The 288358-nt window shown below is 47.6% G+C and overlaps 1 protein-coding gene across 1 annotated transcript; it reads right to left on the bottom strand.

Annotated features, from left to right (window-relative positions):
• Nucleotides 1–46786: 46786 nt before the first annotated feature.
• Nucleotides 46787–279432, bottom strand: XPO1 (exportin 1). The gene is made up of 25 exons (XM_063918496.1): nt 278942–279432; nt 191145–191276; nt 190002–190103; nt 183785–183857; nt 152493–152554; nt 152358–152402; nt 152077–152258; nt 151521–151569; nt 150623–150742; nt 150372–150500; nt 144277–144435; nt 136416–136613; nt 134506–134644; nt 97782–97963; nt 97262–97418; nt 96973–97136; nt 93275–93409; nt 63891–64074; nt 62499–62605; nt 61911–62105; nt 58229–58397; nt 51765–51899; nt 50667–50826; nt 48245–48341; nt 46787–47859 (listed from the first exon to the last, which is right to left on the bottom strand). Exons 2-25 carry the CDS (start codon nt 191268–191270, stop codon nt 47713–47715), a joined length of 3216 nt encoding a protein of 1071 aa, XP_063774566.1. The 5' UTR covers nt 191271–191276; nt 278942–279432; the 3' UTR covers nt 46787–47712.
• Nucleotides 279433–288358: the final 8926 nt, after the last annotated feature.

Below are 288358 nucleotides of genomic sequence, written 5' to 3'. Positions count from 1 at the left end.
TTGTCCTCAGTTTCTCCCTAAGGTGGTTTTTCAGCGTTTCACCTGAATCAACCTATTGTGGTGCCTGCGGCTACTAGGGACTTGGAGGACTCCAAGTTGCTGGACGTTGTCAGGGCCCTGGAAATATAGGTTTCCAGGACGGCTGGAGTCAGAAAATCTTACTCGTTTATTCTGTATGCACCCAACAAGCTGGGTGCTCCTGCTTCTAAGCAGACTATTGCTCGTTGGATTTGTAGTACAATTCAGCTTGCACATTCTGTGGCAGGCCTGCCACAGACAAAATCTGTAAAAGCCCATTCCACAAGGAAGGTGGGCTCATCTTGGGCGGCTGCCCGAGGGGTCTCGGCTTTACAACTTTGCCGAGCAGCTACTTGGTCAGGAGCAAATACGTTTGTAAAATTCTACAAATTTGATACCCTGGCTGAGGAGGACCTGGAGTTCTCTCATTTGGTGCTGCAGAGTCATCCGCACTCTCCCGCCCGTTTGGGAGCTTTGGTATAATCCCCATGGTCCTTACGGAGTCCCCAGCATCCACTAGGACGTCAGAGAAAATAAGAATTTACTTACCGATAATTCTATTTCTCGTAGTCCGTAGTGGATGCTGGGCGCCCATCCCAAGTGCGGATTGTCTGCAATACTGGTACATAGTTATTGTTACCAAAAAAATCGGGTTATTGCTGTAGTGAGCCATCTTTTCTAGAGGCTCCTCTGTTATGCTGTTAACTGGGTTTAGATCACAAGTTATATGGTGTGATTGGTGTGGCTGGTATGAGTCTTACCCGGGATTCAAAATCCTTCCTTATTGTGTACGCTCGTCCGGGCACAGTATCCTAACTGAGGCTTGGAGGAGGGTCATAGGGGGAGGAGCCAGTGCACACCAGGTAGTTCTAAAGCTTTACTTTTGTGCCCAGTCTCCTGCGGAGCCGCTATTCCCCATGGTCCTTTACGGAGTCCCCAGCATCCACTACGGACTACGAGAAATAGAATTATCGGTAAGTAAATTCTTATTTTTCTCTTACATCCTAGAGGATGCTGGGGTCCACATTAGTACCATGGGGATGTACCAAAGCTCCCAGAACGGGAGGGAGAGCGCGGATGCTCCTGCAGAACTGATTGACCAAACTTCAGGTCCTCAGAGGCCAAAGTATTGAACTTGTAGAACTTGGCAAACGTGTTCGACCCAGACCAAGTAGGCACTCTGCAAAGCCATAAAGCCGAGATACCCCGGGCGGCCGCCCGCCCAGCAAGAACCCACCTTACGAGTAGAGTGGGCCTTAATAGATGTAGGACATGCCAATCCTGTTGTAGAACATGCATGCTGGATAGTGAACCTGATCCAGTGAGAGATAGTCTGCTTAGAAGCAGGACACCCAAGTTTCTTGGGATCATACAGGACAGAGTCCGATTTTCTGTGACGAGCGTCCTCTTCACATAGATTTTTACAACATCCAAGGACTTAGATGAAATTGAGGAGTCAGTAGCAACTGGCGCGACAATAGGTTGGTTGATATGAAACGCCGACACAACCTTCGGAAGGAACTGCTGACGTATCCTGAGCTCAGCTCTATCTTCATGGAAGATCAAGTAGGGGCTCTTACAAGACAAAGCCCCCAACTCCGACACACGTCTAGCAGAAGCTAAGGCCAACAAAGTGACAGCCTTCCACGTGAGAAACTTGACCTCAACCTCTGGTAGAGGTTCGAACCAATCCGGTTGGAGGAACTGTAGCATCACGTTAAGATCCCAGGGCGCCGCAGGCGGCACAAAGGGAGGCTGGATGTGCAGAACCCCTTTCAAGAAAATCTGAACCTCAGGGAGGGAAGCCAATTGCTTCTGGAAGAAAATGGATAGGGCCGAAATCTGTACCTTTACGGATCCCAACCTCAGGCCCATATCCACTTCTATTAGCAGGTAGTGGAGAAACCGTCCCAGTTGAAACTCCACCGTAGGAAACTTCTTGGACTCACACCAAGATACATATTTTCTCCGGCAGGGTCCACAGGTTATCCACAGGATAACAATGGGATATGATGGAGCGACAGCGGATTGGCTCAAATGATCACAAGCTTTCAGTCCTCCCAGGATGCAACGGGCTCGTCCATATATCCACGCCCACTGGCTCAGGCAAATCAGTTTTTTGTTTGGTGTTGCAGAAGCCGGACCATGGTCACAGGGCAGATGTTTTTGGCAGCCCTAAGCTTTATTTTATTTTTATAGTCTTACTACGTTTTCTGAGTGATCTTTCCTAACAGCGTCTTACACGAATATTGGAAAGAGTCGCTCAAACAACTCTCCGCCGGGTCGCAACAATGCTTACCCACGGTACAAGTGCTGTATCGACGGGCGTCTGTGTCGGATATCTCTAGCAGGTCCAGCAGACGTTACCAGGCTGTGGCTGGAGCACGTGGAGAAGGTAAGGCATCGGTTCCACTTAGAAGGGAAATAACGGACACAGCCGCACTGTATTGGGAGGAGACTACCAAACAGTAGCTGGTGCGCCGCCACCATGGGTGCTCCAGCGCTAGGATTTAGGGATCATAAGCACCAGGATTAGTATGAGGCTGCGATCCCTAGGGTTGATGTCAGTGTGGGGAGTTAGACGCTCTCCTGGTCGCCCCTCCCCCCAGTTCATGACCAGTTTCCGCCGGTCTCCCGCCATGAACTGATTGCCTCACTTCTATCTCAGACGCTACCACGAGGGGTCTCAGTCGCAGCATAGGCCGCTGCGTCTGTGTACACTAAGCGCTACCGCGAGGAGACCGATTCGCAGTACAGGCGTCTGTATGACCGATGAATCTGCATGCACAGTGCGTCTGTGTTCACTAAAAGTTCCCGGAGCGGCAGTGTACACTACTAGTGTCTGGATCCACTCAGCGTTCGCTAACGTATTGATCGATCTTGGAAGTTATACAGCACTAAATTTCTATCTACTTTTTTTATCAGTGTGAATAGTTAAATTTAGTGCCTATTGTATAGGAGTCTCTGTACATTACTATGGTTTTCTTCGCTATGCGTCTGAATAAGTTAAATTATAGAACAGAATTCAGTACTCCTACATACTTTAAAATTTGTTTGTAGTTGATAATATGCTCATATGACTAATATATAACATGTGACTGACTGCTAGTGTGATTGTCAGTGGTTTCTTCTGAGCCTCAATGCTGGTGCATGGGTTGGGGTCAGATTGATATCATTTTAAATATAGTAAAGTGATTACAGTCGCAAAATGTGTATTACCCTGTGAAAAGCTGATTATTTATCATGTCTAAGAGTGGCAAAGGTGACGAGGTTGCATTAACAGTAACACCAACACTCATAACATGTTTGTCCTGCAAAGTGGGATTTTCCTCTCAGGATCTGGCAAATGATGGGTTATGAACAAATTGTTTTGCGTTTCAGCAGATTGCAAGGCAGATCCCTGTTCAACGGCAGGTAGATCAACCTTGGGCTATGTTTGCACAGACCTTGTCCAGTATAGCTGAACGGGTAATCCCTACAGCTTCAGTCTCAGGTTTAGGGTACACTATTAACCCATACATGCAGCTTACCTCTTATGGTATAGCCCCTACAGCTTCTCCAAGTAAACAAGCTGATAAACCAAGGGTAAATATATCATCAAATTCACAGGCTACACAGGATGATACATCAGATGATGATAGCTCTATATACTCTGCTTCAGCATATGAAGAACAGGTAGAAGGTTTCAGCTCAGAAGATATAGCTAAATTAATTGGAGCAATGTAGGCTACTCTGTCTCTAGAGGATTCAGCAGAGCCGGTATTAAAAATTAAGGCACCTGTGTTTAAATGTCCCAAAACAGTTAGGGTCGAGTTTCCAGGGTCAGATCAGCTGACGGAAATCATGGAGGAAGCTTGGGCTAAACCCAATAAAAAATATAGAATTCCAAAGAAATGGGATTCCTATTACCCTTTTCCTACTGGGGACTGTTTAAAAAGAGAAGTGCCTCCTAAGGTAGATATGCATGTCATTCGATTAGTGCGAAAATCTATTTTGCCCTTACCGTCAACATCATTAAATGATGTCACAGACAGAAGAGTGGATGGGGTTTTTAAAAATCATATTTTCTCTGTCAGGGGCAGTCATAAGGCCAGTCATGGCTTCAGCTTGGATGGCAAAGGCTATAGCTGAATGGGCTGACGAACTGGAAACCGGGCTTTCGGCACCTACAAGGGAGCAGGAATCCCATATAGCTCACATGAAGCAGGCTGCAGTATTCTTAGAAGAAGCAGCAATAGATATGGGTACTATTGCTTCCAAAGAGTCAGCCTTAACGGTAGCTGCTCGTAGAGCAATCTGGCTACGTACATGGAAAGCGGATTCAGAATCTAAGAAGGTTCTGGAATCTTTGCCTTTTTATTCTGTTTGGTAAGGAACTGACAGATATTCTGAAGTCCGAAGCAGAATCTAAGAAGGTCAGGTTTCCTACCAATTATAACCCCAGGTCTAGGGGTTCGGGTGGCAAGGAAAGACAAAAGGAAAAAGTGATGCAAAGCAGCCCCAATACAATAAGTTTGGTAAGGCAAAGAAGCAATGGGCCACCAGAGGGCCAGCTTCCAAACCAGAAAAGAAACCATCAGCCTGATGGGGCGGGCCATTGCCTGGGGGACCCCAGGGTAGGGGGCCGACTTCTTCAGTTTGCATACATATGGCAGCAGTCGACAACAGATGCTTGGGTGCAAGAAGCGGTATCTCTGGGTTATGCTTTCCCTTTTAAGAAGCAGCCTCCTCGAAGGTTCTTCTGCACCAGTCCATCTCGTATAGAGGCGAAGGCCAGAGCCCTGCAAGATGCAGTTCAGAAATTGCTTCAATCAGGAGTAATTATTCCAGTACCTCCTGCTCAACAAGGACAGGGCTTTTACTCCAACCTGTTTTTGGTTCAGAAGACAAATGGGTCCTTCCGGCCAATTCTAAATCTCAAAATGTAAAACAAATACATTTGGGTACCACGGTTCCGCATGAAGACGTAACGTCTTCATAGTTTTGGCCATGTAACCAGGGGATTACATTGTATCTCTGGATATACAGGATGCTTACCTGCATGTTCCTATACCACTGTCTCATCAGTGTTACCTCAGGTTCGCCATACTCCAGCAACATTTTCAGTTCCAGGCCTTACCCTTTGGGTTAGCCACAGCCCCCAGAGTGTTTACCAAATTTATGGTGGTTATGGCAGCTTATCTCCGCAAGCAGGGGATAAGAATTTTTACATACCTAGACGATCTTTTAATTCTGGCACAATCCCAGGAATTGCTCTTGAGCCATCTCCAACAGACAATAACGTCTACAGAACTATGGATGGCTCATAAATTGGGCAAAGTCGTCTCTGATTCCGTCACAATGGATGATTCACTTGGGGGCTGTATTCGATTCAAGTCTGCAGAAAATAGACGTTATGTTAAGAACTTACCGTTGATGACGTGATTTCTCCTATGTCCACAGGTATCCACAGGATAACATTGGGATATGCCGGAGCGACAGCGGAAATGGCACCAAACAGTCACGAGCTTTCTGGCCTCCCAGGATGCATCGGGGCTTCTCCATATAATCCCGCCCACTGACTCAGTCAAATCAGTTATTTCCACAGCAATTTAGGCAGGAGTATCAGGTAGAAACCTATCCAGGCGATAAGAACACACATGCACACCCTTCCATGCAAGAGGTTTAGTGATTGTAAAGATCCTCAAATCAGGTGCGTCAGGGTGGGATCCCTGTGGACATAGGAGAAATCACGTTATCAAAGGTAAGTTCTTACCATAACATCTCTTTCTCCGGCTGGGTCTACAGGTTATCCACAGGATAACATCGGGACTCCCAAAGCCAGTTTTAGTGGTGGGGACGCTCCTGATTGGACAGGAGAACCTTTCGCCCGAATTCAGCGTCATGAGAGGCAAAAGTATCAATGGCATAATGTCTAATGAAAGTGTTAATGGAAGACCATGTGGCTGCCTTACAAATCTGTTCTGCTGAAGCACCATGTTGTGCTGCCCATGAAGGACCTACCTTATGTGTAGAGTGAGCAGAGACATTAGTGGGAGTAGGGAGATCAGCACGAGAATAAGCTTCTGAAATTACCATTCGGAGCCATCTTGCCAGCGTCTGTTTACTAGCAGGCCATCCTCTTCTATGAAATCCATAGAGGATGAAGAGAGAATCTGTTTTTCTGATGGCACTAGTACGATCTACGTAAATTCTTAACGCCCGGACCACGTCCAGCGATGCTTCTCCTGCAGAAAGTCCCGATACCTGAAAAGCTGGGACTACAATCTCCTCGTTAAGGTGAAACTTTGAAACCACCTTCAGAAGATAACCAGATCTAGTTCTGAGAACTGCCTTATCTGGAAAAAATATTAGAAAAGGAGACTTACACGACAGTGCTCCTAAATCTGATACTCTTCTAGCTGACGCCATTGCCAGTAGAAAAAGCACTTTAGCTGTCAACCATTTAAGATCTGCTCTCTTAAATGGTTCAAACGGAGGTCCCTGAAGGATTTTAAGAACTAGATTCAAATCCCAGGGAGCTGTAGGAGGAACAAATGGAGGTTGAATGTGTAAAACTCCCTGAAAGAAAGTACGCACATCCTGTAAGTCAGCAATCTTTCTCTGAAACCATACAGTTAATGCTGATACTTGAACTCTCAAGGAAGCTACTTTCAATCCCTTATCCAATCCTGCTTGAAGGAAATAGAAAATCCTGGATACTTTAAAAGATCTTGGATTCAAACTTTTTTCACTACACCAATGAATATAGGCTTGCCATAGTCGATGATAAATACGAGCTGAAGAAGGCTTTCTTGCTCTAAGCATAGTTTGAATTACTTGTTTTGAAAATCCTCTAGCTTCTAGGATAGAGGTCTCAATAGCCACGCCGTCAAAGACAGACAATCCAGAAGGCTGTGATAACAAGGACCCTGCATTAGTAGATTTGAACGTTGAGGGAGCAGTATTGGATCTTCCACAGACATCCTTAGTAGATCTGTGTAACAATGCCTTCTGGGCCAAGGTGGAGCTATTAGAATTATGGCTCCCTTTGCTTGCTTTATTTTTCTCACTACCCTGGGTAACAGGGAGATTGGAGGAAACAGATATGCCAGATGAAACTTCCAATTCACCGACAGTGCATCTACAAGGATCACTCCAGGATCCTTTGTTCTTGATCCGTATAATGGAACTTTGTTGTTCAGACGAGATGCCATGAGATCTAGCTCTGGCAGACCCATACTCTTTACTATGGTCTGAAACATTTCTGGATGTACTGTCCATTTGGTTTCCTGAATGGTGTGTCGACTGAGAAAAACTGCTTCCCAGTTCAGTACTCCTGAAACAAACACTGCTGACAATGCTGGAAGATGGAGCTCTGCCCACCTTAGTGAGTTACTTCCTCCACCAGTCTTTTGCTGTGAGTTCCTCCCTGATGATTGAGGTACGCTACTGCTGTTGCATTGTCTGAGCGGATTTGGACTGGACTTCCTTGCAAACTGTCCTTTGCCTGAACTAGAGTCATATATATATGGCCCTTATTTCCAACAGATTTATTGGCAGGCGACTTTCCTTTATGGTCCATTTTCCCTGGAACCAAAGGCTTTCGAGCACCGCTCCCCAGCCCTGAAGACTGGCATCTGTTGTCAGGACTTGCCATTCCTTTATCCAAAAGGGTCTCACCTTGTTTAGCTTGGTGGCTACAGACGAACCAGTTAGAGACCTTTTTATGTTTACCGGGAGACTTATCTGTGTGTTTTTGTTTTTTTATTATTGTCTGATAATTTCCATTTGGTCAGAATAAGATGATGTAGAGGCCTGGAGTGGAATTGTGCATATTCCACCATGTCGAAGGTTGACACCATCAGACCCAACAGTCGCATTGCTGCATGGACTGACATTGTCTGACTGTGCAACGACTCCTGAGACATTACCTGCACCTTGGATATATTTTTCTCTGGTAAGAAAATTCTCTGTAGACCCGAGTCCAATATGGCCCCCAAATGAACCATCCGTTGTGACGGATTCAGAGACGACCTGTCCCAGTTTATGAGCCACCCGTGTCTTTGTAGACAAACTATTGTCTGTTGAAGATGTCTCAAAAGTAATTCCTGCGATTGTGCTAGGATAAAAAGATCGTCAAGGTATGGAAAATTCTTATCCCCTGCTTGCGGAGATAAGCTGCCATAACCACCATAATTTTGGTAAACACCCTGGGTGCTGTTGCTTGCCCGAAGGGCAAAGCTTGGAACTGAGAATGTTGCTGGAGGATAGCAAACCTGAGGTAACATTGATGCGACTGTGCTATGGGCACATGTAGGTAAGCATCCTGTATATTTAGAGATACCACGTAATCTCCCGGTTCCATGGCCAAAACTATGGAGCGTAACGTCTCCATGTGGAACCCTGGAACCCAAATGTATTTGTTTAACATTCTGAGATTGAGGATTGGTCGGAACGACCCATTTGGTTTCTGAATCAAGAAAAGATTGGAGTAAAAACTCTGTCCCAGTTGTGTCGGGCTACTGGGACAATTACACCAGACTGAAGCAATTTCTGAACTGCTTCTTGCAAGGCCCTGGCTTTCGATTCTATTCGAGACGGGCTGATGCAAAAAAACTTCTGAGGAGGCTGCCTCCTGAAGGGGAAACCATAACCGAGAGATACCATCTTCTGCACCCAAGCATCTATCGTTGACTGCTGCCATATGTGTGTAAATTGAAGGAGTCGGCCCCCAACCCTGGAATCCTCCAGGCGGAGGCCCGTACCCTCAGACTGATGGTTTCTGTTCTGGCTTGGAAGCTGGCCTTCTACTAGCCCATTGCTTCCTACTCCTGGCTGATTTATTGAACTGGGGTTGTTTAGACTCCTCTTTCGCTTTGCCTTGCCATCGGAATGGCCGAAATTTTGCACCCCTAGTCCTAGGGTTATAACTAGCCGGAAATCTGACTTTTTGGGATTCAGCTTCCGATTCTAGAATATCTGTCAATTGTTTTCCAAACAAAATATCACCAGTGAAAGGCAATGCTTAAAAAGCTTTCTTGGATTCTGCATCCGCTTTCCAAGTGCGTAGCCAAACTGCTCTACGAGCGGCTACTGTCAAGGCTGATGCTTTATAAGCAATTACCCATATCAATTGCTGCTTCTTCAAATATTGTGCAGCTTGTATTATACGACCTAAATAAACACTCCTGCTCCCTGGTAGGAGGGGAGAGGCCATTCTCTATTTCCTCCCCCATTCTACCATTGCCCTTGCCATCCAGGCTAAAGCCATAGCATGCCTCGTCACTGCCCCCGAGAGAGAAATATATATATATATATATATATATATTTATTTATTTTTTTAAAGAAACCATCTACTCTTCCATCTGTGACATCATTTAGTGAAGTAGACGGCAATGGTAAAATAGATTTACGCACAACTCGAACAACATGTGCATCTACTCTAGGAGGAACTTTTCTTTTTGAACAGTCCGCAGCTGGAAAGGGATAGTAAGAATCCCTAAAACAGTTAACAAAGCTGCTCCAGGCCAGGCTTGAACTCACAACCTTTAGCATTGCTCAACAGATACTGTCTTATAAGTACCATGCACTGCCATTGCATCACTGGAGCACTGTTTAAATACAAGTGCCTTAGATTTTGACACTGCTTTGGCTGATTCTTCCAGAGACAGAATAGCCGGGTTCACTACGGCTGGCCGGCGGTCGGGCTCCCGGCGACCAGCATACCGGCGCCGGGAGCCCGACCGCCGGCTTACCGACAGTGTGGCGAGCGCAAATGAGCCCCTTGCGGGCTCGCTGCGCTCGCCACGCTACGGGCACGGTGGCTCCCTCTATGGGGGTCGTGGATCCCCACGAGGGAAAATAAGTGTCGGTATGCCGGCTGTCGGGCTCCTGGCGCCGGTATACTGAGCGCCGGGAGCCCGACCGCCGGTATACAGAAGACCACCCGAATAGCCTTCATGCATCAATAAGGTCAGCTATATCTGATCATCATATGGGGTATTTGAATTCATCTTGTGTAGTCTGTAACATGGATGTATCTACCCTGGTTTTAATAGCCTGGCTATTTGTAAAAGCTGCTGAAACCAAACCATAAGGAGGGAGCTGCATGTATGGGTTAATAGTGTAATCTATTCCCGGGGGTGGAACTGCAGGTGCTAATCTGTTAGCAATTGCAGACAAGGTCTGTGCGACCACACCCCTCTTGCAGGGCGTTGCCCCTCATAAGTAATGCTGCTTTCACATCGCAAAACCTGCTTTTGAAACAGTTCTTAAAACGGGTCTGAGCAGTTAAACCCCCTTCACATCGCATGTTGTAACCAGTATATTACCATTTCATTACCGTTTTGGTACCTTTCACACTGAACCTGTTTCACCCATATAAAACAGTGGATGTTTATTTCCTGCTTCTGCCTGGTGACATCACACACGGAGACAGCCTATCACCTTCTGGGGCTTGCAAATACCGTTTCAGACCCTTTCACACTGCACAATTAAACGGGTCTGAAATGGGTAGGACCCTGCTTTTTTACCGTTTCAAAATACTGGTATTTTGTAAACGGTAAATTGAAGGTGACCCTTTCACATCGCAGCTCGAACCGTTTAGGAAGCCAGTAAAAACGGCAAATTACCGGGTACAAGCTGCGGTGTGAAAGGGGTATGAGATACTGGGCTATTCCATGCAAAATCACTATACCAGATAAGCATGTTAAGGGTGTAGGGCCCTGATAAAGTATCTTCGTCACTTTTGCCACTCACAGACAAGGTAAATAATCAATTTTTACAAATACTACACTCTTTTGTGACTGAAAATCACTTATATAGATATAGAAGTGATATCAATCTGACCACAATCCGTGTACCTGATTTGAGGTTCAGAAACAATACTGACAGACATATAAAAGTCAGCCATCACACTAGCAGTCAGTCACATGTTAAATATTAGACATTGTCATATGAGAATATAATCAATCACAAACATTACTTTACAAGTAAGGAGTACAATTACTGTATTTGTGTTTTTATAACAGCTCTTATAACAAGTATTTCAGACATTATTATGCAGAAAACAGTAGTACTGTACAGGCCTCATATGCAATGTGTATCAAAATTAACAATTCATACTAACAAGTAGAAAGAATTTCAGTACTGTATAACCCTTTATCTGTAGAGTGGGATACAGGGAGACTCACCACACTTCCATGATCGCTCAACACGCTCAAAAGACGCTGAGTGGATGCAGACGCTACTAGTGTACACTGCCGCTCTGATAACTGATGAGAGACACAGACGCTCACTAACGGACACAGACGCTCAGTGAACGATAAGTGTATGCAGATGCTACGGTCTGCGACTCAGTCTAAGCGGCAACTCTAGTGTACACAACCGCAGCGTCTAAGCTGCGACCGAGTACCCTCGTGGTAGCGTCTGAGACGGAAGTGAGGACATTAGTTCATGGACGGGAGACGCGCGGAAACTGGTCATGAACTTGGGGAAGGGCAACAAGGAGAGCGTCTATCTCCCCCCCGTTGACTTAAACTATAAGGATCACGGCCTCAACCTAGTCCTGGCGCCTATGATCCCTAAAGCATAGCGCTGTTGCACTTAAGAGTGGCGGCGCATCAACCACTGTTTGTAGTCTCCTCCAATACAGTGAAGCTGTGTCCGGAAACCCCTAGTAAGAGGAAACCGATGACTTACCTTCTCCCCATGCTCCGGCCACAGCCTGGTAACGCCTGCTGGACCTGTTAGAATCATCCGACACAGACGCCCGCCGAGACAGCACTGTACCGCGAAGGTAAGCGTTGTTGCGACCCGGTGGAGAGTTGTTGGAGCGACTCTTTCTAGCATGCGTTTAAGACGCTGTTAAGAAAGTCACTCAAAAAAATCATAGTAAGACTATAAAAATAAAATAAAAGCTTCAGGCTGCTATTAACTGCAGCCCTGTGACCATGGTCCGGCTCCTGCCGCACCAAACAAAAAACTGATTTGACTGAGTCAGTGGGCGGGATTATATGAAGAAGCCCCGATGCATCCTGGGAGGCCAGAAAGCTTGTGACTGTTTGGTGCCACTTCCACTGTCGTTCCGGCATATCCCAATGTTATCCTGTGGATAACCTGTGGACCCAGCCGGAGAAATATTTTTACCTCTGAACAAGATATTCTAGGTGCAGTTAATGACTCAGGAGTTGTTACACAGTCAAACAGTATCAATTCACGCAGCAATGCGAGTGATGAGGTTGATGGTGTCAACATTCGACATGGTGAAGTATGCACAATTCCACTCAAGACCTCTGCAGCGTCTGATTCTGGACAGATGGAATGGAGTACATCAGACAATAAAGAAACAGACGATGGTACTTCCAGTAAAGGTAAAAAGGTCATTAGCCTGGTGGCTGCAGACATCCCATCTAGACAAGGGGAGACCCTCTTTTGGATATCAGATTGGGAGGTCCTGACAACAGATGCCAGTCTTCAGGGCTGGGGAGCAGTGTCCGGGAAATTATGGTTCCAGGGACAGTGGACCACAGAAGAAAGTTGCCTGCCAGTAAACTTGTTGGAACTTCGGGCCATATACATGGCACTGATTCAGGCAATGGACACTCTGCAAGGAAAACCAGTCCAGATCCGCTCGGACAATGCAACGGCAGTAGCGTACCTGAACCATCAGGGAGGAACTCGCAGCCAAAAAGCAATGAAGGAGGTAAGCCACATACTAAAATGGGCAGAACTCCATCTTCCAGCATTGTCCGCAGTGTTCGTTTCGGGAATCCTAAACTGGGAAGTGGACTCTCTCAGTCGACACGCCATTCAAGCAAGCGAATGGGATCTACACCCGGAAGTATTTCAGACTCTAGCAGACAAGTGGGGGTTGCCAGATGTAGATCTCATGGCGTCCCGTCTGAACAACAAAGTACCGGCATACGGGTCAAGACCAAAGGATCCCGGAGCGATCCTTGTGGACACACTGTCAGTGAAATGGGACTTTCATCTAGCATATCTGTTTCCTCCAATCTCCCGGTTACCCAGGGTGGTGAGGAAAATAAAGCAAGCAAAGGGTGCCGTGATTCTAATAGCTCCGGCTTGGCCCAGAAGGCATTGGTACATAGATCTGCAGAGGATGTCGATGGACGCTCCAATTCTGCTCCCTCAACGTCCAGATCTACTGATGCAGGGTCCTTATCACAGGCTCTAAACAAAAGGGTTCTTTTCGGGTTATCTGAAATTGCGCAGAAATACCACCAGCAGCTTTAAGGTACACACAAACCCACACGGAGTATTTCTCCACGTTACTCCAATTGTAATACAGTAAAAAAATGTGTTGGGGAATGTGTTCCCTCAAGCGCTAATCATTTAACACAGAAATGAACATAAAATGGAAAATGCAATACATTCCTTATCTTGAAATGAACATCCAGAAAAAGAATCCGTCCTTTATCAGTGTGTGTCCCCTTAGACAAGTTTGCATATGAAACGAAAGAAGAGGGGATATCATGTGTAGTACATTCACAAATTTAATGATACATCACACACATGAAATGGACATTTAACATTCAACAGAAATCCATCTGACAAAAATAACTGACAATAGGGACTTGCACTGTCCTGTTAGGGGGAGAGTCAGAATAATTACCAGCGGGTCTGAGAACCGGTGGTGTAACAGTTCTCAAACAAGTTCTTTAAAGGTTACCAATCGTCTCTCCGGAAAAGTCAATTGGAGCCAGTTTCTGGTAGTCACTCAGCAATCCAGATGTAACAACAGGAACTTGCAAAGTCCACTATTGGTCCCCCAAATAACCACCAACGCGTTTCCTCCCGACTTGCTTCGGGTCTTTCTCAAGGTGAAGTCTTTCGTTTCATATGCAAACTTGTCTAAGGGGACACACACTGATAAAGGACGGATTCTTTTTCTGGATGTTCATTTCAAGATAAGGAATGTATTGCATTTTCCATTTTATGTTCATTTCTGTGTTAAATGATTAGCGCTTGAGGGAACACATTCCCCAACACATTTTTTTCCTTATCACAGGCATCTGGATCGGCTGTCTTTGACAGCGTGGCTATTGAAACTTCTATCCTGAAGTCAAGAGGTTTTTCACAACAGGTAATTCAAACTATGCTCAGAGCAAGGAAACCCTCCTCAGCTCGCATTTATCACAGAATATGGCAAACCTATATTCATTGGTGCAGTGAAAAGTATGAACCCAAAATCTTTCAGAGTATCCAGAATCTTAGATTTACTTCAGGCAGGAATGGATAAGGGTTTGAAGGTGGCTTCCTTGAGAGTACAAGTATCAGCATTGACTGTATGGTTTCAAAAGAAAATTGCTAGTTTACAGAATGTGCGTACTTTTTTCCAGGGAATGCTGCACATTCAACCGCCTTTTGTTCCTCCTGCAGTGCCTTGGGATTTAAGTCTGGTTCTCAAAGCCCTTCAAGTTGCTCCGTTTGAATTACTTAAGAAAGTGGATCTTAAATGGTTGACAGCTAAAGTTCTCTTTCTACTGACTATAGCATCAGATTTAGGAGTACTGTCATGCAAATCTCCTTTTCTGATTTTTTTTATCCAGATAAAGCAGTTCTTAGAACTAGGTCTGGTTATCTTCCTAAGGCGGTATCTAAGTTTCACCTTAACGAAGAAATTGTAATCCCGGCTTTTCAGGTTTCGGGACTTTCTGCGGGAGAAGAGTCGCTGGACTGTGTCCGTGCATTAAGAATCTACGTGGATCGTACCAGTGCCATCAGAAAAACAGATTCTCTCTTCATTCTCTACGGATTTCACAAGAGGGGATGGTCTGCTACTAAACAGACGCTAGCAAGATGTCTTCGAATGACGATTTCAGAAGAATATTCTCAAGCTGATCTCCCTGTTCCGGCTAATGTCTCTGCTCACTCTACACGTAAGGTAGGTCCTTCATGGGCAGCACAATATGGTGCTTCAGCAGAACAGATATGTAAGGCAGCCACATGGTCTTCCATTAACACATTCATTAGACATTATGCCTTGGATACTTTTGCCTCTCATGACGCTGAATTTGGGTGTAAGGTTCTCCTGTCCAATCAGGAGCGTCCCCACCACTAAAAATTGCTTTGGGAAGTCCCATTGTTATCCTGTGGAACCTGCCGGAGAAATATATGTTATGGTAAGAACTTACCGTTGATAACGGTATTTCTCCTATGTCCACAGGTTTCCACAGGGATCCCACCCTGACGCACCTGATTTGAGAATTTTTATACTCGCTAAACTCTTCCCTCTTGCATGGAAGGGTGTGCATGTGTGTTCTTCTCGCCTGAATAGGGCTCTACATAATGCTCCTAGCTAAATGCTTTGGAATACAATGGATTTGCCTGAGCCAGTGGGAGGGGATATATGGACGATTGCATCCTTGGAGGACTGAAAGCTTGTGATCGTTTGGTGCCAATCTGCTGTCGCTCCATAATATCCCATTGTTATCCTGTGGAAACCTGTGGACATAGGAGAAATTTCGTTATCAACGGTAAGTTCTTACCATAACGTATATTTTTCCAAATGCGATGGTAATGTTTAGTCGCTACTTCTTTCCTAGCATGTATCAGGGTAGGAATAACTTTGTTCGAAATGCCCCTCCGAGCTAAGATCTGGCATTCAACCCCCATGCCGTCAAACGTAGCCGCGGTAAGTCATGATAAGTGAACGGCCCCTGCTGTAGCAGGTCCTCCCGAAGAAAAAGAGGCCTCGGCTCTTCTAGCAGTAGATCCAGAAGATCCGTGTACCAAGCCCTTCTTGGCCAGTCTGGAGCAATGAGAATTGCCTGAACTCTTGTTCTCCTTATGAGCTTTAGAACCCTTGGAATTAGTGGAAGTGGGGGAAACATGTACACCGACTGGAACACCCACGGAGTTACCAGGGCGTCCACCGCCACGGCTTGTGGGTCTCTTGACCTTGAGCAATACCTCCAAAGTTTTTTGTTGAGGCGGGAGGCCATCATGTCTACTGAGGAGCCCCCTAAAGATTTGCCACCTACGTGAACACCTCTGGATGGAGGCCCCACTCTCCTGGATGGAGATCGTGTCTGCTGAGGAAGTCCGCTTCCCAGTTGTCCACTCCCGGAATGAAAATTGCTGACAGTTCTAACGCGTGCTTTTCCGCCCAGAGGATGATTCTTGTTACCTCTGACATTGCAGCCCTGCCCTTTGCTCCGTCTTGTCGGTTTGTGTAGGCCACTGTAGTTACATTGTCAGACTGCACTTGAATGGGTCGATCTCGCAGAAGGTGAGTCGCTTCAAGAAGACAGTTGTATACGGCTCTTAGCTCCAGAATGTTTATTGGAAGACTGGATTCCAGACTTGACCACCTTCCTTGAGTTTCCCCTTGAGTGACTGCGCCCCAGCCTCGTAGACTTGCATCCGTGGTTAGAAGGATCCAGTCCTGAATCCCGAACCTGCAGCCCTCCAGGTGAGGAATTTGTAGACACCAGAGGAGTGAAATCCTTGCTTTTGGTGACAGACAAATCCTCAGGTGCATATGTAGATGAGAACCCGACCACTTGTCTAGGAGATCCAATTGGAAGGATCGAGCATGAAATCTTCTGTATTGTAGAGCCTCGTAGGAGGCAACCATCTTCCCCAGAAGGTGAATGCACTGCTGAACGGAAAGCTGGGCTGGCTTCAGGACATCCCGGACCATTGTTTGTATCACCAATGCTTTCTCCTCCGGTAGAAACACCCTCTGCACTTCCGTGTCGAGGATCATCCCCAGGAAAGACAATCTCTGTGTCGGCTCCAAATTTGACTTTGGAAGATTCAGGATCCAACCATGGACCCTGAGCAGATGAGTCGTGAGAGCAATGGACTGCAACAGCTTCTCCCTGGACGACACCTTTATCAGCAGATCGTCCAGATATGGAATTATGTTCACTCCCTGCCTGCAGAGTAGAACCATCATCTCCGCCATCACCTTGGTGAACACCCTCGGTGCCGTTGAGAGACCGAATGGCAGTGCCTGAAACTGATGGTGACTGTAACAGTGCAAATCTGAGATAAGCCTGGTGCAGAGGCCAAATCGGAATGTGGAAATACGCATCCGTGATATCTAGGGATACCAGAAACTCCCCCTCCTCCAGACCTGAGATCACCGCTCTGAGACTCCATTTTGAATTTGAACTCCCTTAGATAAAAGTTTAGCGATTTCAAGTTCAAAATTGGTCTGATCGAACCATCCGGTTTCGGTACCACAAAAAGGTTTGAATAGTAACCCACGCTGTGCATATGAGGTGCAACTGGAACAATGACCTCTGCCTTTTCCAATTTTTGGATAGCTTCCTGTAGGACAGTTCTGTCTGACAGTAAAGTCAGCAAGCCTGATTTGAAGAGTCGGTGAGGTGGGGTTTCTTGAAACTCCAGTCTGTACCCCTGGGACACAATATCCTGTACTCAGGGATCCAGGCCAGACGACACCCAGACTTAGCCTCCTCGCCCCCACCAGCCCGTCTTCCAGGCTGTGTGGTCCACCGTCGTGCTGAAGATTTTGAGGAATCAGCAGGTTTCTGGTCTTGAGAGCCTGCGGGTGCAGGCTTTTTGGATTTTGCCCACCCACCTCTAAAGAAGGTGGTAGGAGGCTTGGACTTTGTCTTAGCGGTCCGAAAGGACTGTGATGCAGATAAGAAAAGGGTTTCTTCGTAGAAGGCGTAGCTGAGGGAAGAAAAGGTGACTTACCCGCGGTTGCAGCGGAAATCCACGCATCCATCGCTTCCCCAAATAGAGCCTGACCTGTGTAGGGTAGGTTCTCCACACCTCCTGGATTCCGCCTCTGCAGACCATTAGTGTAGCCAGAGTCCCCTGCGAGCTGATACAGACATGGAAGATATTCTTGCAGCCAGCGTACCCAGGTCTTTCATGGATTCCACCATGAACCCCGCAGAATCCTGTATGTTGCGTAAAAATAATTACATTTCACTTCTGTCTATTGAATCCAAAGCCTCAAGTAACGTGCCTGACCACTTTACTATAGCTTTATAGATCCATGCGCAGGCAATAGTAGGCCTCAGCGCCACCCCTGAAGCAGTGTATATGGATTTGAGCGTAGTGTCAATCTTACAATCAGCTGGTTCCTTTAACGCAGTAGACCCAGGGACAGGTAAAACCACCTTTTTCGACAGTCTGGAAACAGATGCGTCAACTATGGGTGGGTTTTCCCATTTTTTCCTATCTTCCTCAGGGAAGGGAAAAGCAACCAGAATCCTTTTAGGAATCTGGATTTTTCTCCGTTTTTTCCCAGGATTTTTCAAATAAAGCATTTAATTCTTTAGACGCAGGGAAGGTTAGCGTGGCTTTCTTATTATCTGTGAAGTAAGCCTCCTCAACCTACTCAGGTGGTGTGTCAGTAATATCGAACATCTCTAATGGCCTCAATCATGAGCTGCACCCCCTTTGCAAGGGATGCCGCCCCCCTCAGCATATCCCCATCACCGTCTGCCGTGTCAGAGTCGGTATCCGTGTCATCTTGCATAATCTGGGCAAGTGCACGTTTCTGTGGGTATATGCTAGGTGATTTTGAAGGAATAGGAACAGAACCTGACCAAACTGCCATAGACTTTTTTAAAACCTGAGTTTCAGTCTCAGTATGAGCTACCCTAGTAAAGATTTGAGAGGTCATTCCCTTAATAGAGGTCAACCTCTCAGGCTCAGCAACAGGGATCTGAGACAATGCATTACATTACTGTGTCCATGGAATGGATTCTTCCCGAGAGGAAATGTCCTCTGCAGCATAAGACACAGAGTCCCTAAACATGGCTATGCGAAACAACACCCACACACAGGGAAATGTCAGACACAGTTTCCCCCCCCAAGAATGCCACAGAGACTAGCGCCAACCCACACACAGCGCTTCCCAAGGTAGATATAATACAACTACCTGGCGCTTACATTGTACCTTAGACTACACAGTACTTACACAGCCCCCCCCCCCCCCCCCCTTCTACAACCCCACCGCACAGGATAGCTGGAGTTGCTTGGAGGGACAGCACTCCCCGTCAGCGTCACTGTAGGGGATCTGCAGGCATGAAAATGGCACTGAACGCTGCTGGGTCCGCTCTAAGAAGCTCCGCCCCCTAAACATGGCGCTGCTTCCCGCTCTCCACTTCTTTATACTGGCCTGAGGAATTGTGCTGGCAGCGTTACAGAGGTCCCCGACAGCCTTGGTACCAGTGTAAGGTATAGGTTCTGGCTCAGGGCGCCCCTCACAGCGCCGCACGATGTACCGCTGACCCTCCGGAGCGCAGTTAATACTGTGCTCCCACCCGGTTGCCGCCATCTTCAAACCGGCTCCCCGCTTGCCAGGGGGGCCGGAGACTAACTCGCCACCGGAATCTTCTGGCTCTGTTAGGGGGTGGCGGCAGTGCTGCGGGAGTGAGCGGTCGCCTGGGGCAGCTAACGATCATCACCCTCAGGATCTCAGTGTCCTGTCAGCGGAGATAGTGGCTCAAACCCCTCAGGGTGGACACTACTCCCCCCCAAGTCCCACGAAGCAGGGAGGCTGTTGCCAACAGCCTTCCTGTGCCTATACTAACTCTTAGAAAAAAATAAAACTAAAGAAGCTCTAGGAGCTCCCCTAGCTGTGACCGGCTCCTCCGGGCATATTTTCTAAACTGAGTCTGGTAGGAGGGGCATAGAGGGAGGAGCCAGCCCACACTCTCAAACTCTTAAAAGTGCCAATGGCTCCTGGAGGACCCATCTATACCACATGGTACTAATGTGGACCCCAGCATCCTCTAGGACGTAAGAGAAAATAGGATTTTGGTTACCTACCAGTAAATCCTTTTCTCGTAGTCTGTAGAGAATGCTGGGGTCCACATTAGTACCATGGGGTATAGATTGGTCCACCAGGAGCCATTGGCACTTTAAGAGTTTGAGTGTGGACTGGCTCCTGCCTCTATGCCCCTCCTACCAGACTCAGGGGTATATGCAATTAGCGGCGAATCGCGGCAAATTATCGCCGTTTTTTAATTCGACACAATTCGACAGGTGGCTTCCGGAATTCACCATATTCAATGAAAAACGGATTAGACAGTCCCGCGGGCGAAAAACCGCCGATTTGCCGGATTTTGCAGCGATTTAAAAAAAACGGGGAAAAACCCGGAAAAAAATGGCGTCGGGTCCCCCCTCCAAAGCATAACCAGCCTCGGGCTCTTCGAGCTGGTCCTGGTTCTAAAAATGCGGGGAAAAAATTGACAGGGGATACCCCGTATTTTTAAAACCAGCACCGGGATCTGCGCCTGGTGCACAAAATACGGGGGACAAAGAGTAGGGGTCCCCCGTATTTTTTACACCAGCATCGGGCTCCACTAGCAGGACAGATAATGCCACAGCCGGGGGTCACTTTTATACAGTGCCCTGCGGCCGTGGCATTAAATATCCAACTAGTCACCCCTGGCCGGGGTACCCTGGGGGAGTGGGGACCCCTTCAATCAAGGGGTTCCCCCCCCCAGCCACCCAAGGGCCAGGGGTGAAGCCCGAGGCTGTCCCCCCCATCCATGGGCTGCGGATGGGAGGCTGATAGCCTTGAGTAAAATGACAGAATATTGTTTTTTCCTGTAGTACTACAAGTCCCAGCAAGCCTCCCCCGCAAGCTGGTACTTGGAGAACCACAAGTACCAGCATGCGGGAGAAACATGGGCCCGCTGGTACCTGTAGTACTACTGGGAAAAAAATACCCAAATAAAAACAGGAGACACACCGTGGCCCTTGGGTGGCTGGGGGGGGGACCCCTTGATTGAAGGGGTCCCCACTCCCCCAGGGTACCCCGGCCAGGGGGTGACTAGTTGGATATTTAATGCCACGGCCGCAAGGCACTGTATAAAAGTGAACCCCGGCTGTGGCATTATCTGTCTAGCTAGTGGAGCCCGATGCTGGTGTATAAAATACGGGGGACCCCTACTCTTTCTGTCCCCCGTATTTTTTGCACCAGCACCAGAGCCCGATGCTGGTTTTAAAAATACGGGGGATCCCCTGTCAATTCCCCCCCCCCCCCCCCCCCGCATTTTTAGAACCAGGACCAGCTCGAAGAGCCCGAGGCTGGTTATGCTTTGGAGGGGGGACCCCACGCCATTTTTTTCAGAATTTTGCCATTCCATCTAAAAAAAAAATATATATATTATTTTAAAAAATATATAAATAATACTTGTGCCTCCAAAAAAGACAAACCAAGTACCTAATCCCTTCTAATATAAATAGATATGCTATTATCAATAAAAAAAAACACACACAAAAAAACATGTGTTTTAAATTTTTTTTATTAGTTTCACCCACCAAAGTGTGGCGGATTGAAAATGTCGAATTTACTGTCTAAAAGCACTGTTGTCGAATTTCCAAACTTCAATTGAATATACTTTGGTCGAATTGCAGCACTTGTATCATTGCAGAAAAGTAGAATTTGACAAAAGTCGAATTTCAAAAAGTCGAATTTTGAAAGTCCGTTTTTTGGACGGAAAGTACTGAATTGCATTGAAGAATTTTTTTTTTGGGAGAAAAAGTCCCGAAATTCGACAATTTCGGGAATTCGACCGCAATTGCATATACCCCTCAGTATAGAAACTGTGCCCGAGGAGACGGACATCTTCGAGAGAAGGATTATACACAGATAGTGGCGAGATTCACACCAGCTCACACATACAAGGCACGTCAAGCTAACTTAGCTTGAACACTCAGCAACTGCTGAAACATTACTTACCAAGTAACAATGCAGTACTCAACTAAAACAAAGTTGTACTGAACCAAATAACGTTTGCAGGAAAACGAAGAGCTCTACGGACTACGAGAAAAGGATTTACCGGTAGGTAACCAAAATCTTATTCGCTCTTATGTCCTAGAGCAGGGGTGGCCAAACAGTCGATCGCGGACATGCGACCAGTCGATCGCGATCCGCCGCCCATCTACCCGAGGCGAGCGCAGCGCGCGGTTCTCCTGCCTGCCGCCTTGCCCCTCAGTCTGGTCTCCGGCAGTGACGGCGGAGTGTATAGCTCAAATCAGGCACGGTTCGTTAGCCAATGAGAGCTCACGGACCGGCGCCTGATTTGAGATATACACGCTGCCATCACCGCCGGAGACCAGACTGAGAGGCAGGGTGGCAGGCACGAGAGGCGCTCTCCACACACAGCGGTGAGCAGCACTGTGGGGGCATATCTGTATCTGATACTGTGGGGGCAAATCTAGCACTGTGGGCACATGGCACTGTGGGGTCATATCTGTATCTGGCACTGTGGGGGCATATCTGGCACTGTGGGCACATGGCACTGTGGGGGCATATCTGTATCTGGCACTGTGGGGTCATATGTGTTTGAGGTTTTTACCTGTGGGGGCCAATGTGTTATTTCGTGCGAGACAGTCATTACACTCTGTGCAGCAAGGCTACATCCCTTTTTTGTTATACCACGCCTACTTTTTGTTATGCCATACCCCTTTTTGGGGTGCACGCTATTATCCCACCTAGGTAGATCACAAAAGCTTTTCAGATTTCAAAGTAGATCGCTGACTCCAAAAGTCTGGCCACCCCTGTCCTAGAGGATGCTGGGGTCCACATTAGTACCATAGGGATGTACCAAATCTCCCAGAACGGCAGAGAGAGTGCGGAGGCTCCTGCAGAACTGATTGACTGAACTTCAGATCATCAGAGGCCAAAGTATCGAACTTGTAAAACTTTGCAAATGTGTTCGACCCAGACCAAGTTGCAGCTCGGCAAAGTTGCACTGCTGAGACACCCAGGAAGACCCCACCTTACGAGTAGAGTGGTCTTAACAGATTTTGGACACGGCAGTCCTGCCGTAGAATAAGCGTGCTGGATAGTAAACCTAATCCAGCGAGAAATAGTCTGCTTAGAAGCAGGACACACAATTTTCTTGGGATCATATAGGACAGAGTCCGACTTTCTGTGACGAGAAGTTCTCTTCACATATATCTTCAGAGCCCTTACAACATCCAAGGACTTTTGATGTAATTGAGGAGTCAGTAGCCAATGGTACCACAATAGGTTGGTTGATATGAAATGCCGACACAAGAAACTGCTGACGTGTCCGGAGATCAGCTCTATCTTCATGGAAGATCAGGTAAGGGCTTTTACAGGATAAAGCCCCCAATTCGGACACGCGTCTAGCAGAAGCTAAGGCCAACAACATGACCGCCTTCCATGTAAGGAATTTGACCTCAACCTCCTGTAGAGGCTCAAACAAATCCGACTGGAGGAAGTGCAACACCACGTTAAGGTCCCAAGGCACCGTAGGCAGTATAAAGGGAGGTTGGATATGCAGAACTCCCTTCGAAAAAAGTCTGAACCTCAGGGAGGGCAGCCAATTGTTTCTGAAAGAAAATGGATAGGGCCGAAATCTGGACCTTCACAGATCCCAACCTCAGGCCCATATCCACACCTGCTTGCAGGAAAAGGAGAAAACATCAGAGTTGAAACTCCACCGTAGGAAACTTCTTGGATTCACACCAAGAGACCTATTTCTTCCAAATACGATAGTAATGTTTAGACCAGGGCTGGCCAAACCGGTCCTCGAGATCTACCAACAGTTCATGTTTTCCAGGCCTCCTGGAGATCTGTAGAATTGTCAGTTAGGAATGAATGCAGCACATCTTAATTAGTAATGACTACACCTGTGCACCAGCTAGGTGGTCTGGAAAAATAAGATTTTACTTACCGATAAATCTATTTCTCGTAGTCCGTAGTGGATGCTGGGACTCCGTCAGGACCATGGGGAATAGCGGCTCCGCAGGAGACAGGGCACAAAATTTAAAAGTTTGACCACTAGGTGGTGTGTACTGGCTCCTCCCCCTATGACCCTCCTCCAAGCCTCAGTTAGGATACTGTGCCCGGACGAGCGTACACAATAAGGAAGGATTTTGAATCCCGGGTAAGACTCATACCAGCCACACCAATCACACCGTACAACTTGTGATCTGAACCCAGTTAACAGTATGACAAACGTAGGAGCCTCTGAACAGACGGCTCACAACAATAACAACCCGATTTTTTTGTAACAATAACTATGTACAAGTATTGCAGACAATCCGCACTTGGGATGGGCGCCCAGCATCCACTACGGACTACGAGAAATAGATTTATCGGTAAGTAAAATCTTATTTTCTCTGACGTCCTAGTGGATGCTGGGACTCAGTCAGGACCATGGGGATTATACCAAAGCTCCCAAACGGGCGGGAGAGTGCGGATGACTCTGCAGCACCGAATGAGAGAACTCCAGGTCCTCCTTAGCCAGGGTATCAAATTTGTAGAATTTTACAAACGTGTTCTCCCCTGACCACGTAGCTGCTCGGCAGAGTTGTAATGCCGAGACCCCTCGGGCAGCCGCCCAAGATGAGCCCACCTTCCTTGTGGAATGGGCCTTGACAGATTTAGGCTGTGGCAGGCCTGCCACAGAATGTGCAAGTTGAATTGTGCTACAAATCCAACGAGCAATCGTCTGCTTAGAAGCAGGAGCACCCAGCTTGTTGGGTGCATACAGTATAAACAGCGAGTCAGATTTTCTGACTCCAGCCGTCCTTGAAATATATATTTTCAATGCTCTGACAACGTTCAGCAACTTGGAATCCTCCAAATCGCTAGTAGCCGCAGGCACCACAATAGGCTGGTTCAGGTGAAACGCTGAAACCACCTTAGGCAGAAAGTGAGGACGCGTCCGCAGTTCTGCCCTGTCCGAATGGAAAATCAGATATGGGCTTTTATACGATAAAGCCGCCAATTCTGACACTCTCCTGGCTGAAGCCAAGGCCAGTAGCATGGTTACTTTCCATGTAAGATATTTCAAATCCACCGATTTGAGTGGCTCAAACCAATGGGATTTGAGAAAATCTAAAACTACATTAAGATCCCACGGTGCCACTGGGGGCACAACCGGGGGCTGTATATGTAGTACTCCTTTTACAAAAGTCTGGACTTCAGGAACTGAAGCCAATTCTTTCTGGAAGAAAATCGACAGGGCCGAAATTTGAACCTTAATGGACCCTAATTTGAGGCCCATAGACAATCCTGTTTGCAGGAAATGTAGGAATCGACCCAGTTGAAATTCCTCCGTCGGGGCCTTCCTGGCCTCACACCACGCAACATATTTTCTCCAAATGCGGTGATAATGTTGTGCAGTCACCTCCTTCCTGGCTTTTACCAGGGTAGGGATGACCTCTTCCGGAATGCCTTTTTCCCTTAGGATTCGGCGTTCAACCGCCATGCCGTCAAACGCAGCCGCGGTAAGTCTTGGAATAGACACGGTCCCTGCTGAAGCAGGTCCCGTCTTAGAGGTAGAGGCCACGGATCTTCCGTGAGCATCTCCTGAAGTTCCGGGTACCAAGTTCTTCTTGGCCAATCCGGAGCCACGAGTATCGTTCTTACTCCCCTTTGCCGTATAATTCTCAGTACTTTTGGTATGAGAGGCAGAGGAGGAAACACATACACTGACTGGTACACCCATGGTGTTACCAGAGCGTCTACAGCTATTGCCTGAGGGTCTCTTGACCTGGCGCAATACCTGTCCAGTTTTTTGTTGAGGCGGGACGCCATCATGTCCACCATTGGTCTTTCCCAATGGACCACAATCATGTGGTAGACTTCTGGATGAAGTCCCCACTCTCCCGGGTGCAGATCGTGTCTGCTGAGGAAGTCTGCTTCCCAGTTGTCCACTCCCGGGATGAACACAGCTGACAGTGCTAACACATGATTTTCTGTCCAGCGGAGAATCCTTGCAGCTTCTGCCATTGCCCTCCTGCTTCTTGTGCCGCCCTGTCTGTTTACGTGGGCGACTGCCGTGATGTTGTCCGACTGAATCAACACCGGCTGACCCTGAAGCAGAGGTTTTGCCAGGCTTAGAGCATTGTAGATTGCTCTTAGCTCCAGTATATTTATGTGAAGAGACGTCTCCAGGCTTGACCACACGCCCTGGAAGTTTCTTCCCTGTGTGACCGCTCCCCAGCCTCTCAGGCTGGCATCCGTGGTCACTAGGACCCAGTTCTGTATGCCGAATCTGCGGCCCTCTAACAGATGAGCACTCTGCAACCACCATAGCAGAGACACTCTTGTCCTTGTGGACAATTTTATCCGCTGATGCATCTGCAGATGCGATCCGGACCATTTGTCCAGCAGATCCCACTGAAAAGTTCGTGCATGGAATCTGCCGAATGGAATCGCTTCGTAAGAAGCTACCATTTTTCCCAGGACTCTTGTGCATTGATGCACAGATACTTTTCCTGGTTTTAGGAGGTTCCTGACTAGATCGGATAACTCCCTGGCTTTCTCCTCCGGAAGAAATACCTTTTTCTGAACAGTGTCCAGAATCATCCCTAGGAACAACAGACGTGTCGTCGGGATCAGTTGGGATTTTGGAAAATTCAGAATCCACGCGTGTTGTTGGAGCACTACTTGGGTTAGTGCTACTCCGACCTCCAGCTGTTCTCTGGATCTTGCCCTTATCAGGAGATCGTCCAAGTAAGGGATAATTAAGACGCCTTCTCTTCGAAGAAGGATCATCATTTCGGCCATTACCTTGGTAAAGACCCGGGGTGCCGTGGACAATCCAAACGGCAGCGTCTGAAACTGATAATGACAGTTTTGGACCACGAACCTGAGGTACCCTTGGTGTGAAGGACAAATTGGAACATGAAGGTAAGCATCCTTGATGTCCAAGGACACCATAAAATCCCCTTCTTCCAGATTCGCTATCACTGCTCTGAGTGACTCCATCTTGAACTTGAATTTTTGTATGTACAGGTTCAGAGATTTTAGATTTAGAATCGGTCTTACCGAGCCGTCCGGCTTCGGTACCACAAATAGCGTGGAGTAATACCCCTGTCCCTGTTGTAGGAGGGGTACCTTGACTATCACCTGCTGAGAATACAGCTTGTGAATGGCCTCCAATACCGTCGCCCTGTCGGAGGGAGACGTTGGCAAAGCAGACTTTAGGAAACGGCGAGGAGGGGACTTCTCGAATTCCAACCTGTAACCCTGAGATACTACCTGCAGGATCCAGGGGTCCACCTGCGAGTGAGCCCACTGTGCGCTGAAATGTTTGAGGCGACCCCCCACCGCCCCTGAGTCTGCTTGTAAGGTCCCAGCGTCATGCTGACGCCTTTGTAGAAGCCGGGGAGGGCTTCTGCTCCTGGGAAGGAGCTGCTTGTTGCAGTCTCTTACCCTTTCCTTTGCCTCGGGGCAAATAGGAATGTCCTTTTGCTCGTTTGTTCTTATAGGAACGAAAGGACTGCGGCTGAAAAGCCTGCGGCTTTTTCTGCTGGGAGGTGACCTGGGGTAAAAAGGTGGATTTTCCGGCCGTTGCCGTGGCCACCAGATCCGATAGACCGACCCCAAATAATTCCTCCCCCTTATACGGCAATACTTCCATATGTCGTTTGGAATCCGCATCACCTGACCACTGGCGCGTCCATAAACTTCTTCTGGCAGATATGGACATCGCACTTACTCTTGATGCCAGAGTGCAAATATCTCTCTGTGCATCTCGCATATAAAGAAATGCATCCTTTAACTGCTCTATAGTCAGTAAAATACTGTCCCTATCCAGGGTATCAATATTTTCAGACAGTGACTCCGACCAAGCCACGCCAGCACTGCACATCCAGGCTGAGGCGATTGCTGGTCTCAGTATAACACCCGTATGTGTGTATATACTTTTTAATGTATTCTCCAGCCTCCTATCAGCTGGATCCTTGAGGGCGGCCGTATCAGGAGACGGTAACGCCACTTGCTTTGATAAGCGTGTGAGCGCCTTATCCACCCTAGGAGGTGTTTCCCAGCGCGCCCTAACCTCTGGCGGGAAAGGGTATAATGCCAATAACTTCTTTGAAATTAGCAGTTTTCTATCTGGGGTAACCCACGCTTCATCACACACTTCATTCAGTTCCTCTGATTCAGGAAAAACTATCGGTAGTTTTTTCACACCCCACATAATACCCCTTTTTGTGGTACTTGCAGTATCAGAGATATGCAAAGCCTCCTTCATTGCCGTGATCATATAACATGTGGCCCTACTGGAAAATACGTTTGTTTCTTCACCGTCGACACTGGATTCAGTGTCAGTGTCTGTGTCGACCGACTGAGGTAAAGGGCGTTTTACAGCCCCTGGCGGTGTCTGAGACGCCTGGACAGGTACTAACTGGTTTGCCGGCTGTCTCATGTCGTCAACCGACTTTTGTAGCGTGCTGACACTATCCCGTAATTCCATAAACAAAGCCATCCATTCTGGTGTCTACTCCCTAGGGGGTGACATCACCATTACAGGCAATTGCTCCGCCTCCACGCCAACATCGTCCTCATACATGTCGACACACACGTACCGACACACAGGGAATGCTCTGATAGAAGACAGGACCCCACTAGCCCTTTGGGGAGACAGAGGGAGAGTTTGCCAGCACACACCCAAGCGCTATAAATATATATAGGGACAACCTTAATAAGTGTGTTCCCTTTATAGCAGCTCAAATATTATAAATATCGCCAATAAGTGCCCCCCCTCTCTGTTTTTACCCTGTTTCTGTAGTGCAGTGCAGGGGAGAGTCCTGGGAGCCTTCCTCGCAGCGGAGCTGGGCAGGAAAATGGCGCTGTGTGCTGAGGAGAATAGGCCCCGCCCCCTTTTCGGCGGGCTTCTTCTCCCGGTTTTTTTTGGAACCTGGCAGGGGTTAAATACATCCATATAGCCCCAGGGGCTATATGTGATATATTTTAGCCAGAATAGGTATATTACATTGCTGCCCAGGGCGCCCCCCCCAGCGCCCTGCACCCTCAGTGACCGCTGGTGTGAAGTGTGCGGAGAGCAATGGCGCACAGCTGCAGTGCTGTGCGCTACCTCATGAAGACTGAGACGTCTTCTGCCGCCGGTTTCTGGACCTCTTCTCTATTCGGCATCTGCAAGGGGGTCGGCGGCGCGGCTCCGGTGACCCATCCAGGCTGTACCTGTGATCGTCCCTCTGGAGCTAGTGTCCAGTAGCCTAAGAAGCAAATCCATCCTGCACGCAGGTGAGTTCACTTCTTCTCCCCTAAGTCCCTCGTTGCAGTGAGCCTGTTGCCAGCAGGACTCACTGAAAATAAAAAACCTAACAAACTTTTTCTAAGCAGCTCTTTAGGAGAGCCACCTAGATTGCACCCTGCTCGGACGGGCACAAAAACCTAACTGAGGCTTGGAGGAGGGTCATAGGGGGAGGAGCCAGTACACACCACCTAGTGGTCAAACTTTTAAATTTTGTGCCCTGTCTCCTGCGGAGCCGCTATTCCCCATGGTCCTGACGGAGTCCCAGCATCCACTAGGACGTCAGAGAAATGTGAACTGTTGGTAGATCTCGAGGACCGGTTTGGCCAGGCCTGGTTTAGACGTTACCCATTTCCTAGCATGTATGAGGGTAGGAATTACTTGCTCGGAAGGGCATTCCGAAGAAGGTATCAGGCGCTCAACTTCCATGCCGTCAAACGTAGCCGTGGTAAGTCTTGATAGGCGAACGGCCCCTGCTGCAGCAGGTCCTCCCAAAGAGGAAGAGGCATCGGTTCTTCCTACAGTAGATTCAGAAGGTACGCGTACCAAGCAAGCCCTTCTTGGCCAGTCTGGGGCAATGAGGATCGCTTGAACCCTTGTTCTCCTTATGAGCTTTAGGATTCTTGGGATGAGCGGAAGTGGTGGAAACACGTACACTCACTGCAACACCCACAGAGACACCAGGGCGTCCACGGACACTGCCTGTGGGTCTCTCGACCTGGAATAATAACGCCAAAGCTTCTTGTTGAGGTGAGAGGCCATCATGTCTATTTGGGGTAACCCCCAAAGGTCTGTTATTTCCTTGAACACCTCCGGATGGAGACCCCACTCCCCTGGATGGAGATCGTGTCTGCTGAGGAAGTCTGCTTCCCAGTTGTCTACTCCCGGAATGAAGATGGCTGACAGCACTAACACGTGTTTTTCTGTCCAGATGAGTATTCTTGTCACCTCTGACATTGCCGCTCTGCTCTTCGTTCCGCCTTGTCGGTTTATGTAAGCCACTGTTGTTACGTTGTCCGACTGCACTTGAATGGCCAGATTTCTTAGAAGAGGGGCCGCCTGAAGAAGACTGTTGTAGACGGCTCTTCATTCCAGGATGTTGATGGGCAGGCCGGCTTCCAGGCTTGACCACCGTCCCTGGAAGGTTACTCCTTGAGTGAGATGCTCCCCAGTCCCGAATGCTCGCATCCGTGGTTAGAAGGACCCATTGCTGAAACCCAAACCTGCGGCACTCCAGAAGGTGAGGTAATTATAACCACCAGAGGAGTGAAATCCTGGCCCTCGGAATCAAATTCTCTGGTGCATGTGGAGATGAGCTCCCGAACACTTGTCCAGGAGATCCAGTTGGAAGGTCCGAGCGTGGTACCTCCCGTACTGGAGAGCCTCGTAAGAGGCAACCATCTTTCCCAATAGGCGAATGCATTGAGGAACAGACACCCGGGCTGGCTTCAGGACATACCGGACCATAGCTTGTATCACCAATGCCTTTTCCTGCTGAAGAAACACCTTCTGCACTTCTGTATCCAGGATCTTTCCCAGAAAGGACAAACTCTTGGTTGGTTCCAAATGTGACTTTGGAAGATTCAGAATCCAACCATGACTCTTGAGGAGGCATGTTGTGAGAACAATTTACTGCAGCAGCTTCTCCTTGGATGATGCCTTTATCAGAAGATTGTCCAGATATGGAATGATGTTCACCCCTTGTTTGCGGAGGAGAATCATAATTTCTGCTATCACGTTGGTAAACACCCTTGGTGCTGTGGTGAGGCCGAATGGCAGGGCCTGTTACTGGAAATGACAGTCCAGCAATGCTAAACGGAGATAAGCCTGCTGCGGTAGCCAGATCGGAATGTGGAGGTACGCATCCTTGATATCCAGGGATACCAGGAATTCCCCCTCTTCCAGACCTGATATCACCGCCCTGAGAGACTCCATCTTGAACTTGAACACCTTTAGAAAGGGGTTCAATGACTTTAGGTTCAGAATGGGCCTGACCGAACCATCTGGTTTCGGTACCACGAAAAGGTTCGAATAGTAACCTATGGTCTGCGCAGGGGGAGGAACTGGCACAATGACCTGTGCCTCCACCAGCTTTTGGACAGCTTCTTGTAGTACAGTGCTGTCTGCCAACTGAGTTGGTAAGCCCGATTTGAAAAAACAATGAGGGAGACTTTGAAATTCCAGCCTGTATCCCTGGGATACAATATCTATCACCCAGGGGTCCAGGACAGACGATACCCAGACGTGACTGAAGTGTCAGTCTCGCTCCCACCTCCAGGCCGTGCGGTCCACAGTCATGCGGAGGACTTTGGCGTACGTGATGCAGGCTTTTTGTTCCTGGGAACCTGCAGCGGCAGGTTTCTTGGACTTAACTCGACCTCCCCTAAAGAAGGTATTGGACGGTCTGGCATTTCTAGGCTTGTTAGGCCGAAAGGGCTGTGTTGCAGATAGAGGATTTCTTTGGAGCAGGTGCTGCTGAGGGAAGAAACGGAGACTTACCCGCTGTAGCCGTGGATATCCACGCGTCTAGAGTTTCCACAAAGAGAGCCTGACCTGTATAGGGTAGGGACTCCACACTTTTCCTGGATTCCGCGTCAGCCGATCACTGGCACAGCCACAGACCCCGACGAGCTAAAACAGACATTGAAGAGATTCCCGCAGCCATGGAACCCAGGTCTTTCATGGATTCTACCATAAAACCTGCTGAATCATGTATGTTGCGTAATATAATGCAACATCATCCCTATCCATCGAATCCAAATCTTCAAGTAAGGTAGCCGACCACGTTACTATTGCCTTTGCAATCCATGCACTAGCAATAGTGGGACGTAATATGTCCCCTGAAGCAGTGTACATTGATTTAAGTGTGTTATCAATTTTTCTATCAGCCGGTTCCTAAGGCAGTAGATCCTGGAACAGGCAAAACCACCTACTTTGAGAGTCTGGACACAGATGCATCAACAATCGGCAGGTTTTCCCATTTTTTCCTATCCTCCTCAGGCAAAGGAAACGCCCACCAGTACCCTTTTAGTGAACAGGAATTTTTTTCTCAGGGGTTTCCCATGCTCTCTCAAATATGGGGATTTTTGTTTACTTACCGTAAAATCTCTTTCTCTGAGTCCATCTGGGGGACGCTGCAACGTTACTTGTGGGTTAGAGGTGTGTGGTAGTGGAGTTTGGCACAGAATCTATCAAAATCTGACTCCTCCCCCCTCTAACCCCTCCCATCTCCTTCCTGCTCAGCCATCACTCAGTTAACGTTTAGCCAAGCCAAAGGAGATAGAACAGAACAAAAAACAACCAGTTAAACCAGACAAAACCATGGGAGGGATCGCAGCGTCCCCCAGATGGACTCAGAGAAAGATTTTACGGTAAGGAAACAAAAAATAAGAATTTACTTACCGATAATTCTATTTCTCGTAGTCCGTAGTGGATGCTGGGGACTCCGTCAGGACCATGGGGAATAGTGGCTCCGCAGGAGACAGGGCACAAAAATAAAGCTTTAGGATTAGGTGGTGTGTACTGGCTCCTCCCCCTATGACCCTCCTCCAAGCCTCAGTTAGGATACTGTGCCCGGACGAGCGTACACAATAAGGAAGGATATTGAATCCCGGGTAAGACTCATACCAGCCACACCAATCACACCGTATAACTTGTGATCTGAACCCAGTTAACAGTATGACAAACGTAGGAGCCTCTGAACAGACGGCTCACAACAATAACAACCCGAATTTGTTTGTAACAATAACTATGTACAAGTATTGCAGACAATCCGCACTTGGGATGGGCGCCCAGCATCCACTACGGACTACGAGAAATAGAATTATCGGTAAGTAAATTCTTATTTTCTCTAACGTCCTAAGTGGATGCTGGGGACTCAGTCAGGACCATGGGGATTATACCAAAGCTCCCAAACGGGCGGGAGAGTGCGGATGACTCTGCAGCACCGAATGAGAGAACTCAAGGTCCTCCTCAGCCAGGGTATCAAATTTGTAGAATTTTGCAAACGTGTTTGCCCCTGACCAAGTAGCAGCTCGGCAGAGTTGTAATGCCGAGACCCCCCCGGGCAGCCGCCCAGGATGAGCCCACTTTCCTTGTGGAATGGGCCTTGACAGATTTAGGTTGTGGCAAGCCTGCCACAGAATGTGCAAGTTGAATTGTGCTACAAATCCAACGAGCAATCGTCTGCTTAGAAGCAGGAGCACCCATCTTGTTGGGTGCATACAATATAAACAGTGAGTCAGACTTTCTGACTCCCGCCGTTCTTGAAATATATATTTTCAATGCCCGGACCACGTCCAACAACTTGGAATCCTCCAAATCGTTAGTAGCCGCAGGCACCACAATAGGCTGGTTCAGGTGAAACGCTGACACCACCTTAGGCAGAAAATGAGGACGCGTCCGCAGTTCTGCCCCGTCCGTATGGAAAATCAGATATGGGCTCTTATATGATAAAGCCGCCAATTCTGATACTCTCCTGGCTGAAGCCAGGGCCAGTAGCATGGTTACTTTCCATGTAAGATACTTCAACTCCACCGATTTGAGCGGCTCAAACCAATGGGATTTGAGAAAATCCAAGACTACATTAAGATCCCACGGTGCCACTGGGGGCACAACCGGGGGCTGTATATGTAGTACTCCTTTTACAAAAGTCTGGACTTCAGGAACTGAAGCCAATTCTTTCTGGAAGAAAATCGACAGGGCCGAAATTTGAACCTTAATGGACCCCAATTTGAGGCCCATAGACAATCCTGTTTGCAGGAAATGTAGGAATCGACCCAGTTGAAATTCCTCCGTGGGGGCCTTCCTGGCCTCACACCACGCAACATATTTTCTCCAAATGCGGTGATAATGTTGTGCAGTCACCTCCTTCCTGGCTTTTACCAGTGTAGGAATGACCTCTTCCGGAATGCCTTTTTCCCTTAGAATTCGGCGTTCAACCGCCATGCCGTCAAACGCAGCCGCGGTAAGTCTTGGAATAGACACGGTCCCTGCTGAAGCAGGTCCCGTCTTAGAGGTAGAGGCCACGGATCCTCCGTGAGCATCTCTTGAAGTTCCGGGTACCAAGTTCTTCTTGGCCAATCCGGAGCCACTGGTATCGTTCTTACTCCCTTTTGCCGTATAATTCTCAGTACTTTTGGTATGAGAGGCAGAGGAGGGAACACATACACTGACTGGAACACCCACGGTGTTACCAGAGCGTCCACAGCTATTGCCTGAGGGTCTCTTGACCTGGCGCAATACCTGTCCAGTTTTTTGTTGAGGCGGGACGCCATCATATCCACCATTGGTTTTTCCCAATGGTTCACAATCATGTGGAAGACTTCTGGATGAAGTCCCCACTCTCCCGGGTGTAGATCGTGTCTGCTGAGGAAGTCTGCTTCCCAGTTGTCCACTCCCGGAATGAATACTGCTGACAGTGCTATCACATGATCTTCCGCCCAGCGAAGAATCCTTGCAGCTTCTGCCATTGCTGTCCTGCTTCTTGTGCCGCCCTGTCCGTTTACGTGGGCGACTGCCGTGATGTTGTCCGACTGGATCAACACCGGCTGACCCTGAAGCAGGGGTTTTGCCAGGCTTAGAGCATTGTAAATCGCTCTTAGCTCCAGTATATTTATGTGAAGAGACATCTCCAGGCTTGACCATACTCCCTGGAAGTTTCTTCCCTGTGTGACCGCTCCCCAGCCTCTCAGACTGGCATCCGTGGTCACCAGGACCCAGTCCTGTATGCCGAATCTGCGGCCCTCTAACAGATGAGCACTCTGCAACCACCACAGAAGAGACACCCTTGTCCGTGGCGATAAGGTTATCCGCTGATGCATCTGCAGATGTGATCCGGACCATTTGTCCAGCAGATCCCACTGAAAAGTTCGTGCGTGGAATCTGCCGAATGGAATCGCTTCGTAAGAAGCCACCATCTTTCCCAGGACTCTTGTGCATTGATGCACAGACACTTTCCCTGGTTTTAGGAGGTTCCTGACAAGTTCGGATAACTCCCTGGCTTTCTCCTCCGGAAGAAACACCTTTTTCTGAACCGTGTCCAGAATCATTCCCAGGAACAGCAGACGTGTCGTCGGGGTCAACTGAGATTTTGGAAAATTCAGAATCCACCCGTGTTGTTGCAGCACTAGTCGGGTTAGTGCTACTCCGTCCTCCAGCTGTTCTCTGGACCTTGCCCTTATCAGGAGATCGTCCAAGTAAGGGATAATTAATACGCCTCTTCTTCGCAGAAGAATCATCATTTCGGCCATTACCTTGGTAAAGACCCGAGGTGCCGTGGACAATCCAAACGGCAGCGTCTGAAACTGATAATGACAGTTTTGCACCACGAACCTGAGGTACCCTTGATGTGAAGGGCAAATTGGGACATGCAGGTAAGCATCCTTTATGTCCAGGGACACCATAAAGTCCCCTTCTTCCAGATTCGCTATCACTGCTCTGAGTGACTCCATCTTGAACTTGAATTTTTGTATGTACAGGTTCAAAGATTTCAGATTTAGAATAGGTCTTACCGAGCCGTCCGGCTTCGGTACCACAAATAGCGTGGAGTAATACCCCTTTCCCTGTTGTAGGAGGGGTACCTTGACTATCACCTGCTGAGAAAACAGCTTGTGAATGGCTTCCAATACCGTCGCCCTGTCTGAGGGAGACGTTGGCAAAGCAGACTTTAGGAACCTGCGAGGGGGAGACTTCTCGAATTCCAACCTGTAACCCTGAGATACTACCTGCAGGATCCAGGGGTCCACCTGTGAGCAAGCCCACTGTGCGCTGAAATTCTTGAGTCGACCCCCCACCGCTCCTGAGTCCGCTTGTAAGGCCCCAGCGTCATGCTGAGGGCTTTGCAGAACCCTGAGAGGGCTTCTGTTCCTGGGCAGGGGCTGCTTGCTGCCCTCTCTTACCCCTTCCTCTGCCCCGAGGCAGATATGACTGTCCTTTTGTCCGCTTGTTCTTATAGGACCGAAAGGACTGCGGCTGAAAAGACGGTGTCTTTTTCTGTCGGGAGGGGGTCTGAGGTAAAAAGGTGGATTTTCCGGCAGTTGCCGTGGCCACCAGATCCGATAGACCGACGCCAAATAATTCCTCCCCTTTATACGGCAATACTTCCATATGTCGTTTGGAATCCGCATCACCTGACCACTGTCGCGTCCATAAACTCCTTCTGGCAGATATGGACATCGCATTTACTCTCGATGCCAGAGTGCAAATATCTCTCTGAGCATCTCGCATATAAAGGAAAGCATCCTTTAATTGCTCTATAGTCAATAAAATACTGTCCCTATCCAGGGTATCAATATTTTCAGTCAGGGAATCCAACCAGACGACCCCAGCACTGCACATCCAGGCTGAGGCGATGGCTGGTCGCAGTAGAACACCAGTATGTGTGTATATACTTTTTAGGGTAGTTTCCAGTCTCCTATCAGCTGGATCCCTGAGGGCGGCCGTATCAGGAGAAGGTAACGCCACTTGTTTTGATAAGCGTGTGAGCGCCTTATCCACCCTAGGGGGTGTTTCCCAGCGCGCCCTAACCTCTGGCGGGAAAGGGTATAATGCTAATAACTTTTTTGAAATTAGCACTTTTCTATCTGGGTTAACCCACGCTTCATCACATACATCATTTAATTCCTCTGATTCAGGAAAAACTACAGGTAGTTTTTTCACCCCCCACATAATACCCCTTTTTGTGGTACTTGCAGTATCAGAGATATGCAAAGCCTCCTTCATTGCCGTGATCATATAACGTGTGGCCCTACTTGAAAATACGTTTGTTTCATCACCGTCGACACTAGATTCAGTGTCTGTGTCTGTGTCGACCGACTGAGGTAAAGGGCGCTTTACAGCCCCTGACGGTGTCTGAGACGCCTGGGCAGGTACTAACTGGTTTGCCGGCCGTCTCATGTCGTCAACTGATTTTTGTAATGTGCTGACATTATCACGTAATTCCATAAACAAAGCCATCCATTCCGGTGTCGACTCCCTGGGGGGTGACATCACCATTATCGGCAATTGCTCTGCCTCCACACCAACATCGTCCTCATACATGTCGACACACACATACCGACACACAGCAGACACACAGGGAATGCTCTTATCGAAGACAGGACCCCACTAGCCCTTTGGGGAGACAGAGGGAGAGTTTGCCAGCACACACCCAAGCGCTATAATATATATGGGAACAACCTTATATAAGTGTTGTTCCTTATAGCAGCTTAAATATATCAAAATATCGCCAAAAAAATGCCCCCCCCTCTCTGTTTTACCCTGTTTCTGTAGTGCAGTGCAGGGGAGAGTCCTGGGAGCCTTCCTCACAGCGGAGCTGAGCAGGAAAATGGCGCTGTGTGCTGAGGATAATAAGCCCCGCCCCCTATTTCGGCGGGCTTTTCTCCCGGAGTTTTAGATATCTGGCATGGGTTAAATACATACATGTAGCCTCAATGACTATATGTGATGTATTCTTTTGCCATAAAGGTATTAAATATTGCTGCCCAGGGCGCCCCCAGCAGCGCCCTGCACCCTCCGTGACCGCTTGGTGTGAAGTGTGTGACAACAATGGCGCACAGCTGCAGTGCTGTGCGCTACCTTCATGAAGACTGAAGAGCCTTCTGCCGCCTGTTTCCGGACCTTCAATCTTCAGCATCTGTAAGGGGGGTCGGCGGCGCGGCTACGGGACGAACCCCAGGGTGAGACCTGTGTTCCGACTCCCTCTGGAGCTAATGGTGTCCAGTAGCCTAAGAATCCAATCCATCCTGCACGCAAGTGAGTTGAAATTCTCTCCCCTAAGTCCCTCGATGCAGTGAGCCTGTTGCCAGCAGGACTCACTTAAAATAAAAAACCTAAAAACTTTTTCTAAGCAGCTCTTTAGGAGAGCCACCTAGATTGCACCCTGCTCGGACGGGCACAAAAACCTAACTGAGGCTTGGAGGAGGGTCATAGGGGGAGGAGCCAGTACACACCACCTAATCCTAAAGCTTTATTTTTGTGCCCTGTCTCCTGCGGAGCCGCTATTCCCCATGGTCCTGACGGAGTCCCCAGCATCCACTTAGGACGTTAGAGAAATCCCCATTTCTCTGTCCTCCATCTGGGGGACGCTGCACCGTTACTTGTGGGATTTCCCAAAGCAAGCTAATGAGAGGAGGGAGACGTTGACTGCATAGCAGTCTGTAAAATACGACGCCCAACCGAGGCAGTCTCCAAACCAAAAGTATGAAAACGGTAAAACTTTGTGAAAGTATGGACTGACGACCAGGTCGCCGCCCTGCACAGTTGCTCAATAGATGCACCACCGCGAACAGCCCAAGAGGCTCCAACAGCTCTAGTCGAATGAGCCCTCATTGAGTCAGGAACCGAAACATTCGAAGACACGTAAGCCTGTCTGATGGCCGAAGTTACCCAACGGGCCACAGTGTTCTTGGAGGCCGGCCAACCTCGTTTGGGAGCATAAATCAAAACCAGCAAGGTATCCGTACGACGGAACGACTCCGTGCGAGCCAAATAAATACGTAAGGCCCGAACAACATCCAGGAGGGCCAAATGAGAGTTCTCCCCAGGAGTAAAAGCCGGAAGGACAATGTCCTGATTTAAATGGAATGCTGAAACAACCTTTGGAAGGAAAGAAGGCTTAGTCCACAGAACCACCCGGTTCTCATGAAACTAACAAGGGCGGCCTGCAAGAAAGAGCCGCCAACTCAGACACTCGTCTAGCTGAGGCAATAGCCAAAAGAAAAACAACTTTTTGCGTTAGATAACGTAGTTCCACAGATTCCAAAGGTTCAAATGGAGAGTTTTGAAGGGCCGTAAGTACTAAGTTTAAATCCCAGGGAGGAACAAAAGGTGGTTGAATTCGAAGTACTCCCTGCAGGAATGTTTGAACCTCTGGAATGATCGCTAGTTTCTTTTGAAAAAGAATCGACAAGGCTGAAACCTGACCCTTCAGTGAAGAAAGCCTCAGGCCCTTATCGAGACCCTCCTGAAGGAAAGAGCAGGCGAGAAAGTCTAAACAAATGCGGAGTCAAGCCCCGCTTTTCGCACCAAGCAATGTAAATACGCCATACCCTATGATAAATGCCAGAAGTCACCGGTTTCCTAGCCCAAATCATTGTCTGAACAACCGAACGAGAAAGACCTTTTGCTTTCAAAATGTTGGATTCAAGAACCAAGCCGTCAAAGCCAGCCAATTTAAATCTGGGTGGGGACAAGGTCCTTGAAGAAGATCTGGTCGCAGGGGGAGACGAAAGGGGTCTCCGACGACTATGCTGCGTAGAAGAGTGTACCACTGTCGGCGCGGCCAATCTGGAGCCACCAGAATTATTGCGAGACCTTCTCGCCAAATGCGTTGAAGTAGACGTGGAAGTAGTGGGATTGGCGGAAACACGTAACCCAGTTGAAACTGCCACGGAGCTGTTAGAGCATCGATCAGAAATGCTTGAGGATCCTGAGTCCTTGAGCCGTAGTGAGGAAGTTTCGTGTTGAGGCGAGACGCCATCAGGTCCACGTCTGGCATTCCCCAGCGGTCCACTAGAGAAACACTTCCTGGTGAAGTTCACATTCTCCTGGATGAATCGTGTGACGACTCAAAAAATCTGCTTCCCAGTTCTCGACTCCTGGAATGTGAATTGCTGAAAACACGGGAATCCAACGTTCCGCCCACGTGAGAATCTGAGCGACTTCTCTCATTGCGGACCAGCTGCGAGTTCCTCCCTGTTTGTTGATGTAAGCCACTGCCGTGGCATTGTCGGACTGCACACGAACTGGATGACCCTGTACCATGGTTTGAATCTGAATGAGTGCATACCGGTTCGCCCTCAATTCCAGAATGTTGATCTGTAATTTTGACTCCTGATTGTTCCAGCGCCCCTGGAAGTGATGAGTCTGGAACACTGCTCCCCAACCGCTGAGGCTTGCGTCCGTGGTGACCATCATCCAAGACCAGACCATGAACGGCGCACCCATCCTCAAATTGTGACTGTGAAGCCACCAGTGGAGCGACTGACGAGTCTTTACCGACAAGCGGATCAACTGTAATTCGAGACGTGGATCCGTCCGAGCCCAACAGCTGAGAATCTGAGCTTGAAGAGGCCGGGCATGAAATCTGGCGTATGGGAACGCCTCGAATGAGGACACCATCTTGCCCAGCACCTGCATGCATCTGAGGACCGACACTACCGGTAAGTGTAACAGGGTCCGGATTCTGGACTGCAAATCCTGAATCTTGTCCGTAGGAAGAAACACCTTCTGGCTGTTGGTGTCAAATAAAAGTCCCAGAAAAACCATTTTCTGGGAAGGGAGTAAAGACGACTTTGGAAAGTTGATTATCCACTCGTTAGACGCAGGTTCTGAGTGAGAATCTCCGCTGACGGGGCCTTGACCAACAGGTCGTCCAAGTATGGAGTGATGTTGACCCCTTGGCAACGGAGAACCGCGACGACATGACCCATGACCTTTGTAAAAACCCGGGGAGCCGTAGAGAGACCAAAGGGAAGAGCCTGAAACTGAAAATGCCACGGACCGACTGCAAATCTCAGAAGAGATTGATGTTCTACCCAAATCGGGACATGTAAGTAGGCGTCTTTTATGTCTATTGAAGCCAAATATTCCCCTGGCTCCATGGCGGCGATAATTGAGCGAATGGATTCTATCTTGAATTTTTGAGTTGAGAGATACGGGTTGAGAGCTTTTAGATTCAGAATGGGTCGAAACGAACCATCCGGCTTGTCCACAAGAAAAAGACCTGAGTAAAAGCCCCGACCTCTCTGAGGAGAGGGAACCGGAAGGATTACTCCATTTTGTAAGAGGGTTGTTGTTGCCTGAAGAAGAGCTTGACGTCTGGAGGGATCGTCTGGGAGAGGTGTGACGAATAGCCGGGTTGGGACTGTCTCTTCGAAATCCAACATATATCCTCTGGAAATGACCCCCATTACCCACCGATCTGGTTTCGATAGGAGCCACACTTCCCTGAACTGAAGTAAGCGAGCCACAACCTTCATCGATCCCTCCGGAAGACCTGAAGCGTCATGCCTCAGGCTTGTCGGCAGGCTTACTAGCCGGTCTGCGAGTAGCCTGAGATCCTCTACCTCTGAATGACCCCCTTCGTGGAAATCTGGAGAAAGCACGAAAGGATTGGAAACTACCTCTGCCCTGCGTACGAAAGGACCGAAATCTTGTAGGCTTCGGTTTGTGAGGAGCAGATGGAAGAAAGGGGCTCTTTCCTCCAGTAGTATCTGAAATAATCTTCTTTAACTCCGATCCAAAAAGAAACTCGCCTTCAAAAGGAACTGCCGTCAAGGTCTGCTTTGAGTCCGAATCAGCATTCCAAACCCTAAGCCAAAGAGACCGTCTTGCGGATACTGTCAAGGCAGAAACACGGGACTGTAGCGCAACAGAATCTAACAAGGCCTCACCCACATAAGTAAGGGCCTCCGAAATCTGCTCTGCTAATTGAATGGCTTCCGACGGATCGTCCGACTGCATTCCAGATACAACCTGTGCAAGCCATTCATCCACAGCCTTAAGCACCCAGGCACCCGCCAGAACTGGACGGAGACACCTGATAAAGAAAACAGATTTTAGTAATGCTTCTATCTTCCTATCGGTAGGGTCTTTTAAAGTCACAGACTGTACCGAAGGAATAACCGTAGCTTTTGCCAAATGTGAAATAGGAGCGTCTACCTTTGGGGCCGTCTCCCAAAATTTTGTATCTTCCTCCGTAAAAGGATATAGAAATTTTAATTTCTTAGGAGCCTGGAAACGAGAATACGGTTTAAGCCAGAGTTCTTTTAAAATATCCGCAAAGTGAGAGTAAGAAGGGAAGGCAGTAACCTGTCTCTTCTGTCGTTTGAAGAAGGGAGAGGAAGTCTCGGCCACTGCCGCATCCTGAATATTAAGAGTCTGACGAATGGCTTCTATTAGTAATCTAACACCTGAACTAGTAGATAGCTCCTCATCTTCCCAAGCCGAAACTTCGTCCCATTCAGGATCTACCTCCCCTTCCTCCAATGGAGATGTCAGAGAATCCAACTCCTCTCCCGGAAACGTTATAGCGGGTAACGGCTGCGGTCGCTTAGTAGCAGCCGAACTGCTGGCAGAATTTACAAACTTATTTAAAGACTGAGTTAAATCAGTAAGACACTTGCCCATATTTTGGGCCCACAGAGGCTCCACCTGAGTCTGAGCATATTCTGCCTCCGACCTAGACTGACGCAAATCTTAAATTGCATCCACCATGTTCTTGACCCATGGGGGCATAGACTGATCTGTGGAACTTCCCTGCTGATCTGCCACTGATGCACCAGAGCACGAAGTACAGAGGGTACCTGCGTCAGCACTACCCTTAGCCAGCTTTGAGCCACACTGTGAACAGGAAAAATAAACCACTGAGGTTGTTTTGCCCTTTGTAGGCCTGTCCGGTTTACTGGCCATTTCCTATTCTGATTATGTACTATAAATTCCTAAACCAGTGATCTAGCAGTTATCTTTAGTGTCCCCAATAAGGCTGACTGCGATCCCCCACTAGGATTAGCCCACCATATACTTGCAGTTAGATGTATGTGTAATGAAAAACCTTCCACTGGAAGATAGTGCTCCGTGTGTGTGTGTGCCTGAGTAGCACAGCGTCCCCCCGTCTGCAGGCAGAGAAGATGGCGTCAGTAAGCTGTACAGCAGCGCGCGCGGGCAGAGCTGGGCGGGAAGACGGCCCTGCACGCCTGACGCAACCGCTGTGTCTATTCACTGGCGAAACCGGAAGTTCGGCTTCCGCGCGCCGCTACACACAGCGGCTGTCGCGGTAGCTTGGTGTTGGTCCCAGGGAGTGTATAACACTCTCCCGGACCTGACCTCTGTACGTCCCCACAACCCTTCAGTCACTCTCACTGCGGGTGGAGGGAAAAGGTCTCTGATGCGGCGGGCTGCTGGGGCGGGAGGGGGGCGGATGGCAGCATACATAAAAGAGACAATAACAAAGGGGACAGCCCAATACTCAATACTGTCAGTGACAGATTGTGGCTGTCCTGTACCTTATTCTGCCGATTTCTTTTCACCCGAAGTGAATAAAGGCCCCAGTGACCAAAGTATGGTGGCTTCCAACAGCAGCCCCGAGTGGGATACTAAACCCACTCCAGTAGTACCTGTCACCTGTAAACAGGGACTAGGTACTTGAGAACAAAAAAAAAAAAAAAATCTAAGGAGAAATAAAAACTGTCTGTACTCCACAGGCACAAAATTAAAACTGAGTGATGGCTGAGCAGGAAGGAGATGGGAGGGGTTAGAGGGGGGAGGAGTCAGCTTTTGATAGATTCTGTGCCAAACTCCACTACCACACACCTCTAACCCACAAGTAACGGCGCAGCGTCCCCCAGATGGAGGACAGAGAAATCGTATTCAATTCCTTTGATGCAGGAAAGGTTAGCGAGGCTTTTATTTTCAGTGAAAAAAGCCTCCTCAACCTGCTCAGGTGTGGTATCATTAACATTCCACATATCCCTGATAGCCTCTATCAACAATTGCACCCCCTTTGCAAGAGAACACATCCCCATCACAGTCTGTGGTGTCAGAATTGGTATCAGTGTCGTCTTGTGTGACATGCACAAGTGCACGCTTATGGGGGTATATAGCAGAGCGTCCTGAGGTACCAGAAACCGGCCATACTGCCATAGAGCTCGGATATACCTGGGTTGCAGATTCATTACTTGCAACCCTGTAAGAAATCTGAGGAATCCAAGATTTGATAGAGGAAAACCACTCTGGTTCCCTTGCTGGTATCTGTGCTAAACCAGTGCTATCCTGATTACATGGAATGGGATCATCCTGGGAGGATAAATCCTCTACAGCATATGACAAAGTGTCCCTGGACATAGCTAAAGGAGACAACCAAACACTCTATATACACACACACACAGGTGAGGGCAGACAGTTTCCCCCCCCAAGAATGGCAAGAGAGACAGAGATTGGAGCCAAACCACACACCGCGCTTTCACCAAAGGGAGACCCCTTGTCAGCGTTGACTGTGCACCTTAATAGGACCCACAGTCGTATTACAGCCTCCCCCCCCTTCTACAACCCACTGGTACCATGTAGATAGCTGGAGTTGCTGTGGAGGGACCTGTTCTCCTCAGCGCTGTGCAGGCAGGAAAATGGCGCTGAAATGCTGCTGGGTCCGCTCTGAGAAGCTCCGCCCCCTTAATGGCACTGTCTTCCTGCTCTTCATGGATTATACTGGCCTGGGGAAATTAGTGCTGGCTGAGAGCCGAGCACCCCGACAGGCTTCTGGACCAGTGTAGGGGGTAAGTGCCGCACCATGTACCGCTAAGCCTTCCCAGGAGCACAGTTAATACTGCGCTCCCTCCCCGCTGCCGCCATCTTCACACTGGCCCCCCGCTTGCTAGGGGGGGGGGGGGGATCGGTGTCTCGCTTGCCACTTCTTCAGCTCTGTAAGGGGTTGGCGGCATGCTGCGGCGGGGAGCGATCCAACCCATCTGGTGCTCAGTGTCCAGTCAGCGGAGACTGTGGCTCAGACCCCGCAGGGCGGATACTGCTCCCCCCTTAGTCCCTTCCCTGTAAAATAAAAAAAAAACTCTAAAATTAAACTTTTCTAGAAAAGCTCTGTAGAGCTTCCCTAGCTAGATTTAACTGAAGAATTGTAGGCGAGCTCCCACCTGACAGCCTTCCAGGCATTGGGGCCCAGTCGGGCTGAAGTCTTTGAGGAAGCAGAGCCTGAGCTCTGTTCCAGAGTACCTGCAGTTGCTGGTTTGCGTGGTTTACCTCTTGCGCCACTGGAGGACGTAGAATCACCTCTGGATTTGCCCTTGAACTTGGTCGTCCGAAAGGATTAACTTAGAAGCTGAATAAGTCTTCTTGGTTGGGGAGGGCTGCGGAAGGAAGATATGTAGACTTACCCGCAGTAGCTGTGGAGATCCATTTGTCCAAGTCATCTCCGAACAAGAGATCGCTTTTGCGGACAAATGGGAGGGGATTGAGACGCTGTCTTGGGGACTGAGTCTCTGTTCATAAACTCATCCACAGTCTGTTTTAAGTATTGTGTCTCTTTCTCATTGCGGGACAATTTTGTAGAAAGAGTTGAGATCATTCCCTTTAAAGAATTAACCAACTCTGGTTCAGCCCGCTAGTCTGTGAACCCTGAGTACCCAATAGTGAGCCCCCTGGTGAAGAGGAACACTCTGCGGTACAAGACACACACTCTTTGCTTGACATAACGTAATGTGACAGCACACACACACACACACACACGACAGGTTAAGCACAATTAACCCACAAAGAGCCCTTCAGGGAGAGACAGATGTTTGGAGCCACCAGCACTGCGCCCTTATCGCTAATGCCAAGCTTGCCTGGTCGCAGACTAAGTACCCTTAAAGGGAACTTAGTACACTAGTAATCGCTCCCCCCCCTGCTATGACCCCCTGGTACCACTGAAGTAGTTTGGAGTCACACTGGAGGAGCTGCACGTCCCTGTCCTGTCAGCGTCTGTGTCCACTGCAGAGGGAAAATGGCGCTGGTGAGCTGCTGGATCCTCTCAGTGAAGCCCCGCCCCTTCAATGGCGCACGGTCTTCCCGCTTTTTTTTTGTTGTTGTTGTTGTTAATACTGGCTGAAGAATCTGGTGCGTAAAATGGAGAGAACGGTTTTAAAGCTGCCGTGTCAGTATGGGTACTGTGTACAATGTACGGGGACACATTCCGCCCAGTTTAGAAGCCTTGCGTCTCCATACCCTCATGCCACCATAATGGCCGGCATCCCTGCTAGCAGTACTCACCACTCTTCATTCTTCTGGCTCTGTTAGGGGTGGCAGCATGCTGCGGGACTGTATGCTCGCCGTGATGGGCTTGCGAATAGGTCCCTCAGTAGCTCGGTGTTCTGTCAGCGGGGAACAGGACCCCCGCTCCGTTCCACGAAGCAGGCAGGCTGGTGCCATCCAGTCCTGCCTGAAAATAACGAACACATAAAATAAATGTCGAAAACTCTTCAGGAGCTTCCCTCAGCATGACCAGCTCCTCCGGGCACATTTTCTAAACTGAGTCGGCATAGAGGGAGGAGTCATCCCACACTATCAAATTCTTGAAGTGCCCACGGCTCCTAGTGGACCAGTCTATACCCCATGGTACTAAATGGACCCCAGTATCCTCTAGGGTGCAAGAGAAATTAAATAAACACAATAAGAAAAGCTTGGGGCATCCGGCTCCTGTCGGCACCAAAACTGAATAGCAATGGCTAAGTGTGGGGTACAGGGGTGGGGGAGAGAAAGGGCCGGAGGATCCTGGGAGCTCTAAAAGCTTTAACTGTTTGGTGCCCAGTCCTATTCTACCACCTACACTACAATGTATCTCCCGTGGAGACTAAGGACCCTGAAAAAGAAATAGTTTGTTATCCTGGATGTTGTCAGCCATATTGACAAACAAAGAAGGCCTTTATATAGAAATTACTTTGCAAGAGTTATCCTGAAGGTGTGCGCTACCATGGAAAGGAAAGAACGGCACTCCAGGTCTTGGATCAAAATAACTCTGTATTCAACAAGTGCCAACAAAGCTTACTTAGAAACCTGACGTTTCAGTATGCCATACATATCTACAGCGAGAGGAAGAATTGACAAACATACATAGAGCCCTTCTATATAAATACTAGCCAGACAGACACACATATGTATATCTGCACATACATACATAAATTCCAGGTAAGCGAAACCAGTTTGGATTTTAAGTTTCGATCAATTGTACACGAGTTCATTAAATCTTACAAAATATTCATTAACAATAGTTTCAGAAACCAGACATATAAATGTAAACCAAGTTTATTTTGCTTTTTAAGTAGTAGTGTTCTTAAAGCACTACAGCATGGTAAACAATGTAAATTAGTACAAGTCATCTCAAAAGCCAGTTTTATGAGTTGTTAAAAAGATGCAAGCCTATTCTAACAGGATAAATATTTTAACCATTTCACTTCTCGTTAATGAAGGCTCACAAATGAGCAACACTCCTCATTGAGGAAAACAAAAAGCTGTTGTCGACAAAGCGACAGCACACACACAAAACAAAAAAAAACAAGAAAAAAAATGTGTAAAAATAACTGTACTGTGTTCCCATACTTTACGTTGCTTTACAATGGGATGATATGCACATGATCTTGCTGCAAAAGTCTATGAAACCTGCAAGTACGTATGCAGTCTCCTACCTCAACTCACAAGAAACCTGTAATTGCTCAGAGAATGCAGCAGTGCCATACTTTTTTGCAAAAGTAATTGTCTTTGTCATTCAAATTCCTTCTATGCTGCAATATCAACTAGAATGAAAACACTCACTTAATTAAAAAAAATATATATATATGAATTTTCTATCGGGGTGAAGATGCTTTTGCAGCTATAAATCGTTTTAAATAAAATGTGACTGTCCTTGACCCCGCTGCCACAAAATGGGTAGAAGGGGGGAAAAAAAAAAAAAAAAAAAAAAAAGGAGAGGAAAAAAATAATCTTAAATCTCAATGTCATGCAAACCTAAAGATGACCGTAGCTTTAAACAATGGAAGATTTCACAGAAAATTTCTTATACAAAAAACGCATAATAAGAAAAAAGGGCCACTAGGTGACGTTATAATTTACAAATTGGCATCATTTTGGTCAACAATAATCAAAGTGATGTTTTCCTGAACAAAATTGATGTTCAACAGGAGGAGGGAAAGTTACGGCATAACTTGGCTTCTAAAAACTAATCACACATTTCTTCAGGAATCTCGTGTGGATTAAGTATGCCTGGAACGGACATCTGAAGTTTGTGTTTTTCTTCCTGGGCTTGCCGTAGGGCTGTTTCTCTTTCTTCCAGGAATAGGTCTGAAGTGTCTTCTCCGGCATACTCCTGTGCAATAAAACATACGAATGCATGAACTGAAAAGTATCTCTGTAAAAACTAAACCTAGATTATATGGATAAAGCAGATATGTTCCTCCGCATCAAAAAACCCAAAGTATTAAAATAAAATAGCAGCAGCAGTTTACCAATACAAACCACACTACTCTATAATTAAGAGAAGAAAACCTGCCCCACCCCCAAAAACCAAACAAAACCTAGCTTAAAAGTATATATTCAAATAACAATTTTCTTCAAACTAAATTGCAACAAGAAAGTTCATAGGTTACCAATTCTGTTTCAGCACCCCATCTTGCATTTATAAAGCACTAATTACAGTATATTATGTATTTTTTAAAAAGGTTGCTACAACAGATAAGAGAAGGAACCCATACCTTTATCTGTACAAGAAAGTCCCTAAGGTGTTCTTTAAAAGCAGGAATATCCTGGTTTAAACTGAAGAGGCCAGTCACAAAAAGTTTAACTTGAGCACTAAAAGAGAAAAAGATCTAAACATTAGTCCCCTCGCCATACATATTCAGTTTGTAAATACATATTTTATATACATACAAGAGCATTTTTCCCCATTGCTAAGGAGACTTTTTTTTTTAACACAATCTGTATTTATTGAAACAAAACAGCAACACACATATAAGGCCACAATTAGCTCAGTCGGGACATAAAACCAGAAAACATGGTTTTCTGTAGCATAACTATATACTGTAGATACAAAAAGTCCCAAAACAGTAGTGTACACCACTGCTGTGTAAATACACGAATAAAAGTACAATTAGAAGGAGAAGAAAAAAAAAAGATTAAAAAAAAAAAAGGAGGAGAAGAGAACACAAGTCATCCATGTCACCTAAGAAGTGAAATAGATGACTAGAAGGGGTAGAAGTTGTGGCAGGAGGGGTAGAAGTTGTGGCAGCGTAAGTAGCATAGTCTGAGGTGTTTTTAAATCATTACCAGGTACTAGTAAAGTCAGAGGAGGACATTTTCGAGGATGTACGGTCTTCCAGAAGAATTTAACAAAATATTCTCTGGAACCACTGGGAGATAGGAGGACGAGTCGAGGATCTACAAAAGCTTGGTATGGTTTCCCTTGCAGCATTAATCAGATGTCTAAGCAAGGATTTTTTGAACTTTGAAATCAGTATATCCATAAGATTGAGCAGCCCAAACTCCGGAGAGTCTGGCAGGGCAAGACCAGCAATTATCGTTGATAACTTTTGTATTATCCGCCAGTACTCAGTCAATTCTGGGCAAAGCCACCAGATATGGAGCGGAGAACCCAGTGACTGGTTACACCGCCAGCAGAGATCAGTTGCTAATGAGACAATTTACACACATTTGCGTACAAATAAATGTATCCAATTCTGAATAGTCTATATATATCGGATATCTTAAAACAGATCATTTTAAAAAGGTATGGTTTTTTTTTTTGTGGGAAACTTTTTTTTTTTAATTACAATAACCGCATTAATGAATTGTAGAATCTGTTATGGAGTTTCAAAATGTAAACAAGTGTATACAATTAGAAATACTTAACCCAAAATGGGGAGACAGGATAAGGAAAATGGGAAGGGGTGGGAGCGAACCCTTAAGTGAAAATCCAACATACATAAACTGCTCTAGGAGTTCTAGAACATACAAAATGACCAAGGTTGCAGACGAGAGAGCAACGACAGCATTTTAATACCATTTGTAGAGCATATCATTTGAATTTAAAAACATTTAAACTGACCACATTATCTTCTATAAATACCTTCTGATTATTAACTTACACGGAGCAGTGTGTGATAACTTGTGCTCAGCATTATCTAATATGCCATGTTTTATCAAAGCATTACAGAGGCATCAATGTACTTAAAACTAATGCACTATTTTAATTATTAGATTTTTTTTTAAAAACTCTTGACTAAGCCCTGACCCCACTCTTCTAAAACGTACATTTTATATTAATAAATGTTATATTGTATTTTATTCAATGGCTGTTATCCAATAAGCAGCTGTAATTTAAATCACTGCTAACAGGTTTGCAGAGGATTATCCAACTAGCCACATAAACCGGCACTTATCAGGCATTATGCTTCGGAGGCATCAAGAACCTGAAGCACAATCTGTGATAAGCAGCCACAATAACACATGGGACAGGGAGTTTATCCCGGATCCCATGCATTATCACACGATCGAGGATTCTTTTTCAGGGGGGGGGGGGGGGCGCGCGGCATTCTGTCTGTGCCGTGGCATGACTCTGTAGCACAGAGCGTCTTTACGTGCTACTTTATCCATTGAAATTAGTCTTATTCATAAAATGCTGCCAATAGGATGCACAATCAACTTATGCAAATTAAAATGATATGCAGCATGCCTATATTATGTGTGCGGCTGCATCTGCATACAAAATGCTAAGCTAATGTCTTCCTAGAAGACACCGTAATGCAGCACCTCGTACAGGCGCGGTCGCACACAGAATATAGGCATGCTGCATATCATTAAATCAGCAGAGTCGGCTTGTGTGTCTCACTGCCGTAGCAATGCGCACAAGACATTGTTGACCAAAAAAAAAAAAAGCCTCACGCTAATAGAGTTGCATGGGACCTGTCAGCTGACTTCCGCCGGGCATCTCTCGTGGAGTGTTGAGGCAAGATGTATGAGGACACATGTTCTCGGATATTACAATTTAAGGCGGCCTATGACTAATGCAAGCACATTACGTTTTGCTTAGGTTTACCTGCTCTCCCTGTACCAAGGAATCAAGATTTTTAATTCTAACAACCCAACGCAGACAGGTCCATAAGGCATTGGTTAACTTACTCTTGCAGGTGAGGAAATGCAGATTTTAGAAGATTAGCCACATATTCCTGAATAAATGGTTGGTTATTGGGTGGATTTGAAGGATTCAGTGAGGCATTTATCTTTCCTTCTTCTACTAGATTAAACATGTATGCCAGAATTGAAGCATGCATTGTTAAGCCTATAGGGACGACAAAAACAAAAAATGACAATGAATTAGTTTGAAGTACAAGACACAAAGTGATAACACTAGAACAAGATATTACGTATAAGGATCTCATAATAAATGTGCACTCAATATCTCTTTTATAAACACACACTTCTGATATACAGTAGGCAGGCATGTGAAAGTGGTGCTTTGGGGGTTACATACTGTACAGCCATTTGTCTCTATTGAGAATGTCAATCATCCTCCATTTATACAGACTTATGACTATCACAACAAAAACCTACATTTACCTTGAGACCCCGATGTTTGTAGTGGTTTTATGCATGTCAGTATTAGAAGAAAATAGCCAACGGCACTTGTGCAAATATCAAAAAGTATCAATGAATTACAGGGTAGGATTACCCATTCCAGTACAACTTTAACCCAAATAAATTCATGTCATGGCACATATAGCCAGCTTATTAGCAAGTGCCTTATGATCCCTCCCGACAAGTCCCTCTCCAGAGATTACAGATTCTACAGGTTAATGCAGCCACTGCCAGGTTGGTCAAACCCACAAATAATTTGCACAGTTAAGTCTCTGTTCCGGATGCCAGTCAGGATGCCGGCGGCCATGTGACAGACGCCGGAAATCCACCACCACTCGAAATCCCGGTGGCAGAATGCAGAAATCTCGAAGTTAAGTATAGGGGTGACTATTAGGATTTGGGCCCACAGGGCAAGGATTAAGCGCTAGAGGAGAATTTAGCTGTAGACCCCCCTCAACATCTTAGCCCTAGCAACCACCCCAGGCAGGTTAGGGGAAAATACCCTGTTCCCAGGTTCATTGTCAGGACGCCCGTGACTGTCATGTGACTGCTGGCATGCCTACCACCAGTATATTCCATCACACCCCTCTGATCAGTACTCCTTTACATTGTAATGTAGAGAAAATGAATAGAAACACATACCAGCTGTGTGAGAAGTATCTGTCACTACAGAAAAGATGTGCTGAAGTATGTCGCAAAAGTAGGTTTGATAAAAACTCTGTGCTGCGGCTTCCTCCTGCGCAACGTTCTGTAATAATGTGTAAAGAATCTGTAATCCTGAAACACAGATACACAAAGATTGGGTAAAACCAGTCACAGGCAGTGCAGATGCAAGGCAGCAAAGAAATTGCCAATATTGAATCCAGACTAAAACATAACATTACAAAATACGAAAGGCTGAACACTAGTGTTAGTGTTTATTCTAGCATTCTGCAGCTGTCACAAACTGTAGTTCCTCTTTCCTGTCTGAGGTGTCTCTGCTCTGGTGATTCTAGCACTCAAGTCTGAGACAAAAATGTGCTAGAAGCACCAGAGAAGAGAGACACTACACTAGGTAAGTTGCAAAAACAAATATACTGTGCAATATACTTCGATTACCTACAGCTCATTAGGTAAGTCTATATTAATGAATACCTAAGAAATTGGGATTTTTGTTTACTTACCGTAAAATCTCTTTCTCTGAGTCCATCTGGGGGACGCTGCGCCGTTACTTGTGGGTTAGAGGTGTGTGGTAGTGGAGTTTGGCACAGAATCTAAAGCTGACTCCTCCCCCCTCTAACCCCTCCCATCTCCTTCCTGCTCAGCCATATTCAGTTAACGTTTAGCCAAGCCAAAGGAGATAGACCAGAATAAAAAAATTAACCAATTAAACCAGACAAACTATGGGAGGGATCGCAGCGTCCCCCAGATGGACTCAGAGAAAGAGATTTTACGGTAAGTAAACAAAAATCCCAATTTCTCTGTCCTCCATCTGGGGGACGCTGCGCCGTTACTTGTGGGATTTCCCAAAGCAAGCTAATGAGAGGAGGGAGACGGTGACGGCATAGCCGTCTTCAATATACGACGCCCAACAGAGGCAGTCTCCAAACCAAAAGTATGAAAACGATAAAACTTTGTGAAAGTATGAACTGACGACCAGGTCGCTGCTCTGCACAGTTGCTCAACAGATGCACCACCGCGAACAGCCCAAGAGGCTCCAACAGCTCTAGTCGAATGAGCCCTAATTGAGTCAGGAACCGAAACATGAGAAGACCGGTAAGCCTGTCTTATGGCCGAAGTTATCCAACGGGCCACAGTATTTTTGGAGGCCGGCCAACCTCGTTTTGGAACATCAATTAAAACCAGTAAGTTATCCGTGCGACGGAATGACTCTGTGCGAGACAAATAGATACGCAAGGCTCGAACCACATCCAGAAGAGCCAAATGAGAGTCCTCCCCAGAAGAAGATGTCGGAGTAAAGGCAGGAAGTACAATGTCCTGATTTAAATGGAATGCTGAAACAACCTTTGGGAGGAAAGAAGGTTTAGTCCGTAGAACCACCCGGTTCTCATGAAACACTAACAAGAGGGGTCTGCAAGAAAGGGCCGCCAACTCAGATACTCGTCTAGCTGAGGCAATAGCCAACAGAAAAACAACTTTCTGTGTCAGATAACGGAGCTCAACTGATTCTAAAGGTTCAAATGGAGAGGTCTGAAGAGCCGTAAGGACCAAGTTTAAATCCCAGGGAGGAACCGGAGGGACAAAAGGTGGTTGAATCCGAAGTACTCCCTGCAGGAATGTTTGAACCTCTGGAATATTTGCTAGTTTCTTCTGAAAAAGAACCGATAAAGCTGAAACCTGACCCTTTAGTGAAGAAAGCTTTAGGCCCTTGTCGAGACCCTCCTGAAGGAAAGAGAGTAGGCGAGGTAGTCTAAACAAATGCGGAGTCAGTCTCCGTTTTTCGCACCATGCAATGTAAATACGCCATATTCTATGGTAAATGCCTGAGGTCACCGGTTTCCTAGCTCGAATCATCGTCTGGACAACCGATCGAGAAAGACCTTTTGCCTTCAAAATCTTGGATTCAAGAGCCAAGCCGTCAAAGCCATCCGATGTAAATCTGGGTGGCGACAAGGCCCTTGAAGAAGCAGATCTGGTCGCAGAGGTAGACGAAAGGGATCTCCGACTACCATACTGCGCAGAAGAGTGTACCATTGTCGACGCGGCCAATCTGGAGTCACTAGAATCACTGCGAGACCCTCTCGCCGAATGCGTTGGAGTAGACGCGGAATCAGTGGGATTGGCGGAAACACATATCCCAGTTGAAATTGCCATGGGGCAGTAAGAGCATCGATCAGGATTGCCTGTGGATCCTGAGTCCTTGCTCCGTAGTGAGGAAGTTTCGCGTTGAGGCGAGACGCCATCAGGTCTATGTCTGGCATTCCCCATCGATCCACTAGAGAGAGAAACACTTCCTGATGAAGTTCCCATTCCCCCGGATGAATCGTGTGACGACTCAAAAAGTCTGCTTCCCAGTTTTCGACACCTGGAATGTGGATCGCGGAGATCACCGGAACCCAGCGTTCCGCCCACGCGAGGATCTGAGCGACCTCTCTCATTGTGGACCAACTGCGAGTTCCTCCCTGTTTGTTGATGTAAGCCACTGCGGTGGCATTGTCGGACTGCACCCGAACTGGTTGACCCTGCACCATGGTTTGAATGCGAATGAGTGCATACCGAATCGCCCTTAGTTCCAGAATGTTGATTTGCAATTTTGACTCCTGATTGCTCCAGCGTCCCTGGAAGTGATGAGTCTGGAAAACTGCCCCCCAACCACTGAGGCTTGCGTCCGTGGTGACCATCATCCAAGACCAGATTGTGAACGGTGCACCCTTTTTCAAATTGTGACTGTGAAGCCACCAGTGAAGAGACTGACGAGTCTTTATCGACAAGCGGATCAACTGCAATTCGAGACGTGGTTCCGTCCGAGTCCAACAGTTGAGAATCTGCGTTTGAAGAGGACGGGCATGAAATCTGGCATATGGAACTGCCTCGAAGGAGGATACCATTTTGCCCAACACCTGCATACATCTGAGGACCGACACTACTGGTAAGTGTAACAGGGTTCGGATTCTCGACTGCAGATCCTGAATCTTGTCCGCAGGAAGAAACACCTTCTGGCTGTTGGTGTCGAATAAAAGTCCCAGAAAAATCATCTTCTGAGAAGGGAGTAGAGATGACTTTGGAAAGTTGATTATCCACCCGAACGATTGTAGAGTCTCCATTGTTAACTGCAGGTTCTGAGTGAGAATCTCCGCTGACGGTGCCTTGACCAACAGGTCGTCCAAATATGGAGTGATGTTGACCCTTTGGCAACGAAGAACTGCGACTACATGGCCTAAGACCTTTGTAAAAACTCGGGGAGCCGTAGAAAGACCAAAGGGAAGAGCTTGAAACTGAAAATGCTCCGGCCCGATTGCAAATCTCAGCAGAGACTGATGTCCTATCCAAATCGGGACATGTAAGTAGGCGTCTTTTATGTCTATTGAAGCCAAATATTCCCCTGGCTCCATGGCGGCGATAATTGAGCGAATGGATTCCATCTTGAATTTTTGGGTTGAGAGATACGGGTTGAGAGCCTTCAGATTCAGAATGGGCCGAAACGAACCATCCGGCTTGTCCACAAGAAAAAGACCTGAGTAAAACCCCCGCCCCCTTTGATGAGAGGGAACCGGAATGATTACTCCATTTTGTAAGAGGTTTGTGATTGCCTGAAGAAGAGCTTGCCGTCTGGAGGGATCGTCTGGGAGAGGTGTTATGAATAGTCGGGTTGGGACCGTCTCTTCGAAATCCAACATATATCCTCTGGAAATGACCCCCATTACCCACCGATCCGGTTTCGATAGGAGCTACACTTCCCTGAACTGAAGTAACCGGGCCCCAACCTTCATTGATCCCTCCAGGGGACCTGAGACGTCATGCCTCAGCTTTGTCGGCAGGCTTACTGGCCGGTCTGCGAATAGCCTGATATCCTCTTCCTCTGAAAGAGCCCCTTCTTGGGAATCTGGAGGAAGCACGAAAGGATTGGAAGTTACCTCTGCCCTGCGTACGAAAGGACCGAAACCTTGTAGGTTTTGGTTTGTGAGGTGCAGATGGAAGGAAAGGGCTCTTTCCTCCAGTAGAATCTGAAATAATCTTCTTTAACTCTGATCCAAAAAGGAACTCACCTTCAAAAGGCACAGCCGTCAATGTTTGCTTTGAGTCAGAATCAGCATTCCAAACTCTAAGCCACAAAGAGCGTCTTGCAGATACTGTCAAGGCTGAAACCCGGGTCTGTAGCGCAACCGAATCCAACAAGGCTTCACCCACATAAGTGAGTGCCTCCGAAATCTGTTCCGCTACGTGAATGGCTTCCGACGGATCATCCGACTGCATTCCCGATACCACCTGTGCAAGCCATTCATCCACGGCCTTAAGTACCCAGGCACTCGCCAGTACTGGACGGAGAGAAACACCTGATAAAGAAAACATAGATTTTAGTAATGCTTCAATCTTTCTATCAGTAGCGTCTTTTAAGGTCACAGACTGTACCGACGGAATAACCGTAGCTTTTGCTAGATGTGAAATAGGAGCATCTACCTTAGGGGCCGTCTCCCAAAATTTCGTATCTTCCTCTGTAAAAGGATATAGAAATCTTAACTTTTTAGGCGCCTGAAAACGAGAATCCGGTTTAAGCCAGGGTTCTTTTAAAATATCCGCAAAGTGAGAATAAGAAGGGAAGGCCGTAACCTGTCTCTTTTGTCGTTTGAAGAAGGGGGAAGGAGTTTCCTCTACCACCGTGTCCTGAATATTAAGAGTCTGACGAATGGCTTCTATTAACAATCTAACACCTGAACTAGTAGAAGGTTCCTCATCTTCCCAAGCCGAAACTTCATCCCATTCAGGATCTACCTCCCCCTCCTCCAATGGAGATGCCAGGGTGTCCGCCTCCTCATCTGGAAATGCTATAGCGGGTAACGGCTGCGATCGTTTAGTAGCAGTCGAACTGCTGGCAGCATTTACAAACTTATTCAAAGATTGAGTTAAATCAGTGAGGCACTTTCCCATATTTTGGGCCCATAAAGGCTCCACCTGAGTCCGAGCAGATTCAGTCTCCCTAGATTGACGCAAATCTGAAATGGCGTCCACCATGTTTTTAACCCATGGGGGCGTCGGCTGATCTGCGGAACCTCCCTGCTGATCTGTCACTGATGCACCAGAGCATGAAGCACATAAGGTACCTGCGTCAGAACTACCTTTAGCCAGCTTTGAGCCACACTGAGAGCAGGAAAAATAAACTACCGAGGCCGTTTTTCCCTTTGTAGGTCTGTCCGGTTTACTAGTCACCTTTTCCATTCTGAAGGTATACACTAAAATAAAATCACCCTAAACCTTCTGACTAATGAGCTGTGTTAACAATCTACATTAAGGATAGAGTGGGACCTAATCCAGGATAACTGAGTGCAAGTCAGAGACTCTCCTTATTAGGTTAATCCCTAGGTGGATTCCAATATGGCCTGTAATCCCCCCTTTGATCAGCCCCCTCTATACTTGCGATTATGTTAAAATTCTCCCCCTGGCAGGCTCCGTGTGTGAAGCGCACAGCGTCCCCCTGTCTCCGTGCAGAAGAAGATGGCGTCAGGCAGATTGGCGCGCGCGCGCGGGCAGAGCAGGGCAGGAAGCCGTCCCTGCACTGCTGACGTCACCCCGCGCTGAAACCGGAAGTTCGGGCCGCCGCGCGCCGCTACTCACAGCGTCCGCGGCGGCTTCTAGCTGGTCCCCGGGAGTCAGAAGATTCTCCCGGACCAGTCTGCCATCTGTCCCCACAACCCTCCAGGTCTCTCACTGCGGTTGTAGGGGAGAAATCTCCGGCGCCGCTCCCGCTGGCGGCGGGGGGCGGGGCTCGGCTTGAAATAAATGAGTGAAATAAATGAGTGAAATAAATAGGGACAGCCCAATACTGTCGGTGACAGATTGTGGCTGTCCGTTACCTTTCTTCTGTCGTCGTTAATGTACAAAGGCCCCAGTGACCCAGGTATGGTGGCCTTTCTAGACAGCATCCTCGAGTGGAATATTAGTCCACTCCATCAATACCTGTCACCCGTAAACAGGGACTAGGCATCCTGTAAACAACAAACCAAAAAAAAAAATCTAGGAGAAATAAAAACTGTGTCTGTACTCCACAGGCACAAAATAAAAACTGAATATGGCTGAGCAGGAAGGAGATGGGAGGGGTTAGAGGGGGGAGGAGTCAGCTTTAGATTCTGTGCCAAACTCCACTACCACACACCTCTAACCCACAAGTAACGGCGCAGCGTCCCCCAGATGGAGGACAGAGAAAGGTATTCATTAAAATGTTTTAAGACAACGTGGAGACAAAATTTAAACTCTTTGCAATAGTCTTCTCACGCTTACGCTCCAGTCGACAGCAAATGGTTTCAGAACAATGAAGCAACACTATATAGTCTACTGGCCCTCGCTATTAGACACAAAAACACAAAAATAAATTCCACATAAAAAGAAACCCATAAATGTGCAGATTAGATAGAATAAAAAAAGTCTTAAAATTACCAACAAAAAGATCTTACCTGTGTCTGCAACATTTCGCATTGTATGTTTAAAGGCCCATATTATAGAGTCCAAAACCAACTTAAACTGTGCAGGAGGTATGGCCAAGAACGCAGGGAAGCAGTGGGAATTTACAGCTTGGAGAAGCAAGAAAAAGTTTGTCCTGTGGTCGGGATATTCTTCAAAGTCCTGTCCAGAAAAATGGTAGCGGTATTAAAGATGGCTAGGAGTGTTTAAAAAAACAAGGAAAAATGAGTGAAGGTGTTGGTTGCCGAGTGCCTTAATCCAGAGGCACTCCGCAGTATATCAATAGTAACGGAGTCACTCCAAAAGAAAAAGCAAGTATGTGCTCATCTTAGATTACAACATCAGAAATACTAGGAGACATGTAACTCAGGAGAAACATTTAGGACTAAACAAGTTTAGGATTGGAAAAGCACCTGTGCCAGATGGTATCCAACCATTTGTGCTAAATGCGTAATTTAATGTTCAGCATTAGATGACCTATTTGTATCAATCAAAAAGACTCCTCAATAGTGTTCATTCTAGCACCATGTACTTTATCAGGGAATAGGGAGTATTTCAATTTTGGGTCAAAATTTTATAGGGGATGTTTCACTACAGCTACAGTAGCGATAAAGTCTAAAATCTTGCCCTTCAAGATTAAAATATGCCCTCCACACTGATTAGGTGCAGGGTGCTAGAATAAAAAACTGCTCAACGTGAATATGGCTCGGACCTAGCACTGTTCTCTCACAATGGTATTCATCCCACATGTACCATTAGAACAGCAAAAGGAAAAAATAGTTTAATATGGTGCTCTGCGGTTCAAATGTAGGTCAGTAAATGTCCATTTTTATTGTCACATGTGAAAATAAAAACAAAGAGTACTGCATCTTCATTTAAGTAGTATTAATAAAGGTTTTAATAATGACATTTATTCCTTTATCAATGCACCACAATAACAGACTTCGCTCTTTCTGCACTCAATATTCAGACTCATACCAGAAGACATTCATAGGGAGGAATTCAATTTTTGAATTCAGATGTTGTTCTCCCCAGCTGCCACTAGATGGTGCCCAGCAGAGCAGTTGGTTGAAATTCTGTGGAAATAATGTGCTTTGGACGCAAATAGTGTGGGCATTTCAGTAAATATTTGATCTCTATGGAAGTTATGCAGTACCTAGTGGCCTTACAGGTATAATGGGGTGGATGTAACGTAGTCCAAGTTCAGCAGCTGTGCAGGACGCCAGTCGAACTGACTTTTTTAAAGGGGCAATCATTTACAAGGCTAAACCATGCATTGTAAACAAATGCCCTTTTAAAAAAAACAGTCTGCTGAACACGGACTTCATTGCATCTCGCCCAAGAGCTTAGTATGTGTGACTGGCATATATTAATACTTTAGTATTTATTATTTGCACCTGCCAGTGTTATGTCTTTGTGTTCTTATGTTTCTTACATTTTTGTGAATAATGTATTAAATTGTATTAATATATAATCTGGTTGCGAGCACTGTCTATTTTATGTGATGTTTTTCTTTTTCTTTTTGAAGGATTGATTAATTCCTTACATTGTAGATTGCAGCAGGTAAAATCGGTCTCTTCACACAGAGGTACAAATTGGTGCCAGTTGCCTCTTTTTTTTTGATCTAGATATTCATAGACGCATAACAGAAGACTGGTGTAAGCCGTACCAAAAAAATTACAGAGCGCATAACATCACTCGTGTAATAGCTTAAAGGAATTCTGAAAACGTACACAGTAAAAAAAAAAAAATACTGAAAATAAACTATGGTCTAGATTAGGGGTGGGCAAAATACGGCCCGCAAACCGATCCTGCCCGGCCCACTGCCTCCCACCAGCGAGCAATAACAAGCGGCCCGACCGGCTGAGCTGCTTGTCATTGCTCTGCACTGCAGTACCTCCTAGCTGCCGGCGGCGCCTCTCTCCCCTGCTGCGTTGTAGCAGCCTCTACCTCCTCCCGTCCACAGTGACAACGGCTGTGTTCAGCCGAAAAGGGGGCAGAGCTATGTGCCCCCCGTGTTCTGTCACTGTGTCACCCCCCCCCCCCCCCGGGTTCTGTCACTGTGTCACCCCCCACCCCCCGGGTTCTGTCACTGCGTCACCCCCGCCATGTTCTGTCACCTTGTCGCCCAGAGGCATCACCGGGTGTGGTGACACCCGGAGCGCACTCTGTACTATTACACCCCCCCCCCCCACTCGGGCCGTGTGGCGCCCGAAAAGTGGGGGTGACCTAATTTAGAAGGGGCGTGGCCTGGTGGGTCTTTTCTATTTCGCTCCGGGGGCATGTCCAGCTTCCTCAAAAATGCTGGCTGACCCCGGAGACTGGAGTGTGTGTGTGCCGGCTCTTATCTGTGACAGGAGCAGAGTGCTGCACGAGATTATCTCACTGCAGCACTCGGCTCCTGTCACAGTAGAAGAGCTGGCACTTTGGTGTAACCCCGTCCAAAGGGGACACAGAGTGCCGGTCGCACCCCTGCACCCGCCTTCTGACACCAATGGTGTCACCCCCCATGTTCTGTCACTGTGTCACCCCCATGTTCTGTCACTGTGTCACCCCCCCGTGTTCTATCACTGTGTCACACCTTTCCCCAGGGGCTATAAGACACTGGATAATTTGCTTGCTGCGCAATAATTATCCTAAATAAAATGTTAATGTGTAAAAGGGGGCTCTACCTGCTGTAATGTGTAAAAGGGGGCTCTACCTGCCGTAATGTGTGTAAAAGGGGCTCTACCTGCCGTAATGTGTGTAAGTGGCGCAATTTGAATAATGGAGACTATTGTGCAGCCTTATATGTATCTATTATTTTTTGCCCACACCCCTTCCACATGAAGCCACGTCCCTATATTTTTGGCAAGTGGGGGGAGCTACTATTTTGTTTGTGGCCCTCGGATACTGACAGGAAATGTGAAGTGGCCCCTCAGCTGAAATAATTGCCCACCCCTGGTCTAGATTCAATTCTTATCACGCTGGCAGCAACTCAATGGCGTCCAAACGGAGCTATGCAATTGTAGCTCTGTTTGGGCGCGATGGCTGCCCGCATCTGCATTTCAGCCAGAGCTAAAATGCGCAAAAAGTGACCCGTTTGGGCGCCCAAACAGCACTTTTCGCAACTGCTCCCAACACTTTGGGTCAGGTTTAGCCGCTTTACTTGGCTTAACCAGACATATATGGGTGCGATGAGCGCGAAAACCAGAAACCGGATAATCGCCTTCAGTGTACTAAAGGGACTGGTAATGTTAAATGAATTATACAAGCACTGGACCTAGTGCAAAAACATGTTCATAGCTAGAACTGCAGTAGAGGTAGATTTTAATGTTGAAGTTTAGAGGCCCTTTAAAGCATCTAGGTGATTAAGCCAAAGAATGTATTTGGAAGTAAAGAGTAACAGTCAGGAATGTACTCATGTTTGTGAAGTTGCTTCCAGTAGCTGAATTTGTCCGGTTGAACATTATGGACTTATAGCAAAATGTCTCCAGTCAGCACATTATCCCAACATCTATGCTGACATCAGACATGTACATAGAATTGGGGTGAATAAACAAGCACCAACTTGGAATTCTCAGTACGCTACACTGCAGATAAGCAATGCTAGTCAGTAAGTTAGTGCAGACGGTGTCTGGTATACATCTGACCTGGTATACATCAAATATCTGTTTATCCAGATTGGTCACATACCTTGTTTATCATGTTTAATGTGCATTCAAAAACAGCATCAAATATTTGAGGTATTTCAGCTGTAATATGGCCTCCCAGCTTGTTTACAATGGTGGCCATTGTGCTAAGTACTTCTGGCTCTCTGGCGGCTGGTACATTTCTCTGGTAATCAATTAAAACAGCATCCAACAATGGAGGGACAAAGTTCTCTGCGACCTTAAATAAAATAACATTTGTATTTACATTTTTTATTTCCAATATAGTCCAATGCCAGAAAGGGGAGAATAAAAGCAAACAAAAAAAAAAAAAGAACACTCAACACATTGTATTACACAAAAGGAAAAGTGTACACTAAGTTTGGGCATCTAAATCGGTGTTAGTTAGGATTATGTTTTCACTGTAGGACCATTATAGATTTATATGGAAGTCTTAACACAACCTAATTTGGAAAGAAACTACCTATACTGGAAACAGTATGGGCAGATTGTGCCTCATTTCCTATTATTTAAAACCCTGTAAATTGACAGCAGGAATGTGAAGCAAACAACCCCCTGAATTTGTTTCTGCAGTCATCTCCCCAACCAAAACTATTAGAGGAAAATAACTTACCATTTGGGGGTCGTTAGACCTGCTCACCCAACCAGAAATTAATTTTAATGTTTCTTTTTTAACTGTTCTCATACTGCGAATCAGAGGTTGCTTTGTGACCATTTCCCCTGAAAGAAAATAGGATTACAGCTATAAATGTAGTGTTCACTCTAGCTTCCTTTTGCGGGGCGCTGCGCCCTGCCCCTTTTCTGAGTGTCAGAAACGCGCCCTGCCCGTTTGTGCCCGCCCTGCTAATTAGTAAAGGACTGCCGAGCCGCGCTGTCACTCCTCCCGCCGCATCTGTCACTCCTCTCCGCCACGCTGCCCCTCCTCCCCGCCGCTGCTTCAGGCTTGTTGCGCTAATAGCTCTCTGCAATACTGTAGGCTGCTGGTGAGATGAGGAGGGCTGGGTTTGCCTCTCCCGCCGAGGCAAACCCAGCCCTCATCTGTGTACATGACCCTATATAAGCGGAAGCCTGGTAGGATCAGTGTGGCGCCCATTTTCATCCAGTTCCGCGATGTGCGAGGGGGAACACCAGTGCGATCACTCCTGCAGCATCAGCCCCCAGTAAGTTGTATTGACACACAAACATCATATAAGACTAGTGCTGCCACACTAAGCTATTTATCCTACTGTATATAGGTCGCCTGGTGCCCCTTTAGTTTTAATCTGGCAGCACTCAACTAATCTTATTGTGACACATTACCTATGAATTACAAATTAATGTGTAAGAGATCTAAGTCCTAACAAACTGCTGGTTTCTTCTACTTGAGACAATGGTGACTGTTTATGTTTTTTTTTCCTAATGGCCATACAGTTTTTGGCAATGTATCTGTAGCTGCAGAAAACATTATGATAGCATTGGGAAATCATACACCCTTTATACAATCTAATAACTGATGTAACCTATTAGGCTTCAGATGTGAGAGGATATCCCCTGCTTGTTTACCCTGGAGAGCTCCCAGTTTCTAAACGGCCCTGATATATTCTGAAATGTCTCAATAGAGTTTATATAGTTTAATGAACTATATAAACCCTATTGAGACACTTAATAAATAAACTGGCAGCACATGAATGTTATATAAACCATTCTGGGACACCTTCGCTTCAATCTGACAGCACATTTAACTTAAAATGTGCTGTCAGATTGAAGCGAAGGTGTCCCAAGATGGTTTATAAGATACAATGTGCTGCCAGTTTAATACACCTGCATACATATTACAGTATGTACATCATTTTGCCCTTCTAAATTAAAATGTGCCCTCCCGAATCAAAAATGTGCCCTCCCGAATCAAAAATGTGCCCTCCCCAAGGTCAGCACCCTGCCCTAAAAAATTCCTAGAGTGAACACGAAAATACTAGCTTTTTGTGCTATAAATACTGGTCAGAGGAGAGACAACAGCCACACTTACCGTTTGCCTGAATAGCTGCAGAAATATTTTCACTTAGGCACTTGTACACATTTAACATATCCAAGTAAATTCTTCCAAGCTGAATAACAAAGGGATGACCAACTGCTTTACACGCTCTCACGTTGGTTTTTAAAATGCTGCCAAGTTGTTTTACCGTTTCTGGATCTTTCAATATATCAACATTCTGTAAAGTACATGAGGAAAAAATAATAATAAGATTTTAAACCTACCGGTAAATATTTTTCTCCTAGTCCGTAGAGGATGCTGGGGACTCCGTAAGGACCATGGGGTATAGACGGGCTCCGCAGGAGACATGGGCACTCTAAAGACTTTAGAATGGGTGTGCACTGGCTCCTCCCTCTATGCCCCTCCTCCAGAGCACAGAGAACTGTGCCCAGAGGAGACGGACATTACGAGGAAAGGATTTTTGTTAATCTAAGGGCAAGATACACACCAGCCCACACCATCCACACCGTACAACTTGGAAAAACGAACCAGTGTACAGTATGAAACAAAACAGCATCAGCCCGAGACTGATCAAAACTGTAACATAACCCTTATGTAAGCAATAACTATATACAAGTCTTGCAGAATTTAGTCCGCACTGGGACGGGCGCCCAGCATCCTCTACGGACTAGGAGAAAAAGATTTACCGATAGGTTTAAAATCTTATTTTCTCTTACGTCCTAGAAGATGCTGGGGACTCCGTAAGGACCATGGGGATTATACCAAAGCTCCAGACCGGGCGTGAGAGTGCGGATGACTCTGCAGCACCGATTGAGCAAACATGAGGTCCTCCTCAGCCAAGGTATCAAACTTGTATAATTTAGCAAAAATGTTTGAACCCGACCAAGTAGCCGCTCGGCAAAGTTGCAATGCCGATACACCTCGGGCAGCCGCCCAAAAAGAGCCTACCTTCCTAGTGGAATGGGCCTTTACCGAATTAGGTACCGGCAATCCAGCCGTAGAATGAGCCTGCTGAATCGTGTTACTGATCCAGCGGGCAATAGTCTGCTTAGAAGCAGGGGCGCCAATATTGTTGGCAGCATACAGGACAAACAGTGCCTCTGTTTTCCTAACTCGAGCCGTCCTGGCTACATAAACTTTTAAGGCCCTGACTACATCAAGAGACTTGGAATCCTCCAAGTCCCCCCTAGCCACAGGCACCACAATAGGTTGGTTCATATGAAACGATGAAACCACCTTAGGCAGAAATTGAGGACGAGTCCTCAACTCTGCTCTATCCACATGGAAAATCAGGTAGGGGCTTTTGTGAGACAAATCCGCCAATTCGGACACCCGCCTCGCAGATGCCAAGGCCAACAACATGACCACTTTCCAAGTGAGAAATTCCAACTCAACTGTTTGAAGAGGTTCAAACCAGAGTGACTTAAGGAACTGTAACACCACGTTAAGGTCCCATGGTGCCACTGGGGGCACAAAAGGAGGCTGGATGTGCAGCACTCCCTTTACAAAAGTCTGGACTTCTGGGAGAGAAGCCAAACCCTTCTGAAAGAATATAGATCGGGACGAAATCTGTACCTTGATGGAGCCTAACTTCAGGCCCATATCAACTCCTCTCTGTAGAAAGTGGAGAAAACGGCCAAGGTGGAAATCTTCCGTAGGAGCATTCTTGGCTTCACACCAAGAAACATACTTCCTTCAGATACGGTGATAATGTTTCGCCGTCACCTCCTTCCTAGCCCTTATCAGAGTAGGGATGACTTCCTCCGGAATACCTTTCCCAGCTAGGATTCAGTGTTCGCCATGCCGTCAAACGTATCCGCGGTAAGTCTTGGAACACGCAGGGCCCCTGCTGCAACAGGTCCTCCCTGAGAGGAAGAGGCCATGGATCTTCTGTGAGCATCTCCTGAAGATCTGAATACCAGGCCCTTCGAGGCCAATCTGGTACAACGAGTATTGTCTACACTCTTTCTTCGCATGATTCTCAATATTTTGGAGATGAGAGGAAGAGGAGGGAATACATAGACCGACTGAAACACCCATGGTGTCACCAGGGCGTCTACCGCTACTGCCTGAGGGTACCTTGACCTGGCACAATACCTCCGAAGCTTCTTGTCTATTTGAAGAAGTCCCCAACGACTTGTTATCTCTGCAAAAACTTCTTGATGAAGTCCCCACTCTCCTGAATGGAGATAGTGTCTGCTGAGGAAGTCTGCTTCCCAGTTGTCCACTCCCGGAATGAAGACTGCTGACAGAGCGCTTACGTGATTTTCCGCCCAGCGCAGAATCCTTGTGGCTTCCGCCATTGCCACTCTGCTCCTTGTCCCGCCTTGGCGGTTAACATGAGCCACGGCTGTGACGTTGTCTGATTGAATCAGAACAGATAGGTCGCGAAGAAGATTCTCGGCTTGTCATAGTCATAGGCCGTTGTATATGGCCCTTAATTCCAGAATGTTGATGTGTAGACAAGCCTCCTGGCTTGACCATGTTCCCTGATAATGTATTCCTTGTGTGACTGCTCCCCATCCTCGGAGGCTCGCGTCCGTGGTCACCAAAACCCAGTCTTGAATGCCGAACCTGCGACCCTCTAGAAGGTGAGCACTCTGCAGCCACCACAGGAGAGACAACCTGGCCCTGGGGGACAGGCTTATATTCTGATGAATTTGAAGATGGGACCCGGACCACTTGTCCAGAAGGTCCCACTGAAATGTCCTTGCATGAAATCTGCCGAAGGGGATGGCCTCGTAGGTCGCCACCATTTTTCCCAGTACACGAGTGCATTGATGGACCGACACCCTTTTCGGTCTTAACAGGTCCCTGACCATGTTCTGGAGTTCCTGGGCTTTTTCCATCGGGAGAAAACCCCTCTTTTCTTCCGTGTCCAGAATCATGCCTAAGAAAGATAGCCGAGTCGTTGGTACCAACTGTGACTTTGGTAGATTTAGAATCCAGCCATGTTGCTGCAGCACTCTCAGGGAGAGCGACACGCTTTTCAGCAACTGATCTCTCGATCTCGCTTTTATCAGGAGATCGTCCAAGTACGGGATAATTGGGACTCCCTGCCTGCGCAGGAACACCATCATTTCCGCCATTACCTTGGTGAAAATCCTCGGGGCCGTGGAAAGCCCAAACGGCAACGTCTGAAACTGGTAATGACAGTCCTGTACAGCGAATCTCAGGTACACCTGATGAAGAGGATATATGGGGACATGAAGGTATGCATCCTTCATGTCTAGTGACACCATAAAATCCCCCCCTTCCAGGCTGGAGATAACCGCCCGGAGTGATTCCATCTTTAATTTGAACTTTTTCACGTACAAGTTAAGTTTAGGGATTTTAGATTTAGAATGGGCCTGACTGAGTCATCCGGTTTCGGAACCACAAACAGGGTTGAATAGTACTCGGGGAACCTTGACAATCACTTGCCGTTGATACAGCTTTTGAATTGCAGCTAAAACTATCTCCCTCTCTGGGGGAGATTCCGGTAAAGCTGATTTGAAAAATCGGCGCGGAGGCATCTCTTCGAATTCCAGCTTGTATCCTTGGGATACAATTTCCATCGCCCAAGGATCCACGTCTGATTGAACCCAGACGTGGATGAAGATTCAAAGACGTGACCCCACCGGGGCGGACTCCCTCAGTGGAGCCCCAGCGTCATGCGGTGGATTTAGTAGAAGCCGGGGAGGACTTCTGCTCCTGGGAACTAGCCGTAGCAGGCATTTCTTTTCCCTCTACCCTTACCTCTGGCAAGGAAGGAAGAGCCCCGACCTCTTCTGGACTTATGCGACCGAAAGGACTGCATCTGATATTGTGGTGTTTTCTTTTGCTGTGGGGGAACATAAGGTAAAAAAGTAGATTTACCCGTGGTAGCTGTGGAAACCAGGTCCGCGAGACCTTCCCCAAATAAAACCTCACCCTTGTAAGGCAAAACTTCCATATGCCTCTGAGTCGGCATCACCCATCCATTGGCGGGTCCACAGGGCTCGCCTAGCAGAAATCGCCATTGCGTTGGCTCTCGAACCTAGCAACCCAACGTCTCTCTGAGCGTCTCTCATATATAAGACTGCGTCTATAATGTGACCTAAGGTCAATAAAATGGTATCCCTATCTAGGGTATCAATGTCAGCTGACAAGGTATCTGCCCAAGCTGCTACAGCGCTACAAACCCAAGCCGACGCTATTGCCTGTCTGAGCAAGGCACCCGTATGTGTATAAATTGATTTCAAGGTAGTCTTCTGTCTGCGATCAGCAGGATCCTTGAGGGCCGCCGTGTCTGGAGACGGTAGCGCCACCTTTTTGGACAAGCGCGTTAAAGCCTTGTCCACCTTGGGCGAGGATTCCCACCGTAACCTGTCCTGTGCAGGGAAAGGATATGCCATAAGAATCCTCTTGGGAATCTGCAGTTTCTTGTCTGGAGTTTTTCAAGCTTTTTCAAATAACTCATTCAGCTCATGGAGATGGGGGGGGTTACCTCAGGTTTCTTTTCCTTAAACATGTATAACCTCGTGTCAGGGACAGAGGGGTCATCTGTGATATGCAAAACATCTTTTATTGCAATAATCATATAATGAATACTTTGCCACCCTTGGCTGTAACCTCACATCATCGTAATCGACACTGAAGTCAGAATCCGTGTCGGTATCAGTGTCTGCTACTTGGGACAGGGGACGTTTATGAGACCCTGAAGGGCCCTGTGATACAGCCAAAGCCATGGATTGACACCGTGTTTTATCCCTGGACTCTGCTTTATCCAATCTCTTATGTAATAAAGACATTTGCATTTAAAACATTCCACATATCCAACCAATCATGTATCGGCGTTGCCGACGGAGACCACAATCATCTGCTCCACTCCTCCTTAGATGAGCCTTCCGCTTCAGACATGCCGACACACGTACCGACACCCCCACACACTCAGGAATATATCTAAATGGAGACAGTCCCCCAATAAGGCCCTTTGGAGAGACAGAGAGAGAGTATATGCCAGCACACACCCAGCGCCACCGGACACTGGAATAAAATCCCAGTTAGTACAGCGCTTTTATAAAAATATATATACAATTACACTCACTGCGCCAATTAAATGTGCCCCCCCCCTCTTTTTTGCCCTCTGTAACAGTGTTCAGCAGGGGAGAGTCCGGGGAGCCAGCTTCTCTGCAGTGTGCTGTGGAGAAAATGGCGCTGGTTAGTGCTGGAGGAACAAGCTCCGCCCCCTCAGCGGCAGGCTTCGGTCCCGCTCAAAATTATTTATACTGGCAGGTTTTTTTTTAATATACCGCCTCCGCAGTATCTACCTATATGCCAGTGTCCCTTGAGGTTAATATTGCTGGCCAGGGCGCCCCCCCTGCACCCTTACAGTGCCCGCTGTGTATGTATGTGTGGGAGCAATGGCGCGCAGCGTTACCTCAGTGAAGAGCTGAAGTCATCTTATCTTCTTAATACTTACCCGGCTTCTATCTTCCGGCTCTGTGAGGAGGACGGCGGCGCGGCTCCGGTACGAACAGCGAGGGTGAGACCTGCGTTCAGACCCTCTGGAGCTAATGGTGTCCAGTAGCCTAAGAAGCAGAGCCTATCATTTAAGTAGGTCTGCTTCTCTCCCCTCAGTCCCACGATGCATGGAGCCTGTTGCCAGCAGCGCTCCCTGAAAATAAAAAACCTAACAAAGTCTTTTTCAGAGAAACTCACGAGAGCTCCCCTGCGGTGCACCCAGTCTCCTCTGGGTACAGGATCTAACTGAGGTCTGGAGGAGGGGCATAGAGGGAGGAGCCAGTGCACACCCATTCTAAAGTCTTTAGAGTGCCCATGTCTCCTGCGGAGCCCGTCTATACCCCATGGTCCTTACGGAGTCCCCAGCATCCTCTAGGACGTAAGAGAAATAAAAAATTCATGGTGTGGTAAGCTCAGAACACTACTGGATCGCAGACTACATTCAAGGTTTGTTCCCTGATCACAATTCGATCACTATTTCAGCATTCGCTGATATTTACCAAGACCTCCTCAGGACCCACAACAGTTCACATTTTCTAGGTCTCACAGATTCACAACCGATATAATTAGCTTCACCCTGTGGATCTTTTAAAATGTGTCACAGTGAGTAGTGAGTACACTTGTGCACCTGCTAGGTGACTTGGAAAACATGAACAGTGTAGGGTCCTAAGGACAGAGTTTGATAATCACTGCTTTAAAGGTAAAAGGATGAGCTACAAAAGTGGTTCCTGGTAGTTCAGCAGTGGAAACCTTTGTTGTAACTCAAATTCTAATGAGGCCTGCTATATTGGAAGCACCAATATAGGAGTTAAGCTTCAAGAACCTTGTATGCATACTATGCATTAGGGCAGTGATCGGAAACCTTTGGAATTCCAGCTGCTGAACTACACATCCCAGCATGTGTAGTTCAACAACAGCTGGAGTGTGAAGGTTCCCCATCACTGCTTTAGGTGATCTTCTCCTGTGGCAAGAACAATCACTGCTGTCGGTGTCAAACAGAAACCCCGAAAAAGACAAGCGTGTGGTTTTAGGTGCAAGACCGAACTTCTGAAAGTTGATGAACCATCCGTGAGAGTCTAGAGTTTAGAGTTTGTGCTGTCTCTCAGATATGGGCCTGAAGCAAGTAACTCAAGTCAAAAGGCAGAGCTCAAAAATGGAAGTGGTGAGACAGAACTGTAAATTGGATCATTCATGATGCTCCAAAAATAGGATTTTGGTACTTACCAGGTAAATCCTTTTCTTTGAATCCATAGGGGGCACTGGAGTACTCTTGGGATATGGACGGCTTTAGCAGAACAAAGGCACTGAATATTTAAATTTAGAACTCTCCACCCCTCCATATACCCGAGTACCTCAGTGTTTTTTACTGAGCCGAACAGGAACTATAGAGAGGTTGACAATGGAGAATTCCTATAACATAACGGACAACAACAAAGTTGACACATAACGTTACTGAAACAGTTGACACCATAACCGATAGAACCTTATAATTTGAACCAGTCGGTGAAAATGTGTTACCATAAGATCCCCTGAGCTTAATACAACCCAGGTAAAACTGCTCTGGGTGGGCGTCCAGTGCCCCCTATGGATTCAAAGAAAAGGATTTACCTGGTAAGTACCAAAATCCTATTTTCTTTTTCATCCACTAGGGGTCACTGGAGTACTCTTGGGACGTACCAAAGCTTCCCCCGTGGGCGGGAGAGCTGTTTGACACCTGTAACACTAGGCGGCCAAAGCTAGATGCTGATGCCGCAAACGTATCAAACTTGTAAAAGCGCACAAACGTGTGCACTGAAGACCATGTAGCCGCACGGTCAAGCTGCGTCGTAGAAGCTCCACGACCAGTTGCCCATGACGTTCCCACAGAACCTGTGGGATGAGCTATTACTGATGTAGGCGACTGTAACCTAGCCTTAAGGCAAGCCTGACGTATAGTCAGTTTTATCCATCTGGATAAGGTCTGCTGAGAAGCTGGCCAACCCCACTTGGCAGCATCATAGAGAACAAACAACGTATCCGTATTACGAACTGCAGACGTTCGGGACATATAAACGCGTTCTAGAATGTGCTGTCAACACAGGAACTACTATTGGTTGATTGATGTGAAAAGATGACACTAGCTTTGGTAAGAAATCAGGATTCGTCCGAAGTTCCGCTCTGTCATCAGGAAACACCAAATACGGTGGCTTGCATGACAAGGCACCCAAATTTGAAAAACGCCTTGCCGAAGCTAAGGCTAGAAGAAAAATCGTTTTCCAAGTGAGAAACTTAATATCCACTTGCTGTAAGGGTTCAAAATATGAAGACTGTAAGAAATCTAAAACCAGATTCAAGTCCCATGGCGCTGTAGGTGGAATAAATGGAGGCTGTACTCTGAGGACACCCTGCAGAAAAGTGTGTACCGACGGCAATAGAGCCAATCGTCTTTGAAAATAAATTGACAACGCAGATACCTGCACCTCCAGTGTAGATAAACGCAGTCCTCCATCCAACCCCGTCTGTAAAAATAACAGAATACGGGATAACTTGAAAGATGATGTCGGAAACTTCCGAGCTTCACACCAACCTATATAGGCACGCCAAATTCTGTAATAATGAGCTGCCGTAACCGGCTTCCTAGCTCGTAACATGGTTGGTATAACAGATACTGTAATGCCCTCTCTTCTTAAGAGGGCGGTCTCAACAACCACCCCGTCAAACGCAGCCGCGCTAAATAGGGGTAAAAGAACGGACCCTGTTGTAACAGGTCTGGACGTAGTATGAGCGGCCAAGGATCGTCTGCGAGTAGTCCGCGGAGATTCGAGAACCAAGCTCTCGGAGACCAATGAGGCATCACTAGTATGACTGTGACGTACTCTCTTTTGATCCGTTTTAGCAACTGAGAGAGCAGCGGAAAACGGTGGAAACAGATACACGAGGCTGTACGGCCACGCGATTGTGAGAGCATCCACCGCCACTGCCCTTGGATCTGTCGTTCTGGACACATACTGGGGCGTTTGTAATTGTGGCGAGATGCCATCATGTCCACCTGAGGGTAACCCCACACCTGTGGACCAACATGTGAAACACCTCTGGATTTAATGCCCAGTCTCCTGGATGAAAATCCCGACGGCTGAGATCATCCGTCTAGCAGTTGTCCACTCCCGGAATGAACCCAGTCGACAATATCACCTTGTGGTATTCTGGGCAATTGAGGATTCGAGCTACTTCCCGCATTGCCATGCGGCTTCTCGTTCCTCCCTGGTTGTTGTGTATGCGACTGCCGTCGCGTTGTCTGACTGCACTTGGACAGTCTGAGAGCGAAGCATGTAGTGCATTGTAAATTGCACGGAGTTCCAGGACATTTATAGACAGCAATCTGTCGTGATCCGTCTAGAGACCCTGTCGCTGACCATTTTAAACTACAACTCCCCAACCTCTGAGACTCTCGCCCAGAGTAGAGACACCCTCGCCCCCCTGTGGGGAATCTGCCTATGTGAGGGCGACCACTGCTGTTGAAATGGACGCGAGTGAAAACCTCCGAACTGAAGCGCTTCGAAAGCCCATCATTGTTCCTAATAGGCGAATACACAAATGTACCGATAGTGTACGTGGCTTGAGCACTAATTGTACCAGATGGCGTATAATCTGTACTTTCTGGTGTAGTAGGTAAATTCTTTGATTTACCGTATCTGGAATCATACCTAGGAATTGAAGTCGTTGAGACGGAATTAGATGCGATTGTTTTTGAAGTTGACACTGCAACCGTGGTGTACGTTAGCAGCGCAAGTCGGAGAGCATCTGTTGAGACGGAGCTCTTATGAGCAGATCGTCTAAGTATGGAACGATTGTCACTGCCAGGGATCTGAGATGAGCTATCATCACAAACATCACTTTGGTGAATACCCGAGGCGCTGACAAGAGGCCAAACGGTAGAGCCTGAAACTGTTAATGGTTGTGGCGTATTGCAAAACGCAAGAACCTGTGATGAGGTGACCAAACCGGAAAGTGCAAGTACGCATCCTGGAGATCAAGCGCAATTATGCAATCTTGTGGCTCCAAATATGCAAATACTGACCGCAGAAATTCCATCTTCAATCTGTAGTAAGTGACTTACTGATTGAGACTGCGACGGAGGCCTCCGGCTTCGGTACCACAAACATACGGGAATAATAACCCTGACCTTGTTGGTGTACCAGGCCTGGAATTAAAAACTGCTGAATCCAGCAGAGACTGAATGGCAACCTGCCAAAACGCCTTCTTGTCGTCCGACAGAGGCAGTCCTGCCTTGAAAAACCGCAGTGGCGGGAGACAGCTTTCTTTTAACCCTATATAGCGGATACATCCATGAGTGGATGTCTGGAAACCCGGCAAATGTAACGTGTAAAGGCGCGCTCCCACAATTGGAAATTCGAGATGGGCTGGGAGCCCGTCAAGCCACTGGCTTGTTGTGACTTTAGCACCCTGGCGTTACAAGGCGTGACTGTTTTCGTACCACAGCCTTGAAAAGACTGAAGTCTAAAGGCTTTAAACGCCGGACCAGAGTATTTCCGTCTTGATACCGGAGGAGGCAATGGCAGGAATTTGTCAAATTTAGGACCAAAGAACTTCTGGCCTGGTCGTGCTGAAACTAGCGACGATGAAAAGCGAGAAGCGAGCTAACAGGCGGCAGCAGAAGCTGTACAGAGATACTCAGCCGCTTCTCAGATGTGATTAACGATAAGTATAAAGTGATCGTCATTGTTTCCATACACAGAGCGCCCTAGTGACCCAAATGTATCTTGGGTCTTTATAAGGTTTGACACAGACGAATTCACCAATGGCGGATTCTCCAATTTAGATGTCACTGTGTGGAAACGGGTAAATAGACTTAAATCTTAGTAAGATATCCTAAATAAGAAGCCCATTGAAGAGCTGTCGTTTAGTAAATACGACGGATTAGATGTTAGAGGCACCTTAGTCTCTGTAAATTTCAGAGACTGACTCACTGGTCATTAGCAATGTATGTTTAAATTATAAGACCAGTTAAATTAACACCCTGGTACCCAAAGTGAAGTTGGACCTTTGGAAAGGCTGAGACTCCTCCGTTAGAGCTGGCGGAGTAACTTCCGAGACTCCGATCTTACCGCTCCTGTCGAGCGGAGTCAATTTGAATTGCAAATGCTTAACATAGGATCTGGGAATGAACCGGCTTCCGGAGTGGAAACCTACAAAACATACTGAACATGTGGTAGATTTATGTACATACATTGTAGTAAAACTTATTTTTAGTCTGTGCTGGAGCCTTACTCCTTATACAGACAGACAACACAATAGCCAAAGGACAGACACTTGCACGACTCAGTAAAATTTTTACTTAAGGTGTGTAATATATATATATATATATATATATATATATATATATATATATATATATATATATTTATGGCCGAAATACAGTTCACATGGCCAGCCTATGTGAAACCTGAACCAAAATTCCCACCAACACCCCTGCGCCTCCGGTGGAGTAGAGATGTAGGGCAGGAACATTCTGGAATTACAAACTGGAAGAAACAGGAAGCATGGTTAAAAATAGCCCCCATGCCATGCTTACACTGATAATCACAGGACAGGTTACAATACCTGCTGCAGTGTAAATATAGGCTCAATAGTCTATTATACAGTGATAATCACAGTCTAGTATACAGTGATAATCACAGGCAGGTTACAATACATGCCTCCAGTGTTAATATAGGCTCAATAGCCTATTATACAGTGATAATCACAGGCAGGTCACAATACATGCTCCAGTGTTAATATAGGCTCTGCCTGCTGACTGCAGTTTAATATAGGCTCTCTATTAATACCACCTATAGATATGGCAGCCTGTCATGCTATTCTTTCCCTTACATTTTCCCCCTTGCAGCCACGCTGTAATCAGCCAGGTCCCCCCCCCCCCCTTCCCCCTGTACTCCCTGTAGCGCTGTGTCTCAGCGGGGAGCCGGGAAGCTCATTGCAGGGAGGCGAGGAACACTTATTGCAGAGCAGCGGAGGTCGGCTGGCCGGAGCGGCGCGTAGCGGCTTCCGGCGTCGCTAGCCGAGCTGCGGCGGGTCTCCTGCAATACAGCGCTGACGGAGCGCCTGGGGCGGGCAGACGGAGCGGGCCAGCTGTATGAGCGGCGGTGAGCGGGCGGCATTACAACACGGACCCCACACAGCGGGGCGGCAGCCTGCGCTGACCGCCCCGTTTCCCCAGCATACCTTGTTGTAGGGAGGCCTGCGACGGGCTTCAATCTGTAAGCTCCGAGCACTTCAGTTTATGGCTGCGACGGGGCTTCTATCTGTAAGCTCCGTCCAGCTGTTGCAGGAGGCAGTGGGCTGCCTGTGGCTGTGAGGGTGCTCTTTGTGAGGACCGACACGCCATGCGCTGTCCGTGCAGCGGCACTATCCCGGACCCATGTTTTTACAGAAACTGGGAAGGGATGTGAAAAAGTAAAAATGTAAAAGTAAAAATTAAAAATTAATAAAATCTTCAACTAAGTGTGGGAACTCCACACAAGCCTTGTTAGTGCTATGAGCACAGAAAAAAATAAGAATTTACTTACCGATAATTCTATTTCTCATAGTCCGTAGTGGATGCTGGGAACTCCGTAAGGACCATGGGGAATAGCGGCTCCGCAGGAGACTGGGCACAAAAGTAAAGCTTTAGGACTACCTGGTGTGCACTGGCTCCTCCCCCCATGACCCTCCTCCAAGCCTCAGTTAGGATACTGTGCCCGGACGAGCGTACACAATAAGGAAGGATTTATGAATCCCAGGTAAGACTCATACCAGCCACACCGATCACACTGTACAACCTGTGATCTGAATCCAGTTAACAGCATGATAACAGAGGAGCCTCTGGAAAGATGGCTCACAACCACAATAACCCGATTTTTGTAACAATAACTATGTACAAGTATTGCAGACAATCCGCACTTGGGATGGGCGCCCAGCATCCACTACGGACTATGAGAAATAGAATTATCGGTAAGTAAATTCTTATTTTCTCTGACGTCCTAGTGGATGCTGGGAACTCCGTAAGGACCATGGGGATTATACCAAAGCTCCCAAACGGGCGGGAGAGTGCGGATGACTCTGCAGCACCGAATGAGAGAACTCCAGGTCCTCCTCAGCCAGGGTATCAAATTTGTAGAATTTAGCAAACGTGTTTGCCCCTGACCAAGTAGCTGCTCGGCAAAGTTGTAAAGCCGAGACCCCTCGGGCAGTCGCCCAAGATGAGCCCACTTTCCGTGTGGAATGGGCTTTTACAGATTTTGGCTGTGGCAGGCCTGCCACAGAATGTGCAAGCTGAATTGTGCTACAAATCCAACGAGCAATAGTCTGCTTAGAAGCAGGAGCACCCAGCTTGTTGGGTGCATACAGGATAAACAGCGAGTCAGATTTTCTGACTCCAGCCGTCCTGGAAACATATATTTTCAGGGCCCTGACTACGTCCAGCAACTTGGAGTCCTCCAAGTCCCTAGTAGCCGCAGGTACCACAATAGGCTGGTTCACGTGAAACGCTGAAAACACCTTAGGGAGAAATTGAGGATGAGTCCTCAATTCCGCCCTGTCTGGAAGATCAGATAAGGGCCTTTACAGGATAAAGCCCCCAATTCCGACACGCGTCTGGCCGAGGCCAGGGCCAACAACATGACCACTTTCCATGTGAGATATTTTAACTCCACAGATTCAAGTGGTTCAAACCAATGTGACTTTAGGAACCCCAAAACTACATTGAGATCCCAAGGTGCCACTGGAGGCACAAAAGGAGGCTGTATATGCAGTACCCCTTTTACAAAACGTCTGAACTTCAGGAACTGAAGTTAGTCCTTTCTGGAAGAAAATTGACAGGGCCGAAATTTGAACCTTAATGGACCCCAATTTTAGGCACATAGACACTCCTGTTTACAGGAAATGCAGGAATCGACATAGTTGAAAATTCCTCCATCGGGCCTTACTGGCCTCGCACCCCGCAACATATTTTCGCCAAATGCGGTGATAATGCTTTGCGGTTACATCCTTCCTGGCTTGATCAGGGTAGGGATGACTTCATCCGGAATGCCTTTTTCCTTCAGGATCCGGCGTTCAACCGCCCTGCCGTTAAACGCAGCCGCGGTAAGTCTTGGAATAGACAGGGTCCTTGCTGGAGCAGGTCCCTTCTTAGAGGTAGAGGCCACGGGTCCTCCGTGAGCATCTCTTGAAGTTCCGGGTACCAAGTCCTTCTTGGCCAATCCGGAGCCACGAGTATAGTTCTTACTCCCCTCAGTCTTATAATTCTCAGTACTTTTGGTATGAGAGGAAGAGGAGGGAACACATACACTGACTGGTACACCCACAGTGTTACCAGAGCGTCCACAGCTATTGCCTGAGGGTCCCTCGACCTGGCGCAATACCTGTCCAATTTTTTGTTTAGGCGGGACGCCATCATGTCCACCTTTGGTTTTTCCCAATGGTTTACAATCATGTGGAAGACTTCTGGGTGAAGTCCCCACTCTACCGGGTGGAGGCCGTGCCTGCTGAGGAAGTCTGCTTCCCAGTTGTCCACTCCCGGAATGAATACTGCTGACAGTGCTATCCCATGATTTTCCGCCCAGCGAAGAATCCTTGCAGCTTCTGCCATTGACTGCTTCTTGTGCCACCCTGTCTGTTTACATGGGTGACTGCCGTGATGTTGTCCGACTGGATTAACACCGGCTGACCTTGAAGCAGAGGTCTTGCTAAGCTGAGAGCATTGTAAATGGCCCTTAGCTCCAGGATATTTATGTGAAATGATGTCTCCAGGCTTGACCATAAGCCCTGGAAATTTCTTCCCTGTGTGACTGCTCCCCAGCCTCGCAGGCTGGCATCCGTGGTCACCAGGACCTAGTCCTGAATGCAGACTCTGCAGCCCTCTAGAAGATGAGCACTCTGCAACCACCACAGGAGGGACAACCTTGTCCTTGGTGACCGGGTTATCCGCTGATGCATCTTAAGATGCGACCCGGACCATTTGTCCAGCAGGTCCCACTGGAAAGTTCTTGCGTGGAATCTGCCTAATGGCTTTGCTTCGTAGGAAGCTACCATTTTTCCCAGAACCCTTGTGCATTGATGCACTGAGACTTGGCTCGGTTTTAGGAGGTTCCTGACTAGCTCGGATAACTCCCTGGCTCTCTCCTCCGGGAGAAAACCTTTTTCTGAACTGTGTCCAGAATCATCCCTAGGAACAGAAGACGAGTCGTCGGAACCAGCTGCGATTTTGGAATATTGAGAATCCAATCGTGCTGTCGCAACACTACCTGAGATAGTGCTACACCGACCTCCAACTGTTCCCAGGATCTTACCCTTATCAGGAGATCGTCCAAGTAAGGGATAACTAAAACTCCCTTCCTCCATTTCGGCCATTACCTTGGTAAAGACCCGGGGTGCCGTGGACCATCCAAACGGCAGCGTCTGAAACGGATAGTGACAGTTCTGTACCACAAACCTGAGGTACCCTTGGTGAGAAGGGTAAATTTGGACATGAAGGTAAGCATCCTTGATGTCCAGAGACACCATGTAGTCCCCTTCTCTTGAATTTGAACCTCTGTATGTAAGTGTTCAAAGATTTTAGATTTAAAATCGGTCTCACCGAGCCGTCCGGCTTCGGTACCACAACAGTGTGGAGTAATACCCCTTTCCCTGTTGCAGGAGGGGTACCTTAATTATCACCTGCTGGGAATACAGCTTGTGAATGGCTTCCAACACTGCCTCCCTGTCTGCTTGTAAAGCCCCAGCGTCATGCTGAGGGCTTGGCAGAGGCGGGAGAGGGCTTCTGTTCCTGGGAACTGGCTGATTTCTGCAGCCATTTCCCTCTCCCTCTGTCACGGGGCAGAAATGAGGAACCTTTTGCCCACGTGCCCTTATGGGAACGAAAGGACTGCACCTGATAATACGGCGTCTTCTTATGTTGAGAGGCGACCTGGGGTAAAAACGTGGATTTCCCAGCTGTTGCCGTGGCCACCAGGTCTGAAAGACCGACCCCAAATAACTCCTCCCCTTTATAAGGCAATACTTCCATATGCCATTTGGAATCCGCATCACCTGACCACTGTCGTGTCCATAACCCTCTTCTGGCAGAAATGGACAGCGCACTTACTCTTGATGCCAGTCGGCAAATATCCCGCTGTGCATCACACATATATAGAAATGCATCTTTTAAATGCTCTACAGGCAATAATATACTGTCCCTATCTAGGGTATCAATATTTTCAGTCAGGGAATCCGACCACGCCAACCCAGCACTGCCCATCCAGGCTGAGGCGATTGCTGGTCGCAGTATAACACCAGTATGTGTGTAAATACATCTTAGGATACCCTCCTGCTTTCTATCAGCAGGATCCTTAAGGGCGGCCATCTCAGGAGAGGGTAGAGCCCTTGTTTTGACAAGCGTGTGAGCGCTTTATCCCCCCTAGGGGGTGTTTCCCAACGCACCCTAACCACTGGCGGGAAAGGATATATGCCAATAACTTTTTAGAAATTATCAGTTTTTTATCGGGGGAAACCCACGCTTCATCACACACCTCATTTAATTTCTCAGATTCAGGAAAACTACAGGTAGTTTTTCCTCACTGAACATAATACCCTTATTGGTGGTACTCGTATTATCAGAAATGTGTAAAACATTTTCCATTGCCTCAATCATATAACGTGTGGCCCTACTGGAAGTCATATTTGTCTCTTCACCGTCGACACTGGAGTCCGTATCCGTGTCGGCGTCTGTATTTGCCATCTGAGGTAACGGGCGCTTTAGAGCCCCTGACGGCCTATGAGACGTCTGGACAGGCACAAGCTGAGTAGCCGGCTGTCTCATGTCAATCACTGTCTTTTGTAAAGAGCTGACACTGTCATGTAATTCCTTCCAGCAGTTCATCCACTCAGGTGTCGACCCCCTAGGGGGTGACATCCCTATTACAGGCAATTTGCTCCGCCTCCACATCATTTTCCTCCTCATACATGTCGACACAAACGTACCGACACACAGCACACACACAGGGAATGCTCTGATAGAGGACAGGACCCCACTAGCCCTTTGGGGAGACAGAGGGAGAGTTTGCCAGCACACACCAGAGCGCTATATATATATACATACAGGGATAACCTTATATAAGTGTTTTTCCCCTTATAGCTGCTGTATTGTTTATACTGCGCCTAATTAGTGCCCCCCTCTCTTTTTTAACCCTTTCTGTAGTGTAGTGACTGCAGGGGAGAGCCAGGGAGCTTCCCTCCAACGGAGCTGTGAGGGAAAATGGCGCCAGTGTGCTGAGGAGATAGGCTCCGCCCCTTTCTCGGCGGCCTTTTCTCCCGTTTTTCAGTGTAATCTGGCAGGGGTTAAAATTCATCCATATAGCCCTGGGGGCTATATGTGATGTATTTTCGCCAGCCAAGGTGTTTTTATTGCTGCTGAGGGCGCCCCCCCCTAGCGCCCTGCACCCTCAGTGACCGAAGTGTGAAGTGTGCTGAGGAGCAATGGCGCACAGCTGCAGTGCTGTGCGCTACCTTGGTGAAGACAGGATGTCTTCTGCCGCCGATTTTCCGGACCTCTTCTTGCTTCTGGCTCTGTAAGGGGGCCGGCGGCGCGGCTCTGGGACCGGACTCCATGGCTGGGCCTGTGTTCGATCCCTCTGGAGCTAATGGTGTCCAGTAGCCTAAGAAGCCCAATCCACTCTGCACGCAGGTGAGTTCGCTTCTTCTCCCCTTAGTCCCTCGATGCAGTGAGCCTGTTGCCAGCAGGTCTCACTGAAAATAAAAAACCTAAAACTAAACTTTTCACTAAGCAGCTCAGGAGAGCCCCTAGTGTGCACCCTTCTCGTTCGGGCACAAAAATCTAACTGAGGCTTGGAGGAGGGTCATGGGGGGAGGAGCCAGTGCACACCAGGTAGTCCTAAAGCTTTACTTTGTGCCCAGTCTCCTGCGGAGCCGCTATTCCCCATGGTCCTTACGGAGTTCCCAGCATCCACTAGGACGTCAGAGAAATAAGAATTTACTCACCGGTAATTCTATTTCTCGTAGTCCGTAGTGGATGCTGGGGACTCCGTAAGGACCATGGGGAATAGACTGCTCCACAGGAGACTGGGCACATCTAAAGAAAGATTTAGGTCTATCTGGTGTGCACTGGCTCCTCCCCCCATGACCGTCCTCCAAGCCTCAGTTAGGACACTGTGCCCGGAAGAGCTGACACAATAAGGAAGGATTTTGAATCCCGGGTAAGACTCATACCAGCCACACCAATCACACCGTATAACTCGTGATAGGAACCCCGGTTAACAGTATGATAACAACGGAGCCTCTGAACAGATGGCTCGCAATAACAACCCGATTTGTGTAACAATAACTGTTTACAAGTATTGCAGACAATCCGCACTTGGGAAGGGCGCCCAGCATCCACTACTGACTACGAGAAATAGAATTATCGGTGAGTAAATTCTTATTTTCTCTGACGTCCTAGTGGATGCTGGGGACTCCGTAAGGACCATGGGGATTATACCAAAGCTCCCAAACGGGCGGGAGAGTGCGGACGACTCTGCAACACCGAATGAGAGAACTCCAGGTCCTCCTCAGCCAGGGTATCAAATTTGTAGAATTTTGCAAAGTGTTTGCCCCTGACCAAGTAGCAGCTCGGCAAAGTTGTAAAGCCGAGACCCCTCGGGCAGCCGCCCAAGATGAGCCCACCTTCCTTGTGGAATGGGCTTTTACAGATTTAGGCTGCGGTAGTCCCACCGCAGAATGCGCCAGCTGAATAGTGCTACAAATCCAGCGCGCGATAGTCTGCCTAGAAGCAGGAGCACCCAGTTTGTTGGGTGCATACAGGATAAACAGCGAGTCAGTTTTCCTGACTCCAGCCGTCCTGGAAACATAAATTTTCAGGGCCCTGACTACGTCCAGTAACTTGGAATCCTCCAAGTTCCTAGTAGCCGCAGGCACCACAATAGGCTGGTTCAAGTGAAAACGCTGATACCACCTTCGGGAGAAACGGAGGACGAGTCCTCAACTCTGCCCTATCCATATGGAAAATCAGATAAGGGCTTTTATAGGACAAAGCCGCCAATTCTGACACACGCCTGGCCGAAGCCAGAGCCAACAGCATGACCACTTTCCACGTGAGATATTTCAAATCCACAGTCTTAAGTGGTTCAAACCAATGTGATTTCAGGAACTCCAAAACCACATTGAGATCCCAAGGTGCCACTGGGGGCACAAAAGGAGGCTGAATACGCAGAACTCCTTTGACAAAAGTCTGAACTTCAGGCAGTGAAGCCAGTTCTTTCTGGAAGAAAATCAACAGGGCCGAAATCTGGACCTTAATGGACCCCAATTTGAGGCCCACCGTCACCCCTGCTTGCAGGAAATACAGGAATCGACCCAGTTGAAATTCCTCCGTTGGGGCCTTCCTGGCCTCACACCAAGCAACATATTTCCGCCAAATGCGGTGATAATGTTTTGCAGTGACATCCTTCCTGGCTTTGATCAGGGTAGGGATGACTTCCTCCGGAATGCCCTTTTCTCAGTACCTTGGGAATGAGAGGCAGAGGAGGAAACACAAACAGACTGGTACACCCACGGTGTTACTAGAGCGTCCACAGCGATCGCCTGAGGGTCCCTCGCCTGAGGGTCTTTTTAGCTTTTTGTTGAGGCGGGACGCCATCATGTCCACCTGTGGTCTTTCCCACCGATTTACCAGCATTTGGAAGACTTCTGGATGAAGTCCTCATTCTCCCGGGTGGAGGTCGTGCCTGCTGAAGAAGTCTGCTTCCCAGTTGTCCACTCCCGGAATGAACACTGCTGTCAGTGCTAAGACATGATTTTCCGCCCATCGGAGAATCCCTGTGGCTTCTGCCATTGCCCTCCTGCTTCTTGTGCCGCCCTGTCTGTTTACATGGGCGACCGCCGTGATGTTGTCTGATTGGATCAGTACCGGCTGGTTCTGAAGCAGGGGCCTTGCTTGGCTTAGGGCATTGTAAATGGCCCTTAGCTCTAGAATATTTATGTGAAGCGAAATCTCCTGATTTGACCACAGTCCTTGGAAATTTCTTCCCTGTGTGACTGCGCCCCAGCCCCGAAGGCTGGCATCCGTGGTCACCAGGACCCAGTCCTGTATTCCGAATCTGCGGCCCTCTAGTAGATGAGCCCTCTGCAGCCACCACAGCAGCGACACCCTGGTCCTTGCCGACAGGGTTATCCGCTGTTGCATCTGGAGATGGGACCCGGACCATTTGTCCAACAGGTCCCACTGGAAAGTCCTTGCGTGGAACCTTCCGAATGGAATCGCTTCGTACGAAGCTACCATCTTTCCCAGGACTCGTGTGCATTGATGTACCAACACCTGTCCCGGTTTTAGGAGGTCTCTGACTAGAGATGACAACTCCTCGGCTTTTTCCACTGGAAGAAACACTTTTTTCTGGTCTGTGTCCAGAATCATTCCCAGGAACAGAAGACGTGTCGTCGGGACCAGCTGCGACTTTGGAATATTGAGAATCCAGCAGTGCTGTTGTAGCACTCCCCGAGAAAGTGCTACCCCCACTACCAACTGTTCCTTGGACCTCGCCTTTATCAGGAGATCGTCCAAGTACGGGATAATTAAAACTCCCTTCTTGCGAAGGAGTATCATCATTTCGGCCATTACCTTGGTAAAGACCCTCGGTGCCGTGGATAATCCAAACGGCAGCGTCTGGAACTGATAGTGACAGTCCTGTACCACAATCTGAGGTACTCCTGGTGAGGAGGGTAAATGGGGACATGCAGGTACGCATCCTTGATGTCCAGGGAGACCATGTATTCCCCCTCGTCCAGGCTCGCAATAACCGCCCTGAGCGATTCCAACTTGAATCTTTTGATATAAGTGTTCAAGGATTTTAAATTTAAGATGGGTCTCACCGGTTTCGGTACCACAAACATTGTGGAATAGTAACCCTTCCCTTGCTGAAGGAGGGGTACCTTGACAATCACTTGCTGTGAATACAGTTTTTGGATAGCCACCAACACTGCCTCCCTGGCAGAGGGAGTTGCTGGTAAGGCAGAATTTAGAAAACGGCGGGGGGGGGGGGGGGGGGGACACGTCTCGAATTCCAGCCTGTACCCCTGAGATACTACTTGAAGGGCCCAGGGATCCACCTGTGAGAGCCCACTGTGTGCTGAAATTTCTGAGACGGGCCCCCACCGTACCCGGATCCGCCTGTGAAGCCACAGCGTCATGCTGTGGACTTACCGGACGCGGGGGAGGACTTTTGCTCTTGGGAACTGGCTGTATGCTGCAGCTTTTTCCCTCTACCTTTGCCTCTCGGCAGAAAGGATGCGCCTCGAGCCCTCTTGTGTTTATGGGGCCGAAAGGACTGTACTTGATAATACGGTGCCTTCTTTTGCTGTGGGGTAGCCTGTGGCAAAAATGTCGATTTCCCAGCCGTAGCTGTGGAAACGAGGTCTGAAAGACCATCCCCAAACAGTTCCACCCCCTTATAAGGCAAAACTTCCATGTGCCTTTTTGAATCGTCATCACCTGACCACTGCAGAGTCCATAACCCCCTTCTGGCGGCAATGGACATTGCGCTTATTTTTGATGCCAGCCGGCAAATATCCCTCTGTGCATCACGCATGTATAAGACAGCGTCCTTTATATGCTCTACTGTCAGCAAAATAGTGTCCCTATCCAGTGTATCAATATTATCCGACAGGGAATCTGACCACGCAGCAGCAGCACTGCACATCCATGCTGATGCAATCGCTGGTCGCAATATAATGCCCGTGTGTGTATATATAGCTTTTAGGGTAGCCTCCTGCTTTCTATCAGCAGGATCCTTTAGGGCGGCCGTATCCGGAGATGGTAGTGCCACCTGTTTTGATAAACGTGTAAGCGCTTTATCTACCCTAGGGGACGTTTCCCAACGTGACCTATCCTCTGGCGGTAAAGGGTACGCTGCCAATAACCGTTTAGAAATTATCAATTTCTTATCAGGGGAAGCCCAGGCTTCCTCACACACATCATTTAATTCCTCAGATGCAGGAAAAACTACTGGTAGTTTCTCACCGAACATAATACCCTTTTTTGTGGTACCTGGGGTACTATCAGAAATGTGTAATACATTTTTCATTGCCTCAATCATGTAACGGGTGGACCTATTGGAGGGTACACTAGTCTCATCGTCGTCGACACTGGAGTCGGTATCCGTGTCGACATCTGTGTCTGCCATCTGAGGTAGCGGGCGTTTTAAAGCCCCTGATGACATTTGAGACGCTGGAACAGTCACAAGCTGAGTAGCCGGCTGTCCTATGTCGTCAAACCTTTTATGTAAGGAGCCGACTGTCACGTAATTCCTTCCATAAGTCCATCCACACAGGTGTCGTTCCCTCAGGGGGTGACAACACATTTACAGGCATTTGCTCTGCCTCCACATCATTTTCCTCATCATACATGTCGACACAGCGGTACCGACACACAGCACACACACAGGGAATGCTCTGACAGAGGACAGGACCCCACAAAGCCCTTTGGGGAGACAGAGGGAGAGTATGCCAGCACACACCAGAGCGCTATATACCACAGGGATATCACCTATAAAGAGTGTTTTCCCTTATAGCTGCATATATATATTATACTGCGCCTAAATTTGTGCCCCCCCTCTCTTTTTTACCCTTTCTGTAGTGCAGGACTGCAGGGGAGAGCCAGGGAGCGATCCTTCCAGCGGAGCTGTGAGGGAAAATGGCGCCAGTGTGCTGAGGGAGATGGCTCCGCCCCTTTTTCGGCGGGCTTTCTCCCGCTTTTTGTGTTATTCTGGCAGGGGTAATTTACACCTATATAGCCTCTGGGGCTATATATGGTGTCAGTTTTGCCAGCCAAGGTGTTAATATTGCTGCTCAGGGCGCCCCCCCCCCCCCCAGCGCCCTGCACCCATCAGTGACCGAAGTGTGTGGTGTGCATGAGGAGCAATGGCGCATAGCTGCAGTGCTGTGCGCTACCTTGGAGAAGACAGAAGTCTTCAGCCGCCAATTTTCCGGACCTTCTTGCTTCTGGCTCTGTAAGGGGGACGGCGGCGCGGCTCCGGGAACGGACGACGAGGTCGGGTCCTGTGTGCGATCCCTCTGGAGCTAATGGTGTCCAGTAGCCTAAGAAGCCCAAGCTACCACCACTTAGGTAGGTTCGCTTCTTCTCCCCTTAGTCCCTCGCTGCAGTGAGCCTGTTGCCAGCAGGTCTCACTGTAAAATAAAAAACCTAAACTATACTTTCTTTCTAGGAGCTCAGGAGAGCCCCTAGTGTGCATCCAGCTTGGCCGGGCACAGAAATCTGAGGCTTGGAGGAGGGTCATGGGGGGAGGAGCCAGTGCACACCAGATAGACCTAAATCTTTCTTTAGATGTGCCCAGTCTCCTGCGGAGCCGTCTATTCCCCATGGTCCTTACGGAGTCCCCAGCATCCACTAGGACGTCAGAGAAAATAGGATTTTGGTACTTACCAGGTAAATCCTTTTCTTTGAATCCATAGGGGTCACTGGAGTACTCTTGGGATATGGACGGGCTTCCGTAGGAACACAGCACTGAATATTTAAATTTAGTAACACTCCACCCCTCCATATCCCTGAGCACTTACTCAGTGTTTTTTACTGAGCCGAACAGGAATTAAGAGAGGTTAATAATGGAGTATTACATATAACATAACTGACAATAACGAAGTTAACCCATAACGTTACTGACAACTAACAGTTGACACCCTAACCAGCACTTGTAACTTGAACCAGTCGGTGAAAATGTGTTACCATAAGATCCTCAGAACTAACCCCAAGTAAGTAAACTGCTCTGGGTGGGCGTCCAGTGACCCCTATGGATTCAAAGAAAAGGATTTACCTGGTAAGTACCAAAATCCTATTTTCTTTTTCATCCACTAGGGGTCACTGGAGTACTCTTGGGACGTACCAAAGCTTCCCCCGTGGGCGGGAGAGCAGTTTGGCACTTGTAACACTAGGCGGCCAAAGCTAGATGCTGATGCCGCAAAAGTATCAAACTTGTAAAAGCGCACAAACGTGTGCACTGAAGACCATGTAGCCGCCCGGCAAAGCTGCGTCGCAGAAGCCCCACGACCAGCTGCCCATGAAGTTCCCACAGAACGTGTGGAATGAGCGGTTACTGACGTAGGCGGTTGTAACCTAGCATGAAGGTAAGCCTGGCGTATGGTCAGTTTTATCCATCTGGATAAAGTTTGTTTAGATGCTGGCCAACCCATCTTGGCAGCATCATAGAGAACAAATAACGTATCCGTCTTACGAACTGAAGACGTTCGGGTTACATAAACGCGTAACGCACGAACCACATCCAGAGTTCCAGAATGTGCTGTCAACACAGGAACTACTATTGGTTGATTGATGTGAAAAGATGACACTACCTTTGGTAAGAAGGCGGGATTCGTCCGAAGTTCCGCTCTGTCATCATGAAACACCAAATACGGTGGCTTGCAGGACAAGGCACCCAAATCCGAAACACGCCTTGCCGAAGCTAAGGCTAAGAGAAAAATTGTTTTCCAAGTGAGAAACTTTATATCCACTTGTTGTAAGGGTTCAAAATATGAAGACTGTAAGAACTCCAAAACCAGATTCAAGTCCCCATGGCGCTGTAGGTGGAATGAAAGGAGGCTGTACCCTGATTACACCTTGGAGAAAGGTGCGTATAGACGGCAATAGAGCCAATCGTCTTTGAAAGTAAATTGACAAAGCAGATACCTGCACCTTTAGTGTAGATAAACGCAATCCTCCATCTAAGCCTGATTGTAGAAACAACAAAAGGCGGCATAACTTGAAAGCTGATGTCGGAAATTTCCGAGCTTCACACCAACCTATATAGGCACGCCATATTCTGTAATAATGAGCTGCCGTAACCGGCTTTCTAGCCCGTAACATGGTTGGTATAACTGAATCTGGAATGCCCTCTCTTTTTAAGAGGGCGGTCTCAACAGCCACCCCGTCAAACGCAGCCGCGCTAAATCGGGGTAAAGAAAAGGACCCTTTTGTAACAGGTCTGGACGTATCGGGAGTGGCCACGGATCGTCTGCGAGTAATCCTCGAAGATCCGAGAACCAAGCTCTCCGAGGCCAATGAGGCGCCACTAGTATGACTGTGAGCGACTCTCTTTTGATCCGTTTTAGCACCAGAGGGAGCAGCGGAAACGGTGGAAACAGATACACCAGACTGTACGGCCACGCGACAGTGAGAGCATCCACCGCGACTGCCTTTGGATCTCTTGTTCTGGACACATACTGGGGCGTTTGATGATTGTGTCGAGATGCCATCAGGTCCACCTGAGGATAACCCCATCGCTGAACCAACATGTGAAACACTTCTGGATTTAATGACCATTCGCCTGGGTGAAGATCCCGACGACTGAGATAATCCGCTTCCCAGTTGTCCACTCCCGGAATGAACACGGCCGACAATATCACCTGGTGGTATTCTGCCCAATTGAGGATTCGAGCTACTTCCCGCATTGCCATGCGGCTTCTCGTTCCTCCTTGTTTGTTGATGTATGCGACCGCTGTCGCATTGTCCGACTGCACTTGGACAGGCTGAGAGCGAACCATGTGCACCGCTTGTCGTAGCGCATTGAAAATCGCGCGGAGTTCTAGAACATTTATTGACAGCAATTTTTCGTGATCCGCCCAGAGACCCTGGAGCTGACAATTTTGAATTACCGCTCCCCAACCTCTGAGACTGGCGTCCGTAGTTAGAATTATCCAATTGCAAACTCCGAACCGTCTTCCTGCGGTTAAATTGTGTTCCTTGAGCCACCATAGCAGAGAAACTCTTGCTATTGGTGACAACCTCACTCTGTGGTGAATCTGCAGATGCGAGCCCGACCACTGGGCAAGCACGTTCAGCTGAAATGGACGAGAGTGAAATCTCCCGAACTGAAGCGCCTCGAAAGCTGCCACCATTGTGCCTAACAGGCGAATGCACAAGTGTACCGACACTGTGCGTGGTTTGAGTACTAATTGTACTAGATGGCGTAGCATTTGTACTTTCTGTTGTGGTAGGTAAATCCTTTGATTGACCGTATCGAGAATCATACCTAGGAACTGAAGGCGTTGAGACGGAATCAGATGTGATTTCTTGAAATTGACAATCCAACCGTGGTGAACCAGAACATTGTAAGTTAGCAGCGCATGTTGGGTAAGGATCTGTTGAGACGGAGCTTTGATGAGCAGATCGTCTAAATACGGAACTATCGTCACTCCCAGGGATCTGAGGTGAGCTATCATCACAGACATTACTTTGGTGAATACCCGAGGCGCTGATGACAGGCCAAACGGCAGAGCCTGAAACTGGTAATGGTTTTGGCGTATTGCAAATCGTAAGAATTTCTGATGAGGCTGCCACATTGGAATGTGTAAGTACGCATCCTTGAGGTCTAGCGCAATCATAAATTCCTTGGTCTCTAACCCCGCAATCACCGACCGTAGAGACTCCATTTTGAATCTGTAGTAAGTTACGTACTGATTGAGGCCCTTTAAGTTCAATATTGGTCTGACTGAGCCATCCGGCTTCGGGACCACAAATAGACTTGAATAATAACCCTGACCCTGTTGGTGTACAGGGACCGGAATCAACACTGCCGAATCCAGTAAGGACTGAATGGCAATTTGCAAAACTGTCCTCTTGTCGTCCGACAGAGGCAAACCTGTCTTGAAAAACCGCAGAGGCGGAAGACAGTCGAACTCTATTTTGTAACCTTTTAACACTAAATTGCGAATCCAGCCCTCCGCGGACGTGTGGAACCACGCCCCATGGAACGTGTGAAGGCGTGCTCCCACAATTGGAGATCCGAGATGGGCTGGTAACCCGTCATGCCACTGGCTTGTCGGTAACCTTAGCGTCTTGGCGAGTTGTGTTGGTTTGATGGAAACCACGTCCTCGACCACGTCTAGCAGGCGTGGCTGATCCTCTGCCACGTCCTCGAAAGGGCTGAGGTCTAAAGGATTTGAACGAAGGTCCAGCGTACCTTCTTCTTGGCGCAGGTGGAGGCAATGGTAAGAACACAGACTTACCTCCCGTAGCCTCCTTATCTTGCCATCGTAAGGCAACGCCTCTATACTTCGTTTGACCTCTGCCTCCGCTTGATAAGTACGCAGGTAGAGTGCTCTTCGTGCCGTAACTAGCGAAGATGAAATACGAGAAGTGAGCTGACAGACGTCAGTAGACGCTGTACAGAGATACTCTACAGCCTCAATCATTTGATTCACCTGAATTATCAGGTTTTCGTCATGTAAAGCCGATTTGAGTTCTGTAAGCCATATTATGAGCGCCTTAGTGACCCAAATGCCAACCAATCCAGGTCTTAGCATCACACCTGCTGCTACATACATGGATTTAAGCATAGTTTCTATCTTACGATCTGACGGATCTTTAAGCGTAGTAGCTGATGGCACTGGTATGGTTAATTTCTTGGTAAGCTTTGACACTGAAGAATCAACTATTGGTGGATTCTCCCATGTACCCGTTACCGATTCTGGAAACGGATAACTAGACTTAAATCTGCGAGGTATAGAAAACCGTTTATCTGGATTCTGTCTGGATTCTACTAACATCTGATTTAGAGAATCCGACACAGGAAAACTTACTGGCGTCTTCCGTCGTTTAGTAAATATGACCTGATCATTGGTGAGAGGCTGCTCAGCTTCAGGAAACCTTAGCGACTGCCGTCCCGCTCTGATGAGATCATCAATGCCGGAACTGTTAACATCCTCGCCGTCTGACTCCACTTCGCCCTCCTCCCCCTCATCGTGTTCCGTGAGGTCTGGGATGGAATCGTCAGACTGCAACATAGCAGACACTGGAAAATCATAAGACATATGAAAATTATCCCGTTTGCCCAAAATGGATTTGGACCCTACGCAAGGCTGAGACGCCTCCGGTAGTTCTGGCGGTCTCACCCTAGACTCAGATCTTAGCGTTTCTCGCTCCGGACGAGCAGCGGTCATTTCTGTCTGAAATTTCTCCAGTACATTTACTAACATACCCCACGGAGGATCCGGTGATGAAATTGGTTGCAAAACCGGAGCAGAAATGGTATTCTGAACGGAATCCACAAAACATACGTTACATGTGGTAGATCCATCCGGTAACACACTGCCACATACTTTGCAAATATGCTTTTTAGTTTTTGCTGGTGCCTTACTCATTATGGCGACAGACAATACAATACACAAAACACAGACACCTGCACGACTCAGTAAAATAGCAATAAGGTGGCTCTGTATATATATCTGGCCCAGTGCAATACACGTGGCCAGTACTATAAATTTTGATCCCAAATTCCCACGAACACCCCTGCGCCTCCGGTGGAGAAGAGATGTAGGACAGGAACGTTCTGGAATCACAGAGGAAGACACAGGAAGCATGTTAAAAATGGCTGCCCTGCTATACTTATACATATAATCACAGTGCTGCATTCACTGATTATACTGTAATAATCCCTCTGCTGCTGCAGTATTTCACTGATATGTCCCCCCTGTAATGGCTGTTTATCTTATTACAGCGGCAGCGCAGCGTGTGGGCCCCCAGCGGGTATCGTAGAGCGCTATGTGCCTCGTGTGTCCCAGCGGTGGGCTCCTGTATAATAGCGTGTCAGCTACCAAGGTAGCGCTGCGGCGAAGTGAGGGTCGTTCCGAGGTGCCTGGCCGGAGGCTGTGGCCTAACGGGCGGGTACCTGAGCGGGGAGAGCCGCGGCGCCTGCACGGAGGTCTGTGGCCGAACGTGCGGGCGCCTGAGTGGAGAGAGCCGCTGCGCCTGCACGGAGGTCTGTGGCCGAACGTGCGGGCGCCTGAGTGGAGAGAGCCGCGGTGCCTGCACGGAGGTCTGTGGACGAACGTGCGGCCGCCTGAGCGGGGTGGAATGGGCGGGCGCCTGAGCGGGAAGATGCCGGAGGCTGAGAGGGGAGAGCCGCTCCTTGCCGTCACCCAGCACTATGTCTCCACACGTCGGGGCGGCAGCGGGAGCTGACCGCCCCGTTTCACATACCTCACTCCTGCAGACGTGCGGAGGCTCCGACGGGGCTTTTCAGTAAGCGCCGGCCAGCCAGTGCAGGAGGATGTGAGGGCTGTGAGGGAGCTCTTTCAGAGAGGCCCGACACGCCCGTGCTGCAATCAGCAGCTGCACTATCCCTGACCCTGCCTTTTGGAAGGGGGACAGGGATGTGGTCAAACAGTAGAAAAAATAAAAATTAAAAATAAAAGTTTCTTCAACAAAACCGTGACTTCAGCTAAGCATGTGTTGCCACGTTCAGCACAGAAAAAACAGTAAGTGCTCAGGGATATGGAGGGGTGGAGTGTTACTAAATTTAAATATTCAGTGCTGTGTTCCTACGGAAGCCCGTCCATATCCCAAGAGTACTCCAGTGACCCCTAGTGGATGAAAAAGAAAACAGGTACTCGGGGATATGGAGGGGTGGAGAGTTCTAAATTTAAATATTCAGTGCCTTTGTTCTGCTAAAGCCGTCCATATCCCAAGAGTACTCCAGTGACCCCTAGTGGATGAAAAAGAAATAAGAAAATGCAATGGAGCATCCTTGGTATTCGGAGACCATGAATTTCTTCCTTTCTGTGCAGTTTTTAACAGATCTTAGCAAACCCATTTGGACATAAACTAAAGCAGATTTCGCTCTTACATAATAAACGCAAAGAAAACGCATTCAGAAGATAGCACATTTGCAATAATGTGTGCAGTTAAAATGATTACTCTGCTAGACTAAATTAAGTATCAATGTTAAGCCCAATATAGCAGCACCACCCTGAGGCCAAAATCAGAAAAGTCACCGTTTATACAGCAAGATCATAAAATATAAAATAAATGTTACAAATAAGCATGTAACAATTTGGCTCTAACATATTCACATAAGGGAAAAGTAAGCACGACTAATAAAAGTAATCGCAGCAGCATTACCTACCTTAGTGGCCTGTTGAATAATACTGTCCCAAACTTGATTAGGAAGCAACATATATTTCTCTATCAAATGTTCTTGTACAGGTTGATCTGTCTGGGCTCCAATCATATACCCAACTGCTTCATAGAATGTGTGCACCTAAAAAAGTGGAAAATCAGATATAAGCAACATACATTTGCCAAAGTGCCAAAGGAGGAGCCAGATCTGCACATGCAGAGACTTTATAGAAAATCATAACACGCATTCCCAGGTATGTGCAAGTAGGCATACTTGACAAGATAAATTAAATTTGGTACCAGCGAGGGAAAGTGAGTATACTACAAAGGAAGGATCTTAAGTTTCATATGAAAACTACAAATATCCTAGGGTTTCCACACACTACTTGCTATACACCAGTGAAAAACCAAACACCAGCTGAGACAGAAAACCCTAAAATTCACGAATAACCAATAAATGACCACCCATATCACAAACACAGTTGCAATGCTAAAAACCTGACCAATTATGTCAGCAGGAACAGGGAGGTCCGTTGCAGCGCAAACTTGGTGGATGGTCAAAGGAAGCCACCTAGCTTGCTGATGAGACTTGTTCCATCGGGCCAGTATCTCCATCTGAATGGGCCGTGAATGAAATTGGGCATATTCCACCAGATCGAAGATGGAGACAAGAACCCAAAATCCTCATGCAGAAGTGAATCAACACTCGGCAGAGATGTAAGAACACACAAATTCTGACCTCTATGTTCACAAAGAACCCAGAAGGAACGGTTCCTGAGATGGTGTCAAGGACGATTTCACACAGCTGATGAGCCATCCATGAGACTGTTGAAGAGCAATCGCCAGACCGAGGTGTTCCCTGAGAATATAAGGAGACTGGACGAGGATGAGTAAATCATCCAGGTAAGGATGAAAACTGACGCGTTTGCGACACAAAATGAGCAGTCATGACTTTCGTAAAGACATGACGAGCCATGGGAAGTACAAAATGCATTGCCCGAAATTGGTAAGGTTCCACTTGAACGGGGCATGGCCACAACAGCAAGTGAGCAGGACGTGGGTAGTGTGAGCTCCCGGGACCCACATCCTCTATATTGATCCTGCACCCGGTTCCTGTTCTTAAACTGCCCACCTGTGATCTCCTGACACTGCTGCCTCAGCAGGTGGTCTCTGCTGCCCGCCCGGTCCGCTGGTGTGCATGCTCCGGCTGGCATCCTGTACGGCCCTGCAGTCTGCACGGAGCTCCGGGCCTCCTTCACTTCGGGTCATCCCTCGGCTCCCGCTCGGCGTGCGGAGGCTCTCTGGCTGCGGGTCTCCACGTGGGCTGCTGTGTATATCTGAGCAGCAGCTGACGCAACGCTTCCCCTGCAGTGCTGGCTCCCTGGTTCTTGTGTTTGCTCCATAGAGGTACCTTGAGGGAAGGAGAACAGTGTGTGTGGCAGCCATCTTAGCCCAGCTCCCATCTGGTGTGGGGGACTTTCTGCTCATTAGGTTTACTGTTCAGGTCCTCAATTCTGCCTACCAGTAATTCCCTCACAGGATTTTTTAAAATATATACTCTACACCTTGCCTTATTCATGGTGAAAAATCACCATGCAAATTCTGCAGCTGCCAAGCTGGAAAAATATGCTAGAAATGCAGGGGCAACAGCATCTCCTCCCCCTGCCGCTGATAGCCTGCCTAACTCTGATCTCTCACAAGATTCTACTGCTGCAGCTCAGTCTCCGGCTTCGTTACAAGTCTTGGAGGCCATAGTAAACAGCGAAAAGAGATTTTCTGACAAAATTGAGAGGGTCCAGTGTGATCTATTGCTTTTGAGACAGGATGTCCATCGCATACATGAGTCAGGGAGGTGGAGACTTGAGTCTCAAATCTGGAAGACTCCTACACTCCTCTTAACTCTGTCTCCGCTATATCTCAGCAAATCACTGTTATGCAGTCCAAGCTCCTTGATATGGAGGGGCGCCTCTGTAGGAATAATATACGGTTCGTGGGGCTACCAGAGAGGGAGGAAGGCTCTTCCCCCAAATCGTTCCTGGAGTCTTGGCTTCTGGAATAGTACGGAAAGGACTCCTTCACTCCCCATTTTGCAGTTGAGCGGGCTCAAAGAATACCTAACTGCCCTCCGCCACCTGGTGCACCTCCTCTGCGAAGTTTTTACACTACAAGGACAGGGACACTGTTTTATGTCTGGGTCGCACTAAAGGCCCTTCAACCAGAAATGGGGTGAAGATTGCTGCGTTCCCGGACTTTGCTGCTGAAGTCCAGAAGGACAGAGAGCAGTTTGTCCCAGTGAAGCACATACTTCGGGATCTGAATTTATCCTACTCCATGTTGTTCCCTTCCAAACTATAGGTAATTGCAGACGGAAAATCTAAGTTCTTTAAGTCTCCACATGAAGCCTCTGTTTGGTTGGATCGGTATGCTCCAGGTCGACGTCAAATGGCTGCAGACTGATTCCTGCTTTTATATCTGCAATTGGGCGTACATCAGTTTCAGTGTAATTTGCCCATGTTTGCATTTTTATTTCCATACTCAGTGTCTTATATTGTTATGCCTAGATGATGGGTTGAATACCTATCTTTATTGTATGGTCAGGGAACCGGGCACACAATGTTTTTTTATGGTATGTACCTGGGAGCTCTTTTGCTTTGGTCGCTTTTATATACATTGCTCCCATTTTTTTTTTCTTTCCTGTAGCTGCTCGGAGGGACGGTTGGTGGGTGGCCTTATTCACTCTTACTGTACTCTTGGCAGCTATTGACTAGCTTGTTTGTGGTTTATATTTTGTAGTTCGGGTTCCAAGTATGCCAAGGTTGGGGGTGGTATACGGGGTGGGGGGTAGTTTCGAGGGGTCTTGGGCTATTACTGTGTTTTTATTTTATGATATTTATGCTTTGATTTTTTTGGAGGTCTCATCTATTAAAATGGCTACGCTTCTCAAACATGTTATTGTGGCTCGCTCAGATGGATGGCTGTGGGACAGTGAATTGTGTAATCCTTTTTGACCATCTCTTTCATTTATGGATCTGTCTAAATGAAATTTCCTCACATGGAACGTCCGAGGGGTAATTGACAGGATAAAGAGGTCGCTTGTTCTTAAACTGATAAAACAGTATAACTCAGATGTGGTCTGTTTCACTGAATCTCACTTAGAGGGTAGCAAGCTTTGGTCTCTGGCAGTGTAGTGAAAATAGCTGCTCAGCGTCTCAGCTAGGGAGGGGAGAGAAGTAGGAGAAACCCAGTGGCTGGATGCCTTCAGAGGGAAAGCATCAATGGGGTGGGGGAGAAGCTAACAGGGAGAGGCCACCTCCCCCTCCTGACATGGACCCCAGGGACAATGGCCTTAAATAAACGGTCCTTAGTTGGCAGGACCCCGGTGGTCTAAGCTGGGGTGAAGGCAACCTGAGCTCCTGCTGTCAGCACCGCAGGAAGTCAAGTCTCCCAAAAAAATTGAGGCTGCTTAAAAGCTGCTCGCTGTTAAACAGTGCCAGCTTCCGGCCTGCCTTTGGCTGGAGGCGGGGTATAGGAGAGAAGGAGCCACTGCTGCTGCTGGGAAGGGGAACGAAAAGTTAACAATATGGTGCCTATACAAGTTTTATCAAGCCTGTGTTGCCTATGGTTTCAATGAAGAAAAGAATAACTGAAATCGATTCCTATTCAAAAAGTACACCACTGTCACGTTAGAATAAAGCTTAGTCTTACCTGTTGTGGTTGGAGATCACATATAATAGTATTGATATTGTTTAAGATTTCATCGATGAAAGGCATCACTTCTCCTACTTGCACTTGAACAAAATGCCTGCGACATTTTTGAGCAATCTTAATGAAGGTATCACATGCCATGTCCTGCACTCCATCGTGGGTCTCTGAAACAGAATTGTGCAGCTTTAACATCTACTTTAAAGAAATTTAAACCTACAGCTATCATGCTTAATACAAAAGAAAACCCCACAGGATAATATGCAATGTTTCCATAAAAGCACCAACGTACCATGCATGAATTCAAACAGCTTGTTGACAACGGTCTTCAGGAATTTCCAATGGGCTCTCAGAAACCTTGGATACTGGCCCACGATGTACATAATGTTGGATGCAATAATGGCTTTATTGTCCTTTCCACGCTTCTGCTCACACAGACCAAGCAGATCCTGCAATAAAAAAAGACCCAGAGTGTGTAGCATTTCCTCTAATGTGACCTATTGAGTAGAGGATTTTGATCGCTACAATCTGTCGACTCCTGAAACCGTGTCCGTCCACCAAACCAGTTGTATAGAGGTGTTCTACATAGTGTATCTTTTACCAGTCCATCCATGCCTACATTCCAGGAATGTCCAGGAGACTTGGAGCAAAGTAAAGTAATGCCATCAAAGTGTGCAAAAAGCTGCATGTACTCTATGGCTTGCACTGTGCTTTGCATAAATTCAGGTAAAGAGAGATAACCCATGGGCTGTTTACCCATTACCCTTTCTTCACCCCCCACCCCCCTGAAAAACAAACTGCAGTCTCCTTACCTTGATAACTGTAACCAGAAACCTCTTTTCATCCTCTTCGTGCATGGCTCCGCTAATAGATCCGATAGCCCAACACAAGGTGTTCAGATTTTTCCATGACCATTCTGTCCCATTAACTTGGTTGTGAAGCTTCTCTGTCATAATTCTTTCTGTGTCTGCATAATCCAGATGAGTAAGGTATACTGGAAGAAACATTTTACATGAACAAAAATGATTAGCAGTGCATACTAAATTAAGTTTCAGGTGGGGTTTTAGCAGTTTCAGTAATAGGAATATCATGTAATTTCGAATAACTTCTCTGGTAATGGTTTACTATCATATTACTGTCAATACTGGTTCTTACCACATTATAAGATATAATAAATAAAAAATAAAACTCCATAACTAAATAGAAGAACTACAATGTAGAATGTGCCTGTGTCCTCCAAACATTCATAGAAAAGTAATATAGGTATAAATATCCCGTCTTTTCTTTCATCCTCTTCAAGGACAGTTAATTGGGAAGGAAAGACTCCGTTCGGGGCATGCTTGAGTGAATGAATTCTGAATTATTTAAAATTAACTTTTATTCTGTTGAATAAACAGTGAAAAGCTAGTTACTGCTTTTTGTTAGAACTGAATAATATACCTTTTTAAAGAATTAATACCTCTACCCGTTTAAGCGTGTGATCAGGAGTTAACTAAATAATAGTTCTGACCACTGTTACTACACCGTAAATGTGATTAAGTGACTAAACCAGTCACAACTGAACAACCAGAACCTAAACAGAATAAAAATATACACCAAACGTGCAGTGGTGTCCCCATGGAATAGGAGAAATGGATTTTACTGGCAAGTACAAAAACCCTGTTTCTCCTTCATCCAAGGGGGAACACTGCAGCAATCCAGGGACCACCCCTGGCAGAAAAACAGACCTCAGGACCCATGAAAATGCAGCATACCAGAGGGTTGAAAGGTGTGAAAAGAAGTACATGAGGTGTGCCTGGATTTAAGAAACAAAGACCAGGCAAGAGATATGGTAGACCTACCTTTGTTATCTTTTTCTTTGAAGTCCATAGGGTCCACAGGGATACCATGGGGAGTAGGTGGTTGGAGAGGACCAGGCACCAAAACTGTTAAAGCTTTCAGCTCCAAGAATGCCTTGGTCCCTCCTCCCCTATACCCTGTCCCCAGCCTAGCCAGTATAGTGAACACACACAAAGCAGGAGAGAGATGGAAGAATGGTACACACAAGAAACACTCATAATGAGGAGAACTGGTGACCAGAAAGAAAATAAGAATTTACTTACCGATAATTCTATTTCTCGTAGTCCGTAGTGGATGCTGGGGACTCCGTCAGGACCATGGGGAATAGCGGCTCCGCAGGAGACAGGGCACAAAAGTAAAAGCTTTAGGATCAGGTGGTGTGCACTGGCTCCTCCCCCTATGACCCTCCTCCAAGCCTCAGTTAGGATACTGTGCCCGGACGAGCGTACACAATAAGGAAGGATTTTGAATCCCGGGTAAGACTCATACCAGCCACACCAATCACACTGTACAACCTGTGATCTGAACCCAGTTAACAGCATGATAACAGCGGAGCCTCTGAAAAGATGGCTCACAACAATAATAACCCGATTTTTGTAACAATAACTATGTACAAGTATTGCAGACAATCCGCACTTGGGATGGGCGCCCAGCATCCACTACGGACTACGAGAAATAGAATTATCGGTAAGTAAATTCTTATTTTCTCTGACGTCCTAAGTGGATGCTGGGGACTCCGTCAGGACCATGGGGATTATACCAAAGCTCCCAAACGGGCGGGAGAGTGCGGATGACTCTGCAGCACCGAGTGAGAGAACTCCAGGTCCTCCTCAGCCAGGGTGTGCCCCTGACCAAGTAGCAGCTCGGCAAAGTTGTAAAGCCGAGACCCCTCGGGCAGCCGCCCAAGATGAGCCCACCTTCCTTGTGGAATGGGCATTTACATATTTTGGCTGTGGCAGGCCTGCCACAGAATGTGCAAGCTGAATTGTACTACACATCCAACTAGCAATCGTCTGCTTAGAAGCAAGAGCACCCAGTTTGTTGGGTGCATACAGGATAACAGCAAGTCAGTTTTCCGAACTCCAGCCGTCCTGGAAACCTATATTTTCAGGGCCCTGACAACATCTAGGAACTTGGAGTCCTCCAAGTCCCTAGTAGCCGCAGGTACCACAATAAGCTGGTTCAGGTGAAACGCTGACACCACCTTAGGGAGAAACTGGGGACGAGTCCGCAGCTCTGCCCTGTCCGAATGGACAATCAGATATGGGCTTTTGTGAGACAAAGCCGCCAATTTTGACACTCGCCTGGCCGAGGCCAGCGCCAACATCATGGTCACTTTCCATGTGAGATATTTCAAATCCACAGATTTGAGCGGTTTAAACCAATGTGATTTGAGGAATCCCAGAACTACGTTGAGATCCCACAGTGCCACTGGAGGCACAAAGGGGGGTTGTATATGCAGTACTCCCTTGACAAACTTCTGGACTTCAGGAACTGAAGCCAATTCTTTCTGGAAGAAAATCGACAGGGCCGAAATTTGAACCTTAATGGACCCCAATTTGAGGCCCATAGACACTCCTGTTTGCAGGAAATGCAGGAATCGACCGAGTTGAAATTTCTTCGTGGGGCCTTCCTGGCCTCACACCACGCAACATATTTTCGCCACATGTGGTGATAATGTTGTGCGGTCACCTCCTTCCTGGCTTTGACCAGGGTAGGAATGACCTCTTCCGGAATGCCTTTTTCCCTTAGGATCCGGCGTTCAACCGCCATGCCGTCAAACGCAGCAAGTCTTGGAACAGACATGGTACTTGCTGAAGCAAGTCCCTTCTTAGCGGCAGAGGCCATGAGTCCTCTGTGAGCATCTCTTGAAGTTCCGGGTACCAAGTCCTTCTTGGCCAATCCGGAGCCACGAGTATAGTTCTTACTCCTCTACGTCTTATAATTCTCAGTACCTTAGGTATGAGAAGCAGAGGAGGGAACACATACACCGACTGGTACACCCACGGTGTTACCAGAACGTCCACAGCTATTGCCTGAGGGTCTCTTGACCTGGCGCAATACCTGTCCAGTTTTTTGTTCAGGCGGGACGCCATCATGTCCACCTTTGGTCTTTCCCAACGGTTCACAATCATGTGGAAGACTTCCCGATGAAGTCCCCACTCTCCCGGGTGGAGGTCGTGCTGAGGAAGTCTGCTTCCCAGTTGTCCACTCCCGGAATGAACACTGCTGACAGTGCTATCACATGATTTTCCGCCCAGCGAAGAATCCTTGCAGTTTCTGCCATTGTCCTCCTGCTTCTAGTGCCGCCCTGTCTGTTTACGTGGGCGACTGCCGTGATGTTGTCCCACTGGATCAATACCGGCTGACCTTGAAGCAGAGGTCTTGCTAAGCTTAGAGCATTGTAAATTGCTCTTAGCTCCAGTATATTTATGTGGAGAGAAGTCTCCAGACTTGATCACACTCCCTGGAAATTTTTTCCTTGTGTGACTGCTCCCCAGCCTTTCAGGCTGGCATCCGTGGTCACCAGGACTCAGTCCTGAATGCCGAATCTGTGGCCCTTTAGTAGATGAGCACTCTGCAGCCACCACAGAAGAGACACCCTTGTCCTTGGAGACAGGGTTATTTCCAGCAGATCCCACTGAAAAGTTATTGCGTGAAATCTGCCGAATGGAATCGCTTCGTAAGAAGCCACCATTTTTCCCAGGACCCTTGTGCAATGATGCACTGACACTTTTCCTGGTTTTAGGAGGTTCCTGACTAGCTCGGATAACTCCCTAGCTTTCTCCTCCGGGAGAAACACCTTATTCTGGACTGTGTCCAGAATCATCCCTAGGAACAGCAGACGTGTCGTCGGAGACAGCTGCGATTTTGGAATATTTAGAATCCACCCGTGCTGTCGTAGAACTACTTGAGATAGTGCTACTCCGACCTCCAACTGTTCTCTGGACCTTGCCCTTATCAGGAGATCGTCCAAGTAAGGGATAATTAAGACGCCTTTTCTTTGAAGAAGAATCATCATTTCGGCCATTACCTTGGTAAAGACCCGGGGTGCCGTGGACAATCCAAACGGCAGCGTCTGAAACTGATAGTGACAGTTTTGTACCACGAACCTGAGGTACCCTTGGTGAGAAGGGCAAATTGGGACATGGAGGTAAACATCCTTGATGTCCAGGGACACCATATAGTCCCCTTCTTCCTGGTTCGCTATCACTGCTCTGAGTGACTCCATCTTGATTTGAACCTTTGTATGTAAGTGTTCAAATATTTCAGATTTAGAATAGGTCTCACCGAGCCGTCTGGCTTCAGTACCACAATATAGTGTGGAATAATACCCCTTTCCTTATTGTAGGAGGGGTACTTTGATTATCACCTGCTGGGAATACAGCTTGTGAATTGTTTCCAATACTGCCTCCCTGTCGGAGGGAGACGTTGGTAAAGCAAACTTCAGGAACCTGCGAGGGGGAGACGTCTCGAATTTCCAATCTGTACCCCTGGGATACTACTTGTAGGATCCAGGGGTCCACTTGCGAGTGAGCCCACTGCGTGCTGAAACTCTTGAGACGACCCCCCCCACTGCACCTGTTTGTACGGCCCCAGCGTCATGCTGAGGACTTGGCAGAAGCGGTGGAAGGCTTCTGTTCCTGGGAATGGGCTGCCTGCTGCAGTCTTCTTCCCTTACCTCTATCCCTGGGCAGATATGACTGGCCTTTTGCCCGCCTGCCCTTATGGGGACGAAAGGACTGAGGCTGAAAAGACGATGTCTTTTTCTGCTGAGATGTGACTTGGGGTAAAAAAGGTGGATTTTCCAGCTGTTGCCGTGGCCACCAGGTCCGATGGACCGACCCCAAATAACTCCTCCCCTTTATACGGCAATACTTCCATGTGCCGTTTGGAATCTGCATCACCTGACCACTGTCGTGTCCATAAACATCTTCTGGCAGATATGGACATCGCACTTACTCTTGATGCCAGAGTGCAAATATCCCTCTGTGCATCTCGCATATATAGAAATGCATCCTTTAAATGCTCTATAGTCAATAAAATACTGTCCCTGTCAAGGGTATCAATATTTCCAGTCAGGGAATCCGACCAAGACACCCCAGCGCTGCCCATCCAGGCTGAGGCGATCGCTGGTCGCAGTATAACACCAGTATGTGTGTATATACTTTTTAGGATATTTTCCAGCCTCCTATCAGTTGGCTCCTTGAGGGCGGCCGTATCTGGAGACGGTAACGCCACTTGTTTTGATAAGCGTGTGAGCGCCTTATCCACCCTAAGGGGTGTTTCCCAACGCGCCATAACTTCTGGCGGGAAAGGGTATACCGCCAATAATTTTCTATCGGGGGAAACCCACGTATCATCACACACTTCATTTAATTTATCTGATTCAGGAAAAACCACATGTAGTTTTTTCACACTCCACATAATACCCTTTTTTGTGGTACTTGTAGTATCAGAAATATGTAACATCTCCTTCATTGCCCTTAACAAGTAACGTGTGGCCCTAAAGGAAAATACGTTTGTTTCTTCACCGTCGACACTGGAGTCAGTGTCCGTGTCTGTGTCGACCGACTGAGGTAAAAGGACGTTTTAACGCCCCTGACGGTGTTTGAGACGCCTGGACAGGTACTAATTGGTTTGCCGGCCGTCTCATGTCGTCAACCGACCTTGCAGCGTGTTGACATTATCACGTAATTCCTTAAATAAGCCATCCATTCCGGTGTCGACTACCTAGAGAGTGACATCACCATTACAGGCAATTGCTCCGCCTCCTCACCAACATCGTCCTCATACATGTCGACACACACGTACCGACACACAGCACACACACAGGGAATGCTCTGATAGAGGACAGGACCCCACTAGCCCTTTGGGGAGACAGAGGGAGAGTTTGCCAGCACACACCAAAAACGCTATAATTATACAGGGACAACCTTTATATAAGTGTTTTTCCCTTATAGCATTTTAATATATATAGTCATATCGCCAAATAAGTGCCCCCCCTCTCTGTTTTAACCCTGTTTCTGTAGTGCAGTGCAGGGGAGAGCCTGGGAGCCTTCCCACCAGCATTTCTGTGAGGGAAAATGGCGCTGTGTGCTGAGGAGAATAGGCCCCGCCCCCTTTTCGGCGGGCTTCTTCTCCCGTTTTTCTGAGACCTGGCAGGGGTTAAATACATCCATATAGCCCCCAGGGGCTATATGTGATGTATTTTTAGCCAGAATAAGGTACTATCATTGCTGCCCAGGGCGCCCCCCCCAGCGCCCTGCACCCTCATTGACCGCTGCTATGAAGTGTGCTGACAACAATGGCGCACAGCTGCAGTGCTGTGCGCTACCTTATGAAGACTGAAAAGTCTTCTGCCGCCGGTTTCTGGACCTCTTCACTTTTCGGCATCTGCAAGGGGGTCGGCGGCGCGGCTCCGGGACGAACCCCAGGGTGAGACCTGTGTTCCGACTCCCTCTGGAGCTAATGGTGTCCAGTAGCCTAAGAAGCCAATCCATCCTGCACGCAGGTGAGTTCACTTCTCTCCCCTAAGTCCCTCGATGCAGTGAGCCTGTTGCCAGCAGGACTCACTGAAAATAAAAAAACCTAACAAAACTTTTACTCTAAGCAGCTCTTTAGGAGAGCCACCTAGATTGCACCCTTCTCGGCCGGGCACAAAAATCTAACTGAGGCTTGGAGGAGGGTCATAGGGGGAGGAGCCAGTGCACACCACCTGATCCTAAAGCTTTTACTTTTGTGCCCTGTCTCCTGCGGAGCCGCTATTCCCCATGGTCCTGACGGAGTCCCCAGCATCCACTTAGGACGTCAGAGAAATACCCATTGAAGCCAGGTGTGTCAGGGTGGGCGCCCTGTGTACCCTATGGACTTTGAAGAAAGATAACAAAAGTAGGTCTACCGAATCTCTTATTTTCTTCTTAAGGGTTCATAGGGAGTCAACAGGGATGTCCCAAAGCAGTTTCCCCTATGGGAGAGGACGTGCCTGAGCGAAATGGAGAACAAATGCAACATCCTGGGAGATCAAGGTATCAAAGCGTAGAAACGAGGGTAGGTGTGGATGGAAGACCACATTGCAGCTTTACAACTGTTCGGCAGACGCGCCACGATTAGCCGCCCATGAGGGTCCAACAGACTGAGTGGAATGAGTTGTGACCATATTTGGAACCGGCGGTCCACCTCCATGAATGCCTGAGAAATTGCAAGCTGCAGCCAACGGGCCGAGGTCTGTTTGTTAGCCGGCCAGACCAGTTTGTGGAAGCCATAAAGTACAAAAAGAGTATCAGATTAATGTAAAGCTTGTGTGCGATCGACATAAATTCGGAAAGCCCGCACCACATCCAACAAGGCATCACTTGTGGAAAGTGGTTAGGATTTGAAAGCCAGGACAACAGTCTCTTCATTAATATGAAATCTGGATAACACTTTAGGAAGGTAGCCGGACATGGTTCAGAGCACGGATATATCCAGATGGGAGATCAATAAGTAGGGAAAGCGCACATAGGACCAGGGACTCTGCGAGAAGAGGCAATAGCAAGGAGAAAGTGCGTCTTCCATGTCAGCCACTTGAAGTCCACAGAGTGCAAAGGTTCAAACGGAGCTGCCTGTAAAGCCTGGAGAACCAAGGCCAAATCCCACAGAGCCACTGGAGGGACAAACGGGAGTTGACTGTAGAGAACGCCCTGAAAGAAGGTACGGATGTCAGGTAATGAAGCGATCTCTCGCTGGAACCAAATGGACAGAGCAGAAACCTGTACCTTGAGGGATGCCAGGCGCAGACCCAATTCCAATCGTGCTTGGAAGAATGCAAGAGCTCGTGCAACTCTTAAGGCATTAGGATTATAGCCCCAAGTTGAACACTGTGTCCGTAGTAAATCCTGCCCAAAGAAGGTTTATGAGCCCGAAGGATCGTGTGAATAGTTCAGAGAGAGAAGCCCTTAGATCTTGAGAGAAGTCTCAAGAGACACGCCAGCAAAGACAGACGAGCCAGCTCTGGATGTAGACATGGACCCAGAGGACAGCAGAGGAAGCTGAAAGGGAGTGTCTATTGAGAGGCCATGCAGGTCTGTAAACAAATGGTGGCTCGGCCAGTTTGGAGCTATGAGAAATAGGGTGGCTCCTTCCAGCTTGAACTCGTGGGGAGAATAACTGGCCACTCAGGATGAAGCCATGGCGGCGCATGTAATGGCACCCACATGCAAGCACATAGATTTGAGGAAGATCTCTATCTTTCTGTCAGTGATATCCTTGAGAGAGGAGGCAATAAGAATAGGCATTGTGGAGCTTCTCACCAGGCGAGCCACATTATTATTATTATTATTATCAGTTATTTATATAGCGCACACACATTCCGCAGCGATTTATAGAGAATTGGCCATTCACATCAGTCCCTGCCCCAGTGGAGCTAACAATCTATATTCCCTATCACATGTACACGCACACACATTCACCCTAGGGTTAATTTTGTTGGGAGCCAATTAACCTTCCAGTATATTTTTGGATTGTGGGAGGAAACCGGAGTACCCGGAGGAAACCCACGCAAGTACGGGGAGAATATACAAACTTCACACAGTTAGGGCCATGGTGGGAATTGAACCCATGACCTCAGTGCTGTGAGGCAGTAATGCTAACCATTACACCATCTGTACTGCCCTGAGAATCTATTGAAGGTGAAACCTCACACTTAGTACATTCTCTCACTGTAAAGGGTAAAAGGTGTTTTGGTAAGTGGAACTGCTTGTTAGGGGTAATCCATGCTTGAGGTCGGTTAGCTGATCCAACTGAGGCAATTCTGCCTTAATGATTTTTTGGGCATGTAAACGCTGGGGTCTAGGTTTAGGCACCTCCTCTTCAATATCCAGGATGAGCTTAACCACCAGGAATAGAGCAGGAGCATCCACAGTAGAGTCGTGTTCCCACCAGAGAGGAACACCTAGAGTCTGAAACATTGGTATCATCTGTCTCCTGATCAGAATCTGAAGTCGGCGCAGACTGAAGTTACAGCACATCTATGCACCTATGTCGTCTTGTAGCATCTGCCGAAAGACGACCGACGTCTGAGCTAGACTCTGAACTGACTGGGAGAAAGTATCCATAAAGGGAGGATGTAGAGGAGGGGTATTGCAATTGAGGGAACCCCACTGTAGGAGGCAGGGTAGGAGCAGACAGGTGATTAAACTACCTGTGTCATGACCAGACATAAGGAAGACACCCAAGGTGGTTCCTGGACAGGAGCAGGTGGGGTGGTCTGGTGCTGTGGAAAAAATCTGCAGCAGATTAGTGCAGGAGACCCAGCTTCCTTATTACCTTTGGAAAACATAAAAAAGGTACAGGCACACAGTAAGTGTATAGACAAACAATGCAGCACTCCTCACAGTGGGGCAGATGTATTAACCCGGAGAAGGCATAAGGAAGTGATAAACCAGTGATATGTGCAAGGTGATAAAGGCACCAGCCAATCAGCTCCTAACTGTTAATTTACATATGGGAGCTGATTGGCTGGTGTGTTTATCACCTTGCACATATCACTGGTTTACCACTTCCTTATGCCTTCTCCAGGTTAATACATCTGCCCCAGTATATGTAAATGTGAGGTACTGAATCGCACTGGACACTGCGCTCTGGAGGATCCAGCATTGCAGTCAGACTCAGCACAGAGCAGAAAACAGAACAAAATGTATCAGGTTGCACTGCAGCAAATGCTCCATTGGGCACTTAAAATAAACTGAAGTCAGGTGGGTTATAATGGGGAGGAGCCAAGTAAAAATAAGATTTTAAACCTACCGGTAAATCTTTTTCTCCTAGTCCGTAGAGGATGCTGGGGACTCCCTAAGTACCATGGGGATAGACGGGCTCCGCAGGAGACATGGGCACTAAAAAGAACTTTAGATATGGGTGTGCACTGGCTCCTCCTTCTATGCCCCTCCTCCAGACCTCAGTTAGAGAAACTGTGCCCAGAGGAGACTGACAGTACGAGGAAAGGATTTTGGTAATCTAAGGGCAAGATTCATACCAACCCACACCATCCACACCGTACAAGTTGGAACATACGAACCAGTTAACAGTATGAAACAAAACAGCATCAGTCAAAGACTGATCAAAAACGTAACAACCCTTATGCAAGCAACAACTATATACAAGTCTTGCAGAGAGTAGTCCGCACTGGGACGGGCGCCCAGCATCCTCTACGGACTAGGAGAAAAAGATTTACCGGTAGGTTTAAAATCTTATTTTCTCGTACGTCCTAGAGGATGCTGGGGACTCCGTAAGGACCATGGGGATTATACCAAAGCTCCAAAACGGGCGGGAGAGTGCGGATGACTCTGCAGCACCGAATGGGCAAACATGAGGTCCTCATCAGCCAGGGTATCAAACTTGTAGAATTTCGCAAAGATGTTTGAACACGACCAAGTCGCCGCTCGGCACAGCTGTAAAGCAGAGACGCCTCGGGCAGCTGCCCAGGAAGAGCCCACCTTCCTAGTGGAATGGGCCTTTACCGAATTTGGTAACGGCAATCCAGCCGTAGAACGAGCTTGCTGAATCGTATTACAGATCCAGCGAGCAATAGTCTGCTTAGAAGCAGGAACGCCAACCTTGTTGGCTGCATACAGGACAAACAGTGCCTCTGTTTTCCTAACCCGAGCCGTTCTGGCTACATAAGTTTTCAATGCCCTGACCACATCAAGGGACTCAGAATCCTCCAAGTCCCGCGTAGCCACAGGCACCACAATAGGTTGGGTTCATATGAAAAGAGGAAACCACCTTAGGCAAAAAATTGAGGACTAGTCCGCAACTCAGCTCTATCCACATCAGAAAATCAGATCCCCCTTTAGAATGTAAGCTCTCACGAGCAGGGCCCTCTTCCCTCATGTGCTTACCCTTTTCTTACTTTAATAATCTTCAGCTGCACCAAATCCAGCAGTCTTCTGCCACCTGATACTTATTCCAGTGTCATCTGCTGATGTAGCTATGTTTATTTACCCTGTACTTGTCCTATATTGTCGTCAACTGTAAGTTGCTGTTTTCCGGTTTGATTATTTGTTTATGTACTCTGTAATTGGGCGCTGCGGAACCCTTGTGGCACCATATAAATAAAGGATAATAATAATAATAATAATAATAATAAAGATAGGGGCTTTTGTGAGAAAAAGCCGCTAACTCAGAAACTCTCCTAGCAGATGCCAAGGCCAACAACATGACCACCTTCCAAGTGAGATACTTTAATTCCACAGTTTGAAGCGGCTCAAATCAGTGAGACTTAAGGAACCGTAACACCACGTTAAAGTCCCATGGTGCCACTGGAGGCACAAAAGGAGGCTGGATATGCAGCACTCCTTTCACAAAAGTCTGGACTTCTGGGAGAGAAGCCAATTCCTTCTGAAAGAAAATGGATAGGGACGAAATCTGAACTTTAATGGAGCCTAATTTTAGGCCCAAATTCACTCCAGTCTGGAGGAAGTGAAGAACGGCCCAGACTCACACCAAGACACATACTTCCTCCATATACGGTGATAAAGGCTAGGAAGGAGGTGACGGCGAAACATTATCAGAGTAGGAATGACCTCATCCGGAATGCCCTTTTCAGCTAGGATCCGGCGTTCAACCGCCAAGCCGTCAAACGCAGCCGCGGTAAGTCTTGGAATAGACAGGGCCCCTGTTGCAACAGGTCCTCTCTGAGAGGAAGAGGCCAGGGATCTTCTGTGAGCATTTCCTGCAGATCCGGATACCAGGTCCTTCGAGGACAATCTGGAACAATGAGAATTGTCTGTACTCCTCTTTGTCTTATGATTCTCAATATCTTTGAGATGAGAGGAAGAGGAGGGAACACAGACCGACTGGAACACCCACGGTGTCACCAGGGCGTCCACTGCTACCGCCTGAGGGTCCCTTGATCTGGCGCAATATATCGGAAGCTTCTTGTTGAGGCGTGACGCCATCATGTCTATTTGAGGCAGTCCCCACTGACTTGTAATCTCTGCAAAGACTTCCTGATCAAGTCCCCACTCTCCGGGATGTAGAACATGTCTGCTGAGGAAGTCTGCTTCCCAGTTGTCCACTCCCGGAATGAAGACTGCTGTCAGAGCGCTTACATGATTTTCCGCCCAGCGAAGAATCCTGGTGGCTTCCTCCATTGCTACTCTGCTCTTTGTTCCGCCTTGGCGGTTTACATGAGCCACTGCGGTGATGTTGTCTGACTGAATCAGAACCGGTAGGTCGCGAAGCAAATTCTCCGCTTGACAAAGGCCGTTGTATATGGCCCTTAATTCCAGTACGTTGATGTGTAGACAAGCCTCCTGGCTTGACCACAGACCTTGGAAGTTTCTTCCCTGTGTGACTGCTCCCCATCCTCCTCGGATCGAGTCCGTGGTTACCAGAACCCAGTCCTGAATGCCGAACCTGCGACCCTCTAGAAGGTGAGCACTCTGCAGCCACCACAGGAGAGATACCCTGGCCCTTGGGGACAGGCTGATCATCTGATGAATATGTAGATGTGACCCGGACCACTTGTCCAGAAGGTCCCACTGAAAAGTCCTCGCATGGAACCTGCCGAATGGAATGGCCTCGTAAGACGCCACCATCTTTCCCAGAACTCGAATGCATTGATGCACCGACACCCTTTTCGGCTTCAACAGGTCCTTGACCAAGCTCTGGAGTTCCTGGGCCTTTTCCATCGGGAGAAACCCCCTTTTCTGTTCTGTATCCAGAATCATGCCTAAGAAAGGCAAATTGGTCGTTGGAACCAACTGTGACTTTGGGAGATTGAGAATCCAGCCGTGCTGCTGCAACACCCTCAGGGAGAGAGTGATACGCTGTTCAACAACTGCTCTCTTGATCTCACTTTTATTAGGAGATCGTCCAAGTACGGGATAATTGTGACTCCCTGCTTGCGCAGGAGCACCATCATTTCCGCCATTACCTTAGTGAAAACCCTCGGGGCCGTGGAAAGCCCAAACGGCAACGTCTGAAAATAGGATTTTGGTACTTACCAGGTAAATCCTTTTCTTTGAATCCATAGGGGGCACTGGAGTACTCTTGGGATATGGACGGGCTTCCGTAGGAACAGCACTGAATATTTAAATTTAGAACACTCCACCCCTCCATATTCCCGAGTACCTCTCAGTGTTTTTTACTGAGCCGAACAGGAACTATAGAGAGGTTGACAATGGAGTATTACATATAACATAACGGACAATAACGAAGTTGACACATAACGTTACTGACAACTAAACAGTTGACACCCTAACCAGCACTTGTAATTTGAACCAGTCGGTGAAAGTGTGTTACCATAAGATCCTCCGAACTCACCACAACTAGGTAAAACTGCTCTGGGTGGGCGTCCAGTGCCCCCTATGGATTCAAAGAAAAGGATTTACCTGGTAAGTACCAAAATCCTATTTTCTTTATCATCCACTAGGGTTCACTGGAGTACTCTTGGGACGTACCAAAGCTTCCCCCGTGGGCGGGAGAGCTGTTTGGCACTTGTAACACTAGGCGGCCAAAGCTAGATGCTGATGCCGCAAACGTATCAAACTTGTAAAAGCGCACAAACGTGTGCCCTCAAGACCATGTAGCCGCACGGCAAAGCTGCGTCGTAGAAGCCCCACGACCAGCTGCCCATGAAGTTCCCACAGAACGTGTGGAATGAGCGGTTACTGACGTAGGCGGTTGTAACCTAGCATGAAGGTAAGCCTGACGTATGGTCAGTTTTATCCATCTGGATAAGGTTTGTTTAGACGCTGGCCAACCTATCTTGGCAGCATCATAGAGAACAAACAACGTATCCGTCTTACGAACTGAAGACGTTCGGGATACATAAACGCGTAATGCGCGTACCACATCCAGAGTTCCAGAATGTGCTGTCAACACAGGAACTACTATTGGTTGATTGATGTGAAAAGATGACACTACCTTTGGTAAGAAAGCGGGATTCGTCCGAAGCTCCGCTCTGTCATCATGAAACACCAAATATGGTGCCTTGCATGACAAGGCACCCAAATCCGAAACACGCCTTGCCGAAGCTAAGGCTAGGAGAAAAATTGTTTTCCAAGTGAGAAACTTTATATCCACTTGCTGTAAGGGTTCAAAATATGAAGACTGTAAGAACTCTAAAACCAGATTCAAGTCCCATGGCGCTGTAGGTGGAATGAATGGAGGCTGTACTCTGAGGACACCTTGGAGAAAAGTGCGTATAGACGGCAATAGAGCCAATCGTCTTTGAAAGTAAATTGACAAAGCAGATACCTGCACCTTTAGTGTAGATAAACGCAGTCCTCCATCTAACCCTGTTTGTAGAAACAACAAAAGGCGGCATAACTTGAAAGATGATGTCGGAAATTTCCGAGCTTCACACCAACCTATATAGGCACGCCATATTCTGTAATAATGAGCTGCCGTAACCGGCTTCCTAGCTCGTAACATGGTTGGTATAACTGAATCTGGAATGCTCTCTCTTCTTAAGAGGGCGGTCTCAACAGCCACCCCGTCAAACGCAGCCGCGCTAAATCGGGGTAAAGGAACGGACCCTGTTGTAACAGGTCTGGACGCAGTGGGAGCGGCCAAGGATCGTCTGCGAGTAGTCCTCGGAGATCCGAGAACCAAGCTCTCCGAAGCCAATGAGGCGCCACTAGTATGACTGTGACAGACTCTCTTTTGATCCGTTTTAGTACCAGAGGGAGCAACGGAAACGGTGGAAACAGATACACAAGACTGTACGGCCACGCGACAGTGAGCATCCACCGCCACTGCCTTTGGATCTCTTGTTCTGGACACATACTGGAACGTTTGGTGATTGTGTCGAGACGCCATCAGGTCCACCTGAGGATAACCCCATCTCTGAACCAACATGTGAAACACTTCTGGATTTAATGCCCATTCGCCTGGATGAAAATCTCGACGACTGAGATAATCCGCTTCCCAGTTGTCCACTCCCGGAATGAACACTGCCGACAATATCACCTGGTGGCATTCCGCCCAATTGAGGATACGAGCTACTTCCCGCATTGCCATGCGGCTTCTCGTTCCTCCTTGTTTGTTGATGTATGCGACCGCCGTCGCATTGTCTGACTGCACTTGGACAGGCTGAGAGCGAAGCATGTGCACTGCTTGTCGTAGCGCATTGTAAATTGCGCAGAGTTCTAGGACATTTATAGACAGCAATTTCTCGTGATCCGCCCAGAGACCCTGGAGCTGACAATTTTGAATTACCGCTCCCCAACCTCTGAGACTGGCGTCCGTAGTTAGAATTATCCAATTCCAGCCTCCGAACCGTCTTCCTGCGGTTAAATTGTGTTCCTTGAGCCACCAGAGAAGAGATACTCTTGCCCTTGGCGACAACCTCACCCTGTGGTGAATCTGCAGACGCGAGCCCGACCACTGGGCGAGCACATTCAGTTGAAATGGACGCGAGTGAAATCTTCCGAACTGAAGCGCTTCGAAAGCTGCTACCATTGTGCCTAAGAGGCGAATGCACAAGTGTACCGACACTGTGCGTGGCTTGAGCACTAATTGTACTAGATGGCGTAGAATTTGTACTTTCTGCTGTGGTAGGTAAATTCTTTGATTGACCGTATCGAGAATCATACCTAGGAATTGAAGGCGTTGAGACGGAATAAGATGTGATTTCTTGAAGTTGACAATCCAACCGTGGTGAACCAGTACATTGTACGTTAGCAGCGCATGTTGGAGAAGCATCTGTTGAGACGGAGCTTTGATGAGCAGATCGTCTAAATACGGAACTATTGTCACTCCCAGGGATCTGAGATGAGCTATCAACACAGACATCACTTTGGTGAATACCCGAGGCGCTGATGACAGGCCAAACGGTAGTGCCTGAAACTGGTAATGGTTCTGGCGTATTGCAAACAGTAAGAATTTCTGATGAGGTTGCCAAATTGGAATGTGTAAGTACGCATCCTTGAGGTCTAGCGCAATCATAAATTCCTTTGGCTCTAAACCCGCAATCACCGAACGCAGAGATTCCATCTTGAATCTGTAGTAAGTTACGTACTGATTGAGACCCTTTAAGTTCAATATTGGTCTGACTGAGCTATCCGGCTTCGGTACCACAAACAGACTTGAATAATAACCCTGACCCTGTTGGTGTACAGGGACCGGAATCAAAACTGCCGAATCCAGTAGGGACTGAATGGCAATGTGCAGAACCCTCCTCTTGTCGTCCGACAGAGGCAATCCTGTCTTGAAAAACCGCAGAGGCGGAAGACAGTCGAACTCTATTTTGTAACCTTTTAACACTAAATTGCGGATCCACCCATCCGCGGATGTGTGGAACCACGCCAAATGGAACGTCTGAAGGCGTGCTCCCACAATCGGAGAACCGAGATGGGCTGGTAGCCCGTCATGCCACTGGCTTGTCGGTAACCTTAGCGTCCTGGCGAGTTGTGTTGGTTTGTTGGAAACCACGTCCGCGACCACGTCTAGCAGGCGTGGCTGATCCTCTGCCACGTCCTCGAAAGGGCTGAGGTCTAAAGGATTTGAACGAAGGTCCAGCGTACCTTCTTCTTGATACCGGTGGAGGCAATGGTAAGAAAACAGACTTCCCTCCCGTAGCCTCAGCAATCCATGCGTCCAATTCAGGACCAAACAACTTCTTGCCATCGTAAGGCAACGCCTCTATACCTCGTTTGACCTCTGCCTCCGCATGATAAGCACGCAGCCAGAGTGCTCTTCGTGCCGTAACTAGCGACGATGAAATACGAGAAGTGAGCTGACAGACGTCAGTAGACGCTGTACAGAGATACTCTACAGCCTCAATCAGTTTGATTTACAAGAATTATCAGGTTTTCGTCATGTAAAGCAGATTTGAGTTCTGTAAGCCATATTATGAGTGCCTTAGTGACCCAAATGCCAACCAATCCAGGTCTTAGCATCACACCTGCTGCTACATACATGGATTTTAGCATAGTTTCTATCTTGCGATCTGAAGGGTCTTTAAGCGTAGTAGCTGCTGGCACTGGTATGGTTAATTTCTTGGTAAGCTTTGACACTGAAGAATCAACTATTGGTGGATTCTCCCATGTACATGTTACCGAGTCTGGAAACGGGTAGCTAGACTTAAATCTGCGAGGTATAGAAAACCGTTTATCTGGATTCTGTCGTGTTTCTACTAACATCTGATTAAGAGATTCCGACACAGGAAAACTTATTGGAGTTTTTTGTCGTTTAGTAAATACGACCTGATCATTTGTGAGAGGCTCCTCAGTTTCAGTAAACTTCAGAGACTGACGTACCGCTCTGATGAGATCATCAATGCCGGAACTGTTAAAATCCTCACCATCTGACTCCACTTCGCCCTCCTCACCCTCATCTTGTTCCGTGAGGTCTGGCATGGAATCGTCAGAATGCAACATAGCAGACACTGGAAAATCATAAGACATATGAAATTTATCCCGTTTACCCAAAATGGATTTGGACCTTACGCAAGGCTGAGACGCCTCCGGTAGTTCTGGCGGTCTCACCCTAGACTCAGATCTTGCCGTTTCCCGCTCCTGACGAGCGGCGTTCAATTCTGATTGTAACCTATCCAGTACATTTACTAACATACCCCACGGAGGGTCCGGTGAGGAAATTGGTTGTAAAACAGGAGCAGAAATGGTATTCTGAACCGAATTCACAAAACATACTGTACATGTGGTAGATCCATCCGGTAATACACTGTTACAGACTTTGCAATTATGCTTTTTAGTTTTTGCTGGTGCCTTACTCATTATGGCGACAGACAATACAATACACAAAAACCAGACACTTGCACGACTCAGTAAAATAGCAGTAAGGTGTCTCTGTATATAAATCTGGCCAAGTGCAGTACACGTGGCCAGTACTATGAAATGTGATCCCAAATTCCCACTAACACCCCTGCGCCTCCGGTGGAGTAGAGATGTAGTACTGGAACGTTCTGGAATCACAGCAGGAAGACAGAGGAAGCATGGTTAAAAATGGCTGCCATGCTATGCTTAATAATTCCTGCAAATATCCCTGCAGCCTAGCATCTGGTGCTGCAGTATTTCTTATGCCGCTTATTGCCCCCTTATTTATTTATTGCCCCCTCCGCCTCACCCTTGTGTAATGGCTGCATGCTCTTTCCGATTCAGAGCAGCGGCAGCGCAGCGTGTGGGGCCCCAGCGGGCATCGCCGAGCGCTGTGTCTGAGCCCGGGTGAGCAGCGCGTCAACCAGCGGTGGGACCCGGAGCAGTAGCGGCGGCCGGCTCTGTGAGCGAGAGAGCTGCGGCGGCCGGCGCCCTCTGAGCGGCAGATCAGCGGCGGCCGGAGGCGTGCGGAAGAACTGCTGTGGCCGTCGCCATGTGGGGAGGGCGGCTGAGTGGGGAGAGCAGCGGCGGGACGGGCGGCTAAGTGGAGCGAGCAGCGGCGCTAAGCGCTAACAATGTCCCCACACCTCGGGGCGGCAGCGGGAGCTGACCGCCCCGTTCACATACCTTTATCCTGCAGCTTGTGAGGAGGCTCCGACGGGGCTTCTGAACAAGCGCCGGCCAGCCTGTGCAGGAGGCTGTGTGTGTGGCTGTGAGGGAGCTCTTTCAGAGAGGCCCGACACGCCCCTGCTGCTATCAGCAGCTGCACTATCCCTGACCCTGCCTTTTGGAAGGGGGAAAGGGATGTGTAAAATAGAAAAAAATAAAAATCAAATAAAAATAAAAATTCTTCAAAGTAATCGTGACCTGAGTCACAGAGCTGTTGCTACGTCGAGCACAGAAAAAACACTGAGAGGTACTCGGGGATATGGAGGGGTGGAGTGTTCTAAATTTAAATATTCAGTGCTGTTCCTACGGAAGCCCGTCCATATCCCAAGAGTACTCCAGTGACCCCTAGTGTATGATAAAGAAATTGGTAATGACAATCCTGTACAGCAAATCTCAGGAACGCTTGATTAGGAGGATATATGAGGATGCATACCTTCATGTCCCGTGTGTCCAGGGACACCATATAATCCCCCCCCCCCTCCAGGCTGGCGATGACCGCTCTGAGCGATTCCAACTTGAACCTTTTTAAGTATAGGTTTAAGGATTTCTAAATTCAGAATGGGTCTGACCGAAACGTCCGGTTCGGGACCACAAACAGGGTGGAGTAATACCCCATCCCCTGCTGAAGCAGGGGAACTTTGACCACCACTTGTTGAAGACACAATTTTTGAATCGCATTTTAAACTACCTCCCTCTCTGGGGAAGAAGTCAGTAGGGCCGATTTGAAAAACCGGCGAGGAGGCACATCTTCGAATTCCAGCTTGTAACCCTGGGAAACAATGTCTATTGCCCAGGGATCCACCTGTGAGTGAACCCAAGACATGGCTGAAAAGTCGAAGACGTGCCCCCACTGGGGCGGACTCCCTCAGCGGAGCCCCAGCGTCATGCGTTGGATTTTGTATAAGCCAGGGAGGACTTCTGCTCCTGGGAACTAGCTGTAGTTGGCAGCTTTTTCCCCTTGCCCTTACCTCTGGCAAGAAAGGAAGATCCCCGTACTCTCTTGGATTTATGCGACCGAAAGGACTGCATCTGATAATGTGGCGTTTTCTTAGGCTGTGAGGAAACATAAGGCAAAAAATAAGAATTTACTTACCGATAATTCTATTTCTCGGAGTCCGTAGTGGATGCTGGGGTTCCTGAAAGGACCATGGGGAATAGCGGCTCCGCAGGAGACAGGGCACAAAAAGTAAAGCTTTAGGATCAGGTGGTGTGCACTGGCTCCTCCCCCTATGACCCTCCTCCAAGCCTCAGTTAGGATACTGTGCCCGGACGAGCGTACACAATAAGGAAGGATTTATGAATCCCGGGTAAGACTCATACCAGCCACACCAATCACACTGTACAACCTGTGATCTGAACCCAGTTAACAGTATGATAACAGCGGAGCCTCTGAAAGATGGCTCACAACAATAATAACCCGATTTTTGTAACTATGTACAAGTATTGCAGATAATCCGCACTTGGGATGGGCGCCCAGCATCCACTACGGACTCCGAGAAATAGAATTATCGGTAAGTAAATTCTTATTTTCTCTATCGTCCTAGTGGATGCTGGGGTTCCTGAAAGGACCATGGGGATTATACCAAAGCTCCCAAACGGGCGGGAGAGTGCGGATGACTCTGCAGCACCGAATGAGAGAACTCCAGGTCCTCCTTAGCCAGGTTATCAAATTTGTAGGATTTTACAAACGTGTTTGCCCCTGACTAAATAGCCGCTCGGCAAAGTTGTAAAGCCGAGACCCCTCGGGCAGCCGCCCAAGATGAGCCCACCTTCCTTGTGGAATGGGCATACATATTTTGGCTGTGGCAGGCCTGCCACAGAATGTGCAAGCTGAATTGTATTACACATCCAACTAGCAAAAGTCTGCTTAGAAGCAAGAGCACCCAGTTTGTTGGGTGCATACAGGATAACAGCAAGTCAGTTTTCCTGACTCCAACCGTCCTGGAACCTATATTTTCAGGGCCCTGACCACATCTAGCAACTTGGAGTCCTCCAAGTCCCTAGTAGGCGCAAGACACCACAATAAGCTGGTTCAGGTGAAACACTGACACCACCTTAGGGAGAGAACTGGGGACGAGTCCGCAGCTCTGCCCTGTCCGAATGGACAAACAGATATGGGCTTTTTTGAGAAAAAAACCACCAATTTGACACTCGCCTGGTCCAGGCCAGGTCCAAGAGCATGTTCACTTTTCATGTGAGATGCTTCAAATCCACAGATTTGACTGGTTTTAAACCAATGTGTTTTGAGGAATCCCAGAACTACGTTGAGATCCCACAGTGCCACTGGAGGCACAAAAGGGGGTTGTATATGCAATACTCCCTTGACAAACTTCTGGACTTCAGGAACTGAAGCCAATTCTTTCTGGAAGAAAAATCGACAGGGCCGAAATTTGAACCTTAATGGACACCAATTTGAGGCCCATAGACACTCCTGTTTGCAGGAAATGCAGGAATCGACCGAGTTGAAATTTCTTCGTGGGGCCTTCCTGGCCTCACACCACGCAACATATTTTCGCCACATGTGGTGATAATGTTGTGCGGTCACCTCCTTTCTGGCTTTGACCAGGGTAGGAATGACCTCTTCCTGAATGCCTTTTCCCTTAGGATCCGGCGTTCCACCGCCATGCCGTCAAACGCAGCTGCGGTAAGTCTTGGAACAGACATGGTACTTGCTGAAACAAGTCCCTTCTTAGCGGCAGAGGCCATAAGTCCTCTGTGAGCATCTCTTGAAGTTCCGGGTACCAAGTCCTTCTTGGCCAATCCGGAGCCATGAGTATAGTTCTTACTCCTCTACGTCTTATAATTCTCAGTACCTTAGGTATGAAAAGCAGAGGATGGAACACATACACCGACTGGTACACCCACGGTGTTACCAGAACGTCCACAGCTATTGCCTGAGGGTCTCTTAACCTGGCGCAATACCTGTCCCGTTTTTTGTTCAGACGGGACGCCATCATGTCCACCTTTGGTAATTCCCAACGGTTTACAATCATGTGGAAAACTTCCCCATGAAGTTCCCACTCTGCCGGGTGGAGGTCGTGCCTACTGAGGAAGTCTGCTTCCCAGTTTCCATTCCCGGAATGAAACACTGCTGACAGTGCTATCACATGATTTTCCGCCCAGCGAAAAGTCCTTGCAGTTTTTGCCACTGCCCTCCTGCTTCTTGTGCCGCCCTGTCTATTTACGTGGGCGACTGCCGTGATGTTTTATCCCACTGGATCAATACCGGCTGACCTTGAAGCAGAGGTCTTGCTAAGCTTAGAGCATTATAAATTTACCCTTAGCTATATTTATGTGGAGAAAAGTCTCCAGACTTGATCACACTCCCTGGAAATTTTTTCCTTGTGTGACTGCTCCCCAGCCTCTCGGGCTGGCCTCCGTGGTCACCAACATCCAAAACTGAATGCCGAATCTGCGGCCCTCTAGAAGATGAGCACTCTGTAACCACCACAGGAGAGACACCCTTGTCCTTGGATATAGGGTTATCCGCTGATGCATCTGAAGATGCGATCCGGACCATTTGTCCAGCAGATCCCACTGAAAAGTTCTTGCATGAAATCTGCCGACTGGAATTGCTTCGAAGGAAGTCACCATTTTTTTACCATGGCCCTTGTGCAATGATGCACTGATTTTAGGAGGTTCCTGACTAGCTCGGATAACTCCCTGGCTTTCTCTTCCGGGAGAAAACCTTTTTCTGGACTGTGTCCAGAATCATCCCTAAGCACAGGAGACTTGTTGTCGGGATCAGCTGCGATTTTGGAATATTTAGAATCCACCCCTGCTGTTGTAACAGTATCCGAGATAGTGCTACTCCGACCTCCAACTGTTCCCTGGACTTTGCCCTTATCAGGAGATCGTCCAAGTAAGGGATAATTAAGACGCCTTTTCTTCGAAGAACCACCATCATTTCGGCCATTACCTTGGTAAAGACCCGGGGTGCCGTGGACAATCCAAACGGCAGCGTCTGAAACTGATAGTGACAGTTCTGTACCACGAACCTGAGGTACCCTTAGTGATAAGGGCAAATTTGGGACATGGAGGTAAGCATCCCTGATGTCTCGGGACACCATATAGTCCCCTTCTTCCCGGTTCGTTATCACTGCTCTGAGTGACTCCATCTTGATTTGAACCTTTGTAAGTGTTCAAATTTTTTTAGATTTAGAATAGGTCTCACCTAGCCTTCTGGCTTCAGTACCACAATATAGTGTGGAATAATACCCCTTTTCTTGTTGTAGGAGGGGTAATTTAATTATCACCTGCTGGGAATACAGCTCGTGAATTGTTTCCCATACTGCCTCCTTGTCGGAGGGAGACCTTGGTAAAGCAGACTTCAGGAGCCTGCGCAGGGGAAACGTCTCGACATTCCAATCTGTACCCCTGGGATACTACTTGTAGGATCCAGGGGTCCTGTACGGTCTCAGCGTCATGCTGAGAGCTTGTCAGAAGCGGTGGAACGCTTCTGTTCCTGGGAATGGGCTGCCTGCTGCAGTCTTCTTCCCTTTCCTCTATCCCTGGGCAGATATGACTCTTATAGGGACGAAAGGACTGAAGCTGAAAAGACGGTGTCTTTTTCTGCAGAGATGTGACTTAGGGTAAAAACGGTGGATTTTCCAGCAGTTGCCGTGGCCACCAGGTCCGATGGACCGACCCCAAATAACTCCTCTTCCTTTATACGGCAATACACCTTTGTGCCGTTTGGAATCTGCATCACCTGACCACTGTCGTGTCCATAAACATCTTCTGGCAGATATGGACATCGCACTTACTCTTGATGCCAGAGTGCAAATATCCCTCTATGCATCTCGCATATATAGAAATGCATCCTTTAAATGCTCTATAGTCAATAAAATACTGTCCCTGTCAAGGGTATCAATATTTTTAGTCAGGGAATCCGACCAAGCCACCCCAGCTCTGCACATCCAGGCTGAGGCGATCGCTGGTCGCAGTATAACACCAGTATGTTGTGTATATACTTTTTATGATATTTTCCAGCCTCCTGTCAGCTGGCTCCTTGAGGACGGCCCTATCTATAGACGGTACCGCCACTTGTTCTGATAAGCGTGTGAGCGCCTTATCCACCCTAAGGGGTGTTTCCCAACGCGCCCTAACTTCTGGCGGGAAAGGGTATACCGCCCATATTTTCTATCGGGGGGAACCCACGCATCATCACACACTTCATTTAATTTATCTGATTCAGGAAAAACTACGGTAGTTTTTTCACATCCCACATAATACCCTCTTTTGTGGTACTTGTAGTATCAGAAATATGTAACTCCTCCTTCATTGCCCTTAACGTGTGGCCCTAATAAGGAATACGTTTGTTTATTCACCGTCGACACTGGATTCAGTGTCCCTGTCTGTGTCTGTGTCGACCGACTAAAGTAAACGGGCGTTTTAAAAACCCCTGACGGTGTTTTTGAGACCTAAAGGGAAAAAGACATAGAGTCTATGGGGCTAATGCACAGGCAAAATGAATATGAATAATAATAAGAAAAAAAGGGGGGGTTTTGTTTTCTTCAAAAACCAGCCTTGGAAACCAAATCAGGGAGGCAGAATGCCATAATTAGTATGCAACCGAGCTGGAGGTGCACCTGTAAGCATTTTAACAATATCTAGAAAAAAGAAGGTGGAAAATGACCAAAAGACGGTCATCTACCTGAGAAAGCTCACTTTGTGGCGCACTCTTTTATTCAAAATATGTATTGTATAGAGAATTAAAACTTAACATTTATTAAATTATTGTATAAAATATTGTGATCAAGGTCATACACGTAAAATATAGATTGGTCAATTTCGACCTATAGTGACCCCCAAATTACAGGGGATAAATTATCACTGCGTATATGAGATATATTTAAACCATTAAAGGTAGTTTATATACATATACAATGTAAAAATAAATAGTGAAAAATTCCGTTTGTATATAGCCGCTATGACAGTGAATAATAAAGAACAACTTAGTGAAAATATATTAGCAAACAATTTTGATCGGGTTGTAAAACACTCAGAACGATCCTATCAATTATTCCTTGGATCGTTTACAATAAACCCGATTGGCGGTACTCGTAACTTCAATGAAAGCACTTATCCTTCAATTATTTTAAGAAAAACAATGTCCTCTAGAAAGGCAGTGGTAATGGGTATTTAATTGACACACAATAGTGTTAATCACCAACAACCTTAATGCCCTAGAGTTTTAGTCCAAAATAATTGTTTTGAATGTAACACCCCAGATATGGATCATAGATGTACATACATTACAGTCATCACTCTCAAAGTGTATAAACATTTTTTAACTCAAGCTATACGCACTGAAAACAAGGGACAAATCATTAGTCCAGAAAGCGCATATTCTCAAGCCATGGACTGAAATCTGAACATTTATCATGTATCTGTGGATTTCATATGTGGTTTAACCACCTTAAATATAAACGGCAGAAGTATGTAGGTATGACTATGAGAGGGAAACACTGTCCCTGCCTCAACACCTTTGCTCGTAAATATTGAGTCCCTGATTTAATCCGATAGTATACATTCAGCGTGGGAAACACTTCTAAATAAAATGATCCTCAAGGTATGCATCTCAGACACATGAACTGAAAACTGAGCATTTGTTATATATTCATAGACCTTTGTTATATATCCATGACCTTTGTCATATATCCATGAATATGTGCATATCATATCATATAATAATCAAAATGTAGCAATTATAATAATGAACTTTAAGAGTGATAGAATGTCCCAGCAGCTATAGGTCAATTACCCTTTCTGCTGTCGTCCCATGTGCAGTAATGCAGTGAATGGGAACGATGAGAGTTTGGGTAATACCTGTTGCTGGGACAGAAGGAAGAAGTGCGAGCCGCTTCTGCTGTCCTCCAGCCGGACTCCCCCTCCTCTGTTGTGTCGCCACAGTGCAGAGGCAGCAGGAGACCTTTGGGGGATGAGAGAGCCGCTCTAGATCATATGGAGAGCGGGTGTGTATAACGATCGATCTATGCAAGTTGAGTGCCGAGAACCGCTCACGTGCCCAGACGCCGGGTCGGGTTTGAAAATTCCACGCTCCCGGAGACCATGTACGTCTGCTATGATGATCCGATGACGTACGTTTCGCTAAAGGCTTGTTCACATCAGTGTTTTTGAGACGTCTGGACCGGTACTAATTGTTTGTCGGCCCTCTCATGTCGTCAACCGACCTTGCCGCGTGTTGACATTATCACGTAATTCCCTAAATAAGCCATCCATTCCGGTGTCGACTCCCTAGAGAGTGACATCACCATTACAGGCAATTGCTCCGCCTCCTCACCAACATCGTCCTCATACATGTCGACACACACGTACCGACACAGCACACACACAGGGAATGCTCTGATAGAGGACAGGACCTACTAGCCCTTTGGAGAGACAGAGGGAGAGTTTGCCAGCACACACCAAAAACGCTATAATTATATAGGGACAACCTTATATAAGTGTTTTCCCTTATAGCATCTTTTTTATATATTTTTAACGCCAAATTAGTGCCCCCCCTCTCTGTTTTAACCCTGTTTCTGTAGTGCAGTGCAGGGGAGAGCCTGGGAGCCTTCCCTCCAGCCTTTCTGTGAGGGAAAATGGCGCTGTGTGCTGAGGAGATAGGCCCCGCCCCTTTTTCGGCGGCCTCGTCTCCCGCTCTTAACGGATTCTGGCAGGGGTTAAATATCTCCATATAGCCCCCGGAGGCTATATGTGAGGTATTTTTAGCCAAAAATAGGTTTTCATTGCCTCCCAGGGCGCCCCCCTCCCAGCGCCCTGCACCCTCAGTGACTGCCGTGTGAAGTGTGCTGAGAGGAAATGGCGCACAGCTGCAGTGCTGTGCGCTACCTTAAGAAGACTGAGGAGTCTTCATGCCGCCGATTCTGGACCTTCTTCTTGTTTCAGCATCTGCAAGGGGGCCGGCGGCGAGGCTCCGGTGACCATCCAGGCTGTACCTGTGATCGTCCCTCTGGAGCTAATGTCCAGTAGCCAAAGAAGCCAATCCATCCTGCACGCAGGTGAGTTCACTTCTTCTCCCCTAAGTCCCTCGTTGCAGTGATCCTGTTGCCAGCAGGACTCACTGTAAAATAAAAAACCTAAGCTAAACTTTTCTAAGCAGCTCTTTAGGAGAGCCACCTAGATTGCACCCTTCTCGGCCGGGCACAAAAATCTAACTGAGGCTTGGAGGAGGGTCATAGGGGGAGGAGCCAGTGCACACCACCTGATCCTAAAGCTTTACTTTTTGTGCCCTGTCTCCTGCGGAGCCGCTATTCCCCATGGTCCTTTCAGGAACCCCAGCATCCACTAGGACGATAGAGAAAAGTGGATTTACCTGCAGTAGCTGTGGAAACCAGGTCCGTGAGACCTTCCCCAAACAATTCCTCACCCTTGTAAGGCAAAACCTCCATATGCCTCTTCGAGTTGGCATCACCCGTCCATTGTCGGGTCCATAGGGCTCGCCTAGCAGAAATCGCCATAGCGTTGGCTCTGGAACCCAGTAGGCCAACGTCTCTCTGAGCATCCCTCATATATAGGACAGGATCCTTAATATGACCCAGGGTCAATAAAATGGTTTCCTTATCCAGCGTATCAATATCAGCAGATAAGGTATCTGTCCACACTGCTACAGCGCTACAAACCCAAGCCGACGCTATCGCCGGTCTGAGTAATGTACCAGTATGTGTGTAAATTGACTTCAAGGTAGTCTCCTGCCTGCGATCAGCAGGATCCTTGAGGGTTGCGGTATCTTGAGATGGCAGCGCTACCTTTTTGGATAAGCGTGTCAACACTTTGTCCACCCATGGGGAGGATTCCCACCGTATCCTGTCCTTAGCCGGGAAAGGATACGCCATAAGAATCCTTTTGGGAATCTGCAGTTTCTTGTCTGGACTTTCCCAAGCCCTTTCAAACAACTCATTTAGCTCATGTGAAGGGGGAAAAGTAACCTCAGGCTTCTTTTCTTTAAACATGTGGACCCTCGTGTCAGGTACAGAGGGGTCATCTGTGATATTCAACACATCTTTTATTGCAATAATCATATAATGAATACTTTTAGCCAATTTTGGCTGCAACTTCGCATCATCGTAGTCGACACTGGAGTCAGAATCCGTGTCGGTGTCAGTGCCTACTACTTGGGATAGTGGGCGCTTTTGAGACCCAGAAGGTCCCTGCAACATAGTGAAATGCAGGGCTCGACTCCCTGTACATTCCCTGGACTCTGCTTTGTCCAACCTTGTGTAATAAATTCACATTTGCATTTAAAACATTCCACATACCCAACCAGTCAGGTGTCGGCGTTGCCGACGGAGACACCACACTCATTTGCTCCACCTGCTCCCTAGAAGAGCCTTCCGCTTAAGACATGCCGACACACGCGTACCGACACCCCACACACTCAGGGAAATCTCTAATCTGGAGACAGTTCCCTAACAAGGCCCTTTGGAGAGACAGAGAGAGAGAGTATGCCAGCACACACCCAGCGCCAATAACCTTGGAAAAAATTCCCAGATAGATATAGCGCTTTTATTATATATATTTACTGCGCCAAATTATGTGCCCCCCCCTCCCCCCTTAAAACCCTCTGTCACCGTGTTCAGCAGGGGAGAGTCCGGGGAGCCAGCTTCTCAGCGGTGTGCAGTGGAGAAAATGGCGCTGGTTAGTGCTGAGGGATCAAGCTCCACCCCCTCAGCGGCGGGATTCGGTCCCGCTTGATTTCTTTTAAAAAAAACTGGCAGGGGATTTCCTATATACAGCCCTCAGAGTGTGTGTGTGTATATATATTTTTTTGCACTGTCACTTTAATACAAATCTTTTGCTTGAACAAAACCCTTGGAGTGCCGCCTGGTCTCCTTTTCTATGGACAATAGTTGAAGGTACCCCACATTGGTGTGTGTATGTATGTATGTATGTATGCATGCATGTATGTATGTGTATATAATAAGATTTTACTTACCGATAAATCTATTTCTCGGAGTCCGTAGTGGATGCTGGGGTTCCTGAAAGGACCATGGGGAATAGCGGCTCCGCAGGAGACAGGGCACAAAAAGTAAAGCTTTTCCAGATCAGGTGGTGTGCACTGGCTCCTCCCCCTATGACCCTCCTCCAGACTCCAGTTAGGTACTGTGCCCGGACGAGCGTACACAATAAGGGAGGATTTTGAATCCCGGGTAAGACTCATACCAGCCACACCAATCACACCGTACAACTTGTGATCTAAACCCAGTTAACAGTATGATAACAGCGGAGCCTCTGAAAGATGGCTTCCTTCAACAATAACCCGAATTAGTTAACAATAACTATGTACAATTATTGCAGATAATCCGCACTTGGGATGGGCGCCCAGCATCCACTACGGACTCCGAGAAATAGAATTATCGGTAAGTAAAATCTTATTTTCTCTATCGTCCTAGTGGATGCTGGGGTTCCTGAAAGGACCATGGGGATTATACCAAAGCTCCCAAACGGGCGGGAGAGTGCGGATGACTCTGCAGCACCGAATGAGAGAACTCCAGGTCCTCCTTAGCCAGAGTATCAAATTTGTAAAATTTTACAAACGTGTTCTCCCCTGACCACGTAGCTGCTCGGCAAAGTTGTAATGCCGAGACCCCTCGGGCAGCCGCCCAAGATGAGCCCACCTTCCTTGTGGAGTGGGCCTTTACAGATTTAGGCTGTGGCAGGCCTGCCACAGAATGTGCAAGTTGGATTGTGCTACAGATCCAACGAGCAATCGTCTGCTTAGACGCAGGAGCACCCATCTTGTTGGGTGCATACAATATAAACAACGAGTCAGATTTTCTGACTCCAGCTGTCCTTGCAATATAAATTTTTAATGCTCTGACAACGTCCAGTAACTTGGAGTCCTCCAAGTCGCTTGTAGCCGCAGGCACTACAATAGGCTGGTTCAGATGAAATGCTGACACCACCTTAGGGAGAAAATGCGGACGAGTCCGCAGTTCTGCCCTGTCCGAATGGAAAATCAGATATGGGCTTTTGTAAGATAAAGCTGCCAGTTCTGACACTCTCCTGGCCGAAGCCAGGGCTAGAAGCATGGTCACTTTCCATGTGAGATATTTCAAATCCACCTTCTTTAGTGGTTCAAACCAATGAGATTTTAGAAAGTCCAAAACCACATTGAGATCCCACGGTGCCACTGGAGGCACCACAGGAGGCTGTATATGTAGCACTCCCTTAACAAAGGTCTGGACTTCAGGGACTGAAGCCAATTCTTTTTGAAAGAAAATCGACAGGGCCGAAATTTGAACCTTAATAGATCCCAATTTGAGACCCATAGACAATCCTGATTGCAGGAAATGTAGGAATCGACCCAGTTGAAATTCCTCCGTCGGAGCACTCCGATCTTCGCACCACGCAACATATTTTCGCCAAATTCGGTGATAATGTTGCACGGTTACTTCCTTCCTTGCTTTAATCAAAGTAGGAATGACTTCTTCCGGCATGCCTTTTTCCTTTAGGATCCGGCGTTCAACCGCCATGCCGTCAAACGCAGCCGCGGTAAGTCTTGAAACAGACAGGGACCCTGCTGAAGCAAGTCCCTCCTTAGAGGTAGAGGCCACGGATCTTCCGTGACCATCTCTTGAAGTTCCGGGTACCAAGTCCTTCTTGGCCAATCCGGAACCACTAGTATCGTCCTTACGCCTCTTTGCCGTATAATTCTCAATACTTTTGGTATGAGAGGCAGAGGAGGAAACACATACACCGACTGGTACACCCAATGCGTTACCAGCGCGTCCACAGCTATTGCCTGCGGATCTCTTGACCTGGCGCAATACCTGTCCAGTTTTTTGTTGAGGCGAGACGCCATCATGTCCACCATTGGTCTTTCCCAACGGGTTACCAGCAAGTGGAAGACTTCTGGATGAAGTCCCCACTCTCCCGGGTGAAGATCGTGTCTGCTGAGGAAGTCTGCTTCCCAGTTGTCCACTCCCGGGATGAACACTGCTGACAGTGCTATCACATGATTCTCTGCCCAGCGAAGAATCCTTGCAGCTTCTGCCATTGCACTCCTGCTTCTTGTGCCGCCCTGTCTGTTCACATGGGCGACTGCCGTGATGTTGTCCGACTGGATCAACACCGGTTTTCCCTGAAGCAGAGGTTCTGCCTGGCTTAGAGCATTGTATATTGCTCTTAGTTCCAGAATGTTTATGTGAAGAGACGTTTCCAGGCTCGTCCATACTCCCTGGAAGTTTCTTCCTTGTGTGACTGCTCCCCAGCCTCTCAGGCTGGCGTCCGTGGTCACCAGGATCCAATCCTGTATGCCGAATCTGCGGCCCTCCAATAGATGAGCACTCTGCAACCACCACAGAAGAGACACCCTTGTCCTTGGAGACAGGGTTATCCGCAGGTGCATCTGAAGATGCGACCCTGACCATTTGTCCAACAGATCCCTTTGGAAAATTCTTGCGTGGAATCTGCCGAATGGAATTGCTTCGTAAGAAGCCACCATTTTTCCCAGGACTCTTGTGCATTGATGTACAGACACCTTTCCTGGTTTTAGGAGGTTCCTGACAAGCTCGGATAACTCCTTGGCTTTTTCCTCCGGGAGAAAAACCTTTTTCTGAACCGTGTCCAGAATCATCCCTAGGAACAGCAGACGAGTTGTCGGCATTAACTGGGATTTTGGAATATTCAGAATCCCCCCGTGCTGTTTTAGCACTTCTTGAGACAGTGCTAATCCCCTCTCTAGCTGTTCTCTGGACCTTGCCCTTATTAGGAGATCGTCCAAGTATGGGATAATTAATATGCCTTTTCTTCGAAGAAGAATCATCATCTCGGCCATTACCTTTGTAAAGACCCGAGGTGCCGTGGACAATCCGAACGGCAGCGTCTGAAACTGATAGTGACAGTTTTGTACAACGAACCTGAGGTACCCCTGGTGTGAGGGGTAAATTGGAACGTGGAGATACGCATCCTTGATGTCCAAGGATACCATAAAGTCCCCCTCTTCCAGGTTCGCTATCACTGCTCTGAGTGACTCCATCTTGAACTTGAACTTCATGTACAGGTTCAAGGACTTCAGATTTAGAATAGGCCTTACCGAGCCATCCGGCTTCGGTACCACAAAAAGAGTGGAATAATACCCCTTCCCTTGTTGTAGAAGAGGTACCTTGACTATCACCTGCTGAGAGTACAGCTTGTGAATGGCTTCCAAAACCGTCTCCCTTTCGGAGGGGGACGTTGGTAAAGCAGACTTCAGGAAACGGCGAGGTGGATCTGTCTCTAATTCCAACCTGTACCCCTGAGATATTATCTGCAGGATCCAGGGATCTACCTGCGAGTGAGCCCACTGCGCGCTGTAATTTTTGAGACGACCACCCACCGTCCCCGAGTCCGCTTGAGAAGCCCCAGCGTCATGCTGAGGCTTTTGTAGAAGCCGGGGAAGGCTTCTGTTCCTGGGAAGGAGCTGCCTGTTGCTGTCTCTTCCCTCGACCTCTGCCTCGTGGCAGATATGAATAGCCCTTTGCTCTCTTATTTTTAAAGGAACGAAAGGGCTGCGGTTGAAAAGTCGGTGCCTTTTTCTGTTGGGGAGTGACTTGAGGTAGAAAGGTGGATTTCCCGGCTGTAGCCGTGGCCACCAAATCTGATAGACCGACTCCAAATAACTCCTCCCCTTTATACGGCAAAACTTCCATATGTCGTTTTGAATCCGCATCGCCTGTCCACTGTCGCGTCCATAAAGCTCTTCTGGCCGAAATGGACATAGCACTTACCCGTGATGCCAGTGTGCAGATATCCCTCTGTGCATCACGCATATAAAGAAATGCATCCTTTATTTGTTCTAACGACAGTAAAATATTGTCCCTGTCCAGGGTATCAATATTTTCAATCAGGGACTCTGACCAAACTACCCAAGCACTGCACATCCAGGCAGTCGCTATAGCTGGTCGTAGTATAACACCTGCATGTGTGTATATACTTTTTTGGATATTTTCCATCCTCCTATCTGATGGATCTTTAAGTGCGGCCGTCTCAGGAGAGGGTAACGCCACTTGTTTAGATAAGCGTGTTAGCGCCTTGTCCACCCTAGGAGGTGTTTCCCAGCGCTCCCTAACCTCTGGCGGGAAAGGGTATAATGCCAATAATTTCTTTGAAATTATCAGCTTTTTATCAGGGGCAACCCACGCTTCATTACACACGTCATTTAATTCTTCTGATTCAGGAAAAACTATAGGTAGTTTTTTCACACCCCACATAATACCCTGTTTAGTGGTACCTGTAGTATCAGCTAAATGTAACGCCTCCTTCATTGCCAAAATCATATAACGTGTGGCCCTACTGGAAAATACGGTTGATTCGTCACCGTCACCACTGGAGTCAGTGCCTGTGTCTGGGTCTGTGTCGACCGACTGAGGCAAAGGGCGTTTCACAGCCCCTGACGGTGTTTGAGTCGCCTGGACAGGCACTAATTGATTGTCCGGCCGTCTCATGTCGTCAAACGACTGCTTTAGCGTGTTGACACTATCCCGTAGTTCCATAAATAAAGGCATCCATTCTGGTGTCGACTCCCTAGGGGGTGACATCCTCATATTTGGCAATTGCTCCGCCTCCACACCAATATCGTCCTCATACATGTCGACACACACGTACCGACACACAGCAGACACACAGGGAATGCTCCTAACGAAGACAGGACCCACTAGCCCTTTGGGGAGACAGAGGGAGAGTTTGCCAGCACACACCAAAAGCGCTATATATATCAGGGATAGCCTTATAATAAGTGCTCCCTTATAGCTGCTTTATATATATCAAAATATCGCCATAAATTTGCCCCCCCTCTCTGTTTTACCCTGTTTCTGTAGTGCAGTGCAGGGGAGAGACCTGGGAGCCGTCCTGACCAGCGGAGCTGTGAGAGGAAATGGCGCCGTGTGCTGAGGAGATAGGCCCCGCCCCTTTTCCGGCGGGCTCGTCTCCCGCTATTTAGTGAATCCAGGCAGGGGTTAAATATCTCCATATAGCCTCTGGGGGCTATATGTGAGGTATTTTTAGCCTTTATATAGGTTACATTTGCCTCCCAGGGCGCCCCCCCCCAGCGCCCTGCACCCTCAGTGACTGCGTGTGAAGTGTGCTGAGAGGAAAATGGCGCACAGCTGCAGTGCTGTGCGCTACCTTTAGAAGACTGCAGGAGTCTTCAGCCGCCGATTCTGGACCTCTTCTGACTTCAGCATCTGCAAGGGGGCCGGCGGCGCGGCTCCGGTGACCATCCAGGCTGTACCTGTGATCGTCCCTCTGGAGCTGATGTCCAGTAGCCAAGAAGCCAATCCATCCTGCACGCAGGTGAGTTCACTTCTTCTCCCCTCAGTCCCTCGTTGCAGTGATCCTGTTGCCAGCAGGACTCACTGTAAAATAAAAAACCTAAGCTAAACTTTTTCTAAGCAGCTCTTTAGGAGAGCCACCTAGATTGCACCCTTCTCGGCCGGGCACAAAAATCTAACTGGAGTCTGGAGGAGGGTCATAGGGGGAGGAGCCAGTGCACACCACCTGATCTGGAAAAGCTTTACTTTTTGTGCCCTGTCTCCTGCGGAGCCGCTATTCCCCATGGTCCTTTCAGGAACCCCAGCATCCACTAGGACGATAGAGAAAATATATATATATATATATATATATATATATATATATATATATATATTTATGCCAGTCCTAGAGGTTTGAAATTGCTGCCCAGAGCGCCCCCCCCTGCGCCTGCCGTGTGTGGGAGCAATGACACGCAGCGTTACCTCAGAGAAGATCTGAAGTCTTCTGCCGCCTCTGAAGTCTTCTATCTTCTCATACTCACCCGGCTTCTATCTTCCGGCTCTGTGAGGAGGACAGCGGCGCGGCTCCGGGTCGAACTGTGAGGGGAGACCTGCGTTCCGACTCCCTCTGGAGCTAATGGTGTCCAGTAGCCTAAGAAGCAGAGCCTAGCATTTAAGTAGGTCTGCTTCTCTCTCCTCAGTCCCACGATGCAGGGAGCCTGTTGCCAGCAGGGCTCCCTGAAAATAAAAAACCTAACAAAATTATTTCTTTCGGATAAACTCAGGAGAGCTCCCTGTAGTGCACCCAGTCTCCTCTGGGCACAGTATCAAACTGAGGTCTGGAGGAGGGGCATAGAGGGAGGAGCCAGTGCACACTCCTATCTGAAGTTCTTTTTAGTGCCCATGTCTCCTGCGGAGCCCGTCTATCCCCATGGTCCTTACGGAGTCCCCAGCATCCTCTAGGACGTAAGAGAAGATATTTTGAGAGGGGCATGGCTTAGGTGGCTAGCAGGGAGCACACCATTCTACAGAGCTCCTGCTCTAAATGTATTAACCCCCACTTTTAGGAGACAGTAGGGATGGTTTGTCCTGGGAGGGAGGTTTGGTTGCGGAGCCAGGGGTTGCTTCTGAGCAGCCTTGTGGGTTGCAGCCTACCTGTCTCTGTGGGGCCGTGAACTCCGGTTGCTTGAGGTTCTGTAGCGGAGCTGCAGGGGACGCGGGGCTCCCTTGCCTGCCCGGAGACCATTTACCTGCCGGAGACCCAACGCTGTGCACCGCTGCTTCCCCCTCAGTCCTTGTGCAGACTGCACGAGGCGACTATCCTTGTCCCAGACAGCAGGGCTGGCAGGGAGGGGCACGCGGCCTGTCAGTCTCCTCACTGGGGCTATGAAAAGCCAGAGCTCTCCACAGCGGACCTCAGCGAAACGGGAAAGCTTTCATCTGCCGCCAGATTGTGGGTCCCCCTGCTGCCAGCCCCTGCTCCTGGAGGTCAGAAGTGATTAGCTTCTACACCCAGCCACTGATTGCTGGAGCCCCCCTGGGATCTACTTCCATACTGTCCTGTGAGTACTTTCCTTTGATTTATAACCGCTGGAGTGGAGCTATATTTCTATACTGCAGGCTCCACACAGCCCAGCATCACATGTACTTCCAAGTGCTCTTACATATCTCCCACTTCCACACTGTGCTGAGCCTCTGAAACCCGGCTTGTTTGCTACATCTCCTTCTGACATAGCTGGCCATCTTTATAATCGAGCTAATTACTCCCACAATCTTGAACTTGCTATCCTACATTTTCTCAGATGTCAACACCCACCTATGGTGATATGCGAATGCTCTCAGCTGACTATGCCCATTCACTAGCAGGGGAATGTGTCCTCAGTCATCCTTTTAGACACTGGTGTTGTCTTTTACAATGGTCTTTTCGCCCATTCTCTTCTAATGGCCAGAGGCAAGAAAATTTTACAGGGACAGACTTCCTGGCCAGCAGGTAATACTACCTCCCTATCGATTCTCCGGTCCTACTTATCTACACCACAAGTTGCGGACTCTTCTGCTACTGCGCCCAGGAATACCTCTAGTCCGCCCCTATTGGCCCATTCTTCCCCATCTGCAGATCTACAAGCTCAAATGTCCCAGCTACAGGGTGAGATTGGGCAAATTGTGACACGTCCGTTCTCTCCCTTCTAAACAAGACATGCAAGCACCTGAGTGCCGCTTACAAGGCTCTCTTCAGTCCCAGATTTCATCTGTACAATCTGATATTAAACAGCTGGGAGCTAAAATTCTCCCCCTGGAAGACAGACACCGTGGAAGACCAACTACTCCGTCTCCGCGACATGGTTTCACACCACCTTGTAAGTGATAGTCCGTAAAAAAAAAAAAAGGAGTCCGAGATCGGATGGCAACCCGCACCTCTGGCAATCTCATACTGCAACACATCCTCTCTTAATTAGCTCTTTAGTACTTATTGCAAGAGCACTGGGTTACATATGTTGGGGGCACGAAACCTTCAGTAGCAAGCCGCTTACTGCACATCAGTTACATGGGCTTCCTGAGTGACAGCATCAGGTGTTCTAAAAACCAGTAGTTGTCACACAGCCTAAAATGCCCCTCTCGGCTCCACCGCAAGCTTAATTTAGCACAAGAACCGAAAAGTTGGGGTGTCTAGTGGCAAGTGAGGGAAGAGCATTCATTACTTGTTGGATAATTTGAAAGGCATCTGTATTGCACACCCAGCAAATAAAGAAATAGAGGATCACTGAAAAATAAAAATTTCACTATAAATACAGAGTTAGTCTGGAGTAGTTACTAAAAAACAATGCACAAGTCTCTGCTACAATATGGATAATGTCCAATAACCTGGACCTCACCAAAATGCAGTAATGCTTCTGTGTAAATATACCCAGCGAAAACAGTAAATCACTGAGATAAAAAAAAATAGTTACCCAGCGTTTCCCTCATGTTCTTATACAGATTAATAGAATCCGTGTCCTTCATAAATTCTCGAACCACTTCACCCTGATCATTCTCCACAACTAGAACTTCCTCTGGTTTAGCCATTCGACTGACCATCAACAAACGCACCTGCAGGAAAGGAATGGTGACCAGTTACATAACTGCCTGGAAACTGAATAATTACAATAGTAGCACAGAGAATATAGAGGGCTGTGTGAATATAATCCATTTTACTACTTGCTTGGATACTCCGATTGTTAGACACGATGTGATGTCTGACTCGGGAGTAGCAAAACACCATGGGTATGAATTATTTATGCAGGTAAATGTAAATAGCATATTTATTCAGAAATTAACTACATAGTTTACAAAGCTACAAGCATTTACAGTTTCCAAGACATGAACTACACGTTTATACTGTATAAAAGCACAACACAAATGGTTTGTAATAAAAATGCTTAGATTGCCATTTAACTACAGTACATAGGGCTCTTGTAGTGGGAAAGGCAGCCACTTGTACAGAAGATTAATGAAAAACCATTCAATGAAGATTAAAAGACTTTTCAAAATGTTAGAGGAAAAGTCATTTTTTCATTTTTAGCTTCAGGTGCCCATCATTAACTTTCTCTGGGTCTACTGGGGAACACAGATACCACTGGGAAAAAGAGTGAGCTTCCATTAGCAATCACTGAGTAACATGAAACTTGCTTTCAGGTTCGGTTCATTCGTTAGAGCACAGAACCCAACTGCAGGGATGAGGGAAAGAAATCAGACTGTTTACTATAACAGTAGTACTAGGCTTAGTGGACTTCTTGCTGTCCTGTATGTGAAGCATTGCAATTCACACACTAAGCCAGGCATCGACCCAGAGTTTCCTCCAGGACAGGAATATAGAACAGGGACAAGCTTAAACACCTTATAAATTAATTTTAAAAGTACCAACAAGTTCTAATGAAGGCTCTATAGCCAAATGGTACTAGTGTAACTAAACACTACATCAGGTAGGAGCAGGGAAGGGGGGAAGAATGGAGTCAATGCTGGGCCGCACCCATAATTTTGTACACGGGTCCTTCCCGGGTGTCACCTGGCTGAGAACTTACAGACTTGAAGCCCGAGCTGGTGCTTGGAGAGGACAACACCAAGCTCCGGCTCTTCCTATGGCGTGAACGGGTCCAGGTCACATCGACCCAGTACACCTGTTCACACTGCACCGCGAGCCATACGGAACATATGTTCAGCCCTGCTTGCTGCCAGGTTTGAAATGCTGGTTTGTTCGACCAGCGTAATTTCATACGGCACAATATCCCGGGTTGCTGCGCGTTCATGTGCACCTACCCAGAATATTTATGTCAGTGTGAAATAGGTATTAGTCAAAACAAGGACAAATCATTTGACTATCAACATTTTCTTTCATTGTAATCAATAACAAAAAAAACAAAAAAAAAACCACATTTACAACAGTCAAATGGGTATATCCCCCCACATATACTTTAGAACCAAGTATAGTGGGAGGTCTTTATTGTCCCCTGTAATCCACATCCTACCACCCAAAGGTCTTTGGGACAAGAAGAAAAAAAAAATCATTTTTTAAATTCAGATTTTGTTAGGAAAACATGTAGAAACTTTTATTGCCATTTTGGAAAGGTGAATTAAAAGGTGCAGAAAGAATAATATAGCATAGATATAGCCACTTTTAGTTTACTAACTGAAATTTCAATTTGGTTATATATTACTTAATGTATTAAACAGAACAAAGCAGAGTTCTCAAAGCGGGGAAAAATATTTAGGTCAAAAAAAAAAAAAAAAACATAAACAAGCAGATATTTATGCAATATATTGTTTGCATGCACCTGTTAGCATAGGAAAGAAGGATGAATGAAAACCAGGAGGAATAAAATACCTTTGACAAAACTGGTAAGTACAGCTGTCTTCTAGGGGGAACATCAAAATGCTGACTGCCAGAAAGGAGTGGTGATGTCGATGTGGAGAATGGACTCTCTCTATACAACTCTGCTGCTAGATGGTTCCAATACTCGAGGCAAATTTTGAAGATTTCAGTTTCTTCTACCTCAGACACCAGCAGCATGTAGTGCAGAGCCTGCATTTAGGTCACAAAAAGCCATTAGTGAGAAGAGATAAGATTTGCCAAATATTTCTACATAACATGCATGTACTGTGCTGCTTCTCAATGGGGAACCCATTGCGTTGATCATTAAAGCCACACAAATGTCTCTCTCATACCCAATCTCTGCCCACCGTCTTTCATGTCTTCTTACCATTTCTACATGGAAGTCCCTGCGCTCTTAAAGTAAGGTTTATAAAAAAAAAATAAAGCAAAACACTAATTGTAATCCCTACACCCATGATGTCCCATGCTTTGGGGAAAATTCAATTAGGCATGGAAAATGCTGGAATGGGTGCGTTAACTGCAGAAGGCATTTTCTGCTAGTAGCCTATGGAGATGCAAACAGAACCTGAATAAAGTAATGCACTCGCAGCTAATTTCATCTGCCCCTATAGCGGTTGACAGCACCACACACTCCTCTGCCAGATATCCTTAACTCCTCCACTCCCCACATTCAGTCTCTCACAATCTTGGAGCTTCCATCATCGCAACCTCTAGATTCACACCTCTCGCAATGGATGCCACGACCACGCATTTGCCATGAACAGCTCTACTACTGCAATATGCCACATGCGTCCACCTCTACCTAATACACCATTAGCACTGCTGCCCTTCTCATTTACCCCTCTTGCTGCTCTGTAGGCTTCCCCTTCTATAAACCGTTTTATTGGATCTAAATCCTCCACAGAACAATGCCTGCACACCTCACTTCCATCGCCCCCATCCAACCACTCCCCACATCACCTCCACCGTGATCATCTCCTCTCACTCCTGCATCCAATATGTCCTTCATACATCCGACTACTGCTCTATTTATCCGTTTTTTTTGGTTTCATTTTCCTCCCTATTTTCACCCTATTAGACAGCAAGCCCTAATTCTCACTCCTTCATTCTTTCCAAGGACCGTCCCAGTTACCCATTTGATCCCCTATCCACATCTATCCCAATGGTGACTCGGATGTTGTCTTGTCATTAGGAAGGTACAGGCTTAATAAGCGTTTGCCCCCCTTACCCATCAATGCTTGCCAATACTCCCTTCTCCTCAGTTACCATATTTGGTTGTATGAATCCATTTAGAATTAACCCATATTTTGTAGCATCAATTAGTTATTACCGTAAAGGTGCCTCAGGCAATATGTGGCACATTATAAATAATTTTAATTTTATATACTAATCAAACCAAATGAACAATTCATTCAATCCTTGTACAGTGCATATCAGAAGAAACCACCCAAAACTTCTCTGATGCGACCATGCCTAGGCAAGTGGTTAATGGAAAATCCGTTTAATTAATTTGTTAGTACCAACAGTATACTTGTATACAACCAATAGTTAATTACATTATAAAGAGGATTTTGGTAATTACCGATAAATCAATTTTTCTGAATCCACTCGGGGACACTGGAGATTTTAGACAGCTTGGGGGTGTGAAGGTTGCAGACCCGAGGTAGCACAGTGCAATACAAGAAAAATGATGCACAGCTGGCCCCTCCCCCTTCACGACTAACCCCCCCCCCCCCCCCCTCCCCCCCAGTTTGAAACATTGAAGGAGAGAAGAGGGAACATGAAAGATCAAGGCTATACTGGAAGGAACGAACCGTATCGACATATCAAACAGCAACCAAGAACTAATAACACATTAACCAAACTGTTTGAACTAAATTTATAAGAACATGCAGGCTGATAGCACAGAGGCGGGCATCCAGTGTCCCCGAGTGGATTCAGAGGTATGGATTTACCGTTAAGTACCAAAATCCTTTTTTCTCCTTCATCCACTAGGGAACACTGGAGATCTGAGACGGCTGGGAAGACTCAAAGATACTCCCGTGGGCAGGAGTGCTGTCTGAAGTCTGAATACCCAAACATCCAAAATTTGCATCTCTAGATGCCAACATGTCAAACTTGTAAAAACGAGTTAACGTGTGTGCTGATGACCACGTTGCCGCTCTGTAAGGTTGTGTATTGGAAACTCCTCTAGCTGCCACCCATGAAGCTCCAACTGATCTGGTGGTATGAGCTCCTACCCGAAAAAGGCACTCTTACCACAAGAAACATAGGCCTGTTTGATGGTTAGACGTATCCATCCGGCCAAGATTTGTTTTGAAGCCGGCCAACCCTTCCTGGGTCCGTCACAGTACAAACAAGGCGTTCGACTTCCTAACAGAATTGGTAGCCTGAACGTAGAACCGTAAGGCTCTGACCACATCCAAGGACAAGTCCCCCTCTGCCAATCCTTGGAAGGAGGGGACCACAATCTGCTGGTTTATGTGGAAACCTGAAACCACCTTAGGTAAAAATTCAGCTTTTCTACAGAGCTCTGCTGTCTTCATGAAAAACAAGGAAAGGACTTTTATATGACAGGGCACCTAATTCTGAAACCCTTCTTGCTGATGCTAAAGCTAGGAGCAGGACTGCTTTCAAGCTCTTATTTTAAATCCGCCCTCTAATAAAGGCTCAAAAACGGCCGATCTAAAAAGTTCTAACACCAAATCTAGATCCCATGGGAGGACGAAAAGGTGGTTGTATTCTCAACACACCCTGCAAAAATGCCTGGACCTCCTGCAAGGACGCCAGACGTTGCTGAAAAAGGATCGAAAGGGCTGAAACCTGTACCTTCAAGGATACCAATCGCCAACCACCATCCAAACCATTTTGGAGAAACCTCAACAGTCTAGTCAGGTGGAATTCTCTAGGGTTCCAAACCTTAGGCTGGCAGCAGTCCATGTACTTCTTCCATATTCAATAGTAATGTGCTGCCGTGACTGGCTTCCTTGCTGCTAACATAGTAGGAATAGCTGATTTTGGGATACCCCTGGTCTTAGTATCTTGGTCTCAAAAGCCACGCCGTCAAACATAGACCGTTCAGGTCCGGGTGAAGGAATGTGCCTTGTGACAACAAGTCCTCTCTCTGTGGCAGTTTCCAAGGATCTTCCGCCAGGAGTCCCCTCAGGTCAGAGTACCAACTTCTGCAAGGCCAGTATGGTGCTATTAAAATCACCCGCGCTATTTCCTGTTTCACCTCTAACACTCTTGGTAACAGAGGAAATGGCGGAAAGATGTACACCAGGTTGTATGTCCAGGGGATCGCCAGCGCGTCCACTGCCTCTGCTGCTAAAACCCACGACCTGGCCACAGGTCGTGGTAGCAGATTGTTGTTCTGAGAGGCCATCGGGTCTATCTGCGGTGGAGCCCACCTTCTCACCACTGCGTCGAATACCTGTAGGTGTAGGCACCACTCCCCTGGATGCATATCTTGCCGACCGAGGTAGTCTGCTTCCGAATTGTTCACTCCTGGAATGAAGATTGCTGACAGGATTATATTGCGCTTTTCTGTCCAAGACAGAACCGTTGTGGCCTCTTTTAAAGCCATGCGGCTTCTTGTTCCTCTCTGACGGTTTATGTATGCTCACATTGTCCGACTCCACTCTCACGTGCTGAGCCCTTACTAGGTCCTCTGCCAGAAGAAGCGCATTGTAAATGACTCTTAGTTCCAGAGCATTTATTGAAAGACTGTTCTCCTGCGATGACCATCTCCCCTGAAACGGATAGTTGTCCAGCACTGCTCCCCATCCTATGAGACGGGCATCTGTTGTCAAAACCTTCCAATCCCAGATTCCAAACCTTTCCCGCTGCTAGGTTCTTGTTGACCGACCACCAAATTAAGGAGGTCCTGGCTTGGGATAACAAGCTAATCAGTCGGTGAAGAGTAAATGCATACCTGCCCCTGAGCAATCAGATTCAGCTGAAAGGGTCTGGAATGTAGTCTGCCATATTGGATCACTTCGAAGGTTGCTACTATTTTCCCTAGCAGCTGTACACAAAGATGCAGAGAGACCGTCTGGTTCTGTATAACCTGATGTACCATTTCCTTGACGTCTCAAATCTTGTCCTCTGGGAGAAACACCTTCAGTTGTATTGTGTCCAAGATGAGCCATAGGAATTTAATCCTCTGTCAGTTGCAGATTGGATTTTTTTAAATTCACGATCCAGCTGTAACGTATCAAACGGATAGTGGTCTGAGCATCCCGGATCAACCGATCCAGAGAGCCTTGATAAGGTGGTCATCCAAATATGGTATTATCGTTCCCTCTAACGATCTCCAATTCGCTACCATGACTGCCATGATCTTTGTGAAGACTCTCGGGGCTGATGATAGGCCGAACGGTAGGGCTCTGAACTGGTAATGCATTTTGCCCACTGCAAACCGTAAATAGGCTTGGTGCGGGGTTCAAATTGGGACATGGAGGTACGCAACCTTTATGTCTATGGACACCATGAACTCCCGTTGCTCCAGTCCCGCAATAACTGACTATTGATTCCATCTTAAATCTGTAAACAGTCAGGAATTGATTTAACACCTTTAAATTGAGGATCGGTCTTCACAGACCCATATGGTTTTGGCACTACAAAAAGATTTGAATAAAATCCCATTCCTCTTTGATAAGTCATTACAGGCATAATTACTTCCGTCTGAAGTAACTTTTTAATAGCCGCGTCTAATGCCCTCGCTCTTTGAGGGCACCAAGGAAGGGCTGTCGTAAATAACAGACCGACGTCGGTTCAGAAATTTTATGCTGTATCTCTGGGAAAAAAATATTGTTGATCCAGACTTCTGGTGAGGTTTCGGGCCAGGTGTCCTGAAACCTTTCCAACCGCAGGGAGGTAGTACCATCTTCGAGCTGTGGACTGGGCACGACCTCTGCTTCTAGGATGTTGACTGCCATAACCGCTCCCTCTAGCTCGAAAGGATTGTGACCTAAAATGAGTTGAACACTGGACCAGAGTAATTTCTTCAGACCGGTGGCGTAGTTCTAGGATAAGTGATAGGCAGAAAAGTAGACTTTCCCGCTGTCGCTTGTGAAATCCACTTGTCTAATTCCGGACCAAATAAAGTCTCCCCTACAAAGGGGATAGCCTCCACTGCCTTCTTGGAATTGGAGTCCACTTGCCATTCTCTGAGCCACAGAATCCTTCTGGTCGATATGGTAGACGCCAAGATGCGCAACACTATTCTGCTAGCATCTTTTCTAGCCTGGCAAATATATGTGGCTGACTCCCAGATATGCTCCGCTAGCCGAACTCTCTCTTCATGACTTATCTTCCGCCACTGCCTGAACAATCTGACCAGCCCATGCTACAATAGCCTTATTTACCCAAGCAGTGATAATCGTAGGTCTCTGTGATGCTCCTGCAGCCACAAAGATAGATTTTAGTGCCATATCCAACTTACAATCTGATACCTCTTTTAGGGTAGTACGTTTGGAATCTGCAAGATTGTTTTCTCTGACAGTCTAGCCAGGGAGGCGACTACAATCGGAGGAACCTCCCACTTAGTCATGACTCCCTTGGGCAGTGGGTAATTAGCAGTGATCTAATTGGGAATCTGCAAACGTCTATCTGGCTGCTTCCATGCTTCATCCATTTGTTCCTGGAGCGTCTGAGGAATAGGAAAAACTGCTGTCTGCGCTTTCTGATACTCAAATAGATTAAATGCCTCAGTTTCCTTAACCTCTTCTTCCTTGAAGTTAAGGACCTGTTTTACTGCTTTGATAAGGGAGTCTAACCCCTTGACCTTAGCATCCTCTTCCTGAGGACTGACATCAACTATTGCCTAACCTGACTAACCCTCATCCTCTAAGAGACCCTCCTCCAAATCTTCCTGCAGGAGAGGTAGGGGTCTCTTTACCGCTTTACGCACACTATTCTACCTGTGCAGGCGGAGTTATTGTAATTAGGAATTCCTCCATAGTCTTTGAAAAACCCACAGCCAATCTAAACGTTGCTTGCGGGATTCTACCATTTCCTTAGAAATATCTACCAGGGCATTTTCCCATGACCCGGACAGACCACTGATCGCAGGTTGAGCTTCCATTCCCAAGCTGCCGTTAGTGCTCTTTTTATCACATTTTGAACATACATAGCAAGTTTTTATGGTCTTGGTTGGTGCTTTAGACATGTTGAAAACTCACATCCACACCAAATCAGCAGTACTCTCACCCTATTAGAGTAGGAGGAAAAAGACCGTAGGGATATAGGGAGCAATTAAAAATGTTGAGTCACACAGCTGGAATAATATTAAAAATTAGAATGTTAAAAAAAAAAAAAAAATTAAACCAGCCTGATGTTTACAACCCCCACAGCACCAACTGTTAGAACAGCTTGAGTTGCCCGGGTTGAGAAATTCTGTTGCTCCTCCTCCGCAGGACCTGTCAGTGTCATTTAGAAGAAAAAGGATCAACTTTATAAAAATCACTTTATTTCAGAAAGATCTTGTGAAGCAGAGCACCTATAAATCTCTCTAAATGAGCCTCTGCTTATGTTATGGCTGCAATCCTCCTTGTGGCATCTGACAGAGAATAAGACCTCCCCCATCAGAGAGGACTGCGCACTCTAAATGCGCGCCTGACTAGTAAAAACAAAATTGCTGCAACTGAAATTTTTTATGCACACTGCAGCCCTTACATTGCTGAGTTACCCGACTCCTCCTGCCTCCTTGCTTCTAACCTTCAGCGGGCCCGTCGCGAGACCTGCGGGTGTATGTGCCCAGCGTGGATCTCCTCCACGGCTCACACTTGTGTTCTGGGAGAGCTCTTACCACCTGCTGTCCGCTCCCCCCCGAGCGTCTAACCTAACGTGCGGTCCCGCCACTCCGGAGCCCTGGCTACATGCGGCGCCGGGTTCCCGTACACGCTTCCTCTCAGCATAATAGACGCAGCACTCGCTCCCCCCTCAGTGGGAGAATAAGCACAAGCACTATTAGGAGAGGAAAGCTGCCTTATTGCTCCCTATCCTCCACATTACTCACTGGTCTGTACTTTTCTTAGATCTTCTGTGTGAAATGCTGTTACCTTCCAACGGGATCTTAAGGCCCATACACACTGGTCGATATATTGGCCGTTCTCTTGAACGGTCGATATATTGGCCGTTCTCTTGAACGGCCGATATATCGCGGGACCGTCGGCCAGTGTGTACGGCCGATACGTCTGAACTCAATCGTTCACAGACATATCGCGTCGGCCGCGCAGCACAGCCGACAGCCAATATATCTACCGATATATTGGCGCGTTGCTGTGTGTACGGGGCGGTCGGCCGTACACATGCTGCGGCGGCCGGCGGTGATTGACAGCTGAACAGGGTGGGCGTGTGTACACGCCCGCCCAGTTCATGACGTCAGTCCCCGACGGATCGGGCAGTGTGCTCAACACACTGCCCGATCTGTCCATAGATATATCTGCAGATCAATTGATCTGCAGATATATCTATTAGTGTGTACCCACCTTTAGTCTCACTGGAACTGTTAATACAGTTCTGGAAGCCTTCACCCTCCTTTCAGTAGGTTGGGTCAGCCCACAGATAACCTTAAAAGGGGAAAAAAAAAGAAAAAAAAAGCCTTTCCTGTGCTGCTACCTCCAGCACAATTTTTCAAACTGGAGGGATAGGGGAAGGGGTTCTGGAGGGGCGTGTGCATGAAGGGGGAGGAGCCAGCTGTGCATCATTTTTTGTATTACATTGTGCCACAATCTGGTCTTCAACCTTCACACCCCCAGCTGTCTAAGATCTCCAGTGTCCCCTTGTTGGCCTTCATTTGCAAAATAAAACCCAACCATAAATAAAATAGTGCAAAAAATAAACTGACCTCCATCAGAGTTTCTCTTAAGTTGAGACGCTTTTCTATGAGTTGTCCATGTTCTTTGAGGAACGTACAAAGGAACAAGCTGAGGTTCTGGATGAAATTCTGCTCATCGTCTTTTCCATTAGAATACGCAAGACGAATATTTGTGTTTAAAGGCAGCATCTAAGCACAAACAAAAATAAGATTTTACTTACAGGTAAATCTATTTCTCGTAGTCTGTAGTGGATGCTGGGGACTCCGTAAGGACCATGGGGAATAGACGGGCTCTGCAGGAGACAGGGCACTCTAAGAAAGAATTAGGACTACTGGTGTGCACTGGCTCCTCCCTCTATGTCCCTCCTCCAGACCTCAGTTAAGGAAACTGTGCCCGGAAGAGCTGACAGTACAAGGAAAGGATTTTGGAATCCAGGATAAGACTCAAACCAGCCACACCAATCACACCGTAGAACTTGTGATAACTTACCCAGTTAACAGTATGAACAACAACAGAGCATCAGATAAACCTGATGCAACTATAAAATAACCCTTATTTAAGCAATAACTATATAAAAGTATTGCAGAAGAAGTCCGCACTTGGGACGGGCGCCCAGCATCCACTACGGACTACGAGAAATAGATTTACCGGTAAGTAAAATCTTATTTTCTCTAATGTCCTAGTGGATGCTGGGGACTCCGTAAGGACCATGGGGATTATACCAAAGCTCCCAAACGGGCGGGAGAGTGCGGATAACTCTGCAGCACCGAATGAGCAAACACAAGGTCCTCCTCAGCCAGGGTATCAAACTTGTAGAATTTTGCAAACGTGTTTGAACCCGACCAAGTAGCTGCTTGGCAAAGCTGTAATGCCGAGACCCCTCGGGCAGCCGCCCAAGAAGAGCCCACCTTCCTTGTGGAATGGGCTTTTACAGATTTTGGATGCGGCAATCCAGCCGCAGAATGAGCCTGCTGAATCGTGTTACAGATCCAGCGAGCAATAGTTTGCTTTGTAACAGGAGCACCCAGCTTGTTGGATGCATACAGGACAAACAGCGAGTCAGTTTTCCTGACTCCAACCGTTCTGGCTACATAAAGCTTCAAAGCCCTGACTACATCTAGTAACTTGGAATCCTCCAAGTCACGAGTAGCCGCAGGCACCACAATAGGTTGGTTCAAATGAAACGATGACACCACCTTCGGCAGAAATTGCGGACGAGTCCGTAATTCTGCCCTGTCCATATGGAAAACCAGATAGGGGCTTTTACATGACAAAGCCGCCAATTCTGACACACGCCTAGCCGAAGCTAAGGCCAATAGCATGACCACTTTCCACGTGAGATACTTTAACTCCACGGTTTTAAGTGGCTCAAACCAGTGAGATTTCAGGAAACTCAACACCACGTTAAGATCCCAAGGTGCCACTGGTGGCACAAAAGGGGGCTGAATATGCAGCACTCCCCTTACAAACGTCTGAACCTCAGGAAGTGAAGCCAGATCCTTTTGAAAGAAAATGGATAGGGCCGAAATCTGGACCTTTATGGACCCTAATTTTAAGCCCATAGTCACTCCCGACTGTAGGAAGTGAAGGAAACGGCCCAGCTGGAATTCCTCTGTAGGGGCCTTCCTGGCCTCACACCAAGCAACATATTTTCGCCATATACGGTGATAATGTTTTGCTGTCACGTCCTTCCTAGCCTTTATCAGCGTAGGAATAACTTCATCCGGAATGCCTTTTTCCGCTTGGATCCGGCGTTCAACCGCCATGCCGTCAAATGCAGCCGCGGTAAGTCTTGGAACAGACAGGGCACCTGTTGCAACAGATCCTGTCTGAGAGGCAGAGGCCATGGGTCCTCTGTGAGCATTTCTTGCAGTTCTGGGTACCAAGTCCTTCTTGGCCAATCCGGAACAATGATTATTGTTCTCACTCCTCTTTTTCTTACGATTCTCAGTACCTTGGGTATGAGAGGAAGAGGAGGAAACACATAAACCGACTGGAACACCCACGGTGTCACTAGTGCGTCCACAGCTATCGCCTGAGGGTCTTCTTGACCTGGCGCAATACCTTTGTAGCTTTTTGTTGAGGCGGGATGCCATCATGTCCACCTGTGGCAGTTTCCATCGATTTGTAATCTGTGTGAAGACTTCTCAATGAAGTCCCCACTCTCCCGGGTGGAGGTCGTGTCTGCTGAGGAAGTCTGCTTCCCAGTTGTCCACTCCCGGAATGAACACTGCTGACAGTGCTTGCACGTGATTCTCCACCCAGCGAAGAATTCTGGTGGCTTCTGCCATCGCCACCCTGCTTCTTGTGCCGCCCTGGCGGTTTACATGAGCCACCGCGGTGATGTTGTCTGACTGAATCAGCACCGGTTGGTTGCGAAGCAGAGGCTCCGCTTGACTCAGGGCGTTGTATATGGCCCTTAGTTCCAGGATATTGATGTGCAGACAAGTCTCCTGCCTTGACCACAGCGCCTGGAAGTTTCTTCCCTGAGTGACTGCCCCCCCACCCTCGGAGGCTTGCATCCGTGGTCACCAGGACCCAGTCCTGTATGCCGAACCTGCGGCCCTCGAGAAGGTGAGCACTCTGCAGCCACCACAGAAGAGACAGCCTGGCCCTGGGGGATAGGGTGATCAGCCGATGCATCTGAAGATGCGATCCGGACCACTTGTCCAACAGATCCCACTGAAAGGTCCTCGCATGGAACCTGCCGAAGGGAATGGCTTCGTATGACGCCACCATCTTTCCCAGGACTCGCGTGCATTGATGCACCGACACCCGTTTTGGTTTTAAGAGGTCTCTGACCAGAGTCACGAGCTCCTGGGCCTTCTCCTCCGGGAGAAACACCTTCTTCTGGTCTGTGTCCAGAATCATGCCCAGGAAGGGCAGTCTCGTCGTAGGAATCAGCTGCGACTTTGGAATATTCAGAATCCAGCCGTGCTGTTGTAACACCTCCCGAGAGTGTGCTACGCTGATCAGCAACTGCTCTCTGGACCTCGCCTTTATGAGATCGTCCAAGTATGGGATAATTGTAACTCCTTTCTTCCGCAGAAGCACCATCATTTCTGCCATTACCTTGGTAAATATTCTCGGTGCCGTGGACAGACCAAACGGTAACGTCTGGAATTGGTAATGACAGTCCTGTACCACAAATCTAAGGTACTCCTGATGAGGTGGATAAATGGGGACATGCAGGTAAGCATCCTTTATGTCCAGAGACACCATAAAATCCCCCTCTTCCAGGCTCGCAATAACCGCCCTGAGCGATTCCATCTTGAACTTGAACCTTTTCAGGTAAATGTTCAGGGATTTTAAATTCAATATGGGTCTGACCGAACCGTCCGGTTTCGGAACCACAAACATTGTGGAATAGTAACCCCTTCCCTGTTGAGGGAGGGGAACCTGTACCACCACCTGCTGGAGATATAATTTGTGAATTGCCGCTAACACTACTTCCCTTTCTATGGGGGAAGCTGGCAGGGCCGATTTGAGGTAACGGTGAGGGGGCATCACTTCGAATTCCAGCTTGTATCCCTGAGACACAATCTGTATAGTCCAGGGATCCACCTGTGAGCGAACCCACTGGTGGCTGAAATTTCGGAGACGCGCCCCCACCGCTCCTGGCTCCACTTGTGGAGCCCCAGCGTCATGCGGTGGATTTAGTGGAAGCCGGGGAGGACTTCTGTTCCTGGGAACTAGCTGTATTGTGCAGTTTCTTTCCTCTACCCCTGCCTCTGGCAAGAAAAGACGCACCTCGGACTTTCTTGCCTCTTTGCGATCGAAAGGACTGCATTTGGTAATACGGTGCTTTCTTCGGTTGTGAGGGAATATATGGCAAAAAATTTGACTTCCCAGCCGTAGCTGTGGAAACTAGGTCCGAGAGACCGTCCCCAAACAATTCCTCAACCTTATAAGGTAAAACCTCCATGTGCTTTTTTGAGTCGGCATCACCTGTCCATTGCCGAGTCCACAGTACCCTTCTGGCAGAAATTGACATTGCATTTATTCTAGAGCCCAGTAGGCAAATGTCTCTCTGGGCATCCCTCATATATAGGACAGCGTCTTTTATATGCCCCAGGGTCAGTAATATAGTATCCTCGTCCAAGGTATCAAGTTCCTCAGACAGAGTATCTGTCCATGCTGCTACAGCACTGCACATCCAGGCCTACGCAATTGCCGGCCTCAGTAGGGTACCTGAATGTGTATAAACGGACTTCAGAATACCTTCCTGCTTCCTATCCGCAGGATCCTTTAGGTAGGCCGTATCCTGTGACGGCAGGGCCACCTTCTTAGATAAGAGTGTCAAAGCTTTGTCTACCCTAGGGGAGGATTCCCAGCGTAACCTGTTCGTTGGCGGGAAAGGATACGCCATAAGTAACCGTTTGGAAATCTGCACTTTCCTATCAGGAGAATCCCAAGCTTTTTCACATAACTCATTTAACTCATGTGAAGGGGGAAAGGTCACTTCTTGCCTTTTTTCCCCAAACATATAAACCCTCTTGTCAGGGACCGGGTTTACCTCTGAAATGTGCAATACATCCTTCATAGCTATAATCATGTAGCGGATGGCTTTAGCCATTTTAGGCTGCAACTTTGCATCATCGCCATCGGAGTCAGAATCCGTGTCGATATCTGTGTCAACAATCTGGGATAGTGGGCGCTTCTGAGACCCTGACGGCCTCTGCGCTGTAGGATCAGGCATGGGTTGAGACCCTGACTGTCCCAAGGCTTCAGCTTTATCCAACCTTTTATGCAAGGAGTTTACATTATCATTTAACACCTTCCACATATCCATCCAATCAGGTGTCGGCGCCGACCCCACATTCATCTGCACCTGCTCTGCTTCCACATAGCCTTCCTCGTCAAACATGTCGACACAATCGTACCGACACACCACACACACAGGGGATGCTCTATTTGAGGACAGAACCCCCACAAGGCCTTTTGGAGAGACAGAGAGAGTATGCCAGCACACACCCCAGCGCTATATAACCCAGGAATTACACAGTAACTTAGTGTTTACCCAGTAGCTGCTGTATTCGTGAATTTGCGCTAAATTTATGTGCCCCCCCTCTCTTTTTACCCTCTTTCTACCGTGATTCTGCAGGGGAGAGCCTGGGGAGCTTCCTCTCAGCGGAGCTGTGGAGAGAAAATGGCACTGGTGAGTGCTGAGGAAGAAGCCCCGCCCCATCAGCGGCGGGCTTCTGTCCCGCGATTTTGTGAAAAATAATGGTGGGGGCTCATGCATATATACAGTGCCCAGCTGTATATATGCTCTATTTTGCCAGGAGGTACTCAATTGCTGCCCAGGGCGCCCCCCCCTGCACCCTACAGTGACCGGAGTGTGTGGGTTAGTGTGGCAGCAATGGCGCACAGCTGCAGTGCTGTGCGCTACCTCATATGAAGACAGAAGTCTTCTGCCGCCGATTTTGATGTCTTCTTGCTTCACTCGCCGGCTTCTGTCTCTGCGAGGGGGACGGCGGTGTGGCTCCGGGAACGGACGACCAAGGGTGAGTTCCTGTGTTCGATCCCTCTGGAGCTAATAGTGTCCAGTAGCCTAAGAAGCGCAACCTATCCGCAGTTAGTAGGTTTGCTTCTCTCCCCTCAGTCCCACGTAGCAGAGAGTCTGTTGCCAGCAGACCTCTCTGAAAATAAAAAAATCCTAATAAAATACTTTATTAGCAAGCTCAGGAGAGCTCACTAAAGTGCACCTAGCTCTGACAGGGCACAGATTCTAACTTAGGTCTGGAGGAGGAACATAGAGGGAGGAGCCAGTGCACACCAGTAGTCCTAATTCTTTCTTAGAGTGCCCTGTCTCCTGCGGAGCCCGTCTATTCCCCATGGTCCTTACGGAGTCCCCAGCATCCACTAGGACGTTAGAGAAATAAGCAATAATCAAAATGGTTAAATATTTTTTAATTTAAATTGCTTTCTAGGACTTCATATTATGGCTACAGTCATTAAAGTTTCATTAAGTGGGTCTTAATGTTAGAAGTATTTCTGCTACAGATTGTAAATTAGTAGTAATCTATCTCTCTGGTTAACATTATTATATAAAACAGTGAACACATTACAAACGCCATTCATGGATGGAAACAGGTTTACAGTACTAATGGACAAGTCTTACCTGCTTTAACTGCATCATTGTCAGTGTAAAAAGGGTTACAAACTGCTCTTCATATTGGCTTACACTGACGCCAGCTATTTCAGTGAGACACTTTAAAGACACGTTTCTGAACATTGGAACATTTAAAAACTGTAACAAAGAAAAAAAAAAATATATATATATATATATATATATAAATATAGCATGTGACCAGTTCAATTATAAACAGCTTGCAGACAACTTATTTTGGCATTATATATTAAGAAGGGTACCTTATATATTAGTGTGCTGATCAGTTTGGTTTCAAATATGTATCCCAGTGGTATCCAGTTAAGAAATCTTAGAAGCGTTTCCAAAGTTGCATGAACAAGTGGCGCATTTTGCGAGTTTTCCTTTATACAATTTAGAGAGGAAACAGGACATTTATATCTTGAGTCAGCGATACTTACTAAAATCAATATTCCCATTGCAAATGTTACAGACATCCATTTTAACATGGTACAAAGTCGTGCACATATTACTTCTTTAGGACAGTAATGGAATCTGATAAAGATTAGGAAGCTTAATGCCCCCATACATTACTGCGATTTGTCTGAGGCACATGTCAGATCAGATTGCCATTGAACTCCCCCGGCAGTGCTTCCATCCAATTTGGTAATTGATGTGCCATTTTCACATGCGATAAATCGCATGCTGCTGCGTGGGTGGTTGGGAGCATCCAGAGAAAAGCCACTCAAGTGAAGACATCCGAGCAATCATGTGTGATATCACAGGTGCTAAAAACCTAGCCGCGATTCTCATTTATCCTATGTGCAGCACATCCGACCACTGACACAGCCTCAAAGCGCACGGGTCTGCGCTTAGGATCAGATGTCAAACACCTGCGATTTGACCAGTTTTTACCAGTTATGTCGGAATCGGGTGAAAAGAAGCCATAACGGACAAGTGTATGGCCAGCTTTAGAATGCAATGATAAATTATAATGGCTTTAAGTATTTACCAATCTCCATGCATTTATGCTGAACAATCATACAAAGCTGTGTGCTAAGTCTGGATACATTCACTGTAAGTCAAATTCATAGATCCAGACATAAGTCATAAGAAACCAGAGTGCCTAATTATTTATTAATATTAAGTTAACTATGTCATCTACATTGAACGGACACTTACCATTACAAACTGGCAAAGTTGAAATATCTTTGAAAATTCATTACACATACTGCAAAACAGTAAAGCACCAAAAAGGTCAGTAAAAAGAAGTGAATTAGCAGAAAGAATGGCTAAAGACATTCAGTCAAGTACTGCTGTCAAACAAGTAACAAGATCTGAAGAATAACAGTTTTGGAAGTTGTAGCATTAAATTACCAAACAAATCCATATAGATTTCAAAGAAAAGGACCTGGAATTAGGAGGATTATTTTAACCAATAGTTTCCCAGTAAAGCTCATTTAGTTTTACAAGTCAACTAAATGCAAGTTATAAAATCAGGCTTTAAATTATGGTTTATGCCATTATTTAAGATATTTTCATGGAACCCATATATGCAATGAAATCACTGTGGCTGTCAAACAACTATTTGTACATAAAGAACACTCACTATTAGAGTACTATAGTTAAGTGAACAAACCGCTCCTCCCCCCCAACAAAAGGAAAAACATGACCAAATGGCGGGACAGAACATTTTTAACAGATTATTATTCCATTTGAAATATTTGCATATATTTACCTGTCTTTTAAATGTTTGGCTTTTACTTGTGTGATTTGTCCACTGGAAAAGTCAAAAACTTCTTCACTTAAAAGTTTCAAAATGACCATGTTGTTCTGGCAGAGACTCTCGCTGGTTTTACTGGCTCCTACAATGTCGCTGATGAATGTGGGCCAGTGCTTAGGCCATTCCTGTTTCAGGATCTGCAAGTTACACGGCATTTCATTAGATATGGTTAATGTGCTGAAATGTCATTTACAAAGCCTTCAACACCAATCTTTGTACACTTATTTGCAACTCACCTGAACAAGGATCATGTTCAGTTTACCAATGTACACATTCTCTTTCTAGAAGAGAAACACAAATTACAGCAAGGTTTTTACAGTCCGGCTTCACTTAATACCAATTTCTAGGTGTCTTTACAGGTGCGTACTTACCTCAACACATGTCGCATCTGAAGAGGTCTTAATTATCAGTCCAACAACATATTTCTTTATGCCTAACATGGAAAGATCAGAAATACATTTTCAAGTACGTCCAATAAGGAGTTAAAGGGAGAACAAACTTGGAATTCATAAAACAAGTATTACAAACACCCTTTGTTTAGAACAACTGAAAGCAATCCACTTTTGCAGGACACTGCTGAAGTTGGCGGTATAGAGGGTGCTGGAAAAGGCATTAAATGAAAAGCTTCAAACATGTTTGAATTCTAAGTTCCTCCCCTCTATTAGCCTCCACCAATGGATGCTCAGTTTCTTTAGTTTGATAGAGTAAACACTTTTCAGTTGTATGCTCAGGCAGCAAACTTTACTGTATTCAGCTTTCATTTTCATGTAATAACTGAAGTGTTCTCGCGCTCTCTGCCAGCACCAAGTACTCCGTTAATGCTCACGGAGGGCACACGGGTTATATAAAAGGTTTGGAAACCATGGATGGAAACCCAGTGAATGTGCTTAACTTCACAGGACCACACTAAACTACAGCAGCGAACAAGCCGAGTGATGCAGTCACCAACGCGGGTCTCAACACATCCAGACTCTCGGCATGGGTGTAAAAAGACAATTCTGGCTAAAATCCTAGGATGTAGATATGTTTTTTACAGTTTGCGCTTTTGTTTTACGAAGAATATGCAAGAAACTTTTTCCACGGACTACTCCTTTGCCCAGCACAGAGATAAACAAATGGGTAAGCAGGCATGGCCAGGCAATAATCTAGGTCTCAAATCAGGCAAAACGCAGACTGTATAACAAGGTTCCTCTCCATCCAGGGAAACATGAAGTAGGAAAATATCTGCTATTCTGAGACACAATTAATCTTCAGATTTGGGGATAAGAAGCATTACAGAAGGAAGTAATGACTACGGTGTTTAATTACAAAGTTTCGGGTTGTTAAACAGCGCTTGTGATCTCGTTTATGCTCGATATTTAAAAGGGCAATGCTTTTACTAATGAAACTTAGAAGTGTAAAAGTATTGTCCTTTTAAATATTGTTTTAATATAAGACCAGAAGTGCCGGATTTTACAAACCAATGCTCCGTAAATAAACACCTACAGCTATATTAGGGACTCCATATAGTCCGTTACAAGTTAAGGTACCAGGAAGTTGGCATTCAGAGGGCCATTCAGTAATCTGTCAAAGGACACAGTTCAGAGATCTACCCTGTGGTTTGGCCACATAGCCTTGGGAATTAACTTAAACTGTTTATTATACAAGTTCTTTAGTGGTTGAAGTAATAACAGTTGTAAGCTTCTGATGTAACTAAGCACTCCTTCATACCCATTAGCATCTGAGAAAATATCTGGAAGCATTCGGATTTGGACAACTTAATCGGTCCTATATTGCATGACGCTTCTGGGAGGATAGTACCTTGTGTTAGTGGCAGTGCAGGTGCATACACCAACCCTAGCCTAGTGGTGTTGCTGAAGAGAAACTCTTAGTAGAGAAACCCATCTTCCCAAATGGGATTGGACAATTGTGCCTACAGATGCCAGCCTGCAGAGATAAGAAATGATGACTCTGTATCGGAGACTGCAGAGACTTTGGTTCCACAACAAAGCATGTTTGGTTCCTCTTGAGGAGCAGGACCATTCAAGTCACATTTGACCATCCCATGGCTGTGACAAATAAACCACCAACACAGAACCAGGAACTATTGATTCTGCGAAGGAGTGATCCGTCCAACCCATCTACATTGTGTACAGGGGTGTGGGTCACAAAGGTCAAAGGTGGGGTCTTAAAGTTCAACTACACAGTGGCTTATGTCATAACACTAACACGAAAGTACCATCAAGTGTACATTACTCTCAAACCTCAATATTTCATAGGGACCTAAAAAAGGGAGATTTATGGCAGATTTACCATAGTTAAAACTCGTTCTGCGAGGTACACTGGGTTCCACAGGGAATACATTGGGGTGTAAAGTTGGATTTTGATCCGAGACACCAACAGGCTAAAGCTTTGACTGTTCCCAGGATGCATTGCAACGTCTCCTCTATAACCCCGCCTCCGGACACTGGAGCGCAGTTTCGTTAACCAGTCCAAAGAAGTAGCAGGTAAAAGACGGCAGATGTTAGTCACATAGAACTACATTCTCACGACAGGAGAAGGGACCAGCGGCTAATGCCATACAAACCCAAAGAAGCTAAGTGCGTCAGGGTGGGCGCCCTGTGGAACCCAGTGTACCTCACAGAAAGAGACTTAACTATGGTAAGTCTACCATAAACCTACTTTTGTGCAGCGGGGTATACTGGGTTCCACAGGAAATACATCGGGGGGGGGGGGGGGGGGGGGGGAGAGAGTGTCCTAAAGCAGTTCCTCATGGGAGTGTACGCACCGTAGTGGGCACAAGAACCCGGCGTCCAAAGGAAGCATCCTGGGAGGCAGAAGTATCAAAGGCATAGAACCTAATGAACATGTTCACTGAGGACCACGTAGCCGCCTTGCACAATTGTTCAGCGGACACGCCTCGGAAGGCCGCCCAAGAAGGTCCAACAGACAGAGTAGAATGGGCTTTGATAGCAGCAGGAGCTGGGAGTCCAGCTTGCACATAGGCTTGTGCAATCACTATTCTAATCCATCTGGCCAAGGTTTGTTTATTCGCAGGCCAGCCACGTTTGTTAAAGCCAAAAAGTACAAAAAGGGTATCTGACCTCCTGATAGAGGCAGTCCTCTCCACGTACATACAGAGAGCCCGTACAACATCCAAAGACCGTTCTTTGGAGGACAAATCAGAAGAGATAAAAGCCGGAACCACAATCTCTTGGTTAAGGTGGAAGTATGACACCACCTTAGGTAGGTAACTGGGGCAAGTTCTAAGAACTGCCCGGTCACTGTGAAAAATCAAAAACAGTGGACGACAGGACAAAGCACTTAAGTCCGACACCCTCCTAGCAGAGGGCAATAGCCAGCAGAAACACGACCTTAAGCGCAAGGCATTTAAGGTCCACAGACTCAAGAGGCTCAAATGGAGACTCTTGCAGGGCATTTAAATCAACAGACAGAACCCATGGAGCCACAGGAGGGACATAGGGAGGCTGAATCCGTAAAACACCCTGAGTGAAAGTATGAATATCAGGAATAGACGCAATTTTCCTCTGAAACCACACCGACAAGGCAGATATATGAACCTTGAGGGAGGCCAGACGAAGGCCTAAGTCTAGGCCTTATTGCATAAAAGCCAAAAGTCTGGAAGTTCTGAACGAGTATGCATCATAATTCTTAGCAGCACACAGGTGAAGTAAGAATTCCAGACCCTGTAATAAATCCGTGCAGAAGCCGGTTTGCGGGCCTTCAACATAGTTTGAATAACCGCCTCGGAGAATCCTTAGGTCCTCAGGAGCGAAAGCCTCAAGAGCCACGCTGTCAAAGCCAGTCTGGCCAGGTCCGGGTAGACACAAGGGTCCTGAACGAGGCGGTGAGGGCGTTGAAGTAGAAGAGGACGCTCGGTAGACCCTGCAGGTCTGAGAACTAATGCCGTCTGGGCCACGCTGGAGCGACTAGAAGTAGCAGTCCTTCTTGCTTAAACTTCCGTATTACCCCGGGAAGGAGTGACACTGGAGGGAACACGTATGGTAGCTGAAAATCCCATGGAATTGCCAGTGCGTCCATGAACGCTGCTTGAGGATCCCTTGTCCTTGATACGAAGAACGGAACCTTGTGATTGTGTTGAGACGCCATCAGGTCTACATCTGGTAGGCCCCACTTGTCCACTAGGAGTTGAAAGACTTCCAGATGAAGACTCCACTCTCCGGCATGTACGTCCTGATGACTGAGGAAATCCGCTTCTCAGTTGAGGACTCCTGGAATGAACACTGCCAATACTGCTGGCAGATGGCATCCGCCCAATAAAAGGATTTTTGAGACTTCCAGCATTGCCATGCGGCTTCCAGTGACCCCTTGATGATTTATGTACGCCACTGTGGTGGCGTTGTCTGATTGTACTTGAACAGGCCTGTTCTGTATCAGAAGCAGGGCAAGCGTCAACGCATTGAACACTGCCCGCAATTCCAGAATGTTTTATCGGGAGGAGAGAATACTCCATGGTCCACCGACCCTGGAGAGAGTGGTGCTCCAACCCTGCGCCCCAACCCCGTAGACTGGCGTCCGCTGTCAGTAGGACCCAGTTTGAGATCCAGAAAGGACGGCCCCTGCTCAACTATTGGTCCCGTAGCCACCAGCTCAGTGACAGACAAACCTCCGGAGTCAAGTAGATCATTTGAGACCTGATCCGATGGGCAGGCAGTCCCACTTGGAAAGGATTAACCTCTGCCGAGGGTGGGAATGAAATTGAGCGTACTCCACCATGTCGAAAGCAGACACCATGAGGCCTAGTACTTGCATCGTCAAGTGTATTGACACTCTTGGGCAAGAAAGGAAGTATCTGATCCTGTCCTGAAGTTTCAGGACTTTCTCTGGAGACCAAAACAGCTGTCGACTGTGTCCAGCTGTGCCCCCAGGTGCACCATGCTCTGAGCAGGGACCAGCGAGGACTTTTTCCAGTTGATGACCCACCCATGGGCTTGTAGGAATTGGACCGTCAGTTCCAGATAACTGAGAACATCTTGGGAGTTCGCCAGGATCAACAAGTCGTCCAGATACGGCAGGATCCTGATTCCCTGACGGCGGAGAAGGGCCGTTATCACGGCCATGACCTTGGTGAAGATCTGAGGGGCCGTGGCCAGTCCAAATGGCAGAGCCTGGAATTGATAATGGAGGTTGCCAATAGCAAAACGCAGATATTGTTGATGCAATATGGCAATAGGAATATGCAGGTAAGCATCATGTATGTCCAGGGATACCATATAGTCTTCGGGTTCCATGGCCAGTACAATGGAGCACAGTTTCCATACGGAATTTGGACACTCACAAATTTATTCAATGATTTAAGGTTGAGTATAGGCCGGAAGATCCCATTTGGTTTCGGAACTAGAAACGGTCGAACAGTATCCCCTGCCTCTCTGGGAGAGAGGTACTGGCACTACCACTTCTGTGTCCAGGAGGGATTGCACAACCAAGTGTAGAGCTTGCGCTTTTAACGGATCCGAAGGGATAACCGTCAAGCAGAACTGGCAAGGGGGATGTCTCTTGAAAGATTGTGTACCCGTGAGAGACAACTTCCCGCTCCCAGTGGTCTTTAACCAGGCCTGGGCGAACTGCAGAAGTCGGCCTCCCACTCTCGGGTCCCCCAAGGGGAGGCCCACCCAGTCATACAGCAGGCTTGTCTTGTTTGGAAACAGGCTGACAGGCGGCCCAGGATTGTTAAGGAAGCATGAGCCTGTCTCGGGTACGCCTGACCCTTTACTTTCCCTGGAGGTCGAAAAGTACTCTTTGCCTTCGGTGCAGAAGGATTAGTACTTGGGAAAGACGCAGTCTTAGCAGTCGCCAAGTCAGTCACAATCTTATTCAGATATTCCCCAAAAAGAATGTCTCCCTTAAAAGGGAGCATCTCCAAGGTCTTTTTGGAGTCAAGGCGCTCCTTCCAGGATGTCAACCACAGAATTCGGCGAGCCAGTATAGACGTAGTAGACGCCTTGGCCGCCCATTACACCTGCCTCAGAGGACGCCTCCTGAATATAGTGGGAGGCTGTGGTAATAGGAGAGATATTGTCTGGCAGTGTCAGAAATATCCTGAGGCAGCTCTTCCTCTAATGCCTGAACCCATGCTTCAATTCCTTTTGCGGCCCAGGAAGCTGCTATGTACAGCACAGGTAAGAGTAAATAGACTTCAGGCATCCCTCCACGTGCTTATCTGTCGCTTCCTTCAGTGAGGTGACAGTGGTGACATGCACAGCAGATACCACCACAAGACAGGCGACATGAGAGTCCACCGGCGGTGGAGTTTCCCACTTGTTACTCAACTCCGCAGGGATAGGATAACGAGCTAGCATCTTTTTAGACAGGGAAAATTTCTATCCTCGAGACGACCAGGAGTCCAGACGTATGTAAATTAAATGGTCAGAACATGGTAAGACTACTTTAGAAACCTTCTGACGTTTGAATTTATCAGGTTTCTTAGACGCAGTAGTGGGATCTCTCTCATCAATTTGTAGAATCAGCTTAATAGCCTCCACTAGGTCAGGAACATCAACTTGGGTTGTAGATTCCTCATCAGAAGCGACTGTATCAGTGTCTGACTTATCAGTATATTCCCCATCATCATAAGAAGAATTATCTGAAATATTAGTGGATTGTGAGGAGGAAGCGGCCCGCTTAGATGACCCCTTTACCCCCAGGGGGGGTGTGGGGTAGACTTTTGTCTAACCAAAGATTGGATTTAATTCTTGTATCTGGGTAGACAGAGTGTCCGCCCAGGGCGGATTAACTACAGGGACAATATGTGGCTTCAATGGTACAGGAGGTCCCACAGGGGGCGTAAGACGTGTCACAAGCGTATTCAGTATACTTGAGAATGCTACCCAAGGTGGTTCCTGATTGGCCACAGGTGCTGTGGGCTTACTGGGAGAGTCTATATACAGGTTGAGTCTCCCTTATCCAAAATGCTTGGGACCAGAGGTACTTTGGATATGGGATTTTTCCGTATTTTGGAATAATTGCATACCATAGTGAGATATCATGGTGATGGGACCTAAATCTAAGCACAGAATGCATTTATGTTACATATACACCTTATACACACAGCCTGAAGGTCATTTTAGCCAATATTTTTTATAACTTTGTGCATTAAACAAAGTGTGTCTACATTCACACAATTAATTTATGTTTCATATACACCTTATACACACAGCCTGAAGGTCATTTAATACAATATTTTTAATAACTTTGTGTATGAAACAAAGTTTGAGTACATTGAGCCATCAAAAAACAAAGGTTTCACTTTCTCACTCTCACTCAAAAAAGTCCGTATTTCGGAATATTCCGTATTTCGGAATATATGGATATGGGATACTCAACCTGTATATATATGTATATGTATATGTATATGTATATGTATATATATATATATATATATATATATATATATATATATATATATATATATATATATATACATATAAGAATTTACTTACCGATAATTCTATTTCTCATAGTCCGTAGTGGATGCTGGGACTTCCGTAAGGACCATGGGGAATAGCGGCTCCGCAGGAGACTAGGTACAAAAGTAAAAGCTTTAGACTAGCTGGTGTGCACTGGCTCCTCCCCCTATGACCCTCCTCCAAGCCTCAGTTAGGATACTGTGCCCGGACGAGCGTACATAATAAGGAAGGATTTTGAATCCCGGGTAAGACTCATACCAGCCACACCAATCACACCGTACAACCTGTGATCTGAACCCAGTTAACAGTATGATAAACGTAGGAGCCTCTGAAAAGATGGCTCACAACAATAAACAACCTGATTTTTTTGTAACAATAACTATATACAAGTATTGCAGACAATCCGCACTTGGGATGGGCGCCCAGCATCCACTACGGACTATGAGAAATAGAATTATCGTTAAGTAAATTCTTATTTTCTCTGACGTCCTAGTGGATGCTGGGACTTCCGTAAGGACCATGGGGATTATACCAAAGCTCCCAAACGGGCGGGAGAGTGCGGATGACTCTGCAGCACCGAATGAGAGAACTCCAGGTCCTCCTCAGCCAGGGTATCGAATTTGTAAAATTTTGCAAACGTGTTTGCCCCTGACCAAGTAGCTGCTCGGCAAAGTTGTAAAGCCGAGACCCCTCGGGCAGCCGCCCAAGATGAGCCCACTTTCCTTGTGGAATGGGCTTTTACAGATTTTGGCTGTGGCAGTCCTGCCACAGAATGTGCAAGCTGAATTGTACTACAAATCCAACGAGCAATCGTCTGCTTAGAAGCAGGAGCACCCAGCTTGTTGGGTGCATACAGAATAAACAGCGAGTCAGATTTTCTGACTCCAGCCGTCCTGGAAACATATTTTCAGGGCCCTGACTACGTCCAACAACTTGGAGTCCTCCAAGTCCCTAGTAGCCGCAGGCACCACAATAGGTTGGTTCATGTGAAACGCTGAAACCACCTTAGGGAGAAATTGAGGACGAGTCCTCAATTCTGCCCTGTCTGAATGAAAAATTAGGTAAGGGCTTTTATATGACAAAGCCGCCAATTCTGAGACACGCCTGGCTGACGCCAGAGCTAACAGCATGACCACCTTCCATGTGAGATATCTTAATTCCACAGTGGTGAGTGGTTCAAACCAATGTGATTTTAGGAACCCTAAAACTACATTGAGATCCCAAGGTGCCACTGGTGGCACAAAAGGAGGCTGTATATGCAGTACCCCCTTGACAAACGTCTGAACTTCAGGCACTGAAGCCAGTTCTTTCTGGAAGAAGATCGACACGGCCGAAATCTGAACCTTAATGGATCCTAATTTTAGGCCCATAGACAGTCCTGCTTGCAGGAAATGCAGGAAACGACCCAGTTGAAATTCCTCTGTGGGGGCCTTCTTGGCCTCACACCACGCAACATATTTTCGCCAAATGCGGTGATAATGTTTCGCGGTTACATCCTTCCTGGCTTTGATCAGGGTAGGGATGACTTCATCTGGAATGCCTTTTTCCATCAGGATCCGGCGTTCAACCGCCATGCCGTCAAACGCAGCCGCGGTAAGTCTTGGAACAGACAAGGTCCCTGGAGCAGGTCCTTTCTTAGAGGTAGAGGCCACGGGTCCTCCGTGAGCATCTCTTGCAGTTCCGGGTACCAAGTTCTTCTTGGCCAATCCGGAGCCACGAGTATAGTCCTTACTCCTCTCCTTCTTATGATTCTCAGTACTTTGGGTATGAGAGGCAGAGGAGGGAACACATACACCGACTGGTACACCCACGGTGTTACCAGAGCGTCCACCGCTATTGCCTGAGGGTCCCTTGACCTGGCGCAATATCTGTCCAGTTTTTTGTTGAGACGGGACGCCATCATGTCCACCTTTGGTTTATCGCAACGGTTTACAATCACTTGGAAGACTTCTGGGTGAAGTCCCCACTCCCCCGGGTGGAGGTCGTGTCTGCTGAGGAAGTCTGCTTCCCAGTTGTCCACTCCCGGAATGAACACTGCTGACAGTGCCACCACATGATTTTCCGCCCAACGGAGAATCCTTGCAGCTTCTGCCATTGCCCTCCTGCTTCTTGTGCCGCCCTGTCTGTTGACGTGGGCGACTGCCGTGATGTTGTCCGATTGGATCAATACCGACTGACCCTGAAGCAGAGGCCTTGCTTGACTTAGGGCATTGTAAATGGCCCTTAGTTCCAGAATATTTATGTGAAGAGACGTTTCCATGCTTGACCACAAGCCCTGGAAATTTCTTCCCTGTGTGACTGCTCCCCAGCCTCTCAGACTGGCATCCGTGGTCACCAGCATCCAATCCTGAATGCCGAATCTGTGGCCCTCTAGAAGATGAGCACTCTGTAACCACCACAGGAGAGACACCCTTGTCCTTGGAGATAGGGTTATCCGCTGATGCATCTGAAGATGCGATCCGGACCATTTGTCCAGCAGATCCCACTGAAAAGTTCTTGCATGGAATCTTCCGAATGGAATTGCTTCGTAAGAAGCCACCATTTTTCCCAGGACTCTCGTGCATTGATGCACTGACACTTGGCCTGGTTTTAGGAGGTTCCTGACTAGCTCGGATAACTCCCTGGCCTTCTCCTCCGGGAGAAACACCTTTTTCTGGACTGTGTCCAGAATCATCCCCAGGAACAGTAGACGTGTTGTTGGAATCAGCTGTGATTTTGGGATATTTAGAATCCACCCGTGCTGACGTAGCACTACCTGAGACAGTGCTACTCCGAACTCCAACTGTTTCCTGGATCTTGCCCTTATCAGGAGATCGTCCAAGTAAGGGATAATTAAGACGCCTTTTCTTCGAAGAAGAATCATCATTTCGGCCATTACCTTGGTAAAGACCCGGGGTGCCGTGGACAATCCAAACGGCAGCGTCTGAAACTGATAATGACAGTTTTGAACCACAAACCTGAGGTACCCCTGGTGAGAAGGGAAGATTGGGACATGGAGATAAGCATCTTTGATGTCCAGAGATACCATATAGTCCCCTTCTTCCAGGTTCGCTATCACTGCTCTGAGTGATTCCATCTTGAATTTGAACCTTTTTATGTAAGTGTTCAAGGATTTTAGATTTAAAATTGGTCTCACCGAGCCGTCCGGTTTCGGTACCACAAACAGCGTGGAATAATACCCCTTTCCCTGTTGTAGGAGGGGTACCTTGATTATCACCTGCTGGGAATACAGCTTGTGAATAGCTTCCAATACTGCCTCCCTGTCGGAGGGAGACGTTGGAAGAGCAGACTTCAGGAATCGGCGAGGGGGAGACGTCTCGAATTCCAATTTGTACCCCTGTGATACTACCTGCAGGATCCAGGGGTCCACTTGCGAGTGAGCCCACTGCGCGTTGAAATTTTTGAGACGGGCCCCCACCGTGCCTGAGTCCGCTTGTAAAGCCCCAGCGTCATGCTGAAGACTTGGCAGAAGCGGGGGAGGGCTTCTGCTCCTGGGAAGAGGCTGCCTGGTGCAGTCTTTTTCCCCTTCCTCTGCCCCGGGGCAGAAATGAGTGGCCTTTTGCCCGCTTGTTCTTATAGGAACGAAAGGACTGAGTTTGAAAAGACGGTGTCTTTTTCTAAAATACTGTCCCTATCCAGGGTATCAATATTTTCAGTCAGGGAATCCGACCAAGCCACTCCAGCACTGCACATCCAGGCTGAGGCGATTGCTGGTCGCAGTATAACACCAGTGTGTGTATATACCTTTTAGGATATTTTCCAGCCTTCTATCAGCTGGTTCCTTGAGGGCGGCCGTATCAGGAGACGGTAACGCCACTTGTTTTGATAAGCGTGTGAGCGCCTTATCTACCCTAGGGGGTGTTTCCCAACGTGCCCTAACCTCTGGCGGGAAAGGGTATAGTGCCAATAATTTGTTAGAAATCAGCAGTTTTTTATCGGGGGAAATCCACGCTTTATCACACACCTCATTTAATTCCTCTGATTCAGGAAAAACTACTGGTAGTTTTTTCACACCCCACATAATACCCTTTTTTGTGGTACTTGTAGTGTCAGAAATGTTCAATGCCTCCTTCATTGCCGTGATCATGTAACGTGTGGCCCTACTGGACATTACGTTTGTCTCCTCACCGTCGACACTGGATTCAGTATCTGTGTCGACCATCTGAGGTAACGCGCGTTTTAGCGCCCCTGACGGTGTCTGAGACGCCTGAACAGGCACTAACTGATTTGCCGGCTGTCTCATGTCGTCAACAGTTTTTTGCAAAGTGCTGACATTGTCACGTAATTCTTTAAATACGACCATCCAGTCAGGTGTCGACTCCCTAGGGGGTGACATCACTAACACAGGCAATTGCTCTGCTTCCACATCATTTTCCTCCTCATACATGTCGACACAATCGTACCGACACCCAGCACACACACAGGGAATGCTCTGATAGAGGACAGGACCCCACTAGCCCTTTGGGGAGACAGAGGGAGAGTTTGCCAGCACACACCAGAGCGCTATATATATATATATATATATATATATATATATATATATATATATATATATATATATATATATATATATATATATATATATACACAGGGATAACCTTATATAAGTGTTACTCCCTGTTATAGCTGCTGTATTTATATATTAGCTGCCAATAGTGCCCCCCCTCTCTGTTTTACCCTGTTTCTGTAGTGCAGGACTGCAGGGGAGAGTCAGGGAGCCGTCCTTCCAGCGGAGCTGTGAAAGAAAATGGCGCTTGTGTGCTGAGGAGAAAGGCTCCGCCCCCTTCACGGCGGCCTTTTCTCCCGCTTTTTTCAGGAAAACTGGCAGGGGTTAAATGCATCCATATAGCCCAGGAGCTATATGTGATGCATTTCTTTAGCCATATAAGGTTTTTACAGTGTTTTATTGCGTCTCAGGGCACTCCCCCCCAGCTCCCTGCACCCTCAGTGACCGGAGTGTAAAGTGTGCTGAGAGCAATGGCGCACAGCTGCAGTGCTGTGCGCTACCTTATTTGAAGACAGGAACGTCTTCTGCCGCCGATTTCTCCGGACCTCTTCGCTCTTCTAGCTCTGTAAGGGGGCCGGCGGCGCGGCTCCGGAGCCCATCCAGGCCGAACCTGTGATCGTCCCTATGGAGCTAATGTCCAGTAGCCAAGAAGCCCAATCCACTCTGCACGCAGGTGAGTTCGCTTCTTCTCCCCTTAGTCCCACGATGCAGTGAGCCTGTTGCCAGCAGGACTCACTGAAAATAAAAAAATAAGAATTTACTTACCGATAATTCTATTTCTCGTAGTCCGTAGTGGATGCTGGGAACTCCGTAAGGACCATGGGGAATAGCGGCTCCGCAGGAGACTGGGCACATCTAAAGAAAGCTTTAGGATCACCTGGTGTGCACTGGCTCCTCCCCCTATGACCCTCCTCCAAGCCTCAGTTAGGATACTGTGCCCGGACGAGCGTACACAATAAGGAAGGATTTTGAATCCCGGGTAAGACTCATACCAGCCACACCAATCACACTGTACAACTTGTGATCTGAACCCAGTTAACAGCATGATAATAGAGGAGCCTCTAGAAAAGATGGCTCACTACAACAATAACCCAAATTTTTTGGTAACAATAATTATGTACCAGTATTGCAGACAATCCGCACTTGGGATGGGCGCCCAGCATCCACTACGGACTACGAGAAATAGAATTATCGGTAAGTAAATTCTTATTTTCTCTGACGTCCTAGTGGATGCTGGGAACTCCGTAAGGACCATGGGGATTATACCAAAGCTCCCAAACGGGCGGGAGAGTGCGGATGACTCTGCAGCACCAAATGAGAGAACTCCAGGTCCTCCTCAGCCAAGATATCAAATTTGTAGAATTTTACAAACGTATTTGCTCCTGACCAAGTAACTGCTCGGCAAAGTTGTAAAGCCGAGACCCCTCGGGCAGCTGCCCAAGATGAGCCCACCTTCCTTGTGGAGTGGGCATTTTAAGATTTTTGGCTGTGGCAGGCCTGCCACAGAATGTGCAAGCTGAATTGTACTACAAATCCAACGAGCAATCGTCTGCTTAGAAGCAGGAGCACCCAGTTTGTTGGGTGCATACAGGATAAACAGCGAGTCAGATTTTCTGACTCCAGCCGTCCTGGAAACATGTATTTTCAGGGTCCTGACCACGTCAAGCAACTTGGAATCCTCCAAGTCATTAGTAGCCGAAGGTACCACAATAGGTTGGTTCATGTGAAATGCAGAAACCACCTTAGGTAGAAAATTTGAGGACGAGTCCTCAATTCTGCCCTTTCAGAATGAAATATTAAGTAAGGGCTTTTATATGATAAAGCCGCCAATTCTGACACCCGCCTGGCTGAAACCAGGGCTAACTCGTCACTTCCATGTGAGATATTTTAAGTCCACAGTGGTGAGTGGTTCAAACCAATGTGACTTTAGGAAACTCAACACAACATTGAGATCCCCAAGGTGCCACTGGAGGCACAAAAGGAGACTGTATATGCAGTACCCCTTTTACAAATGTCTGAACTTCAGGCACTGAAGCCAGTTCTTTTTGGAAGAAAATCGACAGGGCCGAAATTTGAACCTTAATGGACCCTAATTTTAGGCCCATAGACAGTCCTGTTTGCAGGAAATGGAGGAAACGACCCAGTTGAAATTCCTCTGTAGGGGCCTTCTTGGCCTCACCCCACGCAACATATTTTCGCCAAATGCGGTGATAATGTTTTGCGGTTACGTCTTTCCTGGCCTTGACCAGGGTAGGGATCTTCAGGATCCGGCGTTCAACCGCCATGCCGTCAAACGCAGCCGCGGTAAGTCTTGGAACAGACAAGGCCCTTGCTGGAGCAGGTCCTTTCTTAGAGGTAGAGGCCACGGGTCCTCCGTGAGCATCTCTTGAAGTTCCGGATACCAAGTCCTTCTTGGCCAATCCGGAACCACGAGTATAGTTCTTACTCCTCTCCTTCTTATGATTCTCAGTACTTTTGGTATGAGGGGCAGAGGGGGGAACACATACACTGACTGGTACACCCACGGTGTTACCAGAGCGTCCACCGCTATTGCCTGAGGGTCCCTTGACCTGGCGCAATATCTGTCTAGTTTTTGGTTTAGACGGGACGCCATTATGTCCACCTTTTGTTTTTCCCAACGGTTTACAATCAGGTGGAAGACTTCTGGGTGAAGTCCCCACTCTCCCGGGTGAAGGTCGTGTCTGCTGAGGAAGTCTGCTTCCCAGTTGTCCACTCCCGGAATGAACACTGCTGACAGTGCTATCACATGATTTTCCGCCCAGCGAAAATCCTTGCAGCTTCTGCCGTTGCCCTCCTGCTTCTCGTGCCGCCCTGTCTGTTTACGTGGGCGACTGACGTGATGTTGTCCGATTGGATCAATACCGCCTGACCCTGAAGCAGGGGTTTTGCTTGACTTAGGGCATTGTAAATGGCCCTTAGTTCCAGAATGTTTATATGAAGAGATGTCTCCAGGCTTGACCATAAGCCCTGGAAATTCCTTCCCTGTGTGACTGCTCCCCAGCCTCGCAGGCTGGGATCCGTGGCCACCAGGACCCAGTCCCGAATGCCGAATCTGCGGCCCTCTAGAAGATGAGCACTCTGCAACCACCACAGGAGGGATACCCTTGTCCCTGGTGACAGGGTTATCCGCTGAAGCATCTGAAGATGCGACCCGGACCATTTGTCCAGAAGGTTCCACTGTGCGTGGAATCTGCCGAATGGGATTGCTTCGTAGGAAGCCACCATTTTTACCCAGAACCCTTGTGCATTGATGCACTGAGACTTGGTTCGGTTTTAGGAGGTTCCTGACTAGCTCGGATAACTCCCTGGCTTTCTCCTCCGGGAGAAGCACCTTCTTTCTGGACTATGTCCAGAATCATCCCTAGGAACAGAAGACAAGTCGTCGGAACCAGCTGCGATTTTGGAATATTGAAAATCCAATCGTGCTGCCGCAACACTACCTGATATAGTGCTACACCGATCTCCAACTGTTCCCTGGATCTTACCCTTATCAGGGAATCGTCCAAGTAAAGGATAACTAAAATTCCCTTCCTTCGAAGGAATATCATCATTTCGGTCATTACTTCAGTAAAGACCCGGGGTGCCGTGGACCATCCCTACGGCAGCGTCCGAACTGATACAGTTCTGTACCATAACCTGAAATACCCTTGGTGAGAAGGGTAAATTTTGACATGAAGGTAAGCCTACTTGATGTCCCGAGACATCATGTAGTCCCCTTCTTCCAGGTTTGCAATCACTGCTCTGAGTGATTCAATTTTGAATTTGAACCTCTGTATGCAAGTGTTCAAAGATTTTAGATTTTAAAATCGGTCTCACCGAGCCATCTGGCTTCGGTACCACAATAGTGTGGAATAATACCCCGTTCCCTGTTGCAGGAGGGGTACCTTGATTATCACCTGCTGGGAATACAGCTTGTGAATGGCTTCCAAAACTGCCTCCCTGTCAGCGGGAGACGTCGGTAAAACAGACTTTTGGAAACGGCGAGGGGAATACGTCTCGAATTCCAATTTGTACCCCTGAAATATTATCTGAAGGATCCAGGGGTCTACTTGCGAGTGAGCCCACTGCGCACTGAAATTCATTGAGAACGGGACCCCACCGTGCCTGAACTTGTAAAGCCCTAGCGTCATACTGAGGGCTTGGCAGCGGCGGAAAAGGGTTTCTGTTCCTTGGAACTGGCTGATCTCTGCAGCCATTTTCCTCTCCCTCTGTCACGAGCAGAAAAGAGGAACCCTTTTGTCCGCTTGCCAACCAGGACTGCGCCTGATAATACGGCGTCTTATTTTGAGAGGCGACCTGGGGTACATCCCCTCTTTTAAGGCAATACTTCCAAATGCCGTTTGGAATCCGCATCACCTGACCACTTTACTGGAATAATTGGACAACGCACTTATACTTGATGCCAGTCGGCAAATATTCCGCTGTGCATCCTGCATATATAGAAATGCATCTTTTAATTGCTCTATAGGCAATAATATACTGTCCTTATCTAGGATATCATATTTCCAGTCAGGGAATCCGACCACGCCAACCCAGCACTGCACATCCAGGCTGAGGCGATTGCTGGTCGCAGTATAACACCAGTATGTGTGTAAATACATTTTAGGATACGCTCCTGCTTTCTATCAGCAGGATCCTTAAGGGCGGCCATCTCAGGAGAGGGTAGAGCCCTTGTTTTTACAAGCGTGTGAGCGCTTTATCCACCCTAGGGGGTGTTTCCCAACGCACCCTAACCTCTGGCGGGAAAAGGTATACTGCCAATAACTTTTTAGAAAATATCAATTGTTATCGGGGGGAAACCCACGCATCATCACACACCTCATTTTATTTCTCAGATTCAGGAAAACTACAGGAAGTTTTTCCTCACCAAACATAATACCCCTTTTTTTGGTGGTATTCATATTAATCAGAAAAGTGTAAACTTTTTCCATTGCCTCAATTATGCAATGTGTGGCCCTATTGGAAATCACGGTTGTCTCTTCACCGTCGACACAGGAGTCAGTACCCCTGTCGGCGTCTGTATCTGAGGTAACGGGCGCTTTAGGGCCCCTGTATGAGACGTCTGGACATGCACAAGCTGAGTAGCCGGCTGTCTCATGTCAACCACTGTCTTTTATACAAAGCTGACACTGTCACGCAATTTCAACAGTACATCCACTCAGGTGTCGACCCCCTAGGGGGTGACAACACTATTTCAGACACTCTACTCCGTCTCCTCATCATTTTTCTCCTCATACATGTCGACACCAACGTACCGACACACAGCACACACACAGGGAATGCTCTGACAGAGGACAGGACCCCACTAGCCCTTTGGGGAGACAGAGGGAGAGTTTGCCAGCACACACCAGAGCGCTATATATATATACAGGGATAACCTTATATAAGTGTTTTTCCCTTTATAGCTGCTGTATTGTTCTATACTGCGCCTAATTTGTGCCCCCCTCTCTTTTTTAACCCCTTTCTGTAGTGTAGTGACTGCAGGGGAGAGCCAGGGAGCTTCCCTCCAACTGAGCTGTGAGGGAAAATGGCGCCAGTGTGCTGAGGAGATAAGGACGCCGAGAAAGGGGCGGAGCCTATCATCCTTTTTCTGTATGTTTTGGCAGGGGTTAAATGCATCCATATAGCCCAGGAGTTATATGTGAAGCATTTATTTTAGCCATATAAGGTTTTTTTATCGATTTATTGCGTCTCAGGGCGCTGCCCCCCCCAGCGCCCTGCACCCTCAGTGACCGGAGTGTGAAGTGTGCTGAGAGCAATGGCGCACAGCTGCGGTGCTGTGCGCTACCTTATCTGAAGACAGGATCGTCTTCTGCCGCCGATTTTTCCGGACCTCTTCGCTCTTCTGGCTCTGTAAGGGGGACGGCGGCGCGGCTCCGGTGACCCATCCAGGCTGAACCTGTGATCGTCCCTCTGGAGCTAATGTCCAGTAGCCTAAGAAGCCCAATCCACTCTGCACGCAGGTGAGTTCGCTTCTTCTCCCCTTAGTCCCTCGATGCAGTGAGCCTGTTGCCAGCAGGTCTCACTGAAAATAATAAACCTAAACTAAAACTTTCACAAAGAGCTCAGGAGAGCCCCTAGTGTGCACCCTTCTCGTCGGGCACAGAAATCTAACTGGGGCTTGGAGGAGGGTCATAGGGGGAGGAGCCAGTGCACACCAGGTGATCCTAAAGCTTTCTTTAGATGTGCCCAGTCTCCTGCGGAGCCGCTATTCCCCATGGTCCTTACGGAGTTCCCAGCATCCACTAGGACGTCAGAGAAACCTATTTAAACTTTTACTTCTAAGCAGCTCAGGAGAGCCACCTAGCATGCACCCTTCTCATTCGGGCACAAAAATCTAACTGAGGCGTGGAGGAGGGTCATAGGGGGAGGAGCCAGTGCACACCAGCTAGTCTAAAGCTTTTACTTTTGTGCCCAGTCTCCTGCGGAGCCGCTATTCCCCATGGTCCTTACGGAAGTCCCAGCATCCACTAGGACGTCAGAGAAATATTATATATATATATATATATATATATATATATATATATATATATATATATATATATATATATATATATATATATATATATATATATATATATATATATCTATATCTATATCTATAATAAGAATTTACTTACCGATAATTCTATTTCTCGGAGTCCGTAGTGGATGCTGGGGTTCCTGAAAGGACCATGGGAATAGCGGCTCCGCAGGAGACAGGGCACAAAAGTAAAGCTTTTACAGGTCAGGTGGTGTGTACTGGCTCCTCCCCCTATGACCCTCCTCCAGACTCCAGTTAGGTACTGTGCCCGGACGAGCGTACACAATAAGGGAGGATTTTGAATCCCGGGTAAGACTCATACCAGCCACACCAATCACACCGTACAACTTGTGATCTAAACCCAGTTAACAGTATGATAACAGAGGAGCCTCTGAAAGATGGCTTCCTAAACAATAACCCGAATTAGTTAACAATAACTATGTACAAGTATTGCAGATAATCCGCACTTGGGATGGGCGCCCAGCATCCACTACGGACTCCGAGAAATAGAATTATCGGTAAGTAAATTCTTATTTTCTCTATCGTCCTAAGTGGATGCTGGGGTTCCTGAAAGGACCATGGGGATTATACCAAAGCTCCCAAACGGGCGGGAGAGTGCGGATGACTCTGCAGCACCGAATGAGAGAACTCCAGGTCCTCCTTTGCCAGGGTATCAAATTTGTAAAAATTTACAAACGTGTTCTCCCCTGACCACGTAGCTGCTCGGCAGAGTTGTAATGCCGAGACCCCTCGGGCAGCCGCCCAAGATGAGCCCACCTTCCTTGCGGAATGGGCCTTAACAGATTTAGGCTGTGGCAGGCCTGCCACAGAATGTACAAGTTGAATTTTGTTACAAATCCAACGAGCAATCGACTGCTTAGAAGCAGGTGCACCCAACTTGTTGGGTGCATACAGTATAAACAGCGAGTCAGATTTTCTGACTCCAGCCGTCCTTTAAATGTATATTTTTAAGGCTCTGACAACGTCCAACAACTTGGAGTCCTTCAAGTCGTCTGTAGCCGCAGGCACTACAATAGGCTGGTTCAGGTGAAACGCTGATACCACCTTAGGGAGAAAATGCGGACGCGTCCGCAGCTCTGCCCTATGTCGAATGGAAAATTAAATAAGGGCTTTTATAAAACAAAGCCGCCAGTTCAGATACTCTCCCGGCCGAAGCCAGGGCCAGTAACATAGTCACTTTCCATGTGAGATATTTCAAATCCACATTCTTTAGTGGTTCAAACCAATTGGATTTGAGGAAATCTAAAACTACATTTAGATCCCACGGTGCCACCTTAGGCACCACAGGAGGCTGTATACGCAGTACTCCTTTGATAAAAATCTGGACCTCAGGGACTGAGGCCAATTCTTTTTGGAAGAATATTGATAGGGCCGAAATTTGAACCTTAATAGATCCCAATTTGAGACCCATAGACAATCCTGATTGCAGGAAATGTAGGAAAACGACCCAGTTGAAATTCCTCCATCGGAGCACTCCGCTGCTCGCACCACGCAACATATTTTCGCCAAATACGGCGATAATGCTTCGCGGTGACTTCCTTCCTTGCCTTTATCAAGGTAGGAATGACTTCTTCTGGAATGCCTTTTCCTTTTAGGATCTGGCATTCAAACGCCATGCCGTCAAACGCAGCCGCGGTAAGTCTTGAAAAAGACAAGGACCCTGCTGAAGCAGGTCCCTTCTCAGAAGTAGAAGCCACGGATCGTCCGTGACCATCTCTTGAAGTTCCGGGTACCAAGTCCTTCTTGGCCAATCCGGAGCCACTAGTCTTACTCCTCTTTGCCGTATAATCCTCAATACCTTTGGTATGAGAGGCAGAGGAGGAAACACATATACCGACTGGTACACCCAAGGTGTTACCAGCGCGTCCACAGCTATTGCCTGCGGATCTCTTGACCTGGCGCAATACCTGTCCAGTGTTTTGTTGAGGCGAGACGCCATCATGTCCACCATTGGTTTTACCCAACGGTTTAATAGCATGTGGAAAACTTCTGGATGAAGTCCCCACTCTCCCGGGTGAAGGTCGTGTCTGCTGAGGAAGTCTGCTTCCCAGTTGTCCACGCCCGGGATGAATACTGCTAACAGTGCTATCACGTGATTCTCCGCCCAGCGAAGGATCCTGGCAGCTTCTGCCATTGCCCTCCTGCTTCTTGTGCCGCCCTGTCTGTTTACATGGGCGACTGCCGTGATGTTGTCCGACTGGATCAACACCGGTCTTCCTTGAAGCAGAGGTTCCGCCTGGCTTAGAGCATTGTAGATTGCTCTTAGTTCCAGAATGCTTATGTGAAGAGACTTTTTCAGGCTCGACCACACTCCCTGGAAATTTCTTCCCTGTGTGACTGCTCCCCAGCCTCTCAGGCTGGCATCCGTGGTCACCAGGATCCAATCCTGCATGCCGAATCTGCGGCCCTCCAATAGATGAGCCTCCTGCAACCACCACAGAAGGGATACCCTTGTCCTCGGCGACAGGGTTATCCGCAGGTGCATCTGAAGATGCGACCCTGACTATTTGTCCAACAGATCCCTTTGCATGGAATCTGCCGAAAGGGATTGCTTCGTAAGAAGCTACCATTTTTTTTTTTTTTTTTTTTTTTTTTTTTCCCCAGGACTCTTGCATTGATGTACAGACACCTTTCCTGGTTTTAGGAGGTTCCTGACCAGGTCAGATAACTCCTTGGCTTTTTCTTCGGGAAGAAAAACCTTTTTCTGAACTGTGTCCAGAATCATCCCCAGGAACAGCAGACGAGTTGTCGGCATTAATTGGGATTTTGGAATATTCAGAATCCATCCGTGCTGCTTTAGCACCTCTTGAGATAGTGCTAAACCCATCTCTAGCTGTTCTCTGGACCTTGCCCTTATTAGGAGATCGTCCAAGTATGGGATAATTAATACGCCTTTTCTTCGAAGAAGAAATATTATCTCGGCCATTACCTTTGTAAAGACCCGAGGTGCCGTGGACAAACCAAACGGCAGCGTCTGAAACTGATAGTGACAGTTTTGTACAACGAACCTGAGGTACCCCTGGTGTGAGGGGTAATTGGGACGTGGAGATACGCATCCTTGATGTCCAAGGATACCATAAAGTCCCCTTCTTCCAGGTTCGCTATCACTGCTCTGAGTGACTCCATCTTGAACTTGAACTTCTTTATGTACAGGTTCAAGGACTTCAGATTTAGAATAGGCCTTACCGAGCCATCCGGCTTCGGTACCACAAAAAGAGTGGAATAATACCCCTTCCCTTGTTGTAGAAGAGGTACCTTGACTATCACCTGCTGAGAATACAGCTTGTGAATGGCTTCCAAAACCGTCTCCCTTTCTGAGGGGGACGTTGGTAAAGCAGACTTCAGGAAACGGCGAGGTGGCTCTGTCTCTAATTTCAACCTGTACCCCTGAGATATTATCTGCAGGATCCAGGGATTTACCTGCGAGTGAGCCCACTGCGCGCTGTAATTCTTGAGACGACCGCCTACCGCCCCCGAGTCCGCTTGCGAAGCCCCAGCGTCATGCTGAGGCTTTTGTAGAAGCCGGGGAGGGCTTCTGTTCCTGGGAAGGAGCTGCCTGTTGCTGTCTCTTCCCTCGTCCTCTGCCTCGTGGCAGATATGAATAGCCCTTTGCTCTCTTATTTTTAAAGGAACGAAAGGGCTGCGGTTGAAAGGTCGGTGCCTTTTTCTGTTGGGGAGTGACTTGAGGTAGAAAGGTGGATTTCCCGGCCGTAGCCGTGGCCACCAAATCCGATAGACCGACCCCAAATAACTCCTCTACGCATCGCCTGTCCACTGTCGTGTCCATAAAGCTCTTCTGGCCGAAATGGACATAGCACTTACCCGTGATGCCAGTGTGCAGATATCTCTCTGTGCATCACGCATATAAAGAAATGCATCCTTTATTTGTTCTAACGACAGTAAAATATTGTCCCTGTCCAGGGTATCAATATTTTCGATCAGGGACTCTGACCAAACTACCCCAGCACTGCACATCCAGGCAGTCGCAATAGCTGGTCGTAGTATAACACCTGCATATGTGTATATACCTTTTTGGATATTTTCCATCCTCCTATCTGATGGATCTTTAAGTGCGGCCGTCTCAGGAGAGGGTAACGCCACTTGTTTTGATAAGCGTGTTAGCGCTTTGTCCACCCTAGGAGGTGTTTCCCAGCGCTCCCTAACCTCTGGCGGGAAAGGGTATAAAGCCAATAACTTCTTTGAAATTAGCAGTTTTTTATCGGGGCACCCCACGCTTCATCACACACGTCATTTAATTCTTCTGATTCGGTAAAAACTACTGGTAGTTTTTTCACACCCCACATAATACCCTGTTTAGTGGTACCTGTAGTATCAGCTAAATGTAACATCTCCTTTATTGCCAAAATCATATAACGTGTGGCCCTACTGGAAAATACGGTTGATTCGTCACCTTCACCACCGGAATCAGTGCCTGTGTCTGGGTCTGTGTCGACCGACTGAGGCAAGGGGCGTTTTACAGCCCCTGACGGTGTTTGAGGCGCCTGGACAGGCACTAATTGAGTGTCCGGCCGCCTCATGTCGGCAAACGACTTATCCCGTAATTCCACAAATAAAGGCATCCATTCTGGTGTCGACCCCCTAGGAGGTGACATCCTCATATTTGGCAATTGCTCCGCCTCCACACCAATAACGTCCTCATACATGTCGACACACACGTACCGACACACAGCAGACACACAGGGAATGCTCTATACGAAGACAGGACCCACTAGCCCTTTGGGGAGACAGAGGGAGAGTCTGCCAGCACACACCAAAAAGCGCTATATATGACAGGGATAGCCTTATGATTAAGTGCTCCCTTATAGCTGCTTTTATATTAATATATTGCCATTTATTTTGCCCCCCCTCTCTGTTATACCCTGTTTCTGTAGTGCAGTGCAGGGGAGAGACCTGGGAGCCTTCCTGACCAGCGGAGCTGTGACAGAAAATGGCGCCGTGTGCTGAGGAGATAGGCCCCGCCCCTTTTTCGGCGGGCTCGTCTCCCGCTATTTAGTACATTTAGGCAGGGGTAAATATCTCCATATAGCCTCTGGGGCTATATGTGAGGTATTTTTAGCCTTTTTAAAGGTTTTCATTTGCCTCCCAGGGCGCCCCCCCCCAGCGCCCTGCACCCTCAGTGACTGCCGTGTGAAGTGTGCTGAGAGGAAAATGGCGCACAGCTGCAGTGCTGTGCGCTACCTTAAGAAGACTGCAGGAGTCTTCAGCCGCCGATTCTGGACCTCTTCTTGCTTCAGCATCTGTGAGGGGGCCGGCAGCGTGGCTCCGGTGACCATCCAGGCTGTACCTGTGATCGTCCCTCTGGAGCTTCATGTCCAGTAGCCAAGAAGCCAATCCATCCTGCACGCAGGTGAGTTCACTTCTTCTCCCCTCTGTCCCTCGTTGCAGTGATCCTGTTGCCAGCAGGAATCACTGTAAAATAAAAAACCTAAGCTAAACTCTCTAAGCAGCTCTTTATGAGAGCCACCTAGAATTGCACCCTTCTCGGCCGGGCACAAAAATCTAACTGGAGTCTGGAGGAGGGTCATAGGGGGAGGAGCCAGTACACACCACCTGACCTGTAAAAGCTTTACTTTTGTGCCCTGTCTCCTGCGGAGCCGCTATTCCCATGGTCCTTTCAGGAACCCCAGCATCCACTTAGGACGATAGAGAAATATCTATATATATATATATATATATATATATATATATATAATCTGTCAATATCTCAGTAGGGGACCCCAAAAAATTGACATTTTATATAAAATAAGAATTTACTTACCGATAATTCTATTTCTCGGAGTCCGTAGTGGATGCTGGGGTTCCTGAAAGGACCATGGGGAATAGCGGCTCCGCAGGAGACAGGGCACAAAAGTAAAGCTTTTACAGGTCAGGTGGTGTGTACTGGCTCCTCCCCCTATGACCCTCCTCCAGACTCCAGTTAGGTACTGTGCCCGGACGAGCGTACACAATAAGGGAGGATTTTGAATCCCGGGTAAGACTCATACCAGCCACACCAATCACACCGTACAACTTGTGATCTAAACCCAGTTAACAGTATGATAACAGAGGAGCCTCTGAAAGATGGCTTCCTAAACAATAACCCGAATTAGTTAACAATAACTATGTACAAGTATTGCAGATAATCCGCACTTGGGATGGGCGCCCAGCATCCACTACGGACTCCGAGAAATAGAATTATCGGTAAGTAAATTCTTATTTTCTCTATCGTCCTAAGTGGATGCTGGGGTTCCTGAAAGGACCATGGGGATTATACCAAAGCTCCCAAACGGGCGGGAGAGTGCGGATGACTCTGCAGCACCGAATGAGAGAACTCCAGGTCCTCCTTTGCCAGGGTATCAAATTTGTAAAAATTTACAAACGTGTTCTCCCCTGACCACGTAGCTGCTCGGCAGAGTTGTAATGCCGAGACCCCTCGGGCAGCCGCCCAAGATGAGCCCACCTTCCTTGCGGAATGGGCCTTAACAGATTTAGGCTGTGGCAGGCCTGCCACAGAATGTACAAGTTGAATTTTGTTACAAATCCAACGAGCAATCGACTGCTTAGAAGCAGGTGCACCCAACTTGTTGGGTGCATACAGTATAAACAGCGAGTCAGATTTTCTGACTCCAGCCGTCCTTTAAATGTATATTTTTAAGGCTCTGACAACGTCCAACAACTTGGAGTCCTTCAAGTCGTCTGTAGCCGCAGGCACTACAATAGGCTGGTTCAGGTGAAACGCTGATACCACCTTAGGGAGAAAATGCGGACGCGTCCGCAGCTCTGCCCTATGTCGAATGGAAAATTAAATAAGGGCTTTTATAAAACAAAGCCGCCAGTTCAGATACTCTCCCGGCCGAAGCCAGGGCCAGTAACATAGTCACTTTCCATGTGAGATATTTCAAATCCACATTCTTTAGTGGTTCAAACCAATTGGATTTGAGGAAATCTAAAACTACATTTAGATCCCACGGTGCCACCTTAGGCACCACAGGAGGCTGTATATGCAGTACTCCTTTGATAAAAATCTGGACCTCAGGGACTGAGGCCAATTCTTTTTGGAAGAATATTGATAGGGCCGAAATTTGAACCTTAATAGATCCCAATTTGAGACCCATAGACAATCCTGATTGCAGGAAATGTAGGAAAACGACCCAGTTGAAATTCCTCCATCGGAGCACTCCGCTGCTCGCACCACGCAACATATTTTCGCCAAATACGGCGATAATGCTTCGCGGTGACTTCCTTCCTTGCCTTTATCAAGGTAGGAATGACTTCTTCTGGAATGCCTTTTCCTTTTAGGATCTGGCATTCAAACGCCATGCCGTCAAACGCAGCCGCGGTAATTCTTGAAAAAGACAAGTACCCTGCTGAAGCAGGTCCCTTCTCAGAAGTAGAGGCCACGGATCGTCCGTGACCATCTCTTGAAGTTCCGGGTACCAAGTCCTTCTTGGCTAATCCGGAGCCACTAGTCTTACTCCTCTTTGCCGTATAATCCTCAATACCTTTGGTATGAGAGGCAGAGGAGGAAACACATATACCGACTGGTACACCCAAGGTGTTACCAGCGCGTCCACAGCTATTGCCTGCGGATCTCTTGACCTGGCGCAATACCTGTCCAGTGTTTTGTTGAGGCGAGACGCCATCATGTCCACCATTGGTTTTACCCAACGGTTTAATAGCATGTGGAAAACTTCTGGATGAAGTCCCCACTCTCCCGGGTGAAGGTCGTGTCTGCTGAGGAAGTCTGCTTCCCAGTTGTCCACGCCCGGGATGAATACTGCTGACAGTGCTATCACGTGATTCTCCGCCCAGCGAAGGATCCTGGCAGCTTCTGCCATTGCCCTCCTGCTTCTTGTGCCGCCCTGTCTGTTTACATGGGCGACTGCCGTGATGTTGTCCGACTGGATCAACACCGGTCTTCCTTGAAGCAGAGGTTCCGCCTGGCTTAGAGCATTGTAGATTGCTCTTAGTTCCAGAATGCTTATGTGAAGAGACTTTTTCAGGCTCGACCACACTCCCTGGAAATTTCTTCCCTGTGTGACTGCTCCCCAGCCTCTCAGGCTGGCCTCCGTGGTCACCAGGATCCAATCCTGCATGCCGAATCTGCGGCCCTCCAATAGATGAGCCTCCTGCAACCACCACAGAAGGGATACCCTTGTCCTCGGCGACAGGGTTATCCGCAGGTGCATCTGAAGATGCGACCCTGACCATTTGTCCAACAGATCCCTTTGCATGGAATCTGCCGAAAGGGATTGCTTCGTAAGAAGCTACCATTTTTTCCCAGGACTCTTGTGCATTGATGTACAGACACCTTTCCTGGTTTTAGGAGGTTCCTGACAAGGTCAGATAACTCCTTGGCTTTTTCTTCGGGAAGAAAAACCTTTTTCTGAACTGTGTCCAGAATCATCCCCAGGAACAGCAGACGAGTTGTCGGCATTAATTGGGATTTTGGAATATTCAGAATCCATCCGTGCTGCTTTAGCACCTCTTGATGCTAAACCCATCTCTAGCTGTTCTCTGGACCTTGCCCTTATTAGGAGATCGTCCAAGTATGGGATAATTAATACGCCTTTTCTTCGAAGAAGAAATATTATCTCGGCCATTACCTTTGTAAAGACCCGAGGTGCCGTGGACAAACCAAACGGCAGCGTCTGAAACTGATAGTGACAGTTTTGTACAACGAACCTGAGGTACCCCTGGTGTGAGGGGTAATTGGAACGTGGAGATACGCATCCTTGATGTCCAAGGATACCATAAAGTCCCCTTCTTCCAGGTTCGCTATCACTGCTCTGAGTGACTCCATCTTGAACTTGGACTTCTTTATGTACAGGTTCAAGGACTTCAGATTTAGAATAGGCCTTACCGAGCCATCCGGCTTCGGTACCACAAAAAAAGAGTGGAATAATACCCCTTCCCTTGTTGTAGAAGAGGTACCTTGACTATCACCTGCTGAGAATACAGCTTGTGAATGGCTTCCAAAACCGTCTCCCTTTCTGAGGGGGACGTTGGTAAAGCAGACTTCAGGAAACGGCGAGGTGGCTCTGTCTCTAATTTCAACCTGTACCCCTGAGATATTATCTGCAGGATCCAGGGATTTACCTGCGAGTGAGCCCACTGCGCGCTGTAATTCTTGAGACGACCGCCTACCGCCCCCGAGTCCGCTTGCGAAGCCCCAGCGTCATGCTGAGGCTTTTGTAGAAGCCGGGGAGGGCTTCTGTTCCTGGGAAGGAGCTGCCTGTTGCTGTCTCTTCCCTCGTCCTCTGCCTCGTGGCAGATATGAATAGCCCTTTGCTCTCTTATTTTTAAAGGAACGAAAGGGCTGCGTTGAAAGGTCGGTGCCTTTTTCAGTTGGGGAGTGACTTGAGGTAGAAAGGTGGATTTCCCGGCCGTAGCCGTGGCCACCAAATCCGATAGACCGACCCCAAATAACTCCTCTACGCATCGCCTGTCCACTGTCGTGTCCATAAAGCTCTTCTGGCCGAAATGGACATAGCACTTACCCGTGATGCCAGTGTGCAGATATCTCTCTGTGCATCACGCATATAAAGAAATGCCTCCTTTATTTGTTCTAACGACAGTAAAATATTGTCCCTGTCCAGGGTATCAATATTTTCGATCAGGGACTCTGACCAAACTACCCCAGCACTGCACATCCAGGCAGTCGCAATAGCTGGTCGTAGTATAACACCTGCATGTGTGTATATACCTTTTTGGATATTTTCCATCCTCCTATCTGATGGATCTTTAAGTGCGGCCGTCTCAGGAGAGGGTAACGCCACTTGTTTTGATGAGCGTGTTAGCGCTTTGTCCACCCTAGGAGGTGTTTCCCAGCGCTCCCTAACCTCTGGCGGGAAAGGGTATAAAGCCAATAACTTCTTTGAAATTAGCAGTTTTTTATCGGGGCACCCCACGCTTCATCACACACGTCATTTAATTCTTCTGATTCGGTAAAAACTACTGGTAGTTTTTTCACACCCCACATAATACCCTGTTTAGTGGTACCTGTAGTGTCAGCTAAATGTAACATCTCCTTTATTGCCAAAATCATATAACGTGTGGCCCTACTGGAAAATACGGTTGATTCGTCACCTTCACCACCGGAATCAGTGCCTGTGTCTGGGTCTGTGTCGACCGACTGAGGCAAGGGGCGTTTTACAGCCCCTGACGGTGTTTGAGGCGCCTGGACAGGCACTAATTGAGTGTCCGGCCGCCTCATGTCGGCAAACGACTGCTTAAGCGAGTTGACGCTATCCCGTAATTCCACAAATAAAGGCATCCATTCTGGTGTCGACCCCCTAGAAGGTGACATCCTCATATTTGGCAATTGCTCCGCCTCCACACCAATAACGTCCTCATACATGTCGACACACACGTACCGACACACAGCAGACACACAGGGAATGCTCTATACGAAGACAGGACCCACTAGCCCTTTGGGGAGACAGAGGGAGAGTCTGCCAGCACACACCAAAAAGCGCTATATATGACAGGGATAGCCTTATGATTAAGTGCTCCCTTATAGCTGCTTTTATATTTATATATTGCCATTTATTTTGCCCCCCCTCTCTGTTATACCCTGTTTCTGTAGTGCAGTGCAGGGGAGAGACCTGGGAGCCTTCCTGACCAGCGGAGCTGTGACAGAAAATGGCGCCGTGTGCTGAGGAGATAGGCCCCGCCCCTTTTCCGGCGGGCTCGTCTCCCGCTATTTAGTACATTTAGGCAGGGGTAAATATCTCCATATAGCCTCTGGGGCTATATGTGAGGTATTTTTAGCCTTTTTAAAGGTTTTCATTTGCCTCCCAGGGCGCCCCCCCCCCCAGCGCCCTGCACCCTCAGTGACTGCCGTGTGAAGTGTGCTGAGAGGAAAATGGCGCACAGCTGCAGTGCTGTGCGCTACCTTAAGAAGACTGCAGGAGTCTTCAGCCGCCGATTCTGGACCTCTTCTTGCTTCAGCATCTGTGAGGGGGCCGGCGGCGTGGCTCCGGTGACCATCCAGGCTGTACCTGTGATCGTCCCTCTGGAGCTTCATGTCCAGTAGCCAAGAAGCCAATCCATCCTGCACGCAGGTGAGTTCACTTCTTCTCCCGTCTGTCCCTCGTTGCAGTGATCCTGTTGCCAGCAGGAATCACTGTAAAATAAAAAACCTAAGCTAAACTCTCTAAGCAGCTCTTTATGAGAGCCACCTAGAATTGCACCCTTCTCGGCCGGGCACAAAAATCTAACTGGAGTCTGGAGGAGGGTCATAGGGGGAGGAGCCAGTACACACCACCTGACCTGTAAAAGCTTTACTTTTGTGCCCTGTCTCCTGCGGAGCCGCTATTCCCCATGGTCCTTTCAGGAACCCCAGCATCCACTTAGGACGATAGAGAAAATTATATATATATATATATATATATATATATATATATATATATATATATATATATATATATATATATATATATATATATATACATATACATATATATATATATATATACACACATATACATATATACATACATACATACACACACACACACACATTCACATGCATACATATGCAGGAGATACTGGATGTATATCACAGAATACTTGTCCTAAATATTCAGGTACAAGTACACTTGTTCTTCATTGACACTGTCTAAAACACCATGTAGAATACTTAAGTGCCTGTAAAATCACAGCGCTGATGAGGCAGGCGGATTTACAGAGGAGACAATGACCTGCAGCCCCAGAGATCAGCCGCAGCTACTTGTAAAGATGGCGCTAAAATCTGTGTCAGGGAGTAAGGGAGAGTGAAATGCAGCTCCAGGGTGGGAACACTAGCAGTAGATGGCGCCCGGAGCTGGGGGAGGGGCGACAGGTCAGCACCTTATCCCCTATGCTGGTTCTCACCACCGGGTACTGTGGAACCTATGTAAAACGGATTATTCAAAATCTGACCTGTGCTCCCTGCCCTGGTTGATATATAGTGGGGTCCCTGTGCAGTGCAGTATAGTACAGTGTCCACGCCAGCGGCACGGCCCGTCTCCTCGGACCGCTCTTTACCGGCGGGTCCCACCTGGGGGACCCTCTTACCTTCTCCCTGATGCGCAGCCACGCGATTTTGGAGAGCGTCAGCGGTGATGTGCCTGAGGACTGATGCGCCTCCGCAAGTACCTGGGGAGCTGATGGAGCCTCAGCACAGCATGTCACAGTGACAAACAGTGCTGCGGCCCTTGAAGTCTTCTTAAAAAGCTCTTTTTAGGGCTGCCTAGCACAGTCCCACGTGTTAAGTGACCTGCTCTGCAGGCACCAACTTACAAACTGAGCTCCAGTGTCCAGAGGCGGGGTTATAGAGGAGGAGGTGGTGCAATGCATCCTGGGAACAGTCAAAGCTTTAGCCTGTTGGTGCCTCGGATCAACATCCAACTCTACATCCCGATGTATTCCCTGTGGAACACAGTGAACCCCAATGCAGAAAGGTAAGTTTCACCATATTATGGTAGCAGACCTGCTCAGCCTGTTCGCAGAACCACCATCAGAACAGACTAGATGACCTATCCAGTTCGGGCCCTTTTTACTTCAAGAATGCTCTGCTGGTTTTTAATAGCCTGGCTGTTGAGACTGATGTCCCAGGCTCAGGAAGATCATTAAGACCATGATCACAACCCACCTAGCCTGGCATGAGAGTAAAGAAGTTTCCGCTTCCTTTTCTCTCTTAGCACAGCTCTTGCTCTTATTACAGGATGGTGTATTGGCCCAGCTTTTTCAAGGTCCAGAATTTGGTCTTCGCTATTTCTGCAAACATTACGTTCCTTAGTGGGTACACATTTCAGCTTGCAGCCTCCTCCCTCTGTTGCTGTCCAATTTATTTACACCCATTAGTTTTGCTGCTTTAAGTGGCTAGATCCAATCTGTTTGGGTGCAAGGGAGTGCAAAAATAAAAAATATTTGGATATTGCCCTGTGATCTCCCTTCACTTTAGAAAGGAGATCGGGCATGAAAAAAAATTAAAATTGAGTTACCATCTTTAAACTCTTCAAGGTTCATGAGGACAGAGTTTAGCCACACCTACTCTATACCCCAAGGTTAGCAGTGACCCCCAAGTGGATGTAACTAGAAGTATAAAAATCCTTATATTTGCTATGGTAACTGTCCAGAATCACATTTTACATATGCAAGTGAACAGGAAATATTTACCTTCACACTGATTCCGGGGAAGAATTTTCCATCGCGTTTTGATCACATTTTCCAATATTTGCAGTCCATAATACTAAAATTGGAGAATAGAACTGTGTGAGCATTCCATAGTCACATAACGATCAATTTTAATCACTCACAATACTCTCCCAGCCAACTCATTCAGACATGAACATTGAAGACAATTTAACTAAAACATGTAATTTAGCTACAATCCCATGAGTTTTCATGCACAAGTATTTGTCTTAATTTAAACAAGTATCCCTGCTATTTGATCATGCTCACACCAGGAAAATGTATTAGTTAAGCTATTTTGTAGCCAGAGAGGCTACTGAAAGTCAAGAAAATAAAAGTCACATACAACAAGAGTATTTAGAAATGCAATTAAATACAAGTTCTAGTGTGGCATGAACCTCTAATTTAATATAACAGATGCTGCCATTGGCAACAGACTTCACTGGTGTATATCTACAAGTTCAGCAAAGAAGCCCACAAATGGACTAACCCCCACCCCAAACAGACCATCCCTCCCCACAGCATATATAATATTATAACTTTTATACTGTCAAAACAAATAGCAGGATCTGTGGTTACCATTTACCTTTCAGGTATATCAAGTATACAAGTGTTCAACTGGTATTACATTAACCGCTCAAAATTTCACTTGTTTATGGATATACGTTGGCTATCGGATCAATTTATTGCTTGGTTACAGCACCTCCCAAATGGTCCATTCTACAGGCTGCCCTGTAACCAAAACTATGCTAAAAAAAAAGGTCAAAATTCATCACATATAATCCTATACCAACTAGTTCTTTATAGAACTCAATCAAGTAGCAGTGCACTACTAAAACAAGTCCGACACCGAGCAGCACATATTGTACATTCACTTCAGCAACTATGGGGAACGATGCAAATGTTATTTAGGGGCCTGCCACTAGATAGCACCCGACAATAGCAATTAGATTAGAATTTGACAGCAGATAACCACTTGGCCCATATAGTCTGCCCATGTACACACAATTTTTTGATGGGAGCAAATTAACCTACCAGTATATTTTTGTATTGTGGGAGGAAACCGTCGCAAGCACGGGGAGAATATACAAACTCCCCACAGTTAGGGTCATTTGGGGAACTGACCACATGACATGGCACCAGCATTTCTGCTGGAAGACTTCTGAGGTGGAAGTGGACTTTTCACATTGCGACAACTATTTCAGTCTGATTTAGCCGCTTTGACAGCTAAACACTGTGCCCAATCAAGCCAACAACTGAACTGCCCCCTAGGAGTCAATTCAATTAGCTAACCCCTGCGAGTAAGTTACAACAGCACAGCAGCAACTAACCAGTCTAAACTACTAGTTAGGGGGCACAACTACCATTTGTGTGCCTAAACCAGACGTTGCACAGATTTCTGCTTGCCACCTCAGGAGGGTGTAAGCAGAAATATGGACGCATGTGGCATTCGCACCCATTGTCAGCAGCAATTGCCTTCACGGGCACCCCAAAAAAAAAAAAAATTAACCTTCCCCCCTTTGGCAAAAAGCATGCAACAAATAAAACCAGTGAGATCATATGGTTAGCAATTAAAATATCAGAATTAGTTTCTTTTTCAAACCATGTATCAGCACAACACACAACTCGTAAATAAACATGAAAATTATCTTTACAAAAAAAAAAAAAATCTGTCTGCCACAGGCAGCATACACACATAAGAAGGAAACTGCTCTCGGCTAACATTAGAAAAATACATTACGTTTCCAGAAAAGAGAATACAGAGAGGAGCTCAGACTTCATGACAATTTCTTAAAACACACAAAGTTCTTTCACAAACCTATATTCCCTATGGATCAAGTGTAACCTAATTGAAATATCTGAAAAAGCCAGAGAATGGACGATATTCAATTGATTATCGCGCCCGATCTCCAGTCTAAAGTGACGGGAGATAGCGGGAGCAATATTCAATTGTATGAAGTTTTCGCACCGACTGCGTCCATAGATGTCAGACTTAGCAGTGTAAAACAGCTAAACCCAACCCAAGTGCTAGGAGCGATCACAAAAAGTGCCATTTGGCCGCACAAACAGGTCACTTTCCACGTATTTTAGTTCGCCACCCCTGGGGAGTGCGAGCTGAAAGGCAGACACCAGCAGCCATCGCACCCAAACAGAGCAACAAATTAATAGCTCCATTTGGGCACCATCTAGTGGCTGCCGGAAGAAAAACGTTTGAATTCCGCTTTATTTGTGATGGCACCTCTATATAAAAAGCAGGACCTTTATCAAGTGTGAGGAATTAGTGCTTGTTATCTCCAAGTCAAGGAGAAAAGACAGCAATTCAATAACTGGCGATATGCCACCAAGCTACAGACGTGTTCTCTTATATCCTTGCTGTAGTCACGCTAAACAGCCCTTCAAGTCACGCCATGCTGTGGCTCGGTAGCACCGATGTGCCGTCTGTTATGGTACCCACATTGCCGTTGTGATTCTATGTTAAGGGTGACAGGTGTTTAAGGCTGGTTTGGTGCCCAAACCCGAACTTTGGACACCCAATCAAGTGCTCTAGATGAGTTTAGCCGCTCAATACGGAGCTGTCAGGCGCATTAACTACTAATGGTTGTCTATTCAAGAAAAAACTATTGAATAACAGACGCCCATTAGCATAGATGCAGACATTTGAATCGGCCCCATAGTCCTTTACTGCAGAACACAAAATACAGTGGAGTCCTGTCAGTCCAGCTTTGTGGGTCAACTTCTGAAACCATGAAATCTGTACATACAAGACCAAAGTAAGATTTGTAGCGAGGGAGTTCGTTTTCAGCCACCCATAAGTAATGAATGCCTGACGGGTGATACCAAAATTGTTTTGACAATAAGCAAAGGCACCGTAGGTGCCCATTACTTATAACACATACGGCGCCCAAATGCACCAGGTTTAGATGCGCAAATTGACTAAAACCTAGCAAACCACTGAAATTTGGGTGTATTTGTGATCACCACCTGGGAGGGTGCAAGCAGAATTATTGGGCGCCCGTAGTACTCCCGTCCATCGGTAAAACAACTGAATATTGCCCGTCGGGCAACCAAAAACTAATTGAAATCCCCCCCCTTCCCATAGGGAGGGATTCAATTGTGTGGTCACCGCAGCAGCATTGCGTGCCAGACGGCAGCTATGTAATCATTTCTGCTGACAGGCGCAATAGCAAGATTTCTCCTGAAGCAGCAACCAGTAAATAGGGAAAAGTTCTCGTTTTGGGCATGCTAACAAGGACTGTAGACGGGCTTTGCTGTGTAAACAGCTAAACCTGGTCTATTTGGTTGCAACATGTGCAAAAAAACTAAAAAAAAAAAAAAAAATGCTGATTATCGCAGTCAGTTCAGACGGGTGATAAAACGCAATTGAGAGAGAGAAAAAATTTTTTTTAATCGTGCTAATACAGTCTGAATACATAACAAGTGTCGGATGGAAACCAAACCTACCATCTCCTAACAAACTGTGTACTGGCTGTCAGCTAGTTGTGGAAGGGTAAATGCAGCTATTTTCCCACCACTCTCACCTGGAGTCTTCCATCATGACCATGACCTCATTATACCAATTTGACCAAATACAATGTAAGGCACAAAAACTTGTTAGTAATTGGTGCTTAAGGTGACCATACAAGCTAATGAATCATAGGGTGTACTTTGTTACACAAGCAGCATTTATTGCTGAATATGGCAGTATAATATCTTGTGTTGTCAATAGATTTCATTTATTGGGGGAAGGGATTAAATTGTTTTTTCCCAGCAGCTAAACACTGTCTGTTTGGGCCCGACAACCACAATAATTAATGAGTGCCCAGAACAAGTGACTCCGTTGGACGCCCATTAGATATCGTGGTACCCAAAATATTTGAATTGATTAATTAATGTAGAGAAATGCAATAGGTCCCCCCAGCACACCTTGGGCTTGCATGGCGCATGTGTGCCCATTTGTACTGGGTTTAGCCATGCAATACAGCTAAATTGCTTGGGGCATCCAAAACTCATTTGGGAACCTATAAGTGCCGGTTTATTACACATTTCAGTTCACCCCTCAGAAGACTGCGAGTTGACATGTACGAGTATGATTTAATTTTAACGCACTCATTTTAGGATCCTATGGCCTTCACTAGGATGTTTTGAGCGGTATATATGCGTTAAAACTGAAGGCAAAATAAAATATTGGTTACAGAAATCTTAACTGAAATTCTAAAAAAAAGTTTTCCTTACTAATAAAAAAACATTAACAGGATACCTGAAAGGTAAACTTTTCAGACTGCCTTTCAATATGCAGTTTCACCCAGGATAAAAGTTTGTTTTATATCTTTATTTTGCTACAAAAGGTTAGTCAATATACAACAAAGTCGATCAATATAACTTCAACCAAAGGGATCATGTAAGATTTTTTACACACTGTGCACAAATAATTTCAGCAATATTAGCCTCAAATGATTTTTTAATATCAATGGGGGGGGGGGAAGGGAGTCTTGATAGACTTTCCTTATGAAATCTACACAAGCAAATCTATAATAACTGCAAGAAAGAAAAAAAATATGTAATACATTTCATTGCTCAGCACAGAAATGACTAAATAAGGTGCTCAAGGTAACAAAAGTATTGCATGTGTAAGGACATGATCCCTGTGGCTGAAATTTCTATGTACCCTCATATTAATGAAATCTACCCATTGACCCTCCCCCCACCCTTAACCTCCATCCCACAAACCCCCCACACCCACCCATGAAACAAAAAACAATTGATGAACAGAATTCAGTTAAAGGGAATGAAAAGGGTAGACCTTGTGGAGGCCTGCCGTCAAAGCCTAGCTGTGTCAGTTGCACAGGAAGACACCCCTTTTCTTCCTATTACAAGCAATCAACATAATGGAACATTATGATTAATATCAGGTAGCGTTAACAGCTTTACAAACAAAAAAAATTGCATAAAAGCCAAATGTAGTAGTGCAGAAAATTTAGCACCAAATCATTTGCAGTTTATGTAAATTGAAGAGTTTTTTTTTACCTGTTGCTTTCTTTCTGTTCCGCTAATCATGTCATTTTTTTCACAAGACAATTTTGAATTTTAAATATACTGTTGATAAATCAACTTAAACATTAGTAATGTCTGTCAGTATGTGAAAAGCAAAAAAGAAAAAAACGACCAGGCAAGCAAATACTGTTACTAAGCTTAGCACTTTGAGGAAGTTCAGAAAATTCGTTTTGCCAACAAGACACCTTAAAAAGTGAATGCTTTTAAAAATTGTGCAGTTAAGACTGCAAGATTATATTATGCATTATTTTACATGGAAATTTAAGATAGAATACAAAAGGGTAACATTTGCATATATTGCATTAATGCAGGTATGGCAAAAAAAGAAGCTTGAAATCAGACACGATCTAGCACTACACATAAAATGTTAGACTACAGATGACAAACCATGGAGCACCATAGGCAGATATTTTTATACTCAAACAAACATCGCACTTGTGTAACATGTCACTGATGAGTATAAGATCAGTAAGTGAAAACTCACAGTATTCAGTTCTCATCCCACTCTTCATAAAAGACTGGAAAAATGTTGTACATGTATGTAGCATAGCAACAGGTATAGCCATTTACACATATTTCACTGTTCAAAGTGGAAAATTATCTACTCTCAGTGCAACCAAGTTTGCCTTTACATACATTACCCCAAACTATAGTAGTGACTAGCCTACAGGACCCTTAGCAGTGCTTATGTATATTAATATTTATACTCTGAAAATGTATTAATAGGGATTAAACTGCAAGTGGGAGGGGGTGGGGAAATAAACAAATAGGAGGAGTCTTAACACGTGAAAGTTTTCTAAATTTCTGCATTATTTTAGGGGTCTGAAGTTTCTACTTTAAACCAGACCTATCACAGGCTAATAAAAGTCCATTTTAAGCTATTAACCCTCACTTAAAGACAGAAGGCCTTTCAGAACAATACTCCAAAATTAAATACAACTTAATCGACTTTGTTTTCAAACTTTCTATTATTAAAAAGTAAAATTCACTAAAAAAATAAATAAAAAGTTATAAAGTAATAAATTTTCAAATAAAAAGCTGCAGATAAGTAATGAATTCACCTTCCTCAAAGCGGCCAGGTTGGGGGAAGAGGGGCAGGGGGAAAGGGTGCAGGAGGAAAAAGTCATCTTAAATAAGCTTGTGGTCTTACTTTGGTGTTCATGTTCTGCGAAAACTCGAGAATTGTATCAACTCTTGTCCAAGCATCAGGATGTTCTTTTAAGTGGGTCAATACTTCCTGCGCCATTCTCTGCTGTAGGGACGATGGGAAAAACCACGTGCATCAGAAATTCATTTGGACAAAGTCTGCAGGACATACACGTGCCCTGGTTATCACCACTCCATGGTGCAGATTCAATTGAAAGCAATGTGCACATATCGACCATTTACAGTGCTGTTATCGCAAATTTCCCCCTTGCACCTCTATGAGGAGTGAGGGAAAACTTGGGATGCTGGACGGCACACTGCATCATATTATATTCTCCACCATGAAAGGAAATAATCTGGTTATTGCTGAAACACTGACTGCATACTGGAGGCCATGGGTGTATTTAATTTGTGCCGTTTTTTCGAAATGCACATTTCGCTAGTTTCTAGGTCGAATTTACATCAGACCTATTCAATGCACGTGCCGTTTATACGTACTGGTCGACAAATCCGGCACTGGAGAAAACGCGAATTCGTCACCAATACAAGTGTGGCGAATTCGCAGGCGTTTTATGCCATTTTTGGTACAATTTTCTGCTATGCAGATTTTCGAACACGCCCCTATGACCGGCCAAGAAAGGATACAAAAAAAAAAAAAAAAAATACAAAAAAGGAGAAATCCCCCTTTAAAAAGGGTTAAACAAGGGGATACTTAAAATGGTATTCTAAATCAAAAAATATTAAATTACTAGGGTCTCGATTCCATCCAGTGCAAATTGAATAGCGCCGGAAGGAGCTATCTGCGCTTATCAATTCAGCACAATGTTATCCCAGACTAGAGGAAGAGAAAGCTGTTTTCTGCACTTAGCACGGCTGAAACAGCATTGCACCACAAACTTAAGTCATAGAATGCCGGATCTTGCCACTAAACACCAGGTTTTAGACGCGAGAACAGGCATTCTCCGACATAACAGAGTGCTGAACTGAATATCTTCAGGACCTCATTTCCCAGCGCTATTCAATTTGCGCTGAATTGAATCGAGCAGTAAACTGTACCCGATAGTAACCGAACAAGCAATATTCATTTACATGAAATGTTTTTATTAATGTTAGAGTTAAAAAAAAATAAAAAAAATGTATAAGTTACCTGCGCTCCTTCTCCATGGTATAAACAATTCACCACATTGTCCAAAAGGTTTATATCCAGTTTCTGGCTGAAATCCAGCAGCTGCCGCGCTGCATGGTCTGCTAACATGGTCATAATTGCTGGCATAGATTACTGAAAATATAACACATTTCATGTCATACTAGAGAAATATACATGGAATACAAATTACTTCCTAAAACGTACAAGGAAAGGGATGATGATTAAAGGGCATGTTTGAAGCCTGTAATACTTAGCATGGTATTGAATTGCCCTCATCATGCTATCCATGGATAGCTTTGAGGGGGCCATTCAAATGTTCTGTGCGTCCCCCCTGTGTCTCTAAACGAATGGGTGTCTATTAATGCAATTTAACTGTTGTTCCAATCAGATGTCCATTAGTAGTTAAAGCGCCTGACAGCTCCAGGTTAAGATGCACAAAGCAGCTAAACCAGTCTAAAGATCTTTATTGGGTGTCTAAATTCCCCAAAGCGCCCAAACTACAGACTTTTCACTGCCGTAGTTTAAAATAAAAATTGTCACTGCGTCGGCTAATGTGCATGTGATCGGAGCAACACTGAATTGCTCCGATGGACAACCATTCATACAGATGCCCAGTAGGGGGTGCACAGAACATCTTAATTGCCCTTAGCCAGCAACTAAGTAACTTCATTACATTACTATGGTAGATGTGTAATGTGCCACAGTGAGTGGCAGCACCAGACAATGGGTAGAACAGGTAATTCATACAAGGCAGGACAGATACAGTACATGTATACAGGAAAACAAGAAGTAGGGAGAGCACGGCATGAGATCTGACGGCGCAAGAGGCTCAGTGCGGGGATGGAAACCACAGAGAGGATGCGATTAAGCGGGTAACAGAAAATAAGATACACAGATGTACAGTATGAAGGAATGCGTTTGACGGGCTTTCACTTGTAGCTTACAATGAGAAAAAGAAAAAAAAAATGGGAAGGCTATGATCATAAATAGGATGGTAATTACTATGCATTTCATCTGAAAAAAAAGTCAAACCAATATCAGATAGTAAAACACTGGTTACTTGTGCATATTTGTTAAATTAGTCAAAGCAACAGGGCATTTATTAGGTTATCTAAACAGTCCAAAGGATGTTATTTCCGTCATACTACCACAGATTGTCTAGTTCAGGTTACCCATGATAGTCCAAAAGGAGACTGGCATTTTTGTGGTTGGCAAAGTGCAGGATTAACAATGGCCAGTTTTTCTGGCTTGTGTACTGAGTGCACAGTGTTAAAGTTCTGTGTTAGCAAATGCATCAACCAGGTGTTTAGCAGCCAGTTTTAATCTCTGCCTTTGCATATACATTATAAATCTATTTGGAGCTATAGCATAGCACATGACCGGAATCCTGAAATTACATACATTACAATAGGAGAACACAGGTAAAGGTTTTGCAGCCCCATCAAGACAATCGTTCACTGTAGGTCAGTGTTTCCCACCTCTTACCTCAAAGACGCTTACAGTATATGTTTTAAAGGAAATCTATGCTTTAGCACAGATTGTTAAATTAAAACAACTGTGGCACTCAAATCACCTGTGCTCAAGAATAGATATCCTTAACACCAGTACTGTTAAGGTGGGTACACACCAGGCGACGTACTCTTTGGGGTCAATTCTATTCTCCGACAGTTGAATAGCGCCGGGAGTTTGCTCCCGGCGCTATTCAATACAGCGACGAGTGACCCTCAATTGTCGGGAATTCGAAACCGACAAAAGTGTGGGAATCAGCCTCACGCCGGGTAGTTAAGTCTGAGAATGCCCGTTCTCCCAACAATTCAACCTGTTTAGTCGGTGAGAACGGGCCATCGCCGACTTAACGGGAGCTGAATTGAATAGAGTCGGGAGCAAACTCCCGGCGCCATTCAACGGTCGGAGAATAGAATTGACCGCTATGAGCGACGTCGCCTACCGTTTCCCCCTCCTGGGCCGGAAGGGCTCAGTGACGTCACGCAGTGGCCGGGCAAGCAGCTCTTGGACAACAGTACAGATTGAGCTGTCTGCACTGCAGACAGCAAGGGTCATTAACGACCCGCGGGGCCGCGCATCGATGGTCGCCACCGGCATACACACTTGCAGAGAAAATGAGCGACGTCGCTCAGGAAGGGTGAAAATGAGCAATATCACTCATTTTAATCGGCAAGTGTGTATGCACCTTTAGAAAGTCTAGAACAGTTATAAAACAATGCTGAAAGTAGCTGTAAGAGGGAGTAACCCTTCTCCACAGGTTGGGTACAGGACCAGCATCCCAGCAAGGGTGCTCAAGTAAACTGCCCTCTCACAGCCTAATCCTAACTACAGTCTGACCGCGAGTGCATCGCGCCCGGCACTTTCCACAGGAGAAGCTGCTTAATGTGGCTAATCCTGTGCATTCTTGCTCAAAATAGTGCCAGTCATGGAACATTTGGGCACCTAAACCACTGACTTTGTACACATTACTTCTCATACTACAGAAGATTGCTAAAAGAAATATCACCCCCTAGTGGTAGCTGCGGAGGAAAACAATTGAAATAGCCTTCAAATACTCTAATAAATGTGAAACTAGAAAAACAAATGCTGCATGCCAATATTATGACATGCCTTGAGAGTATAGGAGGGGATTTCCAATAGTAAAACATAGTAAAGATAAAGCACCACATGAAACTATAAATCCAAACTTTTTCATAGTTTAATTGATGCTTCAAAAAGGTGAATTAGCGCACTCAATTTTATTTGGGGTAAATAGGCCAGCTTGTTTTGTTTTTAGTTATCCAATGGTCCTTGCAGTACATCCATGCCATCATTTCATTTTAAACATGTAATTACCTCCACATTTAAACATCTTTATCTCCATTGAAAATATTGTCCCAAACATTGCTAGCAGATATCCCCCAAAACTTAAGGGGCAGAATTCAATGTTTTAGATGCCGGCAGCCACTAGATGGCGCTAGAGAACAATTTAACTGTTTCTCCGTTCGGGCATGTACAGCGGTTGGAATTTCAGCTCGCAGGCACCCGGGCTGGCGAGCAGAAAGGAGTGAAGAGGGACTTGTTTGGAACATGTAAAAAAGAAAAAAAAAAGAAAAAAAAAAAAAAATAAGAATTTACTTACCGATAATTCTATTTCTCGGAGTCCGTAGTGGATGCTGGGGTTCCTGAAAGGACCATGGGGAATAGCGGCTCCGCAGGAGACAGGGCACAAAAGTAAAGCTTTTACAGGTCAGGTGGTGTGTACTGGCTCCTCCCCCTATGACCCTCCTCCAGACTCCAGTTAGGTACTGTGCCCGGACGAGCGTACACAATAAGGGAGGATTTTGAATCCCGGGTAAGACTCATACCAGCCACACCAATCACACCGTACAACTTGTGATCTAAACCCAGTTAACAGTATGATAACAGAGGAGCCTCTGAAAGATGGCTTCCTAAACAATAACCCGAATTAGTTAACAATAACTATGTACAAGTATTGCAGATAATCCGCACTTGGGATGGGCGCCCAGCATCCACTACGGACTCCGAGAAATAGAATTATCGGTAAGTAAATTCTTATTTTCTCTATCGTCCTAAGTGGATGCTGGGGTTCCTGAAAGGACCATGGGGATTATACCAAAGCTCCCAAACGGGCGGGAGAGTGCGGATGACTCTGCAGCACCGAATGAGAGAACTCCAGGTCCTCCTTTGCCAGGGTATCAAATTTGTAAAAATTTACAAACGTGTTCTCCCCTGACCACGTAGCTGCTCGGCAGAGTTGTAATGCCGAGACCCCTCGGGCAGCCGCCCAAGATGAGCCCACCTTCCTTGCGGAATGGGCCGTAACAGATTTAGGCTGTGGCAGGCCTGCCACAGAATGTACAAGTTGAATTTTGTTACAAAACCAACGAGCAATCGACTGCTTAGAAGCAGGTGCACCCAACTTGTTGGGTGCATACAGTATAAACAGCGAGTCAGATTTTCTGACTCCAGCCGTCCTTTAAATGTATATTTTTAAGGCTCTGACAACGTCCAACAACTTGGAGTCCTTCAAGTCGTCTGTAGCCGCAGGCACTACAATAGGCTGGTTCAGGTGAAACGCTGATACCACCTTAGGGAGAAAATGCGGACGCGTCCGCAGCTCTGCCCTATGTCGAATGGAAAATTAAATAAGGGCTTTTATAAGACAAAGCCGCCAGTTCAGATACTCTCCCGGCCGAAGCCAGGGCCAGTAACATAGTCACTTTCCATGTGAGATATTTCAAATCCACATTCTTTAGTGGTTCAAACCAATTGGATTTGAGGAAATCTAAAACTACATTTAGATCCCACGGTGCCACCTTAGGCACCACAGGAGGCTGTATATGCAGTACTCCTTTGATAAAAATCTGGACCTCAGGGACTGAGGCCAATTCTTTGTGGAAGAATATTGATAGGGCCGAAATTTGAACCTTAATAGATCCCAATTTGAGACCCATAGACAATCCTGATTGCAGGAAATGTAGGAAAACGACCCAGTTGAAATTCCTCCATCGGAGCACTCCGCTGCTCGCACCACGCAACATATTTTCGCCAAATACGGCGATAATGCTTTGCGGTGACTTCCTTCCTTGCCTTTATCAAGGTAGGAATGACTTCTTCTGGAATGCCTTTTCCTTTTAGGATCTGGCATTCAACGCCATGCCGTCAAACGCAGCCGCGGTAAGTCTTGAAAAAGACAAGGACCCTGCTGAAGCAGGTCCCTTCTCAGAAGTAGAGGCCACGGATCGTCCGTGACCATCTCTTGAAGTTCCGGGTACCAAGTCCTTCTTGGCCAATCCGGAGCCACTAGTCTTACTCCTCTTTGCCGTATAATCCTCAATACCTTTGGTATGAGAGGCAGAGGAGGAAACACATATACCGACTGGTACACCCAAGGTGTTACCAGCGCGTCCACAGCTATTGCCTGCGGATCTCTTGACCTGGCGCAATACCTGTCCAGTGTTTTGTTGAGGCGAGACGCCATCATGTCCACCATTGGTTTTACCCAACGGTTTAATAGCATGTGGAAAACTTCTGGATGAAGTCCCCACTCTCCCGGGTGAAGGTCGTGTCTGCTGAGGAAGTCTGCTTCCCAGTTGTCCACGCCCGGGATGAATACTGCTGACAGTGCTATCACGTGATTCTCCGCCCAGCGAAGGATCCTGGCAGCTTCTGCCATTGCCCTCCTGCTTCTTGTGCCGCCCTGTCTGTTTACATGGGCGACTGCCGTGATGTTGTCCGACTGGATCAACACCGGTCTTCCTTGAAGCAGAGGTTCCGCCTGGCTTAGAGCATTGTAGATTGCTCTTAGTTCCAGAATGCTTATGTGAAGAGACTTTTTCAGGCTCGACCACACTCCCTGGAAATTTCTTCCCTGTGTGACTGCTCCCCAGCCTCTCAGGCTGGCATCCGTGGTCACCAGGATCCAATCCTGTATGCCGAATCTGCGGCCCTCCAATAGATGAGCCTCCTGCAACCACCACAGAAGGGATACCCTTGTCCTCGGCGACAGGGTTATCCGCAGGTGCATCTGAAGATGCGACCCTGACCATTTGTCCAACAGATCCCTTTGCATGGAATCTGCCGAAAGGGATTGCTTCGTAAGAAGCTACCATTTTTTTTTTTTTTTTTTTTTTTATTTTTTTTTCCCAGGACTCTTGTGCATTGATGTACAGACACCTTTCCTGGTTTTAGGAGGTTCCTGACCAGGTCAGATAACTCCTTGGCTTTTTCTTCGGGAAGAAAAACCTTTTTCTGAACTGTGTCCAGAATCATCCCCAGGAACAGCAGACGAGTTGTCGGCATTAATTGGGATTTTGGAATATTCAGAATCCATCCGTGCTGCTTTAGCACCTCTTGAGATAGTGCTAAACCCATCTCTAGCTGTTCTCTGGACCTTGCCCTTATTAGGAGATCGTCCAAGTATGGGATAATTAATACGCCTTTTCTTCGAAGAAGAAATATTATCTCGGCCATTACCTTTGTAAAGACCCGAGGTGCCGTGGACAAACCAACGGCAGCGTCTGAAACTGATAGTGACAGTTTTGTACAACGAACCTGAGGTACCCCTGGTGTGAGGGGTAATTGGAACGTGGAGATACGCATCCTTGATGTCCAAGGATACCATAAAGTCCCCTTCTTCCAGGTTCGCTATCACTGCTCTGAGTGACTCCATCTTGAACTTGAACTTCTTTATGTATAGGTTCAAGGACTTCAGATTTAGAATAGGCCTTACCGAGCCATCCGGCTTCGGTACCACAAATAGAGTGGAATAATACCCCTTCCCTTGTTGTAGAAGAGGTACCTTGACTATCACCTGCTGAGAATACAGCTTGTGAATGGCTTCCAAAACCGTCTCCCTTTCTGAGGGGGACGTTGGTAAAGCAGACTTCAGGAAACGGCGAGGTGGCTCTGTCTCTAATTTCAACCTGTACCCCTGAGATATTATCTGCAGGATCCAGGGATTTACCTGCGAGTGAGCCCACTGCGCGCTGTAATTTTTGAGACGACCGCCTACCGCCCCCGAGTCCGCTTGCGAAGCCCCAGCGTCATGCTGAGGCTTTTGTAGAAGCCGGGGAGGGCTTCTGTTCCTGGGAAGGAGCTGCCTGTTGCTGTCTCTTCCCTCGTCCTCTGCCTCGTGGCAGATATGAATAGCCCTTTGCTCTCTTATTTTTAAAGGAACGAAAGGGCTGCGGTTGAAAGGTCGGTGCCTTTTTCTGTTGGGGAGTGACTTGAGGTAGAAAGGTGGATTTCCCGGCCGTAGCCGTGGCCACCAAATCCGATAGACCGACCTCAAATAACTCCTCTACGCATCGCCTGTCCACTGTCGTGTCCATAAAGCTCTTCTGGCCGAAATGGACATAGCACTTACCCGTGATGCCAGTGTGCAGATATCTCTCTGTGCATCACGCATATAAAGAAATGCATCCTTTATTTGTTCTAACGACAGTAAAATATTGTCCCTGTCCAGGGTATCAATATTTTCGATCAGGGACTCTGACCAAACTACCCCAGCACTGCACATCCAGGCAGTCGCAATAGCTGGTCGTAGTATAACACCTGCATGTGTGTATATACCTTTTTGGATATTTTCCATCCTCCTATCTGATGGATCTTTAAGTGCGTCCGTCTCAGGAGAGGGTAACGCCACTTGTTTTGATAAGCGTGTTAGCGCTTTGTCCACCCTAGGAGGTGTTTCCCAGCGCTCCCTAACCTCTGGCGGGAAAGGGTATAAAGCCAATAACTTCTTTGAAATTAGCAGTTTTTTATCGGGGCACCCCACGCTTCATCACACACGTCATTTAATTCTTCTGATTCGGTAAAAACTACTGGTAGTTTTTTCACACCCCACATAATACCCTGTTTAGTGGTACCTGTAGTATCAGCTAAATGTAACATCTCCTTTATTGCCAAAATCATATAACGTGTGGCCCTACTGGAAAATACGGTTGATTCGTCACCTTCACCACCGGAATCAGTGCCTGTGTCTGGGTCTGTGTCGACCGACTGAGGCAAGGGACGTTTTACAGCCCCTGACGGTGTTTGAGGCGCCTGGACAGACACTAATTGAGTGTCCGGCCGCCTCATGTCGGCAAACGACTGCTTAAGCGAGTTGACGCTATCCCGTAATTCCACAAATAAAGGCATCCATTCTGGTGTCGACCCCCTAGGAGGTGACATCCTCATATTTGGCAATTGCTCCGCCTCCACACCAATAACGTCCTCATACATGTCGACACACACGTACCGACACACAGCAGACACACAGGGAATGCTCTATACGAAGACAGGACCCACTAGCCCTTTGGGGAGACAGAGGGAGAGTCTGCCAGCACACACCAAAAAGCGCTATATATGACAGGGATAGCCTTATGATTAAGTGCTCCCTTATAGCTGCTTTTATATTAATATATTGCCATTTATTCTGCCCCCCCTCTCTGTTATACCCTGTTTCTGTAGTGCAGTGCAGGGGAGAGACCTGGGAGCCTTCCTGACCAGCGGAGCTGTGACAGAAAATGGCGCCGTGTGCTGAGGAGATAGGCCCCGCCCCTTTTTCGGCGGGCTCGTCTCCCGCTATTTAGTACATTTAGGCAGGGGTAAATATCTCCATATAGCCTCTGGGGCTATATGTGAGGTATTTTTAGCCTTTTTAAAGGTTTTCATTTGCCTCCCAGGGCGCCCCCCCCCCAGCGCCCTGCACCCTCAGTGACTGCCGTGTGAAGTGTGCTGAGAGGAAAATGGCGCACAGCTGCAGTGCTGTGCGCTACCTTAAGAAGACTGCAGGAGTCTTCAGCCGCCGATTCTGGACCTCTTCTTGCTTCAGCATCTGTGAGGGGGCCGGCGGCGTGGCTCCGGTGACCATCCAGGCTGTACCTGTGATCGTCCCTCTGGAGCTTCATGTCCAGTAGCCAAGAAGCCAATCCATCCTGCACGCAGGTGAGTTCACTTCTTCTCCCCTCTGTCCCTCGTTGCAGTGATCCTGTTGCCAGCAGGAATCACTGTAAAATAAAAAACCTAAGCTAAACTCTCTAAGCAGCTCTTTATGAGAGCCACCTAGAATTGCACCCTTCTCGGCCGGGCACAAAAATCTAACTGGAGTCTGGAGGAGGGTCATAGGGGGAGGAGCCAGTACACACCACCTGACCTGTAAAAGCTTTACTTTTGTGCCCTGTCTCCTGCGGAGCCGCTATTCCCCATGGTCCTTTCAGGAACCCCAGCATCCACTTAGGACGATAGAGAAATTATATATATATATATACATATATATATATATATATATATATATATATATATATATATATATATATATATATATATATATATATATATATATATATATATATAATATGAAATTATTATATATATAATGAAATTATAATATATATATATAGCAGAGATTCCACAAACGTGGAAAGGGGCACTCACTAGTAAATAACATATACAATTAGGTAGCATAAAACAATCATGTTTTTAATAGTCAGTTGCACCAATTCGCCTTTGATCGACGTTTCGACCCCTTGACCGGGTCAAGGGGTCGAAACGTCGATCAAAGGCGAATTGGTGCAACTGACTATTAAAAACATGATTGTTTTATGCTACCTAATTGTATATGTTATTTACTAGTGAGTGCCCCTTTCCACGTTTGTGGAATCTCTGCTATGTATTTGTGGCTGACCGAGTCAGTTCTACTGGGCGCACCCTGAACATGTTTCTATGTATTTTTTGATGTGAGTGCGGATCTCCAACGAGATATATATATATATATATATAGATATATATATATATATATATATATATATATAGATATATATATATAAATAATGAAATTATAATATATATATATATATATATATATATATATAATGAAATTATTATATATATATATATAAAATGAAATTATTTTATATATATATATATATATATATATATAATGAAATTATAATGTATATATATATATATATATATATATATATATATATATATATATATATATATAATGAAATTATAATATATATATATATATATATATATATATATAATGAAATTATAATATATATATATATATATATATATATATATATATATATAGGCGAGCAGAACAGATTTTTATCCTTAAAGAAGGGATGCTTTAAATGCCTTAATTGTGTTACGTGTAGATCCTTAATTGTCGGTAAATATTTCTCCCATCCATCCAGTGGTAAAAGATATGAAATCAAACATCGAGTCACATGTACCACCAAATATATTATTTACATGATTGTTTGCCCCTGTGGCAAAAATTATATAGGTAAAACTGACCGTACCCTAAGAGAACGGATGGCAAATCATAAAATGGCAATAAGAAACGCACTTTCCACTGGTAATAGTGACCAACCACTGGCACGGCACTTTGCAAATGCCGGCCATAGCCTAGCATCTTTAAAATACATTATTATAGATCATGAGCCAGCAAAGTTGCGGGGAGGAGATCGATCAGTGCGCTTGTTACAAAGGGAATCCAGATGGATCCATGAACTAGGGACATTGGCCCCTAGAGGCCTTAACGAAACATTGGGATTACATTGTTTTTTGTGATTGTTAGATGTCGTGCTTCTTTAATGCAATTTTTGTGGATAGCAATATCATTTTGTATGTATATTTTTCATGCAATTTTTTCATTCAATAATTCATTGCTTAATACTATCGTTTACTGTATATGATATACTAGTTATACGGCAATGAGTTTCTGTGAGGCGATTACGGATTGTGCAGGTGGCAATGTTACACATCTGTTTTTAATGATTTTGTTTGTAATGTTACCATGGTGATGCAAGGAACGGGAGTGAACGTCACTAGTGGGCGTCCGCATCCTGGGACTGCACGCCAGGTGATACACGTGGTGGGGAGTCTATTTAAGGTAAATGTTTGTATCATTTGTTATACCTGATGACGGAGGGAAATTAAAGCTCCGAAACGTTGTAAACTACTCTGCTTGACTGGTTTATTTCTCTGAGTGCCGCCGCACATTGCTTCTATATATATATATATATATATATATATATATATATATATATATATAATGAAATTATAATATATATATATATAATGAAATTATAATATATATATATATATATAATGAAATTATAATATATATATATAATGAAATTATAATATATATATATATATATATATATAAAATGAAATTATAATATATATATATATATATATATATAAAATGAAATTATAATATATATATATATATATATATATATATATATATATATATATATATATATATAATGAAATTATAATATATATATATATATATATAATGAAATTATAATATATATATATATATAATGAAATTATAACATAGACATAGATGGCTCTATACTTTGGCGGGGTGACAGTGACATGATGTTATGGTCTTGAACGGTCATTTAGTGACCGAGGTCGACGGACAGCTAAGTTACCACTTGTATCCCTATGATTATGATACGCTTGCTATGGATATGATTACTTAGGCGTGGATACGCCAATGTTTTGTGGATAAATATCTCAAATTATCTCATGCTGAGCCACCGCAATACGTATTTCACCTTTTTAAGTGCCCTGGTTGGGTGATATTAAAAGACAATTTTTTTCAAATCTGGATTGAGTGCCCTTCTCTACAAACCTATCTCTATCTCTATATATATATATATATATATATATACATATATATATATATATATATATATATATATATATATATATATATATATATATATATATATATAATGAAATTTTTTATATATATATATATATATATATATATATATATATATATATATATATATATATATATATATATATATATATATATATATATATATATATATATATATATATATATATTATTTTGGTTACCTACCAGTAAATCCTTTTCTCGTAGTCCGTAGAGGATGCTGGGGTCCACATTAGTACAATGTGGTATAGATGGGTCCACCAGGAGCCATTGGCACTTTAAGAGTTTGAGAGTGTGGGCTGGCTCCTCCCTCTATGCTCCTCCTATCAGTCTAGAAACTGTGCCCGAGGAGACGGACATCTTCGAGAGAAGGATTTAAGACAGATAGTGGCGAGATTCATACCAGCTCACACATACAAGGCACATCAAGCCAACATGAAAACTCAACCGATGAAACAGCACTTCCCAAGTAACAATGCAGTACTTAAACTAAAAACAAAGTTGTACTGAACCAGATAAGAATTGCAGGAAAACGAAGCGATGGGCCGGCACACAGCATCCTCTACGGACTACGAGAAAAGGATTTACCGGTAGGTAACAAAAATCCTATTTTCTCTTACATCCTAGAGGATGTTGGGGTCCACATTAGTACCATGGGGATGTACCAAAGCTCCCAGAACGGGAGAGCGCACGCAGAGGCTCCTGCAGAACTAATTGGTCTGAGATGAACTGAAGTTCAATTAGAGTATCGAACTTGTAGAACTTTGCAAACGTGTTCGACCCAGACCAAGTTGCAGCTCTGCAAAGTTGTAAAGCCAAGACACCCCGGGCAGCCGCCCACCTTACGAGTGGGCCTTGACAGTCGTAGGACACGGCAATCTTGCCGTAGAATACGCATGCTGGATAGTGAACCTGATCCAGCGAGAGATAGTCTGCTTAGAAGCAGTCCGATTTTCTGTGACGAGCAGTCCTCTTCACATAGATTTTTAGAGCCCTTACAACATCCATGGACTTTGATGAAATTGAAGAGTCAGTACCCACTGGCACCACAATAGGTTAGTTGATATGAAATGCCAGCATAACCTTTGGAAGAAACTGCTGACTTGTCCGGAGCTCAGCTCTATCTTCATGGAAGATCAAGTATGGGCTTTTACAGGACAAAGCCCCCAACTCCGACACACATCTAGCATAAGCTAAGGCCAACGTGACAGCCTTCCATGTAAGAAATTTGACCTCAACCTTCTGTAGAGGCTCAAACCAATCCGATTGGAGGAACTGTAACACCACGTTAAGATCCCAGGGCGCCGTGGGTGGCACAAAGGAAGGTTGTATGTGCAGAACACCATTCAAAAAGGTCTGAACCTCAGGGAGGGCAGCCAACTGTTTCTGGAAGAAAATGGATAGGGCCGAAATCTGGACCTTCACAGATCCCAACCTCAGTCCCATATCCATACCGGCTTGTAGGAAGAGGAGAAACAGTCCCAGTTGAAACTCCACCGCAGGAAATTTCTTGGACTCACACCAAGATACATATTTTTCCCAAATTCGATGGTAATGTTTAGACGTTACTCCTTTCCTAGCCTGTATCAGGGTAGGAATAACCTTTTCCGGAATGCCCTTTTGAGATAGTATCAGGCGTTCAACCTCCATGCCGTCAAACGTAGCCACAGTAAGTCTTCATAGGCTAACAGACCCTGCTGTAGTAGGTCCTCCCGAAGAGGAAGAGGCCTCGGCTCTTCTTGCAGTAGATCCAGAAGATCCCTTCTTGGCCAGTCTGGAGCAATGAGAATAGCTTGAACCCTTTCTCTCCTTATGAGCTTTAGAACTCTTGGGATGAGTGGAAGTGGAGGAAACGCGTACACCGCCACTGCTTGCGGGTCCCTCGACCTGGAACAATACCGCCAAAGCTTCTTGTTGAGACAAGACGCCATCATGTTGATCTGAGGTACACCCCAAAGATCTGTTACCTCCTTGAACACCTCCAGATGGAGACCCCACTCTTCTGGATGGAGATAGTGTCTGCTGAGAAAGTCCGCTTCTCAGTTGTCCAATCCCGGAATGAAGATTGCTGATAGAACCAACGTGTGTTTTTTGCTGTCCAGAGGATGATTCTCGTTACCTCTGACATTGCAGCTCTGCGCTTCGTTCCGCCCTGTCTGTTTATGTAAGCCACTGTTGTCACATTGCCCGACTGCACTTGAACGGCCCGATTTCTCAGAAGATGGGCCGCTAAGAGAAGACCGTTGTAGACTGCTCTTAGTTCTAGAATGTTTATCGGCAGGCCAGCTACCAGACTTGACCACCTTCCTTGGAAGGTTTCTCCTTGACTGACTGTGCCCCAGCCCCGGAGACTTGTATTCGTGGTTAGAAGGATCCAGTCCTGAATCCCAAACCTGCAGCCCTCCAGAAGGTGAGGTAATTGCTGCCACCAGAGGAATGAAAGCCTGGCATTTGGCGACAGACGTATTCTCTGGTGCATGTGTAGATGGGATCCCTCCCACTTGTCCAAGAAATCCAGTTGGAAGAACAGAGTATGAAACCTCCAGTACTGCAGAGCCTCGTAAGAGGCGACCATCTTTCCCAGAAGGCGAACACACAGATGAACCAACACCCGGGTTGGCTTCAGGACATCCTGGACCATCGTTTGAAGCACCAATGCTTTTTCCTCTGGAAGAAACACCTTCTGCTCTTCCATGTCAAGGATCATTCAGAGAAAGGACAACCTCCTGGTTGGTTCCAAATGTGAATTTGGAAGATTCAGGAACCAACCATGTTCCCTGAGAAGCTGGGTCGTGAGAGCTATGGACCGTAACAGTTTCTCCTTGGACTAGGCCTTTATCAACAGATCGTCCAGATATGGAATTATGTTCACCCCCTGTCTGCGGAGGAGAATCATTTCCGCCATCACCTTGGTGAATACCCTCGGTGCTGTGGAGAGGCCGAATGGTAGGGCCTGGAACTGAAAATCGAAGATAAGCTTGATGCGGCAGCCAAATTGGAATGTAGAGGTACGCATCCTTGATATCCAGGGATACCAGGAACTCCCCCTCCTCCAGTATCCAGGGATACCAGGAATTCCCCCTCCTCCAGACCCGATATCACTGCCCTTAGAGACTCCATTTTGAACTTGAACTCCCTCAGAAAGGGGTTTAGTGATTTTAAGTTCAAAATGGGCCTGACCAAACCATCCGGTTTCGGTACCATGAAAAGGTTTGAATATGAGGTGGTACTGGCACAATGACCTGTGCCTCCACCAACTTCTGGACGGCTTCTTGCAGGACAGTCATGTCTGCCAGTAGAGCTGGCAAGCCTGATTTGAAAAATCGGTGAGGAGGGAGATTTTGAAATTCCAGCCTTTACCCCTAAGACACTATCTTGCACCAGAGGTCCAGGCCGGATGACACCCAGACGTGACTGAAATGCCTGAGTCTCGCTCCCACCGGCCCCACCTCTGGGGCGTGCAGTCCATCGTCATGCGGAGGACTTTGGTGTACCTGAAACATGTTTCTGTCCCTGGGAACCTGCAGCCGCAAGTTTCTTGGACTCGGGCCGACCTCCCCGAAAGGTGTTCGACGGCTTGGCCTTTCTGGGCTTGGTAGGCCGAAAGGGCTGTGATGTAGCTGAACAAAAGTGTTTCTTCAGAGCAGGTGTAGCTGAGGGAAGAAAAGGGGACTTACCAGCCGTAGCCGTGGAGATCCACGCATCTAATGCTTCCCCAAAGAGAGCCTGACCTGTGTAGGGTAGGGTCTCCAAACTTCTCCTGGATTCCGCGTCGGCAGACCACTGGCGCAACCACAGTACTCGACGAGCCGATACAGACATGGAAGAAATTCCCGCAGCCATGGAACCCAGGTCTTTCATGGATTCTACCAGAAATCCTGCCAAATACTGAATGTTACGTAAAAACAATTCAACATCACATTTCTCCATAGTAGCCAAGTCTTCAAGTAACGTGCCTGACCACTATACTATAGCTTTGGCAATCCAAGCACTGGCAATAGTGGGACGTAGTATTTCCCCATAAGCTGTGTACATGGATTTGAGCGTATTATCAATTTTACGATTAGACGGCGCTTTCAAGGCGGTAGATCCTGGAACAGGTAAAACCACCTTTCTTGAGAGTCTGGATACTGATGAGTCAACAATAGGCGGGTTTTCCCATTTTTTCCTATCCTCTACCGGGAAAGGAAATGCCACCAGAACCCTTTTTGGTATCTGGAATTTATCCGGGTTTTCCCAAGCCTTTTCAAAAACAGCATTGAATTCCTTTTACACAGGCAAGGTTAGCGAGGCTTCTTATTTTCAGTGAAGTAAGCCTCCTCAACCTGCTTGGGTGTTGTGTCAGCAATATTCAACACATCCCTAATAGCCTCTAACATCAACTGCACCCCCTTAGCAAGAGATGCTGCCCCACGCAACACATCCCCGTCTGCAGTGTCAGAATCGGTATCCGTATCATCCTGCATGATCTGCACAAGAGCACGTTTATGTGATTATACAGCAGGGAGCCGCGAGGTACCAGAACTGGGCCAGACTGCCATAGAGTTCTGTAAAGCCTGAGTTGCAGATTCATTATGTGCGACCCTATTTCAAATCTGAGACAACAGGATTTTAATACCTACCGGTAAATCTTTTTCTCCTAGTCCGTAGAGGATGCTGGGGTCCACTTCTGTACCATGGGGTATAGACAGGTTCACCAGGAGCCATTGGCACTTTAAGACATTTTCAGAGTGTGAACTGGCTCCTCCCTCTATGCCCCTCCTACCAGACTCAGTCTAGAAACTGCCCAGGGAGACTGACATTTCGAGAAAAGGATTTACTTTTAAGTTAATGGTGAGATTCATACCAGCTCACACTTCAACCATGCCGCACAACATGGCATTTAACAAACATGCCAACGGGCATGAACATTACAGCAAACGTGCTGAAAACATTTTCAACAAATTAACAACTGCAGGTAAAGTACGCACTTGGCTGGGTGCCCAGCATCCTCTACGGACTAGTAGAAAAGGATTTACCGGTAGGTATTAAAATCCTGTTTTCTCATATGTTCTAGAGGATGCTTTCTCATACGTCCTAGAGGATGCTGGGGTCCACTTCAGTACCATGGGGTTATACCAAATCTCCAGTACGAGCGGGAGAGTGCGGATGTCCCTGCAGCACCGATTGAGCAAAACTTTAGGTCCTCATCGGCCAAGGTGTCAAACTTGTAAAACTTAGCAAACGCGTTTGTCCTCACCAAGTAGCTGCTCGGCAAAGTTGTAATGCCGAGACCCCCCAGGCAGCCGCCCAGGATGAGCCCACCTTCCTAGTAGAATGGGCATTCACCGAATTCGGTATCTGCAATCCTGCCGTGGAATGAGCGTGCTGAATCGTACCCCTGATCCAGCGCGCAATAGTCTGCTTAGAAGCTGTATGTTGGGAGCTTACAGGACAAACCGAGCCTCTGTTTTCCATATCTGAGCTGTTCTTGCGACAAATTCTCAAAGCCCTGACCACATCCAGAGACTTTGAAGCAGCTAAGGTGTCAGTAGCCACTGGCACCACAATAGGTTGGTTTATATGGAAAGAAGAAACTACCTTTGGAAGAAATTGCTGACGAGTTCTTAACTCCGCCCTATCTGCATGGAAAATCAAGTAAGGGCTCTTGTGAGACAAGGTCTCTAACTCAGACACCCTCCTTGCGGATGCCAAGGCCAACAGAATGACCACTTTCCAAGTGAGAAACTTCAACTCTATCTGCTGGAGAGGTTCAAACCAATCAGATTGAAGGAACTGCAACACCACGTTAAGATCCCATGGTGCCACAGGAGGCACAAATGGAGGTTGGATGTGCAGAACTTCTGGAAGAGAGGCCAATTGTTTCTGAAAGAAAAACGGACAAGGACGAAATCTGGACCTTGATTGAACCCAAATCGTAGGCTCGCATTCACACCCGCCTGGAGAAAATGGAGAAAAACGTCCTAACTGAAACTCTTCCGTTGGAGCCTTCTTGTTGAGGCGTGACGCCATCATGTCTATTTGAGGAATTTCCCAAAGACTTGTTATCTCTGCAAAAACTTCTTGATGAAGTCCCCACTCTCCTGGATGGAGATCGTGCCTGCTGAGTAAGTCTGCTTCCCAGTTGTCCACTCCCAGAATGAAGACTGCTGACAGAGCGCTTACGTGATTTTCCGCCCAGCGAAGAATCCTGGTGGCCTCCGCCATTGCCACTCTGCTCCTTGTCCCGCCCTGGCGGTTTACATGAGCCACTACTGTGACGTTGTCTGATTGAACCAGAACAGTTAGGTCGCGAAGAAGATTCTCTGCTTGTCGTAGGCCGTTGTATTAGGCCCTCAATTCCAGTACGTTGATATGTAGCCTCCTGGCTTGACCATAGTCCATGAAAATTTCTTCCTTGTGTGACTGCTCCCCATCCTCGGAGGCTCGCGTCCGTGGTTATCAGAACCCAGTCTTGAATGCCCTGCGACCCTCTAGAAGGTGAGCACTCTGCAGCCACCACAGGAGAGACACCCTGGCCCTGCGGGACAGGCTTATCTTCTGATGTTTTGTAGATGGGACCCGGACAACTTGTCCAGAAGCTCCCACTGAAATGTCCTCGCATGAAACCTGCCGAAGGGGATGGCCTCGTAGGCTGCCACCATTTTCCCCAGAACTCGAGTACATTGATGAACAGACACGCTTTTTGGTTTTAGCAGGTCTCTGGCCATGTTCTGGAGGTCCTGGGCTTTTTCCATTGGGAGAAAAACCCTCTTCTGTTCAGTGTCCAGAATCATGCCTAGGAATGATAGTCGAGCCGTTGGAATCAATGGTGACTTTGGCAGATTTAGAATCCAACCATGCTGTTGTAGCACTCTCAGGGAGAGCGACACGCTTTTCAGCAATTGATCTCGCTTTTATCAGGAGATCGTCCAAGTACGGGATAATTGCGACTCCCTGCCTGCGCCTCCGCCATCACCTTGGTGAAAAACCTCGGGGCCGTGGAAAGCCCAAACGGCAACGTCTGAAACTGGTAATGACAGTCCTGTACAGTGAATCTCAGGTACTCCTGATGAGGATATATGGCGACATGAAGGTATGTATCCTTTATGTCTAGTGACACCATAAAATCCCCCCCTTCCAGACTGGAGATCACTGTCCGGAGCGATTCCATTTTGAATTTGAACTGTTTCAAGTACAGGTTTAGGGATTTTAGATTTAAAATGGGTCTGACCGAGCCATCTGGCTTCGGGACCACGAACAGGGTTGAATAGTACCCTTTCCCCTATTGGATTAGGGGAACCTTGATAATCACTTGCTGTTGACACAGCTTTTAATAGCGGCTAACACTACTGCCCTCTCTGGGGGAGAAGCTGGCAAGGCCGCCTTGAAAAATCGGCGAGGGGGCACCTCTTCGAATTCCAGTTTGTAGCCTTGGGATACAATTTCCACAGCCCAAGGATCCACGTCTGACAGAACCCAGACCTGGCTGAAGAGTCGAAGACGTACCCCCACCGGTGCAGACTCCCTCAGTGGAGCCCCAGCGTCATGCGGTGGATTTAGTAGAAGCCGGGGAGGACATCTGTTCCTGGGAACTAGCCGAAGCAGGCGTTCTTTTCCCTCTGGCGAGGAAGGATGAGCCCCGACCTCTTCTGGACTTATGCGACCGAAAGGACTGCATCTGATATTGTGGTGTTTTCTTTTGCTGTGGGGGAACAAAAGGCAAAAAAGTAGGATTTACCTGCGGTAGCTGTGGAAACCAGGTCCGCGAGACCTTCCCCAAATAAAAAACTTCACCCTTGTAAGGTAAAACCTCCATATGCCTCTTTGAGTCGGCATCACCCGTTTATTGGCGGGTCCACAGGGCTCGCCTAGCAGAAATAGCCATGGCGTTGGCTCTCGAACCTAGCAGCCCAACGTCTCTTTGAGCGTCTCTCATATATAAGACTGCGTCTTTAATGTGACCTAAGGTCAATAAAATGGTATCCCTATCTAGGGTATCCATGTCAGCTGACAAGGTATCTGTCCAAGCTGCACCTGTGCTACATACCCATGCCGATGCTATTGCCGGTCTGAGTAAAGCACCCGTATGCGTATAAATAGATTTTAAGGTAGTTTCCTGTCTGCGATCAGCAGGACCCTTGAGGGCTGTTGTGTCTGGAGACGGTAGCGCCACCTTCTTGGACAAGCGCGTTAAAGCCTTGTCCACCCTGGGCGAGGATTCCCACCGTACCCTGTCCTGTGCAGGGAAAGGATACGCCATAAGAATCCTCTTGGGAATCTGCAGTTTTTAGTCTGGAGTTTCCCAAGCTTTTTCAAATAACTCGTTCAGCTCATGAGATGGGGGAAAGGTTACCTCAGGTTTCTTTTCCTTATACATGCGCACCCTCGTGTCAGGGACAGAGGGGTCATCTGTGATATGCAAAAAAATAAGAATTTACTTACCGATAATTCTATTTCTCGTAGTCCGTAGTGGATGCTGGGGACTCCGTCAGGACCATGGGGATTAGCGGCTCCGCAGGAGACAGGGCACAAAAGTAAAAGCTTTAGGATCAGGTGGTGTGCACTGGCTCCTCCCCCTATGACCCTCCTCCAAGCCTCAGTTAGGATACTGTGCCCGGACGAGCGTACACAATAAGGAAGGATTTTGAATCCCGGGTAAGACTCATACCAGCCACACCAATCACACTGTACAACCTGTGATCTGAACCCAGTTAACAGCATGATAACAGCGGAGCCTCTGAAAAGATGGCTCACAACAATAACCCGATTTTTGTAACAATAACTATGTACAAGTATTGCAGACAATCCGCACTTGGGATGGGCGCCCAGCATCCACTACGGACTACGAGAAATAGAATTATCGGTAAGTAAATTCTTATTTTCTCTGACGTCCTAAGTGGATGCTGGGGACTCCGTCAGGACCATGGGGATTATACCAAAGCTCCCAAACGGGCGGGAGTGCGCGGATGACTCTGCAGCACCGAATGAGAGAACTCCAGGTCCTCCTCAGTCAGGGTGTGCCCCTGACCAAGTAGCTGCTCGGCAAAGTTGTAAAGCCGAGACCCCTCGGGCAGCCGCCCAAGATGAGCCCACCTTCCTTGTGGAATGGGCATTTACATATTTTGGCTGTGGCAGGCCTGCCACAGCATGTGCAAGCTGAATTGTACTACACATCCAACTAGCAATCGTCTGCTTAGAAGCAAGAGCACCCAGTTTATTGGGTGCATACAGGATAACAGCAAGTCAGTTTTCCTGACTCCAGCCGTCCTGGAAACCTATATTTTCAGGGCCCTGACAACATCTAGCAACTTGGAGTCCTCCAAGTCCCTAGTAGCCGCAGGTACCACAATAAGCTGGTTCAGGTGAAACACTGACACCACCTTAGGGAAACACTGGGGACGTGTCCGCAGCTCTGCCCTGTCCGAATGGACAATCAGATATGGGCTTTTGTGAGACAAAGCCGCCAATTCTGACACTCGCCTGGCCGAGGCCAGGGCCAACAGCATGGTCACTTTCCATGTGAGATATTTCAAATCCACAGATTTGAGCGGTTTAAACCAATGTGATTTGAGGAATCCCAGAACTACGTTGAGATCCCACAGTGCCACTGGAGGCACAAAAGGGGGTTGTATATGCAGTACTCCCTTGACAAACTTCTGGACTTCAGGAACTGAATACTGGAGTTTTGTAGAGGGTACCCCTGGCGCTTGGTCTTTTAAAGATGATTACAAATATATCTCAACGAATGATACCTTGTATCAAATGCCAAATATCTCTATAAGGACAGTATTACTGATACATATAACTCAATGTATAAAAGGCAATTTTTATTGAGTTAAAAACAGGCAACATGTGTACATATTCCATTAACAATAAAACAAAGTGACTCGTGCATCCAGTTATGTACCGGATCAACTGATATATAGGATCCTGCCGAGGGGATACTACCACAATGGATAGTTTCCTGGTGAGTGCCACGACTGGTCACCTTAGACCTGATTAAAGTGCAGTGATGGTTGAGGTCTCTGTGCAAAAACAGGCAATAAAGTGACTTGGTGCGTGCGTGGAAATATAAATCTCTCACCGTTAGGTTCCCGTGCGGTGGGCTGGTTTAAATTAAACAAGTGGGTCCAAGGCTGATGGGCCTGGCACCACCGCCACGGGTTTTATCAGCAGGAAATCCTGGAAGTGTGCAGCTCCTTCTCCAAATAACGCGTTTCGGTCAAAGATGGTGACCTTTCTCAAAAATGATCCATTTTTGAGAAAGGTCACCATCTTTGACCGAAACGCGTTATTTGGAGAAGGAGCTGCACACTTCCAGGATTTCCTGCTGATAAAACCCGTGGCGGTGGTGCCAGGCCCATCAGCCTTGGACCCACTTGTTTAATTTAAACCAGCCCACCGCACGGGAACCTAACGGTGAGAGATTTATATTTCCACGCACGCACCAAGTCACTTTATTGCCTGTTTTTGCACAGAGACCTCAACCATCACTGCACTTTAATCAGGTCTAAGGTGACCAGTCGTGGCACTCACCAGGAAACTATCCATTGTGGTAGTATCCCCTCGGCAGGATCCTATATATCAGTTGATCCGGTACATAACTGGATGCACGAGTCACTTTGTTTTATTGTTAATGGAATATGTACACATGTTGCCTGTTTTTAACTCAATAAAAATTGCCTTTTATACATTGAGTTATATGTATCAGTAATACTGTCCTTATAGAGATATTTGGCATTTGATACAAGGTATCATTCGTTGAGATATATTTGTAATCATCTTTAAAAGACCAAGCGCCAGGGGTACCCTCTACAAAACTCCAGTATTCCATTTGTAGAGAAATAGTGTTTTTTCTCCCCCCAGAGGTGTATCCAGGAAGCGGGTCTTTTTCCACTGCGCATCACTGGTTTGTTACATATCTTTCTTCAGGAACTGAAGCCAATTCTTTCTGGAAGAAAATCGACAGGGCCGAAATTTGAACCTTAATGGACCCCAATTTGAGGCCCATAGACACTCCTGTTTGCAGGAAATGCAGGAATCGACCGAGTTGAAATTTCTTCGTGGGGCCTTCCTGGCCTCACACCACGCAACATATTTTCGCCACATGTGGTGATAATGTTGTGCGGTCACCTCCTTCCTGGCTTTGACCAGGGTAGGAATGACCTCTTCCGGAATGCCTTTTTCCCTTAGGATCCGGCGTTCAACCGCCATGCCGTCAAACGCAGCAAGTCTTGGAACAGACATGGTACTTGCTGAAGCAAGTCTCTTCTTAGCGGCAGAGGCCATGAGTCCTCTGTGAGCATCTCTTGAAGTTCCAGGTACCAAGTCCTTCTTGGCCAATCCGGAGCCACGAGTATAGTTCTTACTCCTCTACGTCTTATAATTCTCAGTACCTTCGGTATGAGAAGCAGAGGAGGGAACACATACACTGACTGGTACACCCACGGTGTTACCAGAGCGTCCACAGCTATTGCCTGAGGGTCTCTTGACCTGGCGCAATACCTGTCCAGTTTTTTGTTCAGGCGGGACGCCATCATGTCCACCTTTGGTCTTTCCCAATGGTTCACAATCATGTGGAAGACTTCCCGGTGAAATCCCCACTCTCCCGGGCGTCGGAATGAACACTGCTGACAGTGCTATCACCTGATTTTCCGCCCAGCGAAGAATCCTTGCAGTTTCTGCTATTGCCCTTCTGCTTCTTGTGCCGCCCTGTCTGTTTACGTGGGCGACTGCCATGATGTTGTCCCACTGGATCAATACCGGCTGACCTTGAAGCAGAGGTCTTGCTAAGCTTAGAGCATTGTAACTTGCCCTTAGCTCCAGTATATTTATGTGGAGAGAATTCTCCAGACTTGATCACACTCCCTGGAAATTTTTTCCCTGTGTGACTGCTCCCCAGCCTCTCAGGCTGGCATCCCTGGTCACCAGGACCCTTCCTGAATGCCGAATCTGCGGCCCATTAGTAGATGAGTACTTTGCAGCCACCGCAGACGAAACACCCTTGTCCTTGGAGACAGGGTTATCCGCTGATGCATCTGAAGATGCGATCCGGACCATTTTTCCAGCAGATCCCACTGAAAAGTTCTTGCGTGAAAACTGCCGAATGGAATCGCTTCGTAAGAAGCCACCATTTTTCCCAGGACCCTTGTGCAATGATGCACTGACACTTTTCCTGGTTTTAGGAGGTTCCTGACTAGCTCGGATAACTCCCTGGCTTTCTTCTCCGGGAGAAACACCCTTTTCTGGACTGTGTCCAGAATCATCCCTAGGAACAGCCGATGTGTCGTCGGAAACAACTGCGGTTTTGGAATATTTAGAATCCACCCGTGCTGTCGTAGAACTACTTGAGATAGTGCTACTCCGACCTCCAACTGTTCTCTGGACCTTGCTCTTATCCGGAGGTCGTCCATTTTCTTTGAAGAAGAATCATCATTTCGGCCATTACCTTGGTAAAGACCCGGGGTGCCGTGGACAATCCAAACGGCAGCGTCTGAAACGGATAGTGACAGTTCTGTACCACGAACCTGAGGTACCCTTGGTGAGAAGGGCAAATTGGGACATGGAGGTAAGTATCCCTGATGTCCCGGGACACCCTATAGTCCCCTTCTTCCTGGTTCGCTATCACTGCTCTGAGTGACTCCATCTTGATTTGAACCTTTGTAAGTGTTCAAATATTTCAGATTTAGAATAGGTCTCACCGAGCCTTCTGGCTTCAGTACCACAACATAGTGTGGAATAATACCCCTTTCCTTGTTGTAGGAGGGGTACTTTGATTATCACCTGCTGGGAATACAGCTTGTGAATTGTTTCCAATACTGCCTCCCTGTCGGAGGGAGACGTTGGTAAAGCAGACTTCAGGAACCTGCGAGGGGGAAACGTCTCGACTTTCCAATCTGTACCCCTGGGATCCTACTTGTAGGATCCAGGGGTCCTGTACGGCCCCAGCGTCATGATGAGAAACTTGACAGAAGCGGTGGAGGCTTCTGTTCCTGGGAATGGGCTGCCTGCTGCAGTCTTCTTCCCTTTCCTCTATCCCTGGGCAGATATGACTCTTATGGGGACGAAAGGACTGAGGCTGAAAAGACGGTGTCTTTTTCTGCAGAGATGTGACTTAGGGTAAAAACGGTGGATTTTCCAGCAGTTGCCGTGGCCACCAGGTCCGATGGACCGACCCCAAATAACTCCTCCCCTTTATACGGCAATACTTCTTTGTGCCGTTTGGAATCTGCATCACCTGACCACTGTCGTGTCCATAAACATCTTCTGGCAGATATGGACATCGCACTTACTCTTGATGCCAGAGTGCAAATATCCCTCTGTGCATCTCGTATATATAGAAATGCATCCTTTAAATGCTCTATAGTCAAAATACTGTCCCTGTCAAGGGTATCAATATTTTTAGTCAGGGAATCCGACCAAGCCACCCCAGCTCTGCACATCCAGGCTGAGGCGATGGCTGGCCGCAGTATAACACCAGTATGTGTGTATATACTTCTTAGGATATTTTCCAGCCTCCTATCAGTTGGCTCCTTGAGGACGGCCCTATCTGGAGACGGTACCGCCACTTGTTTTGATAAGCGTGTGAGCGCCTTATCCACCCTAAGGGGTGTTTCCCAACGCGCCCTAACTTCTGGCGGGAAAGGGTATACCGCCAATAATTTTCTATCGGGGGAAACCCACGCATCATCACACACTTCATTTAATTTATCTGATTCAGGAAAAACTACAGGTAGTTTTTTCACACCCCACATAATACCCTTTTTTGTGGTACTTGTAGTATCAGAAATATGTAACACCTCCTTCATTGCCCTTAACAAGTAACGTGTGGCCCTAAAGGAAAATACGTTTGTTTCTTCACCGTCGACACTGAAATCAGTGTCCGTGTCGACCGACTGAGGTAAATGGGCGTTTTAAAGCCCCTTGACGGTGTTTGAGACGCCTGGACAGGTACTATTTTGTTTGCCGGCCGTCTCTGTTTTTTTTCCCTTGAATAAGCCATCCATTCCGGTGTCGACTCCCTAGAGAGTGACATCACCATTACAGGCAATTGCTCCGCCTCCTCACCAACATCGTCCTCATACATGTCGACACACACGTACCGACACACAGCGCACACACACAGGGAATGCTCTGATAGAGGACAGGACCCCACTAGCCCTTTGGGGAGACAGAGGGAGAGTTTGCCAGCACACACCAAAAACGCTATAATTATACAGGGACAACCTTTATATAAGTGTTTTTCCCTTATAGCATTTTAATATATATAGTCATATCGCCAAATAAGTGCCCCCCTCTCTGTTTTAACCCTGTTTCTGTAGTGCAGTGCAGGGGAGAGCCTGGGAGCCTTCCCACCAGCATTTCTGTGAGGGAAAATGGCGCTGTGTGCTGAGGAGAATAGGCCCCGCCCCCTTTTTGGCGGGCTTCTCCCGTTTTTCTGAGACCTGGCAGGGGTTAAATACATCCATATAGCCCCCAGGGGCTATATGTGATGTATTTTTAGCCAGAATAAGGTACTATCATTGCTGCCCAGGGCGCCCCCCCCAGCGCCCTGCACCCTCAGTGACCGCTGCTATGAAGTGTGCTGACAACAATGGCGCACAGCTGCAGTGCTGTGCGCTACCTTATGAAGACTGAAAAGTCTTCTGCCGCCGGTTTCTGGACCTCTTCACTTTTCGGCATCTGCAAGGGGGTCGGCGGCGCGGCTCCGGGACGAACCCCAGGGTGAGACCTGTGTTCCGACTCCCTCTGGAGCTAATGGTGTCCAGTAGCCTAAGAAGCCAATCCATCCTGCACGCAGGTGAGTTCACTTCTCTCCCCTAAGTCCCTCGATGCAGTGAGCCTGTTGCCAGCAGGACTCACTGAAAATAAAAAACCTAACAAAACTTTAACTCTAAGCAGCTCTTTAGGAGAGCCACCTAGATTGCACCCTTCTCGGCCGGGCACAAAAATCTAACTGAGGCTTGGAGGAGGGTCATAGGGGGAGGAGCCAGTGCACACCACCTGATCCTAAAGCTTTTACTTTTGTGCCCTGTCTCCTGCGGAGCCGCTAATCCCCATGGTCCTGACGGAGTCCCCAGCATCCACTTAGGACGTCAGAGAAATAAGAATTTACTCACCGGTAATTCTATTTCTCGTAGTCCGTAGTGGATGCTGGGAACTCCGTAAGGACCATGGGGAACAGACGGGCTCCGCAGGAGACTGGGCACTCTAAGAAAGAATTAGGACTACTGGTGTGCACTGGCTCCTCTCTATGCCCCTCCTCCAGACCTCAGTTAGGGAAACTGTGCCCGGAAGAGCTGACACTACAAGGAAAGGATTTGGAATCCCGGGTAAGACTCATACCAGCCACACCAATCACACCGTACAACTCGTGATAACTATACCCAGTTAACAGTATGAATAACAATTGAGCCTCACTGAACAGATGGCTCATAACAATAACCCTTTAGTTAAGCAATAACTATATACAAGTATTGCAGACAATCCGCACTTGGGACGGGCGCCCAGCATCCACTACGGACTACGAGAAATAGAATTACCGGTGAGTAAATTCTTATTTTCTCTGACGTCCTAGTGGATGCTGGGAACTCCATAAGGACCATGGGGATTATACCAAAGCTCCCAAACGGGCGGGAGAGTGCGGATGACTCTGCAGCACCGAATGAGCAAACTCAAGGTTCTCCTCGGCCAGGGTATCAAACTTGTAGAATTTTGCAAACGTGTTTGATCCCGACCAGGTAGCAGCTCGGCAAAGTTGTAAAGCCGAGACCCCTCGGGCAGCCGCCCAAGAAGAGCCCACCTTCCTCGTGGAATGGGCTTTTACTGATTTAGGATGCGGCAGTCCAGCCGCAGAATGTGCAAGTTGAATCGTGGAGCAGATCCAGCGAGCAATAGTCTGCTTAGAAGCAGGAGCACCCAGCTTGTTGGGTGCATGCAGGATAAACAGCGAGTCAGTCTTTCTGACTCTAGCCGTCCTGGAAACATAGATTTTCAGGGCCCGGACTACGTCCAGCAACTTCGAAGCCTCCAAGTTCGGAGTAGCCGCAGGCACCACAATAGGTTGGTTCAAATGAAACGCTGATACCACCTTAGGGAGAAATTGGGGACGAGTCCTCAATTCTGCTCTGTCCATATGGAAGATCAGATAGGGGCTTTTACAGGACAAAGCCGCCAATTCTGACACCCGCCTAGCCGAAGCCAAGGCCAAAAGCATGACCACTTTCCACATGAGATATTTTAATTCCACGGTCTGAAGTGGCTCAAACCAATGTGATTTTAGGAAATCCAACACAACGTTGAGATCCCAAGGTGCCACTGGGGGCACAAAAAGGGGGCTGAATATGCAGCACTCCCTTAAACGTCTGAACTTCAAGCAGTGAAGCCAGTTCTTTTTGAAAGAAAATAAGACAGGGCCGAAATCTGGACTTTAATGGATCCCCATTTTAGGCCCATAGTCACTCCTGACTGTAGGAAGTGCAGAAATCGACCCAGCTGAAATTCTTCTGTTGGGGCCTTCATAGCCTCACACCAAGCAACATATTTTCGCCATATGCGGTGATAATGTTTTGCCGTCACATCCTTCCTAGCTTTTATCAGCGTAGGAATGACTTCAACCGGAATGCCCTTTTCCATCAGGATCCGGCGGTCAACCGCCATGCCGTCAAACGCAGCCGCGGTAAGTCTTGGAACAGACAGGGCCCCTGCTGTAGCAGGTCCTGTCTGAGAGGCAGAGGCCAAGGGTCCTCTGAGATCATTTCTTGTAGTTCCGGGTACCAAGTCCTTCTTGGCCAATCCGGAACGATGAGTATAGTTCTTACTCCTCTCTTTCTTATTATCCTCAGCACCTTTGGTATGAGAGGAAGAGTAGGGAACACATAAACCGACTGGTACACCCAGTGTCACTAGAGCGTCCACAGCTATCGCCTGAGGGTCCCTTGACCTGGCGCAATATCTTTTTAGCTTTTTGTTGAGGCGGGACGCCATCATGTCCACCTGTGGCCTTTCCTAACGATTTCCAATCAGCTGGAAGACTTCTGGATGAAGTCCCCACTCTCCCGGGTGGAGGTCGTGCCAGCTGAGGAAGTCTGCTTCCCAGTTGTCCACTCCCGGAATGAACACTGCTGACAGTGCTAAGACGTGATTTTCCGCCCATCGGAGAATCCTTGTGGCTTCTGCCATCGCCATCCTGCTTCTTGTGCCGCCCTGTCGGTTTACATGGGCGACCGCCGTGATGTTGTCTGACTGAATCAGCACCGGCTGGTTTTGAAGCAGGGGTCTTGCCTGACTTAGGGCATTGTAAATGGCCCTTAGTTCCAGAATTTTTATGTGTAGGGAAGCCTCCTGACTCGACCATTGTCCCTGGAAGTTTCTTCCCTGAGTGACTGCCCCCCAACCTCGGAGGCTTGCATCCGTGGTCACCAGGACCCAGTCCTGTATGCCGAATCTGCGGCCCTCGAGAAGATGAGCACTCTGCAGCCACCACAGCAGAGACACCCTGGCCCTCGGGGACAGGGTGATCAGCCGATGCATCTGAAGATGCGATCCGGACCACTTGTCCAACAGATCCCACTGAAAGATCCTTGCATGGAACCTGCCGAATGGAATTGCCTCGTAAGAAGCTACCATCTTTCCCAGGACTCGCATGCAGTGATGCACAGACACCTGTTTTGGTTTCAGGAGCTCTCTGACCAGAGATGACAACTCCTTGGCCTTCTCCTCCGGGAGAAACACCTTCTTCTGTTCTGTGTCCAGAATCATACCCAGGAACAGCAGACGCGTCGTAGGAACCAGCTGCGACTTTGGGATATTCAGAATCCAGCCGTGCTGTTGTAGCACTCCCCGAGATAGTGCTACTCCGACCAACAACTGCTCCCTGGACCTCGCCTTTATAAGGAGATCGTCCAAGTACGGGATAATTATAACTCCCTTCTTTCGAAGGAGTATCATCATTTCAGACATTACTTTGGTAAATACCCTCGGTGCCGTGGACAGACCAAACGGCAACGTCTGGAATTGGTAATGGCAGTCCTGTACCACAAAACGGAGGTACACCTGGTGAGGTGGGTAAATGGGGAAATGTAGGTAAGCATCCTTGATGTCCAGTGATACCATGTAATCCCCCTCTTCCAGGCTTGCAATAACCGCCCTGAGCGATTCCATTTTGAACTTGAACTTCCTTATATAAGTGTTCAAGGATTTCAAATTTAGAATGGGTCTCACCGAACAGTCTGGTTTCGGTACCACAAACATTGTGGAATAGTAACCCCGTCCCTGTTGAAGGAGGGGAACTTTTATCATCACCTGCTGGAGGTACAGCTTGTGAATTGCCGCCAGCACTACCTCCCTGTCCTGGGGAGTAGCTGGCAAGGCTGATTTGAGGTAACGGCGAGGGGGAGACGTCTCGAATTCCAGCTTGTATCCCTGAGATACCACTTGTAGAACCCAGGGATCCACCTGTGAGCGAACCCACCGGTCGCTTAAGTTCCGGAGACGGGCCCCCACCGCACCTGGCTCCACCAGTGGAGCCCCAGCGTCATGCGGTGGATTTAGTGGTAGCAGGGGAGGATTTTTGTTCTTGGGAACTAGTGATGAGCGGGTTCGGTTTTACTCGGTTTTACTCGGTTCTCAAAACGGCATCTTATTGGCTCACGGATGTCACGTGTTTTGGATAGCCAATAAGATGCCGTTTTGAGAACCGAGTAAAACCGAGTAAAACCGAACCTCGCTCATCACTATTGGGAACTGGCTGTATGGTGCAGCTTTTTCCCTCTACCCCTGCCTCTGGGCAGAAAGGACGCGCCTTTGACCCGCTTGCCTTTCTGGGGCCGAAAGGACTGTACCTGATAATACGGTGCTTTCTTAGGCTGTGAGGGAACCTGAGGTAAAAATGTCGACTTCCCAGCTGTTGCTGGGGAAACGAGGTCCGAGAGACCATCCCCAAACAATTCCTCACCCTTGTAAAGCAAAACCTCCATGTGCCTTTTAGAATCCGCATCACCTGTCCACTGCCGAGTCCATAATACTCTCCTGGCAGAAATGGACATTGCATTAATTCTAGATGCCAGCCGGCAAATATCCCTCTGTGCATCTCTCATAGATAAGACTACGTCTTTAATATGCTCTATGGTTAGCAATATAGTGTCCCTGTCAAGGGAATCAATGTTATCAGACAGGGAATCAGACCACGCTGCTGCAGCACTGCACATCCATGCTGAAGCAATAGCAGGTCTCAGTATAGTACCTGAGTGTGTATATACAGACTTCAGGATAGCCTCCTGCTCTCTATCCGCAGGCTCCTTTAAGGCGGCCGTATCCTGAGACGGCAGTGCCACCTTTTTTGACAAGCGTGTGAGCGCTTTATCCACCCTCGGGGATGTCTCCCAACGTAACCTGTCCTCTGGCGGGAAAGTGTACGCCATCAGTAACTTTTTAGAAATCACTAGTTTTTTATCAAGGGAAGCCCACGCTTCTTCACACACTTCATTCAACACATCTGATGGGGGGAAAACCACTGATTGCTTTTTCTCCCCAAATATAATACCTTTTTTAGTGGTACCTGGGTTAATGTCAGAAATGTGCAACACATTTTTTATTGCCGTAATCATGCAACGGATGCCCCTTGTGGATTGTGTATATGTCTCATCCTCGTCGACACTGGAGTCAGACTCCGTGTCGACATCTGTGTCTGCCATCTGAGGTAGCGGGCGTTTTTGAGCCCCTGATGGCCTTTGAGACGCCTGGGCAGGCACTGGCTGAGAAGCCAGCTGTCCCACAGCTGTTATGTCATCGAACCTTTTATGTCAGGAGTTGACACTGTCGTGTAAAACCTTCCACATACCCATCCACTCTGGTGTCGACCCCGCAGGGGGTGACATCACATTTATCGGCACCTGCTCCGCCTCCACATAAGCCTCCTCATCAAACATGTCGACACAGCCGTACCGACATACCGCACACACACAGGGAATGCTCTGACTGAGGACAGGACCCCACAAAGTCCTTTGGGGAAACAGAGAGAGAGAGTATGCCAGCACACACCACAGCGCTATATAACAGGGATTTACACTAACACAAAGTGATTTTCCCTATAGCAGCTAGACAAATACAGTTTGCGCCTAAATTTAGTGCCCCCCCTCTCTTTTTTACCCTTTGAGCCTGGAAACTGCAGGGGAGAGCCTGGGGAGCTGTCTTCCAGCAGAGCTGTGAAGAGGAAATGGCGCCAGTGTGCTGAGGGAGATAGCCCCGCCCCTTTTTCGGCTGGCTTCTCCCGCTCTTATATTAATATTATGGAAGGGGATTTTTGCACATATATAGTTTATTAGACTATATTATGTGCTGTTTGCCAATGTAAGGTACTCTAATTGCAGCCCAGGGCGCCCCCCCCCCCTCCCCAGCGCCCTGCACCCATCAGTGACCGGAGTATGTGGTGTGCATAGGGAGCAATGGCGCACAGCCGCCGATTTCCAGGACGTTCTTCTTGCTTCAGGCTCTGCAAGGGGGACGGCGGCGCGGCTCCGGGACTGGACGACCGAGGCTGGGCCTGTGTTCGATCCCTCTGGAGCTAATGGTGTCCAGTAGCCTAGAAGCCCAAGCTAGCTGCAAGCAGGTAGGTTCGCTTCTCTCCCCTAAGTCCCTCGTAGCAGTGAGTCTGTTGCCAGCAGATCTCACTGAAAATAAAAAACCTAATAAATACTTTTACTAGAAGCTCAGGAGAGCCCCTAGTGTACAACCAGCTCGAGCCGGGCACAGATTCTAACTGAGGTCTGGAGGAGGGGCATAGAGGGAGGAGCCAGTGCACAACAGTAGTCCTAATTCTTTCTTAGAGTGCCCAGTCTCCTGCGGAGCCCGTCTATTCCCCATGGTCCTTACGGAGTTCCCAGCATCCACTAGGACGTCAGAGAAATCATAGATTTGATAAGAGGATAACCACTCAGGCTCCCTTGCTGGTATCTGTGCTAAACCAGTGCAATTCTGATTACATGGCATGGGATCAACCTGAGAGGACATATCCTCTGCAGCATATGACACAGAGCCCCTGGACATAGCTTAATGGAGACCACAGACACTCCACACACACAGGGGAGGACAGATTTTCACCCCCAAGAATGGCAAGAGACACAGAGATTGGAGCAAACCCACACACACCGCGCTTTTAAATGTAAAGGGAAGGTTGGTTCTAAATCGGAGTGGGAGAAGGGACCTTCTGACGTCACTAGGGGAAAAGACACGTCACCAGGGGGAGGAGCTACGGCCGAACAGGGTACCCAAAAAGTACCCTTACGGGTTCGCCACGCTTGCCACCTGATTACTAAAGGTAATAGTTGGTGGCGTGGAAAGTAGAGGAACTATCCCGCTGGACTAGCTCCTCCCCCTTGTTGTGGCTCCTTCCCCTGACGCAAAAGGTCCCTTAAGCCACATGAATCTAGCATTAACCGTGTAGGGTGACCCCTACTAATGCTGACTGTGCACATTAATAGGTTACACAGTCTTAATGCAGCCTCCCCCCCATTCTATAACCCCCTGGTACCGTGAGAGATTGCTATCCAGGAAGAACAAGTCCCTCCACAGCAACTCCAGCTCTGTGCAGGCAGGAAAATGGTGCTGAACGCTGCTGGGTCTGCTCTGAGGAGAAGCTCCGCCCCAAAATGGCGCTGTCTTCCCACTCTTCACAAGGATTATACTGGCCTGAGGTAAAATGCTGGCTGCCTATAGAGAAAGTCACAGGAAGTGACGAAACGTGTCTAGGACTCCCTGTATGAGCTGGATAACTGGACATTTAACGATCAGCTGTGACTTTGCACCATTCGTGTCACGATCTCCGTACCTGGTTTCCCATAGACGGAAGCTACCGCTTGCTCACTGTGCGGCCGCGAATCGGCCGGAGCTAACAGCTGCAAACCATACACGGCTGCCGCTTACAGGTACATTTCCAGAGGACGCTCGGGAATCACCGTTCCTCACACCCGTCAAAGGACAGCAGGGATATAGTGAGTAGCGGCTGCCAGCAGCAACTTTAATATACAGTGTGGTTTTTGTGCTAAAGCTCTTCAGTGAACTGTATTGTTTACCATTGACTCTGTAGCAGTGACACGGATTGGAGCAGCTAACTAATATTGCAATATCAAAAGATATCTTCACTGGGTTTCCAGCTATTGGTAACAGATTACAAATCCATCTGAAAGGAACAACACATGTTTCTATTTAATTGTAGTTGATACTATATATATCCAGTTACTATTGCAACATTTTATACACTGATAATTGTATCCAGTACTGTTTTTATATTTATTCATGGTTATATATGTGGAAAATAAATGTGATTGAATTTTGATCCACCGGCAATCCATATATTCTTTATATTATTGATTCTATAGCGCAGCCTTTTTTTTCCGTTTATACCATAAGTTATTCATTGAGACTTGTGCAGATAGGTCTTTGTGGCTGCGGCAATCGAATCAATATTATTAGCAATTATTCATTTATATACATATATACCATTGTTCATTCACGCGATAGGTATTTGTATCAAGGATTATACTGGCCTGAGGTAAAATGCTGGCTGAGATCCACGGACCCAGACAGGCTTGCTGACTGGTGCAGGGTTCAGGCGCGGCTCAGGGCGCCCCTAAAAGCGCCGCACTAAGTACCGCTGAGCCTCCGGAGCCCTACCCTGTTGCCGCCATCTTCACACCGGCCCCCAGCTTGCTAAGGGGGTTGGTGACTCACTCACCACTGATCTTCGGCTCTGTAAGGGGTTGGCGGCATGCTGCTGGGTGAGCGATGCCCTGTGGCGGGGAACGATCTGTCCTCTCAGGAGCTCAGTGTCCTGTCAGCAGAGATAGTGGGTCAGACCCCGCAGGGCGGACACTACTACCCCCCCCCCCCCCCCCCCCCCCCTTTAGTCCCACGAAGCAGGGAGGCCGTTGCCAGCAGTCTCCCTGTAAAATAATAAACGCTTAAAAAAACAAAACATTTTACTAAAGAAACTCTATAGAGCTCCTCTAGCTGTGACTGGCTCCTCCGGGCACATTTTCTAAACAGAGTCCGGTAGGAGGGGCATAGAGGGAGGAGCCAGCCCACACTTAAACTCTTACAGTGCCAATGGCTCCTGGTGGACCAGTCTATACCCCATGGTACTAATGTTGACCCCAGCATCCTCTAGGAAGTAAGAGAAAGTGCTGTTTGTGCACCCAACCAGCACTTCCGGGTTTATCCATTATATGCAGCTAAACCTGGTCTGTCTGGGCTCAATAAGTGCGAAAAAAACAACACACTTGAATATCTTCCCCACCCAAACTCCTGTCACTTTAGATGGGAGATTGGGCATAATAAACAATTGAATAACCCCCAAGGAGCAACTTTCAAACTTATACGAGTTTTAACAAAGGTATGTCACCGCTCACTCTCTTCGTACAGCATGTCAGAAACTAAGCTGGAAATGTTGCCAACAACTTTAAGTGGAAGATATGATACATGCATACTTCAGAACTATTCATGTGCTAAATATAACCTTAAAATGAAACCACTTATACCCCACTAATAACAACACTAGCTTAAGCAATTAGTAAATAAAACATAATGCACATTCACTAAATCAGAAGCCAATACATTTGGCTCAGAAAAGTATTAGTCATCAATCACTGGAAGGGGGGACACACACACTCAATTGTGAGTGGATGTAGCTCACGGAGCTATTCAATTGCCTGTGCTGTAAAACAGACTAGCAGACTTCTGCTCGCACCCTCCCAAAGTGCAAGCAGAAATCCGCTTGCACATTACATCACAGTCCAAGACGTACTTGAAAATAGCAGCAGAAGCTAGAAGTTGGTCCAGGCAAAAATAAGAATTTACTTACCGATAATTCTATTTCTCGTAGTCCGTAGTGGATGCTGGGACTCCGTCAGGACCATGGGAATAGCGGCTCCGCAGGAGACCGGGCACAAAAGTAAAAGCTTTAGGATCAGGTGGTGTGCACTGGCTCCTCCCCCTATGACCCTCCTCCAAGCCTCAGTTAGGATACTGTGCCCGGACGAGCGTACACAATAAGGAAGGATTTTGAATCCCGGGTAAGACTCATACCAGCCACACCAATCACACTGTACAAACTGTGATCTGAACCCAGTTAACAGCATGATAACAGCGGAGCCTCTGAAAAGATGGCTCACAACAATAATAACCCGATTTTTGTAACAATACTATGTACAAGTATTGCAGACAATCCGCACTTGGGATGGGCGCCCAGCATCCACTACGGACTACGAGAAATAGAATTATCGGTAAGTAAATTCTTATTTTCTCTGACGTCCTAGTGGATGCTGGGACTCCGTAAGGACCATGGGGATTATACCAAAGCTCCCAAACGGGCGGGAGAGTGCGGATGACTCTGCAGCACCGAATGAGAGAACTCCAGGTTCTCCTCAGCCAGGGTATCAAATTTGTAGAATTTTGCAAACGTGTTTGCCCCTGACCAAGTAGCAGCTCGGCAAAGTTGTAAAGCCGAGACCCCTCGGGCAGCCGCCCAAGATGAGCCCACCTTCCTTTTGAAATGGGCATTTACATATTTTGGCTGTGGCAGGCCTGCCACAGAATGTGCAAGCTGAATTGTACTACACATCCAACTAACAATCGTCTGCTTAGAAGCAAGAGCACCCAGTTTGTTGGGTGCATACAGGATAACAGCAAGTCAGTTTTCCTGACTCCAGCCGTCCTGGAAACCTATATTTCCAGGGCCCTGACAACATCTAGCAACTTGGAGTCCTCCAAGTCCCTAGTAGCCGCAGGTACCACAATAAGCTGGTTCAGGCGAAACGCTGACACCACCTTAGGGAGAAACTGGGGACGAGTCCTCAGCTCTGCCCTGTCCGAATGGACAATCAGATATGGGCTTTTGTGAGACAAAGCCGCCAATTCTGACACTCGCCTGGCCGAAGCCAGGGCCAACAGCATGGTCACTTTTCATGTGAGATATTTCAAATCCACAGATTTGAGCGGTTTAAAATGTGATTTGAGGAATCCCAGAACTACGTTGAGATCCCACAGTGCCACTGGAGGCACAAAAGGGGGTTGTATATGCAGTACTCCCTTGACAAACTTCTGGACTTCAGGAACTGAAGCCAATTCTTTCTGGAAGAAAATCGACAGGGCCGAATTTTGAACCTTAATGGACCCCAATTTGAGGCCCATAGACACTCCTGTTTGCAAGAAATGCAGGAATCGACCGAGTTGAAATTTCTTCGTGGGGCCTTCCTGGCCTCCCACCACGCAACATATTTTCGCCACATGTGGTGATAATGTTGTGCGGTCAGCTCCTTCCTGGCTTTGACCAGGGTAGGAATGACCTCTTCCGGAATGCCTTTATCCCTTGGGATCCGGCGTTCCACCGCCATGCCGTCAAACGCAGCCGCGGTAAGTCTTGGAACAGACATGGTACTTGCTGAAGCAAGTCCCTTCTTAGCGGCAGAGGCTATGAGTCCTCTGTGAGCATTTCTTGAAGTTCCGGGTACCAAGTCCTTCTTGGCCAATCCGGAGCCACGAGTATAGTTCTTACTCCTCTACGTCTTATAATTCTCAGTACCTTGGGTATGAGAAGCAGAGGAGTGAACACATACACCGACTGGTACACCCACGGTGTTACCAGAACGTCCACAGCTATTGCCTGAGGGTCTCTTGACCTGGCACAATACCTGTCCAGTTTTTTGTTCAGGCGGGACGCCATCATGTCCACCTTTGGTCTTTCCCAACGGTTCACAATCATGTGGAAGACTTCCCGATGAAGTCCCCACTCTCCCGGGTGGAGGTCGTGCCTGCTGAGGAAGTCTGCTTCCCAGTTGTCCACTCCCGGAATGAACACTGCTGACAGTGCTATCACATGATTTTCCGCCCAGCGAAGAATCCTTGCAGTTTCTGCCATTGCCCTCCTGCTTCTTGTGCCGCCCTGTCTGTTTACGTGGGCGACTGCCGTGATGTTGTCCCACTGGATCAATACCGGCCGACCTTGAAGCAGAAGTCTTGCTAAGCTTAGAGCATTGTAAATTGCCCTTAGCTCCAGTATATTTATGTGGAGAGAATTTTCCAGACTTGATCACACTCCCTGGAAATTTTTTCCCTGTGTGACTGCTCCCCAGCCTCTCAGGCTGGCATCCGTGGTCACCAGGACCCAGTCCTGAATGCCGAATCTGCGGCCCTTTAGTAGATGAGCACTCTGCAGCCACCGCAGAAGAAACACCCTTGTCCTTGGAGACAGGGTTATCCGCTGATGCATCTGAAGATGCGCTCCGGACCATTTCTCCAGCAGATCCCACTGAAAAGTTCTTGCGTGAAATCTGCCGAATGGAATCGCTTCGTAAGAAGCCACCATTTTTCCCAGGACCCTTGTGCAATGATGCACTGACACTTTTCCTGGTTTTAGGAGGTTTCTGACTAGCTCGGGTAACTCCCTGGCTTTCTTCTCCGGGAGAAACACCCTTTTCTGGACTGTGTCCAGAATCATCCCTAGGAACAGCAGACGTGTCGTCGGAAACAGCTGCGGTTTTGGAATATTTAGAATCCACCCGTGCTGTCGTAGAACTACTTGAGATAGTGCTACTCCGACCTCCAACTGTTCTCTGGACCTTGCCCTTATCAGGAGATCGTCCATTTTCTTTGAAGAAGAATCATCATTTCGGCCATTACCTTGGTAAGGCCCCGGGGTGCCGCGGACAATCCAACCGGCAGCGTCTGAAACTGATAGTGACAGTTCTGTACCACGAACCTGAGGTACCCTTGGTGAGAAGGGCAAATTGGGACATGGAGGTAAGCATCCCTGATGTCCCGGGACACCATATAGTCCCCTTCTTCCTGGTTCGCTATCACTGCTCTGAGTGATTCCATCTTGATTTGAACCTTTGTATGTAAGTGTTCAAATATTTCAGATTTAGAATAGGTCTCACCGAGCCGTCTGGCTTCAGTACCACAATATAGTGTGGAATAATACCCCTTTCCTTGTTGTAGGAGGGGTACTTTGATTATCACCTGCTGGGAATACAGCTTGTGAATTGTTTCCAATACTGCCTCCCTGTCGGAGGGAGACGTTGGTAAAGCAGACTTCAGGAACGTGCGAGCGGGAGACGTCTCGAATTTCCAATCTGTACCCCTGGGATACTACTTGTAGGATCCAGGGGTCCTCTTGCGAGTGAGCCCACTGCGTGCTGAAACTCTTGAGACGACCCCCCACCGCACCTGAGTCCGCTTGTACGGCCCCAGCGTCATGCTGAGGACTTGGCAGAAGCGGTGGAGGGCTTCTGTTCCTGGGAATGGGCTGCCTGCTGCAGTCTTCTTCCCTTTCCTCTATCCCTGGACAGATATGACTGGCCTTTTGCCCGCTTGCCCTTATGGGGACTTAGGCTGAAAAGACGGTGTCTTTTTCTCCTTTATACGGCAATACTTCCATGTGCCGTTTGGAATCTGCATCACCTGACCACTGTCGTGTCCATAACCATCTTCTGGCAGATATGGACATCGCACTTACTCTTGATGCCAGAGTGCAAATATCCCTCTGTGCATCTCGCATATATAGAAATGCATCCTTTAAATGCTCTATAGTCAATAAAATACTGTCCCTGTCAAGGGTATCAATATTTTCAGTCAGGGAATCCGGCCAAGCCACCCCAGCTCTGCACATCCAGGCTGAGGCGATCGCTGGTCGCAGTATAACACCAGTATGTGTGTATATACTTTTTAGGATATTTTCCAGCCTCCTATCAGCTGGCTCCTTGAGGGCGGCCCTATCTGGAGACAGTACCGCCACTTTGATAAGCGTGTGAGCGCCTTATCCACCCTAAGGGGTGTTTCCCAACGCGCCCTAACTTCTGGCGGGAAAGGGTATACCGCCAATAATTTTCTATCGGGGGAAACCCACGCATCATCACACACTTCATATAATTTATCTGATTCAGGAAAAACTACAGGTAGTTTTTTCACACTCCACATAATACCCTTTTTTATGGTACTTGTAGTATCAGAAATATGTAACACCTCCTTCATTGCCCTTAACATGTAACGTGTGGCCCTAATGGAAAATACGTTTGTTTCTTCACCGTCGACACTGGAGTCAGTGTCCGTGTCGACCGACTGAGGTAAATGGGCGTTTTAAAGCCCCTGACGGTGTTTGAGACGCCTGGACAGGTACTAATTTGTTTGCCGGCCATCTCATGTCGTCAACCGACCTTGCAGCGTGTTGACATTATCACGTAATTCCTTAAATAAGCCATCCATTCCGGTGTCGACTCCCTAGAGAGTGACATCACCATTACAGGCAACTGCTCCGCCTCCTCACCAACATCGTCCTCATACATGTCGACACACACGTACCGACACACAGCACACACACAGGGAATGCTCTGATAGAGGACAGGACCCCACTAGCCCTTTGGGGAGACAGAGGGAGAGTTTGCCAGCACACACCAAAACGCTATAATTATACAGGGACAACCTTTATATAAGTTTTTTCCCTTATAGCATCTTAATATATAATCATATCGCCAAATAAGTGCCCCCCCTCTCTGTTTTAACCCTGTTTCTGTAGTGCAGTGCAGGGGAGAGCCTGGGAGCCTTCCCACCAGCAGTTCTGTGAGGGAAAATGGCGCTGTGTGCTGAGGAGAATAGGCCCCGCCCCCTTTTCGGCGGGCTTCTTCTCCCGTTTTTCTGACAACCTGGCAGGGGTTAAATACATCCATATAGCCCCAGAGGCTATATGTGATGTATTTTTAGCCAGTATAGGTACTTTCATTGCTGCCCAGGGCGCCCCCCCCAGCGCCCTGCACCCTCAGTGACCGTTGGTGTGAAGTGTGCTGAGAGCAATGGCGCACAGCTGCAGTGCTGTGCGCTACCTCATGAAGACTGAGAAGTCTTCAGCCGCCGATTTCTGGACCTCTTCTGTCTTCAGCATCTGCAAGGGGGTCGGCGGCGCGGCTCCGGTGACCCATCCAGGCTGTACCTGTGATCGTCCCTCTGGAGCTAGTGTCCAGTAGCCTAAGAAGCCAATCCATCCTGCACGCAGGTGAGTTCACTTCTTCTCCCCTAAGTCCCTCGTTGCAGTGAGCCTGTTGCCAGCAGGACTCACTGAAAATAAAAAACCTAATAAAACTTTTACTCTAAGCAGCTCTTTAGGAGAGCCACCTAGATTGCACCCTTCTCGGCCGGGCACAAAAACCTAACTAAGGCTTGGAGGAGGGTCATAGGGGGAGGAGCCAGTGCACACCACCTGATCCTAAAGCTTTTACTTTTGTGCCCTGTCTCCTGCGGAGCCGCTATTCCCATGGTCCTGACGGAGTCCCAGCATCCACTAGGACGTCAGAGAAACAGTGTTTAGTTCTGCAGTACTGTAGGTGGGTGAGGTAGGTACCTCTAATGCGTTTCGCTGACCAGGAATTGCAGCTTTGTCTAAGATAATTCATTATTTGTGCAGATTGGCTTTTTATACCTTTACAATAGGTCAGCTCATTAGCACCTTTTCACAATTGATCACACACTTAACAGGTGCTAATGAGTTGCCATATTGGCTGCAGAAGTAAAGACTGTTTGCCTGGAACAAATTAAGGATTTTCAAGCATTTCTTGAAAATGCAAGCCTCATTTCTGTCTTGGACTGAACTTACCACAACACTGCATCGATTCCACATGCTAGATCCACATGTACAAGGAACGATCCCTCCATCGGTAAACTGGTTATGGTAATTATAATATCAATTGGACAGTCCCATGCTCAACCATCTCAATAAGCAGACTTCATAGGTATAAATAGGAACAGGTCAACGATAAATCTTTTGCTTATCACTGAAATATTTCCATGTAACATTTGGGTGAAGTTATTTTTTGCTTTTACGTTATGGCATTTGCATTTTTATGACCCAAGTGTTCTTATGAATTACATTTCATTATTTTTTACTTCATGTCCTTAAGTGTAAATATTGTTATATTCCTCACACTTGATCATATCAGCGCTGCTTTGTTTTCTCTGTGTATTTGGAACAGACTACCACATCTTTATCAGCAGATACACAAAACACACCATTAAAGTACCCAATCAATACCTTCCTTGGTAATTGCCCTTATTGCCTCTTCCTTCTTGTGCCTTACATGACTTAAAATGAAGTAAACCATAATTCATTATAAGGGAGTGATTCAATGGGGAGGAATTCAATTTGTTTTATAGGCACCCACCGAAGCATGCGCACGCATTAATACTGGGTCTAGTCATGCAAAATGGCTAAACCTGTCAAAAACTCTGGTTAGAGTGCGCAAACCTTATGAGGCTGCGAGCTGAAATGTCCGTGTCCGTCCCGCGTTGCACATGTGCCCAGTCGGAGCAGCAGCCACTAGATAGTGTTCAATGGCGTAATACACTATTACATTAAGTGGGAATAGGCCCAAAGCCTAGATATGGCAGGGACCTAAAGAATGTGAACAGTGCCCCAAGGTGAATTTATAGAGGACATGTATTGCCACGAGGAAGGGGGATATTTCATCACGTAACCAGGGGGATGATCATTTGTGTACTATTTCTGTGGAGCTTGTATGTTGCACCGTATTAAAATTCTTTTTTTTTCTTTAAACCGTACTATGCAAGTGGGAATATTAAAAGAAAAAAAAATTGCAGCTGTGCATACTTTTTAGCAAGTACAACCTTTTTTACTATCTGCATGGAACAGCAAAATCAATGCAAACATTTTATTCACTATTGCTAAAAACGTAATGACAACTACTACTTGTGGGTTTCTCAGTAGAAGATTTTCACTTTAAAATACTTTACTTTTATTTAAAAAGAATTGCATAAAATGTTCCATAGGATATCATTTGACTGACTTAAATGGCATATTACCCAACATTACTTAAGCACTATCAGCCATTACAATAGGGAGAAAAAGTTGGTGTCTGCCGAAGCCAATAAAACTACTCTGGAAGCCTGCCAGACCTACACGTGTGCCAGGAAAAGATTAGAAGATACAGATGTTATGCAGCAGCATAAATTTGTCTGTCCATGTAGCAATGAGCACCAGCATGGGAAAATATATCAATATATGTAAAATAGACAAATGCACAAAGATACAAGGGGAATAGCGGTCAAAAAGCGGCTGGAGCTATTCAATTAGCTGCCCTGTAAAACCATGACTAGGAGATTTCTGCTAGCACTTTCCTGAGGTGCAAGAAGAAATCAGACTAAACTAGTTCCACGATGCTACCGCGCACTTAAGTCAGAGATTGCCATTAACCACGACAGAACCCCTGGCTGTAAACTGCTTCTCCCGACTTAAGTGCCAGGTGCGATGTGGACAACTGAATAGCTCAGGGCACCGATTCCCAGCGCTAATCAATATCGCACTGAATTTGCTTGCTGCCACTGAAGCCCTGATTCAATCGTTTGAATGCTGTGCACAGTTATTAAGGAGTCCGCAACAGAACAGTTCCTGACTGCTTCTAGGTGCCTAGGGCATGCCCTTTCCGATTTTTAAGCTCCAAATGTAGCCTGCCCTAATCGTGGCGCCCTGCAAAAGCAACCTGCCGTGTACTGTCCCCACCAGCGGGCCGCAGTGTACTGCAGATGGAAGAAGTCACGGTGTAGCGACCACCACCAATGAATACAAGCCGTGCTCATCTATTCACATTGAGCTTGGGGGAAACCCAGCACCTCCATAAGCGCTGGGCACTGCCCCCAAGTGCGACACAGATGAGGTCGCGCCCCCCTATTCTGCCAGCCATACCCCCATTTTAGGCACACACAGCGATCCCATGCACGCACCTTAGTGTACTGCACGTGTCCTACCAGGAACATTAGTTGCCCAGGGACTGTTGTAGTTAGTTGGCAACCACTGACATTGGACAAACGTAATGAGCACCCACTGGAAAAATTAAATCCCCCCCACAGGGACTAAGTGCTGCAGATGAGCGCTCAGAAGTACCAGATTTAGCCGCAAAGTGGCTAAACCCGTCTAAAGTACGACTTACTGCACATTTCTGCTTAGTACTTTCGGAGGCAGAGAGCAGAAATGTGTGATCCTGCAGCTACTCGTACCTGAATAGAGCAATAACCAAATGGTTCCCTTAGGGGAGAATGAACTAAACTTCAGAAACTGAAGGCTTCTCAATGTATCAATACAGATTGAGATTATATTAAATGCACCCTGGAGGAGGATCAGATGACACGCTGAAACAAACCAAGCAAATATTGAATTAGAAGAAATTATTTTAATACCAACCCGCTGAATAGAATAACTTTTCGATCACACAGGAGCAAACTTTTTGGTAACCACATTTATTGCCTCTGTATACAAAGTATAGGGCAAGAGCCATGGAGACCAATTCACTGCACATTGTTAATATGAATCTAACATTTTTCCAAATTCGGAGGGGTGGGGGTGTTCTGTTTCAATTGTTTTCACGCACCCACGGCTTGTCCAGCAATTCAATTGTTTTGGGTGTCTTACAATCCTGTCGAAACAGAACTGTTTAAAAGCCCAAATAATTGTCACAAATTACTTGATGTTTGGGCGCCCATGCACATTGCGCCCAGGCAGGGTTATGCAGCGCTAAACCTGTCTAAAGTGCTGCCTTAAATTTCTCTTACGTCCTAGAGGATGCTGGGGACTCCGTAAGGACCATGGGGATAGACGGGCTCCGCAGGAGACATGGGCACTAAAAAAAGAACTTTAGGTATGGGTGTGCACTGGCTCCTCCCTCTATGCCCCTCCTCCAGACCTCAGTTTAATACAGTGCCCAGAGAAGACTGGGTGCATTACAGGGAGCTCTCCTGAGTTTACAGAAAAGAAAGTTTCTCTGACGTCCTAAGTGGATGCTGGGACTCCGTAAGGACCATGGGGAATAGCGGCTCCGCAGGACACTGGGCACAACTGAAGAAAGCTTTAGGACTACCTGGTGTGCACTGGCTCCTCCCACTATGACCCTCCTCCAGACCTCAGGTAGAACCTTGTGCCCGGCTGAGCTGGATGCACACTAGGGGCTCTCCTGAGCTCCTAGAAAGAAAGTATATTTAGGTTTTTTATTTTACAGTGAGATCTGCTGGCAACAGACTCACTGCAGCGAGGGACTAAGGGGAGAAGAAGCGAACCTACCTAACTGGTGGTAGTTTGGGCTTCTTAGGCTACTGGACACCATTAGCTCAAGAGGGATCGACCGCAGGACCCGACCTTGGTGTTCGGTCCCGGAGCCGCGCCGCCGGCCCCCTTACAGAGCCAGAAGCAAGAAGTGTTCCGGAAAATCGGCGGCAGAAGACTTCTGTCTTCAACAAGGTAGCGCACAGCACTGCAGCTGTGCGTCATTGTTCCTCATGCACACCTCACACTCCGGTCACTGATGGGTGTAGGGAGCTGGGGGGGGGGGGGGGGGGGGGGGGCGCGCCCTGAGGGCAATATAAGACACCTTGGCTGGCAAATCATCACAATATATAGTACCAGGGCTATATATGTGATAAATTACCCCTGCCAGAATCCATGAAAAAAGCGGGAGAAAAGTCTGCCGAAAAAGGGGCGGGGCTCTCTCCCTCAGCACACTGGCGCCATTTTTTCTTCACAGTGCAGCTGGAAGACAGCTCCCCAGGTTCTCCCCTGTAGTTTTCAGGCTCAAAGGGTTAAAAAGAGAGGGGGGGCACTAAATTTAGGCGCAATATGTGTATACAAGCAGCTATTGGGGGAAAAATCACTCAGTTGTAGTGTTAATCCCTGCATTATATAGCGCTCTGGTGTGTGCTGGCATACTCTCTGTCTCCCCAAAGGACTTTGTGGGGTCCTGTCCTCAGTCAGAGCATTCCCTGTGTGTGTGCGGTGTGTCGGTACAGCTGTGTCGACATGTTGGATGAGGAAGGTTACGTGGAGGCGGAGCAGAGGCCGATAAATGTGATGTCGCCCCCTGTGGGGCCGACACCAGAGTGGATGGATAGGTGGATGGTATTAACAGACAGACAATGTCAACTCCTTACATAAAAGGCTGGATGACGTAACAGCTGTGGGACAGCCGGCTTCTCAGCCCGCGCCTGCCCAGGCGTCTCAAACGCCATCAGGGGCTCAAAAAACGCCCGTTACCTCAGATGGCAGACAGATGTCGACACAGAGTCTGACTCCAGTGTCGACGAGGTTGAGATATATACACAATCCACTAGGAACATCCGTTGCATGATCTCGGCAATGAAAAATGTGTTACACATTTCTGACATGAACCCAAGTACCACATAAAAGGGGTTTTATTTTTGGGGAGAAAAAGCAGCCAGTGTTTTGTTCCCCCATCAGATGAGTGAATGAAGTGTGTAAAGAAGCGTGGGTTCCCCCGATAAGAAACTGGTAATTTCTAAAAGTTACTGATGGCGTACCCTTTCCCGCCAGAGGATAGGTCACGTTGGGAGATATCCCCTAGGGTGGATAAGGCGCTCACACGTTTGTCAAAAAAGGTGGCACTGCCGTCTTAGGATACGGCCACCTTGAAGGAGCCTGCTGATAAAAAGCAGGAGGCTATCCTGAAGTCTGTATATACACACTCAGGTACTATACTGAGACCTGCAATTGCCTCAGCATAAATAGTGCTGCTGCAGCGTGGTCTGATACCCTGTCAGATAATATTAATACTCTAAGACAGGGATAATATTTTGCTAACAGAGCATATTAAAGACGTCGTCTTATATATGAAGGATGCACAGAGGGATATTTGCCTGCTGGCATCCAGAATTAATGCAATGTCCATTCTGCCAGGAGGGTATTAGAGACCCGGCAGTGGACAGGTGATGATGCCTTTAAAAGGCACATAGAGATTCTGCCTTATAAGGGTGAGGAATTGTTTGGGGATGGTCTCTGGGACCTCGTATCCACAGCAACAGCTGGGAAGAAAACATTTTTTACCTCCGGTTTCCTCACAGCCTAAGAAAGCACCGTATTTTCAGGTACAGTCCTTTCGGCTTCAGAAAAGCAAGCGGGTCAAAGGCGCTTCCTTTCTACACAGAGACAAGGGAAGAAGGAAAAAAGCTGCACCAGACAGCCAGTTCCCAGGATCAAAAATCTTCCCCCGCTTCCTCTGAGCCCACCGCATGACGCTGGGGCTCCACAGGTGGAGACAGGTGCGGTGGGGGCGCGTCTCGGGAACTTCAGGGACCAGTGGGCTTGCCCACAGGTGGATCCCTAGGTTCTGCAAGTAGTATCACAGGGATACAGGCTGGAGTTCGAGGCGACTCCCCCTCGCCGTTACCTCACATCAGCCTTGCCGGCTGCCCTCGGAGTAAGGGAGGTAGTACTGGCGGCAATTCACAAGCTGTACTTCCAGCAGGTGAAATCAAGGTACCCCTCCTTCAACAAGGCCGGGGTTACTATTCCAAAATGTTTGTGGTACCGAAGCCAGACGGTTCGGTGAGACCCATTCTAAAATTGAAATCTTTGAACACTTGTATACGAAGGTTCAAGTTCAAAATGGAATCGCTCAGGGCGATTATTGCAAGCCTGGAGAATTTCATGGTATCACTGGACATCAAGGATGCTTACCTGCATGTCCCTATTTACCCTCTTCACCAGGAGTACCTCAAAATTGTGGTACAGGATTGTCATTACCAATTCCAGACGTTGCCGTTGGTCTGTCCCCGGCACCGAGGGTATTTACCAAGGTAATGACCGAAATAATTATCCCGTACTTGGACGATCTCCTTATAAAGGCGAGGTCCAGGGAGCAGTTGTTCGTCGGAGTAGCACTATCTCGGGAAGTGCTACAACAGCACGGCTGGATTCTGATTCCAAAGTCGCAGCTGGTTCCTACGACGCGTCTTCTGTTCCTGGGTATGGTTCTGGACACAGAACAGGATAAAAAGGGTTTCTCCCGGAGAAGTCCAAGGAGTTGTCGTCTCTAGACAGAGACCTCATAATACAAATACAGGTGTCGGTGCATCAATGCACGCGAGTCCTGGGAAAGATGGTAGCTTCTTACGAAGAAATTCCATTCGCCATGTCCCCTGCAAGGATCTTCCAGTGGGATCTGTTGGACAAGTGGTCCGGGTCGCATCTTCAGATGCATCGGCGGATAACCCTGTCTCCAACGGCATGGGTGTCGCTGTTGTGGTGGCTGCAGAGTGCTCATCTTCTAGGGGGCCGCAGATTCGGCATACAGGACTGGGTCCTGGTGACCACGGATGTCAGCCTTCAAGGCTGGGGGGCAGTCACACAGGGAAGAAACTTCCAAGGACTATGGAAAAGTCAGGAGACTTCCCTACACATGAATATTCTGAAACTAAGGGCCATTTACAATGCCCTAAGTCAGGCTAGACCCCTGCTTCAACACCGGCCGGTGCTGATCCAGTCAGACATCACGGCGGTCCCTCATGTAAACCGACAGGGCGGCAAAAGAAGCAGGATGGCGATGGCAGAAGCCACAAGGATTGTCCGATGGGCGGAAAATCATGTGTTAGCACTGTCAGCAGTGTTCGTTCCCGGAGTGGACAACTGAGAAGCAGACTCTCTCAGCAGACACGACCTCCACCCGGGAGAGTGGGGACTTCATCCAGAAGTCTTCCAAATGATTGTACACCGTTGGGAAAGGCCACAGGTGGACATGATGGCGTCCTGCCTCAACAAAAAGCTACAAAGATATTGCGCCAGGTCAAGGGACCCTCAGGCGATAGCTGTGGACGCTCTGGTAACACCGTGGGTGTACCAGTCGGTGTATGTGTTCCCTTCTCTGCCTCTCTTACCCAGGGTAATGAGAATAATAAGAAGGAGAGGAGTAAGAACTATACTCATTGTTCCGGATTGGCCAAGAAGAGCTTGGTACCCAGAACTCCAAGAAATGATCTCAGAGGACCCATGGCCTCTGCCGCTCAGACAGGACCTGCTGCAGCAGGGGGCCTGTCTGTTCCAAGACGTACCGCGGCTGCGTTTGACGGCATGGCGGTTGAACGCCGGATCCTGAAGGAAAAGGGCATTCCGGAGGAAGTTATCCCTATGCTAATTAAAGCTAGGAAAGAAGTGAACGCAAACCATTATCACCGCATATGGCGGAAATATGTTGCGTGCTGCGAGGCCAGGAAGGCCCCAAAGGAGGAATTTCAGCTAGGTCGATTTCTGCACTTCCTACAGTCAGAGGTGACTATGGGCCTAAAATTGGGTTCCATTAAGGTCCAGATTTCGGCTCTATCGATTTTCTTCCAAAATAGAACTGGCTTCACTGCCTGAAGTTCAGACTTTTGTTAAGGGAGTGCTGCATAGTCAGCCCCCGTTTGTGCCTCCAGTGGCACCGTGGGATCTCAACGTGGTGTTGGATTTCCTGAAGTCGCATTGGGTTGAGCCACTTAAATCCGTGGAGCTACAATACCTCACGTGAAAAGTGGTCATGCTGTGGGCCTTGGCGTCGGCCAGGCGTGTATCAGAATTGGCGGCTTTGTCATGCAAAAGCCCTGATCTGATTTTTTATATGGATAAGGCGGAATTGAGGACTCCTTCCCACTTCCTTCCTAAGGTGGTATCAGTTTTCATGTGAACCAACCTATTGTGGTGCCTGCGGCTACTTGGGACTTGGAGGATTCCAAGTTACTGGACGTAGTCAGGGCCCTGAAAAATATATATGTTTCCAGGACGGCTGGAGCAGGAAAACTGACTCGCTATTTATCCTGTATGCACACAACAAGCTGGGTGCTCCTGCTTCTAAGCAGACTATTGCTCGCTGGATCTGTAGCACGATTCAACTTGCACATTCTGCGGCTGGACTGCCGCACCCTAAATCTGTAAAAGCCCATTCCACGAGGAAAGTGGGCTCTTCTTGGGCGGCTGCCCGAGGGGTCTCGGCTTTACAAATTTGCCGAGCTGTTACTTGGTCGGGTTCAAACACTTTTGCAAGAGTCTACAAGTTTTATACCCTGGCTGAGGAGGACCTAGAGTTTGCTCATTCGGTGCTGCAGAGTCATCCGCACTCTCCCGCCCTTTTGGGAGCTTTGGTATAATCCCCATGGTCCTTACGGAGTCCCAGCATCCACTTAGGACGTCAGAGAAAATAAGATTTTACTCACCGGTAAATCTATTTCTCGTAGTCCGTAGTGGATGCTGGGCGCCCATCCCAAGTGCGGATTGTCTGCAATACTTGTATATAGTTATTGCCTAACTAAAGGGTTATTGTTGAGCCACCTGTTGAGAGGCTCAGTTATATTTCATACTGTTAACTGGGTATAGTATCACGAGTTATACGGTGTGATTGGTGTGGCTGGTATGAGTCTTACCCGGGATTCAAAATCCTTCCTTATTGTGTCAGCTCTTCCGGGCACAGTATCCTAACTGAGGTCTGGAGGTGGGTCATAGTAGGAGGAGCCAGTGCACACCAGGTAGTCCTAAAGCTTTCTTTAGTTGTGCCCAGTCTCCTGCGGAGCCGCTATTCCCCATGGTCCTTACGGAGTCCCAGCATCCACTACGGACTACGAGAAATAGATTTACCGGCGAGTAAAATCTTATTATTTTGATAGGTTTTTTTTATTTTCAGGGAGCCTGCTGGCAACAGACTCCCTGCATCGAGGGACTGAGGAGAGAGAAACAGACCTACTTTAACGTTAGGCTCTGTTTCTTAGGCTACTGGACACCATTAGCTCCAGAGGGAATGGAACGCAGGTCCGCGCCGCCGTCCTCCTCGCAGAGCCGGAAGATAGAAGCCGAGTGAGTATGTGAAGAAAGAAGTCTTCAGAGGCGGCAGAAGACTTCAGATCTTCATTGAGGTAACGCTGCGCGCCATTGCTCCCACACAACACACACAAGGCAGGCACTGTAAGGGTGCAGGGAGGGCACCCTGGGCAGCAATAAGAACCTCCATATCTGGCTTAAAACGATATATACAGGCTGGGCATTGTATAGAAGAGATCCCCCGCCAGTTTTTTTTTAAAATTTTCAGCGGGACCGAAGCCCGCCGCTGAGAGGGCGGAGCTTGTTCCTCAGCACTCACCGGCGCCATTTTTTCCACAGCACACCGCTGAGAGGAAGCTCCCCGGACTCTCCCCTGCTTACATGGTGAAAGAGGGTTTAAAAGAAGGGGGGGCACATAATTTGGCGCAGATAAAGATAAACAGCGCTATCTGGGTAAACATTGTGGGGTTTTTTCCTGGATCATTGGCGCTGGGTGTGTGCTAGCATACTCTCTCTCTCTCCAAAGGGCCTTACGGGGGACCCGTCTTCAGATAAGAAAATTCCCTGAGTGTGTGGTGTGTCGGTACGTGTGTCGGCATGTCTGAGGTAGAAGGCTCTCCTAGGGAGGAGGTGGAGCAAATGACTGGTGTCTCCGTCGGCAACACAGACACCTGACTGGTTGGATATGTGGAATGTTTTAAGTGCTAATGTGAATTTATTGCACAAAAGGTTGGACAAAGCTGAGTCCAGGGAATGTACAGGGTGTCAAGCCCTGCCTGTCCCTATGTCACAGGGACCTTCAGGGCTCAAAAGCGCCCACTATCCCAAATAGTAGACACTGATACAGACACGGATTCCGACTCCAGTGTCGACTACGATGATGCAAAGTTACAGCCAAAATTGGCTAAAAGTATTCAATATATGATTATTGCAATAAAAGATGTTTTGCATATCACAGAGGAACCCCCCTGTCCCTGACACGAGGGTATACATGTATAAGGAAAAGAAACATGAGGTAACCTTTCCCTCGTCTCATGAGCTGAACGAGTTATTTGAAAAAGCTTGGGAATCTCCAGACAAAAAACTGCAGATTCCCAAAAGAATTGGCGCATCCTTTCACGGCTAAGGACAGGATACGGTGGGAATCCTCCCCAAGGGTGGACAAAGCGTTCACACGCTTATCCAAAAAGGTAGCGCTGCCATCCCAAGATACGGCTACCCTCAGGGATCCTGCTGATCGCAAGCAGGAGGCTACCTTGAAGTCCATTTACATACATTCTGGTACCTTACTCAGACCGGCGATAGAGTCGGCTTGGGTTTGTAGCGCGGTAATAGCGTGGGCAGATTCCTTATCGGCGTACATTGATACCCTGGATAAGGATACCATTTTATTGACCCTGGGTCATATTAAAGATGCTGTCTTATATACGAGAGATGCTCAAAGAGACATTGGCCTACTGGGTTCTAGAGTCAACGCTATGGCGTTTTCTGCTAGACGAGTCCTATGGACCCGGCAATGGACAGGTGATGCAGACTCAAAGAGGCATATGGAGGTTTTACCTTACAGGGGTGAAGAATTGTTTGGGGAAGGTCTCTCGGACCTGGTTTCCACAGCTACGGCAGGTAAATCAAATTTTTTGCCTTATATTCCCTCACAGCCTAAGAAAGCGCCACATCATCAGATGCAGTCCTTTCGGTCAAATAGAAACGAGAGTACGAGGATCGTCCTTTCTTACAAGAGGTAAGGGCAGAGGGAAAAAGCTGCATACCACAGCTAGTTCCCAGGAGCAGAAGTCCTCCCCGGCCTCTACAAAATCCACTGCATGACGCTGGGGCTCCGCTGAGGGAGTCCGCCCCAGTGGGGGCACGTCTTCGACTTTTCAGCCACATCTGTGTTCACTCACAGGTGGATCCCTGGGCAATAGAAATTGTTTCCCAGAGGTACAAGCTGGAATTCGAAGAGGTGCCTCCTCGCCGGTTTTTCAAATCGGCCCTGCCAGCTTCTCCCCCAGAAAGGGAGATCGTTCTAAACGCGATTCACAAATTGTGTCTTCAACAGGTGGTGGTCAAAGTTCCCCTGCTTCAACAAGGGAAGGGGTATTACTCAACCCTGTTTGTAGTCCCGAAACCGGACGGTTCGGTCAGACCCATTTTAAAATTTAAAATCCTTGAACCTATACTTGAAAAGGTTCAAATTCAAGATGGAATTGCTCAGAGCGATCATCGCCAGCCTAGAAGGGGGGATTTTATGGTATCCCTGGACAAAGGATGCATACCTTCATGTTCCCATTTATCCACCTCATCAGGCGTACCTGAGATTTGTGGTATAGGGGTGTCATTACCAATTTCAGACGTTTCCGTTTGGGCTTTCCACGGCCCCGAGGATTTTCACCAAGGTAATGGCGGAGATGATGGTGCTCCTGCGCAAGCAGGGTGTCACAATTATCCCGTACTTGGACGATCTCATAAAAGCGAGATCACGATAGCAGTTGTTGAACAGTTTCACTTTCGCTGAAGGTATTTCAGCAACACGGCTGGATTCTCAATATCCCAAAGTCACAGTTGGTTTCTCCGACTCGTTTGACCTTCTTAGGCATGATTCTGGATACGGACCAGGAAAGGGTTTATCTTCCGATAGAAAAGGCCCAGGAACTCATGACTCTGGTCAGGGACTTATTGAAGCCAAAACAGGTGTTAGTGCATCACTGCACTCCAGTCCTGGGAAAGATGGTGGAGTCTTACGAGGCCATTCCCTTCGGCAGGTTCCATGCGAGGACTTTCCAATGGGACCTACTGGACAAGTGGTCCGGGTCACATCTACAGATTTATCAGATGATCACCCTGTCCCCCAGGGCCTCTCTCCTGTGGTGGCTGCAGAGTGCTCACCTTCTAGAGGGTCGCAGGTTCGGAATTCAGGATTGGATTTTGGTCACCACGGACGCGAGCCTCCGAGGTTGGGGAGCAGTCACTCAGGGAAGAAACTTCCAAGGTCTTTGGTCAAGCCAGGAGACTTTTCTTCACATCAACGTCATGGAGCTGAGGGCCATATACAACGCCCTTCGTCAAGCGGAGACTTTGCTTCGCGATCTACCGGTTCTGATTCAGTCAGACAACATCACCGCGGTGGCTCATGTAAACCGCCAAGGCGGCACAAGGAGCAGAATGGCAATGACGGAAGCCACCAGGATTCTTCGCTGGGCGGAAAATCATGTAAGCGCATTGTCAGCAGTGTTCATTCCGGGGGTGGACAACTGGGAAGCAGACTTCCTCAGCAGACACAATCTACATCCAGGAGAGTGGGGACTTCATCAGGAAGTCTTCGCACAGATTGCAAGACAGTGGGGACTGCCCCAAATAGACACGATGGCGTCCCGCCTCAACAAGAAACTACAGAGGTATTGCGCCAGGTCAAGAGACCATCAGGCGGTGGCAGTGTACGCCCTGGTGACACCGTGGGTGTTCCAGTCGGTCTATGTGTTTCCTCCTCTTCCTCTCATCCCCAAGGTGTTGAGAATCATAAGAAAGAGGAGTACAGACAATTCTCATTGTTCCAGATTGGCCGCGAAGGGCCTGGTATCCGGATCTGCAGGAAATGCTCACAGAAGATCCGGGGCCTCTTCCTCTAAGACAGGACCTGTTGCAACAAGGGCCCTGTTTGTTCCAAGACTTACCGCGGCTGCGTTTGACGGCATGGCGGTTGAACGCCGGATCCTAGCGGAAAAGGGTATTCCGGATGAGGTCATTCCTACTTTGATAAAGGCTAGGAAGGACGTGACAGCTAAACATTACTTCCGCCATATACGGTGATATGTTTCTTGGTGTAAGGCCAGGAATGCTCCTACGGAAGAATTCCATCTGGGCCGTTTCCTTCACTTCCTACAAACTGGAGTGAATTTGGGCCTAAAATTAGGCTCCATTAAGGTTCAGATTTCGACCCTATCCATTTTCTTTCAGAAAGAATTAGCTTCTCTCCCAGAAGTACAGACTTTTGTGAAGGGAGTGCTGCATATTCAGCCTCCTTTTGTACCTCCGGTGGCGCCTTGAGACCTTAACGTGGTGTTGAGTTTCCTTAAGTCCCACTGGTCTAAACCGTTTAAAACGGTGGAATTAAAATCTCTCACTTGGAAAGTGGTTATGTTGTTAGCCTTGGCTTCGGCTAGGCGAGTGTCGGCGTTGGGGGCTTTTGTGAGACAAAGCCGCTATCTGGTTTTCCATGTGGATAGAGCGGAATTGCGGACTCATCAGCAATTCTTGCCCAACATGGTTTCATCTTTTCATATGAACCAACCTATTGTGGTGCCTGTGGCAACGCGAGACTTGGAGGATTCCGAGTCCCTTGATGTAGTCAGGGCTTTGAAAATTTACGTGGCCAGAACGGCTCGGGTCAGAAAAACAGAGGCACTGTTTGTCCTGTATGCAGCCAACAAGGTTGGCGCTCCTGCTTCTAAGCAGACTATTGCTCGCTGGATCTGTAACACAATTCAGCAGGCTCATTCTACGGCTGGATTGCCGTTACCAAAATCGGTTAGGGCCCATTCCACTAGGAAGTTGGGCTCTTCTTGGGCGGCTGCCCGGGGAGTCTCGGCATTACAGCTGTGCCGAGCTGCTACTTGGTCGGGTTCAAACACCTTTGCAAGGTTTTACAAGCTTGATACCCTGGCTGAGGAGAACCTCCTGTTTGCTCAATCGGTGCTGCAGAGTCATCCGCACTTTCCCGCCCGTTTGGGAGCTTTGGTATAATCCCCATGGTCCTTACGGAGTCCCCAGCATCCTCTAGGACGTAAGAGAAAATAAGATTTTTTTTTTTGTATAATCTGTTTTTATTTAAGACAGTATAACAGTATAAAGATTGCTTCACATTTTAACAAAAGATGAAGAAAAACATCAGGACACAAATGAAGGTCTAGTACAACATAGCCTTAAAGAGTCGGGTAGCGTATCATCCCCTTCGCTGGGGGTTAGTGAAGGCACTAGCGTCAGTAGGTGTTTCTGTGACAATCATCTGATATCCTTTCGCCATCTATCCATACTATGATGTATTTACAATCTTAGATGGCGTTGTAGAGAAGCTATAGAAAGGAGAGAGGAAAGAAATGAGAGGAATAATAGAGAGAAAACATGGTGTGACCAGACTGGGGGGGAAGGGGGGGGGAGTATTGAATTGGGGAGGAGGTGTAGTACAGTCTGTCCATTTGATAGACTGTGCGTTGAAATCATTTGACGGCATAAACATAATCCTTATAGTCTTTGGAGGACGTATACTCTATCCAGGGCATCCACATGATCATGAATTCCGAGAGTTTGTCTCTGGAAACCAGGAGGAAGTTTTCCATATTCATATAGTGGTTAATTCTGTTACACCATAGTTTCCTAGTAGGTGGGAGCTGAGATCTCCATAGTGTGGGGATGATTGCTCTCGCTGCGTTAGTCAGGTGTCGGAGTAACGATGCGTTATGCTGAGCTAGTGAGATTGAAGAGTGAGAAAGTAGCCAGAAGGCAGGGTCTGTGGGAACGGGAGTGTGAAGTATGTCTTGAGAGGTGTGCATAACATCTTCCCAGAATGGTTTTAGTAGGGGACAGTTCCACCAGATATGCATTAGGGAACCTGTGGCGTTGAGACATCTCCTGCATCTATCCGTCACTCCAGGGTACATAAAGTGGACGAGGGAGGGATGCCTGTACCATCTCATTAAGAGCTTATATTGGGTTTCCCTTACTTGTATGCAGACTGAGCTTTTGTGGGATTTGAGGAATATCATCTGCCAGTCTTTATCTGTCAGGTTGATCCCGAGATCCCTCTCCCAAGCCGGCTTAAAGGACATGGGCTTCTGGGCGTTTGGGGTCTGTAGTAGTCTATATAGTGAGGAGATGGTGTGCTGAGGGGGGCATGTGGCGACGCACATCCTCTCGAACTGTGTCAGCTCACGCGAGGCCCGGAGATACCTACGCTCAGAGTGCAAAAAGTGTCTAAGCTGTAGGTACTTCCAAAAATCACGCTGCGGGACCTCCCATTTTGACCGTATTTCTGAAAATTGTTTAATTCCTGAGGAGATTGCCACCTGGCCCACTCTAAAGAGGCCTTCGAGAGCCCAGTCACGAAAGTGGGATGGTGTTAAACCGGGCTGGAAGTCAGGGTTGGCTAGAAAAGAGGTCAGTGGGACAAAATCGGAAGAGAGGAAGGGCCAGCGGCGTGCCCTTTTCCAAAAGGATAGGGTCGCTGTAATTGTTGGGTGGGGTGAGGGGGGTTTGGGCAAGGAGGGGAGCCAGGGAAAGATCTCTGGGAATTGCTGCATGTATAGTCCCTCTATAGCCACCCATTGTTTTGTTTCTCGACTCCTTGTCCAATCTAGAACCCTATTTAGCATTATTGCCCAGTAGTAGCCTCTGATGTCCGGTAATTGAAAACCACCACATCGGGTAGAGCGGGTCATAATGGATCGGCTTATTCTTGGCCGTCTCCGAGAGAAAATAAGATTTTAAACCTACCGGTAAATCTTTCTCCTAGTCCGTAGAGGATGCTGGGCGCCCGTCCCAGTGCGGACTACTTCTGCAAGACTTGTATATAGTTATTGCTTACATAAGGGTTATGTTACAGTTTTGTTCAGTCTCTGACTGATGCGGTGTTGTTTCATGCTGTTAACTGGTTCGTATATCCCAAGTTATATGGTGTGAATGGTGTGGGCTGGTATGAATCTTGCTCTTGGATTAACAAAAATCCTTTCCTCGTACTATCCGTCTCCTCTGGGCACAGTTTCTCTAACAGAGGTCTGGAGGAGGGGCATAGAGGGAGGAGCCAGTGCACACCCATACCTAAAGTTCTTTTTTAGTGCCCATGTCTCCTGCGGAGCCCGTCTATCCCCATGGTCCTTACGGAGTCCCCAGCATCCTCTACGGACTAGGAGTAAAAGATTTACTGGTAGGTTTAAAATCTTATTTTTTCACACCTCAGGAGGCTGCGTGAAGAAAGGTCAGCCCTGTGGCTACTGGGTGTCTAAACGGAGCAACAATTGAATTGCTTCGTTTTGGGCCCCCTAGTGGTAGCTGCGGGGTAAAATAATTGAATCTAGTTAGTGTCCATTATACTGTTACCAACATGTACAAGCATGCGTTGGTAAACTGCAGTTTCACAATTGCTGGAGCAACAAGGTTGAAGAAAATAAGAATTTACTCACCGGTAATTCTATTTCTCGTAGTCCGTAGTGGATGCTGGGGACTCAGTAAGGACCATGGGGAATAGCGGCTCCGCAGGAGACTGGGCACAACTATAAAGAAAGCTTTAGACTACTGGTGTGCACTGGCTCCGTGTTTGACCCCGACCAAGTAGCTGCTCGGCAAAGTTGAAGAGCCGAGACCCCTCGGGCAGCCGCTCAAGAAGAGCCCACCTTCCTCGTGGAATGGGCTTTCACAGATTTAGGATGCGGCAGTCCAGCCGCAGAATGTGCAAGCTGAATCGTACTACAGATCCAGCGAGCAATAGTCTGCTTTGAAGCAGGTGCACCCAACTTGTTGGGCGCATACAGGATAAAGAGCGAGTCAGTCTTTCTGACTCCAGCTGTCCTGGAAACATAGATTTTCAGGGCCCTGACTACGTCCAACAACTTGGAAGCCTCAAAGTCATGGTTGGTTCAGATAAAACGCTGATACCACCTTGGGGAGAAACTGGGGACGAGTCCTCAATTCGGCCCTATCCATATGGAAAATCAGATAAGGGCTTTTACATGACAAAGCCGCCAATTCTGATACACGCCTGGCCGAAGCTAAGGCCAACAACATGACCACTTTCCACATGAGATATTTCAAATCCACGGTTTTCAGTGGCTCAAACCAATGTGACTTTAGGAAATCCAACACCACGTTGAGATCCCAAGGTGCCACTGGAGGCACAAAAGGGGGCTGAATATGCAGCACTCCCTTAACAAAAGTCTGAACTTCAGGTAGTGAAGCCATTTCTCTCTGGAAGAAAATCGATAGAGCCGAAATCTGGACCTTAATGGAACCCAATTTAAGGCCCATAGTCACCCCTGACTGTAGGAAGTGCAGGAAACGGCCCAGCTGAAATTCCTCCGTTGGGGCCGTCCTGGCCTCACACCACGCAACATATTTTCGCCATATGCGGTGATAATGGTTTGCGGTTACTTCTTTCCTAGCTTTAATCAGCGTAGGAATGACTTCCTCCGGAATGCCCTTTTCCTTCAGGAACCGGTGTTCAACCGCCATGCCGTCAAACGCAGCCGCGGTAAGTCTTGGAACAGACAGTGCCCCTGCTGCAGCAGGTCTTGTCTGAGCGGTAGAGGCCATGGGTCCTCTGAGATCATTTCTTGAAGTTCCGGGTACCAAGCTCTTCTTGGCCAATCCGGAACAATGAGTATAGTTCTTACTCCTCTTCTCCTTATTATCCTCAGTACCTTTGGTATGAGAGGAAGAGGAGGGAACACATAAACCGACCGGTACACCCACGGTGTCACTAGAGCGTCCACAGCTATCGCCTGCGGGACCCTTGACCTGGGCGCAGTACTTTTCTAGCTTTTTGTTGAGGCGGGACGCCATCATGTCCACCTGTGGCCTTTCCCAACGGTTTACAATCATTTGAAAGACTTCTGGATGAAGTCCCCACTCTCCCGGGTGGAGGTCGTGCCTGCTGAGGAAGTCTGCTTCCCAGTTGTCCACTCCCGGAATGAACACTGCTGACAGTGCTAACGTGATTTTCCGCCCATTGGAGAATCCTTGTGGCTTCTGCCATTGCCGTCCTGCTTCTCGTGCCGCCCTGTCGGTTTACATGGGCGACCGCCGTGATGTTGTCTGACTGGATCAGTACCGGCTGGTTTTGAAGCAGGGTTTTTGCCTGACTTAGGGCATTGTAAATGGCCCTCAGTTCCAGAATATTCATGTGCAGGGAAGTCTCCTGACTTGACCATAGTCCTTGGAAGTTTCTTCCCTGTGTGACTGCCCCCCAGCCTCGAAGGCTGGCATCCGTGGTCACCAGGACCCAGTCCTGTATGCCGAATCTGCGGCCCTCTTGAAGATGAGCACTCTGCAGCCACCACAGCAGAGACACCCTGGTCCTTGGAGACAGGGTTATCAGCCGATGCATCTGAAGATGCGACCCGGACCACTTGTCCAACAGGTCCCACTGAAAGGTTCTTGCATGAAACCTGCCGAATGGAATTGCTTCGTAGGAAGCTACCATCTTTCCCAGGATCCGCGTGCAGTGATGCACCGACACCTGTTTTGGTTTTAGGAGGCCTCTGACTAGAGATGACAGCTCCTTGGCCTTCTCCTCCGGGAGAAACACTTTTTTCTGTTCTGTGTCCAGAACCATCCCCAGGAACAGTAGACGTGTCGTAGGGACCAGCTGTGACTTTGGAATGTTTAGAATCCAGCCGTGCAGTTGTAGCACCTCCCGAGATAGTGCTACCCCGACCAACAACTGCTCTCTGGACCTCGCCTTTATCAGGAGATCGTCCAAGTACGGGATAATTAAAACTCCCTTCTTTCGAAGGAGTATCATCATTTCGGCCATTACCTTGGTAAAGACCCTCGGAGCCGTGGATAGACCAAATGGCAACGTCTGGAATTGGTAATGACAATCCTGTACCACAAATCTGAGGTACTCCTGGTGAGGATGGTAAATGGGGACATGCAGGTAAGCATCCTTGATGTCCAGTGATACCATGTAATCCCCCTCGTCCAGGCTTGCAATAACCGCCCTGAGCGATTCCATCTTGAACTTGACTTTTGTTATATATGTGTTCAAGGATTTCAAATTTAAAATGGGTCTCACCGAACCGTCCGGTTGTGGAATAGTAACCCCGTCCTTGTTGAAGTAGGGGTACCTTTACTATCACCTGTTGTGAATACAGCTTGTGAATTGCCTGTAACACTGCCTCCCTGCCTGAGGGAGTGGTTGGCAAGGCAGATTTGAGGAAACACCGGGGGGGGGGGGAAGACGTCTCGAATTCCAGCTTGTACCCCTGAGACACTACTTGAATGATCCAGGAATCCACCCGCGAGCGAGCCCACTGATTGCTGAAGTTTTTGAGACGGGCCCCCACCGTACCTGGCTCCGCCTTTGGAGCCCCAGCGTCATGCGGTGGACTTGGAGGAAGCGGGGGAGGACTTTTGCTCTTGGGAACTGGCTGTATGCTGCAGCTTTTTCCCTCTGCCTCCGGGCAGAAAGGACGCGCCTTTAACCCGCTTGCTCTTATGGGGCCGAAAGGACTGTACCTGATAATACGGTGCTTTCTTTGGCTGTGAGGGAACATGGGGTAAAAATGCTGATTTCCCAGCTGTTGCTGTGGAAACGAGGTCAGAGAGACCATCCCCGAACAACTCCTCACCCTTATAAGGCAAAACTTCCATGTGCCTTTTAGAATCTGCATCACCTGTCCACTGCCGAGTCCATAACCCTCTCCTGGCAGAAATGGACATTGCACTTATTTTAGATGCCAGCCGGCAAATATCCCTCTGTGCATCCCTCATGTATAAAAGTGCGTCTTCTATATGCTCTACGGTTAGCAATATAGTGTCCCTGTCTAGGGTATCAATATTTTCTGACAGGGAATCTGACCATGCAGCTGCAGCACTGCACATCCATGCTGAAGCAATAGCTGGTCTCAGTATAACACCTGTGTGTGTATATATAAATTTCAGGATAGCCTCCTGCTTTCTATCAGCAGATTCCTTCAGGGCGGCCGTATCCGGAGACGGTAGTGCCACCTTCTTTGACAAGCGTGTGAGCGCTTTATCCACCCTAGGGGATGTTTCCCAACGTGACCTATCCTCTGGCGGGAAAGGGTACGCCATTAGTAACCTCTTAGAAATTACCAGCTTCTTATCAGGGGAAGCCCACGCTTTTTCAGACACTTCATTTAACTCCTCAGATGGAGGAAAAGCTACTGGTAGTTTTTTTCTCTCCAAACATAATACCCTTTTTTGTGGTACCGGGGGTAACATCAGAAATGTGCAACACATTTTTCATTGCCTCAATCATGTAACGTGTGGCCCTACTGGAAGTTACATTAGTCTCAGTCGTCGACACTGGAGTCAGTATCCGTGTCGACATCTGTGTCCGCCATCTGAGGTAGCGGGCGTTTTAGAGCCCCTGATGGCTTTTGAGACGCCTGGGCAGGCACAGGCTGAGAAGCCGGCTGTCCCACATTTGGTATGTCGTCAAACCTTTTATGCAAGGAGTCGACACTGTCACGTAAATTCCTTCCACAGCACCATTCACTCAGGTGTCGACCCCGCAGGGGGTGACATCACATTTACAGGCATCTGCTCCGCCTCCACATAAGCCCCCTCATCAAACATGTCGACACAGCCGTACCGACACACCGCAAACACACAGGGAATGCTCTGACAGAGGACAGGACCCCACAAAGCCCTTTGGGGAGACAGAGAGAGTATGCCAGCACACACCAGAGCGCTATACAACACAGGGATCCCACTATAAATAAGTGTTTTCCCTTATAGCTGTGTGTGTGTGTGTGTATATATATATATATATATATATATATATATATATATATATATATATCTCTATCCTGCGCCTAAATTTAGTGCCCCCCCTCTCTTTTTTACCCTTCTGTAGCTTGCAGACTGCAGGGGAGAGCCAGGGAGCTTCCTTCCAGCGGAGCGGTGAGGGAAAAATGTCGCCAGTGTGCTGAGGGAGATGGCCCCGCCCCTTTTCCGGCGGACTTCTCCCGCTTTTTCTGGAATACTGGCAGGGGTATTTTTACATCTATATAGCCTCTAGGACTATATATGATGTAGATTTGCCAGCCAAGGTGTCATATATTGCCCTCAGGGCGCGCCCCCCCCCCCCCCCCCCCCCCCAGCGCCCTGCACCCATCAGTGACTGGAGTGTGAGGTGTACATGAGGAGCAATGGCGCACAGCTGCAGTGCGTTACCTTGGTGAAGACCGAAGTCTTCTGCCGCCGATTTTCCGGACCTCTTCATGCTTCTGCCTCTGTAAGGGGGACGGCGGCGCGGCTCCGGGAACGAACACCAAGGTCGGGTCCTGCGGTCGATCCCTCTGGAGCTAATGGTGTCCAGTAGCCTAAGAAGCCCAAACAACCACCTGTTAGGTAGGTTCGCTTCTTCTCCCCTTAGTCCCTCGCTGCAGTGAGTCTGTTGCCAGCAGATCTCACTGTAAAATAAAAAACCTAAATATACTTTCTTTCTAGGAGTTCAGGAGAGCCCCTAGTGTGCATCCAGCTCAGCCGGGCACAAGATACTAACTTAAGTCTGGAGGAGGGTCATAGTGGGAGGAGCCAGTGCACACCAGTAGTCTAAAGCTTTCTTTATAGTTGTGCCCAGTCTCCTGCGGAGCCGCTATTCCCCATGGTCCTTACGGAGTCCCCAGCATCCACTTAGGACGTTAGAGAAAACAGCCAGGAATATCAGCTTTGAGCTTCTAGTTTTGCATCAAACTTTCCTGATTGCTAAACCTTTGAAATCGTTGCTTGAGCTTTGGAGAGCAAGTCCTTCTATTATATTAGGGGAGTAGAACTTGAACACAAAAGGGTGCAATATGTTGAAGAAAATAAAAGCAATAGGGGGGAATTCAATTGTTTACCGCCCCAACAGCCACAAGATCGCTTCCCGACATAGTCAATTGGTGCTCCATTCAGGAGTGAACAGCTCCTGGCATTTCAACTTGCAGCCCTGGCACTTTGGGCAGGTTTAGCCGCTTTACGCGTCTAAGCTTGGCACTGCAGTGCAATAAAAAAAAAATTTTTTTTAGAAATAAACATCTCCTCCTGATCTTTTGTCACTTTAGATGAGAGATTGGGTGTGCAAGTGCAAAAACAATTGAATTGCCCCAACTTACACACGCTCTCCACTTAATAAAATACTCCCTCTCATTTTATCCATCTATAGCCTTGCAATTGAGGCCAACTTGAGTACTGCTGGATGGTATACTGTAAAATGTCAGTTCTGTGGCTAAGCTTTAATTATTGAGAGGCTATTGGTTGTATTAGTACAAGAGGCGTTCATTCACAGAACCATATCATGGAGTAATGCAACATATGCAAAATAGGCATTTAAAGCAAGCAGGCCGTATTTCAAATTGCAGCAAAGCTTTTACAGGTAATATTGCACTAAACTAAAGAACAAGTTCTATTTTTAGTTCATTGAGTGTTAGTACGCTCTGAGATGTGAACAAGAAGGGGTGTTTGTCATCTCAGAAAAATGTTCCCCTGTGACTGCTATTACAGCTTAAGTGTCAATACCATGCGGTGGAAAATAAGATTTTACTTACCGATAAATCTATTTCTCGTAGTCCGTAGTGGATGCTGGGACTCCGTAAGGACCATGGGGAATAGCGGCTCCGCAGGAGACAGGGCACAAAATAAAAGCTTAAGGATCAGGTGGTGTGCACTGGCTCCTCCCCCTATGACCCTCCTCCAAGCCTCAGTTAGGATACTGTGCTCGGACGAGCGTACATAATAAGGAAGGATATTGAATCCCGGGTAAGACTCATACCAGCCACACCAATCACACCGTACAACTTGTGATCTGAACCCAGTTAACAGTATGATAAACGCAAAGGAGCCTCTGAAAAGATGGCTCACAACAATAATAACCCGAATTTTTGTAACAATAACTATATACAAGTATTGCAGACAATCTGCACTAGGGATGGGCGCCCAGCATCCACTACGGACTACGAGAAATAGATTTATCGGTAAGTAAAATCTTATTTTCTCTGACGTCCTAGTGGATGCTGGGACTCCGTAAGGACCATGGGGATTATACCAAAGCTCCCAAACGGGCGGGAGAGTGCGGATGACTCTGCAGCACCGAATGAGAGAACTCCAGGTCCTCCTCAGCCAGGGTATCAAATTTGTAGAATTTAGCAAACGTGTTTGCCCCTGACCAAGTAGCTGCTCGGCAAAGTTGTAAAGCCGAGACCCCTCGGGCAGCCGCCCAAGATGAGCCCACTTTCCTTGTGGAATGGGCTTTTACTGATTTTGGCTGTGGCAATCCTGCCACAGAATGTGCAAGCTGAATTGTACTACAAATCCAACGAGCAATCGTCTGCTTAGAAGCAGGAGCACCCAGCTTGTTGGGTGCATACAGGATAAACAGCGAGTCAGATTTTCTGACTCCAGCCGTCCTGGAAACATATATTTTCAAGACCCTGACAACGTCAAGCAACTTAGAGTCCTCCAAGTCCCTGGTAGCCGCAGGTACCACAATAGGTTGGTTCATGTGAAATGCAGAAACCACCTTAGGTAGAAATTGAGGACGAGTCCTCAATTCCGCCCTGTCAGAATGAAAAATTAAGTAAGGGCTTTTATATGATAAAGCCGCCAATTCTGACACACGCCTGGCTGAAGCCAAGGCTAACAGCATCGACACCTTCCATGTGAGATATTTTAAGTCCACAGTGGAAAGTGGTTCAAACCAATGTGACTTTAGAAAACTCAACACCACATTGAGATCCCAAGGTGCCACTGGAGGCACAAAAGGAGGCTGTATGTGCAGCACCCCTTTTACAAATGTCTGAACTTCAGGTACTGAAGCCAGTTCTTTCTGGAAGAAAATCGACAGGGCCGAAATTTGAACCTTAATGGACCCTAATTTTAGGCCCATAGACAGTCCTGTTTGCAGGAAATGAAGGAAACGACCCAGTTGAAATTCCTCTGTAGGGGCCTTCTTGGCCTCACACCACGCAACATATTAACGCCAAATGCGGTGATAATGTTTTGCGGTTACGTCCTTCCTGGCTTTGACCAGAGTAGGGATGACTTCTTCTGGAATGCCTTTTTCCCTCAGGATCCGGCGTTCAACCGCCATGCCGTCAAACGCAGCCGCGGTAAGTCTTGGAACAGACAAGGCCCCTGCAGTAGCAGGTCCTTTCTTAGAGGTAGAGGCCACGGTTCATCCGTGAGCATCTCTTGAAGTTCCGGGTACCAAGTCCTTCTTGGCCAATCCAGAACCACGAGTATAGTTCTTACTCCTCTCCTTCTTATGATTCTCAGTACTTTTGGTATGAGAGGCAGAGGAGGGAACACATACACTGACTGGTACACCCACGGCGTTACCAGAGCGTCCACTGCTATTGCCTGAGGGTCCCTTGACCTGGCGCAATATCTGTCCAGTTTTTTGTTTAGACGTGACGCCATCATGTCCACCTTTGGTTTTTCCCAACGGTTTACAATCAGGTGGAAGACTTCTGGGTGAAGTCCCCACTCTCCCGGGTGAAGGTCGTGTCTGCTGAGGAAGTCTGCTTCCCAGTTGTCCACTCCCGGAATGAACACTGCTGACAGTGCTATCACATGATTTTCCGCCCAGCGAAGAATCCTTGCAGCTTCTGCCATTGCCCTCCTGCTTCTCGTGCCGCCCTGTCTGTTTACGTGGGCGACTGACGTGATGTTGTCCGATTGGATCAACACCGCCTGACCCTGAAGCAGAGGTTTTGCTTGACTTAGGGCATTGTAAATGGCCCTTAGTTCCAGAATGTTTATATGAAGAGATGTTTCCATGCTTGACCACAAGCCCTGGAAATTCCTTCCCTGTGTGACTGCTCCCCAGCCTCTCAGGCTGGCATCCGTGGTTACCAGGATCCAATCCTGAATGCCAAATCTGCGGCCCTCTAGTAGATGAGCACTCTGCAGCCACCACAGGAGAGACACCCTTGTCCTTGGCGACAGGGTTATCCGCTGATGCATCTGCAGATGCGATCCGGACCATTTGTCCAGTAGATCCCACTGAAACGTTCTTGCATGGAATCTTCCGAATGGAATCGCTTCGTAAGAAGCCACCATTTTTCCCAGGACCCTCGTGCACTGATGCACTGAGACCTGGCCTGGTTTTAGGAGGTTCCTGACTAGCTCGGATAACTCCCTGGCCTTCTCCTCCGGGAGAAACACCTTCTTCTGGACTGTGTCCAGAATCATTCCTAGGAACAGTAGACGTGTCGTTGGAATCAGCTGCGATTTTGGAATATTTAGAATCCACCCGTGCTGACGTAACACTACCTGAGATAGTGCTACTCCGACTTCTAACTGTTCCCTGGATCTTGCCCTTATCAGGAGATCGTCCAAGTAAGGGATAATTAAAATGCCTTTTCTTCGTAGAAGAATCATCATTTCGGCCATTACATTGGTAAAGACCCGAGGTGCCGTGGACAATCCAAACGGCAGCGTCTGAAACTGATGACAGTTTTGTACTACAAACCTGAGGTACCCTTGGTGAGAAGGGTATATTGGGACGTGGAGATAAGCATCTTTGATGTCCAGAGACACCATATAGTCCCCTTCTTCCAGGTTCGCTATCACTGCTCTGAGTGACTCCATCTTGAATTTGAACCTTTTTATGTAAGTGTTCAAGGATTTCAGATTTAAAATTGGTCTCACCGAGCCGTCCGGCTTCGGTACCACAAACAGCGTGGAATAATACCCCTTTCCTTGTTGCAGGAGGGGTACCTTGATTATCACCTGCTGGGAATACAGCTTGTGAATGGCTTCCAAAACTGCCTCCCTGTCGGAGGGAGACTTTGGTAAAGCAGACTTCAGGAACCGACGAGGGGGAAACGCCTCGAATTCCAGTTTGTACCCCTGCGATACTACCTGTAGAATCCAGGGATCCACTTGCGAGTGAGCCCACTGCGCGTTGAAATTCTTGAGACGGGCCCCCACCATATCTGAGTCTGCTTGTAAAGCCCCAGCGTCATGCTGAAGACTTGGCAGAAGCAGGGGAGGGCTTCTGCTCCTGGGAAGCGGCTGCATGGTGCAGTCTTTTTCCTCTTCCTCTGCCCCGGGGCAGAAAGGAGTGGCCTTTTGCTCGCTTGTACTTATGGGAACGAAAGGACTGAGTTTGAAAAGACGGTGTCTTTTTCTGCTGATGTGAAGTGACCTGGGGTAAAAAGGTGGATTTTCCAGCCGTTGCCACCAGGTCCGATAGACCAGCCCCAAATAACTCCTCCCCTTTATACAGCAATACTTCCATGTGCCGTTTGGAATCCGCATCCCCTGACCACTGTCGCGTCCATAACGCTCTTCTGGCAGAGATGGACATAACACTTACTCTTGATGCCAGGGTGCAAATATCCCTCTGTGCATCACGCATATATAGTAATGCATCCTTTAAATGTTCTATAGTTAACAAAATATTGTCCCTATCCAGGGTATCAATATTCTCAGTCAGGGAATCCGACCATGCGACTCCAGCACTGCACATCCAGGCTGAGGCGATTGCTGGTCGCAGTAGAACACCAGTATGTGTGTATATACTTTTTAGGATATTTTCCAGCCTTCTATCAGCTGGTTCTTTGAGGGTGGCCGTATCAGGAGACGGTGACGGTAACGCTACTTGTTTAGATAAACGTGTGAGCGCCTTATCTACCCTAGGGGGTGTTTCCCAACGCGCCCTAACCTCTGGCGGGAAGGGATATAATGCTAATAATTTTTTAGAAATTAGCTGTTTTTTATCGGGGGAAACCCACGCTTTATCACACACCTCATTTATTTCCTCTGACTCAGGAAAAACTATTGGTAGTTTTTTCACACCCCACATAATACCCTTCTTTGTGGTACTTGTAGTGTCAGAAAGGTTCAATGCCTCTTTCATTGCCGTGATCATGTAACGTGTGGCCCTACTGGACATTACGTTTGTCTCGTCACCGTCGACACTAGACTCAGTATCTGTGTCAGGGTCTGTGTCGACCCACTGAGGTAACGGGCGTTTTAGCGCCCCTGACGGTGTCTGAGACGCCTGGACAGGCACTAATTGATTTGCCGGCTGTCTCATGTCGTCAACAGTTTTTTGCAAATTGCTGACATCACTTAATTGTTTAAATACAATCATCCAGTCAGGTGTCGACTCCCTAGGGGGTGACATCACCAACACAGGCAACTGCTCCGCCTCCACATCATTTTCCTCCTCATACATGTCGACACACGCGTACCGACAGCACACACACCGGGAATGCTCTGATAGAGGACAGGACCCCACTTAGCCCTTTGGAGAGACAGAGGGAGAGTCTGCCAGCACACACCCAGCGATATATATATATATACACAGGGATAACCTTATATAAGTGTTATTCCCTTATAGCTGCTGTTATTATCGTTATTTGCTGCCAAAAATGCCCCCCCTTCTCTTTTTTACCCTGATTCTGAAGCAGGACTGCAGGGGAGAGTCAGGGAGCCGTCCTTCCAGCGGAGCTGTGAGGGAAAATGGCGCTTGTGTGCTGAGGAGATAAGGACGTCGTGAAGGGGCGGAGCCTATCTCCCGCTTTTTTGTGTAAAAATGGCAGGGGTTAAAAATACATCCATATAGCCCAGGAGCTATATGTGATGTATTCTTTTTGCCACCTAAGGTATATACTGTTATATTGCGTCTCAGGGCGCTCCCCCCCAGCGCCCTGCACCCTCAGTGACCGGAGTGTGAAGTGTGCTGAGAGCAATGGCGCACAGCTGCGGTGCTGTGCGCTACCTTAGTCTGAAGACAGGATGTCTTCTGCCGCCGATTTCACCGGACCTCTTCGTCTCTTCTGGCTCTGTAAGGGGGACGGCGGCGCGGCTCCGGTGACCCATCCAGGCTGAACCTGTGATCGTCCCTCTGGAGCTAATGTCCAGTAGCCTAAGAAACCCGATCCACTCTGCACTCAGGTGAGTCCGTTTCTTCTCCCCTTAGTCCCACGATGCAGTGAGCCTGTTGCCAGCAGGACTCACTGAAAATAAAAAAACCTAAACTAAACTTTTATTCTAAGCAGCTCAGGAGAGCCACCTAGATTGTACCCTTCTCGGCCGGGCACAAAAATCTAACTGAGGCTTGGAGGAGGGTCATAGGGGGAGGAGCCAGTGCACACCACCTGATCCTTAAGCTTTTATTTTGTGCCCTGTCTCCTGCGGAGCCGCTATTCCCCATGGTCCTTACGGAGTCCCAGCATCCACTAGGACGTCAGAGAAACACCAGAAATGCAGTGCACATGTTAAGGCAAGCTAACATCATTGTGCCCAGATAATACAGCAACTTTGACTTGGTCCTGCTAAACCATCACATACTCAAGGGTCTTCAAGCGCTCAAGTAGCCCTGACATCTCACGTTTTCAGGATTACTTTCACCATGTAGAGGTGATGAAATCTATTTTGCTGGGTCAGTAGGTATCCCACATTGGTTCCAATTCAATTACAGGCAATTTGCCACCAAATATCACCACTTTGTTCAACTGTATACATATTTGTTTATTACAGTATCCACAGCATGGCTACTTATCAAACGCACCACTAATTGTTGCAAGGAAAAACTAGCTATATTGATGGCCACGTTGTGTATTCATGAACACATGGCAGCCATCACTGTGGGAGAGACTCGTATTTTCTTCACGCCGGCAGCCACTAGATGGCGCCAAACGGAGATATTAAACTGTAGCTCTGTTCGAGCGCGATCGGCTGCTGCTGTTTATATTTCAGCTCACACCCGCCAGGGATGAAGAGCTGAAATGTGTGAAAAGTGATTCGTTTAGGCGCCCAAACAGCACTTTTCCCGATCGCGCCCATTAGTTTAGTAGGGCTTAGGCACTTTCTGCGGCAAAACCAGACACTAAGGGCTTCAACAGTCACTTTAGAAGGGAGATCAGGGGAGATAACATTTGAATTACCCCCTTAGTATACCCCATTGTGTTTCCACAGAACGAAATACTGAAAGCTTCACACGCTGTTGATATTTGAGGTCTGGAGTTGAAAACCCCAGCTCAAAGTTTTCCCATCTATGGTACGCTCACAAATAATTCTATTTGAGAGGTACTATTCAATTGGGGGGTGGGGCGGATTCTATTGTTATGGGTGTCTAAACTAATGGCCATGGCGGTTCCTCCGATCAGACGCCCATTAGCCGTGGCAGACATTTCCGCTTGCAAACACCGGAGGTTGGCAAAGTGAAATGTGTGAAGAGTCATCTATGTGGACGCCCAAACAACACTTTTGCTGTGGTGTCCATTAGTTTAGTCAGGTTTTGCAGCTTTACGCGACTAAACCCTGTCTGAGTGTAATAAGTGCGATAATTAAAGGGCGCACAAAACGATTTGCAGTAATTGTCGCCCATTAATTATTGCGGCTGTAAAAATGGAATTCCACCCCCAAATGTTGAAATATTACAGCAGAAATCATGTGCACAAGAAAAAAAATAAGAATTTACTTACCGATAATTCTATTTCTCGTAGTCCATAGTGGATGCTGGGAACTCCGTAAAGACCATGGGGAATAGCGGCTCCGCAGGAGACTGGGCACAAAAAGAAAAGCTTTAGGACTACCTGGTGTGCACTGGCTCCTCCCCCTATGACCCTCCTCCAAGCCTCAGTTAGGATACTGTGCCCGGACGAGCGTACACAATAAGGAAGAATTTTGAATCCCGGGTAAGACTCATACCAGCCACACCAATCACACCGTATAACCTGTGATCTGAACCCAGTTAACAGCATGATAACAGAGGAGCCTCTGGATAGATGGCTCACAACAACAATAACCCGATTTGTTAATAATAACTATGTACAAGTATTGCAGATAATCCGCACTTGGGAAGGGCGCCCAGCATCCACTACGGACTACGAGAAATAGAATTATCGGTAAGTAAATTCTTATTTTCTCTGACGTCCTAGTGGATGCTGGGAACTCCGTAAGGACCATGGGGATTATACCAAAGCTCCCAAACGGGCGGGAGAGTGCGGATGACTCTGCAGCACCGAGTGAGAAAACTCCAGGTCCTCCTCAGCCAGAGTGTCAAATTTGTAAAATTTTACAAAAGTATTTGACCCTGACCAAGTAGCAGCTCGGCAGAGTTGTAAAGCCGAGACCCCTCGGGCAGCCGCCCAAGATGAGCCCACCTTCCTTGTGGAGTGGGCTTTTACCGATTTTGGCTGTGGCAGGCCTGCCACAGAATGCGCAAGCTGAATTGTACTACAAATCCAGCAAGCAATAGTCTGCTTAGAAACAGGAGCACCCAGCTTGTTGGGTGCGTACAGGATAAATAGCGAGTCAGATTTTCTGACTCCAGCCGTCCTGGAAACATATATTTTCAGGGCCCTGACAACGTCCAGCAACTTGGAGTCCTCCAAGTCCTTAGTAGCCGCAGGTACCACAATAGGCTGGTTTAGATGAAACGCTGAAACCACCTTTGGGAGAAATTGAGGACGAGTCCTCAATTCTGCCCTGTCCGTATGAAAAATCAGGTAAGGGCTTTTACAGGATAAAGCCGCCAATTCGGACACACGCCTGGCTGAAGCCAGGGCCAACAACATGACCACTTTCCATGTGAGATATTTTAATTCCACAGTGTTGAGTGGTTCAAACCAATGTGATTTTAGGAAATCCAAAACAACATTCAGATCCCAGGGTGCCACTGGAGGCACAAAAGGAGGCTGTATATGTAGCACTCCCTTAACAAACGTCTGGACTTCAGGCACTGAAGCCAGTTCTCTCTGAAAGAAAATCGACAGGGCCGAAATCTGGACCTTAATGGATCCTAATTTTAGGCCCATAGACACTCCTGCTTGCAGGAAATGCAGGAATCGACCCAGTTGAAATTCCTCCGTCGGGGCCTTTTTGGCCTCGCACCACGCAACATATTTCCGCCAGATGCGGTGATAATGCTTTGCGGTTACATCCTTTCTGGCTTTTATCAAAGTAGGGATTACTTCGTCTGGAATGCCTTTTTCCTTTAGGACGGCGTTCAACCGCCATGCCGTCAAACGCAGCCGCGGTAAGTCTTGGAACAGACAGGGTCCCTGCTGGAGCAGGTCCCTTCTCAGAGGTAGAGGCCACGGGTCCTCTGTGAGCATCTCTTGAAGTTCCGGGTACCAAGTCCTTCTTGGCCAATCCGGAGCCACGAGAATAGTTCTTACTCCTCCCCGTCGTATAATTCTCAGCACCTTGGGTATGAGAGGCAGGGGAGGGAACACATACACCGACTGGTACACCCACGGTGTTACCAGAGCGTCCACAGCTATTGCTTGACCTGGCGCAATACCTGTCCAGTTTTTTGTTGAGGTGGGACGCCATCATGTCCACCTTTGGTTTTTCCCAACGGTTTATCATCATGTGGAAGACTTCTGGGTGAAGTCCCCACTCTCCCGGGTGGAGGTCGTGCCTGCTGAGGAAGTCTGCTTCCCAGTTGTCCACTCCCGGTATGAACACTGCCGACAGTGCTATCACATGATTTTCCGCCCAGCGAAGAATCCTTGCAGCTTCTGCCATTGCCCTCCTGCTTCTTGTGCCGCCCTGTCTGTTTACGTGGGCGACTGCCGTGATGTTGTCCGACTGGATCAGCACCGGCTGACCTTGAAGCAGAGGATATTTATGTGAAGTGATGTCTCCAGGCTTGACCACAAGCCCTGGAAGTTTCTTCCCTGTGTGACTGCTCCCCAGCCTCGCAGGCTGGAATCCGTGGTCACCAGAGCCCAGTCCTGAATGCCGAATCTGCGGCCCTCTAGAAGATGAGCACTCTGCAACCACCACAGGAGAGACACCCTTGTCCTTGGGGACAGGGTTATTCGCCGATGCATCTGAAGATGCGATCCGGACCATTTGTCCAGCAGGTCCCACTGGAATGTTCTTGCGTGGAATCTGCCGAATGGGATTGCTTCGTAGGAAGCTACCATTTTCCCCAGGACCCTTGTGCATTGGTGCACTGATACTTGGCCTGGTTTTAGGAGGTTTCTGACTAGCTCGGATAACTCTCTGGCTTTCTCTTCCGGGAGAAACACCTTTTTCTGGACTGTGTCCAGGATCATCCCTAGGAATAGAAGACGTGTCGTCGGGATCAGCTGCGATTTTGGGATATTGAGAATCCAACCGTGCTGCCGCAGCACTACTTGAGATAGTGCTACTCCGACTACCAACTGTTCCTTGGATCTTGCCCTTATCAGGAGATCGTCCAAGTAAGGGATAATTAAAACTCCCTTCCTTCGAAGGAGTATCATCATTTCGGCCATTACTTTGGTAAAGACCCGGGGCGCCCTGGACAATCCAAACGGCAGCGTCTGAAACTGATAGTGGCAGTTCTGTACCACAAACCTGAGGTACCCTTGGTGAGAAGGGTAAATTGGGACATGGAGGTAAGCATCCTTGATGTCCAGAGACACCATATAATCCCCTTCTTCCAGGTTCGCGATCACCGCTCTGAGTGACTCAATCTTGAATTTGAACCTCTGTATGTAAGTGTTCAAAGATTTTAGATTTAGAATAGGTCTCACCGAGCCATCCGGCTTCGGTACCACAAACAGCGTGGAATAATACCCCTTTCCCTGTTGCAGGAGGGGTACCTTGATTATCACCTGCTGTGAATACAGCTTGTGAATGGCTTCCAATACCGCCTCCCTGTCGGAGGCAGACGTCGGTAAGGCAGACTTTAGGAAACGGCGAGGGGGAGACGCCTCGAATTCCAATTTGTACCCCTGAGATACCACTTGAAGGATCCAGGGATCCACTTGTGAGTGAGCCCACTGCGCGCTGAAATTCTTGAGACGGGCCCCCACCGTGCCTGAGTCCGCTTGTAGAGCCCCAGCGTCATGCTGAGGACTTGGCAGAAGCGGGAGAGGGCTTCTGTTCCTGGGAACTGGCTGTTTGCTGCAGCCTTTTTCCTCTCCCTCTGCCACAGGGCAGAAATGAGGAGCCTTTCGCCCGCTTGCCCTTATGGGGCCGAAAGGACTGCGCCTGATAATACGGCGTCTTTTTATGTTGAGAGGCTACCTGGGGTAAAAATGTGGATTTCCCAGCAGTTGCCGTGGATACCAGGTCCGATAGACCTACCCCAAATAACTCCTCCCCTTTATAAGGCAATACTTCCATATGCCTTTTGGAATCCGCATCACCTGACCACTGCCGCGTCCATAACCCTCTTCTGGCAGATATGGACAGCGCACTTACTCTTGATGCCAGTCGGCAAATATCCCTCTGTGCATCACGCATATATAAAAACGCATCTTTTAAATGCACAGAAAAATGAGAAATCACGTCTGCGCTCGTCAGAGATTACAATGCATACAAAGATAAAGATGAATAATATAGATATCTGATAAATAGTTCTCAAAATTGACTGAGGTGATGTGTCACGTAATGTCAGTAAAACGTTTTTGAACCTTTCCTTGTGTATCTTTATTTCCAAGCTTGAATGGGTCTGTTCCCTCGGTTGTGTTTCGGACTATGATGTGTTTTCTCCTTAGCAGTATCTCAAATATTTGTTCTCTGGATTTTCTCCTGTATTTCCTTCCAGGGTATCGGGATAGTTCTTATCCTCAATGGTTGGAGACAAAGAGACAAAAAAAAGTAGCCGCTGATAGTGTAGTAGGCGTATTGCAAGTGGTGGAAGTGTCTTATAGGAAGATCTTTGAGAAGATCTTTAAAAAGGTGGTGGCTGCTAATTGCGTACCAGTACTCACGTGAAAGACGTGATGTACCCCTCGTGTAAAGGTATCTTTAGTGTTCTTGTAATTTCTCCTCTTCCTCCAGACAGAATCTTTTATAGTTCTTATCCTCGGGAGTAAAAGAGGAGATGGAACAGTTGATAGTGTAGTAGGTTTTATGATTGAGTAAATGAAAGGAAATTTACCCTTCTGAATTTATGACTTATATTTGGGGGGAGTGCGTACCGTACTCACATCCATAAGAGAGGGTAAAAAACACATAAAGGTATCTTTAAGTCGATGTGCTGTCGTACACGGTCACACTCATGCAGATAAAATGAATAAAAGGAATAATGGGCGTACCCAACTCACACTGTGCAATGTGGAAACTTGTGTATAAAGGTATCTTTATAGAGGTTCTGCTGATTGTAGATGCTCCTTATTCCAAAATCCGTCCCTCTCGTTTTATGCATAAAGAGAAACGAAGCATGGTGTCATGGGGTGACACACAGGAAATTTATTATACAAAACCTTCTAGAATAACATTTAAAACTGCCAATGGGCTCCAGGTAAGAGCGGGGGGTATACACAGGTTAAAAAGATGTTAATGTCCGGATTATTCTCACCTTAGTGGGTACCGTCCCTATCAGTCCCTGGTAGTCCTGGCCCTCACACCAACGCGTTTCGACTGAAGAAGTCTTTTTCAAGGTCCTTTTAAATGCTCTATAGTCAGTAATATAGTGTCCCTATCCAGGGTATCAATATTTTCAGTCAGGGAATCCGACCAAGCCACCCCAGCACTGCACATCCAGGCTGAGGCGATTGCTGGTCGCAGTATAACACCCGTGTGAGTGTATATACATTTTAGGATATTCTCCTGCTTTCTGTCAGCAGGTTCCTTAAGGGCGGCCGTATCCGGAGACGGTAGTGCCACCTGTTTTGACAAGCGTGTGAGCGCTTTATCCACCCTAGGAGGTGTTTCCCAACGTGCCCTATCCTCTGGCGGGAAGGGGTATGATGCCATAAAACTTTTTAGGAATTATCAGTCTTTTATCGGGTGAAACCCACGCTTCATCACACACCATTTAATTCCTCAGAAGCAGGAAAAACTACAGGTAGTTTTCTCACCAAACATAATACCCTTTTTAGTGGTACTTGTACTATCAGAAATGTGTAAAACATTTTTCATTGCCTCAATCATGTAACGTGTGGCCCTACTGGAAGTCACATTCGTCTCTTCATCGTCGACACTGGAGTCAGTATCCGTGTCGGCGTCTGTATCTACCATCTGAGGTAGCGGGCGTTTTAGAGCCCCTGATGGTCTTTCAGACGCCTGGACAGGCACCAGCTGAGTAGCCGGCTGTCTCATGTCATCAACTGTCTTTTGTAAAGAGCTGACACTTTCACGTAAATCCTTCCATAAGCTCATCCACTCAGGTGTCGACTCCCTAGGGGGTGACATCACCATTACAGGCAATTGCTCCGCCTCCACATCATTTTCCTCTTCATACATGTCGACACAGTCGTACCGACACACAGCACACACACAGGGAATGCTCTGATAGAGGACAGGACCCCACTAGCCCTTTGGGGAGACAGAGGGAGAGTATGCCAGCACACACCAGAGCGCTATATATATGTTGGGATAACACCAAACAGAGTGTTTTTCCCTTTATAGCTGCTGTGTATATTATACTGCGCCTAATTAGTGCCCCCCCCCCCCCCCCCTCTTGTTTTACCCTTTTCTGTAGTGCAGGACTGCAGGGGAGAGTCAGGGAGACGTCCTTCCAGCGGAGCTGTGAGGGAAAATGGCGCCAGTGTGCTGAGGAGATAGGCTCCGCCCCCTTCTCGGCAGACTTTTCTCCCGCTTTTTTTCGGAATCTGGCAGGGGTTAATATACATCCATATAGCCCTGGGGGTTATATGTGATGTAATTTAGCCAGCCAAGGTGTTTATATTGCTGCTCAGGGCGCCCCCCCCCCCCCCCCAGCGCCCTGCACCCATCAGTGACCGGAGCGTGTGGTGCATGAGGAGCAATGGCGCACAGCTGCAGTGCTGTGCGCTACCTTGGTGAAGACTGATGTCTTCTGCCGCCGATTTTCCGGACCTCTTCTTGCTTCTGGCTCTGTAAGGGGGCCGGCGGCGCGGCTCTGGGACCGGACTCCAAGGCTGGGCCTGTGTTCAGTCCCTCTGGAGCTAATGGTGTCCAGTAGCCTAAGAAGCCCAAGCTGGCTGCAAGCAGGCAGGTTCGCTTCTTCTCCCCTTAGTCCCTCGATGCAGTGAGCCTGTTGCCAGCAGGTCTCACTGAAAATAAAAAACCTAAAACTAACTTTTCCTAAGAAACTCAGGAGAGCCTCCTAGATTGCACCCAGCTCGGTCGGGCACAAAAATCTAACTGAGGCTTGGAGGAGGGTCATAGGGGGAGGAGCCAGTGCACACCAGGTAGTCCTAAAGCTTTTCTTTTTGTGCCCAGTCTCCTGCGGAGCAGCTATTCCCCATGGTCCTTACGGAGTTCCCAGCATCCACTAGGACGTCAGAAAAATCCAATTGTTTTAACGGGCACCCGAAGTAACAGATGCCTGCTGGAGGAATTCAATTGTTGCTCCAATCAGGTACCCATCACTTTTCACGCGCCCAAATAGATAGGGCTTAGCAGCACTTGTCAAAAGTCCTGGTTAGGGCGCCCAAACCTCATACTTTTGGCACATTTCTTCTCATAGCTAGATGAGGTGGCGAGATGCAGCTACCAAACGGAGCAACAAAAAATGTGCCGTTTTGCACCAACAGGGGAAAACGTTTGAGTTACTTTCAAAGGTTCTATGCACCCATCATCCAAAATAGTGCACAGGAAAACAGCGCATCATACATTTAATCACATGGGGGTCAATAAAATTTGCCAATAGTTTAATAGCGCCGGGAATTAGCTCCCGGCGCTATTCAATTCTGCTCAATGTTAAGTCGGCGAATGCCCGTTCTTGCGGACTTAACAGGTTGATTTGTCGGGAAAACAGGCATTCTCCGACTTAACTGCCCGGCGCGATGCAGATTCCCAACAGAATCAGCATCGTGCCAGCACTTTTGTCGGATTTCTTAGGGTTCAAGAAGATATCCCGACAAGTAAGTGTCACATGGTGCTGTATTGAATAGCGTTGGGAGCTAATTCCCGGCTATATTCAACTGTCGGCAAATTTAATTGACCCCATGGTGTGACACTGCTACACTCTCACTCACTTTTTCAGCTTATTACCTACATTACAGCTTCACTCCATCAGGAGCAAGGTAAAAAGGTAACCATTGACACACAAAATACCGGCTTCAATACGGCTCAGACCTGGGATACAGAGCACGGGTTAAAGCCGGGGTCATCACCCTTAACACCAGACCCAGGTCTTCCAGTGACCCGCCATTTAGTGGGCACTTGTTGATGAGGTCATCTTGAAGCGCTACTGTCCCAGGCCAATCAGTTTCTTTTAGATGTGACTCAGGTCATTAAGATCCAGGTCTCACCTTTCAGACCTAAGCAGAGCTTTCATCCCGGGTTTTAAGTCCCGGGAAAATCCCCGATAGCAAGCAAGGTCATGTACCTGGGACTGTCTACTCAGGCAGACCCATTCAGTCATAAGCCAGACCGGGTCAATGCACATTAACGTGTAAAAACCCGGGTTTTATGCTTATGTCTGAAAGGGGTATTAGTAGTAAAATGCGGGGCAACTATCACCTAAAATTAACTAATTGGCAAATCAGCAGTGTTGTTTTTCTAAGTTCCATCCCAAGCTGACCAAGACAACAGCATTTTGGGCTAATTGCGCAATATTGACTATAGGAAGAATAAAGACATTTTTCAGGGCTTTTCTGCTTCTTTACATAAATAGCAGTCAATTAAATTGTTGCCCCGATCTGACATGAGTGCTGCAAAGACCCATTATTTTTGCTCACACACTCCTGAAGCGAACAGAAGTGAGCTTAAAATTCAGCTTTGCGCACATTTTCATCAGCGTGCACAATAGTTTAGACCAGTCTTTCCACATCTAAACATGGTCAATTTGGCCATGATATGAATGAAAAGTAAAGGGCACCCACTATTTGGCACATTTAATTGAATAATGCCCCATCTATAGTGATGGAAGATCTGGCACAAATACAACTGAATAGCACCCATATTATATAGTACACTGCCAAAGTAAAGGCCATGGGGTCAATTCAATTCAGCGCAATATTAATAACGCGGGGAAGGAAGTCCTGAAGCTATTCAATTGACCGTGCTGCTATGTCAGAGAATGTCTGTTCTCACATCTTAAACCGGTTATTTAGTTGCAAGAACGGGTAATCTCCAATTTAAGCACCTGCTGTAAGCTGTTTGCGCAGCACTAAAGGCAGGAAACAGCATTGCAACAGTAGGGACAACTCGTCCCTGATGATGGGGTGACCCACGAAATGGTGAAATAAAGGACCGCTGTATAATATGGTATTAAGTCTCCACCTTCTTTGGGAAATAAATATTTGAGAATTCTGATTCTTCAGAGTTTAAATCTGATGTTTTGATCCTAATTATTGGGCACAAAAAAAGCTTTACCGAAGGTCCTGTAAGATATTTCCTAGTTCACCGTCAGTACTGTATAACCACGTATTAGTGACTTGCACTTGCTGACCAGTTTGTCACATGCTGTTGCTGTCTTGTTTAGGAGATCTATGTAAAACCATTGCTTTATTTATTTTAAATATTAGTGGCTGTAAGTATGTGTGTTGTCTAGATAGCACCTGTCACTCAGTGAATTAAGGGGGTGGTATTCACATGACCTCCACCGACATCCCACCCCCTCACTATCCTGATGGTCGGCATGCCGACCAGCAGGGACTATTTCCACTCGTGGGTGTCCACGACACCCATAGAGTGGGAATAGAACCCATGGCGACCGCAGGTCGCCACCGAGCCCACAAGGGTCTTGCTGCATTCGCCCCTCCCCGCCGGGATCCCGGCGTCGGTATGCTGCCGGGATCCCAGCGTCTGTATGCTGACCGGCGGTCAGACATACTACACCCAATTAAGTATATGGTAAAGCTTTATACTATGCGTGGTACCAGTTCTTTGTGGAGTGGGGACTTTCTTAAGTGATACTTTGGTGGAAAAAATAGATTCACCCAAGAAAATGTGTTCATCTTTATTTAATCATGATAGGGTGCAGTGATCACCTTGATGTCCAGAATAATTTTCTTACAGTTCACCTTTGTGTTCATAGTAATTTGCGTTTTTCCTTTCACTACTGCACATGGGGGTAAATTCAATTCAGCGCGATATGAATAGTGCCGGGAAGAAGGTCCCACAGCTATTCAATTGACCGTGCTTTTATGCCAGAGAATGCCAGCTCTCACGACTTAAAACTGGGTGTTTAGTCACAAGTACGGGTATCCTCCGACTTAAGCACCTGCTACAGTGCTGCTTACACTGCGCTAAAGGCAGGACACAGCATCGCCACAGTAGTTTAGTCGCATTTCTGCTCGCACCCCAGGAGGGATGCTAGAAGAAATCCTCTGGTTGGACATAACAGCTCTGAATAGCTCAAGAACCTTCTTTCCGGCACTATTCATATCGCGCTGAATTGCACTGAACCCCATGTGCAACAGTGAAAGGAAAAAGCCCAACTGTTATGAACACAAAGGTGGACTGTATGTGAACTATTCTGGACATCAAGGTGATCACTGCACCTCATCACAACTGAATGAAGATAAAACATTTTCTTGGCTGAAGCAATTTTTTCACCCCCCAAAATATCACTCACTACTCAGCTTTGCCATATCCTTAAGTCAGTGGGCCGAATTCAAACGTCCCCGTCACGCCACCAGCAACTAGTCTATGTTGCTGCCAACGGGCGCGTCAAGTTCATTTCAGATCGCTATACCCAGGAATAGCGAGCTAAAATGTGCGTAAAGAGACCGGTTTGGCCGCCCAAACGGGTCTTTTCACACTCGCGTCATTTATTTTAGTCGGGTTTAGGTGCATTGCACGCCTACACCAGAGTGTAATGGGCGCAATAGCTGGGGGCATTTGAATATTGCCCCTCTATCTCCTGTCACTTAAGACGGGAGATCTGGGGTACGATAAAATTTGAATTCCCCCCAGTGAGTGACAGGTGTTATCTAGACAACACATATACATACAGCCACTTATGTTTTAAATAAAGCAATGGTTTTACATAGAACTCCTGAACAAGACAGCTACAGCATGTGACAAACTGGTCAGCAAGTGCAAGCCACTAACACTTGGTTATACAGTAATCACGGTGAACTAGGAAATATCTAACATGACCTGCTGTAAACTTTGCTGTGCCCAATAATTAGGAACAAAAAAATAAGAATTTACTTACCGATAATTCTATTTCTCGGAGTCCGTAGTGGATGCTGGGGTTCCTGAAAGGACCATGGGGAATAGCGGCTCCGCAGGAGACAGGGCACAAAAAAGTAAAGCTTTACTAGGTCAGGTGGTGTGCACTGGCTCCTCCCCCTATGACCCTCCTCCAGACTCCAGTTAGGTACTGTGCCCGGACGAGCATACACAATAAGGGAGGCATTTTGAATCCCGGGTAAGACTCATACCAGCCACACCAATCACACCGTACAACTTGTGATCTAAACCCAGTTAACAGTATGACAACAGAAAGGGCCTCTTAAAGATGGCTCCTTAACAATAACCCGAATTAGTTAACAATAACTATGTACAAGTATTGCAGATAATCCGCACTTGGGATGGGCGCCCAGCATCCACTACGGACTCCGAGAAATAGAATTATCGGTAAGTAAATTCTTATTTTCTCTATCGTCCTAAGTGGATGCTGGGGTTCCTGAAAGGACCATGGGGATTATACCAAAGCTCCCAAACGGGCGGGAGAGTGCGGATGACTCTGCAGCACCGAATGAGAGAACTCCAGGTCCTCCTTTGCCAGGGTATCAAATTTGTAAAATTTTACAAACGTGTTCTCCCCCGACCACGTAGCTGCTCGGCAGAGTTGTAATGCCGAGACCCCTCGGGCAGCCGCCCAAGATGAGCCCACCTTCCTTGTGGAGTGGGCTTTTACAGTTTTAGGCTGTGGCAGGCCTGCCACAGAATGTGCAAGTTGAATTGTGTTACAAATCCAACGAGCAATCGACTGCTTAGAAGCAGGTGCGCCCAACTTGTTGGGTGCATACAATATAAACAGCGAGTCAGATTTTCTGACTCCAGCCGTCCTTGCAATGTATATTTTTAAGGCTCTGACAACGTCCAACAACTTGGAGTCCTCCAAGTCGCTAGTGGCCGCAGGCACCACAATAGGTTGGTTCAGATGAAATGCTGATACCACTTTAGGGAGAAAATGCGGACGAGTCCGCAGTTCTGCCCTATCCGAATGGAAGATTAGATAAGGACTTTTATAAGATAAAGCCGCCAATTCAGATACTCTCCTGGCAGAGGCCAGGGCTAGTAACATAGTCACTTTCAATGTGAGATATTTCAAATCCACCTTTTTCAATGGTTCAAACCAATGGGATTTGAGGAAATCTAAAACTACATTTAGATCCCACGGTGCCACCGGAGGCACCACAGGAGGCTGTATATGCAGTACTCCCTTGACAAAAGTCTGGACCTCAGGGACAGAGGCCAATTCTTTTTGGAAGAATATTGACAGGGCCGAAATTTGAACCTTAATGGATCCCAATTTGAGACCCATAGATAATCCTGATTGCAGGAAATGTAGGAAACGACCCAGTTGGAATTCCTCCGTCGGAACCCTCCGATCCTCGCACCACGCTACATATTTTCGCCAAATGCGGTGATAATGTTTCACGGTGACTTCCTTCCGTGCCTTAATCAAGGTAGGAATGACTTCTTCTGGAATGCCTTTCCCTTTTAGGATCTGGCGTTCAACCGCCATGCCGTCAAACGCAGCCGCGGTAAGTCTTGAAAAAGACAGGGACCCTGCTGTAGCAGGTCCCTTCTCAGAGGTAGAGGCCACGGTTCGTCCGTGAGCATCTCTTGAAGTTCCGGATACCAAGTCCTTCTCGGCCAATCCGGAACCACTAGTATTGTTCTTACTCTTCTTTGCCGTATGATCTTCAATACCTTTGGTATGAGCGGCAGAGGAGGAAACACATACACTGACTGGTACACCCAAGGAGTTACCAGTGCGTCCACAGCTATTGCCTGTGGATCTCTTGACCTGGCGCAATATTTGTCCAGTTTCTTGTTGAGGCGAGACGCCATCATGTCTACAATTGGTCTTTCCCAACGGTCTATTAACATGTTGAAGACTTCTGGATGTAGACCCCACTCTCCCGGATGAAGATCGTGTCTGCTGAGGAAGTCTGCTTCCCAGTTGTCCACGCCCGGGATGAACACTGCTGACAGTGCTATCACGTGATTCTCCGCCCAGCGAAGAATCTTGGCAGCTTCTGCCATTGCACTCCTGCTTCTTGTGCCGCCCTGCCTGTTTACATGGGCGACCGCCGTGATGTTGTCCGACTGAATCAACACCGGCTTTCCTTGCAGGAGAAGTTCCGCCTGGCTTAGAGCATTGTAGATTGCTCTTAGTTCCAGAATGTTTATGTGAAGAGACTTTTCCAGACTCGTCCATACTCCCTGGAAGTTTCTTCCTTGTGTGACTGCTCCCCAGCCTCTCAGGCTGGCGTCCGTGGTCACCAGGATCCAATCCTGAATGCCGAATCTGCGGCCTTCTAATAGGTGAGCCTTCTGCAACCACCACAGAAGTGACACCCTTGTCTTTGGTGACAGGGTTATTCGCAGGTGCATCTGCAGATGCGACCCTGACCATTTGTCCAACAGATCCCTTTGGAATATTCTTGCATGGAATCTGCCGAATGGAATTGCTTCGTAAGAAGCCACCATTTTTCCCAGGACTCTTGTGCATTGATGTACTGACACTTTTCCTGGTTTTAGGAGGTTCCTGACCAGATCGGATAACTCCTTGGCTTTTTCCTCTGGAAGGAAAACCTTTTTCTGAACCGTGTCCAGAATCATTCCTAGGAACAGCAGACGAGTTGTCGGGATTAAATGGGATTTTGGAATATTCAGAATCCACCCGTGTTGTCTTAGCACCTCTTGAGATAGTGCTAAAGCTGTCTCCAGCTGTTCTCTGGACCTTGCCCTTATTAGGAGATCGTCCAAGTATGGGATAACTAATACGCCTTTTCTTCGAAGAAGAATCATCATCTCGGCCATTACCTTGGTAAAGACCCGAGGCGCCGTGGACAATCCGAACGGCAGCGTCTGAAACTGATAGTGACAGTTTTGAACAATGAACCTGAGGTACCCCTGGTGTGTGGGGTAAATCGGAACGTGTAGATACGCATCCTTGATGTCCAAGGATACCATAAAGTCCCCTTCTTCCAGGTTCGCTATCACTGCTCTGAGTGACTCCATCTTGAACTTGAACTTTTTTATGTAGAGGTTCAAGGACTTCAGATTTAGAATAGGCCTTACCGAGCCATCCGGCTTCGGTACCACAAATAGAGTGGAATAATACCCCTTTCCTTGTTGTAATAGGGGTACTTTAACTATCACCTGCTGAGCGTACAGCTTGTGAATGGCTTCCAACACCCTCTCCCTTTCGGAAGAGACGGTTGGTAAGGCAGACTTCAGGAAACGATGAGGAGGATCCGTCTCTAATTCCAACCTGTACCCCTGAGATATTATCTGCAGGATCCAGGGGTCTACCTGCGAGTGAGCCCACTGCGCGCTGTAATTTTTGAGACGGCCCCCCACTGTCCCCGAGTCCGCTTGAGAGGCCCCAGCGTCATGCTGAGGTTTTTGCAGGAGCCGGGGAGGGCTTCTGTTCCTGGGAAGGAGCTGCCTGTTGGTGTCTCTTCCCTCTTCCTCTGCCTCGTGGCAGGTACGACAAGCCCTTTGCTCTCTTATTTTTGTAGGAGCGAAAAGGCTGCGGTTGAAAGGTCGGTGCCTTTCTCTGTTGGGGAGTGACTTGAGGTAAAAAAGTGGATTTCCCGGCAGTAGCCGTGGCCACCAAGTCTGATAGACCAACTCCAAATAACTCCTCCCCTTTATACGGCAAAACCTCCATGTGACGTTTTGAATCCGCATCGCCTGTCCACTGTCGTGTCCATAAGGCTCTTCTGGCTGAAATGGACATAGCACTCACCCGAGATGCCAGTGTGCAAATATCCCTCTGTGCATCACGCATATAGATAAATGCATCCTTTATTTGTTCTAACGACAGTAAAACATTGTCCCTATCTAGGGTATCAATATTTTCAATCAGGGATTCTGACCAAACTACTCCAGCACTGCACATCCAGGCAGTTGCTATAGCTGGTCGTAGTATAACACCTGCATGTGTGTATATATTCTTTTGAATAACTTCCATCTTTCTATCTGATGGATCCTTAAGTGCGGCCGTCTCAGGAGAGGGTAACGCCACTTGTTTGGATAAGCGTGTGAGCGCCTTGTCCACCTTAGGGGGTGTTTCCCAGCGCGCCCTAACCTCTGGCGGGAAAGGGTATAATGCCAATAACTTTTTTGAAATTATCAACTTTTTATCAGGAGCAACCCACGCTTCATCACACACGTCATTTAATTCTTCTGATTCAGGAAAAACTGTTTGTAGTTTTTTCACACCATACATAATACCCTGTTTTACGGTATCTGTAGTATCAGCTAAATGTAACGTCTCCTTCATTGCCAAAATCATATAACGTGTGGCCCTACTGGAAAATACGTTTGAATTTCTACCGTCGTCACTGGAATCAGTGCCCGTGTCTGGGTCTGTGTCGACCGACTGAGGCAAAGGGCGTTTTACAGCCCCTGACGGTGTTTGAGGCGCCTGGACAGGCATTAATTGATTGTCCGGCCGCCTCATGTCCTCAACTGACTGTTTAAGGGAAGATAAACCATCACGTAATTCCACAAATAAAGGCATCCATTCTGGTGTCGACCCCCTGGGGGGTGACATCTGCATATTTGGCAATTGCTCCGCCTCCACACCAATATCGTCCTCATACATGTCGACACCACGTACCGACACACACCGCAAACTCACAGGGAATGCTCTAATGAAGACAGGACCCACTAGCCCTTTTGGGGAGACAGAGGGAGAGTCTGCCAGCACACACCACAAAGCGCTATATATACAAGGGATATCCTTATATTAAGTGCTCCCTTATAGCTGCTTTAATATATATATATATAGCCATTAATGTGCCCCCCCTCTCTGTTTTACCCTGTTTCTGTAGTGCAGTGCAGGGGAGAGACCTGGGAGCCGTTCTGACCAGCGGAGCTGTGACAGAAAATGGCGCCGTGTGCTGAGGAGATAGGCCCCGCCCCTTTTTCGGCGGGTTCTTCTCCCGCTATTTTTCCAGTCAGGCAGGGGTTAAATATCTCCATATAGCCCCTATGGGCTATATGTGAGGTATTTTTAGCCTTGTATAAGGTTTATATTTGCCTCTCAGAGCGCCCCCCCCCAGCGCTCTGCACCCTCAGTGACTGCCCAGTGAAGTGTGCTGAGAGGAAAATGGCGCACAGCTGCAGTGCTGTGCGCTACCTTATGAAGACTGAGGAGTCTTCAGCCGCCGGTTTCCGGACCTCTTCACGCTTCAGCATCTGCAAGGGGGTCGGCGGCGCGGCTCCGGGACCGGACTCCACGGCTGGGCCTGTGTTCGATCCCTCTGGAGCTAATGGTGTCCAGTAGCCAAGCAGCAAATCCACTCTGCATGCAGGTGAGTTTACTACTTTCCCCCTAAGTCCCACGTTGCAGTGATCCTGTTGCCAGCAGGACTCACTGTAAAGAAAAAAAACCTAAACTAAACTTTCTCTAAGCAGCTCTTTAGGAGAGCCACCTAGATTGCACCCTTCTCGTTCGGGCACAAAATCTAACTGGAGTCTGGAGGAGGGTCATAGGGGGAGGAGCCAGTGCACACCACCTGACCTAGTAAAGCTTTACTTTTTTGTGCCCTGTCTCCTGCGGAGCCGCTATTCCCCATGGTCCTTTCAGGAACCCCAGCATCCACTTAGGACGATAGAGAAAATCAGATTTAAACTCTGAAGAATCAGAATTAGCAAAGCTATTTAAAAAAAAAAAAATGCAGCACTCAGGAGACTTATTACCACATTATACAGTGGTCCTTTATTCCAACATTTCAGGTGTCATCCTGTCATCAGGGACAAGATTGTCCCTGATATTTTTTACCTCCAAAACGTTGTAATAATCACTGTATTATATGATATGGGGGAATTCAATTGTTTTTTGCCCGCAGCAGTCAGAAACGGGCACCCGATTGAGCAATTCTATTATTCCTCCAGGCGCAAACAGCTGTTAGCGCCAGCATTTCAGATTGCAACCTCCTGAGGTAACAAGTAGAAATGTGCGAGAAGTCAGCTGTTTGGGTGCTCAAACATCACTTATGGCGTCATGCCTAGAACTTTAGGCGATTTACAAGGCTAATACCTGCACTGTAGGGCTTGATCAGTGTGATAAAAAAAAAAAAAAAACACGACGCATTTGAACATAGCGGAAACGCCCCCCCATATCTTCTGTCACTTTAGATGGGAGATTGGGAGCAAAAAAAAACAATGGAATCACATCCACAGTATCTTGAGTGCCACTTTCTTTTGGAATTCTAATGGGCATTGCAAAACCCTAGAAGGGCACTGGAGCAAGCAACTTTCAGTACTGGTGAGGGCCAGGTAACTAGACCGCTGTGCCCCCCCACCCCCCCCACACACATTTTACTCAGTGCCACGGTATAAAGTTTCACAATGGAGCCAGTTTTCCCAACACCCCAGACTATAGTTAAAAAGTTGCATTTCACCTAAAAATTAAAAATGACAACACGGGCAGCACATTTACTAATACCGCCAAGAATGAAACCCTGACATAGTGCAACCCCCAATTCTAGTCCCAGGTAACTACTTTTGGATAGAGAACCAACAAAGAAAATGTTGGTTTCATAACCACTGGTACAGAATAGATTTTATATATTATACATTTACATACAGTGTAAAGAAGGACAGGTATATGCTCTCCTGCATCACCTATTACCCCCACACTTTCACACCAAGGATACTACTACCCCTACCAGCATGACAGACAAGCCATTCCCAAATGAGACACTGGTGTGACATGACCTGGCTCCTGCACACATGTAAGGGACAGTAAGGGTATAAAGTGACAATATGTGTGTGCCTGTGAGGCAATGTGACCAGGGTGAGGTGTGGGAGATTCCTCAGGCCTATCAGCAGCATACAGGAGGGGGTGGCAGCACTCCCGGGCAGGCAGGTAGGTGACAGGCAGCCTCCTGCCCTCACCCAGCAGCCTGGGCCTCCCCGCCCCTCCCCAGCAGCAGCAGAGGCAGCACGTGACGCTGGCGGACTTGCTCTCCTCCTCACTCACATTTCTGGAAATTTCCACTCCGCCAGCAAGTCGCCAAAACACGGGGCCAGCCCCATCTGCCCTTGCCCGGCTCCCCCTCACCTCCGGCGGCAGGAGAGCCCCCTGAAAGCCTGAGGCCTACCCGAGCACTGTCCCCTTCCCTTGGCAGGGCCCCCTGACACCCGGGGGCCGCACGCCCCCTCCCCAGCACCACACGTGGGGACGGTAACATACACACACACCCACCCCCCTCCGCGGGCACTTACCGAGAGCGGGAGCTGCCTCTTCCTCAGCGCCAGAGTAGTGTGCGGGAACCGGTGACAGCCGGCGGCGGTGTGGTGACCCCCTGCTAGCAGCAGCGCCCCCTGATCCGGCGGCCGGAGGAGCGGTGTAGCGTGGCCGCGGAGCCCCCGGTGCTGCAGCGGCGGTATGCGCACACAGTATGCGGGAATAACAGGGAAATGAATGGGGGAGAGAGAGGGGGGCAGTCTCCAGGCCTAGCGCACACTGGAACTCCCGCGCACGGCTGGGGAATGAATGGCTGCTGATCTCTCCGGAGCCCCTAGCGCATTGTACGGGCGGCGAGGCGGCCTGTGTGATCCGGGGACGCGGCTGAGGCGGAGCGAGGGACAGGCGCTTCTTCTGCTCTAGCGCGGCCACACACTCGCAACCGGCTGAAACCGGTTCAGACTGGGACATTCCATCTCCGTTTAGTTCTCAAGCCCATGACGCCGCCGAGCGTTTGGAAACCTGTGCAACTCCGCCCCCCGCGGGCGCCCATTGGCCGAGGGGACGCAGGGTCGGCCGCGGGTTGGTCAGAGGAGGTGCCCGTCAACTTACACCAAGTCACCGCCCTCTGTTGTTTTTTTTCCTCTATTTCATTTCAGCTCATTGCCGCGAAGCGACTGTGGTGGAAGAGGCTACGGTGACGTCCTGGATGGGCTCCGGGGCTCTGGTTGGCTGAGGGGGGCTGTCAGTCATGGGGAAAGGTTTGGTTGCCGTGGAAACAGAACATTTACCCCGCCGCTGTGTGTTGTAGGCAGCTGCCAATGTGAAGCTTTGGCGCCCAGTGCTGTTTAATATGTTATATGCGCTGTTGTACCACACTTCCCTAATTACCTCCGTACTAAGCACTGTTCCCCTCTGGGAGTGACGTGCACACCCCACAGTCCTTCCATAGTCCCACGTTATCTAAGGCATGGGGTTATACAGATCAACAGCATACTACTAGCTCTCAGGGTATCTTGTTCCATAGTTCATGCAGCTACCTCGTGTCTGACTGTTCTAGTGACTTGTAGCTGTATGGTAGGTAAACGTGGTGTGTGTACTCTGCAGTCCTCTTGCCAGATCTGCACGTGTGTGTTTGAATGCCATATAATGTATATCATAAGTGTATATATATATATATATTTCTCTAACGTCCTAAGTGGATGCTGGGGACTCCGTAAGGACCATGGGGAACAGCGGCTCCGCAGGAGACTGGGCACATCTAAAGAAAGCTTTAGGACTAACTGGTGTGCACTGGCTCCTCCCCCTATGACCCTCCTCCAAGCCTCAGTTAGATTTCTGTGCCCGACGAGAAGGGTGCACACTAGGGGCTCTCCTGAGCTTCTTAGTGAAAGTTTTAGTTTAGGTTTGTTATTTTCAGTGAGACCTGCTGGCAACAGGCTCACTGCATCGAGGGACTAAGGGGAGAAGAAGCGAACTCACCTGCGTGCAGAGTGGATTGGGCTTCTTGGCTACTGGACATTAGCTCCAGAGGGACGATCACAGGTCCAGCCTGGATGGGTCCCGGAGCCGCGCCGCCGGCCCCCTTACAGAGCCAGAAGAGCGAAGAGGTCCGGAAAAATCGGCGGCAGAAGACGTTCCTGTCTTCAATAAGGTAGCGCACAGCACTGCAGCTGTGCGCCATTGCTCTCAGCACACTTCATACTCCGGTCACTGAGGGTGCAGGGCGCTGGGGGGGGCGCCCTGAGACGCAATAAAACATGACAGAAATACCTTACATGGCAAAAAATGCATCACATATAGCTCCTGGGCTATATGGATGCATTTAACCCCTGCCAGAATATACAAAAAAACGGGAGATAAGGCCGCCGAAAAGGGGGCGGAGCCTATCTCCTCAGAACACTGGCGCCATTTTCCCTCACAGCTCAGTTGGAGGGAAGCTCCCTGGCTCTTCCCTGCAGACAGAAAGGGTTAAAAAAAAGAGAGGGGGGCACTAATTAGGCGCAGTATTAAAACATACAGCAGCTATAAGGGGAAAAACACTTATATAAGGTTATCCCTGTATATATATAGCGCTCTGGTGTGTGCTGGCATACTCTCCCTCTGTCTCCCCAAAGGGCTAGTGGGGTCCTGTCCTCTATCAGAGCATTCCCTGTGTGTGTGCTGTGTGTCGGTACGTTTGTGTCGACATGTATGAGGAGAAAAATGATGTGGAGACGGAGCAGAGTGTCTGTAACAGTGATGTCACCCCCTAGGGGGTCGACACCTGAGTGGATGTACTGTTGAAAATTACGTGACAGTGTCAGCTCTATATAAAAAAACAGTGGTTGACATGAGACAGCCGGCTACTCAGCTTGTGCCTGTCCAGACGTCTCATAGGCCGTCAGGGGCTCTAAAGCGGCCGTTACCTCAGATGGCAGATACAGACGCCGACACGGATACTGACTCCTGTGTCGACGGTGAAGAGACAACCGTGATTTCCAGTAAGGCCACACGTTACATGATTGAGACAATGGAAAATGTTTTTATACATTTCTGATAATACGAGTACCACCAAAAAAGGGGTATTATGTTCGGTGAGGGAAAAACTACCTGTAGTTTTCCTGAATCTGAGAAATAAAATGAGGTGTGTGATGATGCGTGGGTTTCCCCCCGATAACAATTAATAATTTCTTAAAAAGTATTGGCTGCATACCCTTTCCCGCCAGAGGTTAGGATGCGTTGGGAAACACCCCCTAGGGGGGATAAGGCGCTCACACGCTTGTAAGAACAAGGGCTCTACCCTCTCATGAGATGGCCGCCCTTAAGGATCCTGCTGATAGAAAGCAGGAGGGTATCCAAAAAAAGGTATTTACACACATACTGGTGTTATACTGCGACCAGCTATCGCCTCAGCCTGGAGGTGCAGTGCTGGGTTGGCATGGTCGGATTCCCTGACTGGAAATATTGGTATCCTAGATAAGGATAGTATATTATTGCCTATAGAGCATTTAAAAGATGCATTTCTATATATGCATGATGCACAGCGGAATAATTTCCGACTGGCATCAAGTATAAGTGCGTTGTCCAATTCTACCAGTAAAATGGTCAGGTGATGCGGATTCCAAACGGCATTTGGAAGTATTGCCTTTGAAAGGGGACATTTGGGGTCGGTCTTTTAGACCTGGTGGCCACGGCAACAGCTGGGAAATCCACGTTTGTACCCCAGGTCGCCTCTCAAAATAAGACTCCGTATTATCAGGCGCAGTCCTTTGTTGGCAAGCGGACAAAAGGTTCCTCTTTTCTGCTCGTGACAGAGGGAGAGGAAAAAGGCTGCATAGATCAGCCAGTTCCCAGGAACAGAAACCCTTTCCCACCTCTGCCAAGCCCTCAGTATGACGCTAGGGCTTTACAAGCTCAGGCACGGTGGGGGCCCGTTCTCAATGAATTTCAGTGCGCAGTGGGCTCACTCGCAAGTAGACCCCTGGATCCTTCAGGTAATATCTCAGGGGTACATATTGGAATTCGAGATGTCTCCCCCTCGCCGTTTCCAAAAGTCGGCTTTACCGACGTCTCCCTCTGACAGGGAGGCAGTTTTGGAAGCCATTCACAAGCTGTATTCCCAGCAGGTGATAATCAAGGTACCCCTCCTGCAACAGGGAACGGGGTATTATTCCACACTATTGTGGTACCGAAGCCAGACGGCTCGGTGAGACCGATTCTAAAATCTTTGAACACTTACATACAGAGGTTCAAATTCAAGATTGAGTCACTCAGAGCAGTGATTGCGAACCTGGAAGAAGGGGACTACATGATGTCTCGGGACATCAAGGATGCTTACCTTCATGTCAAAATTTACCCTTCTCACCAAGGGTACCTCAGGTTATGGTACAGAACTGTCACTATCAGTTCAGACGCTGCCGTAGGGATGGTCCACGGCACCCCGGGTCTTTACCAAGGTAATGGACGAAATGATATCCCTTCGAAGGAAGGAAATTTTAGTTATCCCTTACTTTGACGATTCCCTGATAAGGGTAAGATCCAGGGAACAGTTGGAGGTCGGTGTAGCACTATCTCAGGTAGTGTTGCGGCAGCACGATTGGGTTCTCAATATTCCAAAATCGCAGCTGGTTCCGACGACTTGTCTTCTGTTTCCTAGGGATGATCCTGGACACAGTCCAGGAAAAAGGTGTTTCTCCCGGAAGAGAAAGCCAGGGAGTTATCCGAGCTAATCAGGAACCTCCTAAAACCGAACCAAGTCTCAGTGCATCAATGCACAAGGGTTCTGGGTAAAAATGGTGGCTTCCTACGAAGCAATCCCATTCGTTAGATTCCACGCAAGAACTTTCCAGTGGAACCTACTGGACAAATGGTCCGGGTCGCATTTTCAGATGCATCAGCGGATAACCCTGTCACCAAAGACAAGGGTATCCATCCTGTGGTGGTTGCAGAGTGCTCATCTTCTAGAGGGCCGCAGATTTGGCATTCAGGATTGGATCCTGGTAACCACGGATGCCAGCCTGCAAGGCTGGGGAGCAGTCACACAGGGAAGGAATATCCAGGGCTTAGGGTCAAGCCTGGATACATCACTTCACATAAATATCCTGAAGCTAAGGGCCATTTACAATGCTCTAAGCTTAGCGAGACCTCTGCTTCAAGGTCAGCCGGTGTTGATCCAGTCGGACAACATCATGGCAGTCACCCACGTAAACAGACAGGGTGGCACAAGAAGCAGGAGGGCAATGGCAGAAGCTGCAAGGATTCTCCGCTGGGCGGAAAATCATGTAATAGCACTGTCAACAGTATTCATTCCGGGAGTGGACAACTGGGAAGCAGACTTCCTCAGCACGACCTCCACCCGGGAGAGTGGGGACTTTACCCAGAAGTCGTCCACATGATTAAAAAACTCGACAGGTATTGCGCCAGGTCAAGAGACCCTCAGGCAATAGTTGTAGATGCTCTGGTAACACCGTGGGTGTACCAGTCAGTGTATGTGTTCCCTCCTCCGCCTCTCATACCCAAGGTACTGAGATTGATAAGATGGAGAGGAGTAAGCACTATATTCGTGGCTCCGGATGGGCCAAAAAGGACTTGGTAACCGGAACTTCAAGAGAGGCTCACGGAGGATCCGTGGCCTCTACCTCTAAGAAGGGACCTGCTCCAGCAAGGACCCTGTCTGTTCCAAGACTTACCGCGGCTGCGTTTGACGGCATGGCGGTTGAACACCGGATCCTGAAGGAAAAAAGGCATTCCGGATGAAGTCATCCCTATCCTGATCAAAAGCCAGGAAGGATGTAACCGCAAAAACATTATCACCGCAATTGGCGAAAATATGTTGCGTAGTGCGAGGCCAGTAAGGCCCGACGGAGGAAATTCAACTGGGTCGATTCCTACATTTTCTGCAAACAGGAGTGTCTATGGGCCTGAAATTGGGGTCCATTAAGGTTCAGATTTCGGCCCTGTCAATTTTCTTCCAAAAAAGAACTAGCTTCAGTCCCTGAAGTTTAGACGTTTGTAAAAGGGGTACTGCATATACAGCCTCCTTTTGTGCCTCCAGTGGCAATTTGGGATCTCAATGTAGTTTGGGTTCCAAAAGTCACATTGGTTTGAACCACTTAAATCTGTGGAGTTAAAATATCTCACATGGAAAGTGGTCATGCTGTTGGCCCTGGCCTGGGCCAGGCGCGTGTCAGGATTGGCGGCTTTATCCTGTAAAAGCCCTTATCTGATTTTCCATTCTGACAGGGTGGAATTGAGGACTCGTCCTCAGTTTCTCCCTAAGGTGGTTCCAGCGTTTTCACCTGAACCAACCTATTGTGGTGCCTGCGGCTACTAGGGACTTGGAGGAATCCAAGTTGCTGGATGTTGTCAGGGCCCTGAAAATATGTTCCAGGACGGCTGGAGTCAGGAAATCTGACTCGCTGTTTATCCTGTATGCACCCAACATGCTGGGTGCTCCTGCTTCTAAGCAGACTATTGCTCGTTGGATTTGTAGTACAATTCAGCTTGCACATTCTGTGGCAGGCCTGCCACAGCTAAAATCTGTAAAAGCCCGTTCCACAAGGAAAGTGGGCTCATCTTGGGCGGCTGCCCGAGGGGTCTCGGCTTTACAACTTTGCCGAGCAGCTACTTGGTCAGGGGCAAACACGTTTGCAAAATTCTACAAATTTGATACCCTGGCTGAGGAGGACCTGGAGTTCTCTCATTCGGTGCTGCAGAGTCATCCGCACTCTCCCGCCCGTTTGGGAGCTTTGGTATAATCCCCATGGTCCTGACGGAGTCCCCAGCATCCACTTAGGACGTCAGAGAAAATAAGAATTTACTTACCGATAATTCTATTTCTCGTAGTCCGTAGTGGATGCTGGGCGCCCATCCCAAGTGCGGATTGTCTGCAATACTTGTACATAGTTATTGTTACAAAAATCGGGTTATTATTGTTGTGAGCCATCTTTTCAGAGGCTCCTCTGTTATCATGCTGTTAACTGGGTTCAGATCACAAGTTGTACAGTGTGATTGGTGTGGCTGGTATGAGTCTTACCCGGGATTCAAAATCCTTCCTTATTGTGTACGCTCGTCCGGGCACAGTTGTCACAACTGAGGGCCTGAGCTGACGGGAGGCAGCCTCAGTTGTAGGGGCTGAGATGTACCGGAACCTGGGAGGTTGTATCAGACCCCTGGACATGTAAGTAACATGAATAATAACTGCCCGAAGGCGTGACCACGACAACTTAGATAAAAGTCAATGATGTTTATTATGACAACTCCGCAACACAGCAGCAGTAAAAGAAAACGTAAAAGTCAGCAAATAATAAATACAGTTCCTGGGTACTACAGGATGGCAGGAGCCACAGGGCACTGGTAGTGTGAGATAGTTCTTATGATCTTCTAGATGGAAAGTCCTTACCAGGCCCGACTGTAGCAATGGAGATAACCCAGGATTGTGCCAGCTGGTGTTCCAGGAAAAGCTGGGTTGCTGAAGGTAAAACAGCTGCTGTGGATACTGGCTGGAACCAGACTGTTGTTAGCACGGAGTGGATACTGGCTGGAACCAGTTAAATAATAAATGAACTTGGGAGCGATGAAATATGAACTGAAATGTAGAACTTGAGAGCGGAGAAATAATAATACCGGTGGAGAGTGGTAAAGTGTAGAAAGGACACCGGCCCTTTAAGGGAAGCTGTACTCTGCTGGAAGCTGAGCTGGAAGCAGGTAATGTAGCTGGAAACAGATGAATCCACAATGGATTGGAGAGTCAGGCTACACCGCAGGTGGAATGCTGGTGCGGGTCTCTATGGTGGAAGTCTTGAGACAGGAGCTGGAACCTGGGAGACAATCACAGGAGAGAGACAAACAGGAACTAGGTTTGACAACCAAAGCACTGACGCCTTCCTTGCTCAGGCACTGTGTATTTATACCTGCAGCAAGGAAGGGATTGGCTAGGCAATTATGCAGATTAACAATACTGACAACAGATTGGAGGAAATGATCAGCTGACAGAATCCAAGATGGCTGCGCCCATGCAGACACTTGGAGGGAAGTTTGGTTTGTAATCCATGTGGTAATGAAAACAGTAATGGCGGCGCCGGCCACTGGAGACAGGAGACGCCAGGCTGACAAGTGCACATCCAACCACGCGGACACAGCGGAGGCCGCGGCTGACGCCATGCCAGATGTAATAAGGCGTTACTGTGACAGCGTCTCAGAGAGACAGGAGAGGATGCAGGAATGTGAACATTAGGATAACAGATGGGATCCGGTCCTGGAGCGCTGAGCCAGCCTTAGGAGGCATCTGATGGGTAAGAAATGGCGTCCAGATACCCGGATCGTGACAGCACCCCCCCCTTTAGGAGTGGCCCCAGGACACTTCTTTGGCTTTTGAGGAAACTTGGAATGGAATCTCCGGACCAAGGCAGGAGCATGGACATCAGAAGCATTGGTCCATGAACGTTCCTCAGGACCATAACCCTTCCAGTCAATAAGATATTGTAGTTGACCGTAACGGTGACGTGAGTCCAGGATCTTGGCCACTTCATACTCAACGCCTCGTTGAGTTTGGACTTTCGGAGTTGGAGGAAGTGAGGAATGAAACCGATTCAAGATCAGCGGTTTCAACAGGGAAACATGGAATGTCCTGGGTATTTTTAAGAAGGGAGGCAACTGGAGTCTGTAAGCAACAGGATTGATGACTTGTTCAATCTTGAAAGGACCGATATAGCGAGGTGCAAACTTCATACTGGGAACTCTTAACCTCAAATTCTTCGTGGATAACCATACCCGATCACCCACCTTGAGAGCAGGAACTGCTCGACGCTTCTTATCCGCAAACTTCTTGTACCTGAACGATGCCTTGAGCAGAGCAGATCGTACGCTCTTCCAGATATTGGCAAACTGATACAAGGTGATATCCACTGCGGGAACAGAAGTTGCTGGAAGCGGTTGGAACTCAGGAACTTTAGGGTGGAATCCAAAGTTAGTGAAGAATGGTGTTGAAGCAGATGAAGAATGATACTGGTTGTTATGACAGAACTCGGCCCAGGGAAGTAATTGAACCCAGTCATCTTGAGAGGAGGACACATAGATGCGGAGGAAGGCCTCCAAGTCCTGATTCACCCTCTCGGTTTGACCATTGGTCTGAGGATGGTAAGCCGTGGAAAACTTTAGCTTGACTTGGAGGACTTGACATAAACTTCGCCAGAATTTGGCTGTGAATTGAACTCCTCGATCTGAGATAATTTCTTCAGGAAGACCGTGGAGTCGGAAGATCTCTTGTATGAATACTTGAGCCAACTTGGAAGCTGACGGAAGACCGGTGAGAGGAATGAAGTGTGCCATCTTGGTGAACCGGTCAACTACCACCCAGATGGTATTGAACTTGTTGCACATGGGTAAGTCTGTAATGAAATCCATCGACAAGTGGGTCCATGGTCGACGGGGAACGGATAGTGGAACCAGTTGCCCCGCAGGCGACTGGCGGGATACTTTATGTTGGGCACACTTTGGGCAAGATGCAATAAACTCCAAGACGTCCTTTTTCAGAGTTGGCCACCAATAGGACCTAGAGATAAACTCCAGGGTTTTTTGGATACCTGTATGTCCGGCAAAACGGGAAGCATGGGCCCAATGCATGAGCTTCTTCCTTAGCATCGGCTTCACAAAACTTTTCCCTGATGGGGGCGTAGAGTCCATCCCTACCGTGGAGAATGCCAACGGATTTATAATAGGATGCTTGTCTGAAGACTCTGACTCATTTTCTTGCTCCCATGAGCGGGAAAGGGCATCGGCCTTGCGATTCTGAGAGCCCGGACAGAACTGGAGTTTAAAGTCGAACCTGGAAAAGAAAAGTGCCCATCTGGCCTGACGAGGGTTGAGACATTGTGCGCCCTTCAGGTATAAAAGGTTCTTGTGGTCTGTAAGTATGGTGATTAAATGAGAAGCTCCCTCCAACAGATACCTCCACTCTTCTAGAGCGAGCTTGA

Source organism: Pseudophryne corroboree, chromosome 4, assembly GCF_028390025.1.
Source record: "Pseudophryne corroboree isolate aPseCor3 chromosome 4, aPseCor3.hap2, whole genome shotgun sequence".
Classification (NCBI taxonomy): Eukaryota; Metazoa; Chordata; class Amphibia; order Anura; family Myobatrachidae; genus Pseudophryne; species Pseudophryne corroboree.
The sequence above is the reverse complement of the archived record's forward strand: the minus strand, read 5'-3'. Positions and strand labels throughout refer to the sequence as shown.

Bases quoted from the DNA above. Each gene is read 5' to 3' on its own strand.
- XPO1 (XM_063918496.1), bottom strand. From the start codon at position 191,270: ATGCCAGCAATTATGACCATGTTAGCAGACCATGCAGCGCGGCAGCTG. The intron at 183,858-190,001 runs GTAAGACCACAA...CTCCAATTTTAG, and splicing joins CGCAGAACATGAACACCAAA to TATTATGGACTGCAAATATT. The intron at 97,419-97,781 runs GTAAGGAGACTG...TTTTTATTGCAG, and splicing joins TTCTGGTTACAGTTATCAAG to GATCTGCTTGGTCTGTGTGA.